General features: G+C 39.6%; 2 protein-coding genes and 1 pseudogene across 2 annotated transcripts; all 3 read right to left on the minus strand.

The window, feature by feature from the left end:
* Positions 1-2044: 2044 nt before the first annotated feature.
* Positions 2045-165382, minus strand: DAAM1 (dishevelled associated activator of morphogenesis 1). The gene is made up of 25 exons (XM_045566390.1): positions 165225-165382; positions 99686-99904; positions 80551-80640; positions 55614-55685; positions 50318-50412; positions 48110-48443; positions 47051-47161; positions 46829-46932; positions 45544-45610; positions 45195-45312; positions 44621-44759; positions 44273-44331; positions 40925-41112; positions 39942-40241; positions 39528-39635; positions 31428-31534; positions 23789-23873; positions 19171-19277; positions 17919-18007; positions 16922-17090; positions 13439-13546; positions 11998-12058; positions 9048-9179; positions 5875-6045; positions 2045-4776 (listed from the first exon to the last, which is right to left on the minus strand). Exons 2-25 carry the CDS (start codon positions 99866-99868, stop codon positions 4567-4569), a joined length of 3207 nt encoding a protein of 1068 aa, XP_045422346.1. The 5' UTR covers positions 99869-99904; positions 165225-165382; the 3' UTR covers positions 2045-4566.
* A 7470-nt stretch (positions 165383-172852) lies between these two features.
* LOC123650325 lies at positions 172853-183195 on the minus strand (annotated as a pseudogene).
* Positions 183196-272065: 88870 nt separating this feature from the next.
* Positions 272066-272534, minus strand: LOC123648542 (guanine nucleotide-binding protein G(I)/G(S)/G(O) subunit gamma-5-like). The gene has a single exon (XM_045566398.1). It carries the CDS (start codon positions 272515-272517, stop codon positions 272311-272313), a length of 207 nt encoding a protein of 68 aa, XP_045422354.1. The 5' UTR covers positions 272518-272534; the 3' UTR covers positions 272066-272310.
* Between the last annotated feature and the right edge of the window lie 15824 nt (positions 272535-288358).

Raw genomic sequence — 288358 nt, forward strand, 5'->3', positions numbered from 1 at the left:
TGACACCTGTAATCCCAGCAATTTGAGAGGCCGAGGAAGGAAGATCATTTGAGGCCAGGAGTTTGAGACCAGCCTGGGCAACAGAGTGAGACCCCACCTCTACAAAAAAATAAAAAACTTAGCTGGGCATGGTAGCATGGCCCTGCAGTGCCAGCTATTTAGGAGGCTGAGGTGGGAGGATCACTTGAGCCCAGGATTCAAGGCTGCAGTATGCTATGATTGCACAACTGCACTCCAGCCTGGGCGACAGAGCAAGACTCTGTCTCTTAAAAAAAAAATTAACTGTGAAACAGCCTCAGGCAGGTCCTTCAGGAGGTATTCCAGAAGAAAGCTTTGTTATCATAGGAGACAACAGCTCCATACGTGTTACTGCCCCTGAAGACCTTCCAGTGGAACAAGGTGTGGATGTGAAGACAGTCATATTGATGATCCGGACTCTGTGTAGGCCTAAACTAATGTGTGTTTGTGTCTTAGTTTTTGACAAAAAAATTTAAAAAAGTAAAAAAATTAAAAATTGAAAAATTCTTATAAAATGATATAAAGTTTTTGTAAAACTGTATGTGTTCAAACTAAGTATTACTATATGTCAAAAGTTAATAATGCAATTACTGAGAAAAAAGTTAACTTACAAAGTTTATAAAGTAAAAAAGTGTTACAGTAAGCTTAGATTACATTTTTAAATAAATTTAGTGTAGCCTAAGTGTACAGTGTTTATAAAGTCTACAGTAGAGAACAGTAATGTGCTAGGCCTTCACATTCACTCACCACTCACTCACCCAGAGCAACTTCCTGTCCTGCAAGCTCCATTCATGGTTAAGTGCCCTATACAGGTATAGCAGTTTTTATCTTTTATATGGTATTTTTAGTTCATTTTTTCTCTACTTAGGTATGTTTAGATACACAAATACTTACCATTGTGTTACAATTGCCTACTGTATTCAATTGCCTACTGTAACATGCTGTACAGGTTTGTAGCCTAGGAACACCAGGCTATACCATCTAGGTCTGTACACTCTATGATGTTCACACAATGATGAATTACCTAATGATGGAATTTCTCAGAATGTATCCCTGTCGTTGTGTCTAAACTAGTTTTATAAAGATTGTCCCTTTGTCTCACAGAAACCCATATTAAGTTACAGAAAAGGGGCAAAGTTCTGGATAGATCACATAGCTTAGACCTCCCCCTCGCCCCACCTGTGGTGAAAAGCACATTTCCTCCAGTGATGAGTTTTTTGGGGAAAACTGAAGACACTCAAGTGTGATGATCTGAAAATTTCATGTTCTCCCCTCCTCTATCAATACACCAAGGGTAATTGAGGGTCTGGGGGTTCTGTACATAGCTCCACACTCAAATGTAACATAGGCAATGGTTATTTATTTTGTAGGATGGAATATAACATTTGCCTAACACATAGAAGAGTCTCTCTATCTGAATGTCAGCTTCAGAGAACACTGTAGCCTTTGGATACAGTTATCCACTGACAGGATGAAAAACAAGATGGTCAGCAGTTACAAGATCATGAGTCCATTCCCAAGACCAGAAGAATTAGTGTTGGAGCCCTTAGGGAGTCTATCAACCCCTGGGATCGTTTGTTTTCAGCCTGACCTTAAACTGGGTAGAGGGTGGCTAGGCAGCCAGAGATGTAGGACAAGGGGAAGCCTTCAACTTTCAGAGGATATTTACAAAACACATTTCTTAATCTGTATGGGTGACACTTCCCATGTTGACCTATGACAAAAATTAATTTTTAAAAAGGAAATGCTTCAAAATGAAAAGGGTTTTGATTCTGGAGACCAGAGATTCTTTTGTAGGCTCTAGTTGAATAATTTCACTAGTAGCTCTACCATATGTAACACAAAACTGTATAACTAATACATAAACCAAGTATAGAAAGAGGTGGCATATGGTAGCCTTCTAGGTCCAGCATATACAAATTTAAAAATATGTATATATTTCTGATTTAGTGAACAATCTGCAATATTTAAATTCAATGGTGGAAAGTTCCAAGAAGCCTGATGATGTTCACAAAAAGAATATATGTACACCCAATGAATTCATCTCTTTATTGCATATTGCTATTTTTAAAAAAATGTACAGTCTCATAACACATACAACATCTTTTTTCTCGGTACTATCTAACAACAGTCTTGCACCTAAAGACTAAGTGGTTCCAACTACTAAACTAATAAGATACAAGACATATAATTAAGTTTACAAATTATAATGCTTTTTCTTTTTGGCATTAATTTAAAAAAACAAACACAAAACTTTAAAATACACACCCAAGAGAGAAAAGTGGCTACTTACACCAGCACCAATCTAAAAGTAGTTTTTTTTTGTTGTTTTTTTTTTTGTTTTTTTCTTCTCAACAATGGCACACGGAATTACCTGCACACAGTTTTCAGGGAAAGGAACCAAACGTGGACATGGCAAAGGAGGCCTACCAGGATGGCCGTATCAAAAAGAGGATGATTTAAGAAGGGCAAGAGGGACATGCTACACAAACTTGCTCCTTTACGTGACTCTTCCTCCACAGTCTATTCCTTAAACTGTAAGACAAAGCCATTTTCAAAATACAGTTTCAAAATTGAGCCAGACCAAATTTCTCCTGCTTGAAGTAGAAAAGAATATACATAGAGGCACTTTAGTTAAGGAATAGACAAAACCATCATTATATCCCACTCCTCATCTCTAAGCCTTTTTGAGCCAAGTCTCTGTCTGCACCTTTAACGTGGTGGACGTGCAGACCTCGGTTAACCAGGAGCTGGGGGAGCGCGACCTCTGCTTTGTATCTATGACCGTTTTATTTGCTAGGAGTCGTTTATGTCCATATAATGTGTAGAAAGTCACTACGTTTGCAATGAGAAACAAAATGTAAAACCACAGCTCTTGACAACTCTTAGAGCACTATTTCACAGCTTTCACTTAGCACAGATACCTTGCCATCTGCACTAAGCATTATAGTTTATACAAATTATTTTTAAATAGCATGATTCCTGTACAGTGCGCACATTGGTATTCTATTCATCCCTTAATATCCCCATTACAGCATAAGCTCTATGGGGGCAGGGACTCTGTCTTGCTTACCATTGTAGCCCTACTATGCCTGGTACACAGTAAGTGCTTAATAAATATTTGTTAATTGAAAAACTCAATTTAGTGAGTAAATAATCTAGTGCAACAGGACAAACTACTCTCTCCACAGGAAACCCAACCACAACAGGATTGATGGAAAGAAAAAGAAAAAACATTAGACCCCCCCCAACTAAAAATAAATAAAGCAAAGCAAAAAAAAAAAAAAAAAAAAGTAACAGTCCTCTTTATATATAATTTAAGGATATTAAGAGTTGGTAGGTTATGGTAAGCATCTATATTTTATTTTCTAATGTTCATTGTTTTTATTTATTTCTCCCTGAGAGCTTTATTTTTTGGACTGAAATTTTACAGGTAGCTTTACTGACACACAATTTAAAATGACAACATATAAACAACAAACCACTTCAAATATACTTAAAGATAAATAGATCTGGGCATATCTGCTGACATTGTTGACATTTTGTGCATTCTGTAAGTGTCGTTTAGTCCAGACCTATATTTACAGAAGATGCAGCTTGTCCTACAAAACAGAAAATAGAAAATACAACAACAACAAAAAGGCACCCCATTAAAAAAATGTTTTTAAAGAATCTTTATCCCTTCAGAGAATTCTACCTTTAAGTCTTGGGTGGGATATTTTATTTTTAAGGTTTATATATCTATATTGTTAGAACAAGAAGCACATTCTGGTAATCTTTTTCTTTAACAAGAGCGTGGATTGCATGAAAATAGTGTTCTTTCTAAAAGCAATTTAAAGAAGTCATCAAGAGTACTTGGCAGAGAACTCGATGAAATTAGGGGAAAAAAAATCGATGTCCAAGTTTTAAATATACAGAAAAATTCTGATTGACATTCTACATAATTCACATTGTGTGCAAGATGTTCTTAATAAACATTTACAGACTGTATCCCCACACCAACGTCAGAAATTCTAAGCTGGTCCTATCGATTACTGATGCGATGCACCAGCATCACATTGTCAACTATCAAAAACCATTTTAAATCTATAATTTTCCAACTCCAGTTCCACCAATGAAAATAATTTCAGAGTATACCAAGCTTGGAAACCATAAAATATTCTGCAAGCCTTTTCTTTTTTTTTTTTTTTATACTCTAGGGAATGTCTCTGTCATCTCTTTCAGGAGATAGTATTGTGCTTCTGAACAGTCACGGTGTTCAGGGAGAGAAAATGAGCCACACTCAATGTGAATGCATACACGAAGGGTTTCTGAGCACATACGTTAACAAAATGTTTTAGCTATACATATAGGTCTCCAGACAACACTCAGACTTCTATGTACATTTTTTAATACATATATATACACACGCATACATTTACATACACACATTCACTCACAGATGAGGGAAGAAATTGCCACCGTTTGGATTGCAAGGCAGTGTAATGAAAAGTTCTAGTCACTTCAAAGGGCTACTAATGAGCTTTCTAGAAAAGTATTTATGGAAAATCAGAAATTAAGTTTTGTGACTGGTCTCTCTCGGCTGCTGTCCGTCATCTGGTTGGTAATGCGTTTGCGATTCCGTTTCAGTTTGGAAAGGTCTTTGTCAAAGACTTCTCCTGAGCGTAACGCTGAAACAAGGTCATCGAACTCTCCGCTTTCTTCACTGTTCTCTTTTGCTTTTCTCATTTTACGTTCCCTTTCACGTTGTTCTTTGAGCTGCAAATATAAAGAAACCTTTTAGAGAAGCGGCAACATACTGCATTGTTTTCAGTGGAGAGGAACTCTGCGAAATGGTGATGCTCTGGTCTCACCCAGCTCTGCTCAGTCTGCAGTTGCTGACTCCCTGGATGCCACAACAAAGGGGTGACTGGGAAATGAGGTCTCCATCATGGAAGTGATGAATAGTGACAAAAAATTAGCACGGCTTTGTGGTTAGACCCTCATCATCTAGGTTCTAGGTAAACCTCATGATATTCTAGTTAAAATGAGAGCAACTGAGGTAATCTGGTTTTATAATGGAAAACGTTATCACTATTAAACAGACCGCAAATACTGGTTTCTTTATGGTACAGAGAGACTAAAGCAAATGGTCATCAGGCCTTCCTTACATCAAAGGCTTAGCTTGTGTCTACCGTGAATGCTGGAACCTGCTGCACAAGAACTACTGTTACTAAAAGCCAAATAATACATACACATTATAGAAAATTTGTATGATTCAGATAAACGGAACAGGGCAAGAAAACATCTTTAATTCTAATACCAAGAGATAACCATTGTGAAATATTAGGGGTTATCCCACCACTGTTATTTTCTATACATATTTATGCTTATTTAAAAAAAATTAAAAAAATTAAAAAAAGATTTCATGTAGAAATCATTTTGTAAGCTTTCCTATATCATTAAATATTCTTTGAAGGTGTGTCTTTTAAGGACTATATAAATATTCCGTTATGTAGCTGTTATGTCATTTAGAACTAATGCCCTATTGGTAAACATTTAGGTTGTATCCAGCTTGGGGCTATTAGAAAGATTGCTGCCCTCTCTGTGCAAATTTATGATTCTTTCTTTAAAATAATTTTTCAGAAATGGAATTCCAGATTAAAGGATGTGAATATATTTTTAAAGGCTTTGGATATATAATGTCAAATTGGCCAAGAGGAACTTGCTACTACTTTAAACTTCCAGCAGCATTCTAGAGAGTACACTGATACCTCCCTCCTTGCCAGCACATCACAGTGTATCTAAAACCCCTTGGCTGGGTTGCAGCCGTAGAACTTCCTGGAGGAGGAACTAGCCAATTAGTCATCCTCTTGCCTGAGCTTCCATGCGAGCTCGACGCTCCTCTTCTTCCTTCTTCCTTCTCATGTTTTCATTCTCTTGTTTGGCTTCTGACACAGCTTGAAGAAACTGATCAAAAATGCCAAAGAACTCATCCGGCTGTATTTTGCCAGCCTCTTCCCCAAAATGCTTCACTGCTTTAGTAAACTGGAAAAAACAAAGGTTTTAAGAAGTTCAGTATTCCAAGAGAATTCCATGATTAAATATAAATCTCTTTAGAAGAATAAAGCTCAAATTGAGTCACCTTTTTTTTTTTTTCTCTCTTTAAGAGATGGGTCTCACTATGTTTCCAGGGCTGGAGTGCACTGGTTGTTTGCAGGTGTGATCGTGGTGCACGACAGCCATGAAATGCTGGGCTCAAGCGATCCTCCTGCCTCTCACCCTCCCAAGTAGCTGAGTCAAATATAACTTGATGGATTTTAGTGAGCCTATATTTATCTTCAGCTGCTGAACATGTCTACTAATCATTTCTAAAGTAAAAATTGTAATACTCCTCAACTTTTGAAACCACTTATTCCTTTCTAACTCATTTACACTTAACATCTATGATAACTTCCTATGACTTCTTATTAACTAAACAGTAGTAAAAACAAGAAAGCAAAATATTGTAAGACAGAGCACCCAAAACATAAAACTAATAGCAAACTCAGCAGGGGTAGGGAAACTTGTACTTTTAACTTTTCTTTGAAGCAGTTTAATATCATTTATTGGTGCCATATGGTTAATATCGAAAGCAAATGGGAGCCAGTGCTTCTTAGCTGTTTTTCCTAATCATAGATAATGCTGGTATTGTTAGGCTACTTCCTGGGCCTCAATTAGAAAAACTGTAAATGGTTAGGGAATCATTAATGCAACTCAAAATGTATGACTGAGAATATAATTTTATTCCAAACCTTTTGTTTTAGAACATTTTTTCAATGCCAATCATTTTAAACAGCCAAAATGCAAAATATTAAGGGAGAGTTTTAAAAAATTAAATAAAAATATATGTATACAATAACAATAGTATATTCTGTCTCTTTTTACTTTTAACTGTTTCTGTTTTTAATTCTTCCAGGAGTTATCTTCTTAACGCGTGACAGTATGCTTTCAATAGTCTTAGCATTATTGTGACTACTCAAATGATCTTCAATGCCAGCCAAATTGTTTGTTAAAGTTATACTTCTTTTGTAAGGATATAATGCTGCTACTCCTAAGCTACAAGGATAAGCTTCCTAGCTACAAAGTCAAATGAATTCTTTTGCTATGCTCAATCAACTAGTTAAAATTTTCCTGATTTTAAATTTTGTTCGTGTTTACATCATGATGTATTTATGCAGTTCCCCAAAACCAATAGTTTCCAGTTGATTTTATTTTTCTTGCCTCACTTGGCTTTATTATATTGTTAAATTTTTCTGGTATTTCAGTAACTCTATCTATGATACCTTAAGGAAAATGTTTTAAATATTTATTTTAAATAAACTACATTTTGACTAAAATATATACTTATATGACATTTTATAATTATTATTTCATATCTTTAAATTTATAATAAAAATGTTCTTTTTACCATTTCTCTCTTCATCGAGTTGTTCTTAATGTTTTACTTACTTGGAAATATTCTATCAGAAAACAGAGCTCTTTGGGGAAAAAATATAACATTCTTCACACACCACATAGAGTGCTCTAGCTTTTTCCAGGGTTTTGTAAGCTAATTTCTAAAAGTTTTGGTATGAACAAAATAGCAAAAGACATTCTATAACTGAGCTTCTAAAACATTCAAGTTTGTGTACTTCCAGCCATCCTGAATGATCTTTTTATCTAGGAATTCTAGTGATGATGAAGTCATGTATATTTTAGTCTTAGAAATCTAAAGAAAACTGGGCCCAGAGTAAAGTTCCCACACTAAAAAAAAAAAAAAGAAAGAAAGATAAAAAGGAAGTCGGTTTTGGTTTTGTGTGTGTGTTTAAATAAAAAACCAACTGTCCAGTTGCTTCTTATAAAAATGTTTGGGCCCCTTGATAAAGTAGGTACTATGTTGCTCAGGGGCGATACCAGGGCAGGGGGTACCTCGTCCTTTACAAAGCACATACTCCAAAGTGGTGAGGGACATATAAAACACGGGTGGGGGCTTTCACAGTGGAGGTTTGAACCATGGTTTCTGACATCCGTTGACTGATTTCCATCGTGGGATATCAGAATTTGGACCACTAATAGCAGTCATATGTATATATACATATTGTCTTCTCCTTTATTTGATAAGGTTGGAGAGGAAGTTTAATGCTGAGATTAACTGAGGTAGGTCAATACAGTCTACTTCTGCACAGTTAGGTATATGTGTACAGTTATATAAACAATCATCCATACCTACAATTGAATAGGTGACCACAGAAAAATGATAGCCATTTACTCAAGATGCAAGTAAAAACAAGAGTGCTGTGGCACATGAGAGACAGGCAGTGTGGAAGACATAATGGGGTAGGGGAGGGGCTTAATATCACCTGTAAACAATGAGACAGGGAGAGAAAATGAGACAAGGTGTGCATGCATTGTACATGCATGTGTGTGCATCTGGGAAGAGGAAACAACCTGAGATAAAGAGAAGGCAGGTGGCGGTGAGGAGTTAAAGATCTTGGTTATTAGTCAACAAAATTTTCCTCTATGGGAAAACAAAATTTTGAAAATAGCAAAAATCATAGAATGAAATGTCTTAGAAAAAAATATACTTCTTGCAATGAGACTGTGAATTAAAATGCCGCTCCTTTAACAAGTTCTGCTGGAGATTTAAATAGGTAGTACCCCTGGCCGCCTCAGGTACACTTCATTCTGCCCTAGTTTTCATCATCTACTCTTTTCTGGTTCCCAGAGAGTACTTCAATCCTGAACTATATTCTGCTTTTATACTATTCAGAGCCTTAAAGATCTAAAGGCAACACAGGGCGGTTAGACAAAAATGCATTTCAAGTAATCACAGTCTGGGAAATGAAAATATACCTATGATATACAAAACAATGGAATCTGGAAAACAATGATCTACTACTTCATTTCCTGTGCCATGATGTTTGGATCTCATTCCTGCTGCTTCCTGTACAGTGTAATTAATATCTGAAAGTACTGAATTAAAGCCCAGCCCTGTCAAACAACACTCAGTGTGCAATGGGGAAATTTACCAGGTCTTTGGCTTCTGCTAGAAGATCTTCAACATCAGAGAAGCTGAAGCTGGCTACTGTGATGAACTGGCTGACAACGGACACAAACTTATCTCCAGGCTGTGGGGGCTGAGACTTCTGATATTCCAGCTCCTTAAACACAGGAAATGAATAACATCAACATAGGCTTCAAATATAGACACACCTTGTCTCATATTCCATATGCCTCAAATGTAATAAATCAGAATGGCAGACATATCAAAACTTGTCCTAAACGATTTGTGATACTCCAGCCTGCCCCCCTCCACCGCCCCGCTCTTCCTCTCACCATGTCGAAAGCCACACCCATGTGCACACGCATATTTGCACACAGCAATTTAACCAACCATCTGTACTTTATCAATGTGATTTCTCATTCTGGCTTTAGAAAGGAAGCAGATTTGCATTTGGATAAAATTAACAGAAGTTAAATAATGGGAGCAAACTGGATTCAAAGGGTTTGTGAGTGAAAACAAGAAACTTTGATTGTCGATATTCTATGCTCAGAATTCCGGTGCCTTGATTTTTCTTTCTTTCCCTCTCTGCCAAGTCTATTTACTTCCTAAACCATGGGATATGGGTCAGTAGAATTTCACCTGTAGCTTTTGGCACTGTAATCATCTACCATTTTTCATCTTATCCACACCATTCAGTTTTTGTGAACAGGCAGTAGGAGAATTAGTCTCTTGTTATTTATCTGTATTGTCCATCACCACAGTGATGAACACATAGATGGTTCAAATAGAATTTCAATAATTAATTTTAACCATTGCCAGATACATATTCTTATTTAATTCCCACAATACCTCTGTGAGGCATCATTACCTCCATTGTACTGACATACAAATTAAGGTTTAGAGGATTAAATTTTTTGCCCAAAGTAGCTCATCAGTGACAGGGCCAGAATCTGAACTCAGGTCCCTGACTCCAGAGTGTCAGTAACAACCACGCTGCATATCAACTGACTCCAACTGGATTGCCCTTGTTTTCTTCTGCACCTGCTTTGGCAGAGATATTAACAAGCAGGGGTGTAGGGGTCACAGGTCACGAGTTCTGACTCAGCTCTTCCGCTGGTTTGCTGCTTATCCATGGCAAGTTGTTCTGGGCCTGTTTCTTCACTTCTAAAAGGAGGGCACTATCCACATATCAGGAGAATCAAATGAAATAACTGAAGTGAAGACTCTCATATTATAAATTATGAAGCTGGCTCTGACAGGAAGAAATTGCCATGATTCTAGTACTTGAGCCTGGAAAGTAAGTACATATATGCATTGGTGTGGGGATGAGAAAGGCATTTTAAAATGTTTCATTAGTGTATAATTTCATAAGAATTCCAGCTCTGATACCTTCAAATAATACAATCAATTTATGCAAGGCACAATTAGGACACCTGAATATTTGAACAGGCCAAGCTCTGCCTCCTACTGTTTCTTACAATGCTACCTCTTGACATTTATTTAGCTGTCAGGGGTGGGGGAGGCTTCTGTAGCCCCTTTCCTATGAAGACTGTGATGGAGTGGATATGACCCAAGGGATGGAGCAGGTTTAGCAAAACTATCCTTTTAATAAACAAACACGAAACTCCCTTGGAAACCCCCCCCCCCAGGCCTTGCTCTGGACTGGCTCAGATGTAGGGGTCAGAGCATCTATTATTAGGCTTTAGCCATCACAATGGCCATAGGCCCACTGGGGCTGGGAAAAAAAGTGTTCACTCAATTTGTTCATCTCCCTTTTTTTTTAAACTGTCCCCTCTCCCCTCAAACAAAACAAAATAAAAAAACCCTCACATGCTCCTTAATTTATTAAAAACAATGAGAAAAAATTAGACATTGTGACTTTAATTTTTATTAGAAGTGTGTCTTTAATGAATTCAACCACTTTCTATGGCATAGTTTTGTGATTAAAAAAAGAAAAGAAGGGAGCGTCCTCATGGCATTACTGATAAATGATGAGAAAGATACTTATGAGAGGCACCTCGCCAAGCTGCCTGCGAATCAGTCTCCTTCACCAAGCGCAGACCCAAGCCAGGTCCTCTTTCGTTCCCATCCCATCCCCGACCCTCCTCTTGCCGGCAGCAGCACCTGCATGGTACCCGCATAGCACTGTGCTAACACAGTCGCGTTCCATCCCACTGACTCCTCCCTGCCTCTGGCAGCCCGACCTGCTTTCCTTCCTCCGAGGCCTGGGCCCAGGTTGTCTTGCGTGCCTGGGACACCGGCCTCTGGGCACCTAACTTTACCACTCCCTGCCCCCGCCCCATCCTAAACCATAGCTCAAAGTTCTTCTTTTCCAGAAGAGAAGCTTCCTCCAGTATATGCCAACTGTTCCATAAGCCTCCAGACTACCCTCGACCTACTCCTCTTCCTCCAGGCCCCCTTGTAACCACGGTGCTTATCCGGATGTGGCCAGGCTGAAGGAACTGCTGCTCTGACTATTGCAACACCTGGAGGGCAAGGATTCTGAGCCACCGCGATCCCTTGCCTAGAGCACAGACTGTACTCTCAAGCGTCTGCTTAGTAAATACGCCCCCAAAGGACTGACTCAAAGACGACACAGAAGTTCCATTGCTCTCCTGCAAGTGAATATCAAGTATTAATAAAACATGGAAGCTGGGCGGGTCCTTGAAGATCATCTGGCCCAATCCACTCATTTTAAAGAGTCCTGCCCCACAGGTGAACGGGTGGCACTCTAGGTCCTGTTTCCAGCTCATGCAGCAGTGACCCACACAGGACACCTGGGGCCTCCATTCAAGTCACCAGGCTAAACGCTGCCTGCTTTTTCTTCTCAGTGGCAGTGGTTGTTTTTTCTAAATCAGTAAGTGTCTATCCTTGGCATAATACATGCCAAGGCAACCAGCAACTCATCCGCTGGGAATCACCAGTACTAGAGATCGTGAAGGGACTGGGAATTAGAACAAGAAACAAATACTCACTGTCTCTACTGCTTTCAAGCCACTTCTCAAGGTACTTATTTCTTTGTCCAGCTCGGTCATGCTGTTGTAAATAGGAACATTTTAGTAATCAACGTGTGACTTACATGGATTAAATATAATGTGGGTTTAAATATTTCATGCTTGGAACTCCATATTAGTTTATTTTAAATGTTCAAGATTCCGTTCCATGTTCAGATCTCACAGAAAGACAACAGCGTTTTAAACTTATAGAATTTAGGTATGAAATTATATTCCTTGTTTTCCATAGCCAGCAGGTATAGGTTAAAAATAGCAGAATAGAAACATCTCCCATTTGTATAAAAATATTTTACATTTTAATCTCACAAAAATCTCACTTCAGCAAATTACTTTATGTAGAAACAAATTTCTTGCCATATTTGGCTCCCTTTGAAAAAGTAAAAGAAACTGGTTTACCCACAATCATGTTCACACTGTGCTCTTCATAATTATCGTACTGCTTTTCACTAAGGCTACAGTAATATGAATATTATAAGGTAACAGCTTAAGTTTCCATAAACAATGATTTTTCTTAAAGTGTATTAAATAGTTTTTCATTTTCATTTTTTTTTTTAAACAGAGAAAGATTCCTGGGCATCTCTCGTATACAATGCGTTCTGTTTCATGGCTAAACATCAGAGATTGAAATTTAATTCTCATAGATAATTCACAACATACAAGGAAACTCTCCAATACTTCATTTATTTTAATATTTTAATTTCATGCCTTACATAGCATACTTCTACCAAATTCCACAAACAGAAGGAAAAAATTAGCCTGCTCATTATACTTTTCAAATTGACTGTAAAAAGATGCAGTTTAAGTTTTAAAAAAAGAGAGAGCCAAAAGAGGAAGGGAAGAATCGTAGGGAAAATTGCCTGCTCCTAGTTTCAGAAACGTCGTGTGAAGTTTGTGGGAAAAGTTTGGCAACTTTCCATTTTATTTTTAGTTTTTCAATTTGCATAAAGACTGCTTCCCATTAAAGGGTTGCCTTGGTTTCTGGGAGTGTGTGCATATGTGAAAATTATTAGCAACACCCTTACATTTAGGTCTTCTATTTGCTTAGCCATGTATCTTTATTTAACTAAAGGCCCTCTGACCTATATTTAAAAGAACTGCCTTTTAAAAGTACTTGTGAGAACCACATTCCTTTCCTATACTCTTAGTAACTCAGAAAATTAGGTTTTATGAAAGTTAAAAATTGCATGCAGCAGTACTCCAAAGGAGTTAGAACAAATGTATATTCAAAACCTTGTAACACATTTGAGAGATTTTGGATATGATTCAAACTTTACTTCATCTGATGTTCAGGGGAAAACAAACAGAAGGACCCGCTTCATGCAATGCTAACTAACTATCTCAATGCTTAAGTGCACGGTCCACATGATTTAAAAAGCTAAAACAAGTCACTATAAGTACTTACTTTACTTTTGCGGCTTGAGGAATATCTCGCAATTCTTCATTTAGATTGAGAACATTGGGGTATTTATTTTCCACAATAGTTATGAGATAGTGCAAAAGGGTAATGTTCCTACAATCAAAGAAGAGAAAAGTATTAAACATGGTCAATATCTACACAGGATTTATAGCTCAAGTGGTAGAACCCACCATGATGCTATATTCCTGCATTAACTTTGAAATTGGGAGGTTCCTTTAAGGCAGGGATTCTCAGGAAACGGGGATAATAGGAGAGCCTGCATCAGATTTACATAAACATAGGTCAAAAGGGAGCATATAGTTTCTAAAATGGGGTAAGAATCACATTTCTGGCCCACAATGAGCATCCATCCTTCAAAATCTGGGTAACGTGATGGGTGATTGAAGTGAATCTGCACCATTGCCAATGCGGACAAGCTCAAGTTTGCCTTTGCAGTGGGTCCACCCCAAATGAGGTGCGCCCTGCAGGTTTGTAACAAGTTGGACTGGGTGGGGTGAGGAGTGAGGGATGCTTAATCCACTAAAGAGGCACCTATTTTCAAGTCTGAAAGTATAGAGTAGCAAACTCACTGATGAGAGTTATTGATACTTTTTATTTAAGGTTTTGTCCAAAGGGTGGGCAGAAAGTTAGAAAGCCCCCTATTTCAGGGCAGAACCTGGAAGTGGGCCATAACTGTCATCATGTGATATCTTTGCAGCTGTGAATCCACTTCCTAATTTAGCAACACTTCAGCTCCTAACTGCATAAGCCTTAGCAATTACAGCAGTTGGCTGTGCCGGCTCCCTCTGCGGTGGTGACAGGGCTGAACTCGGCCTGACCTGGACTGAAAAGGCGGGCGTCTGATAACAGTATCTATTAGGCAAAGCTGTGTCAGTCTGGTCCCACTGTCACCGACTGCACTGCACATTACAGTCACCTGGACTCCAGATGCCGGGGCCAACCCCGGAGATTCATTTAATTGGAATGAGGTGGAGCCAGGCGTGGGTATTTTTTAAAAACTCCCTGGTGACTCTAACATGCAGCCAAGATCAAGAACTACAAATCTGCTTAAGTTATCATAATCAGGAAGATAAAAATGCATTTCTTTAAAACACATTTTCATGATTTAGGCAGTATGCTAATTCAAAATGCTAAACCACAATACTCCCACCCTCCTCTAACCAAAATAAATCAGAGTTCTCAAACAATTTTCTTTTCCATGACAGTGAAAACCATTTCTAGTTACCCTTGTGGTTTCAGAGACAGTGCAATCCTACTCCTGAGTTACCTGACTCACATTTTTTAAAAATTTTCTTTATTTTTCTTGCTCTCAATAATTAGAAAACAATGGCCCATCAGTACAAAACAGTGGCTAATAATTCTAGTGACTTATTTTTCAGATGTTCAGCTGCATCCTTCCATTTCAGTTTTCCTATTCATGTCTGCCCATGTCCCTCTCACCTAAGATGACAGGGCAAGGAGCAAAATGCTAGCTACCATCACAAGAAAGAGTAATGCTATTTTTTTCCATTACTTTAGAGAAATGCTTTGTTATTTAGAGACATTTCAATTAATTTACTTAATCATATACGCTTTTGAGGTTACTACAGAATTTATGTAATGTACAAGCCTTTTCAGAAGAATGAATTAGAAAGGCTCAAAGCCAGATCAGATCTTTCCCATTTGTTTGCTATCCAAATGATACCTCACATTTGAATAAACACAAATTCTTGAAGAATGAACAACAACTAAACAGCCACACATCTGATTATTCCCTGGTTGTTACAGTAACTGAGCCTTCGACGCTGAGTGACTGCCCCCTTCACGCTGACTGCCCCACCTGTTATACTGTCTGATTTAGATGCAGTCGAACAACACTGAATGACTGACTGTTTACTGGCAAGGCACTCTGCTTGGTTTGTAAGACATGGGTGTTACATTTGAGGACCAAATATAAATATTAAAGGCAGAAAAAAAGAGGAAAAAGAAAGATCAGAAATACTTTTAATTCATTCTTCTGAAAAGGCTTGTACATTATGTAAATTCTGTAGTAACCTCAATAAATAAGGAGATAATCACGTAGTAAGTGCCGGGGGACTGGTGATTCACTTTCATGTGTGTGTGTACGTGTGTGCAAAACACCTTCCTTTTAGTGGCTGCTTTCATATGTAAATAAGATCTGCTAGTGCCCTAGCTCCCTACAACCTCCAAAGAAGATCCATCTGTTGGTTAAGAGTATAGCTGTGTACAGACCAACAGAACAGGCATTGAATACCTATAAGGCCAAATATCTTGCTTGTTATAACCTTAGGCAAGCTAAACGAGCCACTTGACCCTGCCTCAGTTTATCTGACAACAGGTGATAACAGCATTTGGCTTGTGTACTTCACAGGCTGTTGTGACAATCAAATGTGAAAGTGCTCTGAAAAGGATCAAGTGCTTACATTAAAAATTAGGTGGCAGAGCTATAACACAACAGCTGCTCTTCATTAATCTATATCTACATGATGCAAAAATAACAAATTAACACATGGCTTATTTCTTCTAGGATGAATTCAGGGTTGCCAGAATACTATGCTTCATGAACCCTTTAGAAAATATAGGGTAAAAAGCCTCATTAGTTAGGAATAACTAGGGTGAACAGCCCACATTTCTAAAAGGAATCTGGGTACAGAGAAGCCTACCTCAGAAACAATTGTGTGAGTCCCTTTGAAGTCAGTGAGAACCTCACAGAAACAAAGATCTCGGGGACACTGGAGTTAATATGCCTAATGACCCTACCTGTTAATGAACAAGAGCATTTTCACATCTCAGTGTCTCTAACGAGAATCTGTTCACCTAAAATGCAGTGTTGTACACTTTCTAGGAAGCATTTTAATGAGCGGAGGGATGAGCAGCTGAATACTAAGAGCCAAAATGCACTTATTTATACATCATAGTTTTTTTTGCTATAGCTGCTGGCTCCAATGTATAAAGGAAAACACAACCTAAAAACCCAGTAAGTTTCACATTCCAGCATTGACTGTCAGTTTTTTTCTTTTCTCTGGGACACAGTTTTCTGTAGAGGAGGAGTGGCTGGGAGGGGTTGTGAGGAGACTTCCAGAGCACTGGTTATGTTCTGTTTCTTGATCTGGGTGCTTTTAATTCATTCAGGTGTGTTCAATTTGTGGAAATTCATCAAGCCCTACATTTATGATTACTGACCTCTTTTGAGTACATTATAATAAAAGGTTTACCAAAAAAATTGTTTTTTCTTTTAAAAGGCAAGACTAAAAATCAAAACCCTTGGAATAAATGATGTCCCTGAGGACCAAAGATGGATGAAGGACAACTGGTCCTACAGGAACTTGGGGGAGTTCAGAGAAGAGTCAAGAGAAGGGAAGAGAGAAGTGAGAAAGAAGTTCAGACTGAAGACTGCAGTGTCATGGACCAGAGGGGGGACAAACTTGAGCCCTGACCTAAGTGCCTGGACCCCCCCCCCGTACTTACTTGTCAATACTGGATTTTGTGTCAGCTATCTTATTTAGGCTGGAGATCTTGAATCCATATGCATTCCCTCTTTGGCCTTTATTCATATAGTTTCCAAATGCCAAAACCACCTCTAGCAACTGCTTGAGGGCGCTGCTCCTAAACACCTCTTCTGACCCAGAACGAATTGCTTCAAAACCAAACATAAAAACACAAGTATTACAACCAAGACTTTTCAGTGATACCCATCCTAAATCCACATGCCTAATAACAAACATTGAAGATGTAAGACTGGATTATTAGACTTCCAGGGAGCACTTTCAAAACACCTAAACCAGAAGCAAGAGGATGGGGAAGCAGGTAAGGTTGTTACCGATACCCACAGACAGGCGCAAAGTCCTGCCCTTTCTCAGGCGAATCCTTGGCTAACTTGCCAACCTCAAACACTGAGAAGTACATAAAATAGTGACTCCATTTCCAGCCTTTCTTTGTAGACACTTAGTTGCCTGGTGTGAGTCAGATCAACAGGATTACTGATCAATTCCACTGATAGGAAACTGGTCAGATTTGTTACACGTTATAGCTTGCAGGCGCCACAGCAGGGACTGGCACTCAAGCACACTCCCGATTCCAGCCCGTGTCCTGTGGCTGTGCTCTCCATCGCAAACACTTAAAAACTTAACAGCTTCAACGCTTCCCTTGAAAAAAATCTACTAAGGCCCTGTTGTAAGAAAGCTAATTACAGGTTTGATGCTAGTAGCAGACAAATTAATTTCTCACCAACACCCAGGTAGTTAAAAGCCCAGCCCTGCAGGGGAAACCGGGAAGTGTGCTGTGAGCCCAGAGCCCAGGCCAGCCCAGTGCACCAAGCGCTGACCTTAAGTAATTATCCATCAGAATTTCAAAAGATTTCAAGCAGATCTCCAAAGCGATCCTGTTTACTGTATGCACTTGGGTTGCACTTGTAAATGGGTACTATTGACAAAAATCATTTCCAATCTAAGCAGCTTGACTTTACCTTCCACTTTAGGTTTCACTTCCGCCACGCGCTCCGCAAACTTCTTTTTGAAGTACAGCGATTGCAATCTTTGCTGATAATGATTAATTCTGTAGGAGCAAGCATGGACTAATTAACATTCATTTAATATGCCTATGTTCACTTACTAGCCACGGAGGTGCCAGCACACGTGCACACAGCAGTCTTCTCACCAACGGGAAGGCAGGGCACGTGGCCACCTTTGCCCGGAGAGCCCACTTTGGTCTGCCCTACAGTGGGCATCCGGGCCACTGCAGTACAGTCCTTGGCTCCAATCAAATGAGGCAACTGCTCACAGAAAGTGGGAGCTGGCTGCTGCTGGCTAAAGGCCCCGCTCCTCCCTCAGAGTTCCAGAAGCTCTTTTGGACACAGAAGAGATAAAACGGAGTGGAAATGGGAAGACGCCCCATCCTACTGCAAATGAGTGACAGTTTCCTACACTTCTCCCAAGTTTCTTCATTTTCCACTTTTACCTTCTGAAGTAAAAACTTGTCTCCAGCATCCTCTGCCCATACTGTCCTCTCCTCACTCCTGTCCCCAAACCTCCCTCTCTGCTCCCTCAGGCAAGAGCTGTGCCCTGAGCTCAACTGAGAGTTCCGGGACCACTGGTCCCTCTCTAACGCGGAGTCAATCTGAGAGGCCTGGGCTGGCAGACAGACTCGCTCACATGCCAAACCCAATTATGAAGCAGTGGCTGCCTCGGGGCTTTCTGGAGGAGGGTCCAGCCAGCCTGCCAAGGCTGCGTGGGAAGAGTGCCTCGATTGATTACTGATGTCTGCACATGTCATGGTTTGCCGTCCAGACCTTGGCTCTTCTGTTGTGTGGGCTTGTGCTGACATTGCCAAAGTCTGACCTTATTTTTTTTTCCTTCCATTTTACAACCACCTTGAGATGCTGAGCTACTAAGGAAGCGTGAGATAGCATCCCAAGAAATCAAAGTGGTGAGAAAAATGGCACTGACCAGAACTAGGAAAAGATCTGACTTGATCAGGCCAAAGCACATCAGCCTAAGAGGCCCAGAAATAGAAACGGTTGTGAAGACACCTGGACCCTGGCTCACCCACAGGCAAGAACTCATTAAAGAAAAACAATCAAATCCCACACAACTCAGACTCAAGAAGATCAAGTTAAGCCAGGTTAATGGCCCAGACAATGTAACATGAATTGAAAATTACAAGTCACGACACTTGGAAAGGTAAGGGCATCTTTACATTTGAAACATCTTCAAACCTACCGGCTCATCTCAAAAAGGAATCTATCAGCCTTGGCCATCCGATCCAGTTCGTGTTTATGTTCTTCCAACAGGTCAATGTCACTTTTTTCAGGAACAAATTTCAAAAGCTAAGAAGGACACACAAATATTAAAACCGAGGTTTATAACTTAAATAGCTGCAGTAATTTTTCACCCTTCTAGTTCATTTGTCCCAAGATGATATTTTAACTTTTGTTTATAAGTTCTGTTCACAGATCAAGATACAACAGAAATTATTAAATCTTTCCCTTTTTACTTGAAAGTAGTTAAATTGGTATAAGATTCACTCCTGGCACCTTTCTGTTCTCTATGGCCTCTCCAATCAGACTTGTGGAAGCTCTCTACCAGGACCCCTTGCATGGATGATCAGAAAGGGACCTCAGAGATTCAATCTCTCATTAGAAGATGATACAACTGGGGTCCAGGGAAATCAAGCAACTCACCCAAGATGACAACAAAAATTTGTGTAATCATTAGAAATAGAACCTAGGTCTCTTGACTTCCAGCTCTATGCTTTTTTCTATTACATCACATTGGAATCGATAATTCCATTTGTATTTTCCATTCAATTTTCTTATTTTTCTGTCTTATCTAATTCCAACTACTTTTTTGCTCTGCGTAGAGTTGGATGAGAGGAACACAGTGGGATTTTTTTTTTTTTTTTTTTCTTGAGACAGAGTCTTGCTCTGTTGCCCAGGCTAGAGTGAGTGCCGTAGCGTCAGCCTAGCTCACAGCAACCTCAAACTCCTGGGCTTAAGCGATCCTACTGCCTCAGCCTCCCGAGTAGCTGGGACTACAGGCATGCACCACCATGCCCAGCTAATTTTTTCTATATATTTATATATTTTAGTTGGCCAGATAATTTCTTTCTATTTTTAGTAGAGATGGGGTCTTGCTCTTGCTCAGGCTGGTCTCGAACTCCTGACTTCGAGTGATCCGTCCGCCTCGGCCTCCCAGAGTGCTAGGATTACAGGCGTGAGCCACCGTGCCCAGCCCGGGATTTGATGTTTTTGATTCCATACTTTATTTTGGAGGAAAAAATGAGCATAGATATGAGATAAATAGCAACAATATTTAAAGTTGAAAAAGTATTTCCGTATGTGTCTGATTTCAAGATACACACATATATATGTGTATGCACAGGCCTGTGCATGCCTACTATTTTCTAGATACCCCTGGAATTGGGTAGTCCATTTAATAGGTTTCAAATGTTTGTTGGATTTTACCAAGGGATCTCAGAAAAGGCAATTAGTCTGGGTGCCACCAGCAGAGAAAAGAAACAGAATTATAGGGAAGGAGGTGTAAGGAATTACAGGAAAGTGGTGCGAGGCTGGAAATATGTTCCGGGCAGTGTGCATATCACATGCCAGGGTCTGGAATGGGTAGCCCAGCATTTATGCAGGTGAGAGTGGTGGGAATAGCAGTGGGAGTGGTAGGCAAGGGCAGAGGGTAGCAGTAGAATTATAAGAAGTTCAGTCTTTATTTTGGGAGCACTGGGATGTATGTGAAAAATGTTATGTGTCTGCATTAAAAAAAAATCATTGTGCCTTACAAAAATGGAGAAAGAAGAGATTAAAAATGTTACGCGGTCATGACTACATGGTTGATGCAATGACTCAGGTGAGAGATGAGGGTGGCCTGGACTGGGTAGGGACAGTGGACTGATTCTAGAGCTATCAAGGAGGTTTAAATGGAACAGGCCTGACTTGATGGATGGACTTTGGTCTTTGAGGGAGGAAGAGTCAAAGATGAGGCTCTCGGGATTCTGGCTTAGCCAACAACGTACACGGAATGTAACAGGGAGCCCAGGAGGAGAAGTTTGTAGGTGGGGTTTGGAGAGAAAGGTGAGTTTAATGTTTCAAATACTCTCAAGAGAACCAAGCAGTGATTTCTAGCAGGCAGTTGGACAAATGGGTCTGAAAGCCTAAGAAGATCTGTTTAGAAGATGAAGCATTGGTGTCAGTTGTAACAGGTAGGTCACCAAAGGCATGGATGTGAGTGAACTAAGCAGAGGAACCACTAAGAGAAAAAGAGCAGAGCTGGGAAGAACCAGCACTCAAGGGACAAGGACAAGAACAGGAGAAGCCTTCAAAGGAGGCCAGGGAGGTACAGTCAAGAGTCCTACATGGCACCCCAGGGCCTGGAGAGAAAGAGTTTCATCATGGAGCAAGCGGCCACACACCACCAGGAAGCCAGGAAAGATGAGGACCACAAGGTGCCCCTGGCTTTGGCCACAAGGAAACTGTGAATGCCCGCGGTGAGAACAGCTCTAGGGAGGTACGGAAGACAGACTGCACAAGCATGAACAGGAGGGGAGTGCGTACAGGCTTCCATGGACATTGGCTAGCTGTGCTGAGTCCACCAGCCCCTGTTCAGGGTAACACAGTCACTGTATCTCTTTTGTTACCTACAAGAGCACATGCTAAAGTCTCAGTCCACTCTCAGGACAATTGTGTGACGGACTGTGTGTGGACAGTTTTAAGAGAGGAACGGAGAATTAGGCAAACACTTGGGAATAGGAGGAAGATACATATTCTAGATCTCATCTGAGATCTGAGCCGAGCAACTATAAGCAGCAGGAGAGGAAGGAATGAATGTGGCCCAAATGCAGACCATCAATAGGAGTAACAGGGTGCTGGCATCAACACTTGTCTGGGAATAGTGTTGGACGGAGGAAAAGGAAGCAGAGAACGAATGGTAAAATAAGGAGGAAAAGAAAGAGTGTGGGATGTGATCAGAGAGCAAGACACACGCAGAATTATCAGGAAAGCACAGGTCAAAAAATATCCTACTTGGCCAGATTCTGCTTCAGTAGACTGGTTTTCTTTCTTGTATTTATTTGAAGTACATTCTATTTGCACTGCAAGCCCTTTTTGGCAAGATTTTGAAATCCTTTCCCTCAAGGAGGAATTTTGCTGGACACAATTTCACAGTAAACAGATCTTGTGGAATTTTAAACACACAACCTTGTTGTCAGGGGCTTAAGGCAGAAGGACTAAAGCAGCTTTGCACATAGTTCTCCACTCTGGGTTAGCAGTATCGGATGCAGGCAACTTGAATGCAGGGTCACCTGGGAGTCAGGAAGGGGCTGAGGGAGCAGCTCCACTCTCCCAGGGCAGAGACTGTTGACTGGTACACAGTGCGGGAGGAAGACTGAGTGGAGGAGCTAGAGAACGCTCTACAAAATGAATTTCAGATTTAGGGAATACTTCTAAACCAGTCGTACTTGGAGCAGCCTAACAGACTAATGACTGTTCAGTCATTAACTATTTTGATAATTAAATCAAACCTTTAAAGGACAGTATGGAAAGTTTTTCCACTGCTAAGTGTGAGGGTTTTTTACCTGGGACAATTCTAGCAGTAGAGGTTGCAGGGAGGGACAGATCCATTTAGGGGGTGATGCTGCACACATCACTCCTGTTTTATGTCTGAGACCCTCGAGGACATCAGTGAAAAACATAAAAAATGCACACGGAGACAGACAGGCACTCCACCCAGAGCAGCCTCGACACGCAGGATCAGCATCAGCACAAAATACCCTTCTCCTCTGCCCTTGGAGCTGAGCATACCTACAGATAAGACCTTGGGTGCAGCCTGGAATCGTGGTTGCTAGTGTCCATGTCGGCCTTAAGTGGACCTGGCTCTAACAAACGTGGACCGCTGGACCAAAATCACTCAAAATGATTCCATCCCGAGGATGATGAGACAGAAAGAGGAAATAGTCTAGAACATTCTAAGACTAACATCACAAGGCACAGAAAAATTTAGGCCAGACCAAGGGGCAGGGGGCAGAGATAGGTGATAATCCCTGGAACATGTGCTAATTCAACAACATTGTCATCTGGGGGCAGGTGAACAAAGCTACTGAGTAACACATGACATGGTTAGAGTGCCTGGACAGAAATGCTATAGAAATACTGCGTCAAGAGTAGACTGGCTGCTTGGCTGTGGCTAATGAAAACTACATTCAAATGCCATGGACAAAGATGTGTATCGACTGCCGTAAATCCCTAACCTGCTGCCATTTATGACACAAATTGGGGCCGTGCAACATACAGAGATGCTACTTGGCCCCAAGAAATTTACAACCCACCTTATGACATATACACGTATTTAGATACAGATGATAGTGCTGGGGGTTTAACAGTGGCTTTTGTGGTTGTGGGAATGGTAAACCAAGATGAAGACACAAATTGTATGGAGAATTTAGTATTCAATCAGTTTATGTACTGCCATGTGTGATCTCACAGTGCTAGCGAGATTCTCAATATTCCTGTGAAATAGAGGTTTTCTCCTAACACTAGATGTATGTGATTTATTAAGGCATAATTACTTAATTGTAGCTTAAAGGGCAAAATCTGGCATTGTGGGTCTTAAGCATTTGACAGACTCATGAACTGCCTTTTTACTCATCATTTTGGGGAACAGTGAGAGAATATGGTCGCAAAGTCTCCCAATAGAGCTGCGTGGAAGCTTGGTTCAACCTCCTCAATTCAGAGATGAGGAAATTATCTACCAGCAACAACCGGGTTTTCTCAATATCCCACTCCCCATTGAAGTCAGTTGTCACTTACACTCTGAGACATGTCTGGCAGCTCACCTGTTCCAGCATGTCCTTGGGCAGATCTTCTTGTTCATCCATTGTTAGAATTGCCCGTTTGATTTCATCATTGGATAATTTCAACCTGGAGAAAGAATAATTTATTTGGTGGTTAACAGTGCTGGTTTGAGTACTAAAATTTAATACAAAATAATTCATTTTGCTACTTCAGCTGCTGACTCTCAAGTACTGTTTTTCTCAAAATCTCTCAGGGAAAGCTTATTTCTTGACAATACTGCACCTAAAAATAGGATTTTGAAACTGCTTTAACATTCTTTCAGGGCTTTGTAATGCTCTGCTGACACAGAGAACAAAGCTGCTATGTTCTATGGTTTAGTTTCCTTAAGCAAGGGATTGGAAGATTAGAAATAGGGGAAACACTCACAACTGTTTTCTTTTATATATAGTGTCCATGAATTGCAGGTGAGAGGACAGAACTAAATTTGTGACCTGTTTAATGTCAGGCATGTTTAAAGTTTGCTGTAAGGTAAAAAATGGATTTTGAGAAGGTTAGAAACCATATGTTACTATTTAAAAGTTGAACAACAATTAATAGAAGCACTTGACAGTATAGAGGTTTTCCACATATATTATTTTATTTGATTCTCAAAATAACTGTAATGGTCATTTTTTTTTAAATAGATCGAAAAACTAAGGCTCAGAATGGCCAAGTGATCTGCCAGAGGTCAAACTGACAGCAGCCACAAACCCAAGATTTGATTGCTAATCCCAAACTCTTCTTACAAATATTGCTTATCTGGTTAGTATTTCATGGGGAAGGATTTGAGCTAAAACACAAATCTGTTTTTTGTTTTTCTGTCTACCATTAACTTAAATGATTTACTAATTTAATTAGAAATTTGTCTTAAGTCAGAACAAAGTGTTGACTATAAAATATTACATGAGCCATGAAATTAAAACATACTTGTAAAAATGGGTTTTTATTAGGTATAAAAAGAGTTTTAACCAGAATAAAAAATCTTAATCAGATTATTAGCTGTGACGATAGATTCATTTCTTTGTTCTATTTGTAAGCATTCGACCCACATTTATTTTTAAAATCTTACTTCCTTACAACCTACCACTAATGTTACATATTAACGTCATTTGATCTGTTCTTTTAGTGTATGCTATTCAAGAAGAATCATATTTAGGACTGGAAGATAAAGACGTAAACACACAAATATAAAGCAAGATGTACACATGACACATGCAACTTTTGAAGGTAGGAGCTTTGGTATCAGATAGGTTGGGCCCCAGTCCTGGCTCTGACACTTTGTGGTCTGTGTGACCGTAAAAAGCTTTTTATTAAGACTCAGTTTCCTCAACTGTAAAATGGTTAATAAAATAATAACTACATGCCTCAAAATGGATTTTTTTGTGTGTTTGTGTGTGCACGCGTGAGGATTAAGTAAATTAATGCACCTAAAGTGCTTAGAATAGCTCCTGCCCATAGAAAGGGCTCAATAAACTATATATACCATAGGGCAGCCTTTATATACCAGAAGAAAAAGTAGCAGTCCTTTCACAACCTTAATATTCACACACAGCTAAGAGATCATTAAACAGTGCTTACTAGGGTTATTGTGAACACTTCCCAAAGCACTCTCATACCCATTATTTCACCCGGGTTTCCTTTCTGTATATGACCCCCCATCAGGCCTGGGAGCATTAAAAAAGAATTAGAAGATGTGGTCCTTATTTTAAAGGGGATTATAATCTTTGGGAGAATCAGGTGATCAACTGAAACACTTAGGACATAAAGGTATGTAGGGCACACGCTCACACACAGTCTCACAGACAGCTGTGAGGGCTGACTAGGTGGAAGTGGGGACGCAAGGGCAGCAGAAAGAGGACAGGACCTCCCAGGAGAGCGGGATGAGCCACACCCCACTGTGCACACCTCTGGCTTGTCCTCTTCTCCAGATTTTGGACGTGATTTTGTTAAAACCATCCACCCTGCTATTTGAACTGAATGTTGTTTCATGTGCCAGTAAGAAAGAGAAGGAACAAATTTGGGAATCCTATTGTACAAATACCATTGTCTTCTATTTCATGTCTTCAAATCCAAATACAGCATTCTGGGCAAAGTGCCAGATTGTCCGTGTTAACAAATAAGACCTGTTCTATCACCTCGTCTGAGTCGTGGTACCGTCATAACCCCTGTGCGGTGTATAGCAACCTTGGTCCTGGCAGACTTCTCCAGATGGTTTTAGTCATTCTTGGGACAATCACTGCCTGACAATCATAAACACGTTTGTTTACCATAACATCATGATAGGAAATCCCCGCACTTAAATAGAACAGTTTAGCTAAGTTGGCATGGATAAAGTATACAATAGGGAGAAAACTGTATCACAGCATCAAGGCCTCAACTGCACAGGCAGTAGGTAGCCCAAGATTCCAGGACACTGAAAGGCTCGAGTCGATTTAAGAGCAAACACCATTGAGCGGCCATGCAAAGCCAAGGAACAGTAACAAGCGGGATGGCTGAAACTGCCACTAATGAAAACCAACTGGCTGTGGAAACATCTAGAGTTATCACGAAAAGAGCTCTGCTTATAAGAAAAAAATAAATTAGTTCTGCGTCCTTTTCACACCGAGCTGAAGAAACCATTTTATGGCATAGTTCTACTGAGTCCTTCTGTTTTGCATTTAAAAGAAAAAGAGTTGAAAATCAGAGTGAGAACAACACTTGAAGTATCAGATTTGCATTTCATTAGCTCCCCATATGGACTGCAGAACTTCTTGCTTTTGAAATTGTATATATTTATGCTTCTCAATCCCCAGAGGCTGTCTGGACTAAACACTAGCTCTAATTCACAACAATTTTGGTTTCTCTTAATGTGGCCCACAAAGAGACTTGAGACTTTAATGGATAGTACTTAAGAAAATCTACCTGTCAACGTAAAGCCATGCACGTGGCCTGCTGGATCAGACAAAGAAACCCTACCTTGGGGGAAAGAGGAGACGGTACCCGCCCTCGGGGACAGTTCTATAGGTTGCAGAGTTCTTAGTATCATCTGTCATCCACAGAATGAGTCTCTAATCTCTGTAATTTAAGGACTCTACCAATTCTAGCCTTTTAATTGCTTTTAAAGCTTGGCAGTGTTCTGGTGTGCTGGAGGGTGGCAACTTTTGAGACATCCACTCCAACTTTCTTTACAAGGCAGGAAGCAAACCAGCCATCTTAAAACAGTATTTAACTCTACCTTGCTCTACTCAAATATTTCAACAATTTGCCAAGAGAATTGGAACATCCAGATGTAATTAAAATAAGTTAGGGATGGATGGCTAGATCAGCCTTAGCTCTGCTTCAGTGGATTTAAGCCAAATCCCCCCACTTTAAAGTAGCTTTTTGTGGTTTACTACACCCAGGCTGCCATGTTAAGTGAGCATCTGGAAAAAAAGAATGGTAGAACACTTCATAAAACTGTGTCTTAGGTGGGTTCATTTTGCAATATAAATCTGTTTCCAAGTTTCTTTTTCTCTTCTTTTTTTGGAGGGAAGAGGTCTGTTTTAGGAAATAAAGCAGTGAATTTTAAATTGCTACATCATCCAAATACATGTGTAGAAAAGTTGCTTACTCTGCTGAGGGCTTAAGGAAGGAATTCTCATTCTAAGGTACATCATGTCCATTCCATACTCTTCTGAAGTTTGTGACAGGCACAGTCCCTGGTGCCCTGGAGCTCCCCATTCAAACTCACACCTTCCAGGCCTCACGCTGTAAACACCCCACTCACTCAGGCATGAGGTGAGCTGCATCTCCCGCATTGCCTCTTTCCAACTGCCTGGTTGGCTCCAGACAAAGCTGTGGCAGGTGCCCCCGACCAAAGGGCCCCCTAACATTTGAAGAATGTGAGGGAGAGCTTTAAGGCATAACCAGTACTGTGGACACAAGTGCTCACTATAATACAGCCCATGGAATACACCATAGGCTTTCATCATGGTGGACTACTTTCATCATGGTGTAATGATGACATTGCTGGTAAATAAATCCCTCGTCAGCAAGATAAGTAATAGAGAGGTTTGCCAACCTTTGGGAATGAAACAAGCAGAAAAGAAGAAAGACAGTAAGTATGGAAAGGAAGGAAATCCTGATGTCATCTTTGAAACATTCCTATTCGTTGTCCCCAAGCAAAAAATCAGTCTTCAAGTACTACCAAAGGTTTCTTCATCTCTTTCAAAGCGGTCTCTCATTGGGTCTCACCTGGACAATAGAAAGACACTCCTATCTGATGGCTAGTCCAGCTTTCTACCCCTTCCAATCTGTCCTGCAAACCCCTGAGAGACCAAACTCAAAACCTTGTTTAAAAAAGCCACACACTGTTCTCCTCCTTAACAAATTGTCCAGATTCCTGATCCCATGGATACATAAACAGGCCTTAACTGAACAGCTAGCACATGCAGCAGGCACCCTGCCAGGGGCTTTACACATACGGAGGACGAATTCTTACAAGCCCACTGCAAGACTACTACTTTCATGATCTCCATTTTATAGATGAGGAGGTTATGACTTGACCCTGGGCTGCCCTTATAAAGGCACAACCAATACAATATAACTAGTATGAGTGAATGTCAGGCTCTTCTGCCTGGCTTCATTCAACCTAATCAGTAATTCCCTGCTGTGATCACAGGGCTCTCGTTATCAGCTATGCTTAGACTCCTCTTGTGTCCTCGCTGCTGCTGCTGCTGCTACTGCTGCTGTATCCTTGAAACTAACTTCCCCAAGCCCTCTGTCCATGTAATCCACGTGGCAGCTTCTTGCACTTTGAGGCCCACTTCCTCTGGTAAACCCTGATGGTACCCCTCTCTCACATGGCTGAGCTCCCTGTATCCCTCCAGCCAGACCAGTGTAAGCCCTGAATTGTTCACAAGTCTTCTCACGTGTGCCATTTTTCTTCTCCAATAGCCATGGGCTTTCAATACCAGCAACACCATCTTAAGTTTTGTTATTTTATTTTACTTTACTTTACTTTACTTTACTTTACTTTATTTTATTTTATTTTATTTTATTTTATTTTATTTTATTTTTTGAGATGAGGTCTTGCAACGTTGCCCAGGCTGGTCTTGAACTCCTGGGCTCAAGCAATCCTCCTGCCTCAGCCTCTCAAAGTGCTAGGATTATAGGATTGTGTCACCATGCCTAGCTATTAAGTTTTAGTATGTCCTGTGGCACCCAGCCCAGTGCCAGGCAAATTAATTTTCCAAAGTGGTGACTGTCTTAAGAAAAAAGTATCAAACACACTTTCATATATCTCTCCCCTCCTTTAAGCCCCTAGCTCCTTTTGTGCGTAGTAATGAATTGCCAGTAAAAAAGGGAGAATGAAAGGTAAACTGCTAAGTGGTTAAAAAACTGAATAAAATACAAATTGAAATTAAATCTGCTTAATTTGTTGCACTTTTACCACAACCCATTTAAAATGTCAGTCTGCATATTCCTGAAGAAAGAGTAAAACTTATCACTGAGCAGAAAAGGATGTGGTACTGAATCCTCTGTGGAAGAGGTTTTAGAACCTGATCAATAAGGCCAAATACCAAAAGGTCAACTGGGACTCAAAATCACTTTGTTACACACAACACACTTTTTCTTTGTGCTCACTGTATAATAACAGTTATTCATTAAATTGGATTTTAATAGATAATCTAACAGGTATGAGGCGAGTTCTTAAAATTATCTTCTAAAGAGAGTTTAGACACATTAAAGTTCTAAGTCTCCTTAGGCTCTGACACTTTTGAGGGAACAGGGAATTACATCCCACAAATATGTAATAATTCAATAATGGGATGGGAAATTTGCCAGAAAGAGTTGTAACGTTATCTACAACTAGTGTAATTACCCCGGTTGGCATTTAGTACTAAACAATCTGTCTATGAGGAACTAGGTCACGGTTTTTACTCAACAAGCATTTCAACACTACAGAAATTCAGAACGATAGCTACCTTTGTCAAGGTGTTTTATTTAAAGTGTTCATCTGGACTGCACAAATAGAAAATATAGGGAGAAAATCTATGATTTAAAGAAAATCCACAACTTTCCTCAAATCTTCATTTAATTTTGGTATTAAGAATATTATTTGTAAAAAGGTAACAAAACACATAGTATACACTGTACAGCAGTCCCCCCCCCTTGTCCAGGGGATACATTCCAAGACCCCCAGTGGATGCTTGAAACTGTGGATAGTACTGACCCCTATTTATACAGTACTGTGTTTTTTCCTATACATATTATACATACCTGTGACAAAGTTTAATTTATAAATTAGGCACAGTGAGAGATCAACAACAATAGTAAAAAAAAATAGAGCAATTGTAACAATATACTGTAATAAAAGTTACATGAACATACGGTCTCTCTCTCTCTCTCTCTCTCTCTCAAAATATCTTATTGTACTATACCACAGGTAACTGAAACCTTGGAAAGCAAAACCACAGATAATGGGGACTACTGTAGAAGAAAAATAAGTAGACCTTGAAATTATTTTCAATGGTATCTTCCTAAGGCAGATAGATATTTTATCTAACCTGAGCATGGTTCATGGAGCAAAAGTCAGAATAAATACAGGGTTTGGCCATTTACATAGCTTTCAGCCAGAGGCAGAAATGAAATGCTAACAGGATGGTTCACATTACCTTACCAGTTGCATTAAAATTCAGGGATTTCACCAAGGTTCAATTTCTCTTTCACTAATAGAAACATTTGCTCCCTAAAGTAATATATATCTGGCTAAAAATCAGATTCTACAGTGAAAATGAAGCAGCAGCTCTGTGTTAAAAGAAATTCGTTCTAAGACCAACTAAATAATAAGGACTACTACTCTTCCTCTTCACTCTCCCTGAAAGAGAAGTCACCGTATACCGGCTCCAATGCAGATGTGACATTCCTTCCAGAATGCAACTTATCTTTAAAGCCCCAACATTCAAGATTCTTTACATCTTCATTCACCTCATAAGCATTAGGTGTCTTTGCCTAATGTGAAAAAACCTTTTAGAAAAAAGAAGAAACTAGATACAGAAAAGATTTAAAATGCTTAGAATGACCTGACAATACTCCCTGAAGCTGCAATCAGATTCCAGGCTCCCAAATTTCCTTTTTCCTTTTCAAGTTCCAAGGCTGGCATGGTTCACTAATTATGAGAAAGATTTCTGAACAGGGCTAAACTGAATAAATTAGCATTTCACTGAGGTTTGAGATTTACAAGTCCTTTTAGCCATAAAAATGCTCAGAAAGATCATGAAATCATATAATCTTGAAATATAAAAAGGTGACATTAGAAAGCAAAGTGAAACAAAGTTTTCATCTTGGTCCTGATTCTGTGACAATGCTACTCAACAACCAGCATAGCTCAAAGGCCAAGAAGTGTAAATAAAAGTCAAGTTCACTTTATAGGCCTTCTGGGAAGAAGAGATCGACTTAGGATGTTCTGTCTGTGGAAATTAAACTCTAAAAGTATGCATCAAGCTCTGATATATTCCACTAGGAAAAGTCAGCACCAAGAGTTCTCATTTTACCAGAAGGGAATCCAAAGAACTGTGCCTCAGCAGGGTACAATTAAAACAAAATTACAAACATGTGGTTTTGAGCCACATACTAGAAACGCTGGTCCTACTAGAAATGTTTATTCAACATGAACAATACCTCGAGAGAAGGATGTTGCAATTCTGAGCTCTCCGACCATCAATCACCGAAAGCTCTTTGACTTTAAGTTTGGAACTCAGTGTGTCATCAATGGCATCTGCTTCTTTCTGTAAAGAGCACAAGAGACATCCATCAAAGTCCAGCAGTGACATTCAGACTTCATACATACACTTTTCCTTTACATTCTCTGTTCACACACACACATATACACACACTCTACACATACACACACACAGGCAAAGCTGAGATGGGGAGGTGGGGAGTGCAGGGAGGTGGTGGAACTGAAACAAAGGCTACAATCTAGTTGGCAATGGGAAACAGTAAGAAAAGCTGACCACCCACGTTTGAAAAAGCATTATTTGAAAGAACAAAGTGCTTCTAAGTTGAAGATACTAAGCGTGCATAATTATCAGTGAGTGGTGCCCTCCTTTTGTCCCCCAAATTCCTATGGATTGTAGAGAGAACTGTCACTATGAATCAAGCTCAGCTGAGGCTTGCCATTGCAGGTCTAGCCATTTGCAGGGCTCATTCACCCTAGAACCATTTGCATCCCGAGCACTCAAAAAAGCTAAACAATAAAAGCTCCCAAACATCTTCGTGTGCAATAGGAAGCTCCCAAGTCCAGATGGTACCTTTCATTACCCTGGAGCCTGAGGGACAGTGGGGAGGGGGCACTCCAAGGCATTAGTTTGTTTATCTGAATTAACAATAAAACACTATTTGCATATTCTGTTGCTACACAGACATCCATCAGCATTGATGGCCAGTTATAATTTATGCTGAGACAGCCATTAAACAATTATATATAAAATACTGCTTAAGTAAGCTGGGCATCAGAGGAATTAATAATAAAAAGTTCAAGTTGAAAACACAGACTAATCTGATAAACAGCAAGTTTGATTTTATTAGCAGTCAAGATCAATTAAAAAGTATATTATGGCATTTTAAAAATGTGAGGAAACCAAAGAGCTCTGAAACTGTGTAACAGTTTAGGAGAAAAAGGCAATATCAGATTTATAATATGAGGCACCATGTGATCAAATGTCACCTGTCTCTTGCTGTGCTGAAATTGCAGGCAAACTTCTACACACTCAGTTAAGAGTTGAAATCCAATGTGGAATTACCTAGGCATTGCATTATACTATCTAAAAAAATAAAACAAAACAAAAAAACTGGATAACCAAGAAATTTCAAGCTTACAGTGAGCCAAGGAGTTATATTAAGCAAGGTTTAGGTAGCAGCTCACTTACCTGCTTGGAGTTATTGCTCACAAAGAAATCCTACAGCCATGGCAGAGGCATGGAAAAGGCAAATTAGATACATGCAGTTCAGAAATCACAGCAACAAATGAGGGCAAGTCAGAGCAGTCAAGGAAATCGGTGATGCAGGGTAAGAGATGACTTATGCCCCTAAGATCATCAGCAAGAGTTGATAAAGATGGGAAGGTCGGGCGGAAGATACAAGAGCACAGTACGAAGCATTCAGTGTTGAGGAAGATGACATTTGCGGTACACAGTTTTCAATGGTGGCAAATCATATTCAGAAAAGCATAGGGCTTAAAACACCCCAGGAAGACTCAAGTTGGGAAAGGAACAAATCTTCTTTGAGATGACCACTGGCTCCATTTACTCAATGTGATGATTTTTACTTGAAGTAGAATATCAATTAATTCCATCAACCTGAAGAAACTATTTCCATTGTTATGTACTAAAAGAAAAGTATGTCATTTTGGTAGAAATAATTTCCTGTCTTTTTGTGTCATAAGTAAGGATTAAGAACAAGCTGAACAACCCCAGTCAGTAATATTAACCTTTAGTGACCCTGTAGGGTCCAAACAATGCCTATAGGTGCTATAGGTAGGTAGGAGGAAAAAAACCAGAATGTGCAATTAAGAGACAACCAAAAGTTCACGTGTGTGGTCACTGGTGGCCCTGTCCCAACTGCCTCAGGGCAGTTCAAGCATACAAGCTCAACGGCCTCTTCTGGAAACAGTCTTTAGGTAAGTCTTGGAATGGCAAAGGCAAAGAGGAAGAGGTAATTGACACATTATGAGAAAGTTACAGCTTTGGTTGGATATTTTTACAATGCTGGAATGAATAAAATTTCAGTGTGCAAACACACTCCAGCTTTTGGGCCAACAGCTTGCACAACCTGCATTTGCTCGGCAGATTCCTCAAGGTCTCATTGGTCTCAGCAGCACTGCCAAGGTCAATTTCACACAGATAGGCTGTTTCACATAATTCTTCTAGTGGGAAACAGAATTTGCTCTGCCCATACAAGGAGAGATTGCTTTTCTAGAATGGCATTTAAAAAATAAATTGATAACTATAAGAAAACTTTCTGTCCCTCTGATATCCTAGTTTTCTTTTGTCCCTACAATAACTATCAATTTTTCTACTCCAAAGCTCCTTAGGACTCTTCCTGTAAAACAGTTTCCTTTCAAGGGCAGAAAAGACCACAGTGAAATGAAGTCCATGAGGTCATCTTAACCTATTTTTTTTCTCTTAAACAGAAAGTTGCTGGATAATTTAGATCCTGCTCTCACTGTCTGGCCTTCAAAGATGAAACTTTTATGAAGTTCTCTGGCAACTCATTCTACATTTTAAGTTCCCACTGTCAGGAAATTAAGACTTCTGACCTCTAGTGTAGAGAGCTATGGATTCAGGCAATGGCCATTTCCTGACTGTGTGGCTTGGGGCTCAGTCTCCATCTGAGAGACTGAGTAAAGTGGGTTAACAATTGGATAATTATTGTGAGGATTAAATGTGACAATGAATGTAAAGCATTTTGCCAGTACCTGACACATATTCATCAGCTCCATCTTTGGAAGCTACAATAATACAATTTTATCTTTCAAGCCGATGCTGAAGTCCACTATCCCCCTTTTGCTCCACTCTCAGCTGAGCTAGAGAACAGGTGGGCAAGCGCTCCCACTTGTAACCAGCAGAAGCAGTAAGTGTAACAGTTAATAGCTAAGTAATGTATCTTATCTTTCCAGAGGCGGGATGAAGACTGCCAAGCAAGAGTTTGGTTGATTGTTACCCTAAAGATTCCACTTCTTTAAAGGTCTTTTCATCGACACATTATAAATAAAATCTCAAAGCTTATGAGTTTCATTGCATGGGGCATGTTAGAAATAACGATTCTTCCAGGCCTATTTCAAAGTTAGTTAACATTCTTTTTGAAACCTTAAATTAATTTACTCAAAAACAGGAGGGAAATAACAAAAGATACTTCTAATTGGATTGGGTCAAATACTATAGAATCATCTATACGTGCCTCCACCTAACAGGAGGTCTGATTTTTCCAGACGATTTTTGGTATAGGGCTTGTGGCTTGAAATAGAAAGTTGGGACTTGCATTTTCAGGAAGCAGTGCTGATACATTGCTACAGATAGGGTGCCACAATGAAACAATGACTCAACACTTCATAGATAACGATAACCCTTATGTGAATGGTTCTTAATCTTTGTGAGGTTGACATATCTTACATATCTGTAAATCTGATAAAAGGTAGGGATTTCTCTCCAGAAAAATCTATATACTGTATTTATATAAAACCCTGTATTTGACTAACTCTTACCATGGAACCTAGTTATAGAACCTACACTTTAGTCCTAAGAAAACCACTATTTGCAATTCTCTCTTCTGCCTTCATGTGCTGTGGTTAAGGACCAAAATTATTCAAATAAATATCCTAAATCATCTAATTTTCAATGGGGAAATTAGATGTACAGAATAATGAAAAATATAAAAAGAATAGAAAAAGAAAAGTCTTGGATCATTTATTAAAAATCAGGAGATATTACTGGATGTTCTAAATGGAATCCCCCAAATGTCTTATATATTACATATTAGCAAGGAAGTTGGACTCTGGGACAGAGAGGCTTTGAAAAATTACACAAAATGCTGATAACAGGATCTCAAAAGAAGGGCTGTCCTTAGGCAAAGCCCAGGAGGAAGGAAGAGATAGTGAGCTATTAATTTGTGGCTACAGAGATATGACTTCCTTCAGGTAAATGTAGTACCTTTAGTTCATTTCCCTTCTATTCAACTGCATGGATAGGGAGAAATGAATTTATAGCATCTCAGGATAAAAATTTCTCATAAAACCGAGATGAATATTATTTAATTGTATCTGAAATAGTACTACTATGCAATGTGCTAACTGTATCTGAAATAGTACTAGTATGCAATGTGCTACATTATGTATTAAAATAAATCTTTTGTGGCTGCCCTGGAATCATGTATAATGTAGTTTCAATGAGAAAAAGAGGTCCTGGGAGTCAAGGAATTGACTTTCAAATGAACTTTTGGAATGTGAGTAGGGGAATAAATGCATGCTATTAAATTCTATCTCATGTGGCACATAAGCTTACATAATCAGCTCTGCACACCTTTGATATTTGCACTGAAAAAAATTCTGAATAGGAGTGGCCTTGTTCTTAAAACTGGAGTTAAAAGAAAATCCTATACAAAATCTGACATTCATAACGAAAAAAAACTATGGAGTAAAAGCAAAGTAAAACTGAGGATTATGCTACTTTGTGAGATGCTAAATACACACTAAGCCATATTTGTATTATCTATAAAATAGGAATAACATGTAACTCATAGAGTTGGGGGTGAGCATTAAATAAAAAAAAGAAGCGTAAGAGCTCCTTGAGAACTAAATCTTAGAGTAGAAGAGATTGGAACTGTGTATATCATACTCAGCACCAGGAATGTAAAGAATACTTAACACTGATTATCACCTTTTAGTCCATTGTATGGTTATTTATAAATTTTTCTCCTCTCTGTGTTTATACCATAAGTTACCTTGTGGGCCTGTGCAAAAGTTTAATACATTTGCATCCTTTGGAGCACTTCATATACAAAGCAGACACTATAAATATCTGTTCTGATAGTAATGATACAATATTTCTCAAATCGACCATAGTTTATGTGTGTATAAGTGCACAGGTATATATGTATATGTATCTATATGTGTGTATGGAGTACGTATAATGCATTGTCAAGACTGAGGTGAAATGCATAGGTCTTTGAGGTTTACACTGATCATGAGATGACAGGCATCCTGTGTCCTTTATTCTGCCCTAATACATAACCCAATTAGAATGTCCACATCTTTGGATTTTCTTTCTCCCAACATTCAGTAAATTTGATAAAATGGCTCAAATTACCCTCATTTAGAAAATATACTATGGTATAAAAATTCTCAAGTTTTTGCACCAAAAGGAAGATACTTACTCAAGTTGAATGGGTATGTTGAAATTTTTCTCCATAAAGTGCTACTGAAAATATAGTCACAACTGATTCTACTTACTGTCTACTTAGTGTTAAGTACAACCGAAATGTTCTGGTCTCTCCTGACTGGAATGCCTACTGATTACTTAAACAGTGTTGGTTGCTAGGAGGCAATTACCCAATCGCTAGGCTTCCTGCAGTCTTGTCTCCCAGAGCTCTTGAGAACTGTCCACATATTTGTCCCAGAGCATTTTGGCAGCATCCTTCTGCACCTTCTGCCGAAAGCCAGTTAATTATGAGTCTTGTAAACTTAGGTCTTTCAACCACCTGCCTTTATAATAAATGCAACTCACATGCTTGGACTTGAATAGCATCATTTGGCGTAACTGATGCTTTCCCTTCCTTTAATTTACTTTTCTAGGCTCCCAAACCTTCATCTTAGGCAACCGGCATGAGCCAGCATTAGCAACTGAAACTGAAATGGGAAAGTAATGGGATGTGTACCCAGCTCAGAAGATTATTATCTGAATTGCTAGGGAACTTGCTAAGAATGTCCCATGACTCATGTCGAGGCCCAGGGGACACCATCCTGGGATAGCAGAGAGAAAAGGCAGGTTGCAGCCAATCAGGAATTAGTCTGGTCAGAGCACATGCCAAATGAGGACTCTAAACACACCCTTTGTTTGTCCATTGAAAGATAAGGTATCTAGTTTTCTATTGGACAATGCCATGTATTCTTTTCTTCATTTTCCTTTATTTGGTCTGTACAACACTGCACAAGTTTGACTTCTTACTTATGGGGTGGGGGCCCAGCTGAGGGCTCCTGTTTTAAGGGTTCATGTCACCATGGCAGGCAACCACCTCTATTTTTGTACTTTATTAAACTAGCATAAAAGGCACTGCAGGCAGGTGTGGTGATTCACGCCTGTAATTCCAGCACTTTGGGAGGCTGAGGTGGGAGGACTGCTTGAGCCAGGAGTTCAAGACCAGCCTGGGCAACATAGTGAGACGCTAGCTCTACAAAAACCAAAACCAAAAACAAAAACAAAAAGCCACAAAAAACAACCAACAAAACTAGCACACCCCCATAGTCCCAGCTACTTGGTAGGCTGAAGTAGGAAGAGTACTCGAGCCCAGGAGTTTGAGGTTGCAGTGAGCTATGATCATGCCACTGCACTCCAGCCTTGGGTGACAAGACAAAGCCTGTTTCCAAAAAAAAAAAAAAAAGTTTTGTAGAGAAACTTTCCCTCTCTTAGAGTGAAATATTCTGGTGAAATATTACCCTCTCCCCTCCCCATTTCAGACACATCAAAGACCATTTTGGAAAAAAAATTAGCTTTTGTTTCTCCCCACCCTCAGTCCACCTTCTCTTTTGGTGCTTAGCATTTCTTTTCTGAGACATTTTTTCTTTTTTTTTTTTCTTTTGAGACAGAGTCTCACTCTGTTGCCTGGGCTAGAGTGCTGTGGCGTCAGCCTAGCTCACAGCAACCTCAAACTCCTGGCTCAAGCAATCCTACTGCCTCAGCCTCCCAAGTAGCTGGGACTACAGGCATGCACCACCATGCCCGGCTAATTTTTCTGTACATATTTTTAGCTGTCCATATAATTTCTTTCTATTATTAAGTAGAGACAGGGTCTCGCTCTTGCTCAGGCTGGTTTCGAACTCCTGAGCTCAAACAATCTGCCCGCCTCGGCCTCCCAGAGGATTACAGGCGTGAGCCACTGCACCCGGCCCTGAGACATTTTTTCTTGGGAACCAAGCCAAGCGAGCCAACTAGGAAGTCTGCTGTTTGTTTGACAGATGCTCCACCCTGTACATGATTCATCCGGAAGGTAAGGGCCTCTCAGTAAAGCCCCCCAAAAGCCCCTGTAAGATGTTCAGTATTTGTGTGTTCCTGTTTAAGATGCACTCTGCTTCCTTCATCATTCCTGTTCTCTGGTCATCCTCAAGAATCCTTCTTCTCACACTCCTGGACTCAAGTTTTTTCTCTCCGGGGATCCTACTCTGACTGCTCTTTTTTCTGACACTCTCCATACCTGCCACCTTGCTGCGATCTCTTCTGGCCCAACCTTAAGAGACTCTATCAAGATGCCCTCTGGAGGAGCAAGAGGAACCAGGTAGATGTGACCAGGGCTCACATAGTGATGCTCACTATACAGACAGCCAGCAAGCACCAAGCACATGTTCTTGCTACAATTATGGTATAGCTTTGCTCACTCTTCAGTAGCTTCTATTTGTCTCATTGCCACTTCCACACTCGCTCAGCCTTCATAGCCCAATTCTGAGTCTGCTGTGTTTATGACATATAGTTAAAACTTTTCTCTAGGTTCTATGGAGCTGCCAAATTATAGTCATTTACCAACTCCCATACTTCTAAGTGTTCTATTTCAAAAAGCAGTCTGCTTCTGATAGTAACCATTTGATGTATATTTTTTAAGGATCACAGAAACCAAAATGGCTTTGTAAACAAACACTAAGAGGTGACAATATAAGTTATCTAACTCTTCTAATATTTTCTCCTGGTGACCCATTTTAACTACACACAAGTGATGATAACATACAGAACTCTTTATACCAACAGAAACAAGGTCTTGGACACATACCAGGGTACGAAGCTCCTTAACAAGGAGCTTACATACCTTCAACTGTTCACACACAACTGAAAGACAGCTGGACATACATGTGGACATGCACACCATGCTGCTTTGCAGGAATACACGGGGTAGACCAAACAGCTAGAACTAAGATGCTTATGAGATCACAGTCATGGTGATGGACCAGGGATCATGCACAACACATGATTTTTTTTTTTTTTTTTACTTTTTTGGCATCTAGAGGGCATACGCTGTTACCTGCTGTCTTTGGTAGGCAGAGAAAGTCCTTTCCAGGTCTTCAAGATCTAGAATTTTGAAGACTTTTGAATCATCAATTTCCGGCCACACTGTTCCTTCCAGTTTGTTCTAGAAAGACCAAGTTAATAAGTGCTATGGTTTATGTTATATATAAAAAGAACAGGCACTGCTATTCTTAAAAAGTACTACTATTCCAAGTTTTTCAGTCTACCAGATACCGAAAGTGAGCTGGTTTCAAACAATGTGTCATTTACTTCAGAAGCTTTATCATTTAAATATCAGAGCTAGTGAGAACCCTCAGTTCACACTAGAAAATGAAATCATTTAATAGCCAGGGCTGTTTTCCCTTTCAGTGACAGCACAATAAGCTGCTAATTCTATTCATTAGAGGGAAAATTGGAACAAATGGCTTACCTCTGGCAGCTTAGACCAGTTGAAGGATTTCAGGGCATTTGTGGGCTGAGGAATGTTTTTCTTCTTGAGTGCCAGACCCACTGGAGCACCAGGAGGTGGCATGAGTCCCCCTAAGGGAGGAGGCCCCGGGGGAGGAGGAGGGCCCCCTGGGGGCAGGGGAGGTGGAGGAGGAGGGAGCATTCCACCTGGGAGAGGTGGGGGCGGTGGGGGAGGAAGAAGAGACCCAGGCACAGAGGAAGGAAAGGGACCCCCTGGGGCTCCAGGCGAGGGTCCACCTGGGATTGAAGCACAGACGGCCCTCTGAAAAGATAAAAATAGGAAAAGAAAAGTTCAATGGCAGAAGTAAACTCATGGATGATTTTGAGAGTCTGAAACTTTGCCTAAAATGTCTATTATAGAGAAATTCACATTTCTGAGAACATAGGGTTATAAAGTAGCGGTCCCCAACCTTTTTGGCCCCAGGGACCGGTTTCATGGAAGACAATTTTTCCATGGTGAGGGTTGGGGACAGCAGAGCTCTGGGGCCTGGTCCCTAACAGGCCACGGACTGGTACTGGTCCATGGCCCAAGGGTTGGGGACTGCAGAGTTGAAGGACTCATAAGTCAAATGGACTTTTTAGGGCCTTTGTGGACTCTACTGGGTCACTGTTTGTATGCAACATTCAAGTGCTTCTCTGCATTTCTCTCATTTCTTGCACCATCCTATAGTTTGGTTTTCATGAAATCAGTTTTCATTTTAAGAAGCTAATGTGATTTCCTTTGCTCGTAGTGGAAGATTTGTGCAGTATTTAAAAACACACATCCCAAACCTCTGCTGCCTGACCTACACAATGGCAGAGGGAGCAAGTCTCCTAACTGTTGTGATCAATCCTGAGCTGTTTCAGATTTTATTCCCCCCAGTCAGAAGTTGTCTACTTAAGGGAGAGGGGCTCCAGGGTCAGGGAGGCCTTGGCAGCTGCCCACGAGCTGAGCGGAAGACCCACCCTGCTGAGCTCCTGGAGCTGTGCCGTGAGGTCCGCCACCTGCTGCTTGACTTGCTTGTGCTCTGTGGTCTCCTTTTCAAGTTTCTCTTTCATTTTATTTAAGGTCTGCATCATCTCTTCTTTCTCTTGGGTCTTGGCATCACACTCTCGCTCTTTCTTTTCCAATTTCTGTTGTAGCTCGTTGTGCTCTACACATGAAAACAATCGCACATGAAAACAGGAGGTTCTTCAAAGCCGAAGCATTTTCTCTAAAAAGAAAACTGAGGATGATGGCAGAGATTGTGAAGCTCTTTATTAGGTAAATATTATTCCTCTTCCCCATCAAAGGGAGCCACTGGAGGGCTAAACGATGCTTGTGCTTGGAGGGTGCTTCAGATGAACAACTTTATTAACTACATTTTGTAAAAGACTAAAGAAGAGACTCTACAGTCACTGTCCTACAAATGAAACAAAAGTTTGAGCAACTACTCGTGAGGGAGAATGGTGCCTGTTTGGCAGTTAATCTAGAATCTTGTCATTAAAATGGCCTTTCAACAACACTAGGGAAGATGAATATTAAAATGGCCTCTTTTCCACAAATCAGAAACGAGACCAAGAGCAGTCCAGGCTTCATGAGCTCGGGTTGCCAGCTTGTGTCCAACTAGTAGAAGAGCTGGAGGGAGGATCTCGCCTGTGAGGAAGAGCTGCTGCCAGACCAGGGTTTGTCCCAACACGAAGTCATCTCCCCTTCAGAAGGCTACTTGAAGTATTTTATGCTTCTGGCAAACAATTAGTAAGACTTGTGAGAGCAAATGTTATCATCTCAGTATTAAATATCTTAAGGGCAGTCATGTGGTTGAGCATGAGAATCACAGTAATATGGGGAGAAAAATATGAGCTCTCAGCTATGGTTTTACTGACTTCCCCAATCCTGCTATAAAGGCACAGGGTATTGCCAATGAATATAAGCTTGCTGACAGGCGTGATGAGCTTTGGACAAGAGAACTAAATGCAGTTTAGGCTGCAGATTTTTATTTCAATTATGTGGCCTCAATTCCTATTCTTTTTATATCAATAAATCCACTAGAGATATAATCCACTGGGGCAGAGCTACATAGAGCTGGTCTTTATTTCTAAATTTGATAACACATCTAAATTCTTGTTTTCTCCATCTCTCACCTTCCCTATCCTCAGTTCCCCTAAATCAGTTTGCAGAGAAGAGTTCAAGCCACTAACATCTTTGGATTTTACCAGCCTTGGAATTAAGATAAACATCAACCCACTTCTACCACTGTGTGGTTGCTTCCCTGACTTCTTCAGATACACATCTGAAAACAGCCTCACTGTATCCCATTTTTCTTCTTTTATCTCCATGTCTTCCTCTTTGCCAAATGCAAGACTAGAAACTTGCCTTCCTCTCACAGGTTGTTAGCCTTTGACAAATCTGGCTGTGCCTCTAAATCACCCGAGAAGTTTTAACATTTCATTTTTACCCCCCAGGCCCTATTGCAAGGAGTCTACCCTGTAGCTCTGGGGTGGGACTTAGGAATCTGTGTTTTCAAATGCTCCTTAGATGATCTTGATGCGATGCCAGGTTTGGGAAGCTTCAGCCTAAAGAACTCTCTCCATAAATGACACCCATTTACTATCCACTCACTATGCTTTTATTGAGCACTTTCTGCGTGTGCTGCACTACAGAGAATTCTCCTCAAATATTCTCCACTGTTCAGGTCTATAGACCTTTCTGTCTTCTTACATGTGCCCCACTTAATACCTGAAGTGCTACCTGAAGCTTCCAGAAAAACATTAATTTTGTCCACACTCTCTCCTCTTTCCCACTCTACCCCTGGCTTCACTTCAAACCATCCTGTCTCTCCCACAGCCCTTTCAGATTCTCTTTGTACCACCTAAGCCACCTAAATCCTGTAACAGTCGCTGTCATTTATTGTACAACTAGTACGTGCCAGACACTATGCTAACATTCTTATATTTGTTTTGTCATTTAGTCTTCACAAAAATGCTGTGAGTTAGGTTTAATTCTCAGGTTGCAGAGGAGGAGAGTGGGGGAGAAGTGAGGACATGACTTAGCCCACCCACACAGTGAGTAGGGGCAGAGTTGAGGCTCAGACCCAGAGCCCAGACAGCACCTGACAGATATAGGGATTCAACACATAGTCACCGGGTGAATGAATGACTCCAAAGCTCATGTCCTCAGTACTCTCTTCAACTTGCACACTCGAGTCTCCATGCTCTACAGTGTATTCCCAGAATATCCACTTGCTGGCCATTTTCTCTTTGGTTTAATCTCTCTTAACCCTAACTTTTAGTCAATGTTTCTATTCTTTCTATAGCAGTTTCTGGAAAATTTATTTTTAAAAATGTATATGCAACATCACTTATTTGAGAGCAATCTCCTTATGAGGAACTTGTAACATAACACTTCTTCACATTGGGTATTTTCCACTGTCAGTGGTGGCCTTGCTTTTCTGCTCAAAGGAAAAGGACAAATGGATGAGAGAAAAGGAAATGCTTAAGCATCTCTTAGACCTTCTTTTCAGCACATTAAATATTGGGGTGAGTGGTACTGTATTTCATTGGCTGTGAATGAATAACTTGGACAAGGAAAAGGAAGTCAGTTAACCAGCATGGTGAGAGCGTAGTGGCCAGGAGTGTAATTGTTTTCACAAAGGGGCCAATTTGAGTTTGCTATAATATATTGAAGAGGGGAGGAAAGTTATGTGCATTTCAGTGAGTGGTTGGCACAGTGATGGACACAAATGTCTCTCCTGTCATTTGGTGCTGGATAACAATATCAAGGACATACTCAAATGCTCACTAATAGCTGGCCTGTTAATGTTTCATAATATATATCTCTGCAATAGTCACTGATTTTCTGCATGATTTCTCTTTTTATAACTGGAGCCAAATCAAGGTCATGGAGAGAATTGGGCTGCTGAAACCAAATGGCCTATTCTTTTCTTTTAAAATTTTGGGTAATCTTGAGTGTCCCTTATTATATTTCTTAAGCCCCAATATGCTTTAAAGAGCCATTATGGAGTGGAGGAAGAGTTTGGATGATTAGTGGTTAAGAAAATTTGAATTAATATTGGACAGTAAATGCTACAAGCTTTTTAAACAATTTACATGATTCTAATAAAAGGATAAAATATTTGGGAATCAGCATGACAATTAAAATAGCTGGATTCAAAAAAAGCCCATGCAAAATTCCCTTAAGACATGGAAAAAGAAAGGCTGTTTGCACTAAAGGCAACAAGAAACATCGATGCAAATTTCCAAAATACATAGGAAGCAGGGTTACCCAATAACCAAAAATATGGCCTCTTCTCTTATCGGGGCCTCATCATTTACCTTTTCTCATTTTTTCTGCTTGTTCTTTCCATTGCTTAACTTCATTTTCATTAACCAACCTGCATAATGGTTAAAAGAGCATTCATTACAAAAAACATAAAAGGTCCGCTGCTAACTGCATTCTCCCTATGTACAAAAATAGTCTACTGCAGAGAAAATCCTCAGTGCATGCTTGAAACCCATTTAAACCCAGATGTTACTTATATATATTGCATGTGTATGTGTAGTAACTCATATTTGACCCCTAGAACATTTCAACTCTCCCAGCTGTTACTGTGAAGTAGAATAAAATAACTGTCTTACATTGTCACCATGATCTCACAGGCAACAGAATAAGAAGAGACTTACATTCGTACAACATTCTTAATATTAAAGTTTTCCAAAGGTGTGGAGTCAGGGTCTTGTCCTTTGTCATTCTGGATAACTATTTGCTGTATAATTCTGTCTAACAGTAGCCAGTACTGAACGGTGTTGCCACTCCTCTTGTCTAAAAAACAAAAGAATAGTGAAAAAAAAATTTTCAATTTGTTTCTAAACTAAGACATATATTTTTCAACAGTGGCCACCCTTGGAAGCCACAGAACCAGAGAGATGTTTTTACAACACCTACACCAACACTTTCCAAAGTTTCTGGAATTTTGACATGCAATGATCACTTATTGGATTGAGAGGCACTCTCTCCCCCTTTCTAAATGTGTCATAAGGCATAGGTTTATTTTTGAAATCAAAATTTTAATTCATTTCACTTTGAGAGTTTCGTAAAAACCCCTTAAGCTGTGCAGAGACACATCGGGCTGTCACAAAACCAAGGCTCAGAATCCCTGGTGTGCACTCAATCTAATCAGCACTTGTCAGAAGACAGAGCCCGTTGGATGGTGTCCAAACATCCGACAGTGCACGTGTAAGTCACAGGCACACTCACAAGGCATCTGGAGGCAGTGGTGCAGGATGGACATGAAGTGAGGGTACGCTTCACTATGCGTCAGCCGCTTCCTCGTCAGCTCAAACATCTGAGTTGCACTTTTGGTGTCTATGTGAACCTATTTGATAAGAAAAAAAATCTAAGTCAAACATCCAAGTTCCTCAATTCCCCCAATGCAAGGTAAGTATATTTAAGGCAAACAGAAAATAATCCTGCCACTTAGGTAACCAAACAGAACTCTGATTTCACTTACAGGCTACACTGGTCCATGTCAACTCTACAAACACATTATGAGGGGAAAATTCTGTGTGCTGAGGGGTCAAATCAGAGTAAGTATAAGCATACGTACCAGTTCAAATCTTTTGGCAAATTCTAGTTCATCTTCATTTCGGAGCATTTCAAAAAAGTCTAAATGCCTGAAAGATAATTAAAGAAAAGTTATTAAGTAGAACATTCTACAAACATAGGTGCATAGGATTCAGGATGTTAATACTAAAGTCCTTCCTGAATTTTCAGAGATATCTCTGAAAGAAACAAGGTAACAAAATTTGAATGCCTTAGCTTAACTATGTTCTAAGGAAAAAAGATACCACCTGAATGAAATAAGATCACAATAAGAGAAACATTTAAAGCCTAAGGTGCCTAGTGCATAGTAGGCAATTAATTATTAATTAATATTTAACAAATCTAAAAAGAATCAAGTCCAGATTCCACTCAAAGACTCCCATGGAAAAACAAGCCTATATAGCTACACTTAACTTGCCACTGAATTAAAGATCACAAAAGAAATGTTCATGCCATTCATTTATTCAAATATTTACTGAGCCCCCATTATGGGTTCCACACACCGGGGACACATTCTGTGAAGACAAATACATCAGGGTAAGGGAAATAGAAAATGACGTGAGGTCAGGTTAACAATGTCCACGTAGTGGTTGGGAAAGGCCTCTCCTGCAGGGAACAAGCAACTTGGACATCTGTGAAAGATCTGTTGAAGCTGAGGAATTAGCGAGTGCAAAGGCCCTGATGCAAGAGAATTTTTGACATGTTCACAGAATGTCAAGGAGAGGAGCATGCGGGAGTGCATGAAAGGAGGAGAGGAGTGGCAGAAGGAAAGATGTGAAAGCTAGTAGGCATATCTTAGAGATAGTAAAATGATTGCAAACGAGCAAATTAACCGGCAGTGAACATTAACATTCACAGAATGCCTATCACAGGTGCTAAGTGACTCCATAGGCTGTACAATCAATTTTCACAAGAGACCTGGAAGATGGTTGTCATTATTGTCACCATCACCACTACCACTCTACATTTTTTACAGGTATAAAAATAGTAAAGTTCAGAAAAATTGAGGAATTTGACCAGGATAAACAGAGGTAAGAGGCAGGACGAGGACAGGTTACAGATTCAGGTCTAATACCAAAACCCACACTAAGTTCTCGCCACACGTGCTGCTTCTTTCACTGACAAAGTCTTACTATTATAAAAACGTCATTAGCTGAACTAACATTCTGGTGCCAGCTCCTCATGTCGCAGACGGGGCACAAGCAGTCTGCAGGCTGGCACTGGATAAGGGCTGTACCACGTGTACGCAGAAGGCATAAACCATTTCAGATCAGAACAGTTTGACTTACCTATCTAATGTTGAATTTTCATGTTCCCTTAATTTATCTATCACAGGTTGAATTCCTAACATCAGAAATTCATAGCGAAGATGAAGTCTGAAGTCCAAACTCTCCTAAAAGTCAAAGCATAATGAAATACATATTTATGGTTTTTAGATTACATAGTAATCATGTTTTAAAATTTTTTATTTAATGATGTATTTTTAAAATTATAGTACAGAAGGTCCTTACCACGCCTGCACCTTGGCTTAGCACTGCGTTGATGAAGGACATGATGGCCGTCTTCAGGCTCACTTCATCCCGATAGCGCCCAGTGCTTTTATCCAAGTCATTAATTAATGTCTGTCAAGGATACAAATATAAAAGCAAAGGACTGCATCATTACTTCCCTTATTCTCATTTTGTGAAATTTTTTATACTTAGAAGTTAACTTCTATTTTATTTTATTTTTTTAGAGACAGAGTTTTGCTCTATCGCTCAGGCCAGAGGGCAGTGGTGTGATCATAGCTCACTACAACCTTGAACTCCTGGGCTCAAGTGATCCTCCTGCTTCAGCATCAAAAGTAGCTAGTACTATAGGCATGTGCCATCATGCCCAGCTAATATAGTTTTTATGTTTTTATAGAGATAGGGTCTTGCTATATTGCCCAGGCTAGTCTCAAACTCCTGGCCTCAAATGATCCTCCCACCTCAGCCTCCCAAAGTGCTGGGATTATAGATATGAGACTCTGTGCCCAGCCAGAAGTTAACTTGTAAATGCTTATGTTTAGTCAGAATTACACTGCTCCATAGAAAGCCATCATTTTTTTTCCTTAAGAATAGTCCTAAAAATTCTATTTCAAAATCCTTACATCATATATGTTCACATATACATGTATACAAAGTACAAAAGACTTTGCTTCATTACCTCTGCTTGCTTTTTACATTTGAGTAAAAATACAGTGACATAATCTCATTATTCATAATGACCCTAAATCAAGAATGGCAATCTATAAAATTATCAGGGAACAACCCATTTGGTGGATTCAAAAGATGTGTGCTATATAACATGTAGGATGCAGGGCCACATTTTCAAGTTCTATAAATCTAAAATCCCAGACTGATCAACTGTAGAAAGTATATTCTATTTTATGGTACTTAAACCTAAGAGGAAGTGAATGTTTGAAGTTACAGTGTGAGTAATCAACATAGGAAATCTCAAGTAATGTTTGCTCTTTAGAGCCAGAAAAAGCACCTGTTTAAGCAGAATGAAAGAAGGGGTGAATGAAGACACGCCAAGGGAGCACCCACCTGGAAGCGGGTTCTTTCACTGGCGTACTTCTGGTAGTGCAGCATGGCCTGCAGAACCTTCTTGTGGCCCCCAGGAACCAGGCACACGGCGCCCAAGATTTCCAGCACGGCCACTTTTGTCTTAATGTTCTCTGTGCTCAGACTCTGAGCAATTACATTAATACTCTCAGAATGAGCCAGGACGTGAGCCCGACCTTGAGAGTTGTTCATTAGCGCCTTTATACATCCAATGAGAGAGGTATGTATTCGAGACTCTGAGGTCTCGTAGTCCATGGTCTTTAGAAAGTTGAGAATACATGACAGGCCATCCAAGTCGATGAATCTGGTTACAAACCTGTCACAAAGAGAAGTGTGTCAGACTTAAGTCCCTTTGGAGTTTTGTAATAGTCCTTAATAGAAAAGTCTGGGGAGCAGGGAGAAGCAAAAAGATTTAGTTCTGGAAATAGCCAAAGGCTTACACTGATGAAGTCTTCTTAATTCTTTGCCTCTTCCTTGGCACAGACTCAATAGACAAATCTAACCAGAAGTGTGAAAAAAACCTCCATTTGAGGTAAATGCATCTCAACTGGTACAAAGAACCCATTAACAAATCATATATCCATTAAAAAATCAGGAGCAAAGAACACTCAGAATGCATATCTTGTCTTGGGTTAAAATCATCTACTGATCCTGTATTACTGTAGCATCTAGATCCCATGGACTTTTATGTGCTGACCACTGACCCAAACCAACTATCAAGGAAAGTCAAAGGACATCCTTAAATTCTAGGATATTTGCTTGTTGAACAAATGATAACCTACATCCCCCTAAAGTTTTGTACCAAAACCCTTCTTCTGTATGACATGCTAAATGGGATGGGATCCCAATATATAAAACACAAAAAAGCAATACTTTATTACTGTACATTGATTTTATTAATAGTTATAACACTTAGGAACTATAAAGCCAACCAATGAGAATAATTCACAATGCACAAGTGCACATTAAAACCCCTGAAAAGTTCTGAAGGAACACTGATTTAGTTGGAACAGTCTAGATCTCCCTCATACAACTGTATAGTATTTTTGATGAATCAGTAGATTATTTTTAGTTTGCATTTTATAGTCAAATAAAGAAAGGGAATCTTAATTTTCTAGCCAATTTCATCCAATCATGTGACTCAGATGTAGCTATGCTCATTAAACCAGCTGACTTCATTCATACATAGCACCTGTGCTACTGAACTGTACCTGTAAGAACCCCAGCACCTTCCCAAATCCGAGAGGCATTAATGGAAAATGAAAGTGCGGCAGGCACACAGTGGAAGCTGATCACCAGAGACGAAATGAATCACTGTTGCCAGAATGTCTGCTCATTTTCTGTTTAATAATCATTGTTTTGAGATATAATTCCCATGCCATAAAATTCACTATTTTAAAGTGTACAATTCAGTGCTTTTTAGTATGTTCACAGAGTTGTGAAACCATAAACATTACCTAATTTTAGAACACTTTATTCACCCCAAAAAGACCATTTTCCCCTCTCCCCAACTCCTGGCAGCCACTAATCTATTCCAGACATTTCATATAAATGGAATCATAGAATATGTTGTCTTTTGTGACTGGCTTCTTTCACTTAGCATAATATTTTCAAGGTTATTCCATGCATGTAGCATGCATCAGTACTTCATTCCTTTTGTAGCCAAATAATATTCCACTGTGCAGACATATCACATTTTATTTATTCATTCATCAGTTGATAGACATATGGATTCCTTCTACTTCTTGGCTATTATGAATAATGCTGATATGAACATTTGTATACAAGTTTTTGGAGGGACATGTCTTCATTTTCCTTGGCTATACATGTAGGAATAGAATTATTGAGTCATATGGCAAAACTATATTTAACATTCTGAGAAACTGCTCAACTCTTTTCCAAAGTAGCTGCACCATTGTACATACCCACCAGCAATGAAGAGGGTCCTAATTTTTCTACATTTTTGCCATCATTGTTAAAGTCTCATTTTAATTTTAACTATCCTACTGTCTGTCTGCATACCTTTTAATTGAAGAAAACCACTTTATTAAATGTTCAATGATTAAAGTATTTTATTCGTAGTTCGATTGCATGCATTTAACTTAGGACTTCCTGCAAGGTTTGACTACTGCAGAAAAAAGGAGGGAGGAGGGAGAGGAGAAAGGAACATGCTACCCAGGGAAAAATTACCTCATTGGTTTTGTCCTTAGTGCTGTCTTCAAACTCTCTATAGTTTTACTTCTCTCTTCTTCTTCTTCCTTCTCTAAAGCCAGCAGAGATTTTCTCTATGCAAAGAAAACAGAAGTTAATTTTCCAAATTCTGTTTTAATTACAGTACAATGCAGATATAGATTACTTGATACTTCATCTGAAATATAAATAATCAATAAATCTACAATTAAGATTTACTGCAAGTCAAAATGTAGAGTAATACCACCAAGAATTTCACAAATTTGTTATTTCTACTATAAGTCCTTCAAATTTTAACTAAAGCTTTAAGGAAAGGTTTAGAAATCTTAGTAGAGATTAAATTGCTCAAGTGTTTGTATAACTACCCTATGAGTACATTCTAATGTAGACATTACTATTTATGTTTGATAGAAAGAAGATTGGACCTGTAGTTGAATACAACATTCTGGCAATTAGATTTAATAACATATCAAGCAGAGGTGGTGGGCAGCAAACTTCCCACACTACCGCTCCTATTCCTCAGCCTAAAAGTGTAACCAAGACCACAGGGAATTTGTTACATCAAATTATTTTTTAAGAGGAACAATTAAATTTGACCTGATACTAAGGTGGACAATTCCTTCAGAGTAAATGCTTAACTTCTAGAAATGATCCAACGTCGTTTAGAAATCAGAATATGGTGTGTGTGTGTGTGTGTGTGTGTGTGTGTGTGTGTGTTCTTCCTACTCAGGGGTCTGCTAGAGCAGTTCTGCTCAAACTTTAAAGTGGTTATGAAAATCACTGGGGATCTTGTTAAAACTTGGACTCTGGTTCAGTATGTCTGGGGTGAGGCCTGAGATGTTACATTCCTGACAAATTTCCAGGCAATGCTGATGCTGCAGGGACAAGGCTCTAAGTAAGAAGATCTGAGTTGATGTTATAAAGTTCTGGATGCTAACAAGGTTTATAGTCTTTTCCGTTCCTTTTCACTCCGTGATCACCTACTTGTACTGACGTATTTCCAGTCTTAGGGTCCTAGGAGCCTCCACCCAGAGAGCTACTGGTCCCTTTGCTTCATCCTGTTCTGAACACGTGCTTGTCTAGTCTCAATTGTTTCATCTGCTACCAATTCAGATGAAATGCTTGGCTGGGAAACAGACTGGGGTGACTGTATTGAAAAAGAAAAGCTTGGTTCTTATCCATGGGTCTCAATGTTCCAGCCTCTCCCTTTCTTTCAGGACCACAAATCATCAAGGGTGACTTTATTTTTTTAAATCAATCGTATCAGCATTAAGTATAAGAACTAAATGTTAACTAAAACTTAAATCTTCATAATGAGAAGGGTAAAGCCCAAAGCAAATGAAAACATCAGTATCATTTATGGCAAGTGAAAATGAAAACCACTGGAGTTTTTTTTTTTAACTTGTTATTGTATTGCCTCTGCTAAAGCTGTCCTCTTGCTGATGATGCGCCTGGACAGCTGTCACCAGAGGATGGTAGCGGAGGAAGCTGCATGCAGAAATAGCCAATAAATTCCTTCAAAGCTCCGTGAGCCCCATCCCCTGGAAAATTCAGCACAAATCCAGCCAAGTGCATTTAATCTCCAGTGGCACAGCTGAATTCGCTCGGACTCCTAGTCAATCACTTTGAATCTGCAGCTCAGAATCAAGCCTTTTATGAATATTATTCCTTGTTCCTAAGCTTAATGACATAAAACTATCCCCAAATTAGAGACTACACATTTGCTTGTGGGTCACTAACACCAGAGATTCATGTATTTATCTGTTTAGCAATCTCAGGGAGAGTGGAACATTTGAATAACAGCAGACTACATTAAGTCACTCCCTAGTGGAGTTGCGAGATTTACGAAATGTCAAAAGAAAATTGAATTGGAACTTTCTTTCCCAATACTGTATAAGGAACATTACTTTTCTCTCAAAACAGAGGAGACTATGACCTTTTCTGTATGTGATACAATTATATTTGAATCTAAGACTGAATTTGTTGTGTTGAGAAAACTGAGGATATGTAGATAAACCTGATATTCTAATATGACTTTTTAAAATAAAACAATTTATATAAAATCTCAAGTTTTCAAGCTTCACATTTAGGAAAAAGGTTTAATTTGCAGCTTTTAGTAGATAAGGGAGATATGCCTACATTTCTGAAGATGACTGCCATGCCAAATACCTAGTATGCACCTAGTCATACACAGGACAGGCCTGTGGAGGCCTTTTCGAATGCTCTATGCACTTACTAAATATGTGCTCATTTGAGAAGTGGGCAAAGGACAAAGCACATCCTCATAGAGGACCTTCTTGTCAAAGCCTCTGAGGCTCACACTGGAATGTGCAGGGCTGAGAGAGGTGCATGAACATGGCACAGAAATCATTCCCGGCCAGGAATCTGGAACTAAGCTCCCATTTGAAACATTTCCTTGGTGTAAAATCAAGAAGCCAGCTCATTAAGTATACTGATCCTCACCTTATATCCCTCTTCCTTGAGAAAGCATAGAGATACTACATACCAAGAAAGCTCAGGTCCTTCTAGAACCTGTTAGGCTACTCTCCTTTATTATACTATTTTTCCCTCTTTAAAAGCCACAGATCACTCAGGGGTCCTTTAAAGAACAAAGCTTTCTCGTAATGAGGCTTTACACAAAGTAACTGAACTTGTTCCACAAAAGCCTGGCTTCACAGACCAGTAAGTGCTTCAGTTCTCAACCTGCGCTGTTTATCAGACTCTCCAGGCATTAAAGAAAACAGATGTCTGCCCCACCTCAGAGGGGCAGAGAAGTGGGATTACCGGGCCTCTTTCACGTGCCACAGGGTTTTAAAAATCGAGCTAGTAAGAGGCAAACTGGAAAGGAGTCTTTGGGCTGGGACTGATAGGTCTAAATTCCTAATTAGTTGACCACTTCCTAATTGGATGACCTTGGGCAAGGTAACCTTTCTTAAATGTCAGAGTCCTTATCTATAAATAGCACTTACAGCATAGGGTGCTAGGATTTAAAACATGTAAAGTGTCACCTGTCATGTGAGGCACACTCAATAGCAGTAGTCACTGCTGATGCTGCAGACAATGGATGATGACAATGTGGACAAATGCCCCTTCAACAACTTCCTAAAGAGAGAGCCAGAGTCTAGCTGCCGAGCCATGAAAGAATTTGGAGGAACTGTGTGTCTTTCTATTCCCCAAGGGACAATGTCTCAGGATTTCTGCTGTGTGTTGTCAGTAATTCTCCAGTACAGATATCAGGGATTAAGCAGAACTATGCAAGGAGGTGGTAGCAACCAATATGGTGAGAAAAACAGAAAACCCAGCATAGGGTTTCTGTTCTCATCAGGTCTCCTTGTTCTTTTACTTAAGCAGAAGTGTTGAGGCCTCATTAATTCACGGGCTGTTAGTGCCTTTTACCTTTGACCCTGGGGAGATAGATGCTGGCTCAGTCCTAAAAGGAACATTAGAAAGCTGTTAGGCATTTGACACATAAAAGATAGCAAAGTCACTGACAACTTAACAGCCTTGTGATTCTCTTGGGAAGGATTTTGGATTAGGAACCAAATATGCCGTAATTAAAATGCAGAGACTCAAGAATGTAGCAAAGACCAGTCCAAGGATCTGGATGGAAGAAAAAGGAGGCTCTTGAAGAAGGTCCACATTTAGGCACATCGCACACCCTGTAGCACAGGAATGAGCCAGGTCTATTCCAGACAAGGCAGGGGATTAAGTCACTAAAGGACAAATTAATCTAACTGTCCCAATATTTGAAAAAAGGAAAAACCATAGTACTTAGTAATTCTCCATTTACAGAAGGGAATTCATTAACAAAGAAGCAACTTCTCTTGTTAGACATCAAACAGCGCTGACTTAGAGAGATGTTTCTTTTTTCCCCTAACAGTCAGGAGCAAGAATTCAGAAAATAGCCTTTACATGAAGGAAATGTAAATGGCTCCAAAATATTATTGTTTAGGTGGATGCACAGAAAATCCCTGGTGGTTATCACAAATCTCACATTCTGTTAGCATATTCATACGAATGCTGAGATCACCCTTTTCTCATTTTTTGGCATTGTGTAGGATGCCTTGAATAAGAAGGATATGGTTGTTATTTTCTGTCCTTTTCTGCTATGTGTTTAGACTAGAAACCCTTGGGGCAAAACCTCATACAGTTTCTTCTATTATTTATACAGCCCTGTTCACATTTACCAGGTTGTTTATTATTCACTGTATGACAGCAAAAGAAGCATCTTCAAAGAAAATGCTGAAAAAAGAGGAAGTTACTAAAAGTCAAGACCTCTGAAAGTTTAGCAAACGTATGAATAATTCATATATTCAGTTTTTAACTTTTGCTGTAGCAGCAGAATATTAGACAATTTGAAATGTTTGCTTTAAGTAATAAGAAATTAATTGTCCATAAGGACTTTGAGAAGGTGAGAAAGAGGTAGAGAAAAGTATTATGGAAGCTACCATCTACTTGGATGTTAAACTCAAAGCTGAATATACAGATTGACTCTTAAAATTATGTGTGTGCCCCCGGAGGCAAAGACTGCGTTCTACTGTGGGCAACCTCTAATTTTTATCAACAGCAACAGGATTTAAGCTACTAAGGCTCAAATCCTGTTCTGCTGCGATTTTTAGCTATGATCAACGGGTGCCCCTCAAGCAGCTCGGAACGCTGACATCATAGAGGCGTCCCTGTGATCACAATTCATATCTTAGACGTTGAGCATACATTTTAAACAATTACTGAACCAAAAATCCATGGATCAAAGATTTTCCAAGGGCATCTCAGCACTATTATTATGTCTTTTCATTAAACCACTTACTCCATGAATTCCTTATCTATTATATAAGAGTATCCTGGTCCCCTGTAAAGACAAAAAGCCAGGAAATAACAGGTTCCCAATAAGAAAGAAAATGAAAGGAGTACAATGAAGAAATAGTTTGATCATACTATTTTTAAATGGTATTACTTTTAAAATAGTGCCGCTATAACAAAGCTCCAAATGATCAGTAGGAGCAATTGCACATTAAAGTTGAACACAAGCCAGATTTCAGATTATGTTTCCTCTTATAATATTAAGCTCAATTATATTTTAGTGTGTGCTGATTTTATTTAAAACATACTGGAAAAGTCATGTTGCCAAGTACCACTCCTGTCCTCTTTCTTTGCTCAACATTGAGTGTTTAGGATGGAGTTTGGAAAGGTAATGACATTTGGTAGGTCTCAATCGAATTTATTGTGCAACTGTGTACTAATTTGGTACTAGACTTGCATTTTAAACTGTGCGCCATAGAACATAAAGTATACCTACAGCAGCCATGGAATTGAGCTGATCGATGTAGAATTCAGGCCAACTTGTAGCTCCCTTGTTTTCTTCCTGGTCCTAAAAAGGAAGAAAAAAAAAGGTGACATAGTACCAGATGTATACACAGCACCAGAAGCACATCTGACTTGCAGAGCACCTAGACAATGGCCCACACAGCCATTATTAGATGACACTGGGACAGGAGATATTTATTTTTAAAGGTTGGCTTTAAATCATCAGACGGTTCACTTGACCAAGGTGGTCTTCCCAGTCCCATTTCCACAGAGAGCACTGAAGTCTGAGTTAGGTGATCAAGGAGAATTTAAATGGGAGCTCAGACACGTTGTGGTGTGAAGCTGTTTTCCCCAGGGGCACAATGACACTGGGAAGGGCACAGAGGACAAATGATCTCTGGGTCGTATGTTACACTGACAGCTGTACTGCTAGAAGACACATCTGACTTAGAATGACCACCTGATTCAGCCAGCTGTTAACCAGACTTTTTCAGTTAGTTTATTCAGATTCCAGCAGATAGTAAAAATTTTGAAGAAGGGTTTCATTTGATGTGGCCAAAACCAGGTACTCCTTCAGATGAAGAGGTAGAATAAAGCCTGACATTGAATGGAAGGTGGTCAAATGGACACACATTCCCATGCTGTGACAGCTCAAGAGTTTTGACAGAAAATGCAGCACCTCTGAGTAAAAAGGAAGAGAAACCCAGGGAATTTGGGAGCCCATTCCTAAACCACCCTAGCCAGTCTTGCGCCTCACAGACCAAGGTGACCTGGAGCCAGCCCCTGGGTCCTCTGGGCTTCTGTGGATGGGAGATCTGTGCTGGCCTGAACCCAAACCTCAAAAAAAAAAAAAAAAAAAAAAAAAAATCTGTCGGCTGTGGCCTTTGCTCCACTGGAGCATCGAGCCCATCAGAAGATGGCATTGTGGTCAGCGATTCCTATGCATTTTTGCACACCTGTATGACTGCGAGTCATCTGTGTGATCAAACAGACCTGAAAGGGAAAATGTCAGCTTTTCTGTAGCCTCACTGTCAGAGAGCATCTCAGTACCCTCAGCATCGCCGTCCCCGTGGGGAAGATGCTGCACCTTGTACGCGTAGCTGCTGCTGCTAACGAGGCAGTTACTACCTGCTCTGTTTTCACATCTCAGTTAGTAGAGCTCCAGTTCTTGCTGTCAGAATCCCAATGCTTGGGAGAGTGGTTTCAAGGCGGGGCTTTTAATTTCAGGCCTATACTGTACCTCAACAAAAACACTCTATGCAAATCTTTCCAGATAGGTCTACACAGGTGGGATAAAAAGAAATGTAATTTCAAAACTATTTTTTTAAGTAGTCACAACAAGGGGGCAAAGTAACTATTGCTGACAGTGCCTTAAAAGCTGGCAGTAACTGATATCTGAACCCGGGCAGTTGTGTGAACTTCATCTGAAGATTGAACAAGCCAGATGATGGGGACAAAGGCTACGGCAGTGGCTTTGAAGTTAGACTGGATTACACTTTCATGGTTTTCAAAAGTTGAGGAAATCTGATGACTTTTTAGGAAAAGCCTTTGATTATAATTTAACATGTTACTAAAATAGCTATAGTGGTAGTATAAATGCTGAATCCTTCTTTCCTCTTAAAAGGGAGTATTAAAATTAGCACAACCCTGCTGGTACCAATGCATTTAACAAGCCAAAACTCGCAGTGATAGTCAATGGTATTTGAACCTATAAAATAAAATAGAAGGTGCCAGATCTTTCCATTCCCCCCAAACTAGGGCAAATTTCCAAAACTAAAAACAAAATCAAGTTGCATGTTCGTAGTCTCATGAGAGCCTATCTGTTGTAAGCTTAATATTCATGGTTACAGAACAGAGACCATTTTGGAAACTGAAGGTTAGTATATAGAGAGAAATCCTTACATTTTGGAAATGTTTTAATAATGCAAACAGATTAAAAGTATACCTAGATACCATAGTCAAAATGAGGGGAAGAGAGTTTCATTTTTATTTCACATGCCTCAGTGCTGAGAAAATCAAAGGAGCTAAAGTATGTGAAAGTTTCTTGTCAATGTACTAATTGTTATCACTGTTACTGGGGGTGATGCTCTGAGTTTGTTATTTTGGCAATGCATCGCCAGTTTCCCCTGTGTGATCCTGGGCTTTCCATACAGATGTGTGCTGTGGTAGCCAAGGGAAACTCCCATCTGTGAGCCAAAACTCTCCTACATTGCCTGGCTTTTTAAGTGTCTGTAGCTGCGTGGAGGCATAGATCAGAATGAGATGAATGCAGTTGTTCTCGGGCAGGGATAGTGGGGGAATCTGAATATTAATTATTTTATTATTTCTCTAATCCAACTCTTCCTGTTTCCTTCAGAGGTTGACAGACATCTATAAGGGAATATTCGCGGACAAGATTTCCTGGTGGAGGCAGTTCACCTTTGATGCTTTGCCTGCACTCACTACTGTTTTAACCTCTTTTCTAGGTCGTCTACTTCGCTCCATTATCCCAAATTCTGGGGGTGAGGAGGGCCCTTTGCTAGAAAAGGGAACTTGTACAGCACAGAGGACCTTCAAGGACATTGATTTTTTTTTTTAATCATCCAACTCATTTACAAGATAAAGAAATACAGTCTTTCAAACCTCACTTCATTTCCAACTGGCACATTTTTCATTCTGGATCTCTGATCAGTGGCTAGAAAAAATTCCAGGAGATCCTCCCTCATCCTCTTTAAACTGCACAAAGGTACATTTATTTTTCTCAATATCACTTTGCCCATAAGAATAAATTTTGCATCGTTTCTTAGTTTTCACTCTCTCTGAGGAAAATATTCACAGCTATAGCCCTGATTCACTGTCATCTCTATCATCTCCAAACTGTCTGTGTTCCACTTGTCTCACCGTCAATAGACAAGCATTTGAATCCCTTAGCCACTTACTAGCTATGTGACTTTCGAGCAAGCAAGTTAAGTAAACTCCTTGTGACTCAGTTTTAGGTTCCTTATGTGCAAAATGGGTGCCTACTTCATAGGGTCTCTGTGAGGATTTAAAAAGTTAACACACATAAAGAAAGCACTTGGAATTCTACACACAGAACATGCTCAGTAAATGATAGCTATGATGATAACGACACTACTGCTCCAGAGTCTCCAGTTAAGGCTATTCAAAGTCCTTGTTACTGGGACCAAAAATTGGAGCAACTATTTGGAAGTAAATATTGGTAGTCATTGTTCAAATTTAAAGTGCATATAACCTTTGACCCTGTAAATTTACTTTCAGGAATTTAGTCCATAATTACATGTTCACACTTGTACAGATATATGATCACAAATACGTTTTACTGTAGTACTATTTGAATTAATTAACAAATAATTAAAGAAAGGAAACAAATATATGGAGAGGGGAATAGTTGAATAAATTTCTATGTAGCAGTAACAAAGAATGAAGTAGAATTACATAATGACATTAAAAATGACCAAACATATTGTCAAGGGGAAAACGCTTCAGAATATTATTTCCCATTTCTAGGGAAAAATATGTGTACCCTATACACAAACATTTCTAGAAATATAAATAAAACTTAATAATGGCTACCTCTAGGTAGAAGGAAGGGTATTTTTTACTTATAAACTTCTACACAATTCAAATTTTTATTTTACCAAGAACATACACTATTTTCACAATAAAAATAGAAGTTTTAAAGTATTATGTATTCTGTGAGGACAAGAGTTTTGTTTTTTCTGATGTTCTGTTTAACATGAACTACATCAAGACCCTTCAGCATTTGGGATGTCTCTGTCCTCCACTCCTGGGACACCCTTCCACCTCCTATGGGAAATAATTAAAAATATTTCTCTACTAATTGTCTTCACTCAGTGGATTTTCTATTCCTAAAACACACTATAACCCCAATATCAACTGTTTATGCAAACAAAGAAACTGTGATTTGGGACAAGATTTATGTACCCAAAGCATGCTAAAATTTTCTGTTTCCACACTTACATATTTGGAAATTTGTGAAACAAATGATTTCTTTGTAGCAGCTTAAGTCTTTCATTGATGTAAGTGGGACTCAAAATATAATCATAAAATCAAATCTTTAAGTAAGATGAACTTCTTTTGAAATTACCATAGGACACTTTCTTAACAGGATTATTTCCCAAATTATAATACATAAATACTTGGAGAGTTTTCCTTCAGTTTAAGATGCTCTTAGTAAGGCCCAAAATAGGCTGAGCAGAAGGTCAATCAATTGTAAAGGACATGCTCTGTGGTTGTTCACTGGACCACAAATCACAGGCTGAAACAATGTTCACTTGGCCAACTAAAGCCATAAATCTCCACGTGTGCTGTTACAAATCCATGAGGTTCTTAGCATTTATCAGAAAAGACAAGCTCTTTCACTATCCAGGTTGGCTAAAAATCTAGCAATGTATAATAGTACCATCATCTCAAAAATGGCAGAGATATATTGAGGTTTAACCAAATGGATTTCAACAGCAGAAGGGTATTATTTCACTATGACTTAAAAGAAATTTTATTCTTATCATTTTCATTACAGAGGAAGGCAACTAATTACTAATAAAAATCTATTCCATTTGCAAAGAAAATGCTATTAGAAAATTCAAGTTAACCGTAATCATATATATTAATTAGTATCAAGAAATTCCATCCCTCGTAAATGAACAAAATAGTCACCTCTTTGCATTACATTGTCCCTACTATTCTAGATATCACAGCCCAGCCCCACACACTAATGAATACAACACACGTTAAATAAATCCACTCTATACCTAGAATTTTTATAGAAAACTAAGCAGAAAGAGGCAGTTAGGCCAAAATAGTTTATTTTGTTAGGTATATCTCCACAATGTGTGACACCTAAGAGAACTCATATGACAGGGAATAGGTGCCAGTGTGAGCCCAGGTCCAAGCAAAAGGGAAGGAGGAACAGAGAGGGTAGAAGATGTAAAAATATTTGTGGGAGGCCTTGCTAATAACTTAGGCTAACTTTCCCCTCTGGCTCAATAATAGTATAAATAGCATCTTCTCAAAAGATGGCCCTGATGCAGTGTGAAACAACCTGGAACAATGAAGGGTCAGCAAACTTTTTCTGTAAAGGGTCAGACAGGAAATATTTTAGGCTTTGTAGATCACACAATCTGTCATAACTATTCAACTTTGCCATTGTGTAGTGCGCAAAGGCAGTCATAAAGTGTTTCAAATTTGGCCAATAACCTGGACTTTTTCTAGAGAAGCACTGACCTGTCATGCCTGCAAAGTCCACCTTCTTGCCAAGCTCACTGCTCCCTGAATGTAGTTTAATCCTACTTTTAAAAATAGCATAGTATGTAAAAAATGACTATAGTGCCCAAAGCAATTACAGATTCAATGCAAAATATCAATGTCATTTTTCACAGAATTAGAAAAAATAATCCTAAAATTCATATGGAACCAAAAAAGATCACCAATAACCAAAGCAATCCTAAGCAAAATGAGCAAATCTGGAGGCATCACATTACCCAACTTCAAGTTACACTACAAAGCTATAGTGACCAAAATGGTGCGCTACTGGTATAAAAGCAGACACATAGATCAATGGAACAGAATAGAGAACCCAGAAATAAAGCCATATACCTACAACCACCTGATCTTCAGCAAAGCAGATGAAAACATACACTGGGAAAAGGGTACCCCATTCAATAAATGGCGCTAGGAAAACTGGAGAGACACATGCAGAAGAATGAAACTGGATCCCTGTCTCTCACCATAAACAAAAATTAATTCATGATGGATTAAAGACTTAAATGTAAGACTTGAAATAATAAAAATTCTAGAAGAAAACCTAGGAAAAACTCTCCTGGACATTGGCCTAGGCAAAGAATTTATGACTAAGAGTAAAAAAGCAAATGCAACAAAACAAAAATAAATAGGACTTAGTCAAACTAAAAAGATTTTGTACAGCAAAAGAAATAATCAGCAAACAGAGAACCCACAGAATGGGAGAAAATATTCACAAACTACACATCTGACAAAGGACTAATATCCAAAATCTACAAAGAACTCAAATCAGCAAGAACAAAACAACTCCATTAATAAGTGGCCAAAAGGACATGAATATTTTTCAAAAGAAGGTATACCAATGGCCAATAAACATATGAAAAACACACAACATCACTAATCAGGGAAATGCAAATTAAAACCACAATGAGATACACCTTACCCTAGTAAGAATGGCCATCACTAACATGTCAAAAACAATAGATATTAGCATGGATGCAGGGAAAAGGGTACACTTATACGCTGTTGGTGGGAATGTAAATTAGTACAACTTCTATGGAAAACGATATGGAGATTTCTCTAAGAATTAAAAGTAGACCTACCATTTGATCCAAAAATCCCATTTCTGGATATCTACCCTCCAAAAAGAAGTCATCATATAAAAAAGACACCTGCACTCATATATTTATTGCAGCACAATTCACAATTATAAAGATACAGAATCAACCTAAGTGCCCATCAACTGATGAGTGGATAAAGAAAATGTGGTATATTAATATCTATCTATCTATCTATCTATCTATCTATCTATACACACACACCATGGAATGCTACTCAGCCATAAAAAAAAAAAATGTCTTTTGCAGCAACTTGGATGGAACTGGAGGCCATTATCCTATGTAAAGTAACCCAAAACAGAAAACCAAATATAGAATGTTCTCACTTATAAGTGGGAGTGAAACTATGGGTAAACATGGTCATACAGTGTGGTATAATGGACACTGGAGACTCAGAAGGAGGGGAGGGTAGGATGGAGGAGTCAGGGAAGAAAAATAACCTATTGGGTATAACATTATTCAGTTAACAGGTACACTAAAAGCCCAAACTTCACCACTATACAATTCATCCATGTAACAAAAAACCACTTGTATCCCTAAATCTATTGAAATAGAAAGAAAAAAAAAATAACAAAATATCATAGCATCTTTACGTCCTTTAAACTCTGATATTTGCCTCCAATTCTTTCTACCTTGTTCTTTCCTTGAGGAAAGAAGAACTAGGAGGTCCACAAACCTGGGCTCCTGAGACTGTTGCTTCCCTTACTCCTTTCAACACCTACCTTTAATCCCTAGTGGTGGGCTAAAACTATATCCTTTATCTGAAGCTTGCCAAAGAAAGGCAGTTGGTTTCAGAAAATAATTCTTATGTTGTCACATTTCAAGATAGCCATGTGGTCCCTGGGACTGCCAATCCTGGTTACATTTTTTGGCCACTGCCACAATTATATATCAAGTGCATCTGTTGCCAAAATCCGGTTGGGCACACACAAAGAATAATTACAGAACAGCAGCTTCTTCATCTGCCAGGAAATCTAACACCTCCTCCTAAGCCTCAGAATGTCAGTCATTTTTCCGGAAAGACTGGAGGATGACTTGCAGTAACAACGGCTTTCATATTTAGCATTTGGAATCATGGAATAGAGTAAACAACCTTTCCCATTTTTCCTAATGTTATAAAATACCTGCATGTTTTTAAGGCAAGCCATCACAGAATTCTATTACAGCTGGTCTTTGACCTTAGAGACAACCTAGTCCAAGTTTCCTCTCACAGGGGTCCCTTATAAGGTCACCAGCAGGTGATCCATCATCTGCTCTCTGAGAAGCCTTCCAGGGGTCCACAATCTTTTGGAACTAGCACTCTCATGACTTCTTAGAAAATTCACCTCATACTGAATTGACAGAAGTCTCCTTATAACTTCAACCACTTGTTGGCCTTAGTTTTGCCCTTGGGAACTGCATGGAGTAAGTCTAATCTCTCCTAAGAACAACAACCCATCAACTACTTAAACAATTTGAATAAAGTATATACTCCCCAAATACTCTCTTTACCAAGCCAAAAACTCTCTACTGCCTGTATAACACAAGTTTATCTTCCCCAATTCACAAATCTCAAATTTTCCATAAGTTCATCATACCCTCATGTCTAGTATTTGCAGAGATAACTCAAACAAATGTATCTGGTTCCTATGAAAGGGATCAATCTTCTCACCTATTTATAACACTGATTCACAATTCTAGGCAGACTTGACTGAGAGGGCATCTGGAAGGTTTCTGACTGAAATGTCTCTCCAAAGAGAAACAGCATAAGCTCTCACCCTCCAGGTAGTCCACACAGATAACATTTATGACTTAGAATAAAAGCTACTTGTCATGAGAAGCAGAGGTAAACGTGTATAATTCTTGTTTTATTAAGTATACATATTTTCACAAAGTTGGTCATAAACTAAATAGTAAAACTGATTTTCTTATTATAAGACTGAGGATGATTTACTTCTAAAAAGTAAATCTAAGTTGACAGAATTGAAAATGGGTGAATAGAACCTAGCTTCACCAGCTGCCAAGAAACTTTGTGGGAAGTTAAAATCCCTAGAGTGTTGTTTTTCACACCTCTGGGTTACACATTTGCTGTCCCTGCTCTTCTCCTGTATATCCATCCCTTCACACATCACAGGAATTTCTTCCATGCATGTATGTGAAGCCTGACACCTCCTCTGACCTCCAGAGCTCTGTTCCCTCCCTTTCTCTGATTTATGCAGGCATAAGGACTAGTAAAGCCAATATAAAATGTCATATTTTCCCACAGAGAGCCTCTCGCTATCATATCATATACTCTAAAATAAAATATACTTCAAGACTGCAGATCATGTAGATAGGTTAGCTCCTCTTTATCAATTCTCTAAGTTTAAAATTCTATATTGATAAAGCATAATTTTTTACAAAGTAAAAGCATGGCATGAACTCATGTCAAGTATTTTATTGAATTCATTAATAAATAAGGAAACCTGTAAGAGTTACAACTGGTTCAAAAAAGAATCCAAAGACTGGACATATGATAAGCATTATGAATGTTGGAAAAAATTTACAGATAGATGTAAAACTGGTCAGGAGGGCAATAATCAATTGTGTCAGACATAATTTGCATTTCAATAAACAAGAATCACTGGAAGTGCTATCAATTTGGTTGTTTTTAATAATTTATAAATTTTTGAAACACCTCATAGACAACGAAAAGTAGAGATTACTCTGAAGAGTGTAATGGATAGGCTATATAATAATTTTTCCCCATTTCAATATAACTGTAATTTAGCAAAATAAAAGATGTATGACTAGTACTTCCTGGTTGAAGAAGATATAACCTACAAAAGTGTAATGTGGAAGTCAAGCTGCCTAATATTCTGCTCCAGGCTCCTCATGTCTAAATTACCCAAATGCTCAGGCTTGCCCAGAGCTCTTGTTCAAGAATATATACCCCATTTGGACCACTTCACCTCAATTCTGTTTTTGTTGCCTTATATAGGCTGCATGGCATGGTTTCTCTTTGCTCATCACTGACTCTCAAACTTGAGACCACCGAGCTCCTGACTATTCCATTCCATCTCCCTTGGAAGGGAGAATTGGTCCTCCATCCTCCCCTAGGAATTTCTTGGTCAGGTATTTGGGGGACCACTAAGGCTTCCTGCACTATTCATCAAAAAAAGCTGTGAACTCAGTGCATTTAGACCTTCCAGCCAGAAAGAAGGCTATACTAAACCACTGCTGCCTAACAGTTTGATCTGGAGCCGGATGCCATGTTAGAGTAACACATAGTCTACTAAATCTCCCAAAGACATGGTTGTGTTTTAAAATCTAAATACTTATGTAGACAGCCTGACTCTGCAGCAGTACTAGCACGAACACAGGACTTCTCTAGTGCAGGATAGAAAGACAATCCCTCTTTTTATCATGCTCATATCCACAATGCTGAATTGAATCTACAAAGCCATTTGTTTTCCTTCTCATTCTTTTACTCATCCAACAAATATTTACTGAATTCTATAATGGGCTAAGCATTGCTCTAGGTGTTGAAATTTAAGAATAAAAGAATAAAGTTCTCTGACCTCCTTGTGAGGAATCCTCCATGAACATGAGACATAAGCACTTAGGAAATCCTAGATTTACATGTTTCCAAACTTTAGAGCTGAGAAGTTCTTAGAAGACCCCAAGTTTATTCTGATAATAGGTTCTAAGTCTTTGCAACTATAGCTGCAATAAACTATACCTACTTATACCCTTCACTCTTTCTTCTCCTCATGTTAAAAAGAAATAGTCAAGTATAATTAACTCTCCTGCATTTTTACTAAGCCCTGTTCTTTACCAATGTATCTTCTATAAGATAAAGTGCAAGCATTCCTGAACTCCCCTGGGAAAAATGCTTTGAAACACATCCTTGATAGCACAAAACGTTACATTAACATTTTCTATGAATCATAAACATCGTTTACACTGGCAAAAATCATCAAAATTTTCTGAATGGCCCGAATGAAACAGCACATCAAAAATAAGTTATTGTATATTTAAAAAATAACTAGAAGAATGGAATTGGAACATTCCTAACACAAAGAAATGATAAATGCTTGAGGTGATGGATACACCAATTACCCTGATTTGATTATTACACACCATATGCCTATATCAAAACATCACATGCACCCCATAAATTATATATACAACCATATGTACCCATAATAATGAAAAATTTCAAAAACCAAACCAAACCAAAAAACCTTGAAAAAAACAAAAATAAATCAGATTTGTGCTACTTCTTAGCCAGCAATCATTTTTGTTCTCCCCAGATCACACACCCCAGAAAAGCAGGAAAAGAGTGCCACTTTAAAGAGATCTGGTCACTCTATGGGGGAAGAGTACCAACAACAATAACAAGGAGAAGTGCAACAACATGACTGCATTTCTGAAAGAGTTCAGAGCTGTCTGCTCCGTCTGTTCCAACACCCTCTTCTTTCCTGAACAAGTCTCGGCTGACTTTACAGATTCGAAATCTTACGGTTACGTGCCACAGGATTCAGGGGCGGGACAGAGAATGCACTGCACGTGCTGGTATATCTAAGAAAGCAGCCACAATCCTTACCTAGAACTAAGAGCTGAGATTTTACAGTCCACTTCCCAAACCATGAGACATTTATTTTATTTATTTTAACAAGTCATTACTTTGGCAAAGCACTTCACAGCATGGCATATGACTGAAGCCTAAAATTCTCAATCAGTACAACTCCAACATCTGAAACCAATTTTATATGACAATTTCTCCTCATTTTCATGGCAAAGAAAAAGAAACATTCTCTAATTATTATTTTCAGAAATGATACCACCCCATATTCCCCTGCAGGCAGGCACTCTGCCTATGATGCAATGGTGTGCAATGACATAAAACAAATTATTTCTGCATAGCTTGTTAAGAGCCAAATCTTTGATCTACATGTCACCATGGAGTGTTACAGACCCAGGTACAATTTGGTCCAGTTGGTTTGTAAATTAACATGTTTGGACACACATCACTAAACCCTTATGCAGTGTGGAAATCCAATCAGTGGTGTCAATGGCCTTTGCTGCCTCACATCTTGCTACCAGATTTGCTGCTACCAGACCCTCCTTTCAGAATGTCATAAAGCAGGTTTTGATGTTCTGTAACCTGCCCTTGGGAAAACAATCATAGTGTGTTCATGATTTGCAATATAATGCTTAACAACGAGGCTATAACAAGAGAGGACCCTTTGGTAAACCATAATTAAACTAAGAAGATAATCAGGGAAAATAGGAAACACACAAAGGCATATTCCATGCAGGGAAGCACCCTTAAAATGACTGAGAGAAATGCTAAGACAGGGTTAATTGTCCCCTGGAAGGGTCGTAACTGTATTTCTGATTTTAAGCCATCATGGACTCTACAATGTACTACTGAGTTAATGACAGCGTTTTTGGCGAAAGAAATAAAGAAAAGCATCATTTAGAACTTACTACTGTATCAGAAATATCTAAATAGGGAGAGATGAGGAAGTACATCTTAGAAACTAAGAAAACAAAATGCTATTCCTTCGCATGGGGATAGCTAAGAGGATACCATCTTAAGTTGGTGTGAGTCAAATGTTGCTCTGTACCACACTGAAGAATAACAGAGAATTTAGGACACTGTAATTTAAGGGTGGGATTCTTTGGTAGACTTTCTATTGTAACCCACATCTAGTGCCACAAATTACCAGGTTCCTGGAGTGTAAGGAATTTTGAGAACCCCAAATTAGAAGTATTAGTGGCACATTGTAACTTACTCTGAAAGCTCCAAGGTTCTTCCTGCTTTTCAAAAGAAGAAATCCTGGAATGCACCAAGAATGAAATGGATTCAATAGTATTAGGTGTGCTGGAGCTACTCAGTGAAAAAAATAAACGTATACAGGAAAGACACAGGAAAAGTGTATTTTGTTCTTCTTTGATATCTCTTCTAAAGAGGACATTTCCTTCCATTGGTGTCTTTCATAAAACTATCTCCTGGAGCTGGAGTTGGTGAAGTCAGGCAGGCTTGTAGTCATCTTTCTGTGAAAGGAGGTGCCACAGCATGTGCGGAGTCTGCTGAGAACCAGGGAGAGGCCCAAGGGAAAAGCAGCATTGAACATGCTACTTAAATCTGACTATAATCTAGGGCCAAGAGGAGTCCTCAAGGACAGGGATAGCAAATATTTGCTACATATGCCACATTCCCCACTAAGTGTCATGGCAAACATTGCTAATCAATTACCATGCTATTTCTTATGGAGACCATTCATAACCTCTGAATGCTTCTCAAAGTGCTCCAGGCTTCCACCCCCAATTGTTCAGAGTTAGCAATCAAGATGTTTAAACCTTCTTGCCAACTTTGCTTGAGGTTACTCGTACTTCACTCTCTAACCAGGGCAGAAAGCCACAGTCCTAAGGAATGCTGTAACAAAGGGTATGCATTGGTCTGGTATGTCCCCTGGGGGTCCATTGGGGTGGTGATAACCAGAATGGACAATGACTTGTGGATTCTCAGATGCAAGATATAGCAATATTCCTCTCCTTCAGAGATACAGCTATCCCTGAGACCACTTGCTCAGGTTACCTAGCCAAACTCACTCTGGGTTCCTTAGAACACTGTATAGTCCATTTTCATTCTACTGTAATTCTGCATCTGGAGATTGCAGAATTCTGGAAACGAAATGGAGCTATGCCCATGTGCTTCAACATGCACAGGAAGGGGCTCAAAAGGCCTCGCATAGTCACGTGTATTACAGAATCTTGGTTCCACAATAGCACTGTTGATTATGTGCTCTAGGACAAAGATGGGGTGCTCCAACATCGTCATGGATTCCTTCCCACCTCTGCAACCTCTGCAATTATACACCATGGAATCTGTCCTATACCAGAGCCATTAAAAGGAATCTGCTTAAGGATTAATAATTTGGGGGCCATAGATTGGTATTTGTGGCAGCTGAGAACCATTGCCCTCCCAGGGCTTCCATTCAAAGTCAAAGCTCCAAGTCTCTTACGGTGTCTGGAGCCAAGGCAGAGCGTTCTTCCCACAATGCGGCACCAACGTAGGCATGAGTGACAGGTGCCCAGTAAACACTTGCCCCTACTCGAAGGGGGAAAGTAGAGCTTCACAAGACACACAACCCCATGACTCCACATTAATTGGGTTGTCCAACAAATAACTCTTACTTTTTCTCAGCTGTATATTGCTTACTTATTTTTTATAGTGTTTGATTATAAGTGAATACAAACAACGATCGTTCTCTCCCACCCTCTTCCAGCTTGGTGTTTCCCAATTATAGGGAAAGCAAGACCTTGAGTAAAGAGGTATTACTCACTGAAGAAATTCAAGTTCAGGTTGACTATCCCCTTTATCCAAAATGCTTGGGACGAGAAGTGTTTTAGATTTTGGATTTTTTTTTTTGATTTTGAAATATTTGTATTATACCTACTAGAGTTTAGCTTCCCTAATCTGAAAATCCCAAATCCAAAATGCTCCAATGAGCATTTCCTTTCAGAGTCATGTCGGTGCTCAAAAAGTTTTGGATTTTGTAGCATTTTGGATTTTGGGATTCGAGATATTTAACCTGTATTAAGAAGCACAAAAGAGAGATGGCATCCACTAAGCAGACACATGTTCACAGTTTTTACAGTGCTGTAAAGAACAAAGGAAAGGGGAGGGTAGGAGGAGGGAAGGAAAAAAAGAACAAAGCAAAGTATTTACAGACTGAAGAATCAACAACCCCCAAATCCATGAATTGACTTGTCCACAGAAACTAGCTCAGAATTTAGGCATGTGAGATAGACAGCAATTTAAACCCCTCAATTTCTGAATACCCAAAGGAATCAAGGAGGAGGGGAGAGTCTCAAAATTTTGGTAAAGAAATGCTCAAGATAAAGTTGCTCTAGTTAGAGGAAGAAAAAGAGACCAATTGTGTAATTCCCAACCACCTCAATCTGCTGGCCTGTGCAGACGGGCTGATTCTGCACCTGTACTTTAGTCACCAACCAGGGAAACGGCCAATGCCTCAGAGGAACTTCCTGTGTTTGCTGATGGCATATATCAGTCAAGAGCTTGCTAAAGATGGAAACACAATTTGCTTAGTCTGGAACTGAGGCTGCAAACAGGTCTAGAAGAGAGGAAGAGTGAAGCATGCACACAGAGCATTTCCTTTGTAGTCAAACCAAATAAACACAATACTGAGTGAATTGTGCATTTTTATATACTTCAAATATTTTGTACTTTTGTATGACTTTATAGGTATTTGAATGAAATGCTTTTCATTTTCTAAATGTTGGGTTTTTGTTTCTGTTTTTGCTTTTAATGAGCATGTGCTATTCCAGTAATTTTTATTTCAATTTGGTTTGTGAGACACATGGGGGAAAACTGAAGGACTTTCATGACAATTTCTTGTACCAGAAACATTCAAACTTGTATAAAGTGATTGATCAGAGCAACAACATATTAGTTCCCTTCTCTCAGACAGTAGTAAATCTTCAGATGGTTGGCAACTAATTCACTGCAGGTATAAATTATTATAACCACTTGGGAAGGCAATTAAAGGTGAAACTCTTCTTATCAAACAACTCAGTAACTACATGTCTAGGTGTCTAGTCTAGAGATCTTGAGCATATGCACAAAGATGTTCTTCATAATACTTTTAAAATAGTAAAAAAGTAGAAATAAGCATTGTCCAATGGAGATAAAAATAATTAAACTGTGGCATATTTGTAAAATGCAACATTAGAGCAGTTAAAATGAAGAAATAGTATATATTGGTTATGAATATATACACACAGAGTAAGGTTATAAATATACGGGCAAGTAAAAAAATACATACCATCTTCAGAACAGTGGTCACCTTTGGGCTTCAACCATATTTATAATGTTTTATTTCTTTTTTAAAAAGTGGAGGTGAATATGGCAAAATGTTAGCATTTGTTAAATATGCATAATTATTATATTCTGTACCTTTTTGTACATTTAAAATTTTCCCAACAAAAAGGAAACGATCAACCAGAAATAATAGTTTATCCCATGGCGTTAACAGAAAGTTATCAGATGTTTGTTAGTTTTCTCTTTTAGAAATTTTGAGAATGTCAATTTATTGGAACCTAGAATGTCTGCTCTGGTAATTAGGTTTAAGGTTTCTAACAATAACAGTATTTGCAAATGTGCTGAAACATTCTTTTATTATCTCCCCAACACTGAATTTTGGTTTACTAGCTTAACTTCAGAAATAACACAGCTTGAACGCACTATTGACTTATAATGCTGCAACTTTGAGCAAATTTTGTGGCTGAAAGGAGCATTTGTAAATCTACCTCACTTTGACCTATTAACTTACTTATTTGTAAAAAGTGGCTTGCTTAATGAAACCTCTTGGTGTAGTGTCCTATATAGGGATTTTTCCCCCACTGCAAACAGCAGTAGCAATGTTTTCATCTAAAAATACTTGAGTCCTCTTATTTCAAAACCAAAGCTATTCATTAACCACGTACCTTTTCTGGGCAGCAGAGTAGGAATTTAAATTTTATTTAAAAAGTGGCTCGACTCACACACGCCCACTTTCCAGACTTGAGTTTAGCTGGTGTTGCCAACTGCTTGGCAGGCAAACCCAATCAAGTGAGCGTCTCCATGGGCTAGACCTGGTTAGGGGGCACTGAGGCAGCATGGTGGGCACGTGGGTGAGAAGAAGGAAGAAGTCGGGTGCAGTCTGACTTTCTCTGGGCCTCAGTCTTCCTAAGCATAAACTAAGGGTGCTCATGAAATCAGGTTTAGGACCCTACAACATTGAAGATAAGGGACTGCATGTTGCTCACCATTGCCCTAGAAATTTGCCATAAATGGACCTTCCTTTACCAATTTTTTTTTCATTTCTGTTCCTTTATGCCTTTTACCAATTTCTGATGCTGATGCTAGCAACTTTCTTGCTCACTTCCCTTATCTACAACATAGCCTCCTAAATTACTATCTCTGCCTCTGAAATGTCCTATGGTTCAACACTTTTGAAATCCTCTTTACAGTTCTGAGAAAACCAGGCATCATCACTTAAGAATATAAAAATGAATCCCAGGTCAGCATATAGGTTAACAAGCGGAAGCTCAGTTCATAGCAATGTTACAAACATAGTCGCCATCATTGCCATTCTGTGGCAACGGCTAACATTACCATGCCCCAAGCTCACTGATAACGACTAAGTCGTGTCATCTCACTTAATTTTTCATCTCATTTTACAGAGGAGGAGAGAGAAATTAGAGAGGTTAAGTAACATGCCCCAGGTCACCCAACCCATAAATGGTATCCTGCCTTCTCAGGCTACCCTTTGGATGGCCTTTAACTATGCAAAGTATTTCTCATGATCATTACTTGGCTTCTATTTACCTTAGAAAAAACAGTGTCACACATACATTATGCTACAGTTTAGAACAATTATGAGGGGCAAACATAATTTAGGAAATTTGCATGCAGATCCCTGAATTGAAAGGCTTTTGGAGGTGATCCATCCTAAGGGAGGATCCTACAGAACCAGAAGGTTATACCCCAACGGAAGGCTCCAAAACTTGTCCACAATATATTAGATTTATTCAATTCTCCAAGTGCTAAAGAGGAAAGATGAGATATGTTTTGGTTCAATCTACAGGCACATTTCACTTACTGCTGCTTCATTAAGGAGGATGGCCACCTGCTGAGAAGCAACATGTATGAGAATGTGCACTATTAAGCTCAGGACCACTCTGGATGCTACAAGGCAGAAGTGGTAGTAGGAGCAGCTGGAATCACAATTGGTCAGGCTGGCAAGAAAGAAAAATACCCTAAACTGGTTTCATTAGACAAAGGGATTACAGGAGGAGGAGACAAACAAATACTCAAGAACCAATCACCCTTTATTGGGATATAACTGGTTTGACTGCCACAGGCAGAGGATCTCTGAATGAACAGTATTTTACACTTCAAATCTAAAGTTCACTGTACATTTTTATAGGCTGGCTTTTGTAATAAAAAGAAAATAAAGAAAGAAGATGGGTCCCCAGCTTTGAGACGATACCCCTTCTCGGGCAAGGGCAATGAGAAACACGCTTCCAGTGGGATTCTGGGCAGAAAACCGAGGGAATCTCAACAGGGCCAAGATCATCATGTCTCCAGAGTCACTGCCCTAAGCAGACAGATGGTATTAAAAACATCCGGGTAGCTTATGAATTCATCTTTGTTTTAATCCCCTCAGGGAAGAGTGGAGGGGACAGGGAGCCTAACTGAATCCCAGTGGTCCTGCTTCTTTGACCAAGACCTAATACAAAATACATTGCATGCATTTCTTAAGCAGAGCAATTTTATTTTTTAAAATCAGAAAATAAATATTTTAAGGTAAGAAGGAGAATAATGTACTACAGAAAATGTGGGAAGTATTTGTATAAAGAAAAAAATAAATCAAAGTAAATCAGCCACAATCCTACCTAACAACTATTTGTCCACCTACCTCTATATATACACTTTTGCAAACTTTTGTTCACTCTAATTACAAAGTTTTACAGCAGTAACCCCTTATCTGTGGAAGATAAGTTCCAAGACCCCTCATCGGTGGATGCCTGAAACTGTGGATTAGATAGTACCAAATCCTACGCATACAATGATTTTTCCTATACATACAAACCTACGATAAAGTTTAATTTTTACAAGAGGCACAGTAAGAGATGAACAACAAAATAGAACAATTATAACAATATACCGTAATAAATATTATGTGAATATGGTCTCTGCCAAAATATCTTATTGTACTTACTATATTCACCTATTTTGGGATCTTGGTTGACCACAGATAAGTGAAGCCATGGAAAGCAAAACCGTGGATGAGGAGGGACTACTATAGCTTTTTAAAAAAACCTTGACATTACATGCTAAGCAGTTTCCCATGTCATTAAAATTTCTAAGGAAACATGACTTTTCATTGGCTACAAGATACTCTGTTGTGGATGTGTACCATAACATGACTGTCCTCCCTTAAGTTGTTTACAATCATTGGTTTTTAGAGACAACACTGCAAAGAACATCCCTGCATATAATTCCTCATCTGCATCTCTGATCACTTTTTAGAAGAAGACTGTTTCAGGCTCTGCATACATATTACCAAATGGTTTGGGTCACCATCTGCAGGTCAATCAGTATCTTGCACGGAGGCCAATGTTCAAAATACTTATCAACTGGAATAGCCTGAGCATCAGTGAATCAGAACCAATGATGCAGTAAGGGAATAGGGTCTTGTGGTCCTGTGCTGTGCCATGCCAGGAGTTAGCCATTCAGTCCCTGAAACTTGGAGGAAGGGCCAGATTGGAAGGGTCACTTTTACTGGGAGGGCTTGGGGGAGCTCCGCTTTACCAACTGGACATTGGCAATATTTTGACAGATAATACAGCTTCACTGGGGCATACTGAGTGGGGCATACCCAGTGAAGCTGTTTATTACCCTGTGTTGGAGTTTCCACTTGACTTTCTCTTTTCCAGGCTGAACAAACCTCAGTTACCTTAGTCTTTCCCCACAGTGTCTTCATTGTTCAAAAGTTTAAGCCTCTTACAGATTTCCTAACAAGCCCTACAAATTGTGTTTAGGAAAGATCAGCTTATGTCAACAGTCTAAAGTTGCTCCTTATGCAATGGTAAAAAGGACAAAGAACAAATTCGAATCAAAATAGAAGGTGTATACTACATGTGAACACAGCGCCAATGCTGAAAAAGGAGCCAGTTTCTAGATGATGGATGGGATGAAAGTGGGACATCAACTCTCACTGGCATAACCAGTGATGGGTCCAAGTAGTAAGCAACCATCGTCTTAGCCTCACACACACCTACAGGTGGGTCACTCTTTCCTCTGTGCCCCAGAGTCTGTCTGCTTACCCTATCACGGAGTGTATGACAGATTTGACAATCACTTGATTTTTATCTGCTTCTCTTATCACGACCATCTACTCCAGGCTTATTTGTTTAGTCATCCTCAATCAGCCAAGCGTCTGCCCCAGAAAAGATACCTGATACACACCTAGTAAATCCCACACCAACTTGCCCTTCCCAACTGCATTGCTTCACTGAGTGAAACACTAGATACTCAAAACGTGTTATTTCTTACTGTTTCAGTCTGGGACTATGTTCAGATCTTCACCTCTCAATGCCAGGGAATACGCAGCTAAGGGAGGGAGTTTCAGAACCTGCAGATCCTGGTTGTCTTGCAACTACTGTGCTTCCCTTATGTGGTCTTTAGATAGGTAGGAGGGAGAAATAGACAAATTTCATTTCTAATTATTACTGCCGCTGCCACTTTTTGTAAGTCCTTATCACATAAGAGCACAAATGCCAATTTGAACCCATGATTGAATTGAAAACTCAATGGCAGGAGACCAAACCAGGTACTTCTAAAGAATTCTAAAAATACTCACATAAGTCTAGTTTTCCCCCTTTTACTGGCTTCCTCTCCCAAATCTTGACATCTAACAAAGTGGCTACCTGAAAATCCAATGCTCATTCTACTATGTATTTAATCAACCCCAGTAAAACAGAGAAGGGGACCTCTAACTTCTTTTCCCTCTCAAATCTTCAGGCCCGACGTCCAGCCACTGTCCCTCTATCACTCTTCCCAGTCTACCCATAGCAGCTTCTCATTAGGGTGCTGGGAACAGCTAGAGGAGTGATGTCTCATCTCACCTCTTCATGTTCCAGCTGCTTTACTTGACAGTTGTGTAGAAAACTGATGGTTTCTTTTTGTCTTTAATTCCACTACTTTAGCATGTTCCTTTAAACTCGTGTTTTGATCAAACCACTCCCTCCCTGCACTACAAACACAGGAGGGCCTCAACGCTCCAGGAACTGAAAGAACTGCATCCTGATGATCACACACAATACAACTTTAATCTTTGTGTGTGTGCGGTGAAAGGAGAATTTCTTTTTGTGGGGAGCAGTGGGGAATTGATCCAATTAGGATATACAAACCAAATAAACGAATGAATGAAAAGCACTAGGTGAATTTTCAGCCACCTTCCCTAGAGTCTTCAAAATGTACCTACCACCAGATCAGCAGTTTGTAGCTGTCACAATAGCTGCACCACATCTAGGATAGGCAAGATTCTTGAATGATTTAATTAAGCTAGAATCAAACACACACTCAGAAGCAGAGTAAAAATTTACCTTCCCTAAAGTAGATCTCAAAACATACAGAAATGTAATATGAAGAATCTAATACCATTTACTTAAGCCTTGGCTTTAGAGGTCAGAAACAGAGCAGCAAAAATTAGGCACAGCCATGAAATCCTGATCTTCGTTTCAAATATCTGATATTTGATATTTGATACAGCCAACAGTATCTATCATCCCATTCGCTTGTTTTGCAAACTCTGAAGCCCAATAAGAGGTAAAAGTATTTTCTGGATATTTACAAGGACTGGTTAAGGGATACAACTAAGCACATTCATTCCTGGGCAGAAGAGCAATTAAAGAAGGTTTCTTCCTGTGCTGATATGATTGCTGTCGGCATAATACAGTGTATACACCACTTTATTTTCTCCTCTCTGAAGACCTACTCCTTCCTTTTCCCAGGATTTAAAAATCATGTTAACAATAAGCAAATACAGCATGGCCAGAAGCCTTTCGTGGTCAGATGGTTCATTGTTTAAAAAGCTTCAGTTTAAAATCCAAAAGATTGTTAACAGATGCAGTTTCTGGCTGGAGACTGGGAAAAACCTCATTTAAACAAAAGAGTATGTTGTGATTGGAACTAAAAAGGGAATTACCTTTAAAGATAAGAACCACAAACATTTCCTATTTGAAAATACCCCCCCAGCCCCACCAACAGAACCTTTTTTGGACCTTTCATGAAAGTTAAAAAATTTGACAGTGGATTGCTGTCTATGAGGAACCATGTCTGACCAACCAGCCCAGTAACTTTTGCAGATTCATTTGGACTTTCAACAAGGCCACAACATCCATCTCTTATTCTTCCCCAGATTACTCAATTAGGCCAAGTTCCAACTTATTTCTTTCCAATCATTTTAGCCCCAGAAATACTTTTGCTGCCTTCTTTTTGGCTCTGGAAATGGGTTTTCAACCAGAGACTTAAGATAGAGAAGTTTCACAAATGAACACAGAGCTTGATAAGCAGATAGCGGCTGCTGGGACTCAAGTCACTGCTGGATGGGAAAAAGCCACTTGGCTGAGCGAAGCTTGGCCCTGTCCTCAGGTCCCAGTCTCATTTGCCTCCACAACTTCTGTTCATTTTTACATGAAAAGCTTGCTTTTCACCAACTCAGGCTGTCTGTCTCTGTTGGCTTCAGTGGGCCCTTACTCTATGGCTTCACTATGTGTGAGAACGTCTGGAATGCCCTGGGTTCTAATCTTGAAAGACGGAAAATCTGAAGGAGCCATGGAGTGTGGCTTTCCCTCAGCCTGAGAACTGGATGTGGTTTGGCTTGCTGGTGATAAGCCTGATTCGAAAAGGCCACACAAAAGATGTTCCAAGGAAAATAATCTGTTCTTAACATTGAGGATGGCCAGCATGGGGCTCCATTCTGAGGATGGGCAACTGGTCACTTAGGGAATCACATTCTCTGAAGAGAGGCAAACATCATCCTTTTCCTGGTTAGGTTTTCGTGTCCTCATATTCACTGTGTCTTTCCCAATTTATTGTAGTGCCCAGAAAGTCCAGTTTCAGACCAAAGGCACGGTAAAGTTTTAACATTGTTAGGAGCTCTAATCAAGAAAATCCTTTAGCTGGGCGTGGTGGCTTACGCCTGTAATCCTAGCACTCTGGGAGGCTGAGGCGGGTGGATTGTTTGAGCTTGGGAGTTCGAGACCAGCCTGAGCAAGAGTGAGACCTCGTCTCTACTAAAAATAGAAAGAAATTATCTGGACAACTAAAAATATATGCAGAAAAAATTAGCCGGGCATGGTGACACATGCCTGTAGTCCCAGCTACTCAGGAGGCTGAGGCAGGAGGATCGCTTGAGCCCAGGAGTTTGAGGTTGCTGTGAGTAAGGCTGATGCCACAGCACTCTAGCCTGGGCAACAAAGTGAGACTCTGTCTCAAAAAAAAAAAAAAAAAAGAAAGAAAAGAAAATCCTTAGTCAAGCAATGCTACCATCCACTTTAAAGTGAGGCAGATATATAAACCCCTGGGATTCCCCAAAGAATTAAAATGGCTTTCCCACTCAGCCATGCTATTGCTAAGTCACATAAAGAATCCAAGCTGTCGAAATGAAGCTGCCAGAAATATCAATACATTCCCTGAGTTCTGTGCCACCTTGCCACATACTAGCAACAAGGGCCCATCTGTCAAAAACTGGGATTCTGAGGTCAGTGGCTATACCCATATCCCTCCTCCTACAAAAAGCCAGCCGCATCATGTACACTTGAGAGGGGGTTTGCAAGTGGACTGATAGGCCTGGAAATTGAAAAATGAGCAGCAGCTGCAAGCCCAAGTTCATTACTATCCTCCAGGGTTTGCCTTTTCTAATCTAAGGGGTAGTAGTTTCCATGATTAACTTCCAATTGCTGTCAAGGGTGTAATAAAATCTGGGAAAGAAGGAAACTTTCCCCTCAGTAAGCTGCTCCCATTTTCCTGCCCTTTTCTTTCCTCTAGTGCATATTCTCAATCCCTACTGTGCATTATTTTCTAATTTTGAGAAAAAAATCTGCACTAGGATGAGCCAAAATAGACAATGCCCTCTGTGTACACAGGCACTTGAGGATTTCTTTCTCAGTTCTAGTGGTGGGTTTTTCAGATGCCAGTGGGAAGAGTTCCCTTGTTTCCAAAGACCATATGATACCACCAATTTCAGTACTGAACACAGTTTATGTTCATTTTAAAATTCTTTCCCGGTCTATTATATATGTTTCTTAAGCCATGACAATTAGTTCAGCAAAAGAGAAGTTTTCTGGTTGGTAAGAACATATGCAAAGAGAAAGAGCAGAACAGAAGAAGCCATTTATTTCATAAAAACATCTTACTGGATTAAGAACCCTTAAGCCTTCAATCTGGGCTGATCTGACTAAGGCTCAGAGATCACAGTGAGAGGTCATAGCTAAACACATCTCTCAGCGAAGGCCACCAGAACCAAATCTGACACCTAGTGTCACCAATTATAATTGCTCAGGTAGGAAATTTATACACTTTAAATTTTTTGACAGTATTAAGTATAACACTAATGACAATTCAGTGGTTCGGTCACCATAAATTCATTTCAAAGTATCAGATGCTGGAGTTACGAAGATGAATTAAGACCTGGTGCCTCCCCACTAGAAGCATAAAGCTGGGTGGGAAGGCCACACACACAGGCTCCCAGAGAGTGAGGGAGAGGAGGAGGGAGAGGAGTAGGGAGAGGAGTAGGGAGAGGAGTAGGGAGGGAGGGAGGGAGGTGGGGGGGAGAGAGAACCTTTACTAATAGAAGGTGCTCCTGAGAGGGTGGCAAGTCCATTACACAAGGCAGCAAAGAGGGGGCAGAGGTGCTAGATGCTAAGTGGGCAAATGGAGGGCCCCAACTGCATACTGGGCACCTAATTAAAGACTACACTGACTGACACTGGGTCTTGAAAAGACACCGGACTGCTAGGGTTTGTTCCTCTCTTCCTGGGTCAGGAGTGAGCAATCCAAGTGTCTGCTGCCTGCTGCAGAGAGGCAGCCTCGCTCTTTGGCGCTGGCCCTGCCTCCCACGTGTCACATCTCAGGAACATCTCTGGTGGGACAGAAGGAGAAGTGGCGAAAGGTGGCCATGAACAGAATTAGTCCCCCAAATGGGTATGGGGACAGCCTAAGAATCTGCCATGGGGTCTAAAAGACGGCAGAGTGAACTTTATGTCAGGAGATAGTCACCACAGAGTGACTCCTGGCACCGTGGATGTTAGGGAATAAGCGCTTTTGGTGCTTTCACCGTCCCCAATATCCATTCTCCCCACCTCATGAGGCAACAGAACCCCCCAGTTTCTAAATGAGAGGTGACTGCCCAGAATAAAGACCCTGTTCCTTTGAGTGGGGTGTGGCCATATAACTAACAGTGGGCTGTGAGGGGAACCAGGTGTCTAACTCCTGGAATGTGTCCCTAAAAGTGAAGGTGGGGGAGTCTGCGCCTTCTTCCCCTTTCCGCCATCGTTAGTCTGGAATGTGAAATGGCAGGAGAGCCACCTTGGAGCACAGGGACAAGGCCACACCTGAGAGATGGCAAGTGGGAAGTTGTTAGAAGGTGACCACAGGGGCTGTGAACCCACAATACTTGTCCTAACCCACCTGAACACACACTTTTATGTAAAGAACAGGGGAAAGGGCAGCCCTTTGTCTTGTGTAAGCCAATGTTATTTTGGGTCTCAGTTACACACGATTATAAATAACTGTTGTAAGTGTAGGGGGGTCCAATGAAGTGCTGATGAATACAACATACAAGGAGTTGGCACTTTGCTACACGTAACACCATGGCCACAACATGACACCTTCAGTCTGGTTTTCACATTATAAAGAGCTGTCTGAGTTCTGGTGCTGAAATGGGAGACCAAAGGAATCGGAAATGATAATTTTCTGGTTAACTGTAATCACAAGGAACATCTTACCTTTTTCTTGCTACAATATATTTGCCATTTTTTCTCAGCTGGAAGTGCAAACATAGCTTCCCTGTGTTTGTCTGTGAGGTCAAGTTCATCCTGAAAAGAAAGAAAATAATTAGTGTTTCACAGGTTAAATGTTATTCCTATAGGGAAAGTTATCATTATCATCAAGGAGAGAAAAAAAACCCCAACAAAACTTATTTAAATGAGCTTGAAAAAGATGAAGAAGCTAAGTTAAAGTGCAAGTTACTATCACTAAGAAAGCACATCCCTGGCAGGGGGCTCAGCACTGAGCACAGCCCTACAGTTATCAAAGGCACTGGCAGCATTATCCTGAGCTGCCACCTACGGCTGCACAGGGTCCCTTGAGCAGTAAAGATGAGGGTTTGCTGGAGATGGCTTCACACACACTGACTCCCAGGCTAGGCCACGGAGGATTTGGACACCATACAAGGGGGGAGCAAAGGCTGGGCTGTGGTGAGAGACTTGCTGTGTTTGGGGAACAACTGCCAGTTAGGCAAAGCGCTGAGTTGATGAAAAGGATCATCAGATAAAAGCTTTGAGAGGCAGGGAGTGACCAGTTTATGGAAAGCCTTAAGTGCCAGACTAAGGAGTTTATTTTCTCTTCAACAAGGTGAGCCAATGAAGTTTTGAGCAAAGGAGAGACACCCTCATTGCATAAACCTTGACTAATGTTTACTAAGTACTTTACATGCAAGCATTTTCTCATTTACCTGTAGTTCTCATAACAACCCTAAGAGGCCCACTCATTATTACATCCATATTGTAATGCAGCTGGGGGATATTTAGGCTGAAGACTGGACAAGTCACTTGCTCAAAACTGCACACCTGGTAAATGATGGGGCTGGGTTTTAAGCCCAGTGCTAACTCCAGAGTCCATACTTTTAGCGTCTCAGATCAGTGCTTGGAAACATTAATTTTATAGTGGTGTACAGCTTAGACTGAACCTGAAAGGAAGGCAATTTATAAACATTCATAATTAATGAATAACAATAATGGGATAATAAATATAAAGTGCTTAGAGAAAAGTTCTTGGTATTTAATAAGAACTCAAGTTATAATTGATGGTATTATTGGTATTGAGCATCTAGTACATTTTTATTCCCATAGAGAAAGTTAACTAGTTGAGGGTGGTAGATTGGTGGGTGTGATTAAGATTTTTTTTAAAGCAATAAATTAAAGCACAGTAAGGTTTAGACCCCTGAGGAGTATAAACCAGTCACCCCTCCGACTGGCTTTTGTGGATATCTGCAGTTCTGCCACACTCGTGCACATGCAGTCTTAGAATACTGGCTTCGCATCTTAAACTCCTACCTCCATTTAATCTTCAAGTCCTATTATTTCTTCCTTGAAATACCTCATTTTTCCCTTTGTTTCATTCCCCACACTTATTTATGCCCTCATAACCTCTTCCTTGGTTTCTGGCAACAGCCTCCCACTGTTCCTCCTTGCCTTTCTAATCCTCTCCACTGGGAAAGGCCAGAATTCTCCTCAGGCATCGGATCTCCAACCTGGGCAAGCACCAGAATCACCTGGAGGGCTCCTTAAATCAACCATCGCCACCACTGAGGATTGAGCTGACCAGCGGTTGTATAAGAATCTGCATTTCTAGTAAGTTCCCAGGTGTCGCTCATGCTCCTGGTAGGAACCACTCTTTAGAGCCAGTACCTTAAAAATAGAGCCCCTGTGCTGTTTTGAGTTCCCAGTTCAAAAAATTTCATTGGTTTCACATTGCCTAAAAATTAATTATCCCTTCCTCAGCCTGTCTTTTGAGGTCTTCCATTTATAACCTCAACTTACTTTGCCAGGCTTGGTTCTAGTTATCCCCTCACACCCTATCTTGTTACCACCCACACCTCCAGGGCCTAGCTGCGACCTAATACATGCTAGCTTCCCTGGGGAAGTTCTTATTCTTTTGTTAGAGAAACGGGGTCTCTCTTTGTTGCCTAGGCTGGAGTGCAGCGGCTATTCACAGGCATGATCATAACTCACTCCAGTCCCGAACTCCTGGGCTTCAGCAATCCTCCAGCCTCAGCCTCCTGAAAAGCTGGGATTACAGGCCACCATGCCAGCTTCAGCTGGGGAAGTTCTTAATCTCACTAAACCTCTACTTCCTCACTTCCAGGAGGGGCACATCATTTCTCTTGCAAAGCTGCTGTGAGAACTGGCAACGTCAACTAAGCCTGAGTCAATGCCTGGCACAAGGGTAGTAACTATGCTGTTGTTATTTCATCATTTAAACACAATCAGTTGCTATTTTCTTTTAAGAGCAAGGTAAATAGTTAAGTCACTAAAACACACACAACATTATACCCTAATCACAAGAAACTAGCTATTAAGAATTTCAACACAATGAACAACCAGGGAACAAATGAAGGATTTTTACAGAAAATTCTATTAAACATGTTAAAAATGTTAGAATTTTGCAATACAGCTACTGTATATGTGAAGCAATTATTTTTCTTCCTTTCTTCCTTTTTAATTTCCTGTTATTCACACCTGCTCTCACCTATTGATAAATGGAGAAAATAATGGTGACATAAATCACTTCTCCACAGTCAGGTCAGTTATTCAACCAGCTCAATAATATGTTGCTTAGTTTTCGGAAAAGGTTTTAGATTTGTGTGAGAAAGAATAGCACAATTAATAGTGCATCCTTTATTACACCACAGCACAGTTTTTGCTAACTGAGCAGACATATGAAGAAAAGCGTAAATCCTAAAACCTAGAAATTCACAGCAAATGGTAATAATATTACTATGTTTTGCTGTTGGAGGTAGATAACTTCTTTTGAGATGTGGAAATGGACCAATTTTGAATTGAGAGAACACAGATGAACTAGGACTTAGGGGCAGGTGACTTCATGCAAGAAGAGAATTTTTATAGAGCAAAAAAATTTAAAAAGTGCTATAGGGTCTTCGGATTACAATAAAAATATGGAAAGAAATAAATGGATACTGATAACAGTAACAGCTAACAGTTATTGAACATGTTCATGTACTTAATAGTAGTCATTTATGTGGATTAATGTATCCTCACATCAGTCTTATAAAGTGGGTAATATCCCATTTTTCAGGAAAGTAAGTCATAAAGAGGTTAGTAGCTTGCTAAAGGCAACAAAGCTAATAAATAATGGAGGAGGGACTTCAGTTCAGACTGTGTGATTACAGAGCCTATGTTCTTAACCACTACCCTGTTCATTCTGTTAATAGATCAACAGGTAGGAGAATCATGGAACTGATGGAAACATGAAAATGCAACCAAGTGTCTGTTAGCAGAAAGAGTGGGATTTTGTTATCAGACATCCCTGAGTTCCAGGTCTGGCCTTTATGGGTTATGTAATCTTGGATAAGAGGTTACTCTGAATTTTAATTTCTTCATCTGAAGACAAAGTAATAATATACTCCTTACAGTTACCTCCAGGATTCATTCATGCAACCAAAAAAATTTTTTTCCAGTGTCTACTAAATGCTAGGCATTCTGATAGGTGCAGGGGACAAAGAGGTATCACAGGGCTCATATCCTCGTGCCAGCAGAAGGGAAATCTAATAATCACACTAACCCAGGGATGATCACACATTAAGCTGAGTTTTGAGAGCCCACTTGTTGTTTGGAAAGTGGGGGGACAGTGAAGGTTTTCCCAGAGAGTAAAGGAGCCCTTGAGATACATAGGAAAGAAACAGGTCGAAAGCACTGCAGACAGTGATCAGCAGCCTTGACAGCCACTGTGAACTTTGTTCTTTATCCTAAGAGTAATCAAAGGTCACTGGTGGATCCTGAGTGAGGAGAATGACATAGGTTGAATTAGGTAATAACTGGGAGTGCCTCCTAGGCACAATGCCCGGAGTGTAAGAAGACCCCCACCCCTCCATTCCAAAAGTGTCTCTGCTCTGACTCATTCTATTGCAATAATATGCTGAATTGAGCATGCAAGACTCTAAGAGACTATCACAGCCTTAAGAGATCAATCAACACTTACTTGCTGTCCTACCCATTCCAGGACCAGGGCCAGACATTGTAAAGAATACAAAGATGAATAACAGACCCTGATTTCAAGGAATTTATAATCTAGCTAGGAAGACAAGATGATAGAAGGCTTTAGCATTTCCCTTTCTTTTCAAGATAAAGTCCAAATTCCTCTGCAGGTAAAGGCTCCTCATGACATGGCTTTCACTGACCTGCCCCCGCCCCACCGCCCTTCCTCCAACAGTGATAGCTCCTAGCATTTCTGATCGCAAGTTGCCAACTTCTGGAACTTTGCACATGCTATTCCTCTTTTCCAAACAGCCCTTCCCTCCATGTCTGAGGAGCAATCCTATGTATCCAAGCTTTTACAAGGCATCAACTATTCCCTAGAGATAGCCTATCCTTACTTTCCTGGGATGGGCAGCTCCTCTGTGCTTTATGGCATGTTTCACATTGTTACAGCTATGTTACTGGCATGTTTGAGTCCCACTGTGGACTCATTCCCAGAGGACAAGAACTTAACTTGTTGCATTCATCTTTGCATTAGTTGCCAGTCCCTAAAACAATCTGACATAGTAGGAAAGCCCAAAATAAAAACAAAAAGGTGGGAGAAAATTAGGGAGGAGGGAAAGCCAGGAGGGAGGGAGGGAGAGAGGGAGGAAGGGATACTATAGGATATAGTGATAATCAATGGATTTTAAAGACTAAAACCTATTCTTTTTTCAAGAAAAAATGTACATACAGTGAAATGTACAGATCTTTAGTACCCCAAAAATTTGAGTTTGGCAAAGGTACACACTGAAGTGTTTGTAGCACTTCACACTTTAGAAACTGGTGGTACCATTTTACACTGCCATCAGCAATATATGGCAGGTTCCAGTTACTCCACATTCTCATCAACATTCGGTGCTATGTCTTTCTAATTTTAGCTATCGTAGTTTATGTGAAGAGCTATCTCAACATAGTTTTAATGCGCACTTTCCCCACGATGAAATCTCATTCGTCCTACCCAGGACATGAATCATCCCTTTGTCCAGCATATCCACACTATATACTCTATCCACCAGTCGGTTCATCGAAATCACCAGCTCCTGACATCCAGCCATCGATGTCCTCGTGGCTCAGTGACCCAGGATCACCCAAAGCAGATGACCATCCTTCTGAGGATGCATCACAAGGAGCCTAATGCTGTCACATTGCCTAGGTCATTCACCTGACTTCGTCTCACTTAGGCATTTTATCATCTCACACCATCGCAAGAAGGGTGAATACAGTGCAATAAAATATTCTGAGAAAGAAAGAGAATGATCACATTCACATAACTTTTATTATAGTATATTGCTGTAATTGTTCCATTTCATTATTAATTATTGTTGTTAATCCCTTACTGTTTCTAATTTATAGATCACACTTTATCATAGGTATGTATGTATAGGAAAAAACATAGTATATATACTATGGTCTGTATTTGGTTGGGTATTATCTGAGGTTTCCGGCATCCACTGGGGGTTTTAGAACATATTCCCCACCAATAAGAGGGGACTACTGTACTGGCTCTTCTATTAGTTAACAGCCAAGTTTCCTACTAAGATTAACAAACAAATGTAATTAGTCAAACCCCAGGAAGCACCCTGGTTGAGTCTGGATCTCAATACATCTTAGACTTGGGTGGCCTAATTCCTTTCATTGGCCACAGAATTTTTTTTCATATTATCCTATCTTGGGTAACGTTTTAAAAGTCAATTAAAGGAGAATGATTTAACAAGTGGTAAAAGGAGAAACCTTTGCACAAAGTATCATCCCTCTTCATAGAAAGTTTAAGTTTCTTAAAAGCTAAAACCAACAGACAAAACTCTAAAGGCTTTTCCTTTTGGAGAAGCTATTAATTATACTTTTATATATTTCTAAAATATATATTTTATATATTTATGATATCTTGGAGAAAATGTATTACTTATTTTTTTACTAAGGAGGAAGGAATGCTGAGGGAAGCCCAGCTGTGGGAACTGAAGTTCTAGGCTTCATCCCTGACAAAGAGTATTACTAAGACCCACTTCTAAAAGATTCTGTACAAAGAAATCGCAGCAGTTCTACTGCAGAGTAAGCAGGCAGTTCTATAGAGAAGTCTACCTAAATCAGAAAACAATTGGCACAGTACAAATCAATCTAAGGAAATAGACTGATTTGCTAGATAAAGCAAGGAAAGGAATTTTGGAATAATATACAATAAGGGTCTTGAATGAGTTGAGAGACTAACACTTTGGAACAAAAAACTCATTTCATGAATTTTAGCTAAATTGAATATGGGATTATTTATAAAATCTCCAAAGCAATATTTAAAGCATTTATTATTTGAAAATCTACCAAATCAATAGATTTCAATGAGCTAACAAGTTAGTTTCTGGCTAACAAGAGAAATCTCTAAGGAATTCAGGATTTCTGTTTCTAATGAGTTATGCTAACTCTTTACATCAGTACACATATACACATTTAGACAGAGGTAGAAGGACATACAAATAATGCTGGGGGGCAGATGAAGAATAAGAAAAATGAGGATTGGGAGAAGCTAGGACAGGCCCTTGATGTTACCCTGCCAATCAACTCACCATTTTGTGTGTGTTTGTGTTTGGGGGTTTTGTTTTTTGTTTTGCTCTTTAAAGGTCCTTGACAAGGTAACCATCCAGCTGACTCAATACATAGAGCTCACGGAATTTCCAACCATATATTACTCATACAAGTCTAGCTTTTTTCCTCCAAATTAGATACCTTAGGTGTTTGCCCACAGCAAACAGGCCCAATTTACCTATCCTAACCCCACCCAGGAGAGGTTTCCCACAAGCCCAGCAGGCTGGAAGCCTGCAGCTCATCTCAAGGAACCTGCCCTAGCAGCTCCTTCTCTGGACTAACCCTCTCCTCCCATCCCGCAACTCAACGCAGCCAGAAACAAGCCACACCCCGGGAGAGCCAGGGGAGCAGCCCTCAAGTCACAGACAAGGTGATGAGCACGACACCAAGAAGACAACGATCGACAATGAAGGCGCAGGGTGGGAGGGTGGCACTGTGGCAGCAAAAACAAATTACAGTTTTACAAATGTATGAAGAAAATGTATTAGGGTGTGATAATTCATTACATTTATGAACATCCAGCCCCACCACAGCAAATGAACGTCATATCTGGGAGTCATGAATTGCCAACACAGATCTTAAAATTTAACCACAATGACCCTGAGAACAGTATTTTAATATCACGGTGGTGGTCAGAAATCCGAAAGTTAGATAAGATTTTTGTCAGTTTAAATAGAGTTGCATTCAGTGAATTATTACCTGCTCCTAACCAGTCACAAAGAATAGAAATGGAAAACAACAGAGCTTTGAACCCTAAAAGGGACGTGTAAACACCGAGAACAAACCTTGAAGGTTTTCAGCCTGTAAGATTTCTGCCAGCATTCTTAGTCATTACACAAAATACCACAGTATGATTCACCACCACCTACACAGTAATATAATCAGTGTCTGATAGACATGTTTTCATTCGATACATAAAAATAAGAAGTGAGAATCCCACAAGCAAAAGCTAATAGAAATAATTTCTAGTTTCTTACTACCAATGGTTAAGTATTTTATACTACTTCCTTTTTTTCCCTTAATAGCAGGCAATGCAGCCTATATTCAGTTTGCCAAAGTCTACAGCTAAACATATAGGCTTTTTATTCAGCTTTTTTCTTATTCGACTAGAAACTCATTAGAGTGACTTTAACTTTAATTAGTCTGCATCACCAGCAGTTTTCTGGTAACCTAAAATAAACTTTCTTCTAAACATATGTTAGAATCATCTTCCAATATCCATCCATCCACCCAAATTTCCAGTTTTTACATCTGTAATCTAGTACTTCTGTTGACAAGGCTTAATAGAGAATTTCTAAACAATGTTTTCCTAATTGAATGGAGAGACTTTGTCTCTGGGGACACAGAACCAGCTGTAAAGTGACAGAGAGAAAGGCACCCTCAGGCCCCACGGGCAACGGTGAAGCCAAGTTCCACACATGCCCCCTCCCTCAATGACACCAGTGCTGCTCTTGCCACCCAGGTCCCTCCCACACTCTCAAGAGACTTGTCTGACAGCTCATCTGCCACTTTTAAGCTTTAATTGGGTCAAAAGACAATCTAGCACAATGAATCTCTGCCCACATTGGAACTATTTATTTTACCATGTAATAATATATGGTACAGAGACATTTAGGGACAGAAAATATTTCTTAAACATTATCACTCTTATCTTTTCAATCTGTTACCACACATGCCAGCCACTTTGGTGTTCCCATAGTAACTAACATTCTCATGAGGAGGAAGAGTAAAAAGAATGTCAGCAGGTGGGTTGGGCACAGGGAGAGCACAGGGATCAGCCCAGACCTATTGCTGCTACTTCAAGAATAATTCAAAATAAAACCCAACTGCTAGAGGATTCAGCAGTCATTAACTCATGCATGCATGCATGCAGTCACTCAAATACTTACTGAGCATCTCACATGTTAACCCTTCAGTAATCAGTTATCCATCCATTTATTCAGGCCACAAACATTTACTGAGCACCTACTCTGGATGGAGCACTCACTGCTCTAGACCCTGGGGATCCTGAGGGTAAAAACGTCAGATATAATGCCTGAGCCATTCTGCTCTCTGAGGGCACAAAGCTGCGTATTCATAGTGGATTTAACATAATGAGCTCTTTATATGAGAATAAACTCAAACTATCTGATGGTTGAAAAGATGGCAAAGGACTTTCTGAAGTTTCCCTCTACATCCAAGAGGGATGCCCATCTTTCCTGAAAACAACTCATACATATACATATATATATTTTCTAAGTGAGCTTTCAGTCATTTGGTTTAATTTGGTTCTTCAGTATTGCACTGTATAATCAAATAAACAGCTAGCAGCATTAGGATGTTTCCAAGAGATTCATTTAAAACTGAAAAAGAGAAAAAATATTACAGTTTTGTAGGAATCTCATTTCCCAAGAAAGAGAAATTCTGCTTCTGCATCAATGAGCCAGAAAATCATGACTAAATGATGTGGCTGGTCAATGAGCTCCTACATATGCAGCAAGAAACTGTTTGAAATTCCAGAGAAATTCTGGGAATTGCAGGTTGGGGTAGGGAGGATTCCAAACACAGTGGGTAAAAATATTCAAGGGCAGTTTAGAACTTAAATATACCATCCATGGAATTGAGCAATTACCACCCAAAGGCGATGTCACATGTGTTTTGTGAGAGCAAATGATGGTGTTTAGACGATCCCCAGAGCATCACGATATAGTCTCATGTACAGTTATTTGTACTAACTACCAGATCCTTCTAGCCATTACGAAACACATTTTCAAAATTACACTTAAAAGCTTACTTAAACCACACTACTTATAGAGATCAAATTGTTCCCCCAGCCTTTTGACACCCATATTGACTTATACAGGGACATGCGAGAGTGAGCAAGTCAGAATGCTATACTTTGTGTAATTTGCAGATGGTGATAGAATAAGGACTAAGTTAAACAATTAGATTTTAAATTGCAGCCAAAAGCTAAGTAGATACATACCACTCAGGGTCTCTTTAGGATTCATATTAATGAAAATCATCAGGACCAAGGGGGATGCATAACCCTTTTCTCAGTTACATTAATTCAGAGATGTACAGTATTTCTATTTAAAAACAAAAGTTAAGTTCTTATGGTTCTTTCCTCCATCTCTCCATGCCCCTCCATTTGAGCCCCCCTTGATCTAATATTAAAAAGCATCCAGAAATAAATGATAACTGGATTGATAAGCTATCTAACATCAAGTCAAAATCCAAATTTAACCACAAAAAGGACATTTGGAATGATCTCGGTGAGATAAAATAAAAATTTAGAACCAGACAGAACAAAATGGTTTTGTGGTTGTACCTAAGCTTTATGGAGTGTGTTTAGTGAATCAGAGGACTAGAGGGAAACTTAAGAAATGATTTTTGCCATTTTATTGTCCTAAGCAGACAGGACCTCAACCTGTACAAAGAAATGTATAGTGTCTACTGGGATAAAAATCTACTGCCAACTCTACTTTGATTTTTAGAAGCAAACTATTCAAAAGTACAACAGATACAAGCAAAACCACTTATATCAACATCAGCCTATACCACAAACCATCAGCCATTCTCAGGGCCAAAATAATTTGTTTACCAAATTCTGGATTTGAGATCATTTTCTGTCACCTTTAAATTGATTGTATCTTGGCAGCAGTTCGCATTTACTCCATAGGAATTTTAGCACTGCAATATTTAAGCCCGTACCTACATCCCCACTTCCTTTTGTGATATACTGCATATTTTCATACTGTTCTGAGCATTTTTCTATAAACTCATCAAGTTGATTTATCCACAAACACCACAGTCTCAAGGGAAGATCTGCTCAATACATTTTTTCCTCTCTTGTCAACTGATTGTGTCCTTTAGCTGAACAAAATATTCTCTTTTGACTTTGACAGGTTTGTCAAATGAAAACAACTTTTAACCTCATGGAAATAGAACAATTTTAGTATCAATTCCTTCAATAGGTTCCAATTTTTGGCTTCCAGACAACTGAATATTTTGAGACTATTCTAAATATATATTTTAGGTGTTATACAGTTTGATTTCCTCTGCTTAATTACTGAGCAATCCTTTACACTCTAATTAAGAAACAATAGATTAAAACTATGACGCCCTAAAACCAGTGTTCTTTTCTTCAAACAGTTTAAAATTAAATGTTTCTGTTACCCAATTTTTTAATCTTTCTTGGGAACACGGAACTGAATAACTCCTGTAAGAAACCTTCTATTCTTAGTCATGGTCTTAGTGTAAAAGGCAAGTTTATAAAAATAAAAGGTGTTGAAACTTGCTTTCTATGTCACAGGCATTAAAAAAAAAAGTATTCAAACTTTTCATCAATTCTAGTGATAAGAGAAGTATTTTATTACTAAAAAGAGCTTAACATAGCCCCAGTAATAAGAGAAATTATATTAACAGCCTGAGAAAAGGGATAACAATTCCCATGGCTAGCAGAAGAATAAAATTTGTACACTGGTAGATTCTTAAGACTAACTTAGGTGCCTGTAGTTCCTCTCATACCAAAGTGACTTTAGAATATATTGAAAAATGAAGAGATTACTGATGTAGGTTCCCAAGTGAATTCATTTGGCACAGCTTTACCTTGACTGTGAATTCTTCTAAAGCTGATATATCAACTAAATTCTCTCATTCCGACCATCTTCATTTCTCAAATTCTATGCCAATTACTAATCCTGAGAATGTCTTCAGTACTTAATAAAATTGGCCTGTAGTAATTATATTTATTTATGATTATATTTTGAGGGTACAAATCTTATCATCCTACAGTATCTACCAACACTATCTTCCCACTGAGATTTTTATTTCCCTTGACAATCCTCAGTAGTATAAATGCTGGCTTTGTGATCAGTAATGGATTTCTCAACAAGTTTCTTTAAAATATTTTACATTCTCTGGAAGGCACAGAACTCTATATTATCGCAAAATATTAGATCCATTGGCCAAATAAATGGAAGACTAAGAATTGGATTTGAAAGAAGGTAGATTAACCAGAAAATAGTATAAAATGGAACTGGAAACCTTTCAGGCACAGAAAAACTTATGTTCATACTGCATATTGTAGCCAACTAGCTATAAATTCACAGTGATGTGCTGCATTAGAAATGAAAGCTTTCCTCTAAAAAGTCTATGAAATGGATTCCAAATACATAATATATGTGCTATAAGAGGTGAGATTTACCTCAATACACTTCAAAATTAATAACCAGACTTGTTTTAAACATGGATTTCTCACCCAAAATCTCACACAGGAAAAGAACTTGGATGTTTTGACATTTCACAAGGCAAAAGAGCTGAGGGTGATAGAGAAACTGTGAGGGGGATACTAATTCCAATATCACTGTTGCAGGGAAATGTTCTGTAGGAAACCCTCAGCCCTTGGGGTCTGCAGGAGTCTATTCCATGGGGGCTCCTAGTCATTCTCTCTCTCCTATTTCAAAGTTAAAGTAGCCAGAGGTATGTTCTTATGACAAGAAGGCACCTCACTTCAACTACTGGACTAAAGCAAAACATATTCAGAATTGCTATTGTTGTGATATGCATCCCCCCAAACCTCATACTGAAATTTGATCCCCAATGTTGGAGGTGGGGCCTGGTGGGAGGGTTTGCGTCATGGGGGCAAGATCCCTCATGAATAGATTAATGTCTTAGAGGGCAGCGGGGATGGTAGGGATGAGTGAGTTCTCACAGCATTAGTTCCCTGGAGCTGGTTGTTATAACGAATCTGGCACCTCCTCCTTGCTCTTGCTGCTCTCGCTCCAATCTTGCTCTCAATCTGCTCTGACTGTTATCTCTGCACACACCAGCTCCCCTTCGCCTTCTGCCAGGAGTGGAAGCAGCCTGAGGCCCTCACCAGATGCAGAGGCCCAAATCTTGAACTTTCCAACCACCAGAATTTTGAGTCAAATAAACTTTTTTTTTTTTATGTAGAAATTACCCAGACTCAGGTATTCCTTTATAGCAACACAAAATGGATTAAGACAAGAATCTACCCAGGGACACATGAAACCTATTCACTACACTTACCGACACCTCACAAAGACTGAATAGAGCAATGGTTATTTTTGTAATTGAAACCAGATAGCAAAATATTTTGATGTACTTTGGTATATTTGGTTCACTGAGAGAACCTGTAAGGAAACAGAGGTACTTTCCTCGGGTTCAAGGAAGCATTTGAGACATATATTTAAATCAACAATACAACCACCCCCCAACACACCTTTTCCAGGCTCGCCTCTCAGAATCCCCAACCCTCCCAGCTTTCTGTTTTTATGCTTCATATAAACTGAACTTCTTTTGGTTCCTAGAGCCTTCCACGCTTTCTCTCACCTCCCAGCATTTACACATGCTGTTCTCAATGTCTGTAATACGCTTTTCTTTCCTCTTAGCCAGAATAATTTCTTCTTGTTTTTCATTTCTCACATTAAGTGTCACTTCCCCCAGGAAGCCTGCCAAGATCCTTCACACTAGGTTGGGTACCTGTGGAGGTAGCTGTCAGTGAACAGCACCCTCCTTTCCTAGCAAGCTGGGAATTAACTGAGACCTAAAGTAAGGAATCAAGCAAATGGAAACCAAAATACTCTCCTTTTTACTCATTAAAGGTGCACTGGAGAACCCAACCTTCTTCTATAGACAAGTGGGTCTGCTGAGATGTAATTCTGAATTATGCACACACGTGCCCACCAGTCACAGGGACAGCTGCACAACTCAGAGCTCCCAGGGAGGCTGGTGCCTCTGCAGTATATAGCACCAAGGGTCACAGAACGTATGTTTTCTGAAAGGGAGAGGGACTGACCTGTGCATGCTTCAAAGAGAAGTAAGGAGCTGGAAGAGAGGCTGGAAATGTTATTCCAATAAAAACTCCCTCCTCATGAGAAAGGGGAATAAAGGTTCTTCCCCCAACAAAATGTACTGCTTGAGCAGCCCTCTCACAGCACTCGGTGACATTTGGTGAGACTGCACATTTAGTCACCTGTCATTCTCTGCTACACCTTCGGCTCCACAATGTCAAGGACCGTGTCTCTTTTGCTTACCAGTCACCTCAGGATCTGGCATAGACAGTGTGCGCCCTTAATACACACACATCAGAATGATCTATCAGTCAATTAACGATACATTCTTCTGTTTATCTCAAAGGAAATCTCCTATTGCTAGTACTGAGATGGAAAAAGTTATTTGAACAAGGACAATTTATAGCATTGTCATGCTTAGGATTCTTCAAATAGGTTGGATGAGATAATCTAAGAACCTTTAAAAGCCTGTAGATGCTGGGTGCAGTGGCTTACACTTGTAATCCCAGCACTTTGGGAGGCCGAAGTGGGAGGATCACTTGAGGCCAGGAGTTTGAGACCAGCCTTGGCAACACAGTGACACCCCATCAATCAATCACCAGGTGTGGTGGCAGGCACCTGTAGTCCTAGCTACTGGAGAGGCTGAGGCAGGAGGATTGCTTCAGCCCAGGAGTTCATGATTATGGTGAGCTATGATTGCACCACTGCACTCTAGCCTGGGCAATAGAGTGAGGCCTCATCTCTTTAAAAAAAAAATCCTGTAGAAAAGAAACGAATATAGCTGAACATTATTATAAGAGACCAGCACAAAGCCTCAGATTAGTTATGTTCTTTATTTTGAGCGAGGCAGAGGGCAAAGAGGAAGACATGGAGAGGGGAGGAGGAGTGACAGGAAGAGAACACAGGGAAAAAGAATTGATGATCAACAAGCATAAGATATATGGTCAGCAGAGATTAAACAGACTCCTAACATTTGTAAACATCTTGAATAATTTAAAAATTATTAGTACAGTTTATTTCAAGAATGGAGGAATGGAAAAACCCAAAAAATTTAAAAAGAGAAAAAAATTGTTAGCAACGACACTTTATTTCTATTTGATAACTCATACATACTCCCCACACCACCCCCCACAAACATACACACAATTCCCAAGTTATATGTCCTCAGTCCCTGAGGGGCTATAGAACAGCTTTAAAAGCAGCTAGTTAAGCAATTGGTAGGGTACAAATAATACCTATCAAGCATTGGCTCTTAAAAATGTGGGAAAACTAGAACTTTCATATATTCCTGTAAAATATGGATGTAAAATGGTACAGCCACTTTGAAACAGTCTGTCACTCCCTCAAAAATTAAACATGATGTTACCATACGACCCAGCAATTCCACCCCTAGGTATATTTTTCCACTTCCAAGAGAACTGAAAATATGTTTCCATTTAAAAACTTGTATATGGATATTTATAGTAGCATTATTCATAGTAGCCAAAAACCAGCAACAATCCAAATGTCCATCAATGACGAACAGATAAACAAAATGTGGTACATCCATACAATAGAATGTTATTCAGCTATAAAAAGAAATGAGTACTGGTACAGGCTATAATGGATGAACCTTGAAAACATTATGCTAAGCGAAAGAAGCCAGTCACAAAGGACCATATATTGCATGACTCCATTTACATGAACTGTCCAGAGCAGGCAGATTCTCAGAGACAGAAGGTAGATTAGTGGTTGCCATTGGGTGGTGGGGCTGGAGATGAATGTGGAGGGAGAGTTAATAGGTTTGGAGGTTGCTTTTTAGGGGGCCTGCTAAAATTGATTTTGATGATGGTTGCACGAGTCTATGAATACATTAAAAGCCATCAAACTGCATACTTTAAACAGATGAATTATGTACTACATGAATTATATCTCAATAAAGCTGGGAATGGGAGTTGCTTTTTATGGGGTTGCTAAAATTAATTTTGGTGATGGTTACATAATTCTGTGAATACACTAAAAGCCACACAATTGCACACTTTAAATAGGTGAATTATAAAGTATGTGAATTATGTCTCAATAAAGCTATTATTTAAAAAAAAAAAAAAAAGTTAGGCAGAATGTGAGACTGGGACCTCCAGAAACCGTAACATCCTGAAATTGGAATAATTCTGATTCCCCAGCCTGTAGCAGGGAGGCTGCTAACGAATGGGGTGCTCCCTGCTGCCCACCTTCTTTACAGACTCACACGGCTGACCTCCTACAGAGGCTTGCTTTATTTATGAGATGCGGTAGCAATTCTGAAGGAAACCTATTTGGTATCACTCTCAGAAATGTCAAATGAGTGACTCATCGGACCAAGCAAAGGAAACTTAGCTTAACAGCAACCAGCTCTGATGAGATGCTTTCCGACAGATACAGAGGTAAGATGGCCCGCAAGCTAGGGCCCACATTGGCTTGCTCACAGCAGGCAGATTAGCTTTCAAGAAAAGGAAAAACCCAAGATATTTTCTTAGAGTGTTTAGTCCAAACACTCAAATTATCTCCCATCCCTCTCATTGAACTAGAATTTGGAGTGTGAAGCACTTATTAATTAGGTACCAGCCTTTTTAAAGAAGTTATCTTCTTTAATCTCCACACCAACCCTATCACAGAGATGGCATTACCCCCATTATGTAGGCAAGGAAAAAGACTCAAATTCAAACAGAAACCACCTTAAAGGCAGTTTCCTTATCTACAAATCTGGCACCTGGGAGAGCTGCCCGACTCCAGAGCCCAGGTACTGTCCGCCAGCACATGTGGCCTCCCCCTCTCCTGTATGTAGGCAGAGTCAGAACTGCTTCTGCAACTACTCCAGAGAACCCAGGGCAGAGGCTTCCAGTGGCTTGGAGCCCACCTCTCGCTCCACCCCTGGCAATTGCATGGATCTGTGGTCTAAGTCCCTGAAGTCAAGAGTAGACAAAAAGCCATCCGTCACTCACCAGGACAGATACAAACCTCAAGATAATTTGTTTTCCAATGGTTTCAGCTTAAAGTTCTGGTTTGGCATTGGCTTGTTAACAACTAACAGCTGTAGGCAATTTTCACACAGAATAGAGACATCAATAAAGCAGAGAGTAGAATTTTCTCCCTTATGAATACAGAACAATGAGCTGTCTTCAAGACGTACACGGAGCTGCCACTGCACAGGCTCCTGCTCAGGTCCCATTTTGGAAGGCTGACAGAATGTCACTGAAAGGACTGCGGACGTGGAATGCTCTGCCCACAGCTCCACTCCCACCCAGGAGGTCTTCAGTTATCAGCAACACCTATCTCCCTGGGTTGCCTTTCAGTTTTAACACACTTTAATTTAAGTGGGAAATACAACCCAGCCCGTAAATGCATCATTATTGCCCTTCTTGACTGCCATCATGGTAGATGATTCACTGCCCCTCCCTGGAAAAGAACAGTGTGCCCACTTCCCACCCCAGTGACCTCAGGCTTGGCCATGTGGTTTGTGGTGCCAGTCCCTACCAAAGGGTGACACTGCCTCACCCTGTCGACCCAAGTGTGGCCATGTGATCTGCACTGGCCAATGCAGTGTGGGCACAAGTGAGCTGTGTTACTTCCAAGCATAAGCTTGGAGCCCTGAGCAGCTCACCAGGGCTGTCTTTCTTCTTCCACCAGGCCTGGGTACTGGACAGAAGATGGGGACAAGCAGAACCACAGTGGACTCACAGCACTAACAAGCATAAGCTCTGCTGTTACAGCCACTGAGGTTTTGCTATCAAAGCATAAACTAGCTTAAGATGACTGAAATGGCCATAACTGAGATCCCCCCATTTCTCACCTTCACTTCCTGGTGACAGCTCATGTCCTCCAGCAAGTCTTCCCTAAACATCGTCCTCATCACCCTGTGCTACACCCTGTGACAGGTACACACACAGTGCATGCACCGGTGTTTTGTGCCTATTCCTTTGGTGGCCTTATTCCTTCTTCATTATGAATCCCCTTTTGATACTGAACTGTCAGATCTTTGGGGACAGGTTCAGCTTTCTGTTTTGAATCTCCTCTTTAACACCTAGAACTGAGTTCTTCATGCAGTGGAGATGAGAGAGGGGAAAGATTCCTTAAACACTGAAAATATTCACCATCATAAAGTATAAACAAGAGTCATCTCTTTTTTTTTTTTGAGACAGAGTCTCACTCTGTTGCCTGGGCTAGAGTGAGTGCCGTGGCGTCAGCCTAGCTCACAGCAACCTCAAACTCCTGGGCTCAGGCAATCCTTCTGCCTCAGCCTCCCGAGTAGCTGGGACTACATACAGGCATGCGCCACCATGCCCGGCTAATTTTTTCTATATATATTTTTAGTTGTCCAAATAATTTCCTTCTATTTTTAGTAGAGATGGGGTCTCACTCTTGCTCAGGCTGGTCTCGAACTCCTGAGTTCAAACAATCCGCCCGCCTCGGCCTCCCAGAGTGCTAGGATTACAGGCGTGAGCCACTGCGCCCGGCCAAGAGTCATCTCTTTTTCCCAACCAACTCTGGTTGGTAATAGACCATCACTCCACTCAGGAGACCAGTATGTAGACATCAGCTTAATATAATTGGCTCATCTTTCTCCTTTATAAATAAATTCTGGTCTATAAGAGTTGGAGTGACACAGTTAGTTTGGATATTACCCCTGGAGGGCAGTGACACAGCCTACATTACTCTCTTGACCTAAAATCATGCAAAACGATAGCACTCTCTACTATATGTTGACCAATATAAATGCTCTGATTAGAACTAACTCCGTGACAAACTGCCAGTGGAGATCAAGGGAGCATATAGCACTCATGTAACATTTATTAAGCACCTTTAAAGGCCAGGCACTGGACCACTCCCACTGTGCACTGTTCTCATTTAAACATCACAACAAACCTAGGAGGAGGTATTATTCTTTTTCTCCATTTTCCAGAAAACAGGCTCAGAAAAATAACATGATTTTTCCATACTTATGCAGATAAAGTCAGAGCGGTAATTTGAACCAAGGTCATCCTAATTTCTGTGCCAGTGCCCTTTGAACTATGTCATAAAATGCTCTGAAACATAGGATGGCAAGAAATATCACTTCAAAGATGCTTGAAAAGCTAAATTGAAGGGTGAACTTACATCTCTAGATGAATGGGTCCTACACTAGATACATCCCTCATTTCAGTACAGTGAATTCTAAAATATGATAGTACCTATAAAAAGATTCCCACAACAATTATTATTCTAATCCTATCATTAGGCTAAATAATGATACTGTACTTAAGTAATAATGTCTCTCACCAAAGGATCAAGGACAGGATGGGAAGTATGACTAAGTTTTAAAAAGACATTAATACTATACGTTGGGTGTAGGAGTAGGGGAGCATTAGGGAATCCCAGAAGGTGTGAAGCAGACCAAGGAATTATTTATGCATGCATGCATAGACTCAGGTTGGGGTGGGGCAAATTAGGAAGGGCAACTTAGGAGGCAGTACTGCCACATATTTGAAGAACTAAATGTCTAAATCCCTCTACCTACTTAAAGCACAGCAAAGCACTTGGATGAGTAATGCTACTCTCTTCTAACTCCTCTTCCACAGGTTCCAGGCTGGCAGAAAGGGTGCGGGCACAAAGGATGGATGGGGGCCGTTTTCATTAAAAATAAAAAGTCCAGGCAAACCAAACAAACCCATCCACATCCCCTCCTCTTCTCCGTCCCTGGCTCCCCACCAATGCCGGGATAGAAACTGGGGACTCACCACCAGTTCACTGAACATGACGTCCAGCTCCTCCACAGGGGGCATGGGCAATGCTGGTTCCATGGTCTGAAGCGCAAAGTTGCTATCGTTTCGAAGCCGATACGTGATTTCTGGGTGATCATTGTTTCGGAAACAGCAAAAGATGAATGAAATACCCCGTCCACCTCTCTTCCTTGGGGCCATGGCTGAATCTGTTCTATTTCTTGATGTGACTAAACTCTGGAAAAAGAGGACACGGCATGGTTAGGAGTGCAAGAATGGACAGATTTTTTTAAAAGGTCAGACTAATTCAAGAAAGGGCCCCCTGTGCTGACAACAATGTGTGCACCCTGCAGGGCACTGAGAGGACAACCTCAAATGGGTTTGGAGTCCCACTGGGCAGATTCTATTCATCTGTTGAATGTTTCCTAGGACCATATGCTAAGCAAACAATACAACTCTAGCCACTACCCCCCCACCCTCGTCGCCCAACATTCTCCCTTATACTGAGCTACTGGCCATTTTTGTACTTCACATTCCCTTTCCTGCCAACCTATTTTGTTCTTGTTACTCTCCCTGCAAGAATGACCTTCTCTTCCTTGCCACTAGGAGATCTCTTACTCCTCCTTTAAATCTGACTCCAATTTCTCCTTCTTTACTTTCCCTAAGTGGAGTGAATAGCATATATGCTAAGGCATATATATCCATTCCAACACATGTCATGTTCTAAGTTCTCTGTGAATGTGTCTTCCTGTAAGACTGTGATAACTTAAAGGGAGGGGTAGGGGCTGTGCACCGAGCATTTTGCGGCCCCACTGCCCTCACAGTGCCAGGAAGGGAGGAGGCATTCTATGAGTGTTTACTGTTTTGAATAATTTAAATTCAAAGCAAGAGGGGGTTAACGTGAGCTAGAAGCATCAAAGATTTTCAAACAGAAAAGATGAAAGAGTTCACCAGTAAGGAAATGGTTAAATAAATTATATACATACATATATATTCACATAATAGAATATTATGTACTCATTAAAAACAAGGCATCTGTATATGCAAATATGGGAATATGTTCAAGACACTATATGAGGCCGGGCATGTGGTAGCTCACGCCTGTAATCCTACCACTCTGGGAGGCCAAGGCGGGAGGGAGGATGGCTCAAGGTCAGGAGTTCGAGACCAGCCTGAGCAAGAGCAAAACCCTGTCTCTACTAAAAAATAGAAAGAAATTAGCTGGACAACTAAAAATATATATAGAAAAAATTAGCCCGGCATGGTGGCGCATGCCTGTAGTCCCAGCTACTCAGGAGGCTGAGGCAGAAGGATTACTTGAGCCCAGGAGTTTGAGGTTGCTGTGAGCTAGGCTGACGCCACGGCACTCTAGCCTGGGCAACAGAGTGAGACTCTGTCTCAAAAAAAAAAAAAAAAAAAAGATACTGTATGATATATGCCACATATTGCAAGATTACATGTTTCAAAGAATGTATGTATTTATTAATACATGCAAGAAAGTGTTTTTTTTATTACATTCCAGAGAAGCAATGGGTCAACCCCCCACGAGTATAGGAGACCATGTAAGAAAGTATTAACAGTAGGTAAGCCCCTAAAACAAAAATAGCAGGCAGGTGTACTATTCCTTTTCACAAAGCATGATGCCAGTGTGTCTTTTTAAAACAATCTTATACAAAAAACTAATTGTTTATATATAAATTTGTTTCCAGCAAAAAGTCTGTAAAGATACAAAGCAAATTCCTAACTCTGAGAGAGGAATAGGATTGGAAAAAGTCAAGAGAAGGAAGGTTCTTTTCATGCTACTTAAAAAAAATGAGCATGTATTCATGTATAACTTTAGTAAGTTTTCAAATTTTAAAAAGAAATGAGGTTAAAGGGGAAAAAAGGTGGGATGAGAACTGGCCCTTTAAGAGGTGGAAGGGCAAAGGAGAAGAAATACATCTCCGGCAAGGAAGGTGGAAGGAACAAGGGTGTGGATGTATTGCTTATACACTGAAAAATAGAAGTATAAACACAGAAGAGAGACTAGGAACAAGTGTGTCAACATTTAACAATGGTTAATTCTGGACAGTAAGGAAATGGATGTCTTCTTTGAACTCTGTTTTTGTTCTGAAGTTTTAAAAGTAAAACCCAACCCACCAAGTTAAGGCATCTTCCAAATCATAGAACCCAATTCCAAAATCTGTCACCAGTTTCTTGATTTTGTAGTTAATACTATGACATAAACTCAGGTAAAAGCTCTGAAAGCAACTATGATTTGCAAACAATTCTAGAGTCAAGCCCTCCGCTCACTTGAAGGGAGAGTGGTCTCTGAAAGTCACAACCGGAAGTCTCTGGGAAGAGAAGGGAGAGGTTAAGAGCAGAGTGTCCATCACAGAGCCCTAGATAATGCTCTAACTGACTCTGAAATACAGACTAAGCCCAGACATCCAATATTCCATTCTATTGAAGCATGCTAGGGTGTACATGTGCAAGATCACACCAAGACATACGCAGTACTTGAGATTCCTTTGGCAAATGCGTACTAATGCCTACTATGTACCAGGCATGGCAGGTATAAAAGGACATGGAAATGAACAAGTCACTCACTAGAAGCTCATAGAGTGGGAGACAGTAGCACACGAAATAGTTATAACAAAGGTAATACGGCACATCATGCCAGTAAGTGCTGTGTAAACCAAGCAGAAGTGCCCAGAAGAGACTCTGGGGATAGTCCCTGGTGGAGAAGTGAAATTTTGACAGAATATGGAAAACCGGGCATTTAGGCAGAGAAACAGTACAAGGAAAGGCAGAGCCCTGGAGCTCTCATCTCCCAGCTGAAAATCTGCCAATGGCTCCCCAGTATCATTCTAAATTGGCTTTCAGTGCCCCATCCAACTGAATTTCAGCCCAACTTTTCTGTCTTTTCTACTTCCTTAAGAATATCCCATACTTTACTCAACAGGCCATTTTCCATGCCCCATAAGCATCTTGCACTCCTCTCATCTTCCACCCGAGTGGACCACTCATTCCTTCCTGTCCTTATCTTTGTCCATCAACATCCTCCCACCCTAGTAGTACCAATCCCGAGAGGACTTGGTGCAGTGAGCTACATCCACGGCTGGTGGTAGCTGAAATTCAGTTCAATGTTTCTGAAGGGCAATTTATCAAACCCTGAAAATAGTCACACATTTTGACCTAGTACTTCTACTTCTGAAAATACATGCTAAAGAAATACTCAGTGATACTATTGAGGATGTTTTCACAGAAATTCTCAAAGCATTATTTATAATAGTAAATAAACAAAGGCATAAAATAAGTGCTAGTAATGGAGAACTAAACAAAAAGGGTAAATTATGGCACAACTAGATGACATACCACCAAGCAGCCCTTTGCAAAAGAGTATTTAATGACATGCAAATACTTATGATATATAAAATAAAGAGTAGGTACATGTGTCCCCTTTTTGTAAGAAAAAAATTCATATATATGAGCAAGAAAAAAGGACAACAGAAATGCCTGAAAATTATGTGAGCAGTAGTTAGCTCTGTAGCACATGTATAGATTACCTTTTTTATTTAAACAAACAAAAAAATTCTTCTGCACTTCCCAAGTTGTCACAATGAAGACAGACTACTTTCACAATTAATAAAATGAGATATTTTTAAAGAAATATTTATATGATTATTTGCTTGTATTAGAGGGGGAAATGAATATGGAAAAATGTTCCTATCAAAAATATCCAAGTCATGATGATCTATACACCAGCTTCTCAAACTATCTATGGTAAAGAACTCGGCGTTTTGCCTCCAATCTGTTATAAACTGATATTTTTGTAAAATATAGTACAAATGCCTCAGCAATGTCAAATTGCTATGAAAGTATCTCTAAGTGCTTAATCTCGATTCTTGCACCCAGCACGGTTGGGCAGCAAAGGCACTGATGCACACTAGGACTCAGGAGTTAAGATTTAGCTCATTAAAATAGAATTGCTAATGTTCATCTCCAGCGTGTGTCCTCAGGGCAGGAACCAGATCCCACTCAGAAGCCAGGCCAGTGTCCTGCATAACCTATCACCAGTAAACTGAAGAGAGTTTATTCAGGGACTACTGCCAACATCTGTATGCCTGTGTGTGTGTACCTGCATGTGTATATGTGTGTGTGCAAGAGTAGGAAGGCAGTGTTCGGGCTACTGGGAAATGAGGGCAAGAAAATAAAGTAGACTAATATGGGCAAGGGCCAGCTGATGGAGGGCTGCATGGTCCATGGCCAGACTTCAAGTTCACTTCCAGCCACCTCTTCCAGCAGCCTTGCTAACCCTCCCAACTGGATATGGTCTGACCCTCTTGGCTGTCTGTTATCCCCATGATGTAAGGCCAACGATTAAAGTAAGTTGAGGTCTGGGTCTTTCTTCCCTTGTTGAAGAGTCAACTCCAGGAGAAAAAGTGCCCATGACATGTGTCACTTAGTGCTTTGCAAACAGGAGTACAACCAAAGTATTCAGGAAATGAAAAAAGAGAGCAATAGCTTTCCTTTTGCGAGTTGCTTCCCTTAGACCCAAGTTATATCGTATTCTAGCTGTACTGAGAAGAGGTGGGAGTGTGGGGGTGAGGGGTAATGTTAACATCAATGTTAACATCTAAAAATCAGCCCAAAGCATTTTTCAAATCTTAAAAAGAAAATGCCAACAATTCTATAAAGAAAAGTATATGAAGGTCTTGGCTAGTTTCTAAGATGGGTAATAAGATACAGAGCCTATTACATTTAAGAAACTAATTAAAATCATTTTAATAAGGACCAAAATATTACCTTTGAGAGGCAATTTGTATTTAAAAGCCTCAGTGAAGCCCAAAGGCCAAGTTTTTATGCTAGCTCCTCTGTGGAACCCCAAATACAAGGGCCCTGATTAAACCCATCCTTAAAATACAGATGATGGTATATTTTTGAGATTTCCAACAAACAATCATTTTTTCCACATATTTGGAGCTCCCTTCTCAGAGGCTAGTCTCCTCTATACAGACCAAAACAAGAAGCAAAAGGAATCATTCCACTGGACCCCTGAGAAGCACTGGCCCTCTTAACCGCCCTAGCGCTCAACTGATGAGCAACCCAACAACCGCCAGCACGTAGGATTCAACAGGCACATTCACACCTGTCACTTCATTCCATCATCCCCACTTCACAGGTGAGACTTTCACAGGTGGGAGGGAAGGGGCAATCAGGAAGAAAGAAGTTTGAAGGAGACTTGATCTGCTGGCGAGGGTAGAGATGTTCATGCGGAGAAGCCTAACTGGTTAGAGGCAGGGCAGGGGAACGTGCTGCAGGTAAGGAACCTGCCTGCTCAGTGCAGTTGGAATCCAGCCCCACCCTCTGCAACCTCGAGGTCATGACCCTAGTCAGCCTCCCCTCCCCTCCCCTCTCATCTGAATGACAACAACACTCTTTTTTTTTTTAATATATTTTTTTAATTTTTTTTTTTATTTCAGCTCTTCATGGGGGTACAAAAGCTCAGGTTATATACATTGTCCGTGTCCCGCCCATCCCCCTGAGTCAGAGCCTCAGGCGTGTCCATTCTCCAGACAGTGCGCCTGGCACTCACCATGTAGTCATACCTCCATCCCCTCCCCCCACCTCCCACCTCCCCGAGTCAGCACCTTCAAGCATGACCATTCCCCAGACGGTGCGCAACGCACTCATCATGTAGGCATACATCCATCCCCTCCCCGCACCCCCCGCCTCAGTCTGATATCCAATTGGTATCCTTCCCCGATGTGCATTTAGGTGATGATCAGGGAAACCAATTTTCTGGTGAGTACATGTGATGCTTGTTTTTCCATTCTTTGGATACTTCACTTAATATAATGGGTTCCTACTCTCTCCAGGAGAACCAAAGACATGTCATATCATCGTTATTTCTTATAGCTGAGTAATACTCCATGGTATACATATACCACAGTGGAGAACAACAACACTCTTAACTCTTCTCCCTGACCCTCGATTCCCCAGGCCAGGGTTTAGCAAACCTTTCCTGTAAAGGGCCAGACAGTAAATATTTTAAGGTTTTACAGACCATTAGGCCTCAAAATTTGACTGTAGACAATAAAATATGAATTTCATTTAACTAACTTTTTCATGTCACTAAATATTCTTTTGTTTGCAGCCATTTAACATATACAAACCATTCTTAGCCCATAGACCATAAAAAGCAGGTGGCATGCCCACATAGGTCCTTGGGTTGCAGGTCACCAACGGCTGCCCCAGTTCATCACATTCATCCATTTAATCTATTAAGTCAAATGTTGATCAGGTACCGTTTATGTGCCAAACGCTCCAGACACGGTGCTAGGCACCATGGGAAGAGGGATGAAAATGAGACAGGGAACCTTAGGGAGCTTATGTGCTATGGGGAAGACAAGAAAAAAATCAAGTAAACTAAAACATAACTACTGATTTGGATTAGTGTTACAGAGGATGCGAAGACGAAAGTGAAGGAAAATGGTGGTGGTGATGGTGGTGGTGGGAGAGGGCAGCAACTTTCAGCAATGTGATCAGGAAGAGCCTCTCCTGGAGGGGGCATTTAAACTAAGACCTGAAGGATAAAATGGGACCAGCTCCCACCAGCAAATTCCTGGGAGAGAGCATCCCAGGTAGAGGAGGTGCGTGTGCAGAAGACTGGGCTGGGTGGGAGAGGCACGCTGAGTCAGGAGGGAAGACCAGTGTGGCTGGAGCCCAAGGAGTCACAAGAGTGCTAGGAAAGAAGCTGGAGCAGCCAGGCCCAGGGCCGAGGGCCCGCACACTGGAGGGAGGGCTCTGCCCAACTGTATTTTCTAGCCCTTGTCTCCCAACACCCTGAATGCTATGTAACCCATGCCCCACACACACATGTGCGTGCAGTCATCGGACCTCGACAGCAGCCATCCCGCCTCCAGCCCACATATCTATGGTGCCCTCAGCCTAGGCTGTTTGCCTTCTTCCCCTGATCCTCTTCCACTCACCATTAAGGACTCCTCTCAAACACTGCTGCTTTATAGGCCTAAAGTTTCCCAGGGAGGGTCACACATCTCTTTCCATACCCCTAGCACCATGAATGTAGTCGAGTGCCCCTTTTTTTTTTTTCCTCCCAAATTTATGTCTGTTTCCCTCACAAGACTATGAGACCCTGAAGGCAGGGACTCAGTTTTACTCTGTCCCTGGCACACAGTATATTCTCAACAAATGTTTGTTGAATGCAAAAGCATAAATGCCTAAGTGAACAGATGGTCCCACCTCTGAATTTCAGAGATGTGTGACTGGGTGTTCTTCCCACAGTTGTCTGTGGATCTGTTTTGCACAATCAACAAAACATTTGAAGTCAATCAGATCACCAAGTCCTCCTTAGCCACTCATCAAGCTTTTTGATGCTTGACAGTAGCCTCACCAAAGGATTTTGTTTTCGGGGCTTCTGCACTTTCCCTAGAGCAAGGAGTTTCTGTCCAAACTAGCTGGTGCCTGCTTTTTTAACTCATTCCCAAGTAAGCACCATTGGAAATTGACCCACTGATAAAATCTTTGAGACATTTCCCCAATTCTTTACATTCAGTGAACACTTTGTCCAAGAAAGTATTCATTTACTCCTTTATTATCTGAGCCTCCTCAATATGCCAACACAGTGTTAGGTGCTAGAGACATACATAAAGAAGACCTGAACTGCCATTCGAGGAGATCACAGACTAGTGGGGACATTCAGAGGAGAGGGGAGTTGGTCCTTCTGTCCGGTGAAGAGCAAATGTGCAGTTCCTGAAACCGGGGACCTATATTTGCACATCTTGGCCCCTTTTTAATCAGATCAGCCTGAGGGAAAGGACTAATTCCACCATAATAGCTGGGCCCCGAACCAGAACACATCTTCTAATCTCAGCTTCTGGCATTATTGCAGAGGAAGAAGTCACTTCTGGGACATCCAAACTGCAATCCATCTGTAACATTACAGATGACTATTGCTATGCCGTGCACAAGGAAGCAATTAAAAAGCTTCTTAAGATTCTGGAGCAGGTGCATTTTGCTTAGCAAAGAATAAGAAATTCAATCCATCTGTGGCCTAGCTCAAAGTCAGAGTCATTTGTGCTGCTCTTTAACAAAACAAGCTAGACTCTCCATGTGGCAACAGTCAAAAAATGAGGCCAGATTTTAGGGAATGTACATGATGGTAATTATGATAAAAACATTGGAGAACAACTTACAGTCCACAAGAAAACCCTCCCTAACACTTTTCCTTTGATAATGCCACATCACAATATATGTGATACGTAAAGTTTGTTTTGCACCAAGCAAGACACAATCAGTATCTAATATATGGGGGAAATTTGAAGGCTGTGATAACGAGATAGATTTGCACTGATATTCACACCATTTTAATTGGTTCGTCAGGGACTTCTACTACACATTTATAAGATGGCTGTCCGGACTGAGGGATCCAACTGCTGGCTAAGTTACTATGGTTCTCCTCTAACCAGAGTGGTTATGGGGGAAACAGCAGCCCAGGTAAGCTGGAGGGAGCGAGACAGGGAGGGAGGGACAAAGGAAGGGAGGAACACTGAGTCCCTACTAGCCACCAACTTGATTAAAATCTGAGAGTTTTTGCATATACTTGCGAAGTGCAGCAGGGACCGTATTCATCATTCACCACTCGTATTATTTTAATCAAGATGGATGGTGTTTGACATTGAATTCTCCAGATATAATGTCAACACCAATATAGTCATTGTTTCGGTATTATAAATGGTTTTGAATTTCTGAAATAATAGAATATGTCACAGACATAAAAAGAGGGACAAGAAAAGTAACTTATGCCACAGGAGCAGCTTTAAAGAGAAAGGCTGCTGTACCCATTGTTTTCAGAACTGCAGTTTACCTCCCATTTTGCAGTTTTCCAAAGGGCCCTGGCATGTAATTTGGGTTGCAACAACATGATAACATTAACCCAAATCCTCTTATCAGGAAAAATGTGAAAGGAAAAAAAATTGCTTTGCTTCTCTCCTTGGCCATCTCGCTCCCCTCTCACATTCCTCATGTCTGGTTTCATTTCCCAAGTACACCACATGCCAAATACTACTTGGAGCTTTAAAAAATCATGGGATACAGTCTAAAGGTTGTAGGAGAAACATTTGCAAGGGAATTAATTATGTTTTCTCCGCAACATCCTCTCTATCAGGAAACGGAAAGGGCGTTTCCCAGTGTGTCCAGTGGAGGGAGAGCCTTCCTATATACTTGGTCCCAAAAGGATGTTCTAATAGGGTTCTTCTTGGAGTGGCTCCTGGAAATTCACCCAGTGGTTCTCTCAGTAACTTTTCTGATACAAGAGGAAAACAATGAAAGCATCCACCATCCAGGGAAACCAAAATCCAAATATTCAAAAAAGCCACCAGGACCCTGAAAACACTTTCTACTGCTGTGTCTGCTCTGCATCAGTGTGAGCAGGGGTGTGCACAGTCAGTGGAAGCCAGAACTGTCCCCTTCCTACCCCACTTCCTCCTTAGATAAGGGAGAAAGGAACCCAGGTGAAGTCCATGCATACCCTCAAACCAGACCAGGCCTCAACCAGCACATAATTAACAGTCTTTCTCCAAGCCTAAAGTCACAGACTCCCGCCAGAATCACTGCCCACACCCCTGTATGTACAGAGCAGAGAAGGAGACCTCCAGGTCTTCACCCTGAAAAGCTGGCAACAACTGTTCTGTGTCATGACTCAATACTTTAACCACAGGTTCAGGGTCTAAATCTCTAAAGCCAACATTAACAAGGTTTTCGAGTTAGGAAGTTTGTGCTGTTCACGTGACAGAAACCAGAGTCTGGAAGCCAGGACATCTCGTCTCGATCATCTGGGAGAAGAGCCAAAGACAAAGTGTCACTGGAGCTCCCCACCAAAGACATCACAGCCTTGCCAGAGAGCTGTGCCCCTCAGCATGGCGACCTGTTGCTAGTCTGTGAGTTAAGTCAATAAACAAATTTAAACTGCAGTCAAAAGAAATGCAAATCATTTTCCCCCTTTGGGTTTCTATCTTCCCTGCCTCTCAGGGATCCGCTCCAAGACTATACAAAGACAAACCTAAATGTGGGGGTTACACAAACATAAGAAGCTACAGCTCAATAGCCAGCTTTGTCACGCCCAAGCTCTCACTTGTCTATGAGGCCAAGTTTTGTTCTTAAACAAATGTGTAAAAGAATGCAACCTTCCTGAATCACCTAGCAGCTCTTTCAGAGAGGATCTGAGAGAAAGACCATCAGTCACTGGAAAAGAATACTTGTATGTTGTGAGACACCAGCACTTATCTTTACTCTGCATGCTCTGTTCCTCTGTTGATCCAACTGGAATAACCCCTAAAGTCAGTCTTCACAAGTATAGGTGAATGTGGCTGCCTCCTCAAGTGCCCCACCAAAATGACCACGCTTCAGGTACTGAAACCGTCAGACCTTCCCAAACAAGCAGCCAACCCTTTGGTGCTATTCACACAGAAAATGCAAATGATATTAAGACATTGGCTAAAAAACAAATATATTATTAGGCATTTTTTTTTTTTACTTCCTCACAATGAAATAATTCAGGCAAATTCTGAGAGAGAAGTTGAATAGAAATATACTTAGTTTCGACAATTATGGTTTCCAGACCTTCAAGCAAAGTTCACTATGAATGAAAGAAGCTACAGAAGGTCCTCTGGGCTGAGGACTCATTAGCCAATCCGCATGATAATATTAAGTCCTTCTCCCTAGGGGGGCCACAGATGGGGTCCCCTGGATTCATGAGCACTGCTACCATCTCTCACAGGTCCTAAAACAGATGCTGTTCAATCTTATTCCTTCTCAAATACTATATAATCTAGGCATTTTATTGCCAAGGATGTATAATTTTTATTTCTACACAGGCTTCTGCGGAGAAAAGTGGCTACTGGTATATTCGGGAAATGAAAATTCATGGAACTGAAAATAAAGAACTAAAATTTTGCCCAGAGGGCTTTATATGCTCGTGTTTACTGAAAGCCAATTTTCAAATTAATTGCCTTCTTTTTTTCATGTTCTTCTGGCTACCTTTATCCCAAGATTACTATAACACAATTGCAACAGGAGAAAATAAAACATCACATAGAAGAAAGATTCTGGGTTAAAATTAGTATCCCTCTCTGGTCACCATTAAGAAACCCCCATCTTTCTCACAGCAGATATCAGTGCTTTTCAGTCAGGGGAAAACTGATGACCAGACACAGTAGTACACACGCAGCATGGAATCTCAAGCTGGGTTCAAACACTGGCTCAACCACTTCTTTCTTGAGTGATTTTAGGAAAGACACTTGAATCCCCTGACACTCAGTTTTCTCACCTTTAGGAATGAAGAAAAGCTGTGTGTGTGTGTGTGTGTGTGTGTGTGTGTGTGCGCGTGCGCATGTGTGCGTGTGTGTGCGTGCGTGTGTGTGTGTGTGTGTGTGTGTGTGTGTGTGTGTGTACTTTTTGCCTCCCCTGTTTGGTAAGAAAGTAAATTGAAATGGTCTACAATGAAAACAAATGAGACCAAAACTTCAACAAAGAATGAAAAAACAAAAGTCAAGATGGGAGAAGCCCAGAAGGCAAAACAGGAAGAAATCTAAGTCTAGGCAAGCTAGAGCACAAAACGATGGTGTGAGCTTCCAAGCAGCCCAGGCAAAAAGGAAAATGGATGGATCATGCAGCTCTAGCCCACTAACTAAAAGATGCATGCCAGTTTACCCCAAGTGGAAGAGTCCTTGTCTTAATCCTGGGAGAAATGGCTCACAGGCATAGTCTGAAGGCTAAATGAGATGATGTATGTTTTGTCTCCTCGCACTGTGTAGCACCCTGAAGTACTCAATAAATATTTGATATCTTTCAAGTGGACGCTACAGGGGGAAATGAGAACTACATTAAAAAGTTGAAGGGAGAATTTATATTTGTTAACTGCTGTTTGGTGGAAATATGTTAACCAGATTCCTTTCTCTGACATTCCAGTGCATATCAGCACAACAAATTTCTGGAATGAGGCTGGTTTAATCTCTGTAGGGCAGTTGTCATCACTAAATCCAGGGCTCTGCAGGTTAGTAGGCTTATCTGCAAATTATAGGAAATTCTCTGAGGGTTTTGGGGGCAATGTGGAAGAAAGCATTTAAGAAAAAGGTGTCCTATGTATTTCGAAGACTTCCACAGGTTTAATACTCTAATCCAACTACTTGTACAGAAAATCCTACAGAGCATACCCAATGTAATCACTGCAATGTCACTGATCTTTGCAATACTGATCTGATTTGCCTCCACATTTTCCTCACTGATTGTATCCACTTATTCTACTTTCTAAGTCTGAAGACAGCTTCTCTGGCCAGGAAAGCAATTCTGACTTTGTCACCAAGATAGAAAACCTACTGCAAACCCTCAAGATACAAGCACCCAGGCTTTTTTACACTTTAGCCTCTGAAAGACCATTTTGAACAGATGTGGACACAGCCATTATTTGCCATTACAAATGGAAAAATGTTATAGAAAGCTAGGTATACGGGTTTAAAATTACAGTGTGGTGAGTTGCCTACTACAGCCTGAGTCTCTCCACAATGCCTGCTGCTTGGAGGGGCTCCTTTAGAGCAAGGCGCTGAGCTTTGCACTGGGGCCAGCACCACACCTACACCCGGGTTTCTCCTAATGAGTCCTGCTAATGGAAAGGCAGGGAGAAGCCACTCAGAAACAATAAGGGCAGATGACGGAGTCACATTATAAAAACTGGAACTCCCTTCGAAAGAAGCACCCTGCCCTTCATATAAATTCTACTTGCAAATTTTACATAATAAATCTTCAAAAAAGGTTATGGAAAGATGATTAAATCTTCAATCATATGTAAGTTAAGTGTAGAAATAAGGCTGTAAAGAGGACCCTCAGCCTCCAGTTCTGTCCTATTTCAGGTGCTGTGTGGCTCTGGGGGTACTGCTTTTCAATCAGAACTGCCGGCCATTTCCTCTGATGATTAAAAGTGAAGCCATTACTTTGTCATGTCAGCCTATAAAACTTCATTCCAAATACACAGCATTAAAGGCTTAGAGAAATAAAGCCTTGACCCAGGACTTCCCCAACCTCCCTTCATGTCGGCGACTTCCATAGGCACTTAGATATATAACCCTCCAAAAACCAAACAAACTTTAAAAAACAAAAACCCTAGGGAGGGGGAAAGAAGACCAGGGGGAAGAACCTCAGCCCTTCAACCCCACAATGGGCAATCTAACAACCTGTGGGTGGGAAAGGCAACTGGAAGGCTACCTGACAGTATCTATTGTTGTTTTAATGTGCTGGCCCTTTAATCCACATATAAGAAGAATTCCTAGGCTCCATATCTGCAGATATGTTCATACACAGGCACAGAGATGTATTAACAACACTGTAATAAAAAGAAAACAGGATTTATGATTTGTAGTAGAGAATCATCTGTGGCCTTCAGTAAGGGAATGTTGTAATAAATGTTAGGTGCTCATACTCTGAGGCCAAGGTTGTACCTCACACCAATAAAATCAGAATCTCTGGTATGGGGGCGCAGGCATGGGTATTTTTCCAAGCCCCATAGGTGATTCTAATATACAAACAAGTTTGAGAATTAGTGCTAGAGAATCCAATTCCTGGGGTTACAAAGAATGTGCTAGGCCCATAGATACTGACATGGAAAGATCTAATATATTCAGAAGAAGAGACAGACATATAGATGGAAGGAAGGAAGGGAGGGCAGGGAGGGAAGGTTGAAAGGCTGATTACATAACAATACATATGTATCACCATTTATGTTAAAGCTAAAACAAAACTATATTTGCAGCAATATGTACATACATACCTATATAAGTGAATGCACAGAGATCATTCCAGAATTCTTTGAAGTATCAACTGTAAGACAGCTAAAGTATTTAGCCAAGTGCTTAGCACACCAAAGACGCTCAATAAATGTTGGCTATTATTTCCATGTGTGTCTAAGTTTGTCTCTGTGGAGCCTATAGGAAGAGTTTCAAATGGATAATTAACTCTCATGAGTGCACGATGCAGGTGACAGTAACCTCTTGAAACTAGAATGTTTGCAAGCCTTCTCAATAACCCCAATAAACTCTAAGTATACACCTGAATAACTCCTTAGTTGTTATATTGACCCTTTTATTTAAAATTAGCTTGCTTTTTGATGCATACTTGAAACCCATACCCATAAATGCAGACAGCTTCACTATCAATATTTTACTGATTTGTAGATTCACCAAATCAGCCCATTTAAAAGTTTTTGTATGTCAGCTAACAAATCTAAAAACATCAAGGTAATGTTAGATGCAACCTGGACGTAACACAGAGAAGAATATTCCCAAGGTTACAGACACCAGCTATAAGGATAACAATGAGACAAACTTTTAAAAAATGTTTTATTTTAAATTCTGCGTGTCCTAAAAGGCAATTTTTGGAGAGTCACTGGTTCACTAGTCATTATGTAGAAAGTTATTCAAATGGTCCCGGGGCCGGTTAGAAGAGAACTTGGCAAGTCCTATTATTGTTTTCCTTTTATTCAACTCTACTTCAATTTTCCTTTTATTGTGGATCAGAAATCATAAGGTTATCACAAATATTCCTCAGGAGGCTTTAGTATGTTCATAAATGAATGAAACTTATTACTTGGTATATTTTTAAGATGCAATCAATATATTTAAAATTTGTACCTTTATAGGAGTGAATTCAGTACAATTTTCAAAACTCTCCTCTACTTTCAGGTAGTTTTAAAAAGTATATTTAATACTACTTTCTTGGACACAATGTGTGGCTACAGCAACTTTAGTTTTCAGTAATTTTCTCAAGTACATGCTCCTGAGGTTCTATCTTTAAAAGGTAAAATGTTTGAGGTCCTCCTTACCAATCAATAAAAAAGTCATCACATTGCTTATTGAACAAAATGAAAAACAGTGATCCTCTGAATTTATAAGGGGCAAGAGATGGTCTTTGAGAATGAGAACAAAGTAAAGATTTTTATCAGGAAAGTTTATGAAATTGAAGTCTGAATACTAATAACAGCCCCATGAGATAAGACTCTAATTACTTCCTGGCTACGCCTCCCAAGTTTATGTAGTTGAAATCTAATTCCTTCAAATATGGGCACTAAGTATTCATTACAGACAGTTGGAAAGGAAATCAATGATTTTGAGAAAAGTACACTGGTTTCAGTCCCAGTGAAATAAAGTTACCATTATTTTGGAAGCAAATATCCATTGAAAAAGAATGCACCTTTCTGTATTGCTACCAACTACTAGAACATGACTATACATGGCTTATAGAACAAGGATGACCAGGTCTGAACAAATGGTACAGCACCAGTCAACAGAACATGCCTAATCAAGCTTTGGGAAAATATCAAAGACACCAGGAATTTGTTCTAAAACCTGTTGTGTTAACAGGCTCCTTCAGCAGCTGAGTTTCAAGTGACTTGTAGAAATCCAAGATGACCTAGGAAGAACTGGGTTATAATGCCATTTCCAGGTGCAAAGAAGACACACAAAGCCAGAGTCTTAGGGAAGTACAAAATTGAAGGATGGGCTCTTAGGAAAACAAAGGGTGTTTTCCTTTTTATATGTACTTCAAAACTGCCTACCCTATACAAACTAAGAATCATGCACAGACTTTGAGGGTGGGGAAGGGGTAGAGGAAAGTTATGAGAGCTAGAAGGCACCTGCCACGAATACATGAGCTCATGTGTTGAGCGGGTGAACTGGGGACATATCATCTCTTTTCATTAAACAAAGCTAACCATCAACCAAAATAGAAATTACCAGCAGCTACAAGAAAGTGTGTTTTCTCATTGGTAATTCTTGTCCATGTGCTAAATATCCTTGGGAAGTTATCCACATAACTAGATAAACACTTCTGAAACTGCTGGAGCCAAACAATAAGTGAAGAAAGATCTTTACTGGATTTTAATTACTGTAAGTGGATTTAAGCCTAGGTCAAACATACATACACACCCCAAAAACATCATTCCATACTCATCAAAAGAGAAATGTGAAGGAAGCTGATACTAGGCAATGTGTCCTTCTCCACCCAGCTCTGTAATTTTCTAAATAATTAGGTGTGAGCGCTAATTCCTTTATTGGGTAATTAAAGAAGGCTAGACACTAAAGTGACTGCCTCTCTGGCAAAATTTTCTCTAAATGAAATAACATGAAAACCTCTATTTAAAATTGTTATTCCTACTCCTTTACCAAGCCTGGAATATTTGGACTAAGGTTAATATTCAGACTTTAGATTTTGAGGAATATTGTTAAACTGCCAAAAGTCATCAATGGTTAAATATGGGAAGCTATCAATACAGGACGAGTCAAATGATTTAGGGTACCCCTGTATTATGAAATACTCTACAGACATTAAAAATAATCAGTTATTTACAACCATAAATATGTACAATTTTCATTCATCAACTATATCTTAATTTTAAAAAGCAATGAGACATCTTTTAAGAGGTCTAACATATTAAATAAAGTTTTATAAGGAAAGTTTATGCAATTGAGATCTGAATGCTAATAATGGTCCTATGAGATAAAGACTCTAATTACTCCCTGGCTACATCTCCCAAGTTTATGTAGTAGAAATCTAATTCCTTCAAATTTGGGCACTAAATCTTCATTACAAACACTTGGAAAGAGGTCTAACTATTATGAAATAAGTTGAAAGATCTAACCAATATTAAATAGTCCAAGTTGCATAATAAACATGGTACATCATAAATGTTAAATGGATATACTGGTTTAAACATGCAAGGAAATCATCTAGCATGTGATAGAATAATAAATACAAAAAACTATTAAGATTGGCTCCTTCTCATGAAATGGAGATTGCTTTCATCTTAATCTCTTCTGTTCTTTTTTTATTTTTAACATGAGCTTGGATTACATTTTTCTCCTGAATTATCAATCTGTCTCTAAAGTTTAGAACAGTTTAGCCATATTTGTTTATAAACTAGTGTTTTTTTAAAATTAAGTAACTTTCAATCAAGAAGATGAAAGACCTGTACACCAAAAACTAAACATTTCTGAAAGTATTTAAAGAAGACACAAATAACATCCCATGTTTATGGATTAGAAGACTTGATGTTGTTAAGATGTCAATACTGCTCAAAGCAATCCATAGATTCAATGTAATCCCTATCAAAATCCCAACGACACTCTGTGCAGAAATAGAAAAATCCATCCTAAAAGTCATATAGAATCTCAAGGAACTTCAAATAGCCAAACAATCTGGAAAAAGAAGAACAAAGTTAGAGGTCTTTCACTGCCTGATTTCAAAACAGTATAGTACTGGCATAAAGAGCCATAGAGACCACTGGAATAGAATAGAGAGCCCAGAAATAAACTCATATATGACCAAATAATCTTTGTCAAGGGAGCCAAGACCACTTCATGGGGGGAAAATAGTCACTTCAACAAATGGTGTTGGGAAAACTGGGTATCTACAAGCAAAAGAATGAAGCTGGACCCTTATTTTACACAATATACAAAAATTAACTCAAAATGGATTACAGATCTAACATAAGACCCCAAACTATAAAACTCTATATAGAAAATATAGGGAAAAGCTTTATGACATTGGATTTGACAATGATTTTTTAATACTGATACTAAAAGCAGAGCAACAAATGGAAAAATAGACAAATGGGACTACATCAAACTTAAAAGTTCCTAAAATGCAACCTACAGAATAGGAGAAAATATTTGCAAAACATATCTGATAAGGGATTGATATCCAGAACTCATACAACTCAAAAAAAAAAACAAACATTAAAAACGGCAAAAGAGTTGACTAGATATTTCTCCAAAGATGACATGTAAATGGCCAACATGCACATAAAAAGACGTTCATCACTAATCATTAGAGCAATGTAAATCAAACCCATAATTACATATCATCTTACATGCATTAAGATGGCTACTATCAAAACAAAAAACAAGAAAATAATAAGTGTTGGTGAGAACGTGGAGAAACTGGAGCCTTTGTACCATTGGTGGGATTGTAAAATGTACAACTGCTATAGAAAACAGTATGGTAGTTCCTCAAAAAATTAAAAATAGAACTACCCTACTCTGGGAATAATATCCAGAAAAAGTTAAAGCAGGATCTGAAAGAGGTATTTGCATACTCATGTTTATAGCTGCATTATTTGCAATAGCCAAGAAGAGGTGAAAGCAATCCAAATGTTATCAACAGATGGACGGATAAGCAAAATTTAGTATATACATAAAATGGAATATATGTACAACAGAGGTAAACCTTGAGGACATTATGCTGAATGAAATAACCCAGTCAAAAAACACAAATACTATATGATTTCTATTTGAGTTATCTAGAGTAGTCAAATTCATAGAAACAGAAAGTAGAATGGTGGTTACCAGGAGCTGGGGGAGGACAAAATGTGGAGTTTTTGAGTAATGGGTATAGAGTTTCCCTTTTGCAACACAAAAAACTTCTTGAGGTCTGCTTCACAACAATGTGAATATGTTTAATACTACTCAACTGTACACATAAAAAAGGGTTAAGGTGGTAAATTTAAAAATAAATAACTTTCATTTATTAACCCTCTTCAACATGCCAGCCCACTTTCAATATGCTTTACGTCCATTCATTATCTCATTAATCAAAGAGCTATGCAATGAGTCCTTAAGTGTCTCATTTTCTCTTTCCAGAAACACAGGCCACTGTCAATGAATATCTATGCTCTAACCGTGGTTTATAGAATGCCTTCATTTATGCAATTTTCCACTTCACTATACTCAACTCTACAAGTGTTAGTCCTTAAAATGAAAACAAACTGTTCAACTGTAAAATCCTAGCATAAGCAATGGCTTCCTTCCTTTAAATTTGTAATCAATTTAAAAGGGTGAGAAGAGAGAAGGAGAAGCTACCAAAGTGTTCACTAAACACAATTCTGTATATCAATGTCACGCCAACTTATTGCAATAGTGACAGAATATATAGCTGCTTTCACCTAAACTTTATAATGTAGAATCCTCTTAAATCCACTTTATTTTTTTATAGAAATAAATATTACTATCTTTATCTTTAAACACCCACTTTCCAGGTGGCAGCCCCAGGAACATTATATACAAGATTGGAAGTGTCTAATTAAGGAATTTTTTTGTTAGGTATTTATTAGGAAGTTTGATCCCTCAGGAATGAATTCACTTAGTAATCTCAAAGTCCTGCTTCCTAAAGCCTGATTCTAAAGCTATTGAAATAGCAGCACACTGTATCCTGTTACATTCATGGCTTCTGACCCAATCTTAAATAAGCAAACAGATACAGTAATGGAAAATATAAATTACAAAAGGGCACCAAAGGGAAACACAGCAGGTGATCACAAAAGATAAAGGCAAAGGATAAGAAAATTGTTGCCAAAATAAGAGGTGGTATAACATTAAAAGAGACCTCAAAATAACAAAATGAAGAAAATTAGGCTTTGCATTTCAAGGAAGCACTCAATCTACTTGAAGACATGATAGACAAAAATGCTTAATTCTTAGGCAACTGTGATTTCATGCTTTCCATATGTATAGTCACTTTTCTCCTGGGCCCCACGTCTTTATGCCCCTACTGCCCCCCGAAATCATCGGTTACCTTACAGGTGTCATGCTCCATTCTGTGAAAATGATCAACCAGGACAGCCTGGCTTCCTTAGGTCTCCTCCTGCTCATCACCAGCAAGCAGAGCTGGGGCGAATGTTCTTGCTAACCTGGCTACTAGCCTTCGTGGTTACTCCTCTTATAAACACTGCCCCACCTCATCGGGTAGTGTCACATAAAAGCCAGTCCCTTTGTGGAAAAACACGCTGGTTAACAACTGTACTTGTTCATACTGGAAAAACAACCAGGACAGAGATGCTCAAAGATACTCAATCAACCTAAACACACATGCATATACACACAAAGGTGTCAAACTGGTTTTTCCTCAAAGGTAGGATTCACAGGCAGTCAAGAATCACCCCCTGCTGACACACAAGTCCCTGATTCACAATTCTGTGTATGTGTGCTAATTTGTACATTTCTACTCATTCATTCATTCATTCATCCAAGGACCCAGTGGTGCCCATTCCCCTGTTCAGTCTCAAGATAAGCAGAGATGAATGGCACAGATGAGGACTTTGCCCTCACAGAGCTTAGAGGTAATTCATAGCCACAGGCACCCACCGCGTCTCAGGCCATCTCAGCATTCTGGGTGCGCTCTGGCTTTGTGAGAAGAGAGACGGTATGTGACTGAGTGGATGTGTGTAGAGGGGGTGCTCGGTTTTTCACTTCATCTTAACAGGCAAGAGCAAATATTTGGCTTGCTCCAAACAGCAGTTCAGTTTGCAGGTAATGTCCATGTTTCCTTGAATCTGGACCACCGATGAGAGGGAGTGAGAGGAGGCAGAGGGTAATGTCTGTGTTCCTGAGAAACAGGGACAAAGACTAACATTTGGAAATTCAAATAGGACACTAGATTTCCACTTCCATCCGTGGCAAATTAACTACTATGGGAATTGCCCTCCCACTAAAATAACTAGAAAAGTAGACAAAATATGAGATAACTATGTGCAGTCCCTGGACAAAGGCAGTGCAGAACAGTGATTACACAAGAAAGGAAGCGTGCAGGGAGGCAAGCCCCACTATTGCCCCGACTCACCCCAGGCAGGTGTGCAGAAAGAGGAAACTCAGACCAAGTCCAGGGGTCTCGCCGAGTTGAGGGATCAGAGATAAAAGTTCAGGGACTCTGAGGCAGCTACAACTCTGAAAATCTATAAAGGGGTCCCCTCAAATTGTGGGCTAAGTACTCTTCCACTCATGAATGTGGGACTCGCACAGGCATGGAAATCACTTGCATTCCCACCAGCCTAAGCAGAAAGACCTTGCAATATATAAACATCAGGAAGAGTCTTCAAAAGGGTCCTAGACTCAAGTTGCTCTAGAAGAAGCTTAAAAGGATCTCATTGATCCCAAGTAACTTAACTGTGTGCCAGAACAAAGTCCAACACTCTTTAGAGGAAGTTCTTCAGGCAGAAAGAAGTTGATACTAGATAGAAATCTAGACCTACACAAAGCAGTGAGGAATGCAAGAACGATCGATCTGTGAGTAAACATAAAATCAGGTACTGCCTCAGAGTTTCCACAGCCATTGACGTTTAGGATGTGCTCTTGTAGAAATCCACTGATGACACTAAGAGGGTCACAGGTCAGGATGAAAGTAGGTCCCAACTCTACTACTAATTATCCCCTAACTTCAGTCTCCTTAAGCTTTAAGAGCTACTACTAGGTAGGCGTGGTGGCTCACGCCTATAATCCTAGCACTCATGGAGGCTGAGGCGGGAGCATTGCTCAAGGTCAGGAGTTCGAAACCAACCTGAGCAAGAGTTGAGAACCTGTCTCTACTAAAAAATAGAAAGAAATTATCTGGACAACTAAAAATATATAGAAAAAATTAGCCGGGCATGGTGGCGTATGCCTGTAGTCCCAGCTACTTGGGAGGCTGAGGCAGGAGGATTGTCTAAGCCCAGGAGTTTGAGGTTGCTGTGAGCTAGGCTGATGCCACGGCACTCTAGCCAGGGCAAAAGAGCAAAACTGTCTCAAAACAAAAAAAAAAAAAAAAAGCTACTACTTCCTCACAATAATACCACCCCTTGAATTATGATCACATTATATAATGCAGATGAAAGTGCTTTGGAAACACCAAGGATTCATTCATTCATCACGTTTACTGAGTACTTTCTATGTATATTTCTAGGCCCTATATTTCTGCACCTTAATTTCCTCACTTGTAAAATAAAAATAATAATAGTACCCAGCCCACAGAGTTGTTGTTTAGATTAAATCAACAAATACATGTAAAGTGCAAATATTAATAGTAATGTCTGGCCATAGTAAACTCTTACATAAGTATTTATTATTATTACTGACACCATTTCTTCTGCTGCTGCTGCTAATTAATGCTACTACTAGGCATATAATGATGAAAAATACCAATTTGGTTCTTGCCCTCAGAGAGTTTACATTTGAGATGTGTGGTAAGGAAAACAAAGCTTTTGGAATAATTTGCTAAAATTTTGCCTGAAAAAATGTGGGATAGGTGGAAAAAAACATACTAATCTGAAGGGAGAACTAGGCCCTAGTCCCAGCTCTGTTTCTTTACGTAGCTCTGTGACCTTGGTTAGGTTATATGGCCTGTTTGAGCCTCGGTGTATCCTTAAGGAGGTAGGATGGGAATCTTCAAGGTCCCTTCCAATTCTAACATCTAACAATGTGAAGGAGAATCCCTTTCAGATGGACATTGTTTCTGCCTTCATTAGAGCAAGTTAGTCCTCACAGCATCTATCCCCACAAAGGAAACAACTAATTTTGAGGAAGCAAAAAAAAAAAGATAGTTTGTGATTTAAGAAAACCAGAAGAAATAAGCTCTAGATGCAGGATTGGTATAAAAGTCCGCATATTTAACTCCCAAATCTAGAAGAAAGGCCACCTGATTTATCCCTCTAAGAAGGATGAGTGCAATAGTCCAATTCTTTTTACCCATTGCTGGGTAAACCATGATTTTGAGAAACTACATAACATAATTAGAGAAAGCAGGGAAGATCTTCGTTCTGGTTCCAATGTTTGAATTGGCTCCAATGAAGCAGAATTCTCTCTTGTCTACATGACATATTTGATAAGAAAAGTGGTAATACACTGTAGAAGTTCCTTATGCAGGAGAAAGAAGAAATACGTAGACAGCTAGTGTCTTCTACCCTTTGTTTATACTAGCTTGCACCACAACTGGCATGCTATCAACTACATACACAAAAGCTCCCACAAAATTAATTGGTTCAAACCTTAAAGAACACAGATAATTTTAGCCAAGTCTCAAAAGCCAACATTTTCCTTTTTGCTAAACTTCATTCAAGACAGAGGTCCCACTGGAAGAAATAGGAAGTATCTGAATCATATGGCTGACGTTCCAGAAACAGTTGTGAAAGCGTCTTTTCCAAAGTTTTCCCAACATTTTGCAAAGCACAAGCCAGATTTTGCAGAATTTTATAAAGTAAAAATCCCCTAGTAATTTTATTGAAGAGAACATGTTGTACAACATTAGCTTTGAAAAATATTTTTCTGCACATATATACAAAATGCCATATATGATTTCAAGAAGTTCTTAGACTCTCTGCAGTACACCATAGGCCTCTGCAGAACAATCTCTAGTTTAGAGTAATACACAACCCAAACACACTCAAAGAGTCCTTGAAGCACATAGGCATGTGTACACACACACACACACACACACACACACACACACACACGCAGAGTAAAATTCCAGAACAAGCTGTTATCTGTCTTCGGGACCTCCGATCACTAGCTCTAATGTAGTACATGTATCTTACCTATTTACCATCTTAAGCATCAGGAATTGTGTAGGTGCTCCAAAATTAAACAACAGTACAACACTCTTGGCTAAACTATACTATCTATTAAACAGCCACCAATGATAACACACACACCCTTTGACTTAGGTTGCATCTTTGCCTTTGTTTCAATGTTTGTAAAATAAGGTTGGGGGCTGGGGCTCTAGCTTTTATGGATCCAAACTTCACCTCTTCCCAGCTGAGACCATGAGGTCTTTATTTCTTTTCTATGCCTTAATTTCCTCCACTATGGAATGACCATGCTTAGACTACCAGTCACATACACCTTTTAGGGTTGTTAAAGAGAAAAAGTATTAATATTAGTAATCACTTTTAATATCTTCACATTGTCACTGCAAAAATTAACACTAATCTGACCAATGAGGAGAAGCTGAACTGCTTGGCTCAAGGAAAGTCTGGGGATGATTTACGGATTTAAGTTATTTACACTCTGCCTATCACCAATTGCCACAGGTACTGAGCAAAGTTCACAGTTCTCTGGAATATCATATAATTTTCAGGAGCTTCCAAACAAACCTGCTTAAGGTGACTCACACACTTATGGGAACTACTCCATCTCCTTCACCATGTGATTCTAAAGGGCCGGTTAACCAGGTGTCCCTGCCTCTCCATCCAGAGGTGGTCACAGGCATTGGCTTCACCAATCCAGGCACTCCATCCCCCAGACAGAGTCACTGATCTAGGGATGGCACACAGCACCAAGAAGACCAGAGGTCTTTATGTGGATGGATACTGCAGATGAGAGGTTGGCTGTCTTTTTCCTGGAATCATAGGGCCATATACACCTGAAATTTACAATAGCTGCCTTTTCCACCATTTGGAAGCTACCCCAAAATGAAGCCAGCACAGATAAAAGCAGAACCGAGAGATGGGACAAGGCAGACAGTAAGCAAGTAAATTTAATGACATCATTTAGCTACTAGATGTAGCTGAGTCTCGGGTCAAAAACTCCTTGAACTTCCCATTGCAATGAACAAGTTTTTTTTTCCCCCCTCTTTAGGTCAGTTTAAGTGGAATTTTTGTCCTGTAAAGAGGTGAAGAACTCTGATTTCATGTTCCACTTAATGAAATGAGATGGGAACTAGCATTTACTGAATACTTTCCAAATGTCAGAGACCACGTGGGACAGTCAACATGCATCACCACAGCTAATTTTCACAGTCATGCTAGGAAGAAGATATCACAGTTTTAAAAAAGAAAGATCCCAAGAGATGAAGTAATAAGCAAAATTCATAGAACTAGAAGAGGTTAGCAAGGATTTAAACCTTGCCTGTCTCATCCTATTTCTTTCTCTACCAGACTATATCCCTCAAACCATAATCTCATGTCTTTCAAGCTACTGCATTATTATTTTCTACGAATCAACCTAATAAGCCATAAATCCAAACACAAATGTCTCATTTTAGAGAAGGCCCTAAAGATTTTACTGTTCACAAATTGATATAAATAATGTAACACCTCTTTTCTCAAAGAATTCCCATTTTGGAAACAAATTTTGCCAGATTGACTTTCTAGGAATCTTAAACAGGCCTATTGGGGACTTACTCCTTGAAGCTTGGATGTAACATAAGCTTTGGTATGTATGGTCCTGAAAAGATCAGGAAGTTACTGGAATATAAAAGTCATCATTGCTGCTGAGCAGAGCACCTCTAGAAATAACATCTCCCCCCTCTCATCCCACTAGGACATTTTCTCAAAGATGGGCACAATCTGAAATGTTAGCCATTCATCTCCAACTTGCTCCCCAGAAGTAGAATTTGAGGAGGAGAGGCTGTGTGGCAAGAGAAGGAATAGAACAAGGACAGGAAAAAAGCATACGACATGACAAAATTGAAAAACACTGTTAAGAATTTGAAAATTCTACCATGGAACCTGCAAAAGAAAGCGACGCAGTAAAGGAATCAAGCCAGGGGGTGGGGGAAAAGAAGGGGCTAGGTGAGGGTGTGGTGGACAAAATTTAGTGTTCTGCTCTTGCCTTAAAATTTGTTAGCTGCACCTCTCTCTTTTCACATCTAGAAAAGAGCTAGCATGACAATAAGAAAACTATGTTTAACTAAGCATTATAATCCTTTTTTGCAGTATTTGGGTGTGACAGGTGGAACTTGAGGCCCCTACTTGGGTAATAGCCAATTGTCCTAATTATAGGTTGGATTACTGATCTTATATAACCACAAAAAATGTAAGTGTTAGAACCATAGGGCGTCACCCTATTTCATAACAGTGTAATAACATAGCCCCTTCATGAGGGAATTTATGGGTTTCTAAGTACTCTTGTGTACGCTGTATCACTTAATTTTCCCAACAACCTTGAGAGAAGAAGACAGAGGTGCAGGCAATCAGATATTGTTTTTATTTCTATTTTACAGTCATCTGTAAGTGACCTGCATACGGTCACTCACTCCTGAGCAGCAGAGCTGAGACTTAAATTCAAATTCATGTCATCCTTTCTCCAACATTCTGCACTGCCTGCCTGCCAGCCCATCCTAGAATCATCTAATGAAGAGCAGCCTGAGGCTTCTTCCCTGAAAGGCTGTGATGGAAGAAACATCATTCAAATTATGTTTGAAATAGATGACTACTATGTGTCATCAACATATTTAATGTTTTCAAGAGCAATACATGATAATTTCAGGAGGTGTCTATAGCTGCAAAAATCACTCCATAGTAGACAGTCTAGTGTTTTATGGGGTCAGTTATAGCTTCACTCTTCTGTTCATCAGACCATTCAGTGAGCAGCTATATGTCAAGGGTTATATGCAAAGGGTGAGGAATACAAAATCTAATAAGCCACACTGCACCTTTCAGGAGTCAAATAGATAAAAGGGAGAGGCCGACCTGCAGACGATCACAGTAAGCACAAGTGCTATGGGAACACACAGGAAAGAGAAACGATATCCAAGAAACAAGAGAAATCACACTTGATTCCAGTTATTATGGAGCTCGCAACCTAACAGAGACGAGACTCATGAACACAGCAATAGCACAGAGCAATAGCTACAAATGCCACAAAAGGGGGATTAAGTACTGTAAGTATTCAGAGGACATAAAGAGTGCATCCAATTAGGATGCTTATTAGAAGTTTTTTGAAAAAGATGAAATATAAACGGGGCTTTAGAGAACTGTTAGGTCTTAGTGGAGCAGAAGGCAAAGGATTTGAAAAGCTACAAAGGCCAGCTGCCTGCTCCTATTGCGATACATCTTGAGAAATTCTGAGTTGTGTGTGGGTCTGGGACAGCTATCTACCTCAGGATTCCCTGGAACTTTCTCTCAGTCAGAAGGTCATAAAGACATCACACTGGAAAAAAACAAAAACAAAAACAAAAACACAACAGATGAAAGACATCTAAGACACTCATCTTACCAGACCTGAGCCATTACGTAAACATGAATCACTTGTGCCTCCACTATTCCTCTCTAAATGGCCTTCATATCCACTGATAAAAAAGATCTCAACGAACAAATATCCTACTCTTTGAAACTGGCATTTATATCCTCAAAAGCCATTCTAAACAGACCATTTAATTTTGGAGGAGAAGCAAGTTATGAATATATCATCTAAAAATATGCTAATAACTTCAAAGGGATATATGTGGGCTTTGCTAATTCTCCATTTCGAGCAAAACTGTAGCTAGCTTATGTGTTCAACTAAAAATCACCACAAAGCATAAAAGGGACTTGAAAGATTATCTTCATTTTATAGGTACAGAGGCTATGAGAGATTAAATGACTTCCTCGAGAAAACACACTAATTTGAAGATACAGTAATTAAGTAAGACTCAAGGAGTGATTCTAAAGAGTCTTAAAAAACAGGAAAGCCTGACCTAGAGAATGAAATCTCAAAATCCTATATGAATGTGTTTTTAACAATAGTTAAAAAAAAAAAAAGATTGATAGGTAGGCAACGAAAAAAAAATCTTATGTGACTAATTTTCAGTTTATGATGATGCTGTTTTAAACATCGTTTAGAATGTTATCAAGATTTTCACAATCCAATTCTTATTGCTCAGTAGAATGGATCAACTTTGATTGGATTTTCTTTAATCCTTTCAGTGGAAGAAGAAAAGTAGAAATCCAACTCCAGAGGCAAACTACTTGGTATATCATCCTTGAATCTGTGATTCTTCCAATAACTGGAAAAACTAGTCCAGAGACTGTTTTTTGGGAGTGGTATAGGAAAAAAGAAGAAGATCCAGAGACTAACAGTTTCTTTGGCTACCAGGAAAGCTCAGACACATGGCATATTACTGCAGACAGTTAAGGCTTATATCAATACTGGTAACAAAACATTTTATAAACTCAAGTTTTCAAAAGTACACTCAATAGCATTTAAGTATCCTTGAGTCTATTCTTCCTCCAGAAGAAAAAGAGCATGACAAAGTGCTCCTTGATCTCAGATCACTCCATTTCCTAAATTCCACTGCTTACATAAATTATTCCACATTAGCCTAAACTAAATCCTATATTGCTTAGCCAGGGGTGGCCAAAATAAACTTTTTCAACTTTCAGTTCTTAGAAATGCTTGTCCTGGTATTTCCACAATTCTCCAATGCTCAATCAGTACTTCATTTCTCTTTCACAACAGTCTCTAATATGTATTCCACCACCTAAGGTATGTCTCTCTTTTGGAACATTTCTATCATCCTCATGCTACAGACAGTTTTCATTACATGTTCTCTTCTAACGGAATAGGAATAGATGTTCCCATTTCTCTAGTTGCAAACCAAGTGAACTGAAGCTTTAATCAAGACAGCTACTCTTCAAATCTCACACCCTTTCCATATGTATTTCAGAATGTGCAGGTTAAAACTGATGGACTTAACTCTAGGGGTGGGCAAACTGCAGCCCAAGGGCTAAATGAGGTACCCCTGCCCCCACCAACAGTTTTTGTAAATAAGTTTTATGGATCACAGCCAGGCCATGCTTACATATTGTCTTTGGCTACTTTCTGAGCAGTAATCACAGAGATCTTTTAGCCCCCAAAGCCTAAAACATTTACTATCTTGCACCTTACAGAAAAGGTTTGCTGACCCCTATACAATAAGTACATGAAACAAGAGATGTTTGGGGACGTTTTCAAAACCACTTATACAGCAAGTAATTCATTAATTTAACAAACATACACTGAACACCTTTGGGCACTGTTCTAGGTGCTGGAGACTCAGCAATGAACTAGACAGACAAGCACTCCCCCAGCCCCCACCCTCCAGGTCTTCCCATAGGTCACAGTCTAGTGAGAGGAGACAGACAAATATAATTACTCTAATTTCAGACAGATAAGACAGGATATTTAGAGAGAGCGGCCAGGAATTTTGGAGTAGTGATTCTTTAGAAAATGCAAAGTCATGAAGATAACATCTGGGAAGATGTCATTGGAAATGATATTTAAATGATGAAAAGAAGCCAGCCATGCAAAAAATCTAAGAAAAGATTGTCCCAGCTAGAGATCAAAGGCTTGAGGGGAGGAAATGCTAGGCATGCTCAAAAACAAACAGGCAGCAAATGTACCTGAAGCACAGTGGGTAAGAGAAAAAGGCATGAGGCCAGGTCAAAGGCATTAGCAAGAGCCAGACCATGTGTGATGAGTAACAAGCAGCATCATAATTCTAATAATTTCGCATCTTCAGGTCCTTGGTCATTTAAAGAAACACTACTGGATAGAAAACTAATTATTCTGCTACAACGTCTTCCTTTTGATCTGCTGAAAATTACCTGAAGTTTCAAACGCCTAGCAGCTCAAGAAAGAATATTCTGTTAAAAGACAGCTTCTGCTAAGGAGGCAATTATTTAAAAAAAAAAAAGAAGAAGAAGAAGAAGAAGAACTGAGAGCCCTTCTCATTACAAAGCCATAAAGTAACTATTTTAAATGGGATGGTTTTTTAAAGAAAGGGAATTTCCCGCTATTAAGCATAATTAAGCCAATTTTCCTAAGTCTACTAGGCTATTCATTCGATGAAGTGAGGTCTGTCTCCCTTCCACCTCTTTGCCCCAGCTGCATGCACATTCCACCAAAACTCTTCCAAAGCAGTGGGCTGGTTTGGAGGAAATGCAACATTCCTCTAAAGCCTGTAGAGGTATACTATCTAGCTTATTTCTTGTCTCTACACTAAATGGAGGACTGTTTCAGGGTAGAGAATTTCAACACGTTGATGAAAAGCCACTAAATCAATCTCCTTTATTAATGCCCTTTCCCTTCTGATTTTTTAGGGGATTTATGAATCTGAAAAGATGACTTTCCATTTTTAGATCCAAGAATAAATGAAGTCAAGGGCATTCTGCAGAAAGGCCAAGACAGATGTGCTCTGATAAAACCACGAGTCTCAGTGAAAGGTCTAAATTTAGGAAGAATCAGTATTCTGGAAGTATGGCATCCAACCGGCCCTCACTAAAACTCAACAACGCATGCATCTGCAGAACAAGCTCTCCTCATGGTGAATGCTGTGCAGTGACAGGCGTGGATATTTATAACCAGACTAGAACAAGGTATGGAAAAACAATGTTGAGAAGTATGCTGAGATGGCAGCCTTTGAGCAGCAGCGCTGCTGGAGAAATTCAGCACAAAGCTTCTGAAGAAAATTAACTTACTGTTTCTTCCCCTGCAAAGTAGGGATAAAGTAGTAAAGCATCCTTCCAGCCTGAGGGGTTGGTACTAAGTTCTCAATACATAGTATATTTATCAAATGTGCCCACCCTAAAGGCCCCATCTCCAAATACCATCACATTGGGATTAGGGTTTCGGCATATGCATTTTGAAGGGACACAAACATTCAGTCCATTGCAGTGGTCCACTGACATGTGTTTTCAGACCTATTCCATGTTGACTAATAATACAGTAGCTGAAGTTTGTTAAGCACACACTATATGCCAGGCACTGAGTTCTTCTCCTGGATCACTTCATCAGGTTCTTACTATAAGCCTCTGATGTGATTTTTATCAATGGCATTGTTCCACATTGAGGATCTGAGGCTCAAAGGTTAAGTCTACTGCTAAGGTCGCACAGCTAATAAACGGTGCAACTGAGATTTGAACCCTAGCTGTCTGACTTTAGAACCAAACTCTTAACCACTAGATGAAATGCTCTCCTTAAAAATTAATAAATGTCTTTTTAAATGTGGTTTTATTAACTGCAAAATAGCTAGACATTCTATTAACACAGGACTTTCATTCCTAAGCAGCAGCAATCTGATGCTCAGTTTGCCATGGCCCACTACTTCCTGCACCAAGGCTAGGGGTCATTTGCCATTTGTCATCATTATTGCATGTACTTTTTTTTCCATATAGAAGAATTAGGAGGAAAGTAAAATATTTCTTGGGCTTATGCTTCTATCAAAACTAGGAAAATGTAAGATGGTGGTGTGCCACCTATTAGCTTAAATTTAATCATTTAAACTGAACAATTTGGGTTCATTAATCATTTAATCCATCCACATTATGTACATATATCAAAATATCACATTGTGCCCCATAAATGTACACAATTATGATTTTTCAATTAAAAATATTAATTTTTTAAAAGTAGGAAAATACATGGTATGCCACTTTTGAAGAAAAACAGGAGACAAGTAGAAAAGAATATTCTTGTGTGTTTAATATGCAAAGTGAATGAGTACTTTCCTTCCCATGCTCAGTTACATCACCTCTCAAGATGAAGTATTTGAATTTGATCTATCTTAACCTCTACATCATTTTAAGTAGCAAAAGACATGTTGACAGCAAGTGCACAGATGTCCAGCAATGAAAACTTTTAATTCTGACAACAAGGATGATGGAAGGAATCCCACATGCTATAGAACAATGCTTTTTACATTCATATTACTTATAAGTTTCTAGTGAATTTCATTAACATCTGTTTTATTTTTTAAGTTTTTATTTGCTTGAATAGAAAGAAACCCAGGTCCAGGAAGAGGCTCCATGCTACCCTGTGGCACACCACTGCCTCCCTGAGTAAGGGGACTCTAACTCATCAAAAAGGCATCTAAGTGCCACCCACCATGGCTGCAGTGTTTGCTTCTGATGTTACAGTAGACTCTGCTACCCCAGTCAGACTTCCAGGTGACAAAGGCTACTGTGAGTCTAGTTCTACTATGGCCACCTGAGGGGACCCATTTGTAAGGAAGTGGAGAGAGGCCCACCCACCCAAACACCTGCTGTTTCACAGAAAGAAAGAATGAATTTGTCATGTGGTTTGCTTACATCCCAGGTGAAGTTCCATTTGCAAGGGTAAGAAAGTTAATAATGAGCCTTAAATTTAAAATTAACTAAGGTTTATGATGGTAGGTTGGCAGTGCTAAATTTATTTCCTTATCAATGTTCCATTATCTCAAACATTCTACTATTAAAATGGGTGGTGGTGGGGAGAAACTTATTTGGCATTCACTTCAACCCAGTGAACTGTTATTTATAGACAGGAAAACAGCCATGGCCACCCATCACGATGGAAACCACCGCCCAGTGCCAGGCCTCCACTGAAGGGTCTCTGAGGGCTTGCTAAGAACAGAAGCTAACCCACAAGGTAGGCTTAAGCCTCCTTCCATTTAATTTCAACCAAGAAGTTTAACTGAGCAAGTTTTATACAGCTTATTTACTCCTACCAAGTTTTTAGAACTTAGGACTACACTGTTGACCATCTCTTATGAGATAAACAAATGGAGAAATCTTTCTACTGGATTTACTTCAAAAAAAATAAGAGTAGAATGAATACACAAAGAACCAGGACAGATTACAACAAGTAAATGTGGGTCTTCCTTTCAATCTTATTTGCATGTGTTTCATTCTTGGTTTAACACCCTTCTCCCCACCTTTAAGAGCCATGTGAAGTGAGTTTCTAAATCAGAGGTAGGTATTATAGGCTTTTAAAGATATCAGTATGTCACAAAGATAAATTACTGAATGGCTGACATACAATGCTACATTACTGAGCATGATGCTTAGGGTTAGATGCTTACATGATGAAGTTATTAGGACTACAGAGATACAATTCACAAAACTCAAAAGCCAAATCATGCACTGGCCTCAGGAAGATCTCCTCTAAATGTAATGGAAAACAAACTACAAAAAGCACCACCTATTCAATGAAGACTAGGAGTGTCTTTGGTAAACACACTAAATCAATAACTTACACTGCTGACATGTCAGGCTGGGCAAAATGGCACACACTAAAGAAAACACCCTGAGAGGAATATTCAAAATCAGCCCTAGTTTCAATACTTGCTGGCTAATCGGAGCTACAAATATTCATAATCAAAACCTCATTAAAAGGAATTTATTAGAGTAATTCTCTGACATTTTCTAAATATAACTTTTTTAAAAAAATTGATAGAAAATTGAGGTGTTTTAGAACTCAGGGGGATAAAATGAAAACAGAGTATTCATTCTACCCATGGCTTGCTACTAGTAACCAGGAGAAATAAATTATTTGAAACCATAGGTAAGTTCAAAACAAAGTAACCTTTTGATCTTCAACACTGGGGGGAAGGCAGAGGGAAAAGGTAGGCAAGGCAAACACACGATTTATTCAGATTACAAACTAACATGTGTACTGAGTGTGCTGGCCTTCAGGCTGTCCTGGGTAAAGAGGATAAGAAAAAGCCAGTAAGCACAGTACACACAAATATGACCCTGGCCCTGAGGGAAAAGAACCTGAGTAATGAAACCCAAATATAGGAGTGCAATCTAAAAATAGCTCTTCTGCTTCTACAGAGGTATTTTCCTCGTAGCATTGACTTGAAATGTGTGGGAAGGCAAAACAGTTTGAGTTAAGTGAATTTTCCAGATTTCATCAAAAGTCAAGTGATACTCTGAACCATTTTCAACCAACAGTAAAAATATAATTTCCCCTTCCTTTAAGTTTTTCTTTTTCTTTTTTTTTTTTTTTGGAAGTGTGGGTGGGGGATAGTGACATAATACTGGGCAAGGGTATCATTTCTAAATTTTGGGAGAAGCTGATATTATCTGTAGGTAAAACACCTTCAAATCTAACTTAAGTCACGGGAAACCATTAGATCCTTGGAATTTTATCAGTGAAAACCACCATAATTATTTTTTTTTCTATAAAGAAAGATGAATAGAGAATGACAGAATGTCACACTGTGATTACATTCTCCCATCAAGCCACAAATTTAAAAGATTTCATTATTATTACCTACGGCTTATTTTTTTTTACTCTTAAGGCAAGGGGGAAAAAAAGATGGTAAGAAAAACCAGCTTGTAGGTTGAAACATGTTGTAATTCCAGCACTTCCTCAAAAAAAATTGAAAGGGCATCTACTAAAAACCAAGTTCTATGCTCCAAGCTGCCTCCAGCTGTAGGTAAACCTTTTTCCCACTGGCAGGCAAAAAAAGACAGCCTTACTTCTTTCTTCTGCACTATTTTAAATCATATAACTACAATATGGTAGTGCAAAGATCCCGCTTTGCCTCACTATAGAAGAGCAGAGAGGAGGCGTGTGGAGATGTTCTTAGGTCACGTAGGAACAACAGTCCCTCCATAATGTTTCAGTATGAGGCAGAGATACAGGTGGGTGGTAATGACTAAAGATAAGCCACCAGGCCCCACTGTGACAGCCTGCCTTTGGAACAGGGAGTACCACCCATTCATTAGCCTCAAGTGTACACGTGGCTTCTCTACTGAACCCAAACACACCTTGACTACACATCCTCTATGTGCCCAGCACTGATGTAAACACGACCTGTTTCTATCCTCAAGAAGAGTCAAGATTAGTGGAAGAGTTTACAGTACAAACAGCTTCTCCTAATCATATTCAGGGGCACCAGATCTGGTCTGGAACAATGGGAAAAGTAGAACAAGCATGAGGTTACAGATAGTCGAGATAATGAGACATGGAGAGAATACAGGCCCTGCCATTTTTCTGCATACTTTATGCACCATATGATAAACACTGCAGGAATGTAGGTGTTGGACAAATTAAACTTGCAAATCACACTTCTAATACCTGGCCATCCCAAACAAGTCCTTCAGGACCTTCCCACGACACAGATCTCACAATCTTGTGGCCAGCTGTCTCGGTTAAACTGTGTGAGATAACAAGAGGGTGACCTACACAGATGGTCTGTAATGGAAAGCCAGAGACTTTTTTCCTCCTCTTCCCTGAAAACACACTTTCAGGGTAAGGGATGGAGGAAGGAAATGAAAAGGTACAGCACACTTTCCTTGCTCACATGTAAATACACTTCTATACAGCAGGTCACTTTTTGAAAGCACCAACAGTATTTGTAAGGGAGACGGTATAAAGAACCAGATCTAAAATTAGAACATAAGAGAAGTACTTTAAACATATGTCATATAATAGTTTGATTCTGCAGAAATCAACATTTCAATTCAAAATAGTGGTTAGTTGTTTTCCTGGAAATTCCAGAGACCTATGCTAGACACTTTAGAGAAGTGAGAAAAGAATCTGACATAAGCACACAGATGTGGAAAGGTAGAAACTATGATTTTGTACAACTCCAGGGGCACCATTCATGCTGAACTTTATGTGACTAGAGTTACACAGTGCAGCCTAGGTAGCAATCCATGGCTCTTGAAAATGATACAGGGATGCTACAGAGTGCCAGGGCCCACTCCCAGGTTGTACGACAAATACCGTATTTGTAGGACAAATGCTTCCCAATCCAATGATGATCCTTTCCTCTTTGATCTTTCTCAACTTTTACTGCTCCTCCATTAGCAAAAAAAGGAAAAGGAGGTTTAACCCACACTGGCAAATAAGCATGTTAAATTGCCTCTAGTTTCAGAGAGCTGAGAATCCTGCCGAAGTCTGTTGTTTTTTGCTGCCCAGCATACGGGGATTAGTTTCACAGGGAATGACCCACCTCCATCCCTTGCACTCTTGGTGTCATGCCCACCCCATCCTCCATCATGCCAGAAATGTGCTGATGCTGAGCACAGACCTGAGTGGGCTAAGTGGACTTTCTCCCTGGAGCCCTAAATCCCCACAGCCACCTGTGCTTTCCAGTTTTCCTTGTAGATACAAGGGCTACACCATATTGTTCTGGTATATACGTTTTTTGCTTAAATTAAATTTAATTTCTCTTACTTGCAACAAAAATAATTCTGATATATCAACTAAAAGGAAAAGAACAAATAAATAGCACCTTTGGTGCCTTCTCTATGCTCTTACAGAGGTACAACCAAGTCATCACAGAGAGCAAATATACCAAGGAAGTAGGTATCGGTTCAACATCGCTCCATCAAGCTGAAAGTCCCAGGGGACATTCTCTACCAAATGTACTTCAGTGGAAAATGTCTATGCTCCGGTCTCAAACTACTTGAAAATAATAGGAGGTATCAGGTTTACCATTCAAATGTAAAAAAAAAAAAAAAAAAAATTATCATCAGGCAACTAAAATGCATTTTTGACCATATATTGCATTAGACTTTTTGTAGTTGTTCTTAGTTGCACCAATGCCATAAGGTTTGAGTTTCTTGACATATCAATAAAAGGGTTCAATGAGTATAAATATCAATTCATACACACACGTGGGCAATTTATAACTATTTTATAGCAATATCTTACATTTTATAGTACTGTGCAAAATGATTCCATGTACTATTTCTCCTTTGATCTTTTCAAGACCTCTCTAAATATTCAGGGAAGATGAAACTGGATCAAACCGTGCCCAGAATCAGAAGTGGTAAGGCTGGCCCAAGGACAAGCTCAAATCAAGATCTCTGTCTGCCAAACCCAGCACTCTACTGCACCACACTGACCACAATACAGGATCCTAGAGCCCACATTATTCCTAGATCAGGAGTACTTACCGGCTAATGGAAGAAATGGGGCTAAACAAATCTGTGCAGTAGGGTGGAAGGGGACAAAGCAAAGACAAAGACAGAGAAGGCCCAAGTCCCACCTTGCATCAGAGGGGAAAAACTATTTCATCAGTGTTGCCTCACTAACCACATTCATTTTGGCTTCATCATGAGAGCTATTAACTATCATAAATAGATTCATAGTAAGTATCTTAGTCTGTTCAGGATGCTACAACAAACTACCTTAGACTGGGTAGCTTTATAACAGAAATTTATTTCTTATAGTTCTAGAGGGTGCTAAGTTCAAGATGGAGGTGCCAGCACATACAACATCTGGTGAAGGACTACATTCTGATTCACAGAATGGTGCCTTCTTGCTGTGTTTTCACATGGTGGAAGGCGCAAGGTAAGTGCATTAATCCCATTCATGAGGGCTCTGCCAAATTACCTCCCAAAGACCCCATCTTCTATATACCATTATCTTGGTGATTAGGATTTGACATATAAATTTGGGGGGAGAAATTCAGATCACAGCATTCTGTCTCTGGCCCCCTAAAATTCATGTCCTTCTCACATGCAAAATATATTCATTCCATCCCAATAGCCCCATAAGTCCAGCATCAACCCAAAAGACTAAAATTCAAAGTCTAATCTAAATATTATCTAAATCAGATATGGGTCAGACTCAATGTATTATGTCTCATTCTGAGACAAATTCCCCTATGGCTGTGAGCCTATAAAATCAAACAAGTTATGTGCTACCAAAATATTATGGTGGGAAAGGCAAAATGGAAGCCACTGGAACTGCCTCTACTGAGAAAAATGGTGAATCAAAAGCAATACTGCACTCCCAGAGGGATTGCACTGACTGGTGCCACCCTCAAAGACTTGAAAGATGCAGGGGTGGTGATTCCCACCACATCCTCCAATTCAACTCTCCTATATGGCCGGTGCAGAAGACAGATGGATCTTAGAGAATGACAGTGGACTATCTAAGCTAAGGAGTAAATATCACTCAAAGACTTTACCCCCTTTTCTGGTAAAAGGATTAGTGTGTTTTCAATCGTACACGGGATAGTTTATAGCACATCAGGTGGAATTATGACCTAGTTATTGTCTTTACTTGGAGATTAAGCATGGTTTAAAGAGACGTGTATGGGTGCCAGGATGACAAGGGGTGGACTTGTGATGGTCAATTTTATGTGTCAACTTGAGTGAATTAAAAGATACCCAGATAGCTAGTAAAACATTATCTGGGTGTATCTGTGCGGGTGTCTCTAGAAGAAACTAGCATTCGAATCAGTAGATGGAGTAAAGAAGACCTGCCCTCACCAATGTGGGCGGGCATCATCCAGTCCATTGAGGGCCTAGATAGACAAAAAGGCAGAGGAAGGCTGAACTCACTCTCTCTCCTAGAGCTGAGACATCCATCTTCACCCACCCTTGGACACCAGGGCTCCGCCGGTTCTTATTTCTCTGGACTGTGGTTCTTATAACACCAGTAAGTTGTCCCCATACCCCCTAGCACCACAACTGGCTCCCCTGGTTTTAAGGCCTTTGGACTCAGATCGAATTACACCCCTACTTTTCCCGGTTCTCCAGCTTGCAGATGGCAGCCTGTGCAAACTCCTCAGCCTTCCCATAATAAATCCCCTTTATATATGTATTTCCTATTGGTCTGTTTCTGTGGAAAACCCAGACTAATTAAAAAAGTATTGTTCGCAGCAATGAGCATGATTCATAAGGAAGCCATGCCATAAGTTCATTGTTCAAAACTAGTAAAATTTATTTTGATATAGAATATTCAACTTCTAGCACCTTTAAATGTTAACAAAAATAAGAACAAACAAAAAACCACACTGAGCATGTTTGCTCTAGAGTTAATAAATCAGCCAATTATAGGTTAAGTATAGGTAATAAGCTAAAATATATTGCTCTTGCCTTTCAGGAGCTTAAAATTTAATTAAGTTCCATGACACTTGAAGAAAAGAGCCACCAATTCTCTGACTTCTGTATATATCTTCCTCAGACCATCCTATCTCCTGCCAGAAGCTTCTAGTAAAACAAAATCCCAGGATGAGAGACCTTGAAATTTGGTCAAATGCTTAAAATCAAGAACTGAAGCTAAGACAGTACTTTTTATTATGGTTCAGTGACAGACAGTGGATGACATCCGGGAAAAGATCTGTGTTTTTCAAAACAGCTATAATATATCCATAGCAGAAACTACTCTTGAATCCAACATAATCTATGGTTGGCACCTAGACCAAGGTAAAAGTGGGCCTTGGGAGCAAGATGTTGGGCCACAGCTAAGAATGAATAAAGGCATGTCTAGAGGTAGCACCACAGTCACCAAGGCAAAGGAGTAGACAGCAAGGGACACCAGAAAAGCAGGACCCTACAGTAAGAAGCCAAAGAGAAGTAAGGGTTCAATGAATCAGACACAGAACACGTGATGGCCAAGCTCATGCTCAACTCAAACATTATATGTTTATGAACATATAAAAGACACTGGCACTTAATCTTGACTAGATCTAAGATACTACTGTTCTGGAAAGCAAAAATTACAATTTTCTAGACTCTGGTTTAGCCTAGGTTTTACTCTCAGAGGAAAGAGTACCCTATAATAGTCTACATATAAATTTACCATGGACTAAAAAGTGCCACCAATTATAAGGAGGTATGAAACAAAAGAATAAATATTAATAATATGGAAAGAATGTATAAGCTGCTTCTCGAAGTGCCATGACAAGATTAAAAAGTGCTCCTGCTGATCCCAGAAGATTGCAGGGAACAAGAACCAGGATGTTCACCACAGCATGCCAACATTCTCCCCAGAGAGATATGCCAGCACTGGCTAGCCGTTATAGAGTAAGTTTTTTCAGCCCCCAGGAAAAGACTATTTTTTTTAAAAAAAGGAAGAAAAACAACTTACACAATCTCATCTATAAGGTTTCTGAAGATAGGCTTGGGGGAAGGTATTAAATTCCTCTTCAGCATCACATACTTGGCTATAGAGCAGACTTAAGATTGGAGAGGAACTTAAACACCATTTCAACATAGACACCATCACCACCAAACACCAACTTTGGAAGCAACACAGGTATATATTCCCAAACCAGTAAGAATTATTCAAGTTAATGGAAATGAAAGAAAGAATATCCACATCGACTAGAAAGGGTCTTTCCAGTAACTGTCACTCCTCTGCCTCTTTACCAGAAACTTCCTAGATTACTAATGGGCTATGTGTCTGTCACATTGCTTGTAATACAGTCCCACTCATGGGATATCAGTTACGCAAAAGCATTAATAACTTGGCATTCATGTGTGGAGGGTTAGGAGAAGGGGAGATTTGTGTCCCATTCTTCTGTTTATAAATTTATAACTTGTGAATTCAAATTTCAAGATGGACACAAATAGTTAACAAATACCCAGAATTAAAAATATCTTCAAAGAACTAGAAGCCAATAGACATACATTAAAACCAAAATGAAATCTAACTCCAAGGAGGACAAAGCCAACAGAAGATAAAACTCATACATATGTGTACCATTAGAAATACAATTTTAATTATCTTTATCTCATTGTTGGACATAAAAGTACCAATGTTATTAATAATAGAAAGGAATGATAGATAACTATTTATATACTGTTTCAGAATATTTAACTTGCATTTAAATACAAGGAAGTCTCATTACTGTATAATCACAGCCCTCAAGAAACAAATGAAACCATAGCGAGGAAACATGGCTCAGAGAAAACTGGAGCAAAATGGCACATCTGTTACTTTCCTCATTCTCGGAACAGGCAGCAGCCATTTTCTAGTACCTGAACTCACCTACGCAAAGCTCTTGCTTTGCTGTGATTAATGTCTTGCTTGGACCTTCTGGGGCAGAAAAAGTCTATAGTCAGCATTGTCTAATAGAAGTTTCTGTGATGATGGAAATGTTTTATCCCTACACAGTCTAATACAGTAGCACACATGTGGCTAATGTGAATTCAAAAGCTTTTATCAAAACGTCCCAAAACAATAAATGTTGGCATGGATACGGAGAGATAGGAACACTCATACACTGCTGGTGGTAAACTAGTACAACCTCCATGGAAAGTAATATGGAGATACCGCAAAGAGCTACAAGTAGAACTACCATTTGATCCAGCAATCCCATTACTGGGCATCTACCCAAAGGAACAAAAGACATTCTATAAAAAAGACATCTGCACTTGAATGTTTATAGCAGCACAATTCACAATTGCAAAGATATGGAAACAACCCAAGTGCCCATCAATACATGAGTGGATTAATAAAATGTAGTATATGTATGCCATGGAATTCTACTCAGCCACCAAAAACAATGGTGATCTAGCACCTCTTGTATTATCCTGGATAGAGCTGGGGCCCATTCTACTAAGTGAAGTACCACAAGAATGGAAAAACAAGTACCACATGTACTCACCATCAAATTGGTATTAACTGATCAACATTTACGTGCATGTGTAGTAGAAACATTCATCACGCGGGTGGGGGGCAGAAGGATGGGTATATTCACACCTAATGGGTGCACTGTGCACTGTCTGGGGGACGGACACACTTGAAGCTCTGACTGCGGTAGGAGCAAAGGCAATATATGTAACCTAAACATTTATACCGCTGCAATACGCTGAAATTTTAAAAAATGTAAAAAAAAAAAAAAAAAGGTGCCTAGTGTGACTGAAGAACTAAATCTAATGTAATTGTAATTAATTATAATTTAAATGGCCACATATGGCTAGTCACTACCATACTGGACAGCATGGGATGTGTTTTATTTCTTAAAAACTAAATCTCAGACTCCTACTAACTCCCATTGCAAACCACACTCACATAGTCAGAAGCCTGTTAAGGATAAAAATGTCAAAGGACATAAAAGGAAGACTTTCTATGGTGAAACTATAATGCAGATAATCCATTCACCATACTCAAGTTGAAGGTAGCTGTTTGAAGTGTTAGAATGACATTTCAATTCCAAATCCTTACTGACCTTAGATATCAGCCACAAACACTCACAGGGAGTGGTCCCAAGGCCTGGTGGGACAGGTAGGCTGCCTCTTGAGTCCACTGAGGTCAGTAACAAAAAAGGCCCAGATTCACTTTAAAAGAGCCGGTTTACCCTACCCTCCCATCTCCATAGGAACCAGCCCTTTTCAGTTTTTTCTCCCAAGACCAGATCAAACACAATGCAAAATGAACAAATGTATACCTAATACCTGTTTTAAAAAATTAAAAACTGCACTGCTGGAAACTCCCATTTTGGGACATTTGTGAAGGTATTATCAAATTCCAATCAGGTCCAAGCTTGGCTGGGCCTCAAACAAGTCAAAAGAAACATATATGTATTGTATATACATTTAAAATTCAATTCTTAATAGGTCCAGTTAAAGTCATTAAGCGTAGTAGCCAAATACACTAATTACTACAGAAATCACATAAGGGGTTAGTCAACAGAAAACACATCAACTGTTACTCTAAAGTATTCCAGTATTTCATGGGGATTTGAAATTGACTCTTGAAATTAATGTATTAATATTAAAATCCTTTTTTTTACCTGCACTATGAAATACAGGCTTAATTAATGTGCATGAGTGTAATAAACAGGTAGCTGTCCAAAAAGATCACACACACCCCCAACGCCATTTTAATGGAAGCATGATATTGATTTGACAGAGATAACACAGGACGTTGAAAGAATGTGCCTGAGATGGGCAGCTTTGATGGAGAGGAGGTAGGAACATGAGGTTCTCTGCTGACTTGAGTCAGGCATTTCAGGAAGGGGCCCTGGGAAGTCAGAGGTGGTACAGCCAGACGGTGTTCAAGGAAGACAAAGTCAGCTAAAACAGTGCTAGGGTGGCCCTGGGGACCAGTACTCACCTTCGAGAATCCACCTGTATGAAGCAAACTCCATCCACAAGGAAACTAACAGGCTTACACTGGCTGCGTGAGGGTGTGTGAATGGAAATACGGAGGGAATCTACCCTTGTAAACAATCCCCATCATTCACAGTGTCCTGCTCTGCAAGAATAAAAATGGGGGAAATGTGACTCATAGGAGTCCAGCCTACTCAGTTACAATGTCATTTCAGCAGGCAAAGTAATAGAATTGTTTACTGCCAATATATGACCAAAATGTAATCAAGTGTGGCCAGAAAACAGTGGAAGTTATCACATCTATGTAACAGAAATGACATTTCTTGGTGTTTGCCTTCCTTACCTCCCTCAAGCCCCACCCTAGCTTACTCCCCACGACGGCTACACGGGGCAAAGGAGCTGGGATTCTGCCTTTGGCTGGTGTACTGGGACATTTCCAGGACCGCTGGACTTGCCTGTTCACTACCACAGAGGATTATGAAAGACCTTGTTATGCTGAGCTCAGACAGGGCAAATGCAAACACCTCGGCCTGGTGCAGGTCTTTAACAAGCCTGCAGTGGCTGCCGCCTGCAGAAAGCATGGTCTGCGGCAGGCCTGCCAACAGCCCCAAGCCAGCTGACCGACATCCAGCCACTGTCTCTTTCCCAAATACCGACTGAACAAACCTTGATTCAGCTCTTACGTTACACTCTGGTGGAGAACAGTGAAGAAGCAGCGCCAAGAGAATGACTTGAGAGAAACCATTGTGGGCACACACCAAGCACATGTTCCCATGGAACTGTGAATAACTCAGGCGTCCTTTATGTTTGTTTGAACCCTCCATGTCTAACTGAGGAAAAGACATATTTCTTTTTTGTCTCCAGGGAGAATAAAAGCAGGAAAGTAAAATTCCTGGTAATGTCATATCCAGCCAAACAGGAAAGTTTGTAGGCTCAAGGCTGAAAGGCTTCTAGAGCTACACTAAGCCAATCTGAAAATAATTTATTTTCATTTGTTTCATTCCTTCCAAAATGATCATTCATCTCCCTGCTCACTCACCCATCAAGATAAGAGGAAACATTTTGTAAACACAACAAAATACAGTGTTTAAAAACACCTGAGAGGTGTGGAGAAATCAGAGCCCTCATTTACTGCTGGTGGGAATATGAAATGATGCAGTCACTTTGGAAAACAGTTTGGCAATTCCTCAAAACATTAAACATAGAGTCTCCATAGCACGAAGCAATTCCATACTTAGGTATTTACCCAAGGGAAGTGAAAACACATACTTACACAAAAACTTGTACACAAATGTTGATAGCAGCATTATTCATAATAGCCAAAGAATAGAAACAACCCAAATGTCCATGAATAAGCAAAATGTGGCATTATCTATAAAATGGATTGTTTGGCAGTAAAAAACAATGAAGTACTGACAGATGCCGCAACATAGATGAACCTTTAAAAACATTATGTTAAATGAAAGAAGCCAGTCACAAAAGACCATATATTAAATGACTTCATTTATCTTAAATGTCCAGAACTGGCCAATCCATACGGACAGAAAGAAAATCAGTGATTGCCTGGAACAAAGCTGGGGCAGATCTGTTCAACTGTATGGACAGGAAGGAGGTTGAAACTGTTACCTAAACTGAGACATTTGGCTTTGCCACAGCTAACAGAAAAACATCTCTACAAACAAGATGACCTTCCTGAGGACACCAAGGGAGGAAGAAGCCTGTCAGGGGTCTGTGACAGCAGCCAGCCCTGCCTTGCCCCTGCCAACTTGGATGAATCTGAACAGGAAACATTTACCATCTCTCACAGCGATCCAAATGAACTTAAACCAACATACACAAGAGAAAGGAAGAGGCTTCCCACACAGGTGCAGAGCTGATGTCTGCACAGCGCCTCTGCACACTGTCACCAGACACCTGCTCCAGTTATCCTGGGTCACCTCCGCCTCAACCTTCCAAAGTAAACCGAGGTAAAAAATCCTAGGAATCGCAGTGAACTTCAGAGGGATACTGTCTCTGTGCTATCACCCCAGGCGGAAAAAGGCAGCCAAAATTGGGTATGTTAAGTGTCATATGTGGCTGATACCTTGATGGCATATTGATTTAATAATGGAAATAGGTGACCACTGCTGAGAAATGAGCCCTGAGATTGCCCTTTGATAAGCAGCAAAATCCAGGAAGCAGACAGAAGATTTTGCTTGGACAATGCTTAAAATCAGGACACGGCAAGGTATGCTACAAACACAACAGGGAAGGGATACAGCACTGAGAGAAAAAGAAACTATCTTCTGACCATGGCATCAGCTCTTTACTGCTTTAAAATAAAATTTTAAAGAATAAGCTTCACCATTCCTCCACCTACCCTAAATAGTGAGAGAAGGCCATACTTAAACAAGACAAGCATTTACAAATATATACCCCCATAACCCTTTATTCAAGGGCGGAAATATATTTGAGTCCCCTGGTATTACAATATAAACAATTTTTCTTTCCATATAAGTATGTGCTACACTCACAGCTGGTGGTGGTGTCAGTTTACATCCTCTTTTGGTTTTAGGAATAGCAGTGGGTAGAGGGACCACTGCAAGTCAGATAATCGGAGTCTTAGTCCTGCTTCAGTGCTAACAGGGTAACTCTGAAACACTCTGGGCATTTAATCATGTGTGGCACAAAGGTGGGTGTGGGGTTGTTTTGGTTTTTTTGTAAGCTGTGTAATACTTTATATAAAGGAAATCTCACGGAGAACTTCAACAGATATAACAGCCTGAAGCAGACAGGCTGCTTAAGGCTGGAAGGGGTGTCGGGGAAGGTAGGGATCTTCCCCAAGGTACCTCCTGGAATCTTGGGACCCTACAACACATGGTATAAAAACTGCTGACAAGTTCCCTGAAAACAAAAACTTGATCCTACTTTTAGTAAAATATTTTTCAGAATTTTAATTGAAACCAAGGAAAAAAGACAAAGTGGTAAAAAGTAATGGTTTCTGATCCCTACTTCTTGTGAGTGGGGAAGGGGGCCCCAGAAGTATTACAAGGGGTCCTTCATTCATAAGCATGTAAATGTCTCCCACATATGTGTACCCATTTTTCCAAATAAATTTATATGCTTTGATTAATAAAATTGAAATTCATTAAAATGTTAATGGAATTCAGGATCATGTGGGAATTTTTTTTTTTTTGCAATGAAAAAGGAATCATCACACTGTAAAAGATCAGAGTCACTGCTACAGAGAAAGAAACAGTATTCTGCTTGAATTAAACAATGTAAATTCGTCTCTTAAAAAATGCAAACTGTGGCCTTTAATTTTTATTTTAAAGATTTTTACTACCTACCATGCCAACTAGTTAGATCCCTGTCATTTAGCTGTGGCTACTAGAATGTTGCTTTGAGCAGAATTCTGAGGCCATGTCCAAGCCCGTTAGGAAAGAATGTCACATTTGATAAGCACTGTCTGCCATGGCCTTGGCGAGAACAGCAGGTGGGGGAAGGGACGTGTCTCCTGTATTTGGCAGGCCAGGCTCTGTCAGACAATTATCTTAGATGTGAAGATTAGCAGAGACCTGAATTCACACTTGATTCTGTTATTACACTAAAACTAGAGAGTTTTCTACAGCATGAGTTGTAATAGGAGGTTCACAATTTTGACTTAATTACTTATATTTGTTTACCTTGTGACAATTGATAATATAAGGACTTTCTGTTTAATATTATACTATTTACAAAACAAACAAACAAAAAAACCTCTCACTTTAAACAAGTTTATGCCTCCCAACCAGATGATCATACTTAATGAATTATGGCATTATTACTCTATCATATACCTTGTCACATATTTTTAAGCCTAGGTATTAAAAATGTTTCTTCAGTAGACCAGTACAAGAAAAATTATACATTTGAGAACCTGAGTAAACACAAGCCCATAATGGCTACCAATCTTGGTAGAAAATTAATGATGTTTTATGTTACAAATTGTGTCAATATTTGATCCACTTAGGATCAGCCCCTTTAATTAAAAAATGAAACCTACATAAAGAAAAGTTACAAAATGTGAATCCAGTCACATATTCCACTTAAAATTTTTATAACAAGAATTAACAGGGAATGGCTGAATAAGAAAATAACACAGTTTCATATTTCTTAAATTGATCTTTGAGAAGTTAATAAAATAATATGGAACGCCTTACTATTAACAAGAAAAATGTTTGAATACTTTTAGTCCAGACCTTACCAGCAACAGGAAAGAAAAAAGGCTGTTTATAATCATTATTCTGTTTCATATTAAAGATATTTCACAAGATTTTGCCACTGCAAGTCAAGAACATAGAAAATTGAGATAAAACATCTCATGGTACATTGTACATTGTAAAGGTGTTATTTATTCACAGAATGTGAGTAAAATGTCTGATTTTTTTATTCAGAAAGGTGATTGGCACTCTTGGAAATTCTGCTCCTTCAGTCAGTTTTATGGAGCCCAGTCATTTGGTATTTGAATGGTGCCTAGGAACAAACAAATCAGTTAGGAGGAAATACTCACTTTTTCTAGGCTAGGAAGATAATGAATTAATGTTTCTCGGGAGAAGAGCACAAATGTGACCTCCTCCTCAGCATCTTAGTCCTTACTCCAAAGAATCCTTATGTAACAACTGCTACACCACTGGGTCAAACCATGTCTCCCAAGCAAACACACAGGAACCTACCTGCCAACATCTGCCTTTCCAGACAGTTCCACAGGATTTGTATGTGTGTGTATGTGTGTTTTGTTTGTTACTTCTTAAAGACAAACAGGTGGGGAAATTCAAAATGGAGTCCCAGAAAATAAAATCTGAACAGAACCATAATACTGAATAAGTTGTCTCCTTTAAAGTATGCTGGGAAACATTGCATTATATTCTATTACTGGGATTACCATAACCCTCTAAAATTTCAAACATAAAGCTCTCTAATGCTTGGAAGAGGATTTATTTCTCTGTTTAAATTAGAACAAACCTAAAGCACTCAAGAGCAAACCCACTTCTCCCACAATATTGACTTATGATATATTGACATAAAGACAATTGGACCATGATGGGTACAGCATTTTGCAAAATTTAAGTACTGTATAGGCAATGCTGTAAATATTTTAGCTAAGTGTTTGAGTATCTTTTTTACAACACCATTTATAAACAAAATGTACTGGGTATAACATTTCTTTTATCACAGAAACCACTATAATATTATACAAACTTCTCCCTGTCTCCTCATAATATTTGGATTATTTCATTGTCCTACCTTCTTATTTTCCAAACAAGTTTAGTCCAATGGAAAAACTACATGTCATCTCCCTGGTTTCTATGCCTTCAGAAAAGCCTTCTCCTTAAGTCTCACCATCAGCAAAAAACCACCAAGATTAAGAAACCACTAAGGCAAACTCCAAGAAATGCAAATTGGCAATAAAATGGTTTCCCTCCAGATAACAAGGAAGAGTGTGCTAAGATGATTAATTATGCAAAACTGCATTGGAAAAAATGAATATTTCTCCCTAGCTGATTTGTTCATTCCTAGGCACCATTCAAATACCAAATGATTGGACTCTATAAAACTGACTAAAGGATCAGAATTTCCAAGAGTGCCAATATATTTTGCAAAACTACCCTTAAGCACAGAGAAACATTTTAGGTCATTTTAAGTGCACCTGGAGACCTCGTAAATTTCCTTCCAATGGGTTTCATGATTGTCTAATGTACTTAGGAAACATTCTGGTAGTTTCATATTTGCATTGCTAATTAATCTCTTTTCTGATCAGTTCAAAAACATTTAGATTTAAATAGATAAATGGGCAAACAGGTCATTTGAGAAAGGAAAAATAAAAACGGCCTGGACAAAAACTTCTATTTAACAAATTTTTAAAAATACAAACTAAAATACAGTGTGATAGCTTTTGCCAGCTGTTCAATCACAGATAATTGTAAAATAATAATGCTCATTATAGGCAATGGTGAAATGAAAGATGTTTTAATGCCCTATTGCAATCAACAGTGTCAACTGGCAAAACCTTTCTTGAGGACAATTTGGCAATACAGCCGATCCTTGACTTATAGTGGGGTTACATCCAGATAAACCCATTGTAGAATAAGTGGAAAATACTTTAAGTCAAAATGCATTTAATACACCTAATCTACCAAACATCATAGCTTAGCCTAGCCTACCTCAAACATACTCAAAATACTTACATTAGCCTATAATTGGGCAAAATCATTTAACATAAAGACTATTTTATAATAAAGTGTGGAATATCACATAATTTATTAATCACTGTACTGAAAGTGAAAAACAGAATGGTTGTATGGGTCCTCTAAGCACAATTTCTACTGAATGCATATTGCCTTCCCACCATAATAATGTGAAAAATCAGGGGAATGGACACACTTGAAGCTCTGACTTGGGGGGGGGGCATGGGCAATATGCATAACCTAAACTTTTGTACCCCCATAATAAGCTGAAATAAAAAAAAATAATGTGAAAAATCATAAGTCAACCCATCATAAGTTGGGGACCATATATACTTACCAAAAAAAAGTTTAAATTATATACCTTTTGTCCCATTTATTTTATTTCTAAGAATTTATTCTAAAAATAATCTAAAACATGGAAAAGATGTTCATCATTTTAACGGAAAAACACTACAAAAATGATTATCCTATACCATGTGTAAGATGGAAATAAATGCAGTCATCTAAGAAATTTATTAAGAGTTTTAATAACATGAAAAATGTGTATAACAACATTTAGTTGGGGGAAAGATGCAAAAGAGTGCAGATAATATATAATCAAATATATTTTTCAAACTTCATAAAATTTTTCTCTATTTCTACATACTTTCCTATTTTCTTCATTTTTCCCCCAGTGAGCCTGTATTATTAGTATTATAACCAAAAATAAAATAGGTTTCTGACTTAATAGTTTCAGAATGTCCTTGAAAATTTCCCATGCTGGACAGGACAACATTTCTCAGAGAAGGGACTACTGTCAGGAAAAAACCCAACATTTAGAAGTGGGCAAAAGAGATTACTAGGTATCCTCTCAATGGACTTCTATTTGTGGTCTAACAGGCCCTCCAGGGAGTATCTTTGAGTTTTTTGTTTTTAATTAGGCCAGTGGTTCTCAAAGTGTGATTCGGGGAGCCCTGGAGAACCACAGAGCTTTTCAGTGTGTTTGTGAGTTCAAAACTAATTCCATAATAACATTAAGATGCTATTTACAATTTTCACTTTCATTTTGTCAACAAGTATACCGTAGAATTTTCCAGAAGCTTCAATCCCCATGATGAAGTCATCACTCACAGGATAACATGAAATAGCTTTTGTTCTTAATATGCTTTAAATGAATTAATATTTTAAAGTTTCTTAACTCTAATTTCTAATATAATACATACATTAGTTTTAAAGTCTGTCAATTCTAATTTCTACTATGATAAGTACATTACTCAAGTCTGTTTGGGATCTTCAATTCTTAATAGGGTGAAAGGGTCCTAAAAAACTGAAAAGTTTGAAAACCTACTGGTTCAGACTATTTCACAGTTTTGTAGGGGTAGGAATTAACTTGCAAAAACCACACAGTGATGTAATAATGGCTCTTGTCCATAGCAAAGCAAATGAATTTTGTCTGGTAGTGATACAATTACTTTACACGGCTGTAGAAAAGATGACCAAACATTACATTTGATGGCCCTTGAGAATACTAACCCATGTTATATACATACAATAACAAGTTTATTTCAGCATTTCTGATTGTGGATAAATGACAGACAGACAGACATATATATCTGTTCAAATTCTCCTGTGAATGGGCCTTAACATCTTACTGGTTCCCCATTAATTAGTGAGTTAAATAAAATTTTTGGCATGTGTTTATTTTATAATTTTGAGAATCTTATTTTTAAACTCTTTGAAAATTATTCTTTAGCATCAGCTATCTAACAAATTGATCAGTTTCTGTATACAGGGCATGACACTAATAAAAATGAAGGAGAGGGACTAATTAAATAATTAACCAAATTATGTTTTAAAACAAATGTAAGCTATGGTAAATAAGTTCTACTAATTCAACAAAACAAACCCAGTCAAGATTCTACTTTCACTCCTAAGTCTACTACAGTAGTTTGTGCTACATGTAGCTGAAAATAATACAAACTGATTTGTCAAACATTTAGGAAATGAGACTTCATTTCCAATATTTCTTACTAGTCTCCTTCAAAGTAGTTTGCTTCTAATGAGTTTCTGCAGTTAACATCACACATTCTAGAAGGTGGCTCTCTTCTATTAATTTAAAAATATATATGGTAGTAAGAGTAGAATAAGTGTCAGTATATCTCATTTCATAGGTGAGATACCTGAACCACAGAAAGATAAGTGAATTACCCAATCTTACATACATCAAGAGTGGCTGAGAAAGGTTCTCCATTTTCACATAGTTTAGAACACTTTTTGGTTCAAATCAAGTCTCTGTCTTCCCCTCTCCTGTCTCTGTCTTTTTCAGGCCCTTGCAGGTGTGGCCTGCACAGGTGCACACACTCTTGGGCACTCTTCAAGCTAAATTAGTCTAAAAGGTGTTTTTCTTTTGAATTATTGATTACATTTTATGTGTTAATAAAGTAAATGTTGTTTAAAGTATATATAATGTTTTCATTAAAGCCCCTACTCTTAAATGCTCACAATTATTACATATGAAACATTGTTTATATATGAGAAACATAATTTCAAGTAGTCACAAAGCAACCATTGTTATTTTTCTACAGTGAGACCAGAGTGTTCTCAGGCAAGGGTTCTGCAAACAACTCTGATTTAAATCCAGCCCACTACCTGTTTTGTAAATCAACTTTTACCAAAATTTTATTTATGGCCATATCCATTTGTTTATATATTGTCTACAGCTACTTTCACACTACAATGGCAGAGTTAAATAGCTGGCAGGGACAACGTGGCCTACAAAGCCCAAAATACTTACTATCTGGCCCTTCACAGAAAAAGTTTGCCATCCTCTAAGTTTTTATGTTCTTACTTATCTCAATCCAAGGCTATCTTTTCCTCTAAAATAAAATTTAAATTAAATAACCTCTTCTATTTTCCTTCAGTGGCAATCACGTAAAATTATTCTCTTAAAACAATATAAAGTATTACATTTTTTAAAATGGAAGATTCCAACGGTGAGGTTTTTAAATATAGCATACCATGTTCTTTAAGGACAAAGGATGTGTCCTTAGAGAGCCTATAGATATATTAAGAAAATAACTAGCAAAGGCCCGCTGTAAAAAAGCAAGTATTTCATGACCTCAATTTTTAAAATCTGGTCATTTTCCAAAACTCAAAATTGAAAATGCCTTTCTCCTTTAAGAATTTTTTTTTTCCTTTTAAAAAACTGAAAATCTGATTCAATAAAAACACTTAGCTTAAAGATCTCAACAAATCCAAACATCACTTAATGTATCCATGTTACATGTTTTCTGTAAGAATTTTAACTGAACTAATTAATACACTGTATATAACACTTAGATTGCTCTTAATAATAGGAATCTGAAAAAACCTGACACATTTGCTTTACTCCTAAATGTATACACTTCTTGAAATACCTACATACACGTGGATCTAGTAAATGATGCCAAAACACACTGTGTACCAAATAGCTTTTCTACTTCTAGTGACCAGATAGTATAAGACATCAATTGTTATAACTAATTTACAGGAAATAGAGGAAACAGAGAAACATGCTGTACCATGAGTTCCAGACTGTGGGAAATTCTACAGGACAAATAACTGAGTTTTCTTTCACAAGTTGCAAGCAAAAATACTGCAGATTTAGAGAGGTTTAAGGGGTATATAAAACTACTTTATACAAACCTTATTTGAATCCTCAGTTGAACAAACTTTAATAAAAGAGGGAACTGTAAGACTCAATAGATATTTCGTGGTTTTAAAGAATATACATTTAGATATTATTTTAGATATGACAATGGCCTTTTACTTGTGTTTTTAAAGCATCCTAGTTTTTCATAGATATATACTAAAATACTGAAATATTTACAGCTGCTATTATATGATGTCTGAAACTTGCTTTAAAGTAATCCCAGAGTTTAGGGAAAGGGGTTGAGGGTGGATATGAAAACTCAGTCATGAACTGATAATTGGGGAAGCAGTGGGTACAGGGAGGATTCTCACATAAGTTATATTAGTCTCTGCATATGTGTATGTGTGTAGAAAATTTTCAATAGTAAAACTTCTTTAAAAAAAAATCTTCATTTTCACTCCACTTGAAATAAAAAAAGGTAGCAATTGGAAGCAATAAGTCTGAGAGGGAAGCATTTTAGGAAGACAGAGTGGGTCCTGAAGCATTGTGAGGTACCATCTATTCTGATGATTTTTGGATTTTGTGTTTTCATTTTAATAATCGTCAACAGTATAATGCCCATAATGTGTGTTGCCTGGTATGACACGTAGAACTTTAAGTGATGTCCCAATACCTTTCCCCTTGTATAATTCCACCCCCCTTTAAATGCAGGTGGAACCAGTGACTATGATGAGATATCACTTCTGTGATTACGTTATTAATACTTCATATGGTCAAAGGGAGATCAGGTGAATCCTTTCATATCAGCCATTTCTCTGGCTGACTGCAGAAAAGGAAGTCAGAGAGAGGTACTCCAGCTAGTGTGGGAGAAAGCAAACATCCACACCGTGAATTGCCAATGTGGGCCACATGGCACAGAATGTGGGTGACCTCTAGGAAACGAAAGCAGTCCCTTGCCCATAGCTAGCAATCCTCAGTCCTAGAGTTACAAGGAAACAAATTCTGCCAACAACCAGTGAGCTCAGAAGCCCCTGCCACCCAGATGAGAACTGCAGCCTTGGCTGACATCTGGATTTCGCCTGCTAAGACCATGGGCAGAGAGTGTAGCCACAGCATGTCCAGGCTTCTGACCTGGCATAGTTTTAAGCCACTAAGTTTGTGGTAATTTATTATGCAACAATAAAACTAATATGCCTGGATAAGCAACTTATAATCAACTAGCACCACAGCATCTCAAGGCCTACCTTTGAGCATGGGTTTATGATCCCATTGGCACCAAGTGAGTATCTAAACATTCAGCAATTTGACTTTTAATACAGTGTTTCTAGAGGATCATAAATCCAAATTTGAGAAAACTTGAGCTATCTAATCCCTGATAAATGAAATATTTCTCATCCAACACACAGCTTTAGAGACCAGAGTTCATACTTGAATGCTTTTTACAATATAAAGACTTCTAGAGCAGAAACATCCTGCAAAATAATCAAATCGAACAAGTTTAAAGCAAATTGTGACTAAACCAAATGCATCTCCAAAACCTTAGCTTACCATCATAGCAGCTATAAAATGGAACAAAGCTTTTTATCTTTTAATACCCTAGCTCATAATTAGGCGGTATGAGAAAAATATGGGCCAGATTTCATTACAACAAAAATTTCTTTTTAACAAAGCTTTCCATACTTCAGATGGTCCATCAATATTAAGGAATTATCACAACTATTGTCAATATTAAACATCTCTTTAATTAGAAGAAAAATTGAGATGTACATGAAGATAGCAAAAGGAAAAGTAAGTAATATTATCCCTAAGGCCTAAAAATCTGTTTCTAAGGTTCTACTAGGTCTTATTCTTTTTAATATGTTTTTTAAAATAATAGATTTATTGAAATATACTTCATATACCATAAAATCTATCCATACAAAATGTACAGTTTGATGGGTTTTAGTATAATCACAAACTATATAAGATTACTACTACTTTAGAACATTTTCACCACTGCCAAAAGAAACCTCATATTCTGTCTTTTAAAAAAGACTGTCTTTCTTTCTACAACACTATGTCATGCTAACAAATTTCCCTAGTAGTAGAAAACCTTGGCCATCCAAGACTCAAAATCAACGTTTAGGAAAGCAAATAAATGAGGGTAAAAGATTTAACCACAGGCATAACAAATATTGAAAAAACTGATTTGGGATTATAGAGTATTGATTACTATAACTGATGTTGTAAACATTGCTTTGAAAAGATGGACATGCTCCAAATCAGCAAAACATGAAATCAACTGCCAGTGAAAGCAGAGAGCCTTTCATTGGGGGAGACTCTCCACCTCTTGAACAAGATAATCTGTTTATTTCAGGAGCTAAAGACAGGATAATCTGAGTTTTATTAATACTTAAGTAAAAAAAAAACTTCTGGCCAGGTGTGGTGGCTCACACCTGTAATCTCAGCACTTTGGAAGGCTGAGGCAGGAGGACTGCTTGAGGCCAGAAGTTCAAGACCAGCCTAGACCACATAGGAAGACCTCATTTCTTTAAAAAAAAAAAAAAAAAAAAAAAAATTCTGTGTTACAAAGGAAAAAACTGAAGATTTCTCTAAGAACATAAAACATTCTGAAATGTTCACACCCAACATTGAAAAAAGTTTCTCATGACAAATGAATAAATGAATGATGTTTTAAGGTGTTTCTTCCAAGGCTTGTAGGAAAGTCCATAAAATGCCCAATATATTTTCCCCTAAAAATTAGTCATTTCCTTGCCTCTGTTATGCTTGCTAGAAGTCTGGATCTGAAATTCTATCTTTAAAAAAAAAAAAGCCACTTTATTCTATTCCCCACCCCCAACTCCCATTTGTTCATTACAACTCTGGGCCAAAGACAAGGTCCTCCATGGCGATGCAGCGCTGGCACACAGCATAGGCTAAGGAAGGAAACTTGCAACAAACACACCTACCCCATGTTTATGAAGCCAGAGGAGAGTCTGATGGGAAGCTCACAGAGTTTGAAATAACCCAGATCCCTTCCAGACTTCTTTAGATCCTTTTCTAGAATAAAAGCTAGGAAGAGCATTTATTGCTACTCTCTCACCCACTTTTTATCTCAAGGATGCTTATTTGTTGACCATTTGTGATCAGGTGGCTTCTGTTTCCTTTTCTTTTAAACAATAAGTTAAACTACAAATTGAATTCTCCACAGGTTTAGAGTTAAACCTGCCAAAATATCAGAAAGCTTCAAGATTATTAGAAGCATGAGGTTCAGTGTATCCAGTAGTGCACACTATATAACATGTAAAAGACCTTTCCATTTCACAAACTCAAAATTCTAAAACAGTAAAAAAATATTCACACAAAAATGGATGTGAAATTTACAAAAGCAAAGCTGTGCATGTAATCAGCGAGGCAGGCAGCCCCAGCACACATCTGCAACTATAACCACATTTCCCAAACCCAAGATCTTTTGCTCTTCTCACTTGTTTTCAGTTCTGGCTGAATGTCAGAATTACCTGGGGAGCTTTGAGAATCGGGGAGATCAGGTCAGGCCCCAACCCCAGATCTACTAAATCAGCACCCCTGATCATCTCCATTTTTTAAGTTCACCATGGAAAATTCTGACGCCCATCCAAGGTGGAGAACTGTAAGACCAGACACAGTAGAAGAGGTGTGGGGTTCCCTTGGCAGTCTCACCTATCCCTCTGAGAAGGAACTTTGCTTTACGTTTTAACTGAAACCGTATGCTTCCCCAACCCTCAGCTTTGCATTAGTTGCTCAAGAAAGGAGGTTGGGTTGGTTAATTAAAATCTTACAACATTTTCACTTTGTACCCTGACAATCTTATTAATATCAATGTTTTTCTGAAAGGCAAGGCAAGCGTTAGCAAAGCCCATGTTTTAGAGTCTAGTTTTAAAAACATTCTTGTTTGGGGAAGGAAAAAAAAAAGGACTATCACTCTGTTAATCCTTTTCAGAGCTCTTCCCACATTGCTGTCATTTTTAAAGGCTGAGACTTTTTTTTCCCCCCTAAAGCATTTTGCCCTTGGACAATAATGACAGAGCTGGCCTTTCCTTTCCCTCAAAGCTTCATCTGCCTTATCCACAGATAACATTACTGACCTACCAACACAGGCCATGGGCTTCAAAGCTGTTTACCCACCAGGTCTGGTGGGCCTACCCTGGCCCAGCATCAGCATCTCACAAAGTCTCCCGTTGTGACCAAATACATGTCCTTAAAATGTGGCTGGCCTCCCAGGCTGTGGTCATGGAAGAATGGAGAAGTGACCCCATAGGGTCCAATCCACTGACCTTTACTTTGCTCTAACCAACTGCCCAAATAAATAAAAACAGCAGGGTAGCTCGGTTTCCCAGATGAATTCCAATTTATCCCTAAATAGCCAAGCCCAGTTCAATGTTTAAAGTCTTCAGGCTATCCAAAATCTGTCAAATGGCTCTCAACCAGGATTATTTTGCCCCTAGGGGGCATTTGGCAATGTCTGGGGACATTTTTGGTTGTCACAACTGGAGGAAGGGGTGCTACTGGCATCTCGTGGGTAGAGGCCAGGCACGCAGCTAAACATCCTACAGTGTGCAGCGCAGCCTTCCTTACAGCAAAGATCGATCTGGTTCCAAATTTCAGTAGTGCTGAGGTTGGGAAACCCTGGAGTACAGCACAAAAATGGGTCATTTGCCATCCCGCTGCTAGATAAACCTTTGAAGAGACTCTCATCCCAATTTAATTCAGTTTAAAATAGGAATCACAAACTCAATGCCTTCAAGGGCCAAGGAGTCAAAGAAATATCACATAAGCCAAATGGCTATGCATTAGGCAGTAGGATGTGGTAAGGTCTGTGACAAAGCAGTATAAAGGCTCACTAAATATCATTCCATTTTTAAAAATTATACTATGCTGGCCAAACAAAACATGACGGCTGGCTACATTCACCCTGTGGACCCCTGGTGGTCCAACTCTGGTTTAAAGTGATGGTCGACTTAAACAGAACTAGATGATCACCACAAGACACTGTCTAGCTTCACCTCTTACATCCTATGGAAATTCCTGAGCTGTTCAGTTAAAAATATACTAGGGATCAGATCTTGGTGGTTTAGCTGTAGCCAAGAACATGGTCTCAGGTACATTGTGCCAAGGCAGGGGCCAAGGTTGGAAACTCTAGAGGTGAAAAAATAGAGTTCCCCTTCACTGATCTCCATTTTAGGGAAACCCAGCGCATGATACATCAATATTACCACAATGTCATGTAAATGAGGTCATTATTTTAAAAGGATACTGTTGTCACAAAAATTCAAAGTTTTTACCCAGAAAACAGCTTATTCTATGTTTAACAGATGAGGAAACAGAGGCCCAGGAATTTTAAAGGAATTACCATGATTACCCAAATCTGAGCCTAAATCAATTGGTTTGTTTTTTCCCCCTCTGTGCAATTGCAAAGCACCAACCAAAAGGTAAGGAGATTTTTTCATTCAAGGTGTCAAATATTCATGACGAAATAGATATACATAGACTAAATTAAACCTACTTAGTATTATCCTCTTTCCCCATCAGAAAAATCATTAACATGTTCCCCCCAAGTCACAGTTTGAAGATCTCTTTTCCACATCACAGAAGCACTAAAAGCAGGTTAAATATCTCCAGCCCTCCTTTCAGATCAGGCTGTAGAGAAGAAAGCCAAATCAGCAAATGGAAACACAAGAAGAAGGAAGCCCCCGATGTGAATTCTTGTGAGTATGTGTGCTTTCTGTTAGCGGAATTCCTGGCCTGAAGAGACAGCATAAACAAAGGCGATCCAGAGGGAAACAAGTGATAAGTGAAACCCAGTAACTCCCTCTGTCCTTTCTCCACCTACTTCCCTCAACTTGCTCCGTCAGAAAAACAACCTGAGTTGGGGAGAATTACAATGTGAGCTATCCTCTCCCTGCTGCCTCACAGCTCCATATTCTAAGTTAGAGGGTTAAGGGTGACGATGTGTTGCTTCTTAAGGTCGGTGATTGAGGCTCTCGTGACACACACCTTGGCAGACTGGGGACAGCCAGCTCACCTTGCCAGAGAGGCCATGAGAGCAGAACTGGCAAATTACAATCCAGGGAAAGGTGAGATATGGAAGAAAGGTAACTTCAGCCACAGCCTGAAAAGAAATTGGGTTAAATTTAAAATTAAAATTTTTTAATCAACCCCTTAACAGAAAATGTCCTAGGCAAGGCAGTTTCTTGCCACACTTCCTAGAACTAGTTAACTAGTAGTTAGAAGTGTCACCTACTCACAGAATCTCAAGCCCTAAATGGGTCATAGAGTTCTTCTAGTGCAATCCAATCTCTGTTCTTGATTTTTAAAATACAAAAATATAACAGCAGGCCTGTTCATTTAACCTTCTCAAAACATGCTGCAGTCAGTGTCAGCCACAGGCTTCAATTCCAGCATTCATTCCAGATCCTCTCTGACTTTTAGTTCATATTACCACTGAGAGCTGAGCAAAGTACCTCTAATGCAAACACGATTGATGGGGAAACAAAACAGAAACGTTATTCTTGTTGCTTTTGCCACCATCATCCTAAATCAAACAACAGCCACTAATATTTGGTTAACTGTAGCTGCATTTTTTAAAAAATTCTAATTGATTGCCTTGAACAGAACTGTATGACTTTTTCTGTACCCACAATTTCACTACCCTGCATGAGTAGAGAATGCAGCAAGGTCCTTCAAATGGTTTAAGTTGTCCATTTTATTTTCTTCACTTCTTGCAATAAGTTTTGTAGTAAATGCTCGGGATTTAGAAGGACCCCTAGTCTAACTCTTTTGTTACGGAACTGCAGATTCTAACTTAACTCACGTCTAGACATAACACTACTTGGTTTTACTAAATCCCTATGAAACAAATACAAATTTAAGCGTAGGCACATATGAACAATCCATCTCATCTGGTAAAAGACATTGGCCACCATCCTTCACTTTTTTTCTTGGATGCAAATATGCAGAACTTATATGGCATCTTCTTTTGCTGTGACAGCTGTGTACTGATATATCCACAACATACTGTCTACTCCCGTTTGTGGCCAAGAGCATGAGTTAAAAAAAAAAAAAAAAAAAGAGCTGACTAGGGTTACAGGTGCAGTTTGTGGCTCCAAAACAAGGCAAAGCTAACCCACGCTCTCAACCTGGTTCGTACATCACTAACAAACTGAACTTAGCCAACAAGCCAGAATATAAGAACTCATCTCAGAAAATAAAAGATGGACATCTGTATTATCCCAACAATGCTCAAAGCTAAGATCTGGGCTATCTACTCTTGTAAGTCTATTCAGAAAGTTCATCAGATGGGCAACATTTTTCAAATGCACTGCAAGTATTTTTTTTAGAAATAAAAAGGGCAAAGACCAGTTTAATAGGTGACCTTAATTGTGTGCCTGGCAAAATACAGGTAAACTTCAACTCCAATCCTGGTGCAATTTATAGAACAAAATGAGCTCAGGTATTACCAAAGGTGAATGACATACTTAGAAGTGTAACAAGATGAGTAATTAAGAAAATAAAGCTTCTGAATTAATATCTGTTGAATGCATATTATGTTTGAGTAGATAATGGCTAACAAGCCTCTTGTTTTCATTTTCCCTTCCTGGCAATATGCTGTTAGGGCATAGCTTTCCTATTATTTCCTTGTGTTTTAGTCAATTGTCTTCATTAATATTGTCAAAAGTAGCACAATATACAGTTTTAAGCCAAAAGGAAAAGATCTATTGTAAGTCAGGATATCACACCAGCTACATTGGAAATTGAACTTGCTTCCCTAGTTTTCCACATTAAATTCACAATAGTGGCTATGGCTTAAAAGAATTGCAATTGTTATTTGGCACCAAATTTGCTCCACTGTAAAAACAAATACAAGTCTTTCTTCTGGGGGGGGGGGAGCTTATTTTAATATCTAATGACATCCAATGTTATATTACATGTTTGACTATTGCTCAAGTTTTCATTTTCTCAAATGAGCTTTCACAATTTATGTTAAAAGACAACAGGGAAAGGGGAAGCTGAGAAATTATGGGCCCTCTTAACTCTCAATGCAGGCTTCTGTGGCCCTGTTCTGGGTGAGAAGATCTTTTATCAGATGAGGGATTCAACCTACCAAAAAGTTATCTCACTTAACAAATAGGGGCCAATGCTGGACAGGCTCTAAATAGATTTAGAGATATAAGAGCATTTCCTTTTTCAAATAATTTGCCTATCATTCCCATAGCAAAAAGGGGAGAGCTCAAACGTTTTGTTATTCAAATACTCAAATGCAACATTTTTAATCTCACCTAACCATTTCTGTTCCAGAAATCCAGTAAAAGCAATTTTACTCTCAATCAACCCAGGACTCACTGACCCAACACTGTCTCAGAATTAAGAGATGCAAAGGAAGCTGTGATTCCCCCAACTCAAGTTGGAAAGAAACGAATAACATGCAAGAAAATCAGAAGCCAGGCAACGGTGTGGTGTGCAAAGAACTAGATTGCCTGGGTCCCTAACCTAATCTGCCACTTACAGGTCATGTAACCTGAGCTAGCCAAGTTCCTTAACTTCTCCATGCCTCAGTTTCCTCATTTGTAAAATAATGATAGAAGTACCCACTTTATATAGTTGTTGTGAGGAGTCAGTGATGTAGCCTGTGTAAAGTATTAGAAAGGACTTGGCATGATGTAAGCACCTCCCATGCTCTATTAGTATCCCATTAGCTGTAAGTGTTGTGTGGTCAGGCTGGGGCTCTAAGGAAGAAGGGGGCGGTGTGAAAGCTGAGGGACAGGCAGGGGAGGCTTCCTGGAAGCTATGACATCTGAGCTGGATCTAAAAGCACAAGGAGAATTTAGACACTCAGAAGGGTGCACATGCCAGATGAGGGCAGCCATTACTGCAGAAAGTCACAGAGAGGGGAAAGACCCAGGAGCGCTTCAACATCAACAAGGAAAATAAGCTCACCAAAGCCGAGTGTGTATTTGGTAACTCCAGATGAACTGGGTGTGGAGACTGGGGGGAGGCTCTGTGCACTTGTTGGCTATGCTCCTAAGATTTAACATTTAGCCCATTTTTAGATACATGTTCTATGAATGCAAACTCGTGTGCTATGAATACAAACTCTCCCTGAAATGCTCTGTTCTCTGCTTCGAGAACCGTGAAAAGGATGCTAAAAAATTAAAAGGTAACACTTTTTTTCCTTTGGCTGCAAAAGGAGTCTGCTGGAGTGGAATGTAGGTCACCAAAATCAACTTGCATCTCATCTTCATGTCTGTTCCTCTTTCAGTGGGGGCACTAACCAGGTGTAAAGCTTGGAGGAAGTGGGGTTATTTTAGATCCATCCTTTAATTCTGGTCTCTGTCAGCAGCCTCAGCCACTCCAAATAACACAATCTACATAAAAGACAGTACACTTGCTAAGTGAATGTATCTTCAAGAGAGGTATCCTCCACCCCAACTTGTCCCAGCCTGATCAGCCCAACTAGACATTACACCCAAGCCACATACAGAACCTGCCCTCGGTACTAATTTCTTTTTTTGTTTGTTTTGTTTTTTCCAATTTCTTAAACAGTACCAGTGCAATCAGTTGCCTCTCAACTTTGAGGTCTCAGGGAAACCACTAAGAATGGATGTTATGAGTATTTAAGATAGATGTTCACTTAGGAGATTTCCTCCATTACCAAGTTAGACATTGCAATACCAAAATAAGTGACAGTAGTCCACATTCCTCATCCAAAGAGGAAAAACTGCAAAAGAAAATAGAAGAATTTTCATTTTGATTGGTGTCCCCTCTAGAAAGAAAACAAGTTTGCTAACATAAGGTGGCCATCTTGCTTTGTTTCCAGAGGTATAAGGATAGACTTAACACTTGGAAATACCAGACCATGGCTGGAAGCCATGAGCCCCACAGCAGTTACAAGCTTTGTGATTATTTCCTGAACCAAACACCTAAGGCACTCAATGGTACCAAGCTTTGTTGGAAAAGCTTATTTCCTCTGATCTAACAGCTATAACTTTCAGTGTTTTCACAGAAAACCTCAAGATTCTCTTTATACTCCATACCATCCCCAAAATATTTACAAAAATGAAACACTTTCAATCTTAACTGTTCTGTTTGTAAACATCTTATTGTTCTGAGGACTATAGTATCAACACTAAAGCAGCCTTTAAAACAAAGTAGGTCAATAAAACTACACAGATACACACACATTCTTAACACCTAGAATGTGTCTGCTAAACAAGAAAGCCAGGATTCAAATTCCTTAGCACCTATTCACTGAACTCCTGTAAGTACCACCCAAAGATGCGACCCACCACACCCTCTCCACTATCGCACCTCCTCGATAATTTATACTTCTGAAAACCCACAGAATCCAACTACTGGATAATAGAATGTTACAAACATTGGACAAATGTTCTTTCACATCAGCCAGCCTGGGACAACTGATCCTGTTCACAGAACAACTCTACCTCAGGTGAGGGGATTATTGTTTCCCAGCTCTTCTGGAAGCCACTGGTGGCCTCGCAAAAGCCTCTAGAGAGCCTTGGTCTCTCTTCCTATTCATCTGTCACACATCTCCTGGGAAAGTTAACTGGGACAAGGATAGTACAACTGAGAGAAATCTAGAAATGCCTGGTTTGGGATAATAAAAAATTATAACTAGAAAAAAATGGTCTATGTGAGTGAATGTATTTTAAAAGCAAATAATTACAAAATACATCTCTATATTTCAAATGCACAGAAGGCCTTTAATGTCAGACAGGACTTCTGGGTTATGCTGAAAAGAAAATGCTTCACAGAAAGCAAAGGGAAATATTAAAATGGATGACAAAACTATCAGCGGAAAGAATACAGACCTTAGATCTCTAATCATGGCTCTATTACTTAATATTCATTCAACAAATATTTATTAAAGACCCACAAATGGACAAATTGCTCTAAATGCTGGGGAGACAGAAAAAGACAAGACAAAGACCCTGCCTTCAAGGAGCTTATAATCTAGTAGGGGAGACAAACAGATAAATGAAGAAAATTTTTATTTAATGATAAGTTCTAAGACAAAAACAAAGAGTAAGTGACAACTGATCCTGTTTCCTCATTGAGATGTAGTCACCTACTTAAAACAAGATGATGAGTGTCAAACACCTGGCACACAGCTTCCCCAAGCATTTACTTATACATGAATGCACATTCATAGACACTCAATGTATACACATTGCCCCCCAAAACTGCAACTTCTGTGATAATGCACTTTGGTATAAAATGCAAGCAGAGTAGAAACAAAATATTTGTATAATTCAACTATACTTAATGCAGTTAAGTTACAAATAACTGCACTCATCAAGAATCTGTAGGGCAAAACCTAAACAATCCTAAGACTAAAGTATTAATTAGAAGAGTTCATATACTGGGAGAGCGGTAACATAAACAGTATTATAAACAGTAATATTGCCTTGTCTACTTTGATGGGTTGCCATGAAGAACCAGGCTATTTTGCCATACAAGTAAGGCTGAGCTATTAACACAATGCCACAGAGTCAGAAGCTGGGTTTAAACCCTCATCTTCAGATGACATTGAGAAAGAAGAAGAAGAAGAAAAAAAGAGAATGTCCAAGTCTTGAATCACAAGATTTTATACCTAGAATCAACTTTAGGAAACCCTCTATTTATACCCCTCTCCTCGTGTTACCAATGAGGACACCGAGGTCCTGGGAGGTAAAGGGTTAACCCCAGAGTGGAGTAGCCAGCAGTGACAGAGTCAGAGTGCTTCACTCTCAAGGATCTGCACCCTCTAGGCCACCATTTAGATTTTATGAGAACCACAAGGGATGAGAGTTGACTTCCAAAATTCAACTTCAGTTATTAATTCTCCCTAATCACTTCCAGTCAGCTGTACCTAGGGCAAATTAAGGATCTTTACTGGTGACCAGGGAGCTCCCTGTATGCAGAATAGGGGAGAGCACCCTCCTTTGAGAAAGCTGCCTTCAACACCATAAGCTGCTTTATTGGGAAAAGGATCCGGCTAGCCTGAAAGGCGAAAAAGATCTTTCAAGTTGTAATTTTCAGACTTGCCTCAGGAAAAAGGCGCCAAATAATTAGCTTCAGGGAGCAAGGTGGAGAGATGAGGTATGGCACGCCACAGGGAAAGGGGTCTAAGAACTGTGTCCAAGCTATTTACAAGAGAATGGGGAGAGTCCCGGGGCAGTGAAAGGGGCTAGGAGGAAGAGCAGCTGGGCCCAGGGCAAGCATTTGACCACACCCACTGGCCACGCCCTCCCAGCTGCCCGCAGAGCCACATCGAATCGAAACAGCAGTGGCAGCAGTTAAGATTCCGAAGGCAGGTCGCCATGGCAACGGGATTCATCTTGCAGGCAAACTCCGCTTCAATTCACGGGGTGTTGCTCAAATCTCAAGAAACTACCAGCTCAATGAGAGCAAAACGGTCACGGGCGGCGTTTGCTCTTGATGTTCTCCTGAGGATGGAGGTGGGGGAGAGGGGAATGGAGTGCAGCACTCTATTCCTGAACCCACAAAAATATTTTACGAGGCAAGAGACAGAACACTCCAAAACCAGGCTGTGAGCAACTTGAGAAGAGACCTTAGCAGGGTTTGATGAATGAATCAACGAACGAATGACGGTACTACGGCAAGGGAAAGGAAATCCAGGGGACGTCAGAGTTCTGGGCCTCGCGCACGTCTCCAGTCAGGGGGCAAGCCGATTGCAAGCAGCTGGCTTTCGGCACCAGCTGGATAAACCGATTATCCAGCCATCCTGCCCCACAGCGAGCCTTATCATTAGCTTATCCAACACCCCCAACCCTCCTACCTCCTCCTGGCCCAGGGCTCCGGGGCAGGCGCTGCGCCCCAGCCCAGGTGCTCTTCGCCGAGGGAGCGATCGCGGGGGACTGAGATGCGCTCCCCGGAGAGGGACAGCTGGCAGGAACGCTCTGCGGCGCCTCGCACCGGGTCCGCAGGCGGCGCAGCCTCCCCTCGCCGCTGTCCGCCAACACCCCGCGCTCCCTTCGCAACGCCCGATTTCCCTCCTCTCCCGTCACATATTTAACTCCAACTTTGCCTGAATCAGTCACCCTGCCCCTTTCGAATGGGGCTTGAAGTGAGGGTGTCGGGGTGGCGGAGGTTCTGCTCGGGAGCGGAGGGGCACACGGGTCCCTCCCTGCCTGTCGCCACCTCCGTGTCCAGCAAGCCCGCCTCGGGATTCTCGCTCTCCGAGGCGCCGGGCCAGGAGCTCCCGGACGCTGCCGCAGAGCCCGCAGCCCCAGCCGCGGGGAGCCCGCCGCAAAGCGGCCAGTGGTACCCGGCCGGCTCCCGGCCGTCCGAGAGCCTGAGAAAGAAAGGAGGGAGGGACCCTCGTCCTCGGGGGCGCCTTCCTCTGGGCTCGCCTCGCTCTGCGCTGCGCTGCAGCCATTTTCTCATCCCCAGCTTGGCAGCCGGGAGCTGTCTGCATCCCGTTCCCACCCAGACCCAACCTGAAGGACGGGTTTAATATTTACCTACTGGCCCGGGAGCTCCGGGGAGGCGGCGGGAGGACACGCCGCGAACGCAGCGCCCGACCCGGAGCAGCACGCCCACCCCCGCGCCACCGCGCGGTGCCACTTAATGAATGAGTGCGGCGGGCGAGGCGGCGTGTCCCCTTACCTGAGCAGCCCCTGCATGCTGGAAAGGCGGCTCTGCGCGCTGGGTACAATGGGATCCGGTTAAACAGTTTCCTTCACAGCCGCTCGTAGGTTACCAACTCGCAGGTGACATCACCCTCTCCTCGCCTGATAGGATACAATGTGGCGCCCACTGCGCATGGACCCTCCGGCCGGGCCCGCTGACCCCTGGGAGTTGTAGTCCCGACCTACTAAGCGTAGTCGAGACGGCCTCACTGCCGGCGCTCTCGGAACTACACCTCCCGGCATACCGCTCGGCCCCTCCGGCCCCGCCCCCGGCCCCGCCCCCGCCGGGACCCGCCCCCTCCCCGCCTTCCAGCCTCACTGTGTTCACGGTGGTCGTTTAGAGGCAGAGCTGTGGACCGCACGGGCCCCCCTGCGGTCGTGCCTCTATACTTGACCTCTACTCCGCCGGGCGCGGGCTCCGAGGGGTCCAGGGTTCGTTCGCATCCGCCAGGCAGCTCTAACTAGCCAGGCTCTCTCGGCCCCGCTGGGAAGGGACGACGAAGACTTTCTCGTCTTCCCCAGGCATAGCAACTAATTCGTAGGACTCCCTGGTCCTGGAATTCCCCCCATGTCCCCGAGGATGGGGCGACGCCGGCCCCGAAAGGGTAGAATCCCCGTGTACCCCACTTGATTCAACCAACCTTTCTCTTTTCTCTTTCCTTCTCCCCATTTAACGGAGACCAGATGACCAAGCAGAACGCGGGGAACAACTTAGTCGTTTGAGCTGACAGAATAACGGAGGTTGTCACTAATAAAAATGCGGTGTAACACTAGACCGTCGCCGCAACCCTCCGTCAGGGAGCCTGCTGCTGCTGCAGTGATAATACTATCGCGCAGCCATGCTTTTGTTCATCCCTGCAGCGGACTTCCCGCCCCGGTGGCTCTCAACTCCCAGGAAGATAACATCCTTGTCCAAAGTTTTAACAAATTATGTACATATGTATACATATATTTTTAAATCCAGAGCACTCTCCCTTCATTTTCCATACCTTTCAAATCAACATCGTGCCATTGAAAAATTGCCCTGATCTTAATACACCTAAATGTTTACTTAAAGGTAAGCAAATGACGTGCAGAATTCTGACCTTTTAGGCAAATTTTGTTGTTAATACGTAAATTTTTCCATGACATTTTTCCATTATTCAGCGAATACCATTTATCAAATATTAAAATGGAGAGCAAATCTCCAGGTGTCTTTTCATATTAAAAAAAATGCATTCAGTTATTTGAGTTGTATATGCAAATTATAATGGCATTTGATGTTTTTCAATCCCATATAAAGATCAACTCACATCCCCATTCCACTAGCAAAATCTCTAAAAGACTGTGCATCTTGTGAAAAGAAGGTTCACACGTAAGCTTTCAAACAACTCTACAACTAACTGTTGGTGGAAGTCATCTTATCACTCTTATTTTCTCATTTCATTTTATAACACTAACTTGGGTTCACATGAAAAAATATTCACAAAACTAGTTGAGGATCTCCCAGGAGAGGAACTTCTTTAGACCAGACGCATTTTTCTCCACTAAAGGAGGATAACTTTGAATGTTGCTCCTTTGTCCTGAGCTATTCCATCCATTTCAAATATTATCTTAAATGGAACCCAGACAATACAAATGTTCTCTTGGCCATCAGATCAAGGGTGCAATCAGTGACGTTCTAGCTAATGGACAGACTTAATGCATTGCAGTTCATTGTGGAAAAATAATCAGAAAGAAACTTGACCTGGGATGTTCTAAAGGCTCTTCCAATTTTATAACTGTGTAAAACTTTTAGATGGAAACATAATCAGTGAGCCTGAAATTTATTGAGTCAATAAACTGAATGTGGAGCCTTTCTATATAAGACAGGGCTTATCCCTATAGATAAAAGTCTGTTATGAGGCACACTCTAAGGAGTAATTTTATAGGAGAAATAACCTTACAGGAAGTTCTCTTGGGTCTTCAGCAACAAAGTAGAGCATGGGGTCTGCCTGAAAAAAAAAAATTTCATTCTCTATAACAATTGATATTATGGGTGTGTGCCATGTGACATAGATCACCTCCATATAAAGGACAGCATACACAATAGACTAAGCACAGAAGTGTGGGAAAGGGCACATGTGAACTATTACTATTAAATAGATATAAATATAGATAATAGATATAGAAAGAGGGCATTGTGTTTGGAAAAATTTTCCATAAGTGATCATGAATTTGAACTGATCCCCGCAGTTTCATTGGTAACCAAGGGAAACAAAGATGGTTCTTTAGCATCGGAAATGCAGTCTGTAGAACTGGGACCAGAGGAAGCTTAACCACTTCTACAGAAACAGAGAACTCACAGACACTCTTTCATGTTCACAGAAAATCATTGTATATGTTTGTATTTAATTTTTTCTAGGTGACAAAGTAGTCTCATAAACAATCAAAAACATCCACTCTCTGTAATTGATATTCTCAGTCAAAAGGATTTCTTTGCTATCTTTTTTAAGTGACTGCTGCTGTTCTAGAATGATCTTATTAAAGGCCCTGCCTCGTCTCATGATTGTAGCCTATTAATTAGGAACCTGTGAGATCATTTAGAATAGAATTAATTGACCATCTATACAGGTTGGGGGAGGGGGAGAGGCGCCATGGGGCATTTTGCTGATCTTCCAAAATAACCTCTCCCAGTTCTGGTTACAAGGTTTTACGCTAGATACTGGGTTGTAGATAAGGGAGGAAATGAGGTATCAACACAGAGAAAGAATTTAAACTTTGTAGCTTTGCATGTGCTTTGACAAAATAGCTTGGTGTTTTGCAAAAGTTGAACTTGTTGCACTGAGCCCAGGTTTGGGATTGTGCCATTTTAACACTGTGAGCCACGTTACTTTGCCTATCTGTGTTGCTTATTCTCTCTGAGCCTCAGTTTCCTTATTTATAAAATGAGGTTAATAATAATACCTACTTCATAAGGTTTTTGAGGATTAAATTAGATGAGGCATGTAAAAACACTTTTCAAACTGAAAAGAATTATACAAACGTTAGTGCTTGTTATCATTTGCAATTTTTCCCAAAAGATTATCTCAGAAATGTCAGGCCTAATTATGGAACAATAAAAACCTATTGGGCCAGCGGGGTGGGTGGCTCACGCCTGTAATCCTAGCACTCTGGGAGGCCGAGGTGGGTGGATTGCCTGAGCTCAGGAGTTCGAGACCAGCCTGAGCAAGCAGTGAGACCCCATCTCTACTAAAAATAGAAAGAAATTAGCTGGACAACTAAAAATATATGGAAAAAATTAGCCAGGCATGGTGGCCGATGCTTGTAGTCCCACCTCCTCGAGAGGCTGACGCAGAAGGATTGCTTGAGCCCAGGAGTTTGAGGTTGCTGTGAGCTAGGCTGACACCATAGCACTCTAGCCCAGGCAACAGAATAAGACTGTCTCAAAAAAAAAAAAAAAAAAAAAACACCTATTTACATAAAATTTCTTATTCTTAACAAGAGGCTATTAGAAATTATAAAGCATGCACATACTATCTCACTCTAATTTGTAAGCAGGCAAAACGTACTTTGAAGACAAAAATGAGAAATTCAGAGTTGAACAGTGTCAGTCTCTGACTTGTTCTCAGATGCCTACCTCGTCCTTCCCCATGCTCCGGCTGTCCTCAGTGTCATAGTCAGTCTTTTCCAGGCTTTCCAGCATGAAGAGGTTTCACTGGGAAATTGAAGGCAGAAGGAAGGGAGAAGCTACGGTATTTCTCCACCTCTGCAGAGGAGCATTAGGTGATGTTTCTGGCAGTGGCAGCAGCACTTCCCCTGTTTGGACTGGTCTGTCGTGGTTTCAGCTTCTTCCAGGTCACCCTGGCCTCTGTTAACACCACCTACTCCCTTTGTCCCTCCAGCCTAGGGGTGGAGATAGCGTCCTGCTGTTGCTAATCTCTGGCTTGCCTGTTTGCCTTCTCAGATCTTCTATCACAAGTGTGACCAATTCCTTGTACTAAATTATCTGTTTTAAATACTACTTAGAATGGTTTCTGTTTTCTTGGTGAAACACTTTAACTGATATACTCCTGTCTAAGTTAAAGTTCTTTTAGGGGCAGGCAACAAAAACTTTCTATGGCCAGTTTATGCAAAACAAAGAAAGTAGTGGGATTTATTCAAAGGATTCAACAACTAAGGCTCAGGAAGAACAGGAACCAGACCAGCTCTGGGACCCTAAACAGTAGTAGTTTTCAGAACTTCTCTCCAGGGCACTGCTCTAATAGCTCTCAGACTCTGTGCCTCTTTGTTCCCAATTTCAAATCCCTGCGAGAAGCTGCTTGTCCTATCTTGGGGTGATGAGCCCTGACTTAATTATCTACAGCTGTGGTTCTTAAAGCACAGTTCCCCAGACCAGCAGCATCCAAATCATCTGAGAACTTGTTAGACATGCAAATACTCAGGTGGCACCCATAGATCTACTGGAAAAGAAACCTTAGGAATGGTTCCTTAGTAAGTCCTCCAGCTGAATCTATTTGATGCACATGAAAATTTTCTAAAGACTAATCTGTAGCAAAGATAACAAGATAGTGTGGTTCAGATATGATCACTAAGTACCTGTCCCTGTGTGTTTGGGAGTCTTCCCAGAGAGGAGGAAGTGTGGACCTGGCAGCCACCCCAAGAGGTGTCAGGTAAAGCTGGTAAATCTGTCAGGGTCATAGTGGCAAAACTTGGTTCTTCCTGAGGGAAAAGACTTTGTGGTATTCTGAGCCAACTATTCAATTTAGCTACTGAAAAGGCACTTGGAAAAGATTCATTTCACTGTGTTTAATTGAGAGCTCAGAAATACTGAAAAACCAGCATCAGGACAGAGCAAGGGAGATGGAATCATACAGAAATGTGAGAACAGTAACAGTAGTATGGTTAAGCACAGTAAGAGGGGAGGTGAAAATAGCTACAACCACTCAAAACTCTCTCCAGACTAGTTTCATCCAAACATCTCCTCGGAACTGCAAAACAGAAACTCTCCTTTGATGCATCTTAGCTATCAGCCTCTGCATAACTGGCTTACTTTTAGCTCATCTACTAGAACCACACTGTTCAATTCTGTAGCCACTGGCCCCATGTGGCTACTTAAATTTAAACTAATTAAAATTAAATAAAAACGTAAAACTCAGTTCCTCAGGCACAGTAGCCACATGTCAAGTGCTCAACAGCTACATAAGGCCAGTGGCTACCATATTGAACATCACAGATATAGAATATTCCCATGATTTCAGAAAGTTCTACTGGAGAGAGCTGCTATACACTCTGTTACTCGTAAATTTTGAGATTTTGTTCATGCCAAAATCCACCTTTTTTGCCCCTCCATCTTTCCCAGGTCAAATTCCAAAGAGAGAGAATAAATGAAGAAAGAAAGAAAGAAAGAGAGAGAAAATCTAATTGTTCTAGTTCACCATTTGAAGCTAGATCATACCATAAATTACTGGCCACCATGGAAAGGCAGATAAACCAACAGAAAAATGGCCAAAAATGTTAAACCTGGGAGCGGTGTGTGGGAAAAAAAAAAGTGTTAAACATGAACTACACACATAAATACACATAAGCATATCCAAATGGTCAATAAACATGAAAAGGTGCTCAAATTCATTAGTCATTAGGGAAATATAAAGACTACAGTAGGATACTACTACACACCTATCATCTTGGTTAAAATCAAAAGGACCAAGTATGCTAATGATTGGCAAAGATAAGAAGCAACTTAAATCCTACACTGCTGGTGAGACTGTAAATTGGTATAACTGCTTTGGAAAAATCTTTGTTAGTATTTACTAAGAGTGAACATACATCTCCTTTATGGCCCAGAAATTTCACTCCTAGCAATATATCATCAGAATTGTGTGCATATGTTTACCAAAAAACACCTATTTGAATGTTCATAGTAATGGTATTCATTATAACCTAAGTTGCCATGCAATATTTGAGATATACTATTATTTGTTTGAAATTCAAATTTAATTGGGCATTCTGTATTTTTATTTGCTGAATCTGGCAACCCTGTGATATCATGAAAGCAGTCTCATAGATGCAAAGAAATGAATATGACTATGTTTTTTGTTTTTGTTTTTGTTTTTTTTTGAGGCAGTCTCACTCTGTTGCCCAGGGTAGAGTGCCGTGGCATCAGCCTAGCTCACAGCAACCTCAAACTCTTCGGCTCAAGGAATCCTCCTGCCTCAGCCTCCCAAGTAGCTGGTACTACAGGTATGTGCCACCATGCCTGGCTAATTTTTTCTATATATATTTTAGTTGTCCAGCTAATTTCTTTCTATATTTTTTTTAGTAGAGACAGGGTCTCACTCTTGCTCAGGCTGGTCTTGAACTCCTGAGCTCAAATGATCCTCCTGCCTCGGCCTCCCAGAGTGCTAGGATTACAGGTGTGAGCCACCACACCTGGCCATGACTATGTTTTGATAAAGCTTAATTTACAAAAACAGTGAGCTGGCCTGAAATCATAGTTTGCCAACGTCTGCTATCCAGCTATGAGAATTAATAAGTCATGTCTACGTGTAAAAATATGGATCAACCTCGAAAAAATTACATTGATAATGGACGTGGTAAGCGTTGTAGTGGGGGAAGGGCACACCTCAAATCACGGTTTGGGTGTGACAAAGTCATAACATGTAACCAAAATGTTTGTACCCCCATTATATCCTGAAATTTAAAAAAAATTACATTGAGTAAAATTAGTATATATGATATGAGTACATTTACATCGAAATTTTAAAAAGGTAAAGTTAATGATAGTGTTAGAAGACAGAATAGTGGTTACTTCAGAGGAAAGAGCATGAGGCAGGTCTCTGGGATGCTGGTATTGTTCATATTTTTTTATCTGGGTGCTATTTATGTGGCTACTTTACTTTGTGAACATTCATCATGCTATACACTTACGATTTGTGTGCACATATGTATGTACATTATATGAAAATATTAATAAAATATATAAAAAACTAGGCCAAATTATCTCAAGATCATTCCCAGAAGACATTATTTTATGTATTCTAGTATCCAAGTTTTTGTGTTTTTTTTCCTCTGGTTTTTCTAATTGTAACAGTTATTGGTAATTCTTTGTAGAGAATTAGAACATACTGCTACTTAATGTGATAAAAATCATCCTTGAGCCTACAAACCAGGGAGAAATATTAACATTTCTCCTCCTACCCCACCCCAACTTCCCTTTCGTTGAATTTTTCTTATATCATCAGCATTTTAATGGCTACATGGTATTTTTATTATGTGAAAATAACCGTTTTTTGTTATTTAGTTTTTATTTAATAATCATAAACTTAACGGTGCAAGTGAGCTAGACTTGGAGGGGAATAAGGAAAATATGGAACCCAAAGAACTGCAGCAAGAGCACAAAGATTATAGGATATTGTATGCAGATGGGGTAGAGGGTGTTCTCCCCAGCTACAGAAAGAATAGTCTGATCTGGAGGGTAAGATAAAACAAAAGCCCACCAGGTGTGATGGCAAAAGCCTATAGTCCCTGGAAGGCTGAGGTGGAAGAATCCCTTGAGCTCAAGAGTTGGAGGCCAGCCTGGGCAACATAGGGAGACACCCCCCTCTACAGAAAAGAAAAACAAAAACAAAACACAGGCCAAATTGATTAGAGTTGTCCACAGTCTGCAATGGTGATCTTGCTGGTCTTGCCATTTCTAGACCCAACGCGCTCCATGGCTCCCACGATATTCATGTCCTTTCTTACCTTGCCAAAAACCACATACTTGTCATCCAACCACTGGGTCTTGGCAGTGCAGATAAAAACTGGGAACCACTTAGGTTCAGTTCAGCATTTGCCGTGAACAAGATGCCAGGACCTGTATGCCTCAGGATGAAGTTCTCATCATCAAATTTCCCCCGGAGATGAACTTGCGCCAGTGCCATTATGGTGTGTGAAGTCACTGTCCTGGCATGTAAACCCTGAAATAATTCTGTGTAAGCAGGAACTCATATAACCAAATCCTTTCTTTCCAGTGCTCAGAGCATGCAAGTTGTCTGCTGTCTTTGGAACTCTGTGTACAAACAGCTCAAAAAGAGATATGACCCAAGCAAGGTCTCACCATCCACGGCCATGTGGAAGAACACGGTGGGGTTGACTATGGCTGGCACCAGTGTCTACCAGGCAGCCTAAAGGTAACCATTTCTATTTAATCTCTATTATAGAACAAATCATTTCTACTTTTTTCGTATTATCAATAACTGTGATGGTACATCCTAGTTCAATTTTTGTGCCCATCATTGATTATGTTTTTAGAAGTAAGTACAGGGTAGGAGGATATAAATGCTTTTAATACATATTGCCAATTTGCACAGATACTTGTTTTTATGACTTGTAGATGTTATGGTTGATGTTTCCTATTAGCCCACATGGGTCTGGTATCCACTCTGAGAGAATTGAATCATGACCTGAAAGTAACTTGAAACAAATTTAATAATGTTAATGAGGTAGTTTAGAAAACTATCGAGTAGGAATGAGTGTCCAAGGGAAAGGGAAACACTTTCTGTGGACTGTAGTTATCTGGCCTTCTAGGATATGCTAGGTGTATTAGTTTGCTAGGGCTGCTATAACAGAGTACCACAGAAATTTATTGTCTCACAGTTCTGGATGCCCAAAGTCCAAACTGCATTCCAGTCGGTAGGGTCGGTTCCTTCTGAGGGCTGTCAGGGAAGGAAGGATTTTGGCCATCTGCACTCTATATTTCATCACATCATCTTCCTCCTACACGTGTCTGTCTCTGTGACTGAATTTCCTCTTTTTATAAAGACACCAGTCATACTGGATTAAGTCCTACCCTAATGACCTTACTTTAACCTGACTATCTCTGTAAAGACCCTATGTCCTAATGAAATCACACTCTTAAGATCCCAGGGGTTGGGACTTCAATATATGATTCAACATAAGAATGGAGGGTGGGTGGGAGGGGTATACAATTCAGCCCATAACAATGGATAAACCCAAATAAGGGAAAACTGGTTTTCTTGATCTCAGCAACAATGCTTTGTGTGTTACGGTCACATAGATGTTAAAGCAGTTGAACATCTGATTAGGAAATAAAGATAGAAGTGAAAAACTGAAGATAGCAACCTGAAACTTTTCAAGAATAACAGAAACCAAAAAACAGGGTGCTTACTGAATGATGTAGAAGCCTTGATGCTGATTGTTTTGGGGTTTGTTTGAAGGCTGAGGTCTTGCCTCCAGGTACACGGTCCTGTCACTCTTGATCATGAATTCTCAGATGAAGACTCTACCGGCCTTCCATTGGTAAAAATTTCCTGGCCATACATTTTAGACAAACCATCCTAAGTTAGCTTTCAAAATATCCCCTACTGAGAGTGTCACACAATTTTCATTTTATTTTTCTCTTTAAACATCATCTCTGCATGGGCTCTTTAACCCTAAAATGGGCAGTCCATGTGTGGCTAAACCTTGTCTATAAGTAAAAGATGGGCTGGGTATTCCATAGAGAGAAAATTCTATATACTCTTTTGGTTTTTGTAGCTGTCTTTGCTGGGAATTATCCTGCAGATGTGTTCTCCTTTGTGGCAGAAATATTACAGTGTGTAGGATTTATATAAGAGGCTTGTTTCACAGCAGGTTGTGCTAGCACTTAGACACTGGATTTGAAGATTAGGGGCGACTTTAGTCCTGTCTTACATGAGAACCTTGTGATGTGGAATTTCTCATGGAAAGCCACGCTTCAATACAATGTCACGGCATATCATCTTTGTGAGAGTATTTTCTCTTCACCAAACTGTGATTGTAACCTTTTCTCTTGGGTTGTCTGTGCCCTCTCCCTGTGTCTCAAGCTCCTAAAATAATATTTTGGGTTGTCAGAAGACTAACCACCCAGTTAAAGGGGAAAAGGAGATATTGGAATGCTTTATTCTGGCTTTGCTTTCCTGCAAGTGACAGGTTTTCTTCTCTGAGATTTATGTTATTGCTTTAGAAAATTATACTCATTTAAATCTAAACATACTTAAAGCAAACAAAATATAACCCCTTTACTTTTCACACATATGTAACGGTGATTCTGAATAACAGGGTCGTTTCCCTCTTGACTTACACATGTAAGTTAACTATGCTTAAAGCTACATCACCTCTGGCTACAAGCTCACTAGAATTTGTAAGTTGAGTAGCTTTGAGTAATGTCCTTGCTAGGATGGGAAACTCTAAAGAAAACCCAGATATTTCAGAGGTGAACATAGGATTTTTATTAAGTTTGATCGTGTCCTAATTCACTAGTGGCAGATCCTCACGGCCATCATTTCAGGAAGCCTTTTTGCAACACTTATCCCTACTTAACATGCACGTGAAGAGTTCTCTGCTAAAGGCAGAGCTAGGTCAGTAGTATGCTGGGACTCCATGGCACTGCCTCATGGAAAGAAAATCCATTGTCAAATTTCAGGAATTTTGTGAGCCAGTTGTTAAACGTAGCCAACATTGAAAATTAAATCATATAAACTTACAATTAAATAAATAATATTGAAAACAAAGATAATAAAAATATTCAAAACTTACTACTTGTTGATTGTTACTACCTTTTACTATGATTTATGCTCTTGAGGTTTTCTGTGAATCTGAATGGTGGAAAAACTATGTCATGATGTGCTGCTGTACATATCTTCCCAACTCCACGTTCAGTGACATCATACGGGTAGCAAAAAGTCAGTCATGGTGGAAGTATTTATGACACAGAAATCTGCAAATGCTCAAGTAAAAGCTTCCCCTAGGGATCCAGTTGTTAAACATTTACTGGCATCTCCATCCCCTTGTGTTGGTAACAGAAGAGAATAAACCTTCCTCTAACTGCTATGCAATGCTCTGCATTTTTCTCTTGTGATTTCATTTTGCTGTTGGATTCTAGAAATGGAGTTCCTAAGTATGTGTCATTGTACTCCACTTGGGCAGAAGTAAGTGTGCCGTGAGATCGTGAGCTGAGAAGAGCCTAGCTCCTTACTGGGTTCAGGAGCCAAGCGTTTTTCCCCAAACAGGAAAGAGGAATTTGGTGATAGGTTTAGCAGGGGTAGTGGTTTTGAACCAGGAAAAGAAGGAAGTCAGCTGGGGCTGTTGTAGGTATCAGATGGAATGCAGAGAGAATTCTGGAATAACTACAGTAGCACTGAGGCTGCATGACCACACAGCATGCCCTTAAAACAGGGCCCCAGCATGCTGTCCTTAAAAACATTTTCACCAGTCTGCAAAATAATGATAAAAATAATCTTAAAAAAGACAGTGTATGGGAGAATTGCTTGAGGCCAGGAGTTCAAGATCCTGTCTCTACAAAAAATTAAAAAAAAAAAAAACTAGCTGGGCTTAGGGGTGCTCGACTGTAGTCCCAGCCTGTGGTCCCCAACCCCCAGGCGGAGGACTGGTACCAGTCCATGGCCTGTTAGGGACCAGCCCACAGAGCTCCTCTGGCAACCCCTGCCCCAGTCCTGTGGAAAAATTGTCTTCCAGGAAACTTACGGAATGGCAGTGAGGGGGTGGGCAGGGGACAGCACACAGCAGGGGGCAAGCAAACTTCATCTGTATTTACAGCTGCTCCCAATCGCTGGCATCACTGCCTGGGCTCTGTCCTCCCCATCCCCCCTTACGCCCCCCCCAATGGAAAAATTGTCTTCCATGAGACCAGTCCCTGGTGCCAAAAAGGTTGGGGACAGCTTGTCCCAGGTACTGGGAGGGTGAGGTGGGAGGATGGCTTGAGCCCAGGAGGTCGAGGCTACAGGTAGCTATGATTGGGCTACTGCACTCCAGCCTGGGCAACAATGTGAGAGCCAGTCTCTAAAAAAAAAAGACAATGTATAGCAATGTAGAGAGTTTCTTATGAAATGAAATGTTTTAATATAAAGGGCTGTTCTTTATTCTAGGATCATAGGTTAGTTATGTCAAGAGTAATAAAAACAACTTTATTAGCTGCCTAAGGCCGTTAGGAGGATGCAAACTACATACAGTCGTGCGCCCATAATGACAGACTGCGTACATGATGGTGGTCTCATAAGATTATAATACCATATTTTTACTGTGTACCTTTTCTCTGTTTGGATGTGTTTAGATACAGAGATACTTACCATTGTTACTGTTGCCTCCAGCATTCAGTAACATGTTGTATAGGTTTGTAGCTTAGGAGCAATAGGCTATACTATAGCTTAGGAGTACAGTAGGCTATACCATTTAGGTTTGTGTAAGTCCACTCTATGTTGTTGGCACACCATGAAATTGCCTAATAATGCATTTCTCAGGACGTATCCTGTCATCAAGCAATATATGACTATGTATAGGTGGTTTATATCTTAAAAATCACTTTGTCTCAAAAGTCCATTTTGGCTCATTTCCCTGGCTTGCATTAGAGAATGCTTCTTTTTTCTTAAAAAAAAAAAAAAAAAAAAAGATCAATGTTATAAATGATGATCAAGTTCCCAGGCTAGACCACAAAAACGAATGCATCCGAGAATAGAGTTGAGTCTATTGACCTTGTTAGCTGAGGTCTGAATGGTGGGGAAAGGGAGCAATCTTTGCAGGAATGAGAGCCAAAGAAAGGAAACAACATACTTTTTCCCTTTTCTAAGCCAATGGATGGTGCCCTAGGAAAATCTGAGCCAGCTGAAGTTTGTCCTCATCCTTGCCCCTACCTCACTTTATTCCTTGCTCTCTTGACAGCTGGCATGCCCTCTCCCAGGGCCTCCATTCCCTCACGGCACCCTGCATTCTCCACCACGGCACCTTTGCAGGACTGTCTGAATCCTAAAGTGCTCCAAGTTCCAGAAATTACTTGCTCCCTTCTCCCTTTAGTCAACTCATGCATCCATTTTTCCAACACAGTATCTCAGGAGTCACTGAACAAATTTACACAATTGTGTGAATGACTGGTAGCCTCTAATTTTCCAGAATCATCTGAATTTTTAGGAAACTTGTAAACACAAATTATCTCTAGTTGGCCGTATATCGTGAAATTAACCGCCCCCTCCCCGCCAAACACAGAGCAGAGTAAGAGTTTAGGGGAAAATAGTATTGGCATAGGGGCAGGTCCCACAGAGGCACTGTTACAGAATTGCTTAATCCTTCAAACTGTGTTTGTGAGTTTCACAAACTCCTCCCTTTGACCCACAGATTTTCCTGAACTGGCCAAAGCTGGATTTTAGCTAATCCTTGTTTTGATAATTGCCCACTGGTACAAGCAGCCCCAGAATAACAAATGTCTCAAGATTAAACATCACAATCCTCTAAACTTTTTCAGATTCATGCTTGAAAAGCTTCACATTTCCCACAAGAAGTTCTTATGGGAACCGTGGAGCTTCCAGCCATGAAAGGACGACAGTGTGTGGTGAAGTCTGTGTGTATGTGTGCGTGTGCACATAGACATGTACTGGGGTAGGCTGCAGGTTGCAGATGTATGGATGCATTCACAATTTATTAGTCATTTTGTAAGAAGAGCTCAGTATGTAATTAAACACACAGAGTTGTTATAGATTCTAGCTTTACCCAGTTTAAAAGACGTGTCTTAGCTCTAAAATCCATACTCTCATCTGAAATTCCTTCTGTCCAACTATTCTCTTCCCAGTCCAAGGTCTTCCCGCTGTGATTACTGAATGTACATCCTATTTACAATTCTAATCTCATTGCTTCTTTTTTTCCTAGTTAAATGGATTCTTACTCCCTAAATTTTCTACAGAACAGGTGACTTTGATGGTTGAATTGCCTTTAGAACTATTATTCACAGTTAACCAGAACTCTATTATGTCTAAAACAGCCTTTTCTCATTAGTAATAAATGCTCATTAATTAGCTATAGTTGTTCATCTACAAACATGAACATCAATGAGAAATCACAACCATCAGGTGTAACCTATAGAAGGGAGTTTGCCCTGATGTTGATTATTGTGGGTCATCTCTGATGTGTGCTAGATCTTGATCTTGCATTCAGAGATAGTGGGTGAACAGCCATGCAACAAATAGAACCACACATGGCCCCTGATCTTGAGAAACTGAGAGACTAAAAAAATAAAAATAAGAGTGCATTTTTCATTGCACCACAGGAGACTTAACCAGAGAAAAGGGGAGAAATCTCTCAGCAACTTGAGCACAGGTCAGAGGGAGGCTTTATTTTTTTAATTTTTTATTAAACATTAAAATTGATTTTAATTTGTCCAGCTAATTTCTTTCTATTTTTAGTAGAGACGGGGTCTCGCTCTTGCTCAGACTGGTCTCGAACTCCTGAGCTCAAACGATCCTCCTGCCTCAGCCTCCCAGAGTGCTAGGATTATAGGCGTGAGACACCATGCCCAGCCAAGGGAGGCATTTTCAATATGGAAACTGTGTTTCTGTTTGGGCTAAGTTGCAAGACAATAGAGTGACCATGCTTATATATTTTGCTAGGCAGCACCTGCTTACTTTTCATTCTAGAGTGTCACTATCAGATAGAAATATAATACAAGCCATCACATGCATACTTTAAAATTTTCTAGTAGCTACGTTAAAAAGTACAAAGAAACAAGAGAAATAGATTTTAATAATATGTTTAACCAGATATATTCAAAATATCATTTCAACATACAATCAACTTAAAATTATTAATTAACTTATTTACACCTTTTTTCATACTAAGTCTTCAAAATCAATTTGTATTTTACACTTGCCGGCACATCTCAGTTTAGACTAGCCATGTTTCAGGCACTCAATAACCACGTGTGGCCAGTGGCTACCACAGGGGGCAATGTAGATCTAGAACATTCCACTCCACTGCTCACATTTACTGAGGATGGGGTACTTCACTCTTTCTTGTTCTGTTGTCACCTCCTATAGCCAGAAATTGGTTGCAGGCAGGAAAGGGATAGGACAAACCATTTAAAAAGTTTTCTAAGAGGCAGTTTAGCAATACTTGTTATCATCCTCAGGTACTTAGGACTGAAGAGGGCCCTTTTTCAAAAGCAGACTTTCTTTGTGATGGATCAGAAACATTCTCTGCATTCTAGGGAGTTTGACTTATGTCCTTGCACTCTCATCACCCATTTGATAGGCCTGTGCCTGGCTTTTTGCACAGTTTCCTCTGTGGTTTGGATAGAGAGAAATTCCCTGACCCATACCATCTTTCCTATCTAGAACTACTTAAAGATAATTCACTCTGAAAGCATGTCCTTGTCTCTGGTCCTCTTTAAAATGCAAATGTTTTGCCTCCAGGGCCTGATGATAATAGCTTTCACTGGGGTTTGGGCTTTCCAAACCAAGCTCAAGGGCACTATTATACATCATGCTCTCAGCAATTTGTTAGGACTGGCACTTAGATGAAGATCAAAGTTTCTGAAAAAATCACAGAGATTTGATGATTAGTCTTTGGCAAAGAGTTTCAAATTTTATCGAGCATAGGAATCCTTGAGGCTGTATGTTACTGGCAGTGCCAAGGACTCACATCCTGAGGGTCAGGCCTGGCGTGGAGCTTCATTTTCAACAAGCACTGCAGGGCATTCTAGGGAAGAGGCCCTGGCTCTCTACAGTGTAGAAATACTGGTGGGGACCAGACCCCAGTTCCCTACACATGGAGCTCCTTGCTCTGTGTCATCAGCTGCCCCACATTAGGAAGTTAACACAACAAATCACTTGCATTTTAGTGTGACATTATATCTCAAATTCTTTTTGCCCATCAGAGAGTTTTCCTGGGCTGCATGGAATCCTGAATGCCTTCATGGGGAAAGCAGATGCCAGGAAGGTTTTGAAAAAGATAATAAAAGGGATATATAGAAGCTAAATAAAAATCTTGAATATCACCTAGAGTGATGTTCAGTTTAACATTGACTTATCTTTTTTCCCTATCCTCCCTCGATGGACTGTTTTTTCTTTTATTGACTTTATTACTTAACCGGTAAAAGCTCTCTTTAGATGCATTAGAAAATATAAATACACAAAAAGGAAGTTGCCCACAGACCCGTCACTCGGAAATGTTTGCTTCTTTCTCACAAAAATGAATTCTTAACATAAATTCTGTTGGCACCTGCTTTTTTAAAACTTTAATAATTATCTTAAACTTGTTGTGAGTTTTAAAATGTCTGCATCTAAATTATTGTTTTAATGATAGTTTCTTAAATGGTATACAATAATTTAATTAATGCTCTATTTTGGAACTTTTAAGTTGTTTTTAATTTTTTCTTTTTTTTAAAACAATGCTGTGGTAACGATTCTTTATATACATCTCTTTTGGGGATGAGCTTGAATATTTAATTTAAAAAAATGTAGAAAGCAGAAACTAATAAACACACATTTCCCCCTCCCCAGAATTAACTACTACTAATGTTTCAACACATTGTTTCTCAGCCTTTCCACGTATATAAATATTTTTTTAATATGCAAACATTCTTCTTTTAAAAAAGAAGATGAGAAACCATTCCAGGTAAAATGAAAATTCCCTTTAGCCACCACCTTCTCTTCTGGTCCCTCCTTCCTCTCTGCAGAGGAAATAACTATGAGTTTGGGTGAGTATTATAATCTGTTTTTATACATTTACATAATATATGTACCCAAAAAGTTTGGAATTTTTTGGTGCTTGACACTGGAAAAATTTAAAATTTTTGACGGTCTCATGGATGAAAGATAGCAAGATAACATTGTTTTAATTTAGTTTCTCAGATTAGCAATAAGATTAAGCATCTTTTCAATTTTTATTGTACTATGTACAATAATCTGATTATGTTCTTAGAAAAAATTCCTATCTGGTCAAAGGCTATATTTTAAGGCTTTCAGAATATATTTTGAAATTTGTATCCAAAAATTTTGTCATTGTTTATATGCTTGTCAAAACCATAATAAATAATTCATTTTTCACACTCATAAAACCCTGGATTATTCATTTTAATCTCTGTTAATCAGATAAGTAAAAAGTGTACATTGTTTTAATTTTTCATTTTTTTGAGTACTGGCAAGGTTAAATATTTTTTCTTTTTAAAAAATACATTTATATTTCTCCTTTTACATATCACAGTTCATGATTTTAGCCAACTTTTATATTAGGATATTCTTTTTATTATTTACCCACTGTCATAATTTACAAACATCTTCCCAGTTTGACTCCTCTTTTCACTTTATTTATGGCAGTTTTGTTATATACATTTTTTTAAATTTCAGGTTTTTAAATATTAGCATATTTCCATCATGTTTTCTTCCTTCTCTTTTATTTTAAACAACTTTTATTTCTTATCCCAAAATGCATGTTCATTATGAAAAAATTTTTAATATAAATGAATTAAAATAAGAAAGTAAAACTCATGCAATTTTACCACCTAGAGATAAGAATTGTTAACATTTCTTATTAACATTATTATTTCTATTCATATATAGTATCTATTCATACATACTGCTTATGTACTTTTTTACAAAACTGAAATCATATAGGACATAACCATTGCAATTTTTAAAATTTAAATGACATTACATGATTTTATGAATCATCAATTATAATGCTACATAATATTATGTTTGAGGATGTACCATCATTTATTTAGCCAATCTCTTATTTTTGAACATTTAAAGTGTTTCCAAAGATGATTACTTTTGAAAGAATCTGTATTGTTCCTTTATATGACAGATAATGTTTCACACACAGTCACTTCCCAAAGGAAGAAAATGGGCTCATTTGACAAATGTCAATTCATTCTATAACTGAAAATTTACAACATCCTGAAATATTAGATTATTATACTACCTTCCCTTTAGGCTACAGGAAATCCTAATCAATAAGGTAAAGATGTGGGTCCCTGGGATTTCCTCTACCTTCTCCAAGCCCTCAGCTAGTGGGGTCACGGTGGTCTCTCTGGACAATTCCCTCTAGAAATGTACACTGCCAGCCTGTACAGTTTTAAGTGGTGGCCCTGCGTAGGCCAAGCCACACTCGTCTGTAAAACAGGTGTGATTTGTGACTTTCTGGGAATCCTTCTGAGCATGGGATTCAGGGGTAATGCTGGCCATCGGTCCTCCAACTTCAGGGTACATCAGCGTCACCTGAAGGGGCTGTTAAAACACTCATTGCTGGGCCCCATCCCCATCATTTCTGCTTCGGTGGGTCTGTGGTGGCACCTAAGTATTTGCAGCTCTGACAAGTTCCTAGATGATGCTGATGCTGCTGGTCTGGGGACCACACTTTAAGAACCATTGGCTTAGGTTCTCTCCCTTCAGACTATCACATTGCAGTCACTGCTCCGCTTAAACCTCTTTTATGGCTTCCTCCTGTCTGTGGGACAAAGTCCAGACTGCTTGGCAAGGCACTCACGTCTTTTATGCTCTGGCCCGGAGCTGTTTCTCTCCAGACTCAGTCTTCACACTTGACCCAGCTCTTTGCCCCAGAAAGCTGACCTTATGGATGTGATTGGCAGGTTCTGTGCCCTGTGCCTGCTGGGTAGGCTGACAAGCGACTGGAGTTCTGTCACTTTTCCCTCCTTTGCCCCTGCAGACCAAGGGCTCATAATGACGTCTTGCTGTCACTAGTCCCAGGAGAGCTTCACCACCCCTTTTGGGTTCCATTATCCCTGCCCACACCTCTGTGGACAGTATCCTCATTACATTCTTTTTAATTACTCCCTTTTGAAAGCTCCTTCTCTTTCCTGCTGAGACTCTGGTTGATTCAGATCGTCCTTTTAATTTCCAGTTCCATTTCCCCTAACCTCCTTTCAGTTGGGCATTTCCCAAACACCATGTAGTTCAAAATTTCTTGCATTTGTCTATGCTTTTCCTCTGGCTGAAAAGCCCTTTCACCATTCCTTATGTGGAAATCTACTCCTCATCCTTTAATGTGAAGAGCAAATGTCCTTTTCTTCATAAAACTTTCCCCTTCACATCCAAACTTACTCTGTGTTTCTGGGACTATATGTATCTATGCAGCTTTATTGAGATATATGTCATATACCTTAAAATTCACCCACTTAAAGTGTATATAGTTCAGTGGCTTTTAGTGTATTCCCAGAGTTACACAATTATTACCACAATCTAATTTTAGAACATTTCATTACCCTAAAGGAAACCCTATACCCATTAGCAGTCACTCCTCGTTTTCCATTCCTCTTTAATCCCTGGCAACCACTAATCTCCTTTTTTTCTCTACAGTTTTGCCTATTCTGGACATTTCACATAAATGGGATCATACAATTTTGTGGTATTTTATGACTCGCTTCATCCATTTAGCACTATGTTTTCAAGGTTCGTCCATGTTGTAGCATGTATCAATACTTTATTCTTTTTATGGCTGAATAATATTCTACTGCATGGATATATTAATACTACATTGTGTTTATCCACTCATCAGTTGATGAGCATTTGGGTTGTTTCTACTTTTTGGCTATTATGAACAATGCTGGTAAAACTCCGTGTACAAGTATTTGTGTAGATGTACATTTTCAATTCTTTTGGGTATATACCTAGGAGTGAAATTTCTGGGTCATACAGTAACTCTATGTTCAAGTTTTTGAGAAATTGCCAAACTGTTTTCCAAAGAGGTTGTACCATTTTACATTCCAACCAGCAGTGTATGAGGGTTCCAATTTTCCACATCATCCCCAATAGTTGTTATTGTCTGTTTTTTAAATTGTAGATATTTTAGTTTGTGAGATGAGGTATCTCATTATGGTTTTGATTCACACTTCCCTAATGACTTAAGGAGGTTGAATATCTTGTATGTGCTTATTGGCCATTTGTAAGTCTTCTCTAGAGAAATGCCTATTCAAGAAGTCTTTGTATATTCTAAATACAAGTTCCCTGTCAGATTGATGTGATTGGCAAATATTTGCTCTCACTGTGTGGGTTGTCTTTTTATTTTCTTGATGGTCCTTTGAAGCACAAAAATGTTTCATTTTAACAAAGTCCAAATCATCTATTTTTTCTTTGATTGATTGTACTTTTGGTGTCATAGCTAATAAACCACGCTTAATCCAAGATGTATTAATCTACTGTGTCTGCCATAACAAAATACTACAGACTGGGTAATTTAAACAACTGAAATTTATTTTCTAACAGTTCTAGAGGCTAGAAGTCCAAGATTAATGTGCCAGTCATTTCTGGTGAGGCCTCTCAGACTTGCAGATGGCCACCTTCTCACTATGTCCTCACATGACCTTTGCTCTGTGTGTGCAGAGAGAGTGAGATCTCTGGTGCCTCTTCCTCTTCTTATAACAATACCATTCCTATCAGATTAGGGCCCAACTCTTATGACTTCATTTAACCTTAATTACTTCCTTAAAGGTCTTTTCTCCAAATATAGTCTATAATTGGGAATTAGGGTTTCACCATGTGAATTTTGTTTATGTCTGTAATGTCTATTATAGACATAATTCAGTCTATAACACAGGGTAATGAAGATTTACTCTGAAGCTTTCTTCTAAGAGTTTTATAGTTTTAGCTCTTACATTTAGGTCTTTGACCCATTTTCAGTTAATTCTGTGAATGGTGTGAGGTAGGGGTCCAACTTCATTTTTTTGGATGTAAATATACATTTGTCTCAGTTCAATTTGTTGAAAAGACTATTCTTTACCCCAGTGAATTGTCTTGGCACTTAGTTAAAAATCAATTGAACATTAAGTTGAGGAGTTCTGAGACTTTTTATTTATAATGTTACTAGAGCGCTTATCATGTTGATTTAATTGTATAGAATGTAAGCTTCCTGAGTCCAGAAATTGACCACACATGATAACAGAGACAGAGCCTAATGCCGAACACCAAACAAAACTCAATATGTACTCAACATTTAAATATATCTTCATGTTTCCTTCTGTTAAAATGCAAATAATATCTGGGAAAGGACATTATTAATTCTGTAACATGGAATGGCTTATCAAGTTAAAAAATAACAAGAATTCTAGGGAAGGAAACACAAGACAGGTGGGTTTTGATGGATCTGTTAGGGGGAAGAAAATATCATCAGCATTTGGTTTTGCCTGGCTAAGGGAATACCTTGGGAAGTTTATTTTCTGGTGTTGGGTCCTTGAAAGGGGCTGTGGCACCTCCTCAAAAAATTAGAATATAACAAGAAGGAGCTGAAGAAGAATCCGCCTAATTAACAATCTTATCAAGGGCCAGCCAACTTTTTGGGAAGGCAAAAATCAGAAAGTTGTCACAGAGGAGATTTGGCTATTCGATTAAAATGAGATCATGGATGGCTTGAGAAACAATACTTGGTTATCTACTTAATCAAAGTGGATGTGACTGACCACAAAGTGCCCAGATTTTTAAAAAAAATTATCCTGGGTGGCTCTGTGAGGGTATTTCTAGAGGAGATTAACATTTGAATCAATAGACCGAATAAACAGATTGCCTTCCCCAATGTGGGTGGACCTCATCCAATCTATTGGAGACCTGAATAGAACAAAATGTGAGGTAAAGGAGAATCCACTCTCTCTGTCTGACTGTTTTTGAGCTTTGAGATTGGTCTTCTTCTGCAGTCAGGCTGGAACTTACACCACGGATTCTCCTATTAGTAGTTCAAAGACTCTTGGATTTGGACTAGAACTACACCACCAGTTTTCCTGGGTCTCCAGCTTGCAGACCACAGATTGCAGGACTTCTCAGCCTCTATAATTGTGTGAGCCAATTCCTTATAATAAATCTCTTTCCAAATATGTGTGTATATATATATATATATATATATATATATATGTATAGCCTATTGGTTCTGTTTCTATGGAGAGCCATGACTAATACAGAGAAAACAACAAATTTAAAAATACATATAGAAGGTAATATGATTAAAAAGAACCAGTGGCTCTACCATAAGTGCACACATTAATATGATCTTAACACACTTCATAGTTTCTTTTCAGATTTAGGTATTATAAACCAAGGCAAATAAAATCCACTTCCCAAGTTTTGTCCTTGAAAATCATTTCAGCATTCCTTACCTCACTATAAATGTGTGGTACTTTGAATTGTCTCCTGAACCAAGTGTAATATCTTATTGGTTTTCTCATTAAATTAATGAGTTAAATAAAAATTTTCACAAATGTGTATCTTATATTTGTATGAGAGTCATGATTTTATTCTCTTTCAAAAATTATTAACACATGCAGCAGTAGGAACAAAGTCTCACTACTTTATGTCATATGATTTCATGCACTAACACCACTCACAGGATGGGAAACAACAGTTTTCCTTTCTAGACTGAGAAGTAGGAAATTCAGTCTTATCTTTTCATTCTTCTCAGTACCCCCTCTCCATAGGGTATCACTGACTATCTTGCAGTCAGCTGTTTGGGGTATTGGAAATAATTCCTATGTGTAGGCCTTTAAGGGGGAAATGAAAATCTGTAAAATAGTAACAGGCTTCAGTTTTGTCCATCTTAAAACTAAAATTATTTTATCTCTTTAGTTTTTTCTCTGCATCTCAACTCTCTTGGCCTTGATATCCAGATTTTAATTTCCAAAAGATCTTTTATTTTGCTCTCTAAAATTTTTTATAGCATTCTCTTCTTGTTTCATCATGTCTTCCCTGATCTCAATGATAATATTCACAATAATTATTCTCGAAAATAATCTCAATGATAAAAGAGTTCTCCTTGCATTATTTTTATTTCCTCAAGGTTGTGTTGGGTTTTTTGTTTGTTTATGCTTTTTAGTTTGAAGTTCAATCTCTCATATCAGGAGTTTCCCACAGAGGGTAACAATCCCTGATGGCTCATGTTTGAGAGTAGGGAACTGAAAAGTGTATTGAACTAATGTGTTGTATTTGCCTGGCACTTATTCCATTCCTCCTTAACACACTCTCTCCACTCTCCTCTACTTCCAATCTGGCTGGCTCCTCTTTCTTTCAAGATTCAGCTCAAGCAATACCTCTTTTTCGGAGGTGGTTTAGGTATCTGCCCCTGCCCGAATAGTTTCACATACTCCTGTACCACACCACATAGATTGTGAGCTGCTTGGATGTAGGGACCCAATTCCGCCTCCCCTTTGTGTCCCCCTGTGTGTGGCACAGTCGCATACATATTGTCAGTGCTCAGTAGCTGTTTGTGGAAAGAATGAATATATGAATGCTCACCCCAAACATGTGCTTTATATGCATTACCTATTTTTATTCTCACAATAACTCTACACCATTCTGCTTTTTTTCATGGTTCTTTTTCAACTGAGGAAATATTGGAAGAAAAGACTGAGAACTGATAAAATATTGAGCAAGTGAATGTATTGATATGCAAAAGAACAGCCTTTATCTTGACATATAGGTTTAAAACAGAGAAGTAAATGACACGGTAGTGAGATCCATGAGGGAGAGAGAAAGCCTTATATGCACCTGGCACTGTGCTAAGTAAGCACTTTGTAAACTTTAAGTTGTTTCTCAAAAAAATCCATTGATTTATAGATGAGAAGTTGAGGCTCAGAAAAATTAAATAATTTGCCCTAAATCACAGAATTATGCTTTAAAGTTAGGTCTCTCTGGACCCTAAGCCAATGCTCTGGAAGATCAAGACAGGTAGAGTGTTCACTTTGGTGGGACTTTTGGTATCCTGATGGCATGAGCCCTCCCCAGCCCACTCAAGTCCCTGTGCCTGCACTTAGTGCACTTACATACTTTCTGTTTAGAATGCTGCTCTGCTTTTGGACCTAGGCTTTCAAAAGAGCCAGACAACCAGCCTTACTAAGTCACTTGTAGTGGAAACCCCTGATTTGGTTCTCTGTTTCCACTCTGGTGAATGTCTGAACTGCTCAGGGCATAATGCCTTATAAATGCCAGCTTTGTATTTACCAGCACGATTCTTAGCTCTAACAATCAATAAGACATACCCTTCTTTTTTTGCTAATGGCTGCATTCAAAAGCGTCTGTCCCTTTGCATCAAGAAATCACATTATGCTTGTCTGCCAGTTGACCAAAATAAAACATTTCCAACAGCTGTGCCTCTTTAACTGATGCTGTTTTTCTTATGAGCTTAGTACTAAAAAGGCAAACACGATAAACTGAATGGGACTCCTAGTTCCCTCACCTTGCCTACCACTCACAAGGGTACCAACCGTAGAACTAAACCAATAAATGAGCTTTTCAGGTCCAAATGTCGTATGCAGCACTTCAGACGTACAGGAAAGTTCTAGAATTCTTATTCACAAGCCATTTCTCCATTTAGGAGTGCCAGAGAACTCATCCAACAGATGCGACTGAACCCAGGAGCCTGAGGAAAGGGAGCATTTGTGTTATGGATCATAACTTTTACGTTTTTAACCTCAGATCACTGGATTTAGGGCCTACCTAATTTGGAGAGGTCCAAGGCTAGATCACACAGCTATGATCTTCGTTAGCAAAGCAATATTGTGTATTTCTCCCACATCTGAATAATGGATTATTTCCTCATACATATTGTAACTTTCTCTATTTTTCTCAAGCCATTAATCATTTAACTTTAGCCTCAGGCATGAGATAGGGTTTTATTTTTGTGCTCCTTAAGAGTATTCTTTTGGCAGAGTAAGTCATAAAACTCAAGTGTATCCCCTTTTTTCAATTTGTGGATTTAATCTACCATAAAGCAATCTGACTACATAAAGAAAGGAACTGTGTTAAAAGCAAGTATTACTAATGTAATACTTCCTCTGGGCACATTTGCCAACCAAAATATTAAACTTCCTTTAAAGAAATTCTTGGGAATTATTAGTTTGTTGTTCAGTTAAGGGTTTACATGTGTAAAAATACTCCAACCAAGGTAATATGCCTTGCACTCTAATGTGTGTAGTCTTCCAAAAGGTCTATAATTTTCTCTATTTGGGAGGTAGTCTAATTTTTCTTGATTACTAGAATGCTGAAAAAGTATGTTTTTAGCATTTTAGGCTAATCTTGGATGCAATAGTCAGCGTCCCTTTATGTTGAAAATATAAATGTCCAAATGGAATAGTTTCTATTTGAACATGTTGCCCATATCTGCTATAAAAATAAATGAAATAAACTAAAATGTTTAAGTCCAAATAAAAAATCACTGCCCCAAGCTGTTTTCTATAAATGCTCAGAGTATTAATTCCAGCTTATCCTCCCTCTCCCACCCTGCTCCCTTCCTCTTTCTTTGCTTAGAATTCAACACTTGAAAAATCATCTGTCCTTTTTCAGTCTAGAAGTAGAGGTCACCATCCAGCCCAAGCGAGGTTACGGTGAGTTTGTGGTTGGGCAATGCAGGGCCTGACCCCATCTGTGCTCCTGGAGGGACTGAACAAGCACCGTCCACTCAATGCAGCAGCTGTCGCAGACCAGCCTCGTTCTTTCCCAGCAGAACACGAGGGGACTGAGTCTCACTAACTGCACTGGACACCTACATTTTATTTTCTCTGAAAAGACAGGTGGCCCTAATGCAGCCGTCTCCAGGACCCCTGTCCCCTTTGTCCCTGTGAACATTGCTCTGCCCATCCCCAGGTGGTGAGTTAGTCACTCCAGGCTTTGTGGTGAAATATGATGCAAGAGGAGGAAGGGAAATCTTAGACATGGAACAAAGCCATTTGAGAGCTGTCGCATCAGCCTAGGACTTTGATTTTGTGTGTTTTCGTCTTAAATGCTGGTTACTATAGCTACAGTGAGCAACAGATATAAAGGAACCGGCAGTGGCTTTTCAGGAGAATTGTGTATCACATTTTCTTTTTTGAGCTTTTCTTGCACTGAATGTCAAGTCAAGGATACCTACTTTAATTAATGGCTAAATGGGAATCGAAAATTAATCATAATTAAGCACCTGATGTTGCCAGAATAAGATATTCAGTACTTCGGTTTTCTGCCAGATGTAGAAGTGTGCATGACATAGAGTTAATCAGGAAGAGAGTCTCAGAAGCCCATTTTAAGCTTATTAACATTGTTATTTATTCAGTTTTAAATACCTAATGTCAGATTTATTCTGTTAATTTGAAGAAACAATTGATAGCAATCACCCTTTTCTCTACTCTTCTTAAATGATTAAATGAGCATTTTTTTTCATATCATTGGACATTGCAAAGGTTCAAGAGTATGAACCATAGAGTCTCATGCAGAAGTTATTAAAGACTCCTTGTAGAAGCTGAAGACCAACCTGCACAACTTTACAATATTTCTCTATTTTATACTCTATTTGCTCTTCCGTGGCCTGCACGTGGTCTAAACAGCCATTACAAACTCTTAATTTCCCTTTCTCTGAAATACCCAGCTCTCTGATCAGAAGCCATACTATCTGTGACACTTTGCTTTAGTAGAGCCTGTACTACAAAACCAGACAATGCGGAGACTTGTAAAAGATCTCTTTAACCTTAACAGAGAAGCAAAAAACAAAACAGCTTCTCAGCTCCTGATGGAAATGATTACCAATTTAAGATTCCCCACAGAGAAGCCTCTCTCCATGATGCATGGAAAAATTTCCAGAACATAATCTAATAATAGCAAAATAAATAGAAATATTAAATAAATACTCCAACAAACCCATAGCTCGTATCACTAATGGAAATTCAGAGTGCTGACACTGTGTGGGTTTTTCCTGTGACCCAGAGCATGTAAGAGGTATGCATCCAATCTCAGTGATATCATATCAAGGTGTGGAGTGTCATTGTGCTTTTCCATATGGAAAATGTGATGTACAGAAAAGGGATACGGTCTGCCCACAGTTATCGCACACGGAGGCGAGTTTATTATGGAGACCAGAGTCCTAGTGTTCAGCGGAGGCTTGGTCTTCTATTATAATACACTGCCTCTTCTAGCACGTAAACTCTTTTTACTGTGAAACTTCATTGTGCTTTCCTTACATCTCACTGAGCCTAGTGAAGTGATCAGAAAATAATTATTCTCGTAATATTTTTTAAAATATATGAAAGTAATGCATAGTCATGGTAAAAAAACCCTGAAACTATATTCAAGAAAAAAGAAAATAAAAATCAACTGTAATTCTATCACTTGGATTTAAGTGCATACCCTTTTAGATATTTTCCTTGGCATATTCATAGTATATATTAGTATATATATAATACATAAACATGTAGTTTTATTTTGTACAAAAATGAGGTTGTACAATACATAATTTTATGCTCATTTTTTGCACATGTAGATTGCTAATATATAAATATGTTAATAAATATATTTCTACAACTTCATTTTTAAGGGATAAATAGTGATCTATTCTATAAATTCAATAATTAAGTTAACTGCTTCTTTATGGGTTGTTCATTTAATTTTTGTCTACCTTTTTTATAAAGTAGAAACCCAACAATACTAGGGTAAACATTTTTATAGTTTATGTTTGCACACGTCCTTAATTACAAGTATATAATTATTGGTTGATTATATTTAGTCTAATGATTTTTGAAGTCCACCAACCTACAGATCAAGCATGCTGTAAAAGCACATTCCTCTGAAGGATCCATATCTTACCTCCCCATGGCACTACACAAAGAGCCGTCTTGAAAGCAACCTTGAACTTTGCAGTTCTTTCTACCTTGGCAATATTGGCAGACAGGATTTTAGCATCAGGGAGAGGGAGGAAAGAAGAGTTAAAAGCTCTGACTAAATAAAAAAGATTTTTTCGTTAGTGAAGGAGTCCAGTTCCATTCCATGTGGCAAATACTGAATAGTAATATTCTCTAAATGCCAAAGTGATAGAAAATACTATCCGTGCAAAGGGACAAATTGTGAGGAATAAACTCTGAAGGTCAGATTATCTTCTGAGAAGCCACATGGAGAGAGAAAACCCCTGATGACAGAATCCCATCAGCCAGCAGATCGGCCTTGAAATATGAACTTTCATGGGATATCATGAATCCTTCTAGGAACTGCAAATCTCCTTGATCTTTCTGCCTGCAGTGTTTTGGAGATGTTTACAGTAAAACTGTAACCCAAGACTTGCCTTTCAGGAAAAGAATAAGTGGTAATCTGATCCTAGAAAGCTTTCTGCACTAGGCTTTTTAAATCGCAAGCGAGCCGAAGGATTTTCCTCCCACCATGCCCCCAGTTGAAGGGACGTGGGGTGGGAACTAACATGCATTCAGTCACCCACCGTGGGCCGGGCACGATGATAAATACTCTACATGCATCATTTCATCGCTTCCTCATGACAACCTCGTGTGTGATGCATTATTACCCCATTTTATATAAGATGGAAACTGAAATTTGAAGAGATGAAAAAATTTGCCTCAAATCATATAGTCGCCTAGTGGCAAAGACTAGATTTGAACACAGCTCTGCCAAACTATAAATCGCTTGTTTTTTCTATCACATTTAAGTGCTTTAAACATCTTCCTTATAACTGTTTGGCGCCTAGATTTTGGTAATTCGTCTTTGACATAAAGTACATCCTTGGGCTAGCCAGGCAAAAGCAACTTTCTGAGTTGAGATCCCACCCTTCTCCACGGTGGCAGCCCTCAGAATATAGGCACAAGGTCACCTCTAGCTTGAATAAAACTCCCCCTCTTCAAATTCTGAGGGGCTTACAAGCCTGTGTACTTTGTCAGGGGCACTCCCATGGGAGCCTTTAAACCTGGGGCTATCGAAGGCAGTCCTTGTTGCTCGTCTGAGGCAAGGCCTGCTGGTGTACTGGGTTTTCTTCACTAACTTGGTAAGAATACAGGCCCTCATTTCAACTTTCTATTCCTAGAAAGAGGCTTGGAAGCCTGATGCCATGGCCTGCACCTGTCATCCCAGCCACTCAGGAGGCCGAGGTGGGAGGATCGCTTGAGCCCAGGTGTTAAGGCCAGCCTGGGCAACATAGTGAGACTCTGTCTCTAAAAAAAATAAACAAACAAAACAAAAATAAAAAATAAATAAAAATAAAGAGGCCTAGAGATAGCCACATGTTGAGAAAAACACTTATAAAACTCTGATGAGAAGGATTACAGAATAATAGTTAAATATTACTTCAATGGTTTATTTTATTAATTCAATCAAGTAATGATAACCCTAATAATAATGATTAAAAGCAATAACAGCACTTAGCAATAATAGGACTTAGCTCTCACCACATGCCAGGTACTCTCTAAGCATTTTATGCATATTCTGACACCAGTTGGTGTACTGCAATTCAGTTCTGACACTAATTACCTAAAATTGGTGTAGACCCCACAACTTAAGCGCTCGGGTCTACACAAGATTACCCTCACTTCAGATGCCAGCCACACTTCAGGGGTCCCCAGGATGCCCACACTTATGACTGGCTACAAATACAGGGGTTCCCATAACCCTTTCGGGTTTGATGTTAATAATTCATGAGAACAACTCACAGAATTCAGAAAAGCACTATACTTATGCTTACAGTTTCATTATAAAGCATGCGAATGAGGACCAGCTCGATGAAGAGACACACAGGGCAAGGTCTGGGAGGGTGTCAAATGCAGAGCTTCCTTGTCTTCTCCTTGTGGGATCGGGATGTTTCACTCAACAAACAGGAAGATCCACTGAGCTTCAGTGTCTAGAGTTTTTACTGAGGTTTCACTATATATTAAATCTTTGGACACACGATTGAACTCAGTCTCTACCCTCTTCTCTCTCCGGGGTCAGGAGATCAGGCTGATATCACATGGCTCAAAGCCCCAACCATCTCATCACGTGGTTGGTCTTTCTGATAACCAGCCTCCATCCTGGGCCTTCTCCAGCGCATCAGCATGAACCCAGGTGGGGCTCAAAAATCACAGACCCTCCTATCACTTGGGAAAGTCCAAGGATTTTAGAAGCTTCCTGCCAGAAATCTAGGACAAAGACCAGACAAATTCTTTATTATACAAGAATATACATTATTTAATTTGCCCCTCATAACAGTCTAAGAGGTAAGAATTATCCTTATTTTATAGGTAAGAAAATTAATGCTTTGGCCGGGCATGATGGCTCACACCCGTAATCCTAACACTTTGGGAGGCCAAGGTGGGAGAATTGCTTGAGGCCAGGAGTTCAAGACCAGCCTGAGCAAGAGCAAGACTCTGTCTTTACAAAAAATAGAAAAATTAACTCGGCATGGTGGTATGTGTCGGTAGTCCTAGCTACTTGGGAGACTGAGGCAGGAGGATGGCTTGAGCCCAGGAGTTTGAGCTTGCAGTGAGCTATGATGACGGCACTGCACTCTAGTCTATCCCAGGTGATAGAGGGAGAATCCTGCCTCAAGAAAAAAAAAAAAAAAAAGGAAAATTAAAAATTAATGCTTCAAAGATCTACATACGTAGTCAGTTATAGAGACAGGATCAAACTCAGGTCTCCCTGGCCTCAAAGTCTACCCTTGATCCATCTTAGCCATCAAATAATATTTGAGCCCCAATTCCTCTTAAGAATATTTGTATATGAGCATGTGTATACACGCAGTCACACACATATACACACATATTCTGAAGTATGTCATCCTTAACTACTATAGGAGAGAATGCTAATTAAATCCCGATATCCATTTCCCTTTGAGCAGGGAAACCCTGAGTTTTAGATGGATATTCAGTGTTGGAATGGCATTTCCCAGCTCCTTTGCATCTAGCTGTGAGCATATGTGATGTATGCAGTTTCTGGAGCACGTCCTTGAAAGAGAGGTTGGTTGCCTTCTACTTTTTCCTTCTCTGCTTCTGAAGGCTGGAACACAGTCTGGTGCTCATGAGCCACCGTCAGTCATGAGAATGAGATCAACACCTTAACAGAAGGTGCAGTGACGAAATAAAAGCGACCTGCTTCCCTGTCTGGTTTTGAAACAGCCACCTCCTTGCCCCAGAATGCCCAACTGCCTCTGGGCCGTAATGTGTGAAAGAAATTCCTATCTTCCTTAAGGTACTATATTTTGAGATCTCTTTGCATATTATTTTGACCTGTATTTTAATTATCACAGCTACCAATGTCAAGGTTTTCCTGCAGGCTTCCAGCATGGCATGGTAGCGGGAGTCACTCGTGAGCTCACCTTCAACATTACTCCTTATTTAGCATTGGGATCAGGCTGCATTCCTGCTTTTAGTCTCTTGAGTGCTTAGCTGTGGATGACTCTTGATTTTATCAGCTTGAAATGCTTATGCGTTGAACTGGTTATCTGCATGATAAAACTCATTGTGTCTTCTGTGCAAATGCAGTTTTATCAAATGACAGGTATATTTTTTTCTCCACTGTGCAACTCTGTTGACAAACCTCAAAGTGGAGGAAAAAAATGCCATAAACTTTCCTTCCTACAGTAATTCAGACTTGTACTCAAATGCTGCTTTGCTTTGATTGGTGCCGTTATTGCTCTATACCCTGGCACTGTCCCTATGCTGAGCTTGGCCTGACACTAAGCTAAGCCAGTTTGGTGACTTTTGTTCTTGGAAGTTAAAGTTTGATTGCAACCAGCGTTCTGGTCCTTTGTTTATATTTCTCTTCTATAGGCTCAGACACATTTAAAAGTGGAACTTAACCCTGTGTATCTCATTGAAAAGTAAGAAATCTTGTGATTTAAGGACATTAGATCACAGGTTCTTTAACTTATAAACTCTGCAACAACTAAAAAAACCCAATTACCTTGGCCTTTTAAAACTCGACTTTATGTTTGCCCCAGTGAGTTATGCTGCACATTAAAAACAAATGCTGACAACATGATATGGGGGCTGTTTTTTAATTGAGTTCAATAAAAATACCAACGTACATTTTCATAGCTGGCCTCTGCTTTCCAAAAAGTCTTTTAAGGAAGTAGTTTAATTAATGGATATTTGAAACTTAGAGAAGGGTGTGGTTATTTACACAGTTTGGGATTGCCAAATTACCTACAGTATTTGGAAACAGAAAGGTTATTATGTGTGTAAGAGAGGACAAAATGAAGTAAAAATCAGAGCTTTCTTACATTCTGTTTGGGTTTCAGAGGGAACATTTCATGGTGGTAAATGAAAGGGTAACTCTTTCTGAGGTCTACACAGAATATCATCAAAGCATAGTCACATTTGTATTTGAAAGACTGAGACAACCAGTCAAAGAACAGTGGATTGGGAAGGTAAGCAGTAAATAGGAAGGGAGAAGCATTCTTTCAAAGATGGGGTACTCAATTGTTCCCCCTGTTTGTCATGGGGAGGTGGACAGCCTTGGAGAGGGCACTGAGAAGTCTGTTTCATTGTCTTTCCTTCCACGTTTGATCTAATACTCTTTTATAATGGAATATGAACATGGACTACTTTAATCAGCTAGATTTTATTAATTTCTAGCTAAGGAAAATATTTTTGAAATGGTGTGACGAAAATGAGAACAACAGCATTTTATTACTATATATCTTATTTTACAGGGTACTTGGTGAGGTATTGGGATTAAAACCTCAGTGGGATTTTACTAAGAGGCTTTGCACAACAGAGGATAATGCAGGGAAGCGCAGTATAGAAAGTATTGTGTAAATGTCAGGCCCAGGGTCAAAAAGCAGGTGAGAAGGCAGCTGGACAAGCTTCCTCTTACTCAAATAAATTTCAGCGAGGTCTCTGGTGGTGTCACTGGTTCAACAACCCCTGACTTTGCCTGTTACTATAAAACACCTTCACCCTAGCATCAACTGTTTAAAGAAAGCAGAGAAAGAATCAAGAAAGGTGTTTATTTTGAAATTATAGAAGCTGACTTAAAAACAGATCAATAAGACATAGCAAATGTTGGTTACATACAGGTTGGTTGTTGTTAATATTAGGAAAGAAAGTTTGCTGAATTTTAAAAAGTTGAACGGAAAGCTCCTTTTCTTTAAACTTAGTGTAATTATGGTAGGTTCATCTTTACAAAATGGACGAATGAAATAAATAACATCCCAATTTGACTGAAATATTCGAGGAATATAGTCGAAGACCAAATGGGTTTATTTAGGCTTAATCTATTTGAATAATTGGCTCTTATTTTATTTTATTTTATTATTTTATTTTTTTGAGATAGAGTCTTACTCTGTTGCCTGGGCTAGAGTGCTGTGGAGTCAGCCTAGCTCACAGCAACCTCAGACTCCTGGGCTCAAGCAATCCTTCTGCCTCAGCCGGGACTACAGGCATGTGCCACCATGCCTGGCTAATTTTTTTCTATATATTTTTAGTTGTCCAGCTAATTTCTTTCTATTTTTTTTTAGTAGAGATGGGGTCTCGCTCTTGCTCAGGCTGGTCTCGAACTCCTGAGCTCAAACAATCCTCCTGCCTCAGCCTCCCAGAGTGCTAGGATTACAGGCCTGAGCCACCAGACCCAGCCTTTTATGTTACTTTAAATGTGAGATTGGTCATTCTGTCAACTCATGTTTTGTTTTGGAGTTTCCTAACTCTGTTTTTCACACTCAAGGATTTACTTATAAATAACTGGTGGGTATCCATGCCTAGAAAACTCCTCTATCATTACGATGTGTAATGTTACTAATAAGTAAAAGTCTGATACAGGTTTTATGTACAAATAAGAGCACACTGAGGAATGATCATCTACACCTCTGTTGGTGAAACTCCCTCAGCCTTGGGCAAGAATATGATCAACATCATCAAATATTTATTTGGTACCTGCAGGAGTGCCACTTCTGCACTGGGCCCCCTGCTTGCTCTGTTCTGGAGGTTAAATAGAGTTGAAACTTCAATTCTTCTATTGTATAACCCATTTATATTGGAGCCAAACTCAAGATTCCAAGCCCTTAAAACCAATAAGAAGGAAGACTTGCTCTTTTAAACTAAATATCAGGTGATTGAGAACTTTCAGAATATGACTTTTTTGGGATTAGAGTGGGGATGAGTGTTCAGGGTTGAGGGAAACAGGGCTCTGGATAGCCTATCCTCACTATCTATTATATACATTATATAATGCAATATATTAATTACATATTATATTATTAACATAATACAATGTTATAATATAATATATATTATATGTAATATATTGTTACCTAATATATATAATAAATATAATTATTAATATATTATATAATAGTATTATACATACATAATCATTAGATGATTCTACTGTAGGTGCTTTATCTATCAGGTTTTAAATGTTTCTGAGTATTCTTAGAGCCCATCAATAAATAACTTTATTCTCATCACATCTTTATCAGTGTTATATAATTAAATGCCCTAACAAAGCCAAGTGACATTACAATACTTGAGTCTTTTCTTCATAAGAATAGTTTATTACAGGACTATTCTGCCCCTCTGGTTGTGAGATCCATGTTGGTGGCTGGGAGTGGGTGATTTCACCATGACTACATAAGGCAGACTGGAAAGGAAGGTGAGTCTAGAACAAGACCTACCAGTGCCAACACTGGGAGGCTGGTCCTGCAGCAGTGGCTGGGAGGAAATCCAGGGGAACAGAGTGCATAACCTGGAGTAGTGATTCTCAAACTCGAGTGTTCATGAAAACCACTAAGACAGTGTGTTGAAAATATGGATTCTTGGGGACCCACATCTAGAGATTCTGATTCAGTGGCATTGGGTGGATCAAAATAAACCACATTTTAAATAATACTAGGTTATTCTGCTACAGTTGATCTGTGGATCACATTTTGAAAAACACTGATCTAGTGGATTGCAAAATAAGTAACAGGTGATAGTCGGGAATAGCAATTGGCAACAGGAATGTCACATCCTGGGAATGGGGTCTTGGGAAGGATGGACAGAGCCTGGGCTGAGGAATTAAGGTACAGACAACATTCTGGGAGTTGAACTATCTAGCAGTGTCAGTAGGAACATCCAGAGGAGCCTGTTTCCTAGGCTGAGATAAGCCTTTGGAAGGAGGGCTGTGAAGAACCAGGTGGTCCCATATCCAGGATGACAGGGGCTCAGGCCCACGCACAAGGCACCCGTCTGACCCAGTGCATCAGGGGAGACTGGGGCTGGGAGTAAGAAAGAACTCCTGTTATGGGTTGAATTTTGTCCCCCATAAAAGATATGTTGAAGTTCTTATCCCCAGCATCTCAGAATATGACCTTACTTGGAAATACTATCTTTACAGAGGCAATCAAGTTAGCATGAGGTCATTGGGATAGACCCTAATCCAATATGACTGGTGTCCTTCACAAAAAGGGGAAATATGGCCATAGAGACAGACTTGCACAGTGGGAAGATGATGTTAAGACCACAGGGAGGAGACGGCCACGTGACTCGAGCGGTGCATCTAAAGGCCCAGGAACACCAAGGAGGGCTGGCAAACACCAGAGCTGGAAAAGGCGAGAAAAGATTCTCCGCTAGATCTGTCAGGGGAGGCATGACCCTGCCAGCACCTCAGTTTCAAACTTCTAGCTTCCAGAACCATGAGACTGTGAATTTCTGTTGTGTTAAGCCACCCAGATTGTGGTGGTTTGTCACCGTAGCCCGTGCAAACTAACGTGATCCCCGTGCTTCCTCCCATCTGCATTGCCACCGCCCTGGCTCCAGCCTCGTGACCCTCTGTGGCTGCTTCCTGATGAAGTCTCCTCTAAAGCTTCACTTCCCTCCTCTCCATTCCCAACACCGTGGCCAGAGCGGTCTTTCTGAACACACGATCAGTTCATCTGCTTGCTTCAAACTTGTTGGTTTCACTTCCTATTTCTCTATCTTAAGGAAGAGTCCAAACCCCACTTCATGGCTTATGGCTCTCTTTCGACTGCCCTCCCCTCTTCCCGAGATTTACTCTGTTTCTCTCACCTTTTAGCCTTCACATTCTACTCTCCAAAACTAGCATTTAGTTTTGGGGATATGTCATATTTTTTTTCCCTCTGACCTTTGTAGATACTGAATCCTCTGCTTAGGGCTCTTTACTCCTGCCTTTTTGCACCCTAAGTTATATCATGCTTCAGGTTTTGTTATCCGTCAGCGTCCTCCAGAGAAACAGAACCAATAAGGTATAAATAGATATATAAGAGGAGGTTTATTATGGGAATCGGCTCATGTGATATGGAGGCCAACAAGTGCCACCATCTGCCATCTGCAAGCAGGAGAGCCAGGAAAGCTGATGGAGTAATTTGGTCCCAGGTTCAAAGGCCTGAGAACCAGGAGCTCTGTTTTCCAAGGGCAGGAGAAGATGGATGTCTCAGCTCCAGAAGAGAGAGAGAGAATTCACCCTTCCTCTGCCTTTTTGTTCTATTTGGAAAGGCCTCAATGGATCGGATGACGCCCACTCGCGTTGGTGAGTGTGGATCAGTCTACTGATTCCAGGGCTGATCTCACAGACACCCTCACAGACACAGCCAGAAACAGTGTTTTGCCAGCTATCTGGGCATCCCTTAACTCAGTGAGGCTGACACAAAATTAACCTTCTCTAGTCTCATCTCGGATATATTTGGGTTTGATGTCCTTCTTGAGTACCCACAGCACCATTCAGTGCCACAATCAGAGCACTTGTAGCACTGGGTTGTCATCAACTGCTTATTTGTTGGTGCTTGACCTGCTAAATGTAAGTTTCATGAGCACAGGGACCAGACCAGTCAGTGGTAGCTCCAGAGTTTCCACAGGAGAGGATCTGAGTGGCAATCTGGTTTTAAGAAAGGCGAGGTATTTATTTGGGATGGGGGAGGGAGCTATTGGAGATTATGGGGTGTATAAAGCCTTCCCAAACTATTCCTTGTATTGCCTTTGGCAGGTATTATGTCTGTCTTTTCTGGTACTGTGTCTGGCACATAATAGATGCTCAAAAATGTTGAATAAGTGAAGGACACTGACTATGTGGGAGGTTCCATGGTCTGTTCTTACGCCCAAGGTCAGAGCCAGATGCACTGAATTTCAAACAGAACATCTTAAAATCCTTCTTGCCTCAGGTCAGGATTGGTCGTGGGTAGCCCAGGCTACTGGAAGAGGAGAGATGCGAAGACAAGGACCCAGGCTGAGCTCCCTGGTGAGAAAGGCTGACCAGTCATGCCTCGTCAGTTCCCCTGGCCTTGGTTCTTCCTGCTGCTCATTGAGAGTGCAGCTCTTATTATCTGCTCTTCACCAGCTGCTCCCTTATTTTGCAGCAAAATAAAAGAGCACCGTTTCTCCAAGATAGATGGTCTAGTAAGAATGATTTTATTGCTCTCTAAGGATGCCACACAGCAGTCGCCCTCTTATGTGCTTATTGAATGGACTTGTCTCAGGCATGGCCATTCAGCATCCCAGGAAATGGTATCTCTTTAGGGAATGGTAACAATGGCATCAAAAGAGGACATTAAAATAGAAAGGGATTGGAAGGGAGAAGAAACATAACTGAATGATGGTCAGTGAAGGCAAACTTTGGAGGAAGATTTTATATTGATCTTGAAGATAACTAGAAAGACAATAGTAGTGTAGAATCTTGACAATTACATTTTTAGATAGCCAACAGGTATTGATTATCTTCAAGGAGTACTGTTTTAGAAATTAAGGAAGACACGGAAAAGGGGTGAGAACTTTCATAAATACATTGGCTATATTAGTGGAATATATATAATAGGAAAATTTTTGTGTGTCTAATACTGCATTTCTATGATATATATTTGAGAAGAAATAGGTCAGAATAACACTGTACTGTTCCTTGCCTTTATCTTTTTTTATGGAAATGTTGGCTGCACTCTGGGCCAGGAAGGCAAATTGGTTTCATCTCATCTCTTAGTGCCAACAAAGAGGGAGAATAGCTCATAGCAACAGTAGTGATTGGAGAAGAATTTTGAGAGTACATTTAGGCTCACTGAGAAAACAGTGCCATGATTAATTAGTGATGTCTACCAATTATTGGAGGGAGAGAAGGGAGAACAAAGGCATCATATATTTGCATAAACTTGCCATCCCTGTTCTAGACCATTGGCAGATATCTGAATGTTCTCTGGGGATTTCAGTTCCGATTTTCTTCTTAACGATAAGCCAGAAGTTTGTTCTTCTAAGACATTCTTTTGATGAGATAGAAGATTTTGTCATCTAGGTTGAAAAATAAGAGATTCAATGAAAAGTGCATATATACTTATCCTAATTCGATAAGATTGCTCATTAATAATCAAATAAAACAAAAATATGCTTTTAAGAAATGTATCAAATATTACACATGAAAGAAAAAAGAAAGCAGCATTATTTGAGAAAGTTTAGGGAAATGTACTCTCTCATACAATACTGACCAAAGCCACTGGGTAACATATATCAAAAGCCTAGAGTGTTCATATCCTTTCATTCAGTGATTTGATACTCAAAACTTATCTTAATCACATAATTAATTAGACACAAAGATTCATGTTTAAAGATATTTAGGCTGGGAGCAGTGACTCACGCCTATAATCCCAGCACTTTGGGAGGCTGAGGCAGAAGGATCACTTGGACCAGGAGCTTGAGACCAGCCTGGGCAACATAGCAAGACCCTATCTCTACAAAAAATTTAAAAATTATGCAGTTGTGGTGGCATGCACCTGTAGTCCCAGCTACTCAGGAGGTGGGGGGATCACTTGAGTCCAGGACTTTGAGGTTGCAGGGAGCTATGATTGGGCCACTGCACTCTAGCCTGGGCCACAGAGCAAGACCCTGCCTCAAAAAAAAAAAAACCCACAAAAACAAAACCAAAAAAACCAAGCTCCCAAAAAGATATTTAATACAGCTCGTTTTTTAAGGACAAAATGTTGAAAATAACCTAAATATCTAACAAGATGGGATTGATTTAAAATGTTATATGCATTCAATAGAATAATGTGGGAGCCACCAAAAAAACTTCAGGGGATTATTTTTTAAAAATGTTGATATTACCTATTAAGCGAAAAATGCAAGTCACCAAAGTACTATGTATGACTATAATTCACTAAAAACACTTTTTTCTCTTTAAATAGTGTGTGTATTAATAGTGTGTCATGAGAGCACACGCACGCACACACACACAAACACACACACACACACAAAGACTGAAAGGAAATATACCAAATGTCAACAGTGATGATTTCTGGATTTATGGGTGAATTTTCTCTATTTTTACTTTTTTGTGCTTTTCTTTTTTTTTTTTCATGCTAAAATGTAAAACAAGGAATGAAGATAATTGCTTCTTAAAAATTCACCCATATTCTGGGTGGTCTAGCCTATCCATTTGTCTCCAGCTAGGACTAAACAGAATTCTTTATCATAGTTTGCTATTATATTTCAGCACAAATCGTACAAAGCATGCTACAAATGATTTCCCCCCTGATTTCTATAGACAAAGAGATTGAAACATTGGAGGGAAAGAGGGGGCATAAATAATTAGGGTAAAGCCAGGCTGCAAGTCATTGGCAAGACCTTAAAGAAAATTCAGGACTCCAGTTTCCTAGCCCCAAACTTGAATCCCTCCACCACACTCTGTTCTATTGTTCAAACCCATTTGGCTGTCACATGCCCTCTAATCAGTTAGGGTTCAGGCTTTGCAGAATTGGAACATGAATGAAAAGTTTTTTTTTCTTCTGTCTCAGCTGCTGTTGTTGAAGTCTTCTCCTCTAAGGCCTCCAAATGAAATGGCTTTCCAACTTTAGAGAGCCCCTCCTACTTTCTGTGACTATGGATTGTTTGCAGCTGGACTGACTTCATGTTACCCATTCTCTTTTCAGCAACATCAATGTTAACTTTGTTAACGTGTTAATGTTGACCTATTACACATTACTTATTTATCATTGGCATACATGTAATTTTGAGATATCAGATACTTCTAGCTCTAGATGTTGTAAGATTATCTTACCAGTTGCTACAAGTGAGGATGACAAAATGAGGGCTTTTTAAAAAAATCTAAATAACATAATCAATTTTTTTTTTTCAAATCAGTAGAGCCAGTTTTGGGTATAGAGGCAGCCTATTTGTGTTATAACAAAGAAGGAAAGAATAGGGCTGAAAGCACAAAAATCTCTCCATTCTTTGTCTGATTTAATCTCTGACTTGCCCATAACTCAAGTTGTTCTTTTTACTTTCTCAGAGACTCAGTGTCTCAACTGTAAAACAGAATAATTTATGCCCTTCACATAAAACACAGGATTGGGGTAGGCAGCGCAGTCAAAGGGAAGAATAGTTCAGAGTAACACAAACACCTTGCAAGTCCTATCAGCTAAAAGGACTACAAAGAGTAAGATGTTAAGAAATGACTTCAATATTTTGATTAAAGATAATACTAATTGTATAAAACTTGTTTATGAAGTAATACAGTAAAGTAAAAATGTATTCTCTGTTAAATTCATCAAATATTAACTTCTAAAAAGACTTTTTAGGCACTTAACACATAAAATGACATTAATATAAACAGTGAGAGTACATTTTATGTGAATTTGAATTCTCTGGGTTTAAAATAATACAGTATAAAAATAAAATTTTCTTTGGTGCACAAAATTTGAGTAATGAGAATCCTCAAATTAAAAATTAATCACAGTCACATGATTTTAAAACTGGTGGGCCCATTGATGTTCTTGCTTGGTGTGTGATGGCTTCGTTTTAGCTGGTAAACAAAAATATATGCTCTGTCTCAACACAAGCTCTGAATGACACAAGTCTTAAAATAATGTTAGTACTAAATAAGTTAAGATGTCTGGACATATATAGTTTGTATAACATGCTCCTTTGGCTTACATAAAGACAATTATGGAATGTCAAGTATTTTTTATCTGAAGACTGCTCACTTTAAGACTGAATTTAAATTTAAAAATTTAGATTAAGCAATGCCAATGTTTTAAACCCAGTCAAACACATAATTCTGAATTTGTAGGAACACCAAATGCCTGGCCTATACTTTTTTAAAGCCACAGTAAGCCTTTGACAACCTTCTCCCATCATGAAAGTAGTTTATTTCTAATCCCAAACAAGCTCTGATGACTCTAAAATGACACTGACTTCCGTTTATATTTAGCTCGATTTATACTGTGCTAATAGCTTTTTAATGGCTAAATCTGAAGAATTATAGTGGATCCTTTTTTGCTTGGCTTTTCTGTATCATTTCCTTCTTGAAACCCCTCCCCTTGCTTCCCAAATACAGCTCACTCTAGTTCTCCTACCACTCGGTGCTCTGCTGCTGTGTATCTTCTGCGTACTCCCCTTTTTCTGTCCATGCCTTAAATGCTGGTGTTTCACAGAGTTCCAACCATTGGTCTTTTCCTCTTCTAACTCTGTAAACCTTCCCTTTGTGATTTCACCTCTTCCCTTGACTTTAACCTCTATCCATATGGTAATGACTCCTATGACTATCTTTAGTTCTGCACACCTAACTGAATGACCCCAGGCACCAAAACAGAATTCATTATCTCTACTGTTCTCATCAACTTGTTCTTGGCCATTTGTCCTCCTATGTTTCCTCTTCCATCAATGACATCACGCAGGCTCTAAACCAGAAGATACAGGGTCATCCTCAATAACTCCTTTCGCCTCACCTTTTACTATCCAGTGTCTCATCTACTCTTACTAATTATATTATAAAAATCAAAGTTGATTCTTCTTCTCCATCTTCACTGCCATTGCATGAACAGGGCGTCTTCCTCATGTTTTGCTTAAACCACTGCGATAGCATCCTAAACAGCATCCTGATATCATGGTGTCTCTTCCTGTACATAGTCCATCCCCCACTCCACTGCCAGAGCTTTCTAAAAAACAAATCTGATCAGTCTTTAAAACTTCCCCTGGCCTTCTGATCAACAGAAGTGTTTGAGTGAATGCACAATGGATTTCTTTAAAAGGAAGTTAATATTTTGTAATGATCAAGAGTTCTTATTCTGAAGTCAAAGATCGTTGGACCCAGGAGATTTTGTTTATCATCTGAGTGATCTTGGACAACTTCTCTAAGCTTTAGTTTAGGCATCTATAAAAATGAAATAAAAATAAAAATATTACCCACTTCATAGGTTATTGTGAGGATTAGACGGGATAATGCATGTGAGGTACTTAGCATAATGTCTGGCTTATAGTAAGTGCTTTGCAAATGGCAGCTAAAATAGTTATTATTAGACTCCTAGATTTAGAGGGCTCAGTTGCTGCACTTAACACTTATGAATCCCAATGTGACTAAGATAAAACTATAAAATATTTGAATTTGCTATTATTTCTCCTCTATTTTTTTTATCCCAATGACTGTATATAACATTTTCTCTGATGCTATCCATTGGCATAGTTGGTTTTATAAAAGGTGATTTTGTTACTGTGGTACTTTTTTCCTGAGTTTTGAGTTGACATGTATCTAATCACTTAAAACTTTTATTTAGCTAATAAATCAGATTCTGGATTCTTTTCCTTGGTTCAATTTTGAAACAAAATGAATTTTTTAAATGTAAAGGATCAATTTACTCTATTGCTACTATAATGCAAATATCCTGCAAATATTTCTAAAAATTTCTAGCAGAAATACTTTAAATATAGATACATTTTGCATGTTATTTTAAAACAGTTTTCCCACAGCCAAAGTGGTTCAAATCCCCTGTGAAGCAACATCCATAAAATCGGCTAAGATATTTTCAAAAGCTCCTTCTTCACTGTAATATACAACTTATTGCAACTCAAAGGTAGGAAAATTTTCAGCGCTATTAAAATTGATAGTACCCATTTCATGTTAGGGAAAAATAAAGTGGAAGACCAAGGTGTGGCTCCATATGCCATAGCAGTTTACACCTTGATTTTCCAAAGAGCTGGTTGTGTAGGAAAAGATAGGTAAAGCAGTAAAGGGCATTCTAAGGACGTTCCTTGATGTCACATGTTTGATTGGCATTGGATTTACCTCACAGATACTTAATGGTAGAGAAGAAAAGTTTTCCAAGTGTTCATTAATTATGTAGACTTTTTTCTAGAATTACTATTTAGAAATGAGTCTTTTAAAATTCTGTTTGGTTGCAAATATACCTAGATTATCAATTTACCAATGCTACCATTCTTTTAGGGGTGGGAAATAGGGGGAAACATTGCGAGCCTTGACTTGCAAAGGTGTTTTATCAGTAGCTTGTGGGGCCTTCTTTGGAAGCCACCCCCGCTGAGCATGGAATCGTGCGAAAGGGTACTAGATTTTGAGTTCAAGTCCTGGCTCTGTCCTTCTCTGTGTGAGGTTGGGCAAACCACTTTCCCTTTCTGAGCTGCCATTTTATCCTATCCTATCTGTAGGACTTCAATGCCGGCCTTCCTAAAGCCATACTTTAAAACATCTTTTCAAGAATCTCTCTCTCTATTGCTGTATTCTGTTTCTCCTCCCTCCCTTCCTTCCTCTCTTTCATCTTTCTTTCCCTTTTATTGCTTTTTTTCTTTTCATTCTCATACTGGTTCCTTCTGCCATGTAGTTGTGCGTTATGCAGATGAACAGTTATTAGAATGCAGTTCTATGATTACACTATGTAGCCAACTTGTAGAGTTTTTAGTTGACACACTGCCTAACCAAATAAGTTTCAGAAATCAAAGATAATTGCTAAATGAATGAAATTAGTCGAAAGCGGCCATGTCTCTGGTGGCATGAATCCCTGTCCTGTCTTTTCAGTCACAGCGTGTTCTCACTTCCAAAAGGCTGATCAAGATCAGAAATGCTCATGTACTGGTTACAACTTTTAAAAAGGCGTAGCTATTTCTCAGAGGACTACAAGCACTTTTGAGACACTAGCTCATCTTTCTTTACTCCATTTCCAAATAAATTTTTTGTACGTAGCTCTGCAGTTATAAATCATTCTGATTATCCCAGGCCTGGAGTCTCCAAAGCTGCAGATCATCACCTGAGCATAATTCTCAAATCTCTGGGCACCGCACTGCATGTTCCAGCCCCACAATAGTTTGACCTCTTCTTTGATATCCAGAATTTGGTGTCTCCACATGTACATCCTCAATGATTTTCTGTTTTCATTTTTGGAGATAGAGATTTCTTAATGTATTTGTAGACCCGTTACATTTCTTTCTCAATAATAATTTTTATTCTTGAGATATGATGAGGCATTCACAGTTTTGGCACAATCTTTTAATGAACTCAAATTAGAATTTTAAAATAACAGATCTAGAAGGGGTCTTAGAGACCATCTGATCCAGCCCTCTGCCTTTTTTTGCCTGTTGTCATAGCCTTTTCTCTTTGGGCAAATTGGATGATTTATTTGTTTCTAACCACACCCGAGTAGCACGCAATTTAGTGTAAAAAAAGGTACAACGTAGTTTAAGATGAAATGGACTTTACTTAAAGGAAAGGCCATACACTTTGTGTCAAAGGAAATGGATGTTGGGGGTAGGTGAGCATTTATCACAGGGTCTGAACAGCCAGTTTCCCCAGGGTAGACTGGAATTCCAGTGGTTCGTGATCCTGTCAAAATCAAGTGGTTGAGCAAAATGGGCTCCAGATTTCCTTCACTACAACTGAAACTTGCAGATGCTAGTCAGTGTTAAAATGAGAAATATTAGGACCTCAATTTTCTTTCATGTAAATTATTATCCGGAAAGACAAATAAATATTATTGATCATTGAGTTACAGCTTCAAAAGAAACAGGTGTTCTATAGAGAAATCAGTTTGGTTTTGTGTGGAAAAACAGACTACGCTGGGAGGGATGGTGCCTGCTAAGCCACATGGCAAAAAGAAAGCAAATTCGTTAGCCATATGGGATCAGTCAAGGGAATCTGATTGTTTTATAAAGGTCTTGGTGTCAGTCCGGGACTATTTGATAGGGTCTCTGGTACCTGAGGCTGAAGTCTTTTATGCATTTCTTGCACGTTTACCATCTGGTTGAGCCTGTGCTTTTGGAGTTAATTTATTTCACATGTTGTTAGACTTGGAAGAAACCTTAGAGATCATCTGGCCTCTTGGTGGCCAATTAATGTGCCTTCAGGAGCCAGGCACTGATGTAAATGTGTAATGTTGCTGGGTGTAGGAGAGAGAAAATGGGGGCACTGGAGAGTGGAACAGCATACACACACACAACCACACACACACAACCACACACACAAACACACACAATCGCGCACACACACAATCACATACACAATCACACATAACCACACACAACCACACAATCAGGCATACAATCACACACACAACAATACACAATGACACACACAAACACACAATCACACACACAATCACATATACAATCACACACACAACCATACACAACCACACACTCAGTCACACACACAAACACACAAACACATACACAATCGCACACACACAATGACACACACAAACCCACACAATGACACACACACACATACACACACATTTTGCATGTCTAAGTGTATATTGGACCCGGCGCGGTGACTCACGCCTGTAATCCTAGCACTCTGGGAGGCCAAGGCGGGCAGATCGTTTGAGCTCAGGAGTTTGAGAGCAGCCTGAGCAAGAGTGAGAGCCCGTATCTACTATAAATAGAAAGAAATTAGCCAAACAACTAAAAATAGAAAAAATTAGCCGGGCATGGTGGCACAATCCTGTAGTCCCAGCTACCAGGGAGGCTGAGGCAGGAGGATCGCTTGAGCCCAGGAGTTTGAGGTTGCTGTGAGCTAGGCTGATGCCACAGCACTCTAGCCCAGGCAACAGAGTGAGACTCTGTCTCAAAAAAAAAAAAAAAGAAAAAAAAGTGTATATGAGGCCAGATTTGACCCCTAGGCCACAACTTAGCAACAGTTAAGTCTCTAAGCCTCTTATCTTCTAGAGGGAGACACTGAGTCTACCCATATGGTTGATGGCAAAGCTGGGAATAGTATCTGTGTCTCTGTCTGCCTACCAGGAGGTTTGGAGGAGTGTGTTCCTACACGTACAAGACACAGTCATGAGAGCGTGGTATTGCCCAGAAGTGCCATCACTTGGTGTGGCTGGAGTGCAGGCTTCAGAGTGAGTGGGAGGAAAGTGACAGGAGAGGGGCTAGAGGTGGAGCCAGAGGCTGGACCATGAAGGGTCTTCTCTGCCACTGAGTTTGGACTGAGTCCTGGGGAAACACAAAACAGAACAAAACAAAATGGGAGCCACTAAATTACAATACAGAAACTTAGCCCTAAGAGAATGCTACAACGAGGTGCTACTCTTTTAGTGTTAGACAACCCCATAGAATGTGTCAGGTGAAGTCACACTCAGGCCAGGCCGGGAGGGCATTCTCTGCTCTTCACAGACTTTGCTCAGCGGCCCCCTCCACCCCCCACCTCAGCCGGTGCACAGGCTCAGCCTCCTTCTAGGGGAGTAGAGGTGGACATGAACCCAACCCATGAGCAGCTGGGCAGAAGTGTTGCTGGAGGGGGGACAGTATCGGAGATCATAGCCAATGTTCCTGAAATTAGAAGCAGACAACTTTAAAGATTCATTGGTCTTAAAGAGAGGATCTATCTAAATACTTTATTAACCAGAGATAAAAGAAATCTCCTAAATTCATTTTCTAAGGCCCTCATTATTAAAAGTCTTCTTTTTGCCTCTATCCTAAAATCATATCCTTTTTAAAGGAAAAACCGTATTTACTCTAAGGAGAATTATAAAAGCAAATTTACAAGAAAACAGCAAAGTATAAATTGTATAAGAAAGTCACAACATCTGCCTCTTACGGAGTGCTCTTTGGATGACAAGAAACGGTGGCTCATGGTGAGGTGACTGCAGGTCCTCAGCCATCCCGGCTGTCGGTGTAAGGACAGCCCTCCTCGCCATGGCTTTTTCTTTCAATACTTAGAGCGTGTTCGTCTTTTTGTTCTTCATCCACTGTGGGAAGACATGTGAATAATGGGGGAAACATGTATAACCCCTGTCAGCAGTGGTACATGACAAAATTGGTCTTTGGAAACTTCAGTATTTAATTAGTCTCAAAGAAAGGGCCAGCATTTCTGGGCCACCATTTATAAGAAAACACAGCTTTATGGGAGATTTCAAGTTGTATTTTTATCCTCCATAAAAACTTGCGGTGAGAAGAAAAATGTACCTTACATTTGCTTTATCTAAGACTTACTATAAGCACTCTTTCTACATCGGACCTGTTATTTGACTTTATGAAAACCTCTAGCTACTGATCTCTGTGCTCTCTCAGTGAGACACTGTGTCTTTACTTTTCTCTCCAATTTGGCTTAGATTTTACTGCCCAATCCTTCCAATCCCTCCCTTGCTGACTCCTTGCCAGTCTTCTCTGGGGGTTCCTAACTGCTGCACACCACTGGGAACTGCCTCTGAGCATGCATGTCCAGACCAACCATCAGGGTTGCAGAGGTAGAATCTCTGGAACAGTCTATGCACGCGTGTGTGTGTTTCCAAAAAAATTCCCAGAATGCTTCTGACACAAACTCTGGCTAAAGAACCACTGCTCCTGCCCAAACCCTGCGTTGGCTAATTTGTCATCTCTGTGGTGGTACCGGGCAGCTGAGAAGTGCTGGAGAATTGTCACACAGCGTGCTGCTCCCTGTCACTGCAGTGTCGTGGTGGCTGGCCTCAGCTGGGAGCGCCACGCTGCCTGTGCATCCCACCGAGTTTCCTTAATTGACTGACCCACCTACTCTCCACCATTACCATTTCAAATCTCCCACACACTTTGGCTTCTCCTCCTCTCAATTTCAACAGATGATTTTTTGCCTCCCAAGTGGGAAATTCAAAATTTATTTGCAATGAAATTTATAGGCTTACTTGTTTCAGCACCTATTCTCTTCTCTCCTGTTGCAATGGAGGAGGAGTCTCTGCTCTTATGTAAAGCTAATTCTTTCACAGGTGCCCTGCATCTCTCCTTCCCACAGTTCCCTAATAGGCAGGAAGTTGAATTTAATTGATCTGTACTTTTTTAAGTCATCTTGGCTTCTTAGGGCATTTCACACAGTTGGCTACTTTGTCCTTCTTTCTCCTCAGGCTTTTGTGATACTACACACTCCCTTGGTTTTTTTTGCACCTCTCTGTCTTCTTTACTGGTTTTCCCTACCTAATCTTTAAATAGTGAAGCTTCTCAGGGCTATGCGCTACCATTTTATCTTCCACTCCCTATTTTCTTCAAACTTCCATCCTTGTATTGTTGTGTGTGTGTGTGTGTGTGTTCAGTTATAGGAACTCAAATGTGTGTAAAAATGTAACTTTATTTTTTTAAACATTTCTCCATGTTCTCATTTCTGCTGATAGCAGCAGCTCACATTAGCTCAAAGTTTCTCAACCTCAATACTATTCACATTTTGGGCAGGATAATTCTTTGCTGTGAGGGTGGTCCTATCCATTGCAGGATGTTTAGCAGCATCCTGGCCTCTATCCACAAGATGCCAGTAGCCCCATGCCTTCCCTAGTTGTGTCAATTAAAAAATGTCTCCAGACGTTACCAAATGTTCCTGGAAGTGCAAAATTGCCGTTGGTTGAGAAGCACTGCGTTTATCTCAGACTCAGCCTCTTTGAGGGTACCCAGTCATTTTTCTGTCTCACCTTATTTCCCTTCTCCTTCCCATCTCGCCAGGAGTGTTCAGAGGCTCTGGGGGATTTACGTATGATCTTGGCGTTGAGGGAGAACCCTTCGGTCTGCAATCACTTCTCTGCTGGCATCCACTGCTGGTGTCACTCATGGTCTGTCCCCTGGACAGGCTCACTGCAGGGCAATCGCTTGGCTGGGTTTTGCTGTCTCCCCTGTTCACAGTGTTCCTGCCCCAGCTCTAGCTGGTGGCTGCTGAGCTTCTGAAGCTCGGCAACATTTTCCATCTTATCTCTGACTCTGGTTGCCCACCTGACAGCCTCTACTGTGGGGTCTCTCTCCTTCTGCAAGCCCACACTTTATTCCTCTCTGTGCTCACTCAGGTCCCTGCTCACTTGCAGGGGCTCCTGCAAGGTGGGGTCTGTGTATGAGGTTGGGTCTCATCTCCTTTCTCCCTGCACCCGGCCTGTCCTTTCCATTTTATTGTGGCTACTCCATGTTGGTGTGGGGTACTCTGGAAGGCTGTTTTCCCCCAGCATTTCAGACAGGAAATTTTCTGCTGTCTTACCTTCTTGCATCTTTCTGGGGGTTTCTAAAACCCCTTCTTTCCTTGGGTTTTGGATCCAGAGGGAGCAGCATGTGGGATCCTTTTACAAGGACCACATCGTTAGCTCCCTTTAACTCAATTAACTGCCCCAGGTCTCTTCAGCTCCCTCTCTCAAGTCTTCTTATCTTCTCTCTAGGTATCTGGAAAACTACTTTTGTGAACCGATACTTGACTTTATCATATAAACACTATGTTCTGAGCACTTCCTGTTCTTTTCCTTCTCCGGCTTAAGAAACATTTTTTTTTTCCTCTCTCAAATCTGTCTCTGTTGTAGGCTTAAGACCTGTTTTGGAACTCAAGACAGGCTTTTGAGCCTATTATTGGATTCTTTTGTTATTTGTAGGATTTTTGGTGTTTGTACTTCACTGGGGCAATAAGCCTAAGCTTTAAGGTTCAGTATAAATGATAGAAGAACTGGACAATAAAAAGAAATTACCGAGAAGGAAAGGTATAAAATATTATTCCCACCACATATGTCTGATTGTTTAACTTTTGCACTTCCTTTTGTAAAAGCTGTTTGCAGGGCTCACCAAACATTTCATTACTATCAGAGCTTAATCTCTTTTGAGGCAAACGGTAATATTACTTATTTTTGGCCTTCAGGGGGCGTTTGGGGGGCATGAGAGTCACAGACAGCTGACTACTGTCCCTTTCCTCCAAACTTTGGAGTTAATCGTGCCATAAAACAGTTTGAATCATCAAGAATCAGCTTTGAGAGGTGTAGAACCTTCAGTCTATGTGGCCATAACCAATAAAAAATTTGGAGGGAGTATAAAGCGTACGTATATGTGTTTAAAAGTTATTGGCAAAGCCTGGTTGTTTTACTGCCAGTAATGGTCATTCATTTTCCTCCCTATAATTCTATTCCACTTTATTCTGGACCGATTCAAATAGGAAGCCGACACGATGTCTACCAAAAATCATTTTAATCTCCAAGTGCCATAAAACAATATAAGATGGTCATATAACTCACTTTCCTGGAATGAAGTTTGTAGCAACTAAAGTGCTTCTGATTCTATTTTTAGAAACTGGTTCATGCATTTTACATTGAATTAAGTCTAGTTCCTTTCTGTGACAGTTGGGGAGATGTTGTAAATCTCAGCCAGTGGGCAAAAGAATAATTTGTTTCTGATCTACATTTTTGCTTTGAAGAGACCATCAGCTTGATTAATAAAACAAATGTCACTCTCGTTTCCTTGAGAAGCCACAACATGCACAGTCTCTGCTTGACAATCTGAGACAAAATGAATGTGATAAAATAGATTTTATATTGTAAGGAATCAACGTGATGTGGAAGCCATGGAACTGCTCCTAAAGAGTGACGATTACATTTACTGCATTCCAGAGTTGCCAATGCTTTGTGGTCCCTGCTTGCAAGTGCTCTGAATGGGATTTCAAAGCCTCTGCAGATCCATATGCAGTCTTTCAAGATAAACTATATCCCAGCTAGTTCCTAAACCTCAAAATTACTGCCCACAGACAAAAGCATAATTTAGAAAAGAAAATCCTATAAAAATACACAGATGAAATATAGGTTGAAAATGGCGTATAATTACTGGTACATTACTGATCATAACTGGTTTGTTAAGAGTTTGATCTGATTAAAGAGATAACAATTCTTCACGGAATTAAATAATTCTTAAAAGGCAAAGTGACAGTTAATGACGGATTTCTATGTCCCACTAGGAAGAACCAGAGAACACATTTATGTAGGAGATAATTTTTTTAAGTGTTTCTTGAAAGACAGGATAAACATTGACTATCATATTTGCTTTAAATGTGGAGATTGAATAACAAGTAAATCTTTGGTGAACTCCTTGCAGTCTGGAATCAGCTCAGAAAAACAGAAAGGAGAATTCAGAAAAGCCACAAAGATGAGAGCTAAAGGCTGATAAATGACAACCCCCAAAGTATAACTGCTGAAGCGGTTTATGTGTAAACCTCAAACCACTTGTGTTAACTGATTGACCCTTAGCATGTGCCACCAATCAATCATTGATATCCTGACTGGTGGCTTCTTTTAAAGTTATTGTTGTTTTTATGTTTGTATTTATTTTCCTCAACTTTTTATTTTGAAAATATTCAAATCTACAGAAATGTGGAAAGAACAGTAGGATAAACACCCTGACCTCCTTCACCTACATTTACTGTTAACATTTTATCACATTTGTGATAAATTTGTGTGCTCTTTGTATATATTCTCCCCAACCATTTGTAAGTAAGTTGCAGATATTTGACTCTTATTGCTCTAAATACTTCCGGATGTATCTCTTAAGAGCAAGGACATTTTCCCACATAGCCACAATACCTTTATCACACCAGGAAATTTAACATTGCTGTAAAAATTATCTAATTACACAGAACATACTCACATTTTCCAAATTGTTTCCAAAATGTCCTTCACAGGATTTTTTTTTTTTTTTTTCTGCTTTAGGGCCAGCCATCAAGAATCATGCACTACAGGAAGCTGAGATAGGAGGATGGCTTGAGCCCAGGAATTCAAGGCTGCAGTGAGCTACAGTTGCGCCACTGAATTCCAGTCTGGGCAACAGAGGGATACCTAGTCTCTGAAAAAAAGAAAAAAATGATGCATTGTATTTGGTTGTCCTCTGTCCGTTGCCCTTTGATCTAGAACAAGGGTAAGCAAGCATTTTCTGTAAAGGACCAGATATAAATACAAATATTTATATAGAGAGTATAGATAATGTATTATAATAATAATATAAATATTTTAAGCCTTGCAAGCTATACTCTTTCTGTTGCAACTACTTAACTGTGTTTTTGTAGCATAAAACAACCATAGACAATATGTAATGGAATAAATGTAATTGTGTTTTAGTAAGTTAATATAATTTTCACATGCCACAAAATATAATTTTTCTCTTGATTTTTTTCAACCATTTAAAAATATACAAACCATTTGTAGCTCACAGGTTGTAAAAAACAGTAGGTGGCAGGATTTAGCCTACAGATCATAATTTGATGACCCCCCCACATCTAAAACAATCCTCTGATGTTTTTTAAATTAAGGAAACTTTTTATTGAAGATATGGAAATGTACACAATTTTAAGTGGGCAGTTCAATAAGTTTTCACAAAGTGAACATGCTTATGTAACACTACTTAGAATAAGAAATAATCGAGATTTTATTTTATTTAAAGAAAACCCACTTATTCACGTCATGTATGTCTATGCAAAGGTGGTTAGCACCAGGTCTAAGTGCGCATGTGTAGAATGCTTATAGAAATAGTTTTAACTGCTATTTTCAAAGAATCCTCATCCTCTGTCTACACAGCAAGGAGATCTACAGTGATATGAATGTTCCAGTTTTGGCAACTATCCTGCCTGTTGGGCCAGGCCAGCTAATCCGTATGACAAAGTCACATTTAGAGCTGTTTCAGAAGATCTGAGAGCTCCTGTAGATTCTATGAACTATTTCTCCTCTTCCAGCTCTGCACATCACCTCCGAGGGATGCCAGGCCTAATGGGCAGGAAGATACTATTTTAAGAATGGACTGAAGAAAGGGAGAAGTCAGCAGGGCCCAGAAGCTGCCACTGGTTGGCTGGAGGAAAGCCAGGAGCGGCAATCCTTGGGAGGTAACGGGTTGATGAGGCCACTTAAGGCAGTTCTTGTGTCTTATTTGCTGCATTTTTATTTACCACGGGGTGCAAAATCTCTTGGCTTTGTAGAAACAAAACTTGGAAAGGCTCTTTAGACATGGGAATGATCCTGAGTGATCCTTGAGATCTCCTCCTACAACAGAAATAAGCTGCCTCACAATTTCCCAACTTTCGTATTTACTTTAGGCATCTTCAGTATGTTTACAATATTCCTAGAGATTATCTCTAGTGTGAAGTGAGGATTAATCCATTCTTTCAAGACACAGAGCCAAGCATCTCTCTGCTTCTCTGAAAATGGCAGAATTGCTTGGATTGTTGCTTAGGACGCGTGTCTTAATTAGAGAGATGTACAATCAAATAAATGGTGGTCCTGACTTGAGGCTCAGCATGTGGGTTCAGTTACTTTTACACTGGAGAATTGGGTTGCTGAAGCTTAATTCCAAGACAATGTCCACTGCAGATTTGTAACATTCTCCTAGGGAATCTCACTCACATTCCAAAATAAAGACCCATCCATAGGTCTAAGTTCGAGAAACCTACGTCAACGCTGAAGAATTGAACAGATTCAGGGCTAGCTTCACTCCTGGGGTCCCCAAGCCCTTTTTTTTCTACTCTCAGACCTAATTTTATGTTAATATTCATCACTTCCCTTCACCCTTAAGCTATTTTTAGTTGGCTGAAGTCAATTAACTATTAGTTCCTTGATTTTATTGAAAAGGTTTTTTTCTATGTTCATTATTTATTTTCTATGTTTATTATTTATTCCAAATAACAAAATGGCACAATTAGACTAAACAACATGGCAGAGGATCGATCCCTAGTAGAGAACAGAAACCAGGCAGAGACAGTCCATAATGGGGAATTCCAGCTTGGGAAGGAAAAAAGATGCCACGAATCCTGGTAGCCTCTTCAAGTTATTTATCACAAAACAACTTGAAGAGATGATGGGCTTTCTTCTTCTAATTTATGATAGGACAAGGTTGTCGGTTGTTAAGTAAATCCTCTTCTCTGGCTTTTCCATTTAGCTTGAGTTTCCAGGCTCAAAGCGTCATAAATAACCAATGAAGAAAAACACTGTCTAAACATTAAGAGTCAATTTCCATAAATGTTCACATTAAAAATGCATGATTGGTATGAAGATTTAATTTTAGCCATAGTGTAGTTTCTGTCTTTTGTTGTGGGCATGTTTTTCTTTGCATTGTCTGTCCTAGCTATTTAGCTCTGTCTGAAGCCCACTAAAGATGAAAAACAGGCATTTATGGAGCAGGCACATGCGGCTTTAGCTGTTCACTTGCTGATCTGGCATTTCCCCCTCTGTAGCATCAGCCGTTGTGTTCTCAGCAATGAACTTTAACTAATAAACAATTTCAAACCTGACAGATGATGGAGAGAAGAGGGAGCTGACTTTATTATTAGAAGCTGACTGTATTATTTCTTTTGCCTGTAAGTATGGTGAACTAGACTAATGCACAACTAACCACTTCTACCCCCACTGTGGGAATTCCGGAGTTACACAAAATTGTGTCAGAGACATTCACTGAGTCACAATGAGTTTCCTGAGTCAGAGCATAGTAACATGGATATGGTGTTCATATAGTGACTTTCATTTAATTGCCACCAAACAACAAGAGCCCTCGCATGATAGAGAAAAAGACCTAGAATAGGCTTTTGATTACTATTATTGTATTATTGTTGTTGTTGTTTAGGCAAGCCAAGGAGAGTAGTAAAGAATACTTATTATTTTTTTTCATAACATGTTAGTAAACACACTGAAATGTAGTTTGTGTAATGGTTGAAATTGTTGGGAATATAAAGCATTTTTCTCCTTTAAAAAAATTCTTGGCTGCTAAACTTTTATTAAGTGTGGGTAGGCTCTTGGGGTTTCTGTGAAAAATATCAGGCAAATAAGCCTTGGGAGAGTTGGAAGGCTCAAGCCGGGTGTCAGAGCAGAATCTCAGAGCTCAGGGCTATTTGGCTGTCTGGGAAGAAGGGCTAAGAAATGTTCTCTTTATTCCCACTGGGGAAGAGCTACCTCAAGGCTTATTTTCTTTGCCTTCCAGCACCAAAAATGTAAAATGCTGAGATATTTCAAGTCAAACAAATGAAAGAGGTAAATAAAACATGGCCATGCTAAGATAAGGATGAAGGGAGACCTATGGGCTAGATGGGAATCGACTGGTTTAGTGTCGAAGAGGAAGAAAGATCCAGAAGCATCTAGTTAGATTGAGGCCAGAATTTTAAATGAGAGACATTCTGATGATTTTATGAATATAGTTTTGCTTCCCAAGTATATTCCGAATTTCTTAAGGGTCTAGGGCTTTTACTTCTGTGCCATCCATGTAGAACTTCTAGCAGGAAAAATTGCACAAAGTGCAATACATTTCTGTTAACTCATGTTATACTTTAAAAGAAAGATATTCTTATTATACTTTGCCTCTTTGTATATGTTGAGAATTATTACGATGGTGAATTTTGCAGTAGATCTAGGCCACATTCTTTATTGTAAAGGGTATGTGTGAATTAAGTGTAGAATCAGTCAAGAAATAGCCTCACCTGGTTTTTAATGCTTAGGTGAAGGAGCCTTTCTGGGTTGTGAGATGTTTGGAGAAACAACACTGCCACCTTCTGGTAGATACGTGTTATCTGTCTCTCAGCCAGACAATGGCACTCTGGCTCATCCATAGTGTTTGCATCAGTACAGATCTAATTTGATTTGAAGTTTTGTGAACTTTAAATCAAGTCTAAATAATATATTAAATAATATGGCTGAAGGTCAGAGGCCTGGAAATAAGGCCCTTAACTGGCACTTTTGTTGGAAAGGGATTTGATTTTGCTATCAAAGAAAGTCTTACCCCAGGCCCATTGCGATGTCATCTTTTAAGACCTATTAGTTATACTGGGGTATTCTAATAGACCTTTAACATGAACAAGAATGTACTGTCATTAAGGTTGGGGTTGATGAGAGTAGACAGAGGGAGAGTATGGTAAAAAAATTCACAGACAGGTTGTATCAATTATGAAAAAATAGATGAGCAATCTGGTCAGACAAGTGATGAACAAGTGGACAGAATTTTCCACTCTGTGTTCTTGGATTTGTAGCTCACTTTGGGTTACATGTTTTCAATTACGGTTACTTGATAAGTTCTCTGGAAACCCATGTGGACCCATGGTTTTCTAGAACTGGGCGTATAGTAGGCATCAATAAGAACTAGTTGTGTGAATGGGCTGGGCACGGTGGCTCACGCCTGTGATCCTAGCACTCTGGGAGGCCAAGGCGGGCAGATCGTTTGAGCTCAGGAGTTTGAGAGCAGCCTGAGCAAGAGTGAGACCCCGTATCTACTATAAATAGAAAGAAATTAGCCAAACAACTAAAAATAGAAAAAATTAGCCGGGCATGGTGGTGCATGCCTGTAGTCCCAGCTACCAGGGAGGCTGAAGCAGGAGGATCGCTTGAGCCCAGGAGTTTAAGGTTGCTGTGAGCTAGGCTGATGCCATGGCACTCTAGCCTGGGCAACAGAGCCAGACTCTGTCTCAAGGAAAAAAAAAAAAAAAAGAACGAGTTGCATGAATGAACGAGAGAACATGTATTTGTTTCTATAATTCATCTCTGAATCACTCTTCTGGGACTGGGGCTGAAGAGTAAATTTTAATTTTCCTAATCATTCTTACTGATTCCCCAATCCAAAGCCTATGACAACTGCTCACAAGGGAAGGAAAGTGCTCACAGATTAATCCTATTCCTTTTTCTTCCACTTGATCCATATAAGGAAACATTGAAGACACTGGAATAAAAAAACAAGATTAATATTTTTTCAAGGTAATGCCATAATCCCTGGGATTATCTGCCTATAGGAATATGCACCTTTGTCTTTAACCAGGCTATTTTACACTTCTGTAGAGATCAAAGTTAACTTGTAGAAAGCTGATAGCAATACAAATAAGTCTATAGACATAAAATTCTGTCCAGTGGAAGGTTAATTGACTTCCTCCTCTTCCCCTCAAAAAAAGCACCTGTTTTGTTTCCATTTGCAAATTCATTTCTGTATTCCTGATCTATCAATGTCTGTGCTTTTTGGTTTCTCCTCTGAACCTGTTGTTAATGAAGCCTTATTCTCTCAACCAGTATAGCAATTGTACTGTATCTATTTAATGGGATTTCATGTCGAGTTATGAGCATCTGTTATTACTTGGGGCCCTCATTTTACCTGTTCTCTCATTTAATTCATGAGTTAAATGAAAGTTTGACATGTGCATTTTATATTTTGCATGAGAGTCATAATTGTAATCCCCCCCCCTCAAAGATTCTTTAATACTCAATATTTTAAAACAAGCTGAAGGAGGAGTCTGGAGGCCTTTTCCTGGTTGGTGGCTATGGGAGTTGCACCACAGGTGATCCAAAGTTTGGCTCCCTTGCCCTCCCTGAAGCAGAGGGTGCGACGGAGGGTGATTGGGACTGTCCACCTCCCTAGGTGGTCTCCTGTTGGGTGGCTCTATGCTCACCTACTGACCCTGCCTCCGAGCAAACCATTTCCAGAACGCCTCTGCTGGAAGTACCTTCAGCGTCTTCTGCATAGTCTTTGGACTGTGCTTCGGTTCTCAGCATTGTGTGAATTTCACTGGCCATTTGGCTTAGTATTGGTCAGATCTGCTTCAAATTCTAGCTCTCCCATATGCTGGGTGTGGGATCTTATGGAAGTTACTAGCTATTTCTGTTTACTCATTTGCAAAATAGAGCTCTTACCGAGAGTGAATGAAATAATGCATCTTGTACCTGGCACATAACAAGTGCTCCATAAATCTTACCTGTTATTGCCATATAGAGAGAAAAATATAGGCTGAGAGCTAGAAGCCCTGTGTTCTTCCTTGGTCCCTCTGACTTGTAGCTCTGCAGTGACTCTATGGTGGTGACGTTTGAAGGTCATGGTTGGTGCAGACAGGACTGTACCCACGTATGCCTACGTAGGACCTAAAGGATCTAGGAGGGTAGGGGCAATTTTCTGGAGCAAGTAGACCAGGCTTTGCCTTGTCAATTACCTAATTTTAGGGAAGTCAAAGGAGTCCCAGGGTGGGGTCCTGGAAGTCAAGGTGTGGCGAGTGGCATCTGGTAGCTAAGGACAGTGGCCGTGTACCAACTGCTGTGGGACTTTTAATAACTGACACGGCACTGCTGAGTAAATCAGCCATGGGAGAGAGTAGGGGAGCTGAATTTGGGGTACATCTTTCCTGATACCCTAATGTATATTTTGTAGGGATGGCCATACACAGCCAGATCATCCGGTCAAGAACTTCTTTGCTCTCCTTCTGGTGGGTTCTATCTGGTGGGACTGGCTAAAATGGAGAAATTCTCCAATAATGGGCTTTACCATCCCACCCTTCTAATATGGGTTTCAACTGCTGGTAGATGTTGCTATTCAACCAGGACAGAAAAGAGAAAAAAAAGAAAGAAAACAAAAGAAGCCTCTTAAATACCACGGGGCCAGTGGCACAGCCGCTCCTGTGAGACACCTCAAAGGTGGCAGTGATACCAACTGCGTCTGTTCATTCACTTTCCCTCAACTAATACTTTCTATATAACAGGAAGAGGTGACTCTAAAATTTGCATCTTAGGCATAGAAAAAGGTTTTCTGACACCAGTGAACCAAAGTAGCCGAACTTTTATTTGAATGTTAGGTGTACTATTTATTATTTTGGTTACTTTGGAGGGTTATTGATGTTTAACTTCAAATATCCAGTAGAGGGCATGAAAGGAATTGGTTTTGTTTGGCTCACTCTGTGGAAGACAATTTGAACAGCAAAAATGAAAACACAAATGGATTGCATATTGCAGCTTTCAGGCAAGGCATGACAAATAATCTTTAAACATTGACCTTGATACACTGCAATATTTACTTTTTCTTATTTCCGATCTATATGCTTCATTTAAAATAAAATACTTAACTCTCTAGCATTAGATCTCTTAATCTCTTTACAAAACACATATGAAATCATTAAATGAAATATCACTGATTTGTTTTCACATCTGTTAGACATACCTGAAGAATATACTGAACTTTAGTACATGATGGCACAGTGTCTGCAATAAGCAAAGTTCTGCCTTCTGATGGAAACCCTTCTTCTTCAGGATACTATTAACACAGTACTCCCAGCAGGTCCCTCACCCTGCCCCCGCCCTCCCGCCCCCCGCCTCAAATCTCGAGTGAGGCACTGAAAGCAGCATGAGAGCCTTTCACAGTCAGCCCCTGGGTGCTAACCCTGACTCAGGAGCGACTTGGCAGTTGTTGCTTTCTTACTCTTCTTTGATTTGGGTGGAAAATGCAGCACAAACACACAATAACACTACATTTAATGAGAGCCTACAATGTGCCTGATACTATATTAGACCCTTGAAAAAATAATTTTTATCTTTATAACAACCCTACAAAGCCGACTTTTTATTCCCATTTTACTGGGGTCCAGAGAGGGTGCAAACTTCCCAGTATTTCTCTGCTTGGCAGTCTGCTCTATTTCTCATAAAGTCTTTGGGAAGTGACAAATAAATCTTCTTTGTGAAAAGATCAGGATCAAGGACCTTCATTTAAATCATAAAATAACAAATCAGGTCTCTTCTCTCTCTACATATTTTGGATATTATCTTTTCCTGTATTTTTCATAGCCAAATCTCACATTTGGTTGATAATAATGTGTGCTTTTATTTTTGTTGTTTTATTTTTTAAAAAAATTTCCTTCTGATTAGCTTCTATAGTAGCTTTTCAAATTAACTGCAACCCTACATTTGTAAACTTATAATCTGTTCTAGAGTGGCCACCTTGTCACCTCTTATCATTCTCTTTATAGTTTAAGGTCCTAGTGTTTCTCAGATGAGTTTCAAGGACTACTAGCATTAAAACATTTCAAATAGTTTGCTTAAAATAGAGATTACTGGGACTCAACAGAGATCAACTGAATCAGAATCTCTTGGGTTGAGGCTCAAGAATCTGCATCTTCATCTACCACTCAGATATTTCTCATACATATTCAGCTGATGCACCGGCCTAGAAAAGGAGAATGACTGATGTTCAGGCAGCAATCAGGAAATTTTAGTTGTCAATAACTATGACTTAGACCTCAGGTCATCTCAGTTTCCATGTGAGATTTATTGGCTACTAAGTCAACCGCACAAGTTAGTATAATAGAAAAAGCATGGCTTTAGGAAGCAGAAGTACCTAGATGTCGATCATTTATTTAGCTTCAGTTTCCAACATTTATAAAATAATATCTACCTTTCAGTATCTTTTGAAGATAAAATGAAATAATATAAGTCAAGCACAGAACTAGCACAGTGTCTGGTCTGTATTAGAGTTTCAAATAACGGTAGATGCTAATAACCAAACATGAAATCCCATTAAGAAGATACAATACTATTGTTTGGTGTTTGAGAGAATGAAGCTCTATTTATAAAGTGAGATGTTTAGAGGGAAAGAATGTTATCATTTGCATTAAATTTGAATTCTAGAGAAAGATCGTAATTAAGTACATCTTCTAGAAATAGTTTTCCCAGTAAAGTGACAGATAAATATATGTTTTCTTTAGATAAAGGTTGCCAAATGCTGAGAGACAATTCTTGGATCTCTCACATTTCTGCATGTCTTGTGAGCAAGGCATTGATTGCCTTTTGATCTGGACTATCTTTTCAAGGATGTTTGGATAGCAAACAACCTTGGAAAATATTTTCCTCAGTAGTAGGCATGCTTGTTGCCCATTATAAATGATTCAGGCTCCCTAAATTCTGAATTCCTGTCCTAAAATGCAGCCATGTGCAGGCTTCCTTGTGGGTGCATCTTTGTCATCCTGTGCACCTTGGGAGCAAGGGGAACTGATACATATATGCCGCCATGCTGATGCTCATGCTGCTTGATACGTCCGTCATGACAATAACACCCTTGGTCTCTGACCCAGAAATCTCATGTCTTTTGACAGCATCTATAAAATTGTGGCCAGCCAGTAAGTTAGATTTCAAATAGGGTAAAATCTCAGACCCATTCACAGACCTTTTCTAGTAAAATCCACAATGACAACCCAAAATGTAGGTGACTGGACTAAGATTACAGAGCCAGTTCCAGGCTGAGTCTGGAACCCTGGACTCATGCTTCTAGCTCTCTACTCTTTTCTTCAGGCGTTGACACTTAGCTAAACATCCAAGAATGTGATTTTATCAGGATAGGTAAACATTCTATCATGGATAAAGAATGTTTTCTATTGAGCCATTGGGACTTGAGCAAAGTCATCCTCAGGCTAATTCCTTTGCGAGCTTTTCTATGAAAAGATTGATCGATTGTGCTTCTTCAGTGGTATTTTTATAGAAAATTCAAGCTCATGCATTGCCCAGTGAGATACAGCACCAAAGACGTATGATAGAAACTAGAGTTGCCAACATTGCTGACAAACCTAGGATGAATGGGTGTGCTGAGCTGGTATAAAGAAAGGAATTCTGGGTTATGTTGGAGTATAAGCAGACAAAATTCACAGTTAAGTAAAGGATGGACTATGGGAGGAAGGCAAAGGTATATTTGTGTGGATGATGGCAAGGGTGTAAAATGGAGAGGTATATACAAGAAATAATTCCACTCAAAATGCCATTTCCTTATAAGCTGTGCAGCTTATTTTTGTCAGCAAAAGAAAAAGTTAAAATCTTGGAAGTGAAAGCAGCTGGAGATCATTAAACAATCACCAAGAGTTCACAGACCAAGGCAGCAAGAGGTTGGGATAGATTCTCAAAAACAGAAAATCTGTCCCACACTTGATTTAAAGACCTGTCAGGGAACTTGGCTTTGTTTTGGACATTGCTCCTACTTAGGTCTCAGAGTTCCAGTCAATAAAATACATGCATATTCTTTACTTTAGCTTAGAGTATTCCTGTGCCAGTAACATTTTCTGGAGGGACAAGGAGAGTCCTTTAGTTAAGTTTAGTATAACTAGTTCATCAGGCAGCTATAGAATCAAGACTGGGCAGACATGGAGAATACACATGGTGCAAAGTGGCCCTGTCCTTAAAGAGCTTACAATCCAGTGGGGGGAAAACAGATATGTAGATAAATAACTACAGTAGAATCAGATATGTGCAATAATAGAAATATCTATAAGATGCAGAAGTATATCATAAGGAGCATTAATTCTATCTTGAGGTAGCAAGTAAAGAAAAGCTTCACAAATCAGGTGAAATATATGTTGGTTTTCTTGTTTTCCCCATTTAATATGAATCACTTGTAAACCCTTTGGTTCCTTCTTTCAATATAGTATAAAATGATCTGGTTTTCCCTGTTAACAGCATATCCCTCTTGAAAAAGGGAGGGTCTCTTTCTTCATTTCACCTGATGGAGCAAATAATTTAAAGGGTGGGTAATTTCCTTGCCTCTTTGAAATGTTTTCAGCTGTATAGATATGATAAATCAAATATTAAATACTTATACAGATGATACCATAATTACTGAATGATTGCATAATAAGAGATTATTCATTAAGACAATTTGCTTCTTTGTCATAGCTGTGCTGAGGATTGGTTTATTTAATGACTTCAGGTTTGAATTGGGTTTAACAGGTGTGCTGCTGAAGATTTGGTGACCATGAAGATCCTACAGTATCTTTTGGACCTAAAGACTCACACCGTGGTTATCTTTAATTTTGATGACAAGTGTTAATTTGAGTGCTTAGTATTTTCATAGATAATCTCCCCCCTTGCTTTTAGGAGCATCCTCTGGGCAAAATGCTCAGGCTCTTGGACTTCACTTCTTCAAAATTCTTTTACATTTTCCTTCAAGCATAGTAGGAACCTTATTTACGTTTTCTCTTCAACTTCCATCATCATTTTTTCCCACAGTTTGTCCATTTAAGTGTTTGAAGATTGACTTGTTCTTCTGGGAGTTTCAGGGTAAAGGGGGATGGGTGGGAAAGGCATTCTAAGTAGAAGAAACAGGATGTACATAAACATAAGGAAGTTTAAAAGAGCTAGGCACTCACTATTCCTGGAGAACAATGTACAAGGGGCAGAGAAAAGAGTGGGAAATGGGGCCAGAGAGGAAGGCAGACACTAGTTATGAAAAACCTTGTGAATTATTTTGACCATGACACCAACATAGGTTTCTAAGGCAGGGAGTGCCAAGATTAGATTTGTGTTTTTAAAAGATTGCCACTATGGCAATATTGTGACTAGATTAGGCAAAAGGGGGAATCCCCAGGGGAATAGCAGGGAGAGAATTCCAATCCTATAGTTGAGAGATGAAGAAGGCTAAACTAAGGCAACAGAAATGAGAATGGGGAGGGGGAGGGTGGATTTGAAAGCTACTTAAAAAGGGAAAATAAGAAGAATTTTATAAGAGAATTGATTTAAGGGGTGAGTAAAGGGCAGGTAGAAAAGAAGACCATCAGTTTTTGATTTTTGTGAGTGCCTAATGGGGAAACCATAAAAAAGAAAAAACACAGGGGGGAGGTGCAGGCGTGAGAGAGCAGTATAAGCCTGACATCCCCATGGAATGTCTAGTTGAAGATATTCTGAGGAAGATGAAAATTCAGATCTAAAACTGAGAATAGGACTTTGATAATATATAGGTGTGGAGAACATTAGCAATAGCAAACATAGAAGGAGACATGCTCAGCCAGTGAGCTAGACACCAGTGATTACGTCTTCCCAACCACAGCCTCTGCTGTGGAGGTGAGCCTCAGACAGCATTGCTCTACCGTTAACTCAACATTCACTCGACAAATACTTTTCGAGTCCCCATTGTACTAGGCATTGTGCCAGGTGTGAGTGATCATATGGTAACAACGGCAGACAAGGGCCATGCCTCATGGAGCTCACATTCTAGTTCACGATACAGGCAGTGGGAACAGCATATGCAGTAGTCCTTAGGAAAAGAAAAACCCTGATACGGTTTAGGAACTTCATCATGAAATGAAATTAGAGAGATGGGTCAGGGCTAGATCATGTGGGGCCTTGCAGGTCATGCTAAAGAGAATATGATTCTTTCTAAGCCTCTGGGGGTTTGTAAGCAGAGCAGTGTCCAAATTCGCTTTATCATGTGTTCAGTTCCACTTCTAACTATCGTGGGTTGGACTGGGAGTAGGTTCCATTCTTAGGCTGGCTGGTGATTTCTGACAAAGCCTAGTATGAAAAGATCAGCTGGATCAATCAGGATTCCTTCCTTCAGGAATTTGCATTGATAAACATCGAGTAAATGTGGCAATGGGTAGAGGTTGCTGAAACTAAAAAGCCACAAGATAAAGAATGATTATGGCCTTGTGCAAACTGAAGTGGTAAGAAGAGGAAGTATAATGTATCGCAAGTTATGTAGCACAGGAAAACAGAGCACACCCCTGTTCTTTCATTCCAGTGAGAGGCCTTTGTCCTTTATTGCCCCACCTGTGTCATTACAGTAAACGCTTCCGTATTTGAATCAGCTGTGTGAACCTCCCTTATAAGTGAAAGGGCCCAATTAAGACACCTAGGAAGAGTGGGTAAAGAGAGAAGAGGACGGAGTTCACTACTTTATCCTCTGTGGCCCTGTGGGTGAGTCACTTGCACACATTTTTATTGTAGCACTTATAGATCAGATTATACTTGTTTATGTGCCTCTCTCAGGATTTACATGTCTTATTCATCTTTGTATCCACAGCATTGACCATCATGCCTAGCATATTATTTGGTGTTCAAAAAAGCTTTCTGAATTGAGTTGAACGTGGAACCCTAAACAATTTTCTAAGGTTGAAATGAAGAATAAAAATAGGCACAAAGAGCAGTTTTAGAAGAAGTATAGTAGTGGTAGACGGGGAACCAGAAACGAGTGGCACCTGGAAAGACAGTGGATATGGGAGAGTATCACAAGGAGGAGTGGTCAGAAGGACCAAATGCTGTAGAGAATCTAAATTAAGGAGGACTATTATAAAAATGCCTCTTGGATTTACTAATAGTTTTATCACAGAGATGGAAGGAAAGGTCATATTGTTATCTACTGAAGAGGCAGAGTCAGCAGGGGTGGATGATGTTTAACAAGTTATCACAGCATATACTGATCTTATTGGTATTACAAACTTTCCTTTATATATCACAACAAACCAAAGAATTAATCCTTGGTCATTGAAAAGAGGGGTATAATGTTCTTTCCCAGGTTCTCACTCTGTTATCCAGGCTAGAGTGCAGTGGTGTCATCATAGCTCACAGCAACCTCAAACTCCTGGGCTCAGGGAATCCTCCTGCCTCACACTCCCCAGTAGCTGGGACTTCAGGTGCACACCACCAAGGCCAGCTAATTTTAAAAAAATTTTTTGTAGAGACGAAGTCTCCCGATGTTGCTCAGGCTTGAACATATTTTTATAAACTTGTTGGTCATTTTTATGTCTTCTTTGGAGCAGTGTCTGTTTAAGTCCTTTGCACATTTTAAAATCAGGTTACTTATTTTAATATTTTGCTGTTGAATTGTAGGAGTTCCTTACCTATTTTGGAAATTAACCCCTTATCAGATACATAGTTTACCAATATTTTCTCCCATTCCATAAGTTACCTTTTTATTCCATTGATTGTTTTCTCTGCTGTGCAAAAGCTTTTTAGTTTGATATAGTCCCACTTATCTATTTTTGCTTTTGTTGCCTGTGCTTTTGGTGTTGTATTCAAAAAATCATTGCTAAGACCAATGTCAAGAACTTCCCCCCTATGTTTTCTTCTAGGAATTTTACAGTTTCAGTCTTTATATTTAAGTCTTTAATCCATTCTGAGTTGATTTTTATGCATGGTATAAGACAGGGGTCCAATTTCATTTTTTTGTGCTTGTACATAGCTAGTTTTCCTAACACCATTTGTTGAAGAGACCATCCTTTGCCCATTGTGTATTCCTGCCAAAGATCAGTTGACTATTTATGTGTGAGTTTATTCTGTGCTCTCTATTCCATTCTACGGGTCTACATGTCTGTCTTTATGCCATTTCCTTGCTACTGTCATTACTGTAACTTTGTAATGTATTTTGAAATGAGGAAGTATAAAACTCCAAATTTGTTATTTTTTTCAAGATTATTTTGGCTATTTAGCATCTCTTGAAATTCCCTGTGAATTTTATGATGATTTTTCTTCTGCAAAAAATGCCATTGGGATTTTGACAGGGATTGCATTAAATCTATGGATCATTTTGTGTAGTATTGACATCTTAACAGTATTAAGCCTTCCAATCCATGAACACAGGATGTATTTTTGTTTATTTCATCTACTTTAATTTCTTTCAGCAATGTGTTTTAGTTTTCAGTCTATAGTCTACCTCTTTATTAATATTTCATCATTTCAAGAATGCTACGTTAATGGAATGATAGTGTATATAATCTTTTGAGATTGACTTTTTTCATGCAGTCTAATTCTCTTGAGATCTATCCAAGTTGTGTGTTTATCAACAATTTATTTATTTTTATTGCTAAGTAGTATTCCATGGTATGGATGTACCACAGTTTAACTACTTACCTGTTGGAGGCATTTGTTGTTTCTAGTTTTTAGCTGTTATAGATAAAGATGCTATGAACATTTGTATATAGGTTTGGTGTGAACATAAGTTTTCATTTCTCTAGGATAAGTGCCTAAGAGTGTAACTGCTAAATCATATGGTAAGCACATATTTAGTTTTTAAGAAACTGCTTTATTACAGATAGATGTATGCTTAACAATATTTTGCTTAATCTTACATTAAGCAAGATTTTATCTGTGTTCTATAAAAATAGAATTATACCATGTGTAATCTTCTGGGACTTACTTTTTCACTCAACATTAGATTTCCACGATTTTTCCATGTTGCCGCATGTATCTGTAGTTCATTCATTTACATTGCTGTAAAATATTTCACTTTATGACTATATCACAGTATCTAGTCAATGGTGGATCAAGTCGCACCGTTTTGTGAACACAGTGCATCATTTTATGAATGAGGTGTTGTTTATGTGCAAAGGTTCTTTGGGCACATTCACAGGAATGAGATTATAGAGTGTTAAGGAATTTGAATGTTCAGCTTTCAGATGAAAGGCTGTATTAGTTTCCTAGGACTGCCTTAACAAATGACCACAAACTTAGTGGTCTAAAACAGCAGGAATTTATTCTCTCACAGTTTTAGAGGCCAGAGTCTGAAACCAAGGTATTGGCAGTGTTGGTTCTTTCTAGAGGCTCCAAGGGAAGATCTGTTCCATCCTTCTCTCCTAGCCTCTGGTGGTTGCCAGCAATCCTTGGCGTTCCTGGGTTTGTAGATGCATCACTCCAATCTCTGCCTCCATCTCCACATGACCTTCTCCTGCGTTTGTGTCAAAAATTCTTTATAGAATAAAAACCTAGGCCGGGCACGGTGGCTCACGCCTGTAATCCTAGCACTCTGGGAGGCCAAGGCGGGTGGATTGCTCGTGGTTAGGAGTTCAAGACCAGCCTGAGCAAGAGTGAGACCCCGTCTCTACTAAAAAAATAGAAAGAAATTATCTGGCCAACTAAAATATATATAGAAAAAGTTAGCCGGGCATGGTGGCGCATGCCTGTAGTCCCAGCTACTCGGGAGGCTGAGGCAGGAGGATCGCTTAAGCCCAAGAGTTTGAGGTTGCTGTGAGCTAGGCTGACGCCACAGCACTCACTCTAGCCCGGGCAACAAAGCAAGGCTCTGTCTCCAAAAAAAAAAAAAAAAAACCTAACGGTGGTGAAAGGGACATGATCTAGAGAGAGGTAAGTGGGGCTGGGGAAGGACACTTTATGAAATGTTCATGTTATCTCAAATGATCCTCAAATCAACCCTGTGAAATAGGCATTATTTTTATTTCTATGATTAAAAACTGAAAAATTTCCAGAGCTGGGATTAGAACCGAGGTTGTCAGAGCTCAAATGTAAGCTTTTCCTAGGATTCAAGTTGGGTAACTTCCATGTACACTAAACTTAGGCCTGTTTTGCTGGATTGCTGTCTGGATATTTTGATGTGTGAAATGTCTAGTAATATTAACTGTTTCAAATAGATTTTGCCCATGTCCCCCCCTCTTGGGTCTAAATCTAATGCTCTTTTGACTCTGTTTGCTGACAATTCTAAAATCAACTGCAGTGTGCTCACTTTGAGTTGACAATGGCAGGGACTTGAAACAGACCATCCCAGGGATAGCAGAGAGCTTTACAGAGCTGAGGTTTCCTGCTGCAAGGCCTTGTTTTTCTCAGATTCTCCATGGATGATACTTCTAAATTTCCTTACCAAGGACATGATTTATTTCATAGCTATTGCCAAACATGTGATTCATCTTGTACTTCATAAATTCTGTTGTGGGTATCTAAGAAGCAAACCCAATTCCAGCCTTGAAGAATTTCTCAAGTTTCCTCCAAAACAGCACCAAGCTTTAAATGGTCAGGTTCCATTGGCTCAGTGAATTTCTGCCACTACCACTTAAATTATATTATCCTTTTAACAGTTTTCTTTGCTAGGTACTCTAGATCGCAGCATCTAATTTCAAACGAAAGTACCAAAATATTTAAACATTTCTGAAATCTTTACAGGCAATACCTCTTGTTTTTTCTGCTTTAGAGATGGGCAATTGTCTATTGTGAGGTTACATCAAAAGAAGAGTCAGAAGGCGTCCATGGTTAAGTTTTTCCTATCTGGCTTTGGGTCTAGGCATTTGTTGCTTTGGAAGAAAAAAAGGAATTAATTGAAAAGGACACTGTTCACATAGTAACTTTTACTTGACAGAGAGCACAGAAACTTCCATTATCAGTGCCTGTAAGATTTTCTATTAGTAACAACTGAAATTTTTATATTGTTAACCGTAGTATCAAGTGGTCTCAAAGTCCTGGGTCAGGGTCTTTCCCTCCCTCTCTTGTTCCCTGCTCTCTTGCTATCTTCATCTTAGTGCTTCTACATTTTCACTTGATTGGGACTTGGAAGGAGCAGAAGGCCAAAGCTTGTGCTGCTTTTCTATCTTGAACCTCAAGTTTGTCTTTTTTTTGGTTCCAAATAATGTATTTATACCTTTATTTTTAGTCCTATCAGTTTAGTCAGTATTTCAAGTCTTTCCTATATAAGATAGAACATTCGCTACCTTGACCGTCCCTTGACCTTTCCTCCTTACTTCCTCCTTTTCCCTTCTATTAATGATGCATTTATACATATAATGTATAAGTTTTAAAACTTTGCATTGTAAATCTCCATGGATGTTTACATCATTTGGAAGGGAAAAATAAAGAGGCAATGATTGGTGAAGTGAAAATGGACTAGATGGTTTGTCAGTAGCCTGGGGCTGTGTCACAGCCTTGCACTTGCTGTTTCTTCCACTCGCTACTGCCTGCTGGTTCTTCCTCCCACTGCCTGGCTGTTTTTTGTTCACCTTCCAGGTCTGAGCTGAGCTGCATTTCTTCAATATGGTCATTTCTAACACCAAATCTTAATTTCAACCCCTGTTATTGTCTCTCATAGTAACCTGTTCTCCCATAAAGCATCTACCATACATTGTAATTAAATGTCTGTCTGGGTTATCTCTGTCCCTCCCACTAAATTGTGAATGCCACGAGAACGGGGCTCCTGTCTGTTTGGTTCCCCATTGCAAACCTATTGCCTCGCTTAGTGCCTGGCATCCAAGAAATGTGTCTTGAATGAATTAATTGGCAATTTCAAACTGAGACTTGCAGGGTTAATGGGACTTGGCTTGGCAAAGGGCCGATATTAAGAATATTATGGCGAGTGCACCAACGTTTATCCACACCCTTGGCCGTTTTGTCACAGCAGTTTGGGGAATTGGCCTCTGCTCCCAGGATACATGCAGATTGGTCAAAGCCACTTTAGTAATCCCATCCCCTTGTCACATATGGGATGCCTCTGATGACAGTTATAAGTTCAGCGGTAGAGACCCTGTGACCTAAATTGGCCCAGTCAAATTGAGGGGAAGGAATGTTATTTCCTGGCTGGGGAGAAGACACCTACTTTCTCTTCAACCAGATGTGACAGAGGAAGCATGTTGCCACAGCCTGTGGCTGCCACCTTGTGTCCACGAGAAGGAATCTAGTTTAGGATGAAACAGAGGCTGTGGATGGCACAGCAGAGAATGTCAAGTGCCTGGGCCTTATTTATTTATTTATTTATTTATTTTTGAGACAGGGTCTCACTCTGTTGCCCAGGCTGGAGTGCAGTGGCACAATCATTGCTCACCGAAGGCTTGAACTCATGAGCTCCAAGGATCTTCCTGCCTCAGCCTTCCAAGTACCTGGGACTACAGATGTGTGCCAGCACACACCCAGCTAATGTTTTTATTTTGTAGAGAGATGGGGTTTCACTATTTTGCCCAGCTGCTCTCGAAGTCCTGGCCTTAAGTGATCCTCCTGCCTCGGCCTCCCAATGTGCTGGGATTATAGGTGTGAACCAGTGCGTCTGATGAGCCTGGGCCTTTGATGCTATTTATCAGCACTAACAAATGCTGATGCCCGACCTGTCTCAGAGAAGCAGGGAGAGGAAGAATGTTCCAGACAGAAGGAACTGGTAAGGAAGGGCCACATATTAATATTTGAGGGACAGGAAGAAGACTAGTGTGGCTGAATTATTAACCTGAGAAAGAGTTCCTGAGATGAAGATGAAAAGGCAAGGAGGCACCAAATCATACAAGGGCTTGCAGGTCATAGTAAATATCAGCTAAGGACGCAATCTCTAGAATCAAGCGAACTTGGGCTCAAATTCCAGCTCTACTATTTCCAGCTGGGGAACCTTGGGAACACTACTTAATGTCTTCTTTAAACCTCAGTTTCCTCTCTTGTAAAAGAACAGCAATATAGTATCTTCCTCATGGTGTTATTGGGAAGATTAAACGAAATATTACAAGGAATGTAGCACCATAGGAGTTTAATAAATGAACCAAATAAAACAAAAAGCCTGGTGGCAACGTGGGCTTTAGGGTTGATTAGATTCAGCAGTTAAATTATACCATAAACTTCCCAATTTCTTTCCATTTCTGGGCCCTTTCTTGTGTGGTATTAGATTCCTTCGAAGGCTGATTCCTTTATTTAGTTGCAGGATGGCTGTCTACGATTTCCTTTTCCACAGTGAGAAAGGAGAATGTATCTGTTATTTTCTCAGAATAAGGAGGAGGCTTTTCTCTTGGAAGCCCCTAGTAAAGCCTTTGCTTTCAATGGCTAGAATTGGGTCATGTGCCCGTCTCTGAGCCAGAACTTGGTAAGCCTCGGACTGGGATTCTGCGGACCACGTACAACCCACACAAATATTGAGGGTGGAGTCAAGCTCCCCATTGCTCATTGGTTGTGGCAGTGAAACTCGAGGCCCAGATATCTGGACAATACTGGTTTAATTGTCAGAATAAAGTAGCTTAGATTTTGAGGGGGTAATCACAATGCCAAGCGGTAAAGCAGACCAAGAGATGGCTTGGGAATTCAGAAGAAAATGAGGACAGTATAGCGTCGTGTTTCAGGATGGGAGGGGTTGTCTGCTGGGATGGATGCTGCTGAGAGACCATGTAAGATGAGAAGGGAGAGGGAGCATTAGCTGGTGAGCTCACTAAGGGACGTTTCAGGGGCACAGTGGGGAGCAAAGGGAGGTGAAGAAATGAGGGCATCCTTTTGAGAAGCTGGGGTTGTAAAGGCGTGTGTGATGGAGGGAGCATTTTGTTTGCTTGTTTATATGTTTGTTTTGAAGATGGTAGAAACTTTAGCATATTTAAATTCTTATTGAAAAAATCTATTACAGTGGGAGAGGCTTTGTGTGAGTGGGACAACACACTTTTGAATATTACAATATACCACATTGCTGGGCCAGTATCCCTTGACATTCTGTCTGACAGATTCCATCACGACAGTAAGTGCCCTTGGTCATAGCAAAGATAAGTTTGTCTGACAGGTGTGTGAAGAGTTCAAGAATCCCATGTGTGCTGTGGCACACCAGGAGAGAAACACCTGCACAGGGTTTTTAGGAGGTGAGAGAGATGGGCTTCTGGATGTGGGAGGAGGGCTTGACTTTGGGTAGGAGGCCTCCTCCATTGGGGTGAGGTGAGAGGAGAAGAGAAGGAGGTTGAACATGCACAGCTGAGGAGTCTCATCTGGTGATTTACATTTGATCTAAACAAGGAGGCATCTGCTGTCGAGTGATGAGAGAGAAAGTGATTTAGAGGTTTGGGGAACATGGAGGAGTTTTGCAATTGTCCTTGCAGAGGATCTGGGACTGAGGTGCCAGAGAAATGTAAGAGGATTGTTAGGCAGTGCTGCCGTCACGCAAGTTGGAGACATTGGATTTACAGATGCGCTGATTTTCCTGGCTTTTCTGATTGTCTTCAGCAATATTTAGCTGCTCATGTTCAGAATTGGGGAAGTCAAATAGATTTGTTAGGGTCAAACGAAAGGACAGAGAGTCAGTAGGATACGGGCAGTAACTAGGAAGAGTGATTGAAATGAAGGGCTCTGGAATCTGAGCTTGACATTGAGAAAGTGAAAACAGAATGGGGTGAAAGATGAGAAGCAAATAGTCAATTGGTAGAGGTCTCAATGTGGCTGGAAAATAGTGGCAGTGGTGGCGATTTAGCTTGCAAGCAGGAAGGATGGGCGGGAGGATAGGAAGAAATAAGTTTCTAAATTAGTGACTTTGGCAGTAGAGAAGTTTGAGCTAGTGACAATATTCTGTGCGTGACTCTGCAGAACACGTAGAGATTGGCTCAAGTGAAGTGGTGGCAGAGGTTCACGGGAGATGAGCAGTCAGAACTGAGAGACGTGGTTGCCAAAGGGGCATCTATGGATGTTGAAGTCCCCTAGGACAATGGCAGGAGACAGATATAAAGATTTCAAGTGCTTATGACCAAGGCTGGCCCTGAGTAACACATCAGTAATGGAAAGGCCACTGGATCCAAAGTCCAAATAGGTGAGTGTCAGTCCCATGTTGGTCACTAACTATCTGCATAACTTGCATAGCTTAAAGCCTTCGGGTCTTAGTTTGCTCACAGAACATGAGGGAATTGTTCAGCTAAGATGCCTTCCAGGTATAAAGATGCTATTATTCCACGATTTCATTATATCCACCTGTTGGGCCTTGAATGAATCACACTGTTCTCTCAAGTTCTTGGCAGATTGACAAATAGATGTAAGAATATGAAAGCAAAATAACATTTAATTACTGTTAAAACTAGACAGGAGAATATAGCTTGGCCTAGGGTCCAAAAGATCCTTCTTAGTCCTCGTGCCCTGAATTGCATTTTCCAACCCAGACTTGGCAAAGCAGCTGGACGAGCATTGGCCTTGACCCTGCAAGGGCAGGCCTCTCCTCAGCAGCTAACAGGAGGAGAGTGGGCACAGGCAGCTGCAGGTGGAACGTCTCTTTAGAGGGGGAGGCCAGAGAGAAAGAGAGAGACCACACGTGCACAGTGGCCGCGCACACATCGCCCCTGCCTGGTAGAGGGCGGTCTGCTCGCTGCCTTTGATCTCTCTTCCTCCCGAGGGAGAAGGGAGGAAAGAAGGGCAAAAGGTTTCTTTCTAATTCCACCAATTTAGTGGAAGTATCTCTTTTAGTTTCTGAGGCAGGAACTTGGAGAAAAGAAAAAAATATTTTCTCTTTTATGATATACAGACTAAGAACCAAAAAAAAAAAAGTTTTAAATTATATTTATGCAGTTGTACATATGTGTGAGAGATATACAGAGTTTACATGGAGAAAAAGTTTCCCAAATGATGACAGAGTTCCAAGAACATTTTTCCATAGTTTTCCAAATGTTCCATTTGTGACTTGGATTTGAGTCAGAATTACCAGGTTTCTAAGCAACAGAACTAGAGACAGTAAACAGGGCTTGAGGCATTTTTAAATAAATTAAAATAAACAGATTCCCTGTCACCCTAGCTCTGCCCAGATCGGCTGAGGCGTGGATCTCATTTCTGGTGACCCACTTCGGTGCTCTTAACACAGTTGCAATGACCATGATGAAAACCAGGCTGCAAGTCAGTGAGAAAAAGTGCAATGTGAGTGTTCAGTTGTAGCGCTCTGGCCAGCAACTGTCTCATATTATTCTGTCAAGCTGACATCTTTGCTACTCCTGGTTCTGCAACTTTAGTAGGGGGATCCTAGAAAGCAACTAGCTGAATGGACCACAAATTCTAGAACAATTTACTGCAGCAACCCCTGAATACTGGGGAAAGCTGCACAGGCCCTGCCTTGCTCATGGAAGTAGGTGGACACTTTCGTGGTGACAACTGAGAGATGTCAGGAAAGTTCTCGTTTCCCTTCAAACTTCTTCCTGTTGAGATTTCTAAGAGTCCAGCATCAGAGCCCACCATCAGATGGAGGGACTTAAAGGGAGGTTAAAATACTGTTTGAGTTTAAATTTGAATTTGTTGCATGGGAGGAGTTATATATAAGTTGTTAAAAATCTCTAAAGCCTTAGTGTGAACTAGCTTTGTTTAGCAAATCACATTGCATAGGATCACTAGCTGAGAGCAGGCTCCTGCAAGAACGGGGCAGGACGACGTGCATTTTGAATGGCTGGGGCGTGGGAGTGGTGGAGGGGCCTGGGGAGCAAGGTTTCAGAGGGACTGCCCGAGGGAGGAAGCAGCTCGGAGAGGCCAGGAGGTGGAGGGCCACCAGAGGAGGGAAATGGTGCTGCCCGAGGAGACAGAGGACATCAGCTATCACCTCCACTTTACCTCTGCGTAGGGTGAGCTTTGCGGCTTCCCAACACCCAGCAGAATGCCACGGATTCCACCCGCCCGGGCCCGAGACGGACAGTCGGCCACTCTGTTCTGTCTGCCAGCTGCAGCCACCCACACTCTACGCCAGTGCTGACCTCAGGACTGTTCAGGACACTCAGATTAGACACACACACACCCCACCCCCCCAATAACCGCGAGAACACAAAATAGAAATAATGATGATCCCAATTTAAATCTTTATATAGAACAGAAACTCTCTAGAATACTAAGTGGCAGATACGCGAACAGCTGGTGACTGACTGATTTCAGAATCAAAATATGAATAATTCTTCTTTACTAAAATCTATGCACGCTCTCCTCCTGGTACTCCCTTCTGGCTATAATTTGGGGGAGGCTTCTCCTTTTATCTTCGACACAGTGCTGCCATATGGAGAGAACAGAGAGGCCTGGAAAACCCCAATTAACTTGAGCTCAAGTAATTAGAGCCCTCACTTACATGGATAATTTTTCTGTAGCTTTCAAAGAGACTACAAAAGGACCACTGATGCATGGAGGACATTAAAAAAAATATTTCCGGGGTCAGTAAAAAACTGGTGGTGTGATTAGTAGATAACGGTGCAACATCATTCCTGTGTGCTGGAGTTGGGAGGCAGGAGTCCTCTTCATCAACACTCCTCTTCAGAGAAGATTCTAGGCTTTGCTGGTAGAGAACAGAGGTAGGAGGGCTGGATTAGTCCCTTGTGCTCTTACATACAGCCCAGAGATGGTGTACGGTTTAGCATTATTGTTATTTTTAAAAGGAATTTAATTATCTTCGCCATTCTCAGCTTACTGAGGCAGGAAGGTGGGCTCACTGAGTCTAACCCACTGTATAAAGCATCCTCTAGCTAACCCTAAGGCAACTGTGACGCACTCTACTCTCTGAGCGCTTCAGTTAATTGTGGCTTGATTGTACAACTCAAACACAATATTTAGGGCTGTTGCAGCACATGCACAACGTATTCATTTCTAGGACACGGGAAGTCTCAAGAGACTAAACAGCAGGCTGCCGAGAGAAAATGAGTGGTATTGAATTTCGATGTGTCACTTAATTTTCTGAGTTATTTAATTTCATCTTTCACATCAGCAGATCATCACGTTCCTTAGATGACTCATGCAGGAAATCAAATCTCTTTGCTTCAGTTCAGTTTGTATTTTCCTCAATTTAATTACCTTAGTCACGTGTAGCCCTACTTGCAGATCAGCCCCTGCGGTAATATTTAATGAACAAGGCCATTGATGAGAAAGGTCCCAGCCATCCTGCTGCGTTTTCTGTTAGATTGTAAATTCCCCAGAGGACACAGATCAGGTTTGATCCCAGCATTTTGGGTTGCTTTCTAACTCTTTTTAGTTTTGGCAAATTTTATGTTATTTAGTTATACCTAAAGTGTTCTAGGAAAGCAGAAAGAGGTCCTATGGCCATTGGCAGAAACTGTGGAAGCTTAATTTATTCCAGTATTATCTGTTTTCTCCCCAAATTGTGCCTTCTCTCTAATTTGCCAGGATCAGCTGGCCCGACTGGAAGTCCACTTCGGGAATCTTTGTAGTGGGGGGAAATGCAAGCACCAGAAGCTTTTCTCATCTTTCACAGATGTTCAAGGTCGCTAATGAGATGCCCTTTCTAGAGAGAGGGAGGAAAGGGAAGGTTCTCTAGAGTAATGGGGGAGACAGACAGACAAGAGAGATTCCTGGGGATTGAGAAGGGATGGAGGGTGGGAAGTGCTGCACGTTCCTCTCTGCCCTACCTGTAGGATGGAGTTGCAAGGGAAGAGGTCCAGGGAGCAGAGTAAGCACATGGTGCATTGAGGGAGGCAGGGCCCCAGAGGTGGGCCAAGATTAAAATGCCCTGCATTGTCACGACAGGTTGTAGAGAAGGTACAAAGAGAGGAGACCTCCATGCAGGTCACTTGGCCCGGGCCCTGGTGTGGGGCCCTGGCTCTTACATAGCAGCTGACCTTTCATATATAAGGAGTATCTTTCCTGCTCCACCTTGAAAGTGCCCAGTTAGGTAAAGGAACGAAAATACCCCAGGACTCAGGAGTTGGCAGGTCCATTATGGCTAAATATTTTCCCAGGCCTAAGTGAGATATTGGTTTGAAAATCTGGCTTCCCTTCCAAAAGAAAGGTAAAACACAGAAGTAAGGCAAAATAAGAGTGGGTGGTCTTTTTCCAATTATTAGCATTTTCATACATTTCCCCCCACAATATTGAAAGCCAAATATGTCCCTGGAGAGAGCTGTCTTGTATCTACATGGAGTAGTAAAGATAGAACAGTGGATTGATGGTTTCTAAGAAGAATAATTATCTCACATTTGGTATTAGAATCACTTAGTTCAGACCATTACTTATGAGCTATTCTTTCTGTTGGTGATGATTATTCTGTGAGACAGAGATCCCAACCATGGAATTAGGAATTGTTTTTCTTACAATGAGATGTCAACAGTAGAGAAAGAAAAGTCTGAAAGAAGCAGGGTAGTGGGGAAGAGATATTTACAATCATTAACATGGTAAAGAAGTAATTATGGATCTCAGATAGACCCTAGAGGGACACCAGATGTTAGTAGGATTGAGAGAAAACCTGGCTGGGCATGTATGTGAAATAGATAGAATCTATCCTTGCCAACGCCACCCTTGGCAAGTGAGGCTTCAAAGAGGAAAATTAGGGCTTTCAAAGCTTCACTTGTAAATTGGAATGTAGTATTTTGTTTAAAAAGGTGGGGGGTGGGGAAAAGGGAACTATAGTATATACTCTTTTCCTCTGTGCCTGCATTTTATATTGCAGAAAGTTTCCTACTGAAAATATAAAGCTAAGATTTATTTCCCATCCAAAAAGAATCAATTGTCTGAGGCCATGTGCACAAAAATGAGATTTTATCCTCTCCTGGAAAGTTGATCCAGGATAAACTGTATCCTTTACAACAGAGAAAAGGACTGTGCTACGCTAGAACATTGACAAGGATAATTGTTCTATGTCAATTTCATTCTAACTTTTAAAAATAAATGATGTTTTCTGGCCACAGTGGGGGCCCTTGAGCTTCCTGTGGTTACATTTAGATTAAGCCACGTTAGAGAATGCATGGGACCCCCACTTTTCTAACGTGTTATCCTATCAGGTGTTTAAAATTTTCCTCCATGAAGTAATCATTTGATCTGTAGAGGAGCTCTTTTCTGAGTTTTGTTTTGTTTTCTTTTTTTTTTTTTTACAATATTTTATTTTGATTATTTTTTTTTATTTCAGCTTATTATGGGGGTACAAAAGCTCAGGTTATATATATTGCCCATGTCCTGCCCATCCCCCTGAGTCAGAGCCTCAAGCGTGTCCATTCCCCAGACAGTGCACCTAGCACTCACCATGTAGTCATACCTCAATCCCCTCCCCCCACCCCCCACCTCCCTGAGTCAGCACCTTCAAACATGACCATTCCCCAGACGGTGCACAACGTACTCATTATGTAGGCATACACCCATCCCCTCCCCCCACCCCCCGCCTCAGTCTGATATCCAGTTGGTATCATTCCCCAATGTGCATTTAGGTGATGATCAGGGAAACCAATTTTCTGGTGAGTACATGTGATGCTTGTTTTTCCATTCTTTGGATACTTCACTTAATATAATGGGTTCCAACTCTCTCCAGGAGAATCAAAGATATGTCATATCACCGTTATTTCTTATAGCTGAGTAATACTCCATGGTATACATATACCACAATTTACTAATCCATTCGTGAATTGATGGGCATTTGGGTTGTTTCCACATCTTTGCAATTGTGAATTGTGCTGCTATAAACATTCAGGTGCAGGTGTCTTTTTTATAGAATGACTTTTGTTCTTCTGGGTAGATGCCCAATAATGGGATTGCTGGATCGAATGGTAGGTCTACTTGAGTCTGTTTAAGGTATCTCCATATTGTTTTCCATAGGGGTTGCACTAGTTTACAGTCCCACCAGCAGTGTATGAGTGTTCCTGTCTCTCCGCATCCACGCCAACATGTATTGTTTTGGGACTTTTTGATAAAGGCCATTCTCACTGGGGTTAAGTGGTATCTCATTGTGGTTTTGATTTGCATTTCCCTGATGATTAGAAATGTTGAACATTTTTTCATATGTTTGTTAGCCATTTTTGTATCTTCTTTTGAAAAATTTCTATTTATGTCCTTTGCCCACTTTTTGATAGGGTTGTTCGATTTTTTTCTTACTGATTTTTCTGAGTTCTAAATAGATTCTTGTTATCAGTCCTTTATCTGATGTGTAGTATGCGAAAATTTTTTCCCATTCTGTAGGTTGTCTGTTTACTCTCATGACTGTTTCTTTGGCTGTGCAGAAGCTTTTTAATTTGATCAGGTCCCATTTATTTATTTTTGTAGTTGCTGTGATTGCCTTAGGGGTCTTCTTCATAAATTCTTTGCCTAGCCAATGTCTGTAAGAGTCTTTCCTACATTTTCTTCTAGGATTCTAATAGTTTCCCACCTAAGGTTTAAGTCTGTTATCCACCGTGATTTGATTTTTGTGAGAGGTGAATGCTGTGGGTCCTGTTTCAGTCTTCTACATGTGGCTATCCAGTTTCCCCAGCACCATTTGTTAAATAAGGAATCTTTTCCTCAGAGTATGTTTTTGTCTGCTTTGTCAAAGATTAGATGGCTATATGAGGATGGTTTTATATTTGGATTTTCTGTTCTGTTCCACTGGTCTGTGTCCCTGCACTTGTGCCAATACCAAGGAGTTTTAATAATCACAGCTTTGTAGTATAGTTTGAAGTCTGGCAAATTAATACCTCCCATTTTGTTTTTGTTGCTTAAAATTGCTTTTGCTAAACGGGGTCTTCTCTGGTTCCATGCAAAGCGTAAAATTATTCTTTCTATATCTGTGAAAAATGATGTTGGTAATTTAATAGGGATTGCATTGAATCTGTAGATAACTTTGGGCAGTATAGACATTTTAACAATGTTGATTCTTCCGATCCACGAGCATGGTATGGTTTTCTACCTATTTACATGCTCTGCTATTTCCTTCCTCAGTGTTTTGAAGTTCTCCCTATAGAGGTCTTTTACCTCCTTAGTTAAATATATTCCTAGGTATTTTATTTTCTTTGTTGCTATTTTGAAGGGTATTGAGTCCTTAATTTGGTTCTCCGTTTGACTGTTATTGGCATATATGAATGCCTCTGATTTGTGTGTATTGATTTGTATCCTGAGACTTTACTGAATTCATTGATCAATTCCAGGAGTCTCTTAGTTGAATTCTTGGGGTTTTCTAGATATAACATCATTATCATCAGCAAAGAGTGAGAGTTTGATCTCTTCTTTCCCTATTTGGATACCCTTGATTCTGCTCTCTTGCCTGATAGCTCTCGCAAGGACTTTCAATACTATGTTGAAAAGTAATGGGGACAGTGGACAGCCTTGTCTGGTTCCAGTTTGAAGTGAGAATGCTTTCAATTTTTCCCCATTCGGTATGATGTTGGCTGTGGGTTTGTCATATATGGCTTGTATCATTTTTAGATAGGCCCCATCTATGCCTATTTTGTTCAGTGTTCTTATCATAAAAGGGTGTTGAATTTTGTCAAATGCTTTTTCTGCATCTATTGAGAGGATTATATGATCTTTATTTTTGCTTCTATTTATGTGGTGAATTACATTTATAGATTTGCGTATGTTAAACCATCTCTGCATCTCTGGGATGAAGCCCACTTGGTTGTGATGGATTATTTTTTTGATAAGCACTTGGATTCGATTTGCTAGGATTTTATTGAGAATTTTTGCATCTATATTCATAAGGGATATTGGTCTGTAGTTTTTTTTTTTGTTGCATCTTTTCCTGGTTTTGGTGTTAAAATTATGTTGGTGTGGTAAAATGTGTTGGGGAGAATTCCATCCTTCTCGATATTGGAGAATAGTTTATGTAGGATGGGCACCAGTTCTTCTTTGTAGGTATGGTAAAATTCAGGTGTGTACCCATCTGGTCCAGGGCTTTTCTTTTGGGGAAGGTTTTTGATTGCTGTTTCGATTTCAGATCTAGATATTGGTCTATTCAGGAATTCTATTTCTTCCTGGTTGAGCCTGGGAAGGCTGTGTGTTTCTAAAAATTTGTCCATTTCCTCCTCATTTTCCAATTTGTGTGCATAAAGATTTTTGTAGAATTCATAGATGATATCACGTATCTCTGTGTAATCGGTCGTGATTTCTCCTTTCATGTTCCTGATGGAGGTTATTAGAGTTTTTTCTCTTCTGCTCTTGGTTAGTCTAGCCAGAGGTGTGTCAATCTTGTTTATTTTTTCAACGAACCAACTTTTTGTTTTATTAATCTCCCTTATGGTTTGTTTGTTGTCCTTTTCATTTAGTTCTGATTTGATCTTAATAATTTCTCTCCTTCTGCTGGGTTTGGGGTCAGTCTGTTCTTCCTTCTCCAGCTCTTTGAGTCTATTCATTAGATTGTCTATTTGTAAGTTTTCTGTCTTTTTAATATAGGCATTTATTGAAATAAATTTTCTTCTCAGGACTGCTTTAGCTGTGTCCCACAGATTTTGATAAGTTGTGTCTCCTTTGTCATTTAATTCAAAGAATCTTTTGATTTCCATCTTGATTTCTTCATTTATAAAATAATTGTTCAGGAGTAGGTTATTTAGCTTCCATGACTTTGAGTAGGAATGAGAATTTCTGTTAGGGTTCATTATTACTTTATGTCCTAGGATATGGTCAATCTTGGAGAATGTCCCATGAGCTGATGAGAAGAAAGTATATTCGGTGGATTTTGGGTAGAATGTCCTGTAGAGGTCAGTTAGGCCCATTTGTTCTAGCATTCTATTTTAGTCCATTATTTCTTTGTTTATTTTTTGTTTGGAGGATCTGTCCTGTACTGTCAGCAGCATGTTAAAGTCTCCAACTATTAAAGTGTTGTTATCTATCATTTTGTTCAAGTCAAGTAGGGTTTGCTTTATGAATCTGGGTGCACCTAAGTTGCGTGCATATATATATTAAGTATAGTTGTGTCTTCTTGTTGAATTGTACCCTTCACCAGTATATAGTAACCATCTTTGTCTTTCATTACTTTTGTTGATTTAAAAACTAAGTTATCGGAGATTAAAACTGCCACGCCAGCTTTCTTTTGGCTTCCATTTGCTTGAAATATTGATTTCCACCCTTTTATTTTCAATCTAAATGCATCTTTGCAGGTTAGATGAGTTTCCTGAAGACAGCAAATACTTGGCTTGTATTTTTTTAACCATTGGGCCAGTCTATGTCTCTTGAGTGGGGAATTCAATCCATTCACATTTAATGAGAGAATTGATAAGTGAGACTGATTTCTGTTCCTCATGTTGGGTTGAATTTCATTATTCTGTTTTCTCACTTGAGCCATTGTGATAACTGGGTTTTTATCTTCTCTTGAGTAGTTTTATATACGTGGGTCTTTCTCGTGCTGGTCCGTGTGTAGCTCTGTTTTGAGTACTTCTTGGAGAGCTAGTCTTGTCTTGGTGAATTCTCTGAGTTTTTGTTTATCTGAGAATGTCTTAATTTCACCTCCATATATAAAGCTGAGCTTAGCTGGGTATAAGATTCTAGGCTGGGCATTATTCTGTTTCAGAAGAGTGAGAATGGGGCCCCAGTCTCTTCTTGCTTGTAAGGTTTCAGTTGAGAAATCTGGCGTAATTCAGACGGATTTTCCTTTGTATGTTACTTGTTTCTTTCTCCTTACAGCTCAAAGAAGGGCCTCTTTAGTGGATATTTTGGTCAGTCTGATAACTGCATGACGTGGTGTCTTCCTATTTGGTATGAATCTCCCAGGGGTTCTTTGAGCTTCTTGAACCTGTATATCTAGAGTTTTGGCAAGGCCTGGGAAATTTTCCTCAATTATATCTTCAAATAGCTTATCCAACCCTTGCTTATTGTCTTCTTCACCCTTGGGAATGCCAATAACTCTCATATAATCCCACATTTCTTGTAGACTCTGGTCTTTTCTCTTATTTCTTTGGTCCATCTCTGTGACTGACTTATTTAATTGGAAAGTGTTATCTTTGATCTCTGAGATTCTTTCTTCTGTTTGATCTACCCTGCTCTTGAGACTTTCCACTGTGTTTTGTAGCTCCCTGAATAAATTCTTTATTTCCAGGAGTTCAGTTTGATTTTTCTTCAATATTTCGATTTCTTTAGTGAATTTTTCTTACAAGTCCTGGATCTTTTTTGTGGTTTCTTTGTGTTGGTTATCCATTTTTTCTTGCATAATATTCAGCTTATTTATGATCCATATTTGAAATTCTTCATGTGACATGTTGCTATTTTAAATCTGGTTTGTGTCAATTGGTAGAGAACTAGTAATCCTCTTTGAGGGCAAGGTTTCAGCTTGATTCTTTATACTCCCAGAGTTCTTTCGCTGAGCCCTTCCCATCTGGAACAATCGTTAGGTCCCTCTTTCAGCTTTAGCCTGGATAGAGTCATGCGGTGAGCGCTGATCTTGGTCTGTGCAGCAGCCCAGGTAAGCTGCCTTCTCTGTCACTAGGGGGAGCCCTTCACGTGTTGTTTAGGATTTTGCTGCCTCAGCTGGGGGGCTGCTCCCGTTGGGTCCAGCCCCAGAGAATTAATTTGGCCCGAAACCGGTTTGAGAGTCCCGTCCCTGGGCTGATTTAATTGCAGACGGAAAGCGACTTTTTCCTTGCCTCTTCCTCTCCTGAGGTGGTTTCTGCCTCTCTCTGTGCGAAAGACAGTGGCTAGGGGGAGGAGGGGTGCCCGCGTTCCCCCAGCACCCCGGCTGCTGTGGCTCCCGGGGGTGATGGTCTGCCCCACCCCAATGTCCGCAAGGTCCACCATCTGCTCCCTCACGACTGGGGAAGACCTGTGTTCACGCAAAGGCGGAGCTCCTAGTGGGGGCTGCGGACTAGGGGATGGAGCCGCCCGGTTCCCAATCGCCCCACAGTGGCTAGGCTGGGGACCCCGACAATGGCGGCTGCCCGCACGCCGGTCGCTGGTGCTGGGGGCGAATGTTCAGGGTCCAGCAGGGGCCGGAGGAGCCGGGGATTGAGGGAGCCCAGCCGCCCGCGTAAAGGAGACAGTTCAGCGTCCCCCAAGTGTCTTTCAGTGCCGCCCAGCGCGAACCCTCTCCCGCGGGTTGCAGTCCACCCACAGGGCTCTGGGGTCCGAAATGCCCCCCGCTATTGTCCCCTCTCCACAGAGCCCCGCATCTCCCGCGTTGATTCCGTACCGGCTTCAGGCAGATCCCTAATTGAGTGGGAGTGGGGGTCAGTGGGGAGACAGGCCGCTTTCCTGTGGGGCTGACCCGCCTCCCTCACTGGTGAGGTGGGTACAGCCGACCCACGCTCCCCTCTCTATTGTCCGTCCCGCACTCTCCAGATTTTCACGATCTGATTTCCCATTCACCTCAGTCTTTTCTTGCTCTCTGTGTCTCACGCTGATTCTCCGTGGATTCACACCACTGTTCTTGTAGGGGAGCGATCCTCTAGTATTGTGGCAGATTGAGATCCATGCCTTCCTCTCCAGGAGCACGAATCCAGGAGGTCACCACCACTCCACCATCTTTCAGCACCCTGAGTTTTGTTTTCTCAAGTTACTTACAAACTTCAAAATTTTGTTCTCAACGGGGACAAATATGGAGGAAGGGTGTTCAGCTTGCCCTTTAAGATGGGATGTAAGCAGTAGGTAGATGCAGTAGAGTCCAGGAAGTGTCAGACATTCCGGAATGTGCCATTTTTGTCCTGGCATAAAATGCTAGATTATCTTGGGAGATCTTATTGCTTTTCTGTCTCTGTTGGATGGCAGGATGATTTCATTATCTTTATAGATTTCCCACAGATGCTGTTCCTATTTCAGCCAAAGCAATCATTTAAGTTTACTATGCTAATGACTGAGAACTAATTTTCAAAAACTGAACCAGATAATAATAAAAATCAGAACAGAAGAACAGATGCTATTAACTAAAACCAATATGAGTCACAGAGTACAGAAATAAATTAAGTTTTGTGAATAGCATTTGGAGTCCTAAAATACAAAACACACTTCATTTGCCTGGGAGTAAAGAGGAGTGAAGAGAGAAAATTTTGCATTACTATAATTCTTCGTTACTATGAAACTTTGGATTTCAGTCATCTTGGGGTTTCCAAAAATCCCACAAACAAGGTGAATTCTAGGAAAGTCTGGATAGGGACATATGTTGCTGTCTCCAAAACATTTTATAAACCATTCATCTCTACATGCTGCCCAATGCATGTTCATGGCAGCAAAAGACTTAGCTATTAACAATAAAATAATCAACGGGGCCAACAATCACATACTTATGAGCTACGTAGTGTTCTAGGGACCACTTTGGTCATTTGAGGTCTGTCCCTACCTGGCACTGCTCTCTGACAAGTCTCCCAGCCCATGTAGTGCCTTTTGCGCCAAGTTGGATTTCTACCTGCTTATTAATAGTGAGTCTCACCAGAGCCCCTTCTAAATTAAGAAAGTATATTTTATTTTTTATCTGTCCTTCAAATCAATATTTGTGACCAATCTAGAAAATATATGACTTTTTTCCCTTTAGTTTCAAATCTTGCCTTTAAGTATCTGGTTAAAGGTAAATTACATGCATTTATAAAAACCTTTAAATGATTCTTCTTCCTTCTATTATTAATATTTATGCAGTCCCTTCATAGGAACTCTTGCTTTTATATAGAGATTCCAAAACAAGCCCGGAGAAGTCTATGTGAACCTGGTTCTATTGTTCATTGTATACCATAGGAAGGGCTAAAAAGATGTCACACATGAATGAATGGATGAATGAATGAATGAATGAAGGAATGATGATTACCCCCAAAGTTGGCTAGGCCTTAACTTAGACAACCTCCATGATAAGAAATTTCACTATCTTCAGAACAATTAGGTGAGATCGTCTGTTTTCCTCTGCATTGCCCGATATCATTTTTTGACTTTTATCATAGAAGTTGTTTTATTCTGTCTGCATGATCATGTTGCCAGACTAAACTGCAGGTGGACCTAAAGCCTGGGCAAGCTAAGGGATGTTGTGCCTGGGAAACTCACCTCCCATTTGCCCAGCCACACAGTGAACATTCGGAAATGTGCTAGCGTTGTTTGGTACCAGTTACTTACAACTGGTGAGCAGGTAGTGACCAGAGCAGTTGCCAGTAGGTAGAACAGTATGTCGGGAGTGGAGGTGACCAGGGGGCTGCAGAAGCTTCTATGAGAAAGGCAAAGGAAACTTCTCGTGCCTGGTGGAATCCTCACTCAGTGCTGGCAACCGTCCTGTGGGAATCTGAGAAGCTGTACCTTAGTTTGAGAGCATGTCACATTGCCTCCTGCCTTGTGTAACCACTCCCACACATTTCTGTGCACTTTGCCATTGAAAACACTTTACATGCTTTAAGTGAGTCTGTTGGAATTTTTCTGTCAATCAATCCTTCATCCGGTTGTGACAACTACGTGTTTCTTGTCTGCAGACAGTATAGGTTTAAATCACAGACTCAAGGGCTTCTATTTTCTTCAGTTCTTATATACACATTCAGGATTTATGAGAATTAGGAGGTAGGTGATGGCCTCAAAATTCTCTGATGTAATCGCAAAGACCATGCAAACTAAAGAGTGCCCCTTTCTATCCTAGCACCCAAGGAAAACTCCCAGAGCATTACAGTCTGTGTGAGGTAATGTACTTAGTTTGTATACTAGACTGTGCATCTGTGTTTTGTGGTTTGGCCTTAAGTTCTAAAGTATAACTGCATTGACTTATGGCTATGTTAATAATTACAGGCAATGTGCTTTGTTATGAATGTTGACAAACACAAGGGCACAATGTACCACAACATGATGCCTAAAAGTCACTGCATGATTATGACAATGTTAATGAACAGGAATGAACAATTTCAGGACTAGAAGATCTTGTTGCATTACCATTTCTTTCCAGAAGTATGGAAGAAGGCAGGTGATCCAATAAGCCATCGGGTACTTGGTAAATATTGTGTTGCCTTTCAGGAAAACCTATTTCTGTCTAAATTCTGCCCCATCCAAGAATAAAGCAGATTATTTCAGTATTCTTTTGTGTTCCAAATAAAGCTGTTACAGACTGATTTCCTCACGCCAATGAGACAGGACAGAATTATCATCAAGCCCTCAGAACAAGATAAGCTCTGCTAATAGGCACATAGAAAATGCTCAATAAAATGAAGTCTGTGCTGAACTGGATGCAAGCACATGCAAAGTAAATATGCTGTTGGCTTCATCACTAGCTTCAGCTATATAAATGGAACAAATTGAAGTTTTATGATTTTTTAAGTTGAGTTGCCTGGGAGCACTTCATTGTGCATTTGGGTACTTTGATGGTTGCTCTCAGTTCCTGTTTCAGTGAACCAAATTTTGGTTTGATATAAGCCTGTGGCTTTTAAGCTTAGGGATTCTCTGAAAAGATTTGGGGGCCACTTGGCTTGAGAGTAGGGATGATTGAAGTATTAGGGGAAAAATTCCTGCCTGGTTCAAACAGCAGAGCAGCTTTGATGGGTTTTGTATACTGGAATTCTATGTAAGATTTTTCCCGGGGTGGGAGGAGGGAGGGGGGAGATTTTCACTGTTTAAAAATGTACTTGACAACAGCTTGTAGAGAGCTAAAAACAAAAACAAAACCAACAAAAAAATCCCCTAAGAGGTTCAAGTAAACCATCATGAAATGAATTCTATTTTTTCTTTTTGTGCTCAGACCTTAGGGTTGCAACATACAATGAATTCTAAAAACAGGAATTAATATTTCTTAAGATCAATGATCATGAGCCAAAGTCACCATGTGTAAAACCAAGGGGAGCAAGGCTGGGCAGACCCGAGGGAGGAAGGCAGTGGTAATGTTTGGGAAAGCGATGGGTGCAACATCATAAAAACTATATATTTGCTCTCTGCTCCTGGTTTCTGGCACAGAACTCTTAAATCTCTTGTAATTTCCTGAGCAATATAGGTGCTAGGTACATAATTAGTTGTAATATTTTGTCTTTGGCCTCAGTTCCTGACACAGAGCTCCTAATCCCTTGGAATTTCCTGGGTGATAGGAGCATCTTTTGTCCTAATGAGGTGACTCTTGGTGGGCTTCTGGATGGGGGCTGGTCACCAGAAACACCAACCCTCAGTTGGAAGCTTGACACTTTCAGACCCTTTCCCAATCCTCTGGGAAGGGGAGAGGGGCTGGAGATTGAGTTAATAATTGATCGTGCCCATAAGATAAAGCTCCCATAAAAATCTCTGAGCTATGGAGCTCAGAGAGCTTCTGGGTTGCTGAGCACGTGGAGGATGGGCTGCAAGCACTGCACCCCTTCCCACATTCCTTACTTTATGTACCTTTTCATCTGGCTGTTCATTCATCTGTATCCTTTGTAATACCCTTTATAATAAACCAGTAAATGTGTTTCCCTGAGTTCTGTGAGCCATTCTAGCAAATGATTGAACCAGATGAGGGGGGCATGGGAACCACTGATTTGTGGCCAAGTTGGACTGAAGTTGTGGGTAACTAGAAGACCCATTTCTTTCGATTGGTGTCTGAAATGGGGGGCAGTCTTGCGGGACTGAGCCCTTACCCTGTGGGGTCGGCAATAACTTTAGGTAGTGTCATAATTAAGTTAAATTATAGGACACTCAGCTGGTATCTGAGAATTGGAAAAAACAACCCCTCATCTAGTGTCAGAAGTGAAGCATTGAGAGTGGTGTGAGTGTAGTAGAAGGAAAAAACAGTTTGGTTTTCTCTACTGTATACATGGGGAAACCTTTACCCATCATGCACTGGAAGTCTATATAGAAGTCTTTGTTAAATCCCAGATCACATCTAGACTAAACTGGCAGTGATGATCTTGCTTTAATGTCATCTCTAAAGAGGTCACTGCTTCTGGATGGTGTTTTACTTGAAACCATCTAAAACATGATGTAGCACCTGAAGCACTTTTTTCTGGCTAAATTCACTCATTAGGTTTATGCCAGAATCTAATTTATTTGACCTATAGATTACAACTCAAGTATTACTGCCTTTTTTTTTTTTTTTTGAGACAGAGTCTCACTCTGGTGCCCAGGCTAGAGTGCCATGGCATCAGCCTAGCTCACAGCAACCTCAAACTCCTGGGCTCAAGCGATCCTACTGCCTCAGCCTCCCGAGTAGCTGGGACTACAGGCATGTGCCACCATGCCCAGCTAATTTTTTTCTATATGTATTTTAGCTGTCCAGCTAATTTCTTTCTATTTTTAGTAGAGATGGGGGTCTCACTCTTGCTCAGGCTGGTCTCGAATTCTTGAGCTCAAACAATCCGCCCGCCTCAGCCTCCCAGAGTGCTAGGATTACAGGCGTGAGCCACTGCGTCCGGCCTATTACTGCTTTTTGAGTGTTGTCTTCATGAAATAAAAGATCAATTTGTATCCTTTGTTCTCAGATTTAAAAGAAGTAAATTTGGGATAGAAAAAGACAAATGGATTTCTACAAGGAATTGTTTTTCAATGGGTATAATGTTTGTTATGTGAAGTGAATAAATTCTAGAGATCTGCTGTACAACATAGTACTTATAATTAACAATGAGTATTGTGCACTTTAAAATATAAACAGGACAGAGCCCATGTTAAATGTTCTTACCAAAACAAATGAACAAAACAAAACCCTCAAAAGGACATGAGAAAATTTCTGGAGGTGGAAGATATGTTTAGAACCTTTGCTGTAGTGATGGTATCACGAGTGTATGGCATATGTCCAAACTCATCAGGATGTACACAGTAAATGTGTGTGATTTTTTTTGTATATAAATTCTAACTCAATAAAGCTAAAAATAGATTTCTGGTTATTAATGGATTATCCCAGGGCAAACTGTTAGACCACAAGTTTTTTTAAAAAGTCAAAACTAAAGCAATATCTTTGTTCATTGGATGATAAAAAAAGGTACATTCTTCTATGATCTGTTCTCACAAAGGGGAATGTTAAGTGTTTTACAAATAAACTTGCTCAGTAAATTCCTTTACGGGAACACATCCTAGGAGATATTTGGAGATGAAAAAAGAAAGATTTATGTCCAAGAATGTCTCAGCTTTATTTATAATAAAGAAAACTAGCAAGCCACTTAAATATCCAGCAAAAAGAATTAACTGGACAAATTGTGGTGAGTTTATTTATTGGAATGTTATGCAGCCATTTAGAAATCATATTTTGAAGACAAATGATCTTAGAAAATTTTCACATAAATTTTAAATGAGTAATATTGAATATTAGTATAAAATTAATTTAGTTCAAATGCTAAATGTATATCGAATTTAATCCCTATATGTTTAAAAAATGTATAGATACAGGCATAAAAGACAATAAGGAAATTCATCTAAATATTAGTAGCTTTTATCCCTTGTGTGTTGGAATTAATATTAATTTAAACATTTTCCCCCTCTGGACTGTTCTTTATTGCATACATTCTTTATTAAGAGAATGCATTATTTTGGGAATCAGGGAAAAAGTTAATTGTGCATAAAGGAACTTATCGAGACAGAAGTTGTTATGTTTTTTTCTGTGAGAAAATATATAGGTGAAAGGGACTTGGAGTTACTAGGAAGGAGATGGGTGATTTGCCAGTGGAGTTCCACCCAGAGCATTAGGAGAAGAAAGAGGGCCAGATGCTAATCCTTTCTTCCTGATATTCAAAGTAATTGAAACTGTTGGGTGGTCTGCATAGCTCTCACCACGACCCAATGACAGGAAAAATGATAAACCCTTAAAACAAAATCATCACAAGGACAGCAAGAGGCAGGACAAAATGTTTGTCAAAGACTGATGTGTTGGGTCTTGCCGGGGTGAGGACAGGAATCTGTCCAGCCCTAGAGGACATATGGGGCATCTGATCTGATGCAAGATCATAAAAAGCATCCCAGGGACATGTAGTGGTATCACTGAAGCCTCTCCGCTAAGGAGGGACACGTTTTATGAAGGGAAGATGTAGATTCAAACCATTTAGTTGAAGCCCTAAAAGGAGATGCTATCTTATTTTGTACTTCCAAGTTTGTATTAATACAAGTAATGGGACATAACAGTTGTCATTTTTCATGAAGAAATGAATAAAATTAGCTAAGAAGACCCAAATAAGATGAAATGTTGAGATAAAGTGATATAAAATGAGATGAAATGGTATATTAGGTCAAGAATGATTGAAATTAGAAGAAAACTCTCAGTAATGATACAAATAAAATAGCCAGATTAAAAAATATTGAGATTATATGAACAGCAATAAAATAATTCACTTAAAGAAAATTCCAGATAAATATTGCTAATATATTGGTGTATTTCCTTTGAGATCCTTCATAACTGGAATAACACCATACAGAGTTGTTTGTAGCTTGTTTAACTTTAAAATTTACCAGATGTATATTTGTGTATCAAATATAGATCTACACTGTGGGTTTTAATGGCTGCGTAGATTTCCATTTTGTGGTGTAGTGACAATTTTTAACATTTTGATTGTGGTGATCTAACTAGAAGTGGAATTATGATGGTGAACAAGATTCTGTCTGTAAGTGGAAACTTTCCTCCGCAGATGTTTTTCCTCTTCTTGTAAAAACACAGCATCCAGGACCATAGTCATATTCAGAGTTAAGGCAATAAGAATTCTCATGAATTAAAAGATAACTTTGTCAGGGTCAGCAGGACCCAGGCAGAAGAATATTCTTATTTATTAGACTTGTCTCTGGTATTAGATAAAACTATTGAGCCAATGTTAGTTTGACCTGCTCCTGTCTTCCTGGGTTTTAAAGTGAAATGTATACCAAAGAGAGGTGCTGCCCTGCCCCTTTCCTGTCTGCTGTAACAGGCTGGAACTGAGACACTGGTTGTCTTAGTCTGTTTGCATTGCTATAAAGGAGATACCTGAGGCTGGGTGATTTATCAGTATAAAGAAAAGAGGTTTATTTAGCTCATAGCTCTGCAGGCTATACAAGAAGCATGGGACCAGCATCTGCTCCTGGCAAGGGCCTCAGGAAGCTTTTATACATGGCAGAAGGCGAAGGATGAGCAGGGTGCCAGCCTCCTTTTAAGTGTTTTTTTTGTTTTTGTTTTTTTTTTTTTTTGGAGACAGGGTCTTGCTCTGTCACCCAGGCTAGAGGGCAGCGGTGTCATCATAGCTCACAGCAACCTCAAACTCCTGGGCTCAAGCAATCCTCCCAGCTCAGACTCTAGAGTCCCAAGCCTGGGACTACACGCTTGAGTCATCACACCTGGCTAATTTTTCTATTTTTTTTTTTTTTTTTGTAGAGACAAGGTTCTTCCTCTTGCTCAGGCTGATCTCAATCTCTTGGCCTCAAGTGATCCTCCCGTCTCAGCCTCCCAAAGTGCTAGGATTATAGGTGTGAGCCATCTCGCCCAGCAAGGCTCCTTTTAACAATCAGATCTCATGAGAACTAATAAGAGCAAGAACTCATTCATTACCATGAGGATGGCACCAAGACATTCTTGAGGCATTCACCCCTATGACCCAAACACCTCCCATTAGGCCCCATGTCCAATATTGGGGTCAAATTTCAACATGAGATTCGGAGGAGACAAACATCCAAACTGTATCACTGGTGAATGAAAAGTTATCTACTCTAGTAGGAAGAAATCTGGAGAGATGCTATAAATGTTCTGAGCCCTGGACACATTGGGGCTGTTGTTGTCAGTATTACCTCCATCTTACCTGGACAAAACCCTGCCCAACCCTTTTTTCTAAATTATTCTAAATTAGGAAGCCTGTAAATGTCCTATGATAGAGGAGGAGTAAAACACATCCATTCTGAAGGGAATCACACCTGCACCCATGAAAGTCTTTTACTAGGACCAGAGTGAAAGGGTTTGGGGGGGAATTCTCACTGGGAAATACCTGTGTCTTTCTTTTTGTTCTTATATCCAATAAATATAATTATTTTTCTTTTTAAACATCTGGTGGTAAAATGAGCTTAAAATAGTTGAACTATTCAGGGGATCTAAAGTAAATTGAAACAGGCTGGATGTGTCATAATTTGTTTAGTTATTAATAATTCTTCATAGGTAGGCATTTAATTTATTTCTAGCTCCTTTTTGTTTCTTGGTATGTAAGCATCATTGCACATGCATATTGTCACATTTATTTGATTATACTGTTATGGTAATTGCCTTAAAATATAATTGCTGAGTAAGAGTTTGCAAAAATTACATGAAAACAGTTGTTTTCTTAATACTATCACCAACACTATGTATAACCATTATATTAAAAATAACTTCTAGGCTGGGCGCGGTGGCTCACGCCTGTAATCCTAGCCCTCTGGGAGGCCGAGGCGGGTGGATCGCTCGAGGTCAGGAGTTAGAGACCAGCCTGAGCGAGACCCTGTCTCTACTAAAAAAATAGAAATAAATTATCTGGACAACTAAAAAACATATATAGAAAAAATTAGCCGGGCATGGTGGCTAAGCCTGTAGTCTCAGCTACTTGGGAGGCTGAGGCAGGAGGATCTCTTGAGTCAAGAAGTTTGAGGTTGCTGTGAGCTAGGCTGACGTCACGTCACTCACTTGAGCCCGGGCAACAAAGTGAGACTCTGTCTCAAAAAAAAAAAAAAAAAAAAAAAGTTAATCACATAGAACAAAAAATAATTATATTCAAAATGAATATTATTATCTTGATGTACAGCATCAGGGAGATATATTCCAAGGACAAAAAGGACTACAAAGAAATATTAAACATTGCTTAGTAGGTTTATTGTTTTTCTTTCTTTCTTTCTTTTTATTTTCTTTTTTTTTTTGAGACAGAGTCTCACTCTGTTGCCCAGGCTAGAGTGCTGTGGCATCAGCCTAGCTCACAGCAACCTCAAACTCCTGGGCTCAAGCGATCCTCCTGCCTCAGCCTCCCGAGTAGCTGGGACTACAGGCATGCACCACCATGTCCAGCTAATTTTTCTATATATGTATTTTTAGCTGTCCATATAATTTCTTTCTATTTTTAGTAGAGACGGGGTCTCGCTCTTGCTCAGGCTGGTCTCGAGCTCCTGAGCTCAAACAATCCACCCACCTCGGCCTCCCAGAGGGCTAGGATTACAGGCGTGAGCCATCGCGCCTGGCCTAGGTTTATTGTTAATTAGAGGTATTGATGTAGTAATTTTGAAATTATTTGCTTAATTTTAGAATTGAGCAAATATAGATAGATTGATTGCTAATCCTGGGAAATAGACTCTTACTGAGGTATAAAGCAGGGTACAAATATGGAATGGCACAAGGAGAGGAAGAATCCTTTGGTGTTTGACTGGAATTGGAAGTGTTAGTATGAACTTATGATTTTTACATATATTTGATTTGTTTCTCTAAGCAACCTCTGGATTTGTAAATATGCTCCACCAGGAAGCAGGCTGCACAAGCTGTGCAATTCCCAAGAAATGTCTACAATTCAGTACCCTTCAGATGTGGCCACAGGGGCCAATGGGCAAGGAATTACCCCCAGGGCCAGGAGCCAGGGGTACCAGGGAGGGTCCTCTCAGAGAGCCCAACCAGGGCCTTGCTTCATTGCCAGGACAGGAATCTTCACAATCTCCCACCAGAAGGACTTGATTACCACTACAGAAATAAGACTGTATTTTTTTCCCCTCTTTTCTCTCTTTGGTTCCAAATATATCATTATTGGTGGGAAAAGAACTTTCTCTTAGACTGTAGGTGATCAACCACAAGGAATCCCACGTGGAGAGAACTGCCAGTCATCAAGAGATACTGGACTTTCAACTTGACAATGTAACTGGATGGGACTTTGGGAGTATCTCCTATGGGAAAAGAGAAGGAATTTCTTTTGGCAAGTCAGGTGCACTTGGATATTTGGGTAACTAAAGGTGCTGTCTGTGGAAAAGACTGCTTGCCAGCCATCCCCAATAGTCATTCCCTTCTTCCTCTATTATGAGAGAGATCTTGAGTTTCTACCAAGTCCCTGCCTTCCTTGCATCTAGATGTGGCCATGAGATCAAGTTCTAGCTGAAGGGGGTATAAATGGCACTACTGTGCCCAACTTTAGGCTTGTTCCCTTAGGGCAGAGGAGGCATGGCCTGCTCTGCCCCCCTTTTCCTACCTTGCTTCAACTGTGGATAAGCTGGTGAGCTACCATGGACCATGAAAACTAGTGGCACATCCTAGAGATGGTGCAATAATAAAATAGAAGAAGTCTGGGTCCCTGAATGACCTCATGGAGGAGATCTCCTAAACTAGCATTGCATCATTTACTTCCAGACTGGAGCACGAGAGAGAAATAAGCTTCTAACTAATTTATGCAAAGCACTGTTGCTTTGGACCCCTGTTATATACAGCTGAACCTATATTCCAATTTACATATGTAAGATTATATCTAAATGTATTTGACATGCTATCATTCCTAAATGCATAGGAATTTTTTTTTTGTATTTATGTTTAGAAACAAATGTATTAGCTTAATCTGTTTAATTTATAATAGCATCTTAGATGAACTTATTAAGAATTTATCTCAAAACTGAGAAATATTTTTTAGCATTTCATGCAAAAAATTTATATGTATTCTTTCAAGCAGAAGTTTTTAAAAAATTTACTTTTACTCCTTTTATAAATGGAAGCTTTATATGCTCACATATTTTAATTGATTGCTTGGAAAATAACTTTTCCAAACAGAAACATTTTTTGAGGCATGGACACTTTGAAACGCCATTTAAAAGTCCAAATGGTTTACATTAAATCTACAAATTTAGAGTTCTAAGTTTAGAGTTCTTTTAGAAAGCTCAAAAACTTATTTTAAAAATAAACAACATTAACATATACATGTTAAATATAAATCGTTAAAAATTATAATGTTTATATAAAACACATGAAGACATGGATGGAACTTATTCATTTTAATTTTGAAATTTAAAAATTAACCTTTCCTGTCATACCTTGAAAAAATTGGCATTGTTCCAGTTGTACGTATAAAGCAGCTGTTTGGCATTAGGATGGACTGGCTTTATTTTGTTGCTTTAGCCTCTCTTTAGATTCAACTGAGAATCCCTACAACTTCTCAGTTAAGATTTTTTCCCAAAGGCTTTGTTGTCTTATCATATAGTAAAAATAAGAAATCTATTGAATTTTGATTAACCTTCCTCCTTGAATCTCAAGTTCACTCCTAAAAATGAACAACCAAAATTATCATTGGCTTACCAGTTTTTGTTTTTGAGGCTCTGTAACCTTTATGGGCACAACAAATATGCTAAAGTATGGATGGGTACTTTCTAGAACCCTTTACCTCACCATTCACAAAGGAATAGACAAACAGTCTGACAGATGATTCAAACTACACTTGCGGCTTGCTTGGCCAAGGGTGGGGTGAATGGAGGGAGGGCTGTCACCAATTCAGACAGAGAAAGAAGACAATCAAAATGAGGCCTTGTGTCAAGGATTTCACTGGGTGTAGAACAAATCCCTACCTAAGGTATCATTTCTAGTCACTAAGTCCACTTGAGAAGGTAAACAAACCAGGGATGTCAGATAGGTACGCAGCTCTGGAGAATTTGGAAATTCTGCATCAGTTATTGCACAAATGTGATCCCAATTCCTAGCCAACCTCACAAAACAGAAGTGGCTGGTATATCACTTCATATGGTAAGATATACTCAACATTTTTTATTTACACTTAATCTTACCAAGCATATTGATCTTTGCTTATCTAAGACTGTGTCTAGCATATTTGGTTGCAAAAACAAGGTGTCATGATACCAGACCTGGGTTAGACAGATGACAGGCAGCCTACTGGAAGTCTACATTAAGGTTTTAAAGAGCCTCTTACCTTGAAGATTTGCATCAGGAGGTATAGCAATGAGAATTCTGTCTTGTTATCATTCTGTTAGATACAGTCACTTTGAGTCAATCTCAAAACATACTCATACATTTAAACACAAACATAAGTATAAAATCAGCATAATTTTTATACCCTTCCTTTTCTGTTTTACATAGCCATATTTCTTTCCAAGACATATATAGGTTTACTGCATTTTTAAAAGTTTAGGGATATCATGCGCCAACCAATACTTTATTAACATGTAAGCTGTTCAATTTTCTCATTATTATTAACAATACTTCTGGTGAGACTACCCCTTCCCAAGCTCTACCTCTTATATCAGGATTTGAGGGATAGCTACAGATAGGGCCTCCATATGCAGACACAGATATAGCACAGCACAACTCCAGGGGTTGCTATTCATACCAGAGTCTTTATAAATGGTGGGCTCTGGTGTGGAGTCAGGCACAATCTTCCAGGCTGTATGTGATGGTTCTGGTTACAGAATTCCCCATGCTCCTAGGAAGATCACCCCTGTCCCTTTCAGCATCTAGGGACGATCCTCACTCTCACCTCTCCAACATTCTTCATTTGACTCTTGCAAGAGTCTGAAGGACTCTTTCCCAAGAAGGACATCACAGTTAAATTGATGATTTGCCTTCTCCTTAGACTAAGAAAGACTAAGAAGATTAAGAGACTAAGAGACCATTAGTATGAATTCCATCATTCATCAGTTCCCTAAAACCCTGTTCCCTTTCAACTCTGTGCATGAAACTTAACCCTCTGGGATCCTTCCTCAACACCCTGACCCTTACCTGGTAGAATGCCTTAGTAAGACCTAGTTATGACACCAGCTAGAGGCAATATCTGGGAGGTAGATGCTGTCCAAATGTTGGGGCAATGCTGTGAAGTTGAGTGCAAGTAATGGCTCTGGGAGGTGAACCTAGGAAATACTGGTAAGGGAGTGGGGAAAAGAAATTGAGAAATGGAGGAAAGCAATAAAGAAAGCATTTTTATGCATGTTAATGGTTTGGGCAACTGGGGCTCAGTCCCACAGAAGAGACTTGGTGAGATAGTATAGGACATGTCTCAGAGTTATCCTCTCTGAGGGGCAAGGAATGTGGAAAAGTTACTCACCAACCCCCCATGTATTATTGAGTTATGGCTGCTTTTAGGAGCATTAACTCTGACACTTCTGCCTTGCCCCACTTTGTGACTGGGCCTGACTCCAAAGCCAGATAACAGCTCTCCAACAGAGAGGCAAATTTTGGGGCAAGTACCACCAACTGCTCCAGTGGTCATCCATGCCTAGATTTTTCAGGTATGCTGGCTGATAAATTTTCTATTTTTAAGAAAATTTGAGGTGGGTTTATATCACTTTTAACCAAATGAATCCTTCCTAATACACCTAGCAGACATATATTGCATACCTGTATATAATATATATAGTAATGCATAATCAGTGTATGTTACCATAAAATTATTGTGAGAAATAACAAGGTGAACAAGATGCAGTCCCACATAAAACATAATACCATGATTAACAATACTTACACTTATTAATAGTAATAGTTTTCATCGGTAGTGGTAATAGTTGGAATTACAGCTCTGACACTTAGCTGTGACCTTGGGCACCTTCTTAACCGCTATAATCTTTGGTTTCCTTTGTTGAGGAAAAAAAAGGATGATAATGCCAAAATCCTAGGCTGTGAAGATTAAATAAAACAATACAATTAAAAATCTTGGCTCAATAAAATAACTGGCATAGGGACTAATACATAGTAGATGGTCACTAAATTCAAACGATTACAGCATGGTTTATTAACATTTTAAGCCCACTGTTGAGACTTACTGTTCAGAAAAAAGAGTTTCTTTCAAAATATTACTGCTCATTGACAATGCATTTAGTCACCTAAGAGCCCTGACGGAGATGTACAAAGAGATAAATGTGGTTTTCATGTCTGTAAACACAACATCCATTTTGCAGCCTATGGATCAAAGAATAATTTTGACTTTCAAGTCTTACGATTTAAGAAACACATTTCATAAGACTATAGCTGCCATAGATAGTGATTCCTCTGATGGATCTGGGAAAGCCAATTGAAAATCTTCTGGAAAGGATTCCCCACTCTAGATGTTATTCAGAACATTTGTGATTCATGGTAGGAGGTCAAAATGTCAACCTTAACAGGAGTTTGGAAGAAGTTGATTTCAACTCTCATGGATGACTTTTCAGGGGTTCAAGACTTCAGTGGAGGAAGTAACTGTAGATGTGGTAGAAATGGGAAGAGAACTGGAATTAGAAGTGGAGCCTAAATTGCTGCAATCTCATGAAAAAACCTTGAACAGATGAGGACTTGCTTCTAAAGAATGAGCAAAGAAAATGGTTTCTCGAGATGGCATCGGCTCCTAGTGAAGATGCTGTGAACATTGTTGAAATGACAACAAAGGATTCAGAATATTCTACAAACTTAGTTAATAAAGCAGCAGCAGGGTTTGAGAAGACTGACTCCAATTTTGAAATAAGTTCTACTGTGGGTAACATTCTATCAAACAGTGTTGCATGATACAGAGAAATCTTTTGTGAAAGGAAGAATCAATTTATGCAGCAAACTTCATTGTTGTCTTATCTTTAAAAATTGCCATGGCCACCCCCAACCTTCAGCAACCACTACCCTTATCAGTCAGCAACCAGCAACGCCGAGGCAAGATTGAAAGGTTATGACTTGCTAAAGGCTCATGGTGGTAGCATTTTTTGTTAGCAATAATGTATTTTTATGTTTGGTTTTTTTTTTGAGACAGAGTCTCACTCTGTTGCCCGGGCTAGAGTGAGTGCTGTGACATCAGCCTAGCTCACAGCAACCTCAAACTCCTGGGCTCAAGCGATCCTCCTGTCTCAGCCTCCCGAGTAGCTGGGACTACAGACATGTGCCACCATGCCTGGCTAATTTTTTCTGTATATATTTTTAGTTGTCCATATAATTTCTTTCTATTTTTAGTAGAGATGGGGTCTTGCTCTTGCTCAGGCTGGCCTTGAACTCCTGAGCTCAAATGATCCACCCGCCTCGGCCTCCCAGAGTGCTAGGATTACAGGCGTGAGCCACCACGCCAAGCTAATAATGTCTTTTTAAATGATAAGTTCTTAAAAGGTATGTACTTTTTTTAGACATGTGTATTATTGTGTACTTAATAAACTATAGTGTAAACATAACTTTTATATGCACTGAGAAACAAAAACATTCATTTAAGTAGCTTTATTGCTATATTAGCTTTATCGTGGTGGTCTGGAACCCAACTTGGAATTTCTCTTAGGTATGACTGTATTTGACCACTCCCCCTAGTGGTGGTCAGTAAATATTCTTGGATTTGACTTACTTCTCCCAGCAATCCTCTATTGGCAGCCGTCTCCAACCTTTTTGGCACCAGAGACCAGTTTCATGGAAGACAATTTTTCCATGCATGGCGGATAGGGGATTGAGGGGGAGGTGGTGGAGCTCTGTGGCCAGTCCCTAGACGCATTTATTGAAGATGATACAAGATACAAGAAACGTTGCACATAGGACAATGACACCTCAGTCCCCTTCAAGCGGCACCTTGGGACCTCACACAGTTGTCCCAGCATCTCTTAACCTAACCTGTACATGTTCAACATTCTCAGGTGTTCTGCTTGTTGCAGGCCTTCCAGAACATGGATCACTTTCCACAGATTCTCAATCATCTTTGAAATATTTGTGCCACACTTTTATTTGTGCTGCACTTATTCCATCGTCCCCGAAAGCCTTCACAAGTATCTGAATAGTTTCCTCACAGGAATGTTCAAGCTTAATGCAAAATTTCATGCAGATTCGTTGCTCTACTGGCTCAGTCATTTTGAATGCGACAGCCACACAGTACACGTGCTCACTCAATGGCATCTAGCGCCCCTCTGACTAGCACAGTGAGGGCGTCATTGTTCACGCATGCTCATTCCAGCCCGCTCTCCTTGGCTGTCTGGTCACATCAGTGTCGCCCTAACCATTCTCTTTATATTAACAATGGGTGGATACTTTCCGGACAGACCTCATACTTCTGCAGGTAGTGAATTGATCTGGGATAGGGTCACAGCTTTAAATAAATTGAATTCAGCCCTGATTAGCTCAACCCTCAGTTGCCTGCATTGCTGCCTCTAGGAGCTGAATCTCTGATATTGTCAGTATTTGAGCTGGGAGTTTCTTGAGCTGCAGTTCCTGGTAGCTTTGGTTAACTCTTGGGCTCGACTGTGGCAGGACCCCGAATCTGAGCATAGTGGGAACATGTAACGACGTGATTTCTCCTGCGTTGCAGCTGCTCGTCCCGCTGCTGCTTTCTCAGCAAAGTCCTGGGAGCATGATAAAATGTCAGGCCAACAGACTGATTTTTTTATGTTTATGCCTCTTCCAAAGGCCGATTTTGTTGAGCTTCCAGGTATCGAGGTGGTTAATTAGTACAACAGGACACACTGAAAATAGCAAAGATCTTTCTCTTACTGTGATAGTGTAAGCAAGAGACAAAATAGGTGTTGGCTCCTCAGTATTCCATTTTTTGTGGGAGATGTTGTGTGGGTATGAGTGAAGGAAAGCAAGAAGTCAAGGGTTACTAAAGCTTTTCAGCATGGATAAATTCTACCCTAATTACCACTTTATTACACTTGGTTCCCATGTAAGTAATGATGATAATAGCAGATTACATTGCCTAGGAGAGGAGACATAAAGGGCTTTGAAATAAGTGTCAGATCTTCCTTTCTCTCCCAAGTGGTAGACAGATACCAGCTCTTGCCAGACTGCTACCATCAACAGATTGAGCTGATGAGTTTGTAGCAAGAAAACTTGGAGGGATGAAGTGTAAGAATTACCCCCATCGTTTATGATCTCTGGGCATATGGCTAGGAACAGGAAGAGAGAAAACATTGTGCCTACTGACATTTGCCAGTCCTACAACAAGTTTTGATTGAAAAAATCCATTACTATTCCCTCTTTTCAGATGTATATTCATGTTACCACCTTAATATAAGAAAAACATTTTTCCTTTTCTAAAAAAAAAAAAAGCGCATGCCCTCATTATTGGGAGTATTAAATCATTGAGAGACACTGAAGTCAGCTAAGTCCCGTTAGGCAAGCACAGGAATCACACTAGCCCAAATGCGGTGTGTGAAGTTCGTTACTTAATCAGGCACCTTCCAAACACAGTGTCTTCTAATTTCTTAGATATTATCTTCAACTGTGCGTTTAGCTTTTGAGGTGGTTTGACTTACCAACAAAAGTCTCCTGATACTTTAGAGAAACTACTTTCTAAAAAGGAAGGCTGAATTTAAGAAGAGGGTCTTGAAAGCAAAGATTAACACGTTCTTGACTAAACATTCCAAGCGCAGTTGTGGAATTATAGAGCTGTCCATCTTGGGCATTTAAAAGGGCAACAGAGACCTGGACCCCTTTCATCTTTGAAGGCTCTAGTTTATTAAAAAAATTTTTAAATGCCAAATAGAGTTATAACAGCTGAAATATAATATGTATACATGTAATGAATTGATACGTCTAATGAAAAATATGGTACAATATAATTATGCTCTTTAAAAGATAATTATAACATCCATAAAAATTATTTATTCATAACATGTGATGAGCCTGGGCAGTCAGTTAATAGGACACAAGCCTAAAAAAAGTCTTCATCTTTCGGAGTCATCAGTATATCCCATTTGGAGAGCCACATCTGAGGCCCTTCCGACATCCTTCAGGTCTCCACCTGGACAGGAGTGGGCTCAACTCAACTGACCCAAGAAATTAAGTCAAAAATAGACCTTGGACTTAATTGTGGCAAATGGTGATATTATTTCTCAGAAACTCCTTCCCCCTCCTGCCAACTCTCTTTCTAAGTGACATTTTTTTTGATGGTGTATTTTAAGTGTTTATGACTTAGGAAGTTATATACCGTGGTTTTTTGTGGGAGTGACCCAGAATGTTTATCCTTCGCAGGAACTTCCTTCGAGTCTGTAGCACGAGCCTCGCTGAAGAAGAACCTCTGCAACAGTGTGAACTGAGTCCATGTCCAAGAGCACTGGCCCTGGAGATTTGGGCTCAAGTTCTGTTCCACCAAGACTAGTTAAGTGACTTTAAGACATTACGAAGCACTCTGAGCCTTCATTTCAACTGTAGAGTAGGTATAATAATTGTCCCTATCTCATAGTGGTCTGAAGGTTCAATGAGTTGCCATGAGGAAAGCACTAGTGTGCTGCCGGACATCTGTCAGGCGTTCAGTAAGTGTTCATCATTGTTACTGTTATTCTTTTCCCTGATTGACACTCAAATTTCCAGCAACATAGATCTATGTAGAAGATACAAAATACATTCAAAACATACATTTTAAGGCTCCTTTTTGATATTTTAAAATGTTTCAGATGTTTTACTAATTTTAAAGCGGGATGGTGGCACTCATTACTGTGCTAGGCTATGAAACGTGCACTAGCCCTTATGTAGTGCTAAGACTTGGCCTCTAGATGTCAGTATGAACTCAACCGATTGAGGCAGTTACTCTGGACTAGTAGGATGGTTAAAGCTCTCTACGTTTGTATATTAAATAACATTGCATATGCACAATAATCATTCTTTGATTTTAAAAAGGTAATAAATAGATGAGCTTCTTTGACTTTGGAAGACATTGCACCATAAAGCTGGTATGAAAAATATGCAACAAGTATGTGAATCTGGAAATAGCATTGTAAGAAAGTTGGACATCTTTACTACAAATGAAAACACAGAAAGAATGTTAAGTTTAACAATTGCTCTTGGAATTAAATTATTATTTACATGATTATGGTAGCTAGCCTATGAGCAGGCTGAAGATGGATTTTCAAACGCTCTTGACTTAAAAGTACTGAGTTATGGAATCCACTTTCTCTCTGTCTTTCCTCTCCATATCCTAACATATGTACAACTGAAAACACTGATTTAAAAACTGGCAGACTGCCTTCCAAAGTGGCTGTACCATTTTGCATTCCCACCATCAATTAATAGAAGTTCCTGTTGTTCCACATCCTCATCAGCATTTGGGGTTGGCAATGTTTGGAATTTTTGCCTTAGTGGTATCTCATTGTTATTTTAATTTGCAATTCCCTAATGACATGTGATGTTGAGCATCTTTTTATATGCTTATTTATAATCTGTATATCTTCTTTGGCAAGGTATCTGTTCAGATCTTCTACCCCTTTAAAAAATTGGGTTGTTTACTAATGTTGACTTTTAAGAGTTCTTTGTATATTTTGGATATAATTCCTTTATTGGATATGTATTTTGCAAATATTCTCTCTCACTCTATGGCTTATCTTTTCATTCTCTTAACAGTGTCTTCTACAGAGGAGTTTTATTTTTTTTTATTTTTTGAGACAGAGTCTTGTTCTGTTGCCCGGGCTAGAGTGCTATGGCATTCAGCCCAGCTCACAGTAACCACCAGATCCTCGGCTCAAGAAATTCTTCTGCCTCCCGAGTAGCTGGGACTACAGGCATGTGCCACCATGCCTGGCTAATTTCTTCTATATAGATTTTTAGTTGTCTGGATAATTTCTTTCTATTTTTCATAGAGACAGGGTCTTGCTGTTGCTCAGGCTGGTCTCGAACTCCTGACCTTGAGCGATCCATCTGCCTTGGCCTCCCAGAGTGCTAGGATTACAGGCTTGAGCCACTGCACCCGGCCTGCAGAGAAGTTTTTAATTTTAATGAAGTACAATGTATCCATTTTTTTCCTACATGGATTGTGCTTTGGGTGTTGTATATGGAAATCACCAAACTCAAGATCAGCTAGATTTTCTCAAATTATCTTCTAGTTTTATTGTTTTGCATTTTACATTTAGGTTTATGAACTATTTTGAGTTAAATTTTTGGTGAAAAATGTAAGGTCTAAGTTTCTTTTCTTTTCTTTTTTTTTTTTTGTTTATTTACATATGGATGTCCAGTTGTTCCAGATAGACAGCAGCACTTTAATAGTGGAGGACTTCAATACCCCATTCACAGCACTAGATAGATCTTCAAGACAGAAAAGTCAACAAAGAAACATTTGAGGTAAGCAAAAAGAACAAATCTGGAGGCATCACTTTACCAGACTTCATGCTATACTACAAGGCCATAGTACTCAAAACAGCATAGTACTGGCACAAAAACAGAGACATAGACCAATGGATCAGAATAGAGAACCCAGAAATAAAACCATCCATACAACCAACTGATCTTTGACAAAACAGACAATAATATACACTGGGGCAAAGAATCCTTATTCACTAAATGGTGCTGGGAAAATTGGATAGCCACACACAGAAGAATGAAACAGGATCCATATCTCGTACCACTCATAAAAATTAATTCAAGATAGATAAAAGACTTAAATCTAAAGCATGAAACCATAAGAATTCTAGAAGAAAATGTTAGAAAAACTCTTCTAGATATTGGCCTAGGCAAAGAATTTATGAAGAAGACCCCAATGGCAATCACAGCAACAACAAAAATAAATAAATGGCACTTGATCAAATTAAAAAGCTTTGCATAGCTAAGGACATAATCAACAGAGCAAATAGACAACCTACAGAATGAGAGAAAATATTCACAAGCTATCCATCCAATAAGGGCTAATAACCAGAATCTACAACGAACTCAAACAAACCAGTAAGGAAAAACCAAACAATCCCATTAACAAGTGGGCAAAAGACATGAACAGAAGCTTTTCAAAAGAAGATAGACAAATGGCCTACACACTTACAACAAAATGTTCAACATCACTAATCATCAGGGAAATGCAAATCAAAACCACAATGAGATATCATCCTATCCCAGTTAGAATGGCTTTTATTAAACAGTCCAAAAACAACAGATGCTGCCATGGATCCAGAGAGAAAGGAATGCTTATACACTGTTGATGGGACTGCAAATTAATACAACCTCTATGGAAAACAGTATGGAGGTTCTTCAAAGAACTAAAAGTGGACTTACCATTCGATCCAGCAATCCCACTACAGGGTATTTCCTAAAGGAAAAGAAGTCATTTTTATAAAAAAAAGATACCTGTGTGTGAATGTTATTGCAGCACAATTTACGATTGCAAAGATGTGGAATCAACCCAAGTGCTCATCAATACATGAGGGGATTAACAAAATGTGGTATATGTACACTGTGGAATACTATGCAGCCACAAAGAAGGATGAATTAAGGACTTTTGCAATAATTTGGATAGACCTGGAGACCCTTCTCCTAACTGAAGTATCTAAATAATAGAAAAACAAACACCATATGTACTTGCTATTAAATTGGAACCTACCGATGAGCACACATGTGTACAGAGGGAAGTCAAACATGGTGGACATCAAGCAGTGGGGAGGAGGGGGAAATAGGCAAAAACCTAGCTAACAGGTACAGTGAACACTGGGTGATGGGCACACTTATAACTCTGACTTAAGTATAACAAAATTGATATATGTAACCAAAAACATTTGTACACCCATAATATTTTGAAATAAAAAATTACTTAATTTATTATTTATTATTTCTAACAGCTATGGAGAAAATATATCAAGAATGCCATGATGGCTCATAGTAAGAGTACCTGATTTATTCTTGCACAAATATCACACTTTTAATTACTGAAGTTTTCTGAATTTTAATATCTAATAATCTAATATTCCTTCCCTAACTCAGTGCAATTATTGCCTGTTTATTCTTTCAGGTGAAAGTAGGAATCATTTTTTTTCAATTTATGAAAATATCACATTGAATTAAATAACATTAAATAGAGCAATCAATTGTAAAGAATTGACACCTTTAATGTATTCTATCCAAGTTTTCTTTTATAATTTGCCATAACATTTTAGAATTTGATAGTTTTCCCCAAATACATTGTTCAATTTTATTAAGGTTGTTTATAGGCATTTCATATTTTTCCTGCTATTTTAATCAGGATCCCAGTTTTCATTATATTTTATAATTTGTTTTTAATGTTATAAAAACAAGCTATTGATTTTATGTATTTATTATGTATTCAGCCACTTTACTGAGCTCATTAATTCTTTTTTTTCTTTTAATTTTACTCCTTTGGGTCTTCTATAGATGCATTCTTATCTGCAAATAATAATAACTTTTTCCTCCTTAACAATACTTAGGCCTCCTTCCTTTCTATCCTATTTTTATCAAATTGGTCACAATGTGCAAAATAAATAAATAAATAATGGTGGGAAAAAAGACTATATATGATATGATTCTATAGAATATATTATTGCATTTATATGAAATTTTAAAAAACACAAAATTATAGCAACTAAAAGTGGATCAGTGGTTGCTTGTGGATCAGTGGGTCTAGTGGCAGTGGTGGTGATTTTTTTTTTTACTTTAATTTTTTGTTCATTTTTGAGACAGAGTCTGCTCTGTTGCCCCAACTAGAGTACAATGGTGTCATCATAGCTCACTGCAACCTCAAACTTCTGAGCTCAAGGGATCTTCCTGCCTCAGCCTCCTGAGTAGCTGGGACAACAGGTGGTCACCACACTTGGCTAATTTTTTTACTATTTTTGGTAGAGATGGGGGTCTCGCTCTCATTCAGGCTGGTCTCAAACTCCTGATATCAAGTGATTCTCCCACCTCGGCCTCCCAGAGTGCTCCCAGGTGTGAGCCGCCATGCCCAGCCTAGTAGTCATTTTAGAAAAACCTGAGAAAGATTTTGGGGGATAATGTGTATGCTCTATATTTTGATTTTGTACATTGGTATATACATTTTCAATACACATTAAACTATACACTTAAAATAGTGCATTTTATTTTATAAAAATTATACCTCCATAAAGTTGATTTAAAAAAACTCATGAAAATCGGGAGTAAAATAAAGAAGAACATTGTAATGAATATCTATCATTACCTCCATCAAACCCCATCACTAATGGCAAAAGTCAGAAACAGGATAGAGATGCCAACTATCACCATTTGTATTTGACATCATATTGAAATCAATGAAATGAAACAAACAAAAAACCGTTATAATCAAGTTTTTCAAAAGAAAAGCCATTAGCCATAGACAATATAATTAGGACTTAGAACATATAAGAGCATACACAAACTTTTAGAATTGGTATTAATGAACAGTTAATCAGAATATATAATAATAATACTTGTTTTTTTATACTAAGTATTTCATTGTATGCTGCTGCCAGTGTATATAAAACAATTATACCCTTGTGAAATAGATGCTCATGAAAATTCAGAGAAGTAGATGTTAAGTACAGACAAAAGAAGAAGTTTGTATATCATGGCACATGTGTTATAAGGATGAGTTTTTGTACAGGCTTCAAATTTAGTTCTTTCTTGAATATTCACTGGTTCATGAGAAGTGGTTTGGGTAACCTTTAAAAGGTTCATTTTACTACAAAAAGGAACAGACTTTCTGGGGTCTGAAGAGATTTGTACTCAAAGATACTCCAGTTAGCGGAGGATCATGCAGGGCATTCTGCAGACAGAATTGTTTCAAGTCTGCAGCTGCCTGGGAAACCTTAACGTGGTTGAGCCCAGCTTCCAGCTGGAGCTGTTGAACCACTCTCTTCATAGCAGCGACGCCGGAGGAACCAGACATGGTGCGCGAAAGACAGGTATGGGTCAGTAATAGTTGTGACTGATGATGGTGATGACCATGATGATGATAAGATGTCATTCATAATACGCAACAAAACTATATGTCACCTCAGAATAATAAAATGTGTGCAAAGATGTTAATGAAAAATACTATAGATCTTTATTTAAAAACTTAGAAAAACATAAATGAAGCCCTAAATAAAAATGGAGAAATAACTTGTGTGTAAGAATACAATATCATCACATAATAATTCTCCCCAAATTAAAAAAAATTTTCATTGAGCAGAGTATATCATGGGATTTGATAAGCAGATCATGAAATTCATATAAAACAGTAAAGACATTTATTTCAGGACTTATGGCAAGGCTACTGTAATTCAAACAGAATGGAACAGAATCAAAAGCCCAGAAACATTTATGTACATGTGAGAACTTGGAATATGACATAAATAACATTAAAAATGAATGGAGAAATAATGAATCAATCAATACATTGCTCTGGAACAACTGACCTTCCATATGGAAAAATATGCAAAATTAGATCCTGCTTTACATACACACACACACACACACACACACACACACACACACACTATCTAGGTGTATTAATGATTTAAATGTACAAAAAGCAAAATTGTAAAACATTTATAAGAAAGTTTAAGGAAATGTCTTATGACATCAGATTTGGGTAAGACTGGCATAAGCTGTACAAACCCTAAAGAAAAAGAGTAATAAGAATGATTACGTTAGAATTGAATGTTCTCTATCACAAAAGATATCATAAGGAAAAGTTTAAGGACAATGTGTCTAGAACTTACAGCATGGCAATCTCTGAAAAAAGCAAAAGGAAAATAAGCCATTTTTTCTGCCATTTTATCTCCCTTTCAGAACACCTTTCTGAATTTTATGTGGAACAATGGTAAAAGAAAATTTTCAGGATCACTTCAATCAGAATACTATCAGTTTTCATACTCATCTAGTGGTTGAGTTGTACCTTGTCCCTTCTCTTGACTTTTGCCTCCTTCCACTTCCCCATCATCTGCTACCTTCTTTCTTCCCAGTCTGCATGATTTCCTTGTTCCTACTCTCATCTTCCCTGTCTGGTCCACAGCTAAAATGAAATGTTCTGTTATGGTAAACTATATTTAGCCTCAATGAAGGAAGTTATTTCTTGGGATTTTTATACTACATGACTTCTCTGCATGGATAGCAGTCTTATGACTCTGAAAATAACCATACCTTCATCTCTTACCTGCAGAAAAAGTTCAACATCTTCTTGGGTCATATTAGAATAGTTTTGCAGAAAATCAATTTTTGTATTAACTGCTAACTGCTGCTGCTGTATCTCAGTCTTTCTCCAAGGCTCAAAATATCATTGCCCCAAGCACAAGGTATATAACGTAAGCAAACAATAGTACACCCTTCTGGATTTTGCTGTTTATATCCTCCTCATACACTGGAACGAGGGTCAGAAGAATTCAAATTACTTTAATGTCCTCCCAAAAGAAACCTGATACACAAAGTGAAAGAAAATTTCCAGACATGGAATGTGACTTCCCTCTTTTTATTAACATACCTTTAGACAACTATTCAAAAGAGACCCATTCCTAAATAGTCAGGGAAGCAGAAAAATGACTCTACTTTGCTCCTGACTATAAACTTCCTTATTTAAAAAAAACGATGGATTATGCTATTTTTGGAGATAGAAAAATATGGGAGTCAAAGTTGGCCACATAACTCAGTTATTTATTCAGTCTCCCTAGAAGGAATTTTGTTATGGAGTTACATGTTGGAATATGTTCAATGAATATTTTTAGAAGAGTGAAAGTTAAAACTTTAATTTTCTGATAAAAGAGGTTGAGTTAGACCATTCACACTCTACCACTGTATAAACTTGGGCTACTTATGTATCCTTGCAGTGTTTCAGAGTTTTTGTCTATAAAATGGAGATAATAATAGCTACTTGATAGGGTTGTTATAAAGGTTAAATGAGTTAATGTATTTAAATGCTGAGAGTCAGGTCCAGCAAATAGGAAATTCCCAGCAAATCTTAGCTAGAAGCTAAAGAGGTGACCGTGTTTGTGGTAGCACCAGCAGCAGGAGAGGGAAGAAGAGTATCTAACTCTGCCTTCTGATTCCTGCCTCCTTCGCCTTGCACAGCATGGGGCAGAAAGGAAACAACATAGTTGTTAGCAAGATGGAGATTCTTCTCTTGCGGAGGTCAGATTCCAATATCAAGAAAGGTGAAACACCTGTGTGCTTCATATGTCTCTGGGACAATGCTCTGAGGCAGGGATTCCTGTCTTTAACATAGCAGCGTTCTCAACAACTTGAATCTGCCTCCTCACAGCCTCTTCCGCTTTAGAGAGCAGGGCAAATCTCAATCTCAGTAGCACTTGGGTAAACTTTCTTTCTCAGTGGGAATTTTAGAATGAAAACATGTGGCTACATGTTTTTTATGTGGTATTTAATACTTTAAGAAATTGTTACAAGAACAAGCACATTTTAAAACCAATATGCTTTAAATCAGCGGTCCCCAACCTTTTTGGCACCAGGGACCAGTTTCATGGAAGACAAATTTTCCACGGACCAGGGTTGGGGAGATGGCAAGAGATGGGGAGCGGCTGTAAATACAGGTGAAGCTTTGCTGGCTCACCTGCCGCTCACCTCCTACTGTGTGGCCTGGATCCTAACAGGCCACAGACTAGCACCAATCCGTGGCCCGGGGGTTGGGGTCTACAGCTTTAAATAACCAAAATGTACCCATAGTAAACTATACAATTAAATGGGTTATAGCCATAGTTATTAATATATGTGTGCAGTATAAAACAATACATTTAATTATGCTACCTGTAGATAGTTCAGAATAACAGTAAAACAGTACAGTCTTGCCTGAGCAGCCATTTTACTTTTAGTTTCTACCAGAATACTAGTATGCTTTTATTTATCTTTCATGCCCATGTTAAACTAACAATAAATACTGTGGCTGAAAACACAAAAGACACCTGAGTTAATCCTCCATAGTGTCTTTCTTAGCCAGGTTTCCATGGCTTCAATAAACGACTTTGACTAGGGAGCAATCAAATCCTTTCAGAACCGTTAGCAGGGCATTCAAAACAAATGCATGTTTCTTGGCAGTGTTTTACAAGAGAGTCTTCCTTGATCTGTTGGGGGTAAGGTACTACACTGGGAGAACACTCCAACATTTGGGGGTTTATTCTTTAGTAGTCACATACCACCAAGCCAAGGCTGCGCCCCACCATGCCTGTCACCAGTAACCAGGCCCCCACTCTAGTGAAGCCATTTCATAATCCTACCGCCAGACTGCAGGTTTTGCAATGATTCAAAACTGGACTATATCAGTCTGGGAATGGGCATTTTGAGCCTCTTGAAACGATCTAATCATCACTCAGCAGTTCTGTCTGGAACCTTGGGAATGGCTACTTCTACACTTTATTACCACATCCCTTTAATTGGCAGTGGCCCAGCCTCTTAACTCTGTGATTCACAATCATTCTGCATCCAAACCTTTCCAAACTGCTGCATTTTTGCTATGATCTCATTCAGCTCAACCTTCCTGTTTTATCAGTCCTCCAAGACCCTTTTCACAGCGATGATGCGGCTCCCCTCCTGTGGTCAGTAAACCTCTTCATATTTGCCCTTCAGACTACCTGCCCCTTCAGACTACTCCCTCAATACTACATCAAGGACCTGTACCTTAGCTGTGTTCTTCTCACCGTTCTCCACCTGCTGAAACGCTCTTTGGCCCCCTAGACACGGATACCGGACATCATCTGTGGTAACTTCTCTGATCCTCTCTAATCAGAAATAAAGTTCTCTGCCAACTCAATTATAGTGTTTATTTGTATTATATTAGAGCAGATCTGTTAGAGAAGTTATAGTCTTCATCCTACTGAAGTTTTTCTATTTCCTTCAAACACCTAATAGTGCTTTACATCTTCAATAAATGTTTCTTAGATGTAATTGAATAATTTACATATAATTTGTATTGCTGATAAGCTTTTATGTTTTTCCCCTCTATAGTAAGATATTCAGAGGCAACATAAAACATTGTAAAAATCAAGGGCTGCAGAGTTTTACAGCACCGGGTTTGAGTCCTGGTCCAATCACTATCTGTGACCTTGGATAGGTAACTCCTATGATCCTCAGTTTGCTTATAATGTAGATTCCATCATATTCCCACATCGTCATCATTTTGGATTTAAGCATCTGCATAGAATGCCTGAAACAAGATAATTTCTCAATAGACAGCTTTTATGACAGTTATGATTAGTAACAATTATCTTTAGGCAGAAAGAGTCTTCATGGCATATATTATGGTGACTTTACTATTGTGTTTAGTTTTAAAAATGTTTATTGAGTGAATGAAAAATATGGTAATGAACACACTTGGAGCCTGAGTTTTGTCCAGAGGTTGTTCCTGGGAATTAGTCTGGGGGAAACATAGATGGGACATTTCTTCTTCTATTGAATCCCAAGGAACTAAAGGGTTCTTTGCTCTGTTAGTTTACCCTTTGCTGCTATGAAATAGAAATGAGGCAGCTACGTTGAGTGTATGAAGCAAGAACGCATCACTGAAACACTCTGGGAAACATTGGAGCTGTCCCAGGTTCCAGGTTTTTGTGAACATGAGTGACTCTGAACTTGGACCCATCACTATGGCTGTCCCCTACTGTGTAGAAGGAGGCTACAGCGTCCCCATATTCAAAAATTGCCCTAGTGCCAACAAATCACCCTGGAGGAGCAATGCAGCAAACTGCTTTTTGCACTGGCAATATTACTTGCATTGTAATGCTAGGATACACTGAAGGGTAACAGGGGTCATCTTATTGCACATGGAAGCTTCCAGATGCTTTGTATGCTAGGCAAAGAGTTGGAACTCTAAAGAAGAAACATAATAAGGTTATACTTTTTATGTCACATTATTAATAACAATAATGATAATAATAATAATAAGAAAACATTCTGGGGAATGGTCATGCTTGAAGGTGCTGACTCAGGGAGGTGGGGCGGGGGAGGGGATGGAGGTATGACTACAAGGTGAGTGCCAGGCGCACTGTCTGGAAAATGGACACGCCTGAGGCTCTGACTCAGGGGGATGGGAGGGACAGGGACGATGTATATAACCTGAGCTTTTGTACCCCCATGAAGAGCTGAAATAAAAAAAAAAAAAAAAAGCTTTGTTGAGTGCTTGCTATGTGCCCGGTACTGTTCTAAACATTTTTCATGATGGAACCTCTGTGAATCATCATAACATCCTATGAAGTACTTAATTTTAATAACCCTGAAGATGAAGAAATTGAAGCTTAGACAAATTAAATTGTCCAAGATCACAGAGCTATTGTGACCATAGTAAAATTGAGGCTCAAACTAATGTCTAATCAGCCCCCAGCTTATGTGTGTGCTTCATTGCTATTCATTCATCTATTAAATAAATATTTATTGGGCATCTATTATATGTCAATAACTGTTCTAGCACTGAGGATATAACAGTGGACAAAAAAGACAAAATTCCTGCCTCATGGAGCTTACATTCTAGTAGAGGGTTCAAATAATAAACAGATGAATGGGTAAGGTAGATAGAATGTCAGATGATGCCAAATCCCCAGATGAGAGTTGAACCAAGAAGGGAGGTAGGCGGTGTGGGGTTGGGGGCTGCTATTTTAAAGGGGGTGATTAGGGCATATCACACTGATGAGATAAAAGTTGAGCAAAGACCTAAAAGATTAAGGGAGAGAGCTGTGGGAATCTGGGGATAAGCTTTCCAGGCAGTGGAAGCAGCAAGTGCACAGTCCCTGAAACTGGAATATTTTAAATTGGTTTTAACTTGTGTGAAGAACAAGGAAGCTGCAGTAGCTGCAACAGATTTAGTGTGGAAAGAATGACATTCCTAAATATCAGGGTGCAGCTGCAAAGGAGAGAAGACATGGATACTGTGTGATCAAAAACCATTATGTAGCATATACACAATAGGTGGAGAAAATTTATACAAGAAATAAATGCACAGAGATGCATGGTGATTTACCTCCAAGGAGTTGAACTGGGAGTAGAAAGAAAGCATAGGATGCAGTTTACACTTTTCATTTAATAAATACACTTCTCTACTTAAAATTTGTATACCAAGCATGTACCTCCATTTTAGAGTCTAATTAAATAAAGGAGTGAACGTTCATATAAATGTGTGCAGATAAATGCACAAGGATATTTGTTGTTTTACTGTTTATAATAAGAAGCAATCTGGAACTTCTTTTAAAAGTGGACTATCCAAACAAGGAAATATAAAGGTAATGATAAAGTAGCTCTACATATTGACTTGGAAAGGATCATATGATCTAGGACTCAAAACACAGGAGTATGAAGATTGTGTAATTGAATACATGGGCCAATTTATTTGTCAGTACTCAAAGTTCTTTTAAAAAGTTGTTCATACAATAATAACAGAAAACAATGAAAAGTGCTTAGAATTATGGAATTGGATAAAGAAGTTATGGAGCATTCAAATGCTGAACTCTTAAACAGTCATTTGAAATTGCAGTCACAGACCTATATTTAACATGAAAATGCAACATATATTTTAAATTGATTAAAAGCAGGTTTTAAAAATGTAGGTATGGAATGATTCCCTTTTTATAAAGAGTTCTGAAAGTAAGCTGCATGAAAGGAGTGGCTTTTGTTTCAGTGCTATATTCCTTACACCTGGTTTCTAGGGCCTGGGACACACACAATTAATATATGTTGAATATTGAAATAATGAATAACAGTGTGCATCAACTCACCAAAACACAAAACCAAAAACTCCTATCTCCACATGTTAACAAAATGGTTTTTATTTCTATTCATACTTGCCTGTATTTCCTAACTTTTAAAATTAACACATCTTATAACAAAAATATTACTTTCACTTAATGTTTATTTAAAGGTTATAAGTTTCAAGGTTAAAAGTTTAGAAAATATCTGTAAACAGGAATAATTATAATTCATCATTACCTAGCTTAGGACTCAGAGGGTTGAGAGTGTACTCAGCAGGAACATCGACTTTTATTGGGTAGAAATGGCAGCTTTTGCACGCAGCAGATGAGAGGAGACTGAACAAAGAAAAGTTAAACACAAAGCAGTTTCTAAGCCTCAAGAGTCTACATGGTGCTGTTGGATCCTCGAAGGAACCCAGGGAGAAGATAGCCACATCATTTGGGAATTTGGCGTGTACCGTTACTCTTGATTTATTTTTAGATGCTGGGCTTGCAAATTGGGTAGCTGTCCTTTATGGACTAAACAGTTAGAATTCCCTAGGCATGGGCATGATTTGCACATGATTTCCTCAATTATGAATTTTGTGTTGAAAAATGATGCCTTTATTAAAATAGAAAGAACCAACTGTAGACTTGCCAGACTGCCTGAGCAGGAATAAGGCAGAGACTTTGCATTTCCACTGGGGCCAGGAAGGAAGAACAGTTGGGGCCAGGCCAAAGTTAGTTGGCAGTTTTTTTCCAGAAGGTTAAAAAAATAAAAATCTGGAGATATTCACCTTCAGCAAGAGGCTATAGGGACACCCTTTCTTAAATTTCAGACTTATGTGAGAAATTTAAGAAGATGTGGCTGGCCTTCTGTAATTACCACAACCCAAAGGGCTGTAAACTAAAATCATATAAACCCCAAGCTTTCTGGTGCTGCTTCTATTTTTTTTTTACTCAGTTTTAAATGTGTACATTTAATTAGATTTGCCATACCACAATATTTGATCATTTTTATTCTTCTAATATTTTCTTTTAGCTAAATAACTTTTTATTCTTCGTGCATGCATTTGCTGGTATTGTTTTACCCTATTTATTTATCTTTAGTTTTCATTGTCTTATTTACCTATGAAATTACATTTATTCTTTATTTTATATAACCTTATTTTAAAAAATACTTTATCTTGCCACATCATCTTGCTAATATGACCTTTTAGATAATTTCATCCTACAAAAATGTAACCACAACATTCCATTTCACCAGCATAATGTATGGGGGTCACATTTCTTTTAAATATGCACATTAAATCACTAAAATCCCACTTGGCCTCCCCTCCTGTGATACTCAGAAGTCTCAGGACACTCCGTCTTTATCTCATACAGGAATTCAGTCTCCAACCCTCATCCTCACTCACTGCCACATTCATCCATACTGAATGTAGCTGGGACTCCCAATTCCACAATGTTTGAATATAAAGCTCCTTCACCTGAAGCATCAAGTCAATTTCTACTATACCGTGCATCACCCAGAACAACTTGTGCAGACATTGTTTGCTGCCTACCTAAAAGCCTTTCACCTTTCCCTACTCTCTTGCTTGTACGTAATCTTACCCAATAGGGAAAATGGGAAGTATATAAGGGGCTTCTGAAAAAAGTTTTTCTCCATAGTAAGAAGAAATGCCTGGAGGAAAAACAACTTTCCATGTACGCTGAATGTGATCACATGTGATGCCTGGAACTACTGCAGCCATCATGAGGCAATGAGGGGAGATATTCCCAACATGCTGAGAATGGTGAGAGAAAGATTGTAAAGTGCCTGGGTTCATTGCTGCATATTGGGTTGGTAAACCAAATCTGGAACCACCTTGGTTCTGGGCTTCTCATGGGAGGTAATAAAAATATTTATTACTTAAGCCAATTTTTTTTTTGATATTGTGCCACTCATAGACAAAAGCATCCTAAGTGGGACATAATTTCCCTAGGGGAAGGTTTGTAACTGCTGGGGTCATCCTGCTGACCCTAGCTCTTTTCCACCCTCATGGTGATTTTATTTTACATACCTCAATTGCATTTTACTGCTACTTAGTTAAGCCACCATGATTCTCCCCAACAGGTTTCAGTAACTATGAATCACTGATAGGAGTCAGATGCTTGTTTCTCACCTCCTACCTATATTTGGGTTTCTTATGCAAATCTGCCTACAAATTCCTAAGCTCACAATTCTGATGGCTGGAAAAGTTCAAGATTGGGCATCTGCATCTGATGAGAGCTCAGGCTGCATCCATTCATGGCCAAAGGTGGAGAGGAGCCAGGTGAAGTGGAGAGAAAGCAAGCAAGAGACAGGGGGAGGTGCCAGCTCTCACAGAGAGTAACAGAGTGAGAACTCACTCCCAGGAATGGCATTAATCTATTCATGAGGGATCCACCCCATGACCCAGACACTTTCCACTAGGTTCCACCTCCAACACTGGGGATCAAATTTCAACCTGAGATTTGGTGGGAACAAACAAGCTGTATCTAAGCTATAGCATTCATTATATCAAATTTTCTTACAGAACAAAAATGCAAAGTTTCTCTTCTCCATACACCTGCTACACAATTACTTTCTTCATAACTACAGAAACAAATATGTTCACATAAAGAACTAGAAAACACCAAAAGACAAAAAGATGAAGATTTTAATATACCACCCAGAAATATGTTCAGTTAACATGTCAGTATATTTCTGTTGACTTTTATACAATTGAGATCATAGTGCATCTGCTATTTTGCATCCTGGTTTATTCACTTAACTTTATATTATTTTTCATCTTGCATTACCATTCTTTAAAATCATAATGCTTAATTCTGGAAAATATCATGAGGATGTACCAAAATGTATTTAATCATTCTATTATATAAAGAAAGATAATAACATAGATGTTAAGACTATGGATTTTGGAGTCAAAATCCTCTCTCCAATTTTTATTAGATATGTGACCTTGGGCAAGTTGCTTAACCTCTTGGAGGCTTGGCTTCCCTCATCTCTAAAATGGGTGTAATAATAACACTTACCTCCTAAGCTTGTTGTGAGAAACAAATAATATAAGATGGCTTACTAGGATTTGGCATAAAGTTAATATTCAATAAAGATTTATTATGAATTTTGAGGTTATTTATAATCTTCTCAAATATAAATAAAACATCTATGTCTTAAAACATCCTTGAACATAAATCATTTCCTCATTTTTTTGAATTATTTCCTATAAAGGAATTCCTGGTTAATGTCTATTCATCAGACTTTTATAAAGATGTAAAAGCAGAATATGCAGAATACATTTCCTGGGCAAAATAAGTATTTTTCATTTTAGTTATTTTTCCATCCCCCCCCCCCAACATTATCGGGTAGGTTCACCTGTTTTCCCCAAAGTTGAGCTTCCTGCCCTTAGATTGAAGTAATGAAGTTCATCCATAGATCAAAATTAACTTTTAACATAATGGGTTTATTCTGGGGACCACCCAGATGACCTGCTGAAATGGTATTTTCTTTTTCAGCTATAGATTCTCACTTTCCTTTTAGAAGAGAAATGTGATTAACAAAAATACTATTTTATCCATATAGTTATTAGAAATTCTTAAGTGCACAAGAAGTGGCTAAGGGGGTCCTTTCTGGAGGGACCCTGAATGTAGTTTCTCAGGTATAATTTTAATGAGCAATTAAGTGATCCCATCAATCGTCAATTTCGTTAGATATACTTTCATTCATTGTATATTCTGATTGATAATGTTAGCATATATTTAGCTGCCTGCTTGTCACCGTTTCGAAGAACAGAGACAACCTCTGTCCTGAATTCTTAATATTATTCCTTGAATTCTCAACCCATCATGGCAGACAATGAGAAAATAAATAATGAAAGGAATAGTGCATCTTCTGTCTTCCCTGCTCAGAAAATCCCTTCGCCAGACTCACTTCTCCTACCTACTTCTTTGAATCTTTACATTGAGTATAAGCATTATTTGGATTACATTCATAAGAGTTATTAGGCAATATTCCACTAACTCCTAGCAGTTTGAAGTCGGGGTTCTGTGACAGATGGACGTCTTTAAAAACTTGTGCGTCTCCGTAACTTAACATCTGTGCAGCTTGCTTTTGCTGCCCTCCTGTGGTTTCTCTGGATCATAACAATCCAGGCAGGCTTTTGTCCCGCTGCCTGGTCTCACCCTTTGTCATCTGCTCTCTCTGCCATTTAGTCTCCTCTTTGCTCTCATCTGCGATATCTGCAGGAATTCAGCCCCTCAATGCTCATCCAGATTCATGGATCCAATTTCCCCCCAGGACTGCAGTGTTATCCTCTGCTAGACTATCTCCCATCCGGCATTGGGGTTCCTTGCATGTGACTGAATGCTTTCTTCCTCTTTGGTGGGAAGTGGACATTCTTAGTAATGATGCATTCAGTTAAGTGATTATTAAGTGATTAAATGTGATATTCTCAATCCTTGCTCATAATATGCCCATTCATTGGGGACCAATGATCAGGCGAGGCACATCTGCCAGCAAAGCTTAGCTTGTTCAGTGTGTGTTTTACAGGCATTTCTAGGGGGCCTTTTCCCAGGAGCCTTTTATTATATTTTTTACTTTTCTCACTGTGCAATCAAATATGCCTTTTCCTGGTTCAAAGAGCCTTGTAAAGACTTTATCTCCAATCTAAGAAAGATTTCTAATTCAGAGTCATTTGCCAAAATGAAATGCCTGATCCACTTTATGGGAAATTAATCACTTAGCTTTTCCTGGCAGTTTCTCAAGTTTTTAGAAATGATTTTGTCTCTTCTCCCCATGGAAACATTCTTTTAAAATTAAAATTTTAAAATGCTTATGAGTGTTGATGCCAAATTTCATTGGAAGGCAAAACCAAAATTAACAGTGAGCTAGAAGATGGGGTGATACTGAGTTCTAGGGTTAAAAACAGTTACCTACTCACTGTCTCTTAACTCAGCACACCAGTATCTTTTTAAAAATGCAAGTAAACAATACTTCGTCCTGGATATATGACAATATACTAGTGATTTAGCTATGAGAATGCCCACTGAACTCTAGAGCTCTCTACCTCTGTGACCAGGTCCCTCAACCTCACAGTCTCTCTGTTTACTCATCTTTTTTTTTTTTTTTGAGACAGAGTTTTGCTCTGTTGCCCGGCTAGAGTGAGTGCCGTGGCATCAGCCTAGCTCACAGCAACCTCAAACTCCTGGGCTCAAGCGATCCTACTGCCTCAGCCTCCCGAGTAGCTGGGACTACAGGCATGCACCACCATGCCCGGCTAATTTTTTTCTATATATATTTTTAGTTGGCCAGATAATTTCTTTCTATTTTTAGTAGAGATGGGGTCTCGCTCTTGCTCAGGCTGGTCTCGAACTCCTGACCTCGAGTGATCCACCCGCCTCGGCCTCCCAGAGTGCTAGGATTACAGGCGTGAGCCACCGTGCCCGGCCCTATTTACTCATCTTTAAAATAGAGATAATAATACATACTTTACAGGATTGTTATGAAAAACAGATGTGTTATTTTTATATATTGTAAATCAAGATACAAATGTAAAGTATTATTATTTATGCTTTTTTTGGGGGGATAAAATTAAAAGGAAAACAATATCAAAACAGTCAACCTATAAAAATCCTTCTCTAATGAGTCCTTTATAAAACTTAAACAACTAGTATCAGATAATTTATAAAAATGTATTTTATTCTAGAGGTAGTTTCCCCTATTTACCTATCTTAAATATGAGAACATTTGTAGTGTGTATAATTTACAGTCTCTTCTATTAAAACAAAACTTCCAAACACAGATAGACCTTTGGTTATAATTCATGAAGCAATGAACTTGCATTTTGGGGAGAAAAATAGGACAATTTCAGCTTAGTTAGATATATCACAATTGATTCTGTCCAGTTCCTGAGTACAGTTGACTTGAAGGCACAAGATTGACCTGAAGCAGTCAAGATGGTCACCTTGCTAGAGAAAACATGGCAGAAAGTACATGAGCATCATCAAGGAATTAACAAATTCCTCTGCATGACTTTAAAAGCACACTCGGGAAAGGGTACCGCTCACTGAGGAATTGCTTTTCCAAGTCCAGTTGCCGCTAGCTTCAAAGTGGGGCCACTTGTTTTATCAGCCTTCATTCTGCACAACTGCCAACTTTTACTCACTCTCTTGGGGCTTAGGAAGCCTTAACTGTCATTTTTTTTTTTTTTTGAGACAGAGTCTCACTCTGTTGCCTGGGCTAGAGTGCCGTGGCATCAGCCTAGCTCACAGCAACCTCAAACTCCTGGGCTCAAGCAATCCTCCTGCCTCAGCCTCCCAAGTAGCTGGGACTATAGGCACGTGCCACCATGCCTGGCTAATTTTTCTATTTTTTTAGTTGTTTGGCTAATTTCTTTCTATTTTTAGTAGAGATGGGGCCTCACTCTTGCTCAGGCTGGTCTTGAACTCCTGAGTTCAAGCAATCCTCCCGCCTTGGCCTCCCAGAGTGCTAGGATTATAGGCATGAGCCACCGTGGCTGGCCCCTTAACTGTCATTTTAAGAGTCAAATTCTATCATGGCTTAACTTAAACATTGCAGTTATTTTTGGCACAATAGCCTATGCCAGATAATTTTTTAAAAGAAGTAGAACCCCCTTTTAAAACCAAACCCTGCATGGAACTCCAATTTATAAAAGAGTTCAGAAGCGGGAGCTGCTCCAGTTGAAGGAGTTGGGAAAGTGTTTAGATCTCTCTGATATCCTCCCAAGCCACTTCCAAAGATATGTAAGACTCTAGGAAATGCATGTTGAAAAAATTGATCTATGCCAATCTGATAATTGATTTTCTAAATAAGAAACTAGAACAAAACGCTAAAGTAACTGAAGGATTAGCTAGCAATAAGAAAAACCAGATCAGTCTCTGGAAAGCAGATGCCTGAGAAGGGGAATGAGAGAACTTTCTAGAGTGATAGTAGTGTTCTGTATCTTGACAGGGGTATGGGTCATACAGGTGTAAGCCATTGTTAAAACCAGACCGTGACTTAGGATCCATGATCTCACCATTCATGCCTCAGTAAAATAACTGAAGGCTAAAGCCGGTCTGAATCTGATTAGTTTCGATATATACTGACTCACATTCACTTAACTAGAAAGATGCCCTGTGACATCAGTTTGTTTCATCTATAAGCACATGCTATGGGACATCACTTATTTTGGGCTATAATTCCGAATCAAGTAACACAATCCAATGGCATTAGCTCAATGGTTACAAGATAATACCATTGCTTACTCTTTAGTCCCAATTGATCTTTGATGGGAGATACAGAAGGAGGTAACTGCCCTTATTAAATTGATTAATACCTTACACCACAATTGAGAGAGCTAGTACTGCAGGACCATAGAGGTCATTCCCAGAAAAATGATTCCATAAAAACACTTTAGGGTCAAAGTGAAGTGTTAATTCTCAAGTTGTACTAAGAGTTAAAAATCTCATTCCAAAATAGTGGCTCATATAGTTTTTTGTTCTTATTCACTTTTGTGAATCTGATCAAATCTAAACATTGTCTCTTCGATATGTGTGCTTGCACACACATCCACACAGGCACGTGCACACATATCCACACACATCCACACCCCAAACATTGCATGCATTTTCAGAAGCTGGCGCTCCCTGAAGCCTATCCATGAATTCCAGGTAAAGAATCTGCACTTGAAATCTTTTCTCAGGTGCAGAAAACCTCATTTGATTATTCTCAAATGAGGTTTCAAAAATCAAAAAGTAGAATAATCAAGAAGTTGGTAGAATAATCAAAAAGTTGTCTAGGGGCAATGACTTAAAGTCCTATCCTTGAGGGGATCTTTTATTGTTGAAATTTATTTTCTTCAAATTGGCTCAAGTTTATTAAAACAATATCCAAGATATTTGTAGCATTGTTTGGTTTTCAGGGCACTGGTATATAATGCCATGTGACTTACCTTGGGTCTTTTATATAACACACATCTTTTGAATTACATATTAAACTCCTATGACCCTCCCAGCAATTCTAGAAGATTTCAATCTCATTTATGGATAGGAAAACTCAAGTACAGAGATATCCAAGATGAGTTGACTAGTCAGCATCAGAAAGAAAAAGAGTCTGACTCCTCACTCCGGCACCAGTCCCTTTATTTTGACTATGTTGTCAACCAAATGTTTTAAATAAGTAAATAGCAACAAAAGCAACAACAATAGTTATCATTTGTTGAGCAGTTCCAAGCACTGAGCTAAGGATTGCTCAATAATATTCACTCCAAATCACGAATTTGGAAACGGAATTTTAAATTCTGGTTTATACCGAATGATAATTTTTAAAAAATAATGTGAGCATATCCTTTATCATCTGTTGATGATCTTAAACTGAGATTGCTACTTCCTTTTCAGTGTCCAAGTTTATATTTATGCCTGCCATTGTGTTCATACTGTGTGAAAGCCAAACAATTTCATAGCATCCCACAAAAAAATAAAGGTTTCTAGCAGTCCAAATAGAGATATGTAACAGGAGACTTAAGTGCACAGAGCATAGAGTACTTGAGAAATATACTCAATAAATGTTGGTGTTGATTGAATACTTAGTTTAGCAAATAATATTCAGCCTTTCTTCCAGAATACCAATTTGGCAGGAAATGTTATAATAAATATAAAGAAATTCTATTTCCTCTTCCAGAAATAAATGGATTAAATTCCCATTTAATGCAGATTTCAATTCCCTAGCCCTCATCCTAGCCTGTGACACCCTGTGGCTGCTTTATACCCTAGAACGAACAAAATCCTCATGCAATTTTATCTCTAGTATTTGTAAGGTCCGCCAGAGGAGGAAACTTATTTCTTTTGTTCACCTTTCTATTTTGAGTATCTAGCATGGTATCCAACATATACTGGGCTTTCAATAAATGTTTATTCAATGAATGACTGAGTAATTGAATGAAACTCTTAGAACGCGCCTTAATCTACCAATTAAACAGACATTTGAAGCATTTTTCTGGCCTCAGAACACAAATGATTTTTTTTTAAATCCTGGGTTACTTCATATGTGTGGTCTCCAGATCCCGTAACTCT

This window comes from Lemur catta, chromosome 1 (assembly GCF_020740605.2).
Source record: "Lemur catta isolate mLemCat1 chromosome 1, mLemCat1.pri, whole genome shotgun sequence".
In the NCBI taxonomy this organism is placed as follows: Eukaryota; Metazoa; Chordata; class Mammalia; order Primates; family Lemuridae; genus Lemur; species Lemur catta.

Excerpts from the sequence above, each read along its gene's own strand:
- DAAM1 (XM_045566390.1), bottom strand. The coding sequence starts at position 99,868 with ATGGCCCCAAGGAAGAGAGGTGGACGGGGTATTTCATTCATCTTTTGC. Across the intron at positions 39,636-39,941 it reads ACTGGTCTAAGCTGCCAGAG|AACAAACTGGAAGGAACAGT; the intron begins GTAAGCCATTTG and ends TGGTCTTTCTAG. Across the intron at positions 31,535-39,527 it reads CTGCCTACCAAAGACAGCAG|AAAGAAGCAGATGCCATTGA; the intron begins GTAACAGCGTAT and ends TGCTCTTTACAG.
- LOC123648542 (XM_045566398.1), bottom strand. The coding sequence starts at position 272,517 with ATGTCTGGTTCCTCCGGCGTCGCTGCTATGAAGAGAGTGGTTCAACAG.